Source organism: Tasmannia lanceolata, unplaced genomic scaffold (assembly GCF_043159265.1).
Source record: "Tasmannia lanceolata isolate RefF3 unplaced genomic scaffold, GAP_Taslan_0.1 ptg000029l, whole genome shotgun sequence".
NCBI lineage: Eukaryota > Viridiplantae > Streptophyta > Magnoliopsida > Canellales > Winteraceae > Tasmannia > Tasmannia lanceolata.
The window spans coordinates 10,800,265-11,035,000 of NW_027518706.1; the positions used below are offsets into that span (position 1 = coordinate 10,800,265).

General features: G+C 39.6%; 11 protein-coding genes, 2 long non-coding RNA genes and 8 pseudogenes across 26 annotated transcripts; 10 read left to right on the forward strand and 11 right to left on the reverse strand.

The window, feature by feature from the left end:
• Window positions 1-1,104: 1,104 nt before the first annotated feature.
• On the reverse strand, window positions 1,105-8,777 carry LOC143859195 (uncharacterized). The gene is made up of 5 exons (XM_077369887.1): window positions 8,666-8,777; window positions 5,943-6,486; window positions 5,335-5,769; window positions 4,656-5,201; window positions 1,105-1,431 (listed from the first exon to the last, which is right to left on the reverse strand). Exons 2-5 carry the CDS (start codon window positions 6,464-6,466, stop codon window positions 1,320-1,322), a joined length of 1,617 nt encoding a protein of 538 aa, XP_077226002.1. The 5' UTR covers window positions 6,467-6,486; window positions 8,666-8,777; the 3' UTR covers window positions 1,105-1,319.
• Window positions 8,778-13,173: 4,396 nt separating this feature from the next.
• LOC143859207 (uncharacterized) lies at window positions 13,174-23,197 on the reverse strand. The gene is made up of 3 exons (XM_077369899.1): window positions 22,989-23,197; window positions 13,757-13,852; window positions 13,174-13,493 (listed from the first exon to the last, which is right to left on the reverse strand). The coding sequence occupies exons 2-3, from the start codon at window positions 13,837-13,839 to the stop codon at window positions 13,364-13,366; spliced, it is 213 nt and encodes a 70-aa protein (XP_077226014.1). The 5' UTR covers window positions 13,840-13,852; window positions 22,989-23,197; the 3' UTR covers window positions 13,174-13,363.
• A 16,809-nt stretch (window positions 23,198-40,006) lies between these two features.
• Window positions 40,007-43,162, forward strand: LOC143859325 (uncharacterized). The gene is made up of 3 exons (XR_013239231.1): window positions 40,007-40,159; window positions 40,250-40,283; window positions 42,478-43,162. It is a non-coding gene; the product is annotated as an uncharacterized LOC143859325 (long non-coding RNA).
• A 212-nt stretch (window positions 43,163-43,374) lies between these two features.
• Window positions 43,375-47,543, forward strand: LOC143859041 (flotillin-like protein 4 pseudogene; annotated as a pseudogene).
• A 586-nt stretch (window positions 47,544-48,129) lies between these two features.
• Window positions 48,130-50,639, forward strand: LOC143859042 (flotillin-like protein 4 pseudogene; annotated as a pseudogene).
• Window positions 50,640-51,513: 874 nt separating this feature from the next.
• On the reverse strand, window positions 51,514-70,719 carry LOC143859234 (uncharacterized). Of its 5 annotated transcripts, none has more exons than XM_077369933.1 (8): window positions 70,549-70,719; window positions 69,480-69,582; window positions 61,315-61,410; window positions 60,923-61,032; window positions 57,604-58,146; window positions 56,994-57,428; window positions 56,333-56,860; window positions 51,514-51,712 (listed from the first exon to the last, which is right to left on the reverse strand). In XM_077369933.1, the coding sequence occupies exons 5-7, from the start codon at window positions 57,795-57,797 to the stop codon at window positions 56,368-56,370; spliced, it is 1,122 nt and encodes a 373-aa protein (XP_077226048.1). In that variant the 5' UTR covers window positions 57,798-58,146; window positions 60,923-61,032; window positions 61,315-61,410; window positions 69,480-69,582; window positions 70,549-70,719; the 3' UTR covers window positions 51,514-51,712; window positions 56,333-56,367. The 5 variants fall into 5 exon arrangements, 4 of the variants coding, with proteins under 4 accessions (XP_077226048.1, XP_077226049.1, XP_077226051.1 ...); XM_077369934.1 differs by having other exon boundaries at window positions 61,311-61,410; XM_077369935.1 differs by lacking the exon at window positions 51,514-51,712 and adding an exon at window positions 51,977-52,583.
• A 7,755-nt stretch (window positions 70,720-78,474) lies between these two features.
• Window positions 78,475-84,315, forward strand: LOC143859043 (flotillin-like protein 4; annotated as a pseudogene).
• A 1,075-nt stretch (window positions 84,316-85,390) lies between these two features.
• LOC143859044 (flotillin-like protein 4 pseudogene) lies at window positions 85,391-87,755 on the forward strand (annotated as a pseudogene).
• Window positions 87,756-88,386: 631 nt separating this feature from the next.
• Window positions 88,387-108,462, reverse strand: LOC143859230 (uncharacterized). Of its 4 annotated transcripts, XR_013239198.1 has the most exons (8): window positions 108,352-108,462; window positions 98,780-98,875; window positions 98,409-98,518; window positions 95,080-95,622; window positions 94,470-94,904; window positions 93,809-94,336; window positions 89,016-89,169; window positions 88,387-88,915 (listed from the first exon to the last, which is right to left on the reverse strand). XR_013239198.1 is itself a non-coding variant. In XM_077369927.1 (7 exons), exons 4-6 carry the CDS (start codon window positions 95,271-95,273, stop codon window positions 93,844-93,846), a joined length of 1,122 nt encoding a protein of 373 aa, XP_077226042.1. In that variant the 5' UTR covers window positions 95,274-95,622; window positions 98,409-98,518; window positions 98,780-98,875; window positions 108,352-108,462; the 3' UTR covers window positions 88,387-88,915; window positions 93,809-93,843. The 4 variants fall into 4 exon arrangements, 3 of the variants coding, with proteins under 3 accessions (XP_077226042.1, XP_077226043.1, XP_077226044.1); XM_077369927.1 differs by lacking the exon at window positions 89,016-89,169; XM_077369928.1 differs by lacking the exon at window positions 89,016-89,169 and having other exon boundaries at window positions 98,776-98,875.
• A 6,436-nt stretch (window positions 108,463-114,898) lies between these two features.
• On the forward strand, window positions 114,899-171,857 carry LOC143859366 (uncharacterized). Its single transcript, XM_077370085.1, has 7 exons — window positions 114,899-115,006; window positions 115,097-115,130; window positions 158,433-158,539; window positions 159,881-160,236; window positions 161,134-161,229; window positions 171,381-171,440; window positions 171,523-171,857. Exons 3-7 carry the CDS (start codon window positions 158,440-158,442, stop codon window positions 171,739-171,741), a joined length of 831 nt encoding a protein of 276 aa, XP_077226200.1. The 5' UTR covers window positions 114,899-115,006; window positions 115,097-115,130; window positions 158,433-158,439; the 3' UTR covers window positions 171,742-171,857.
• LOC143859380 (flotillin-like protein 4 pseudogene) lies at window positions 118,837-120,566 on the forward strand (annotated as a pseudogene).
• LOC143859363 (flotillin-like protein 4) lies at window positions 120,601-123,441 on the forward strand (annotated as a pseudogene).
• On the reverse strand, window positions 125,627-135,227 carry LOC143859283 (uncharacterized). Its single transcript, XM_077369990.1, has 3 exons — window positions 135,009-135,227; window positions 126,227-126,322; window positions 125,627-125,946 (listed from the first exon to the last, which is right to left on the reverse strand). The coding sequence occupies exons 2-3, from the start codon at window positions 126,307-126,309 to the stop codon at window positions 125,817-125,819; spliced, it is 213 nt and encodes a 70-aa protein (XP_077226105.1). The 5' UTR covers window positions 126,310-126,322; window positions 135,009-135,227; the 3' UTR covers window positions 125,627-125,816.
• LOC143859365 (flotillin-like protein 4) lies at window positions 146,030-149,621 on the forward strand (annotated as a pseudogene).
• On the forward strand, window positions 149,525-153,020 carry LOC143859381 (flotillin-like protein 4; annotated as a pseudogene). Its single transcript, XR_013239247.1, has 4 exons — window positions 149,525-149,539; window positions 150,373-150,864; window positions 150,979-151,544; window positions 152,316-153,020. The product of XR_013239247.1 is annotated as a flotillin-like protein 4 (transcript).
• Window positions 165,851-168,376, reverse strand: LOC143859382 (uncharacterized). The gene is made up of 4 exons (XM_077370099.1): window positions 166,708-168,376; window positions 166,506-166,624; window positions 166,130-166,421; window positions 165,851-166,047 (listed from the first exon to the last, which is right to left on the reverse strand). Exons 1-4 carry the CDS (start codon window positions 168,374-168,376, stop codon window positions 165,851-165,853), a joined length of 2,277 nt encoding a protein of 758 aa, XP_077226214.1.
• Window positions 171,858-176,025: 4,168 nt separating the features above from the next.
• Window positions 176,026-177,523, reverse strand: LOC143859227 (uncharacterized). The gene is made up of 2 exons (XR_013239196.1): window positions 176,758-177,523; window positions 176,026-176,622 (listed from the first exon to the last, which is right to left on the reverse strand). It is a non-coding gene; the product is annotated as an uncharacterized LOC143859227 (long non-coding RNA).
• A 610-nt stretch (window positions 177,524-178,133) lies between these two features.
• Window positions 178,134-179,623, reverse strand: LOC143859225 (cyclin-dependent kinases regulatory subunit 1-like). 2 transcript variants are annotated; one of them, XM_077369922.1, is made up of 4 exons: window positions 179,545-179,623; window positions 179,330-179,402; window positions 179,142-179,202; window positions 178,134-178,565 (listed from the first exon to the last, which is right to left on the reverse strand). In XM_077369922.1, the coding sequence occupies exons 2-4, from the start codon at window positions 179,380-179,382 to the stop codon at window positions 178,410-178,412; spliced, it is 270 nt and encodes an 89-aa protein (XP_077226037.1). In that variant the 5' UTR covers window positions 179,383-179,402; window positions 179,545-179,623; the 3' UTR covers window positions 178,134-178,409. The 2 variants fall into 2 exon arrangements, with proteins under 2 accessions (XP_077226037.1, XP_077226039.1); XM_077369924.1 differs by having other exon boundaries at window positions 179,330-179,399; window positions 179,545-179,613.
• A 2,698-nt stretch (window positions 179,624-182,321) lies between these two features.
• On the reverse strand, window positions 182,322-187,937 carry LOC143859228 (putative pectinesterase 14). 2 transcript variants are annotated; one of them, XM_077369925.1, is made up of 5 exons: window positions 187,475-187,937; window positions 185,158-185,329; window positions 184,626-184,832; window positions 183,660-183,919; window positions 182,322-182,773 (listed from the first exon to the last, which is right to left on the reverse strand). In XM_077369925.1, the coding sequence occupies exons 1-5, from the start codon at window positions 187,915-187,917 to the stop codon at window positions 182,566-182,568; spliced, it is 1,290 nt and encodes a 429-aa protein (XP_077226040.1). In that variant the 5' UTR covers window positions 187,918-187,937; the 3' UTR covers window positions 182,322-182,565. The 2 variants fall into 2 exon arrangements, with proteins under 2 accessions (XP_077226040.1, XP_077226041.1); XM_077369926.1 differs by having other exon boundaries at window positions 182,611-182,773; window positions 183,653-183,919.
• A 1,987-nt stretch (window positions 187,938-189,924) lies between these two features.
• Window positions 189,925-217,087, reverse strand: LOC143859371 (uncharacterized). Of its 4 annotated transcripts, XM_077370093.1 has the most exons (21): window positions 215,842-217,087; window positions 215,443-215,796; window positions 215,272-215,340; window positions 214,744-214,948; window positions 214,441-214,570; window positions 214,272-214,334; window positions 214,103-214,165; window positions 207,470-207,568; window positions 207,289-207,370; window positions 207,053-207,112; window positions 206,920-206,972; window positions 206,660-206,826; window positions 197,555-197,765; window positions 197,228-197,285; window positions 197,017-197,073; window positions 196,621-196,878; window positions 195,513-195,577; window positions 195,058-195,114; window positions 194,868-194,961; window positions 190,438-190,578; window positions 189,925-190,298 (listed from the first exon to the last, which is right to left on the reverse strand). In XM_077370093.1, the coding sequence occupies exons 1-21, from the start codon at window positions 216,826-216,828 to the stop codon at window positions 190,188-190,190; spliced, it is 3,384 nt and encodes a 1,127-aa protein (XP_077226208.1). In that variant the 5' UTR covers window positions 216,829-217,087; the 3' UTR covers window positions 189,925-190,187. The 4 variants fall into 4 exon arrangements, with proteins under 4 accessions (XP_077226208.1, XP_077226207.1, XP_077226209.1 ...); XM_077370092.1 differs by having other exon boundaries at window positions 215,443-217,087; XM_077370094.1 differs by lacking the exon at window positions 214,272-214,334 and having other exon boundaries at window positions 215,443-217,087.
• A 4,660-nt stretch (window positions 217,088-221,747) lies between these two features.
• LOC143859372 (uncharacterized protein At1g08160-like) lies at window positions 221,748-222,951 on the reverse strand. Its single transcript, XM_077370096.1, has one exon. It carries the CDS (start codon window positions 222,871-222,873, stop codon window positions 222,280-222,282), a length of 594 nt encoding a protein of 197 aa, XP_077226211.1. The 5' UTR covers window positions 222,874-222,951; the 3' UTR covers window positions 221,748-222,279.
• Window positions 222,952-234,736: the final 11,785 nt, after the last annotated feature.

The window sequence follows — 234,736 nt, forward strand, 5'->3', positions numbered from 1 at the left end:
AAAAGCATGTTTTCTAGTATGGAACTAGTCGAATTCTTTAGATGTATACTCCTTGCTTCTATCACTTCTCCACATGGTTCCATCCTGTCATCCGGCAAAACATGAGGTTTAGCTTATAAATGTGTTGGTTGGAGCAATGAGATTTATTTGATTCCCATTACCTCTGCCTTTTCCATTGCTTGGCACACAATGTAAATAGGTTGTGCCCCAAAAATCATTTTCATAGGATTACTTTTTAAAAAATACGGGTTTATATGGCCACACATCATATAAAATCTCAATAGCAGGGGTTTTCAAATAGTAACAAGGTGTACCAAAGAACAGCCCAATTTTAACATGAACTTTGAAAAAAAGCCCCAACCCAACCCAACCCGAGTTAGTTTACACTCAACTCAAACGAAACAACAGCCTCAGATGGCTTACTTAGTTGGGTTTAACCCAACACGAGTAACCCATCTGACCTTTACATTTCCTCTCTTCTATTTAAAAAGTTCGAATTACTTCCACCATCAATGCATGGTCTTAGTTATTGTCACTTCGTGCAGTTAATCTTCTTTTCTTGTATTGAATTTCTTTCAGTTTAGCTTGGTAATATTTTCCGGGAGCATGTAATTACACTCCCCTTGCTTTGATAGATACACCCTTTCTCATTACCTTGAGTTTCTTGAATTTGTCCCCACCATTTCCACATAGCTGTGATAACACTATAAAGGAATGTCTTTGGTTGGGCCTTACAACATCAAACAAGATCTTATAAATGACTTCTAACTTGCCAATGTAAAGAGTTTGAAACAAAAGATTGCAGGTGTATCTATCATAACAAGTGGGATGGGTGTTTCAATATCATTACAGTGTTCATACAACTTTTACTGGTACAGGTTCAATGGCCCTCCACCAACATGATGTGATGTAGGTTCCGCCTTATGTCACTAATCAAAATACCTCCATTAGCTTTTGTGTCTGACCTGTCATGAATCAAAGGAATCATGACAGTATTCTGATCATCATTCGGAGACCAACATGTGAGAAGAATGCAGTGAATATGCAGTACGTTTTTGGTTTACTGAGCAAAAGATCAGCAATTGGACAAAGTGTGAGAGGAAAAGAAGCCAATTGGTGAATCAATAGATATAAAAATATTCACAAACATGTTACAAGTTATTTGAATGAAGTAAACATAAAATGAAGTTTAATTGAATAAGATACACAGGTTAATAGACATATTTTCTGGGCATTACGAACATAGAAACTATTCACAAATATGTTACAACTAAGTCTATCTTGGTAAGAAATGGTGGATCAATAGATATACAAATATATCACGTAAGGCTGGGAAAGTTGCCTGCGGTGGTAAAGTCTTCAAGGGATCGATCACGGGCTTCATCCTCAAGAACCTCTAAGCCATCTAGTATATCAGAAGACAAACCAATCCTGACAGCACAAGAGCAAATGATTGAAGTCAAGAAGAGAGGAAATACCAAGACAACCGTTGCAAAGGCTATTAAGCTTGTAGCAAGAATAGCATAGTTCAATCAGGGCACCAAGATCATAAAATCTTGCCAGAAATAACAGAGAGATTCATTCAACAACAAATACAAAGGATACTATTTGAAACACCAATCCTTATAAATTTTGAATTAAAGGGTGATGATATATTCTTCCCTTGTTTTGATATTTGATACTCCTCTCTTTATTTGAAACTTCTCTGTTCAGGCATTCAAGGCATGTTGATAATTGTATCCGCCAAAGATAAAAGTGTAAAACAAGTAATGAGTCAAAAATATCGGAACATGGAACTGCATATATCATCTTCAGTTGATTTATATTCATATGAGTATCAACTCTTCCAAACTGGTTTATCATTATCAATAAGAGATTTTGGTGTGATAAATTTCAAAATGGGAAGCAAATTTTCATCCTGTTTGATCATGATTATTTAACCCATCTCCCCAACACTACTATTTAGTTAGAATATGAATCTCTTACATTAAATGTCTCCCCACCCCTATCACGTTATGGACAATGCATTCCCTAATGCACATGAAAGGGCTTATATTAAATGATGCCTAGTGTTTAGAAAGGCTACTGAAGCAGGAGTTCAGTGATCATCTACGCAATTACGAAATATGAAAACCATAGTCGTGAAAGGGAGTAGCTGACACGGCGTACGTGCGTGCTTGCGTAAAGCGAGGAGACACTTTATATTAGCCCTTTTAATTGCTCGTCAACATAGATTTTGTGTATTTTCATTAGTGCTGATGATGAAAAGTAGTTCTGTCATTTTTAGTTTTGACATGTCCTTAATGGTCTTTTGTCGTAAGTGGGGTAAATTTGTCATCGTACTTATACTTGGGCTGCTTATATAAGCCCCCCCCCCCCCCCCCCCCCCCCCCCCCTCTCTCACTCTCACTCTCATAATTAACTTTATTTTTTAATTTGAATGGAGAATTAGGTCTTAGATCTAGGTTTGAGTTTTGGAGGGAATTTTCTCCCTTGTAAGGAGTTCAATGTTTTAATTCTCATGGAAGGATGAGGATTACAAGCTGGACTTTACAACTCTCTCTTAATTGAGACACTATTCCTTATTAGAATCAAGGATCTACTTCTAAATTCAAGATCCTGCATCACCACACAAGATCCATGATCATTCCAAAGGCATTTTCATGGAAGAATTGCAAAGGCATGGAAGGAGAAGGATTACAAGCTGGACTTTACAACTTTCTCTCTTAATTGAGACACTATTCCTTGTTAGAATCAAGGATCTACTTCTGAATTGAAGATCCTGCATCGCCACACAAGATCCATGATCATTCCAAAGGCATTTTCATGGAAGAATTGCAAAGGCATTCAGGAACAGACCTGAAACATGTGGTGCTGCCAAGGTCGCTGGAAATTGGAGAGTTTGTGATTTTAGGTTGATTTGACTATTTTATTACCAGATAAGTAAGTGCACATTCCTACTTGGTCTAATTCCTACAACTTCCTAAAATTTGGATGAAATTAAGGGCATGTTTGGCTACCATGATTCTTTTCATGATAAACTGGTGTCTCAAAGCGGTGAGAGAGGGGTAGGGTGGGTGAAGTGGCTAAAAATTAGGAAATAAAAATCAGGAAACTGGTGTCTCCAAGTGGTGAGAAGTGGCTAAAATAGGATCGAATTTTTCCTGATTTTAAGCCACTTCTTACCCTCATCTCAATTGTGCCCTCTAAAAACTCTCGTTCTCCCACCCGCCCTACCCCTCTTTCACCACTTCGAGCCACTGGTTTATCATGAAAAAAAAATTCTGACTGCCAGGCATGGTCTAAGTGAAGGGAAGCAGATCTGCGTATGGAAACAGAACCAGTTTATAAGTTTCTGCTCCAGCCTTATTTTCTGGACAATAAATCTTGCACCAACTGGTTTTTAGCTACAGGATGTTAGTGTCTTCAAATACACAGAAACTTGAGGATTACAAAGATTAAATTCAAATCACTAAAGAAGTTGACCCACTATAGAAAGTGTAGAATTGGATCTGAGACTATCTGACTTGTTGATGAGAATGCTTAGGCCGAAACAATTTATGGAATATCCACGTCTCGTATTGAAACAAACCGAAAGTGGTAGCAAAAGTACTAGATCTGATCTGCGTCAAAATTTTAGACCTGTGTACTAGATTGACAGTTCACTTGCTGAATCAACTGAGGAATTATACAGTTTCAGCACCACCAAATTCAAGACACTCACAAATTGAAGCTAAAAAGAAAAAAGAAAAACTCAGACATGAAAACCTTCAGGAATGAAGATATGAAGTCACCTAGGATTTCTAGACCCAAGTGAATTCTTTGTTGGTAAAATTTGTAATGAAGGATTTTCCTAAAGTAACGAGCCTTGAGAACAGCAATTGTTCATCCATTATAGGTTAGGTCACCTACAGACCAAGAGTAATTCTCACGTTTGAATTGAAATGTCGATCTCCCTCTTGACACATTGTTCAGTCTTCTGAATTCAGTTGCTGCAATGAATATTGAAGCATAACCTAGTTGAAATCTCACTGGTCATCAGCTGCTTCTGTTCATTTGAACTTGACAGTTTTGACACTCCACAAATCCTGGTGGGAGTAAGATACTTGGCGGCTTACCCACACTTAGCCAAGAAGCTATTTCTCATTGGTCTTCCTTGAGCCATTCACAACAGTTACTCCTCAAGTACTCCTACATTGGTAGGTGTGGGTGTGGGTGTTGGGGGTGGGGGGTGTTCTCTAGCCAGCATCTAGATCATCACAGTTCAAATTCTTGCACATGTTAATTCATCCTTGCATCACTGCAAATTAAACTACATCAGCATCTAAAGAAATTGCTCCTACACAAGCTAATTCACCATTGTTTGGTTCTCCCCCCTCAATTATCACTTTCTCAAACAGCAAAGAACTTTTAGAATGATCATAACAGAAAGTACGGCAGGAAAGTAAGGTGATAATAAAGGCTAAAGTGTTGACCTACTGAGACACACTAGTTCGGAAAATTTGATCAACTAAATTATTAATGAAAGAAACTTTCAAACAGTATAAATAAAAACTATAACACTCAACAAGAAAGTTTGATCATATATGGCCAAAATAATTGGTTGATAATATGAATTTCAGAAATGAATGAAATCAAAAAAGTAAAAGTTATACCTTTTGCCCAAAGATAAAGGTGTAATAGAAGTCATCTCAGCAGGAAATGTATCGATATGGGCATTCTCCGAGGAGAAATCTCTTAGGGCCATCACTTCATTATCATGCATTGAGTAATAAGATGCCTTGCACAGTGCTGTACAATCAATGTAATTTAACCAGTCATCTTCCATATAATGCTTCTGAAGATCCTCTCCAAATTTGGTTTCAGCTAGAAGTTCATTTACAAGATTGTCAGGTAAGTTATGTAAATCATCCTTGTGTATGTCATTTTCGTCACCATAGTCTGGGTGTTGAAGAATCATCTCAGCAGCAAATCTATCAACCTCACGCATGCCATCTTCGTCACTATTTACAAGCTTGTCAGGTAAGTTATGTAAATCATCCTTGTGTGTATCATTTTCATCACCATAGTTTGGGTGTTGAAGAATCATCTCAGCAGCAAATCTATCAACCTCACGCATGCCATCGTCGTCACCATATAGAGCCATCACTTCTTTATCATGCAACGAGTAAAAAGACGCATTGCAGGGTGTTGCACAGTCACTGCATATCAAAGATATAATATTTCAAATATTATAAGGAAAAAGAAGTTTGATCGTATGAGGCCATAAGAATTTGTTGACAATGTGAATTTCAATACTGAATGAAATAAAATAAATAAATTGATAAGTTATACCTTTTACCTGATGATAAAGGTACATTATAAGCCATCTCAACAGGAAATGTATCTACATTGGTTCTCTTCGAGAAGAAACCACTCGGTGTCATCACTTCATGATCGCGCATTGAGTAATAAGATGCATTCCAAGGAGTTGTACCATCACTACACATCAACCCATTGTCTTCTGTACAATGCTTCCTATGTCTTATTGTAGACTGAATATCCTCTCCCCACTTGGTTGCAACTTGAAGCTCATTTACAAGCTCGTCATGTAACTTATGCAAATCAGCCTCGAGCATGCCATCTTTGTCCCCATAGTCTTTGTGTTCAAGAAACATCTGAGCAGCAAATGTATCAGCCCCGCACATGTCATCTTCGTCACCATACAAGGCCATCACTTCTTTATCGTTCATTGAGTAAAAGGATGTATTGTGGGGTGTTGTACAATCACTGCTCATCAAAGATATAATACTTTCAAATATTACAAGTAAAAAATAAAACACTTAATAAGAGTGCTTAATCATATAGGGCCATAAGAATTCGTTGACAATGTGAATTTCAGTATATAATGAATGCAAAAAAGTAAATAAATAAGTTATAAAAAGTAAATGAATAAGTTTTACCTTTTCTGTGAATGTAAAGGTGCATCATAATCCATCTCAGTAGGAAATGTATCGAAATGGATTTTCTCCAGAGAGAAACCTCTTAGGGCCATCACTTCTTTATCGTGCATCGAGTAAAACAATGCATTGCATGGTGCTGTAAAGTCACTGCACATTAAAGAGTTGTCTTCATTATAATTCTTCTTATTTCTCATTATAGCCTGAAGATCCTCTCCCAACATGGTTTCGGCTTGCAGTTCATTTACAAGCTTGTCGTGTAACTTCTGTAAATCAGCCTCGCAGATATCCTCTTTGTCACCATAATTTGGGTGTTGAAGAACTCTCTCTACAACATCATCTACAGAACTGCTTCCAAAAGGAAAAACTCTTCCGCCTTCTGAGAAAACAACCATGGCCACCTCTGCACCAGAAGTTGATGCTAAACAGCTAATTTTTTTAATTAGACCCTTTCTCCTCTTCGAAAATGAAACATATCTACGCTTCTTGTCTTCTATTTTCTGAATCTCTATTCTTCTGCGACCCATTATTAGCCAACCACTTTAATCTGAAAATCAAAACAGATGTTTAGTGGGAGTTTAGGAGCTCTAAGACAACAAATGGAAAGTTAGAGAAACCGGAATCCCATATAATTACTTTTTTTGTATCAAGAATTTAAAAGAAAACAAGTTATGTAGACATATTATAATCATGTGATGAACCCATTATCAGCTAATCAGTTTAATCTGAAAATCAAAACAGAATGGTTAGTAGGGGATTAGGTGCCTTGAGAAAACAAATGGAAAGTTAGAGAAACAGGCATCCCATATAATTATTTTTTGTGTCAAGAATTTAAAATAACAATCTATGTGACATATGGTAACCCTTCAATTTGTGGCCTGTATATAGATAGTCTGAAAATAGAAAGGGAGAAGCCCAAATTCAGCACAAAAATTTACATGTCAGAGGGCTAGGATCCTCCAATTAGGGATATTTTTTGGGGCATGGCCTACCCATAATGGAGTCTAGAAGATGAATGGTTTGGATCATCAAATAGATAGGCCCCAACTGTGGTTTTTCATGCTTGTTTCTCCAAGGATAATAAGCATGGATATCATAAAATAGCTCATCTTGAAAACCCATAAATTTACCAAGTCTAGTAAAATGGTATCTGATGAAGATTTTAAAAAAACACAATCGTTATATGTTTACTGTTGCTCATAAGAACCGATGTTTCACAAAAACAATACCATACAAACTTTATCATCATTAGTGAGCATGTTTATCATCATTAACTGTGATTTGTTCAAATGGGCCTAAATCAAATTGAAAATGTAAAAGGTTAACATTAAAATGAGGAGATTTTATATGGTGTAAGGGCTTACAACAAAATGGTAGGGGCACCGCCCTTGATATTTGATCCAACAGCAGCTGACTTTTTGAGCTTTTTGAGGAGCTGCGGTTGGAACAAAAGTCAAGGGTGGTACTTCCACCGTACAAAAGGCCTTATTGTTGTAAGCCCTTACACCATATAATTTCTCTAAAATGAGATAATAATAAAAATCATTTGCATAGGTTGATCCTAGCCCTCTGATCTGAATGTTAGAGGGTTGATCCTAACCCTCAGTAGATCGGAGGGTTAGGGTCAACCTATGATAGTAATTTTTGGGGCACAACCTATTTAGACCGTGGCCCATCTAATGGACGGTTTGGATCATCCTATGGTGCGGGCCATACCGTACTTTGAATAAAGTGAGGAGTGCCCTCATCAAAATACAGTAGTGCTGATAAACATTTCCCTAATAATAACATATTACTGTTTAAACAGAGGATTCAAAAGAAACAAGAGCAATGCAGAATCCTCTGTTTTGCAGCTTTCCTTATGAAGTTAATGTGGCCATGCCTCCCATGTCCCATCCTCTGTTTAAACACACACACACACACACACACACACACACACACACACACACACACACACAGAGAGAGGTTCATATAAAAGACAAGTTAAAAAAAAATACCCATTGAAGATTAGAGAATCACACGTTGAACAAAATAGAAACAGTGTTGAATTAACAAGAGAGAAAAGATTTATATAAGCATGGGCATCATAAAATAGCTGATCTCAAAAACCCATAAATTTACCACCAAGTCTAATAAAATGGCATCTGATGAAGATTTAAAGAACACAATCATTATATGTTTGTTTGTTGCTCATAAGAAACGATGTTTCACAAAATAGTACCATACAAACTTCATCATTATTAGTGAGCATGTTTATCATCATTAACTGTGATTTGTTCAAATGGGCCTAAATCCAACTGAAAATGGAAAAGATTAACATTAAAATAAGATAATAATAATATATTACTGTTTAAACAGAGATTCAAAAGAAACAAGAACAATGCAGAATCCTCTGTTTTGCAGCTTTCCTTAATTACAATTAGAGAGAGAGAGAGAGAGAGAGAGAGAGAGAGAGAGTTCCATTTTTTCAATAAAAATATAGAGACATGGACAAATACCCGTTTATGAAAAGAAGGTAGTAAGGAAGATTTATATAAAATACAAATTTAAAAGAAAACCTAAATTACCAAGAAAAGAAAGGAGAAAGGAAGATTCAGACAAAAGACAAGTTCAAAAAACCCTAGAAAACACGAGAGATAACAGAAAATACAGAATGAAGATTAGAGAATCATACATTGTACAAAATAGAAACAGTGTTGCATTAACAAGAGAGAAAAGAAACATACCCAAATCACAGAAATTGATTAGGGTTTACAGAAATCTCAGAGAAAGGGATTAGGGTTTACAGAAATAGCAGAGAGAGAGAGATAGAGAGAGATTTTGTTAGAAGCGGGAAATCTCGGGCATGTATGAAAATGCTAGAGGTCTTCCCAGAATATACGTGGCACGAGATCAGACCGTTGATCAAATCGCGACTCGCTAAAAACTGACAACAGTAATTTTATTGTCCGTTAAAGTTCACGAAAGACAGCTGGTTTATGGCTGGACTTTGGCCTTAGAACCTGATCTCGACCGTACACGTGGCAGTTGAGGCGGTGATGTTTTCGCGCTTTACTTTCGTGTGTCCGGATGAAAATGAAATGGGGAAATTGGCAGTTAGTTTGGGCTACTGATATTATTGTCATTGTCATGTTTTGATAATTACACTAAATCAGCTTGTGTTTTTCTTTTTAAATGGGCATTTAAGAACGTCTTTTTGGAATTCTAAAAAACTTTTACACATTGTTAAATAATAAAAGACAAGATAAGTTAGTGCAATTATTAAAACATGGCAGTTCCAATATCAGTACCTTAGTTAAGTGGACTTTCCTGTCCGACCGATCTACAAGGGATCCCACGATTTCTTTATCATCCAAACCGTTTATTTGCCCCGTTCCACTTTGAATGGGCCCGCAACTATATACAGAAAAATATTTTCAATGGAAAATTTTTCTTCGGAATTTTGTTTTCTCTTCACTGTTTAGATAAAAATGATATGACTGTAGTTAATTTGAGGAATGATAGAATGAAGGGTGCCCTTGCAAAAATCAGCTCCAAGGGCGCCCCTATTTGTTGATTTATGCAAAGTCAACGCGTTTTCCTCTTTTTAGGCGCATTCCTCTTTTTTCGGCACTGCATTTTGCATTTACTCGCAACAGAGGTGAAATTAACTTTGTGTTACTAATATATGTAAATTTGGCCATCATAAATATAACATGAGGAATGATAGAGGCAAGAGCAACCTTGCATAAAGAGCCGGAATAGAGCTTGTGATTGGATCCACTTAATTAAGTGTAATTGATTTTACTTTCTCAATTGAGAAGAAGATGAGACATTCGTGCCAATTGAGGAGAAGATGGGAGAGCACCACTTAAGATGGTTTGGACATATCCAACTTAGGCTTTTGGATGCTCCAGTGAGAAGAGGAGACTCGTGTCAAATTGATGGAGTAAAAAGAGGTAGGGGCAGATCGAAAACAAATTTGGTAGAAATAGTGAGAAAAGACTTGATAGCTAGGAACATAACTGAGAACATGACATTGGATATGATAGAATGAAAGAAAATGATCCACGTAGAACAACCCAACTAGAGCCAGGATTAGAGCCGAGTAGATTCGTTTTACCTTCTTTGTGAAATTTTTCTAAAGGATTCATTTAGCCAACCCCAACTAGTTTGGGACAAAGGCACTGTAAAGTTGAGTTGAGTTGGGTTGATTTTACTTTCTTTACTGATTTTAAAAAGTAACCGAAATGACGTGGATCCAATCAAGAGCCCTTTTCCGGCTTTTCATGCAATGGAGCCCTTGCCTCTATCATCTGTTATATGTGAATTTAGCTGTCATAAATATAGCAGATAATTTATATGATGTGTGTCCGTATAAACCTGTATTTTTCAAAAGGTACAGTATGACCCACATCATAGGATGATCCAAACCGTCCAATTTTTGGGTACGAACTTAAAAGAAAAGGCCCAACCCAACCCAACCCAACCCGAGTTAGTTTACACTCAACCCAAAGGAAACACAAGCCTCAGGGTCAAATGGTTTACTTAGCAGGGCTTAAGTGCTTAACCCAACACGAGTAACCCTTCTGAACTTTACACTTCCTCTCTTCTACTTTAAAAGTTCGAACCATCAAGGCATGGTTTTAGTTATTGTCACTTCGTGCCGTTAACCTTCTTTTCTTTTCTTTCAGTTTGGCTGGGTAATATTTCCGGGAGCACATAATTACACTCCCCTTGCTTTGATAGATACACCCTTTCTCATTATCTTGAATTTCTTGACTTTGTCCCCACCATTTCCACATAGCCGTGATAACACTATGAAGGATTGTCTTTGGTTGGGCCTTACAATATCAAACAAATCTTGTAAATAACTTCTAACTTGCCAATGTAAAGAGTTTGAAACAAAAGATTGCTGGTGTATCTAACATAACAAGGGGACGTGGGTGTTTCAATATCATTATCGGTACAGGTTCAATGGGCCCCAAAAACATGATGTGATGCTGGGCCCACCTTATGTCACTAATCAAAATACCTCCCTTAGCTTTTGTGTCTGACCTTGTCATGAGTCAAAGGAATCAAGAGAGTGTTCTGATCATCATAGGGAAATCTCGAACATATATGAAAATGCTACAGATCTTCCCACAATATACGTGGCACCCGATCAGACCGTTGATCAAATCGCGAATCGCTACAAAACTACCAACGGTAATTTTATTGTCCGTTAAAGGTCACGAAAGACAGCCGGTTTATAGCTGGACTTTGGCCTTAGAACCTGATCTCTACCGTACACGTGGCATTTGAGGCGTGGATGTTCGCACTCTCCAGATTCTTTTTTACCCGCTTTACTTTCGTGTGTCCGGATCAAAATGAAATTGTGAAATTGGCGGTTAGTTTGGGCTACAGGCTACTGATATTGTCATTGTCATGTGTTGATAATTGCACTAACTCAGCTTGTGCTTTTCTTTTATAATGGGCATTTAAGAACTTTTCTTTGTAATTGTAATAACCTTTGAAACATTGTTAAATATTAAAAGACAAGATAAGTTTGTGCAATTATTAAAACATGGCAGTGCCAATATCAGCACCTTGGTTAAGTGGGCTTTCATTTCCTACCGATAAGTTTTATATTTTTTCATACGTACAAAAAAAAAAAATTAGAAACATTTTTCCTTTCCAAACTTTTCCAGAAAATTCTTAAACCCTAAGAAGGTTGGTTCAAGTTTTCTTTTTAACCTGTGTAAAAAAAAGTAGGAAAATTTAGAAATATTTTTCCATCCAACTTTTTCCCAAAAAATCCTGCAATCCAAACAGGGTCTCACAATAAACTGGACATGTTTGGCAACAACAAAAAAAATATTCCGTGGAAAATTAGGATGATCATATGGAGATGATTTTTATGTAAGGGGGTGAAAATATCATCACCCAAAACTAATTCTAAATAGAAAATTTCTTTTAGGTAGTTCTTAAATGAATTCTCTCTCCTTTACTCCTTAATAGTAGCTCTTAGCAGCTCTTACACAGTTGGGCCTATGAATACTCCATGGAATATTTTTTCATGGCCGCTAAACATAGCCTAGATTTTAGTTGAAAATTCAAGTAATCCTTAATTTCAACCTTTTCGTTTGAAATTTCTACTATAAATCTGTAATTTGCAAAATATTTCCTTGTTAATCTTTGAAAGTTATGAAAGTGTTTAAAATAATCCCTATGATTTCGTTTGAAAATAGGGAATTTTTTTAAAAATGATTTTCCATGGAAAATCAACTTTCCAGTGCTTGGTAAACTCATTTTCCATGGATTATTTTTTCAAACTAGAAAATTTTCCTTGTTTCCTAGTCCATTGAATTTTATTTTTCATGGAATGTGTTTTCTTAGAAATTATTATATTTCATAATTCATGGAAATATTTTATTTTTTTCAAGTCAAAATTTTGTTGATCGTGGTAATTCTTGATGACGAGTTGGAATTTATTTTACAAAGTAGAGATTTATGAATTCACTACGCAAACACAAAGGTGTTGATCTTGCAGATCAATCATGCATGTATCGTGGTACCAAGATCAAAAGATTGCTCATGGGATCCACCAAATCAATGGTCTTCATCAAACTTACCGGACCCAAGGTTCTGTTGTGATAGTGAACTCATAATTTTATCCTAAGATTCATAAATTTCGGCATGAATCATGTGTTGGGGGTTCCACGTGAAAGCAAAATAGTCCCACATCGGAAAAATGTAACGATGTGGATGGGCTAATAAGGGCATGGGCTGCTCCCTCCCCTTAATAGCTAGCTTTTGAGGGCGAGTTCTACCCGGGTCCCAACAAGTGGTATCAGAGCCGGGCACGTGGTAACCGCGGTTTAGCCTCCGAGGATGGGAATATCCCTCGGGGAAGATCTCGGTAACCCCGGTTTAGCCTCTGCGGATGGGAATATCCCTCGGGGAAGATCTCGTAGTTCCCACATTCTAGCCACGGGGAGGGGCGAGATTGTCCACGGTGCTTCCACGTGGACGGGGAGATTGTTGGGGGGTTCCACGCGAAAGCAAAATAGTCCCACATCGGAAAAGTGTAACAATGTGGATGGGCTAATAAGGGAATGGGTTCCCTCCCCTTAATAGCTAGCTTTTGAGGGCGAGTTCTACCCGGGTCCCAACATCATGTTCATACATAGCTCTTGCGGTTGACTTTTCATTGCACAAAGTTTTTATTGGCTTAGAGATCAAAAGAACAGAAATTAAACTGAGAAAAAAAGAAGAAGCAAAATCCACATATATCCCTTTGGTAATAAATGGAAAAAGAAGTTGGATTTAACCAGATACATAAGCTAATGGGTGTACATATTTCTCAGGTTTATGAGAATCATATTACAGCTAAATCTACCTTAGCAAGCCATGGTTAAATAAAAAAATTTATCAAATTTTTGGTGGATGATTCAAAAGATATATCAACTTTTTGGGTAAGTACCATGATCTGGTCCAATGTCGCGGGAGCCAGTGTTCACATACGGGCCTCGGAAAGTTGCCTGTGGTGGTAAAGGCTTTGAGGAATCTATCACAGGCTTCGTCCTCGACGTCCTTCAAAACCAACCACAAATATCAGAAGAACACAAAACCATGGTTTTAAATTTCAGCCGAAATCCGAAATTTCAGTCGGGACTGAAATTTAAAACCGAAACTGATTTTTTTTTGGATTTCGGCCGGGACCGAAATTTAAAAATTTCGCCCGAAATTATAAGATTTTCACTGAAATTTCCACTAAAACCGAAATTACCACCGAAATTTCATTTTTGGCTGAGACTGAAACCAAAATTTAAAACCTTGGTTAAAGTCTTACTTACGCCATGAAGAAAGGAAATGACAAGCCAGCAGCTGCAAAGACTACCAAGCCTGTGGCAAGAACAGCATTCCGCAACCGGGGCATCAAGATTATAAAACTGGCAAGAAGATATAGAAAGATCCATTCAGCAACAAAAGAAGGTGACTATTGTTTGAAACATTGGTCTTTGAAAAAAGTATAGCAAAATTGGTTGTATTCATGGGAGTGTAAAATTTTCGAAGCCCTAGGCAACAAAAAAATAATTCTATACACAAAATCAATTCAATATTATCTATCGATCATTTAAGAAATAAGCAATCACATTTAATTCCAAACCACTCATTAGCATTTATTTTTTCTGTCCTATCACATACCACATGTCAATCATTTAAGAAATGAAGAATTTGGCGGCTTCATCTTGAACCCGATGAGAGAATTTGGCGTACAGGATTAAATTGAAGCCAGAGATTTTTCAACCGTTGAATTCGTTTCGACACGACCATGCTATCCTTTAAAGGAAAACTTCTATAACATTTTTTTAAAGAGGTAACTTTTATTGATGAAAAAAACCAACTACAGATATGGGGACAAGATGACCCACCATTTACAATAAAGTCACACCATGCCAAACTACAGAGCTATATAGATTCGGCTAAAAAATTACTCTCTATGCAGAAATACTGCGCTAAAGGCCACCTACTGCCCTATCTGCTCCTTTACTCGGAGGTTGGAGCGACACCTGAGATGATTGTCATTCCTTGCCGCGCCTTTTTTTGCAAGCTTATCCGCATCCGCCTTCTTTTGCAAACTAGATCTCAAAGTTATAGAAAACTTCTATAGCATGTATCTTGATCCTCACAAATTACGTTCCTCGGATCTTGATCCTCACAAATTACGTTCCTCGGATATCCCCATCTTCATTATTTTTCTTGGTTTCTTCCCTGTTGAGGTTGATTTTTTTTCTTTAGGAAAGAGAGAACGGTGGGGCAGTTTTCTAAATCTCTTTCCCTTTTCCCTTAGGTCTCCCCTCTTGACTAACAACCTTTAATTCAGCCTTAATTAGAGCTTTCACAAAGCACTTCGAGCACTACATTGACTTCCTTATCTGTTAGATTAAGAGTTCCATTAAGGAAATTATGGTCTAACAATTTGGGGTCCATTTTTTCAAACCTCACTATAAAGGTAGCTTCAAACTAAACACTGATGCGTCTCTAGTAACGGGAGGAGCTGGAATAGGATGCATAAGCAGAGACTCTAAAGCCAAAATATTCTCTCTAAATGTTGATGTCGATGAGATATATGCGCTAGAAATTTGTGCAACCTATCAAGGGATAAGTATGGCCAAAAGAAAAGAAATTGATCAAATCTGGATTGAGTCAGACTCGCAGATTGTGGTTGGTGTCATTAATCAAGGTTACATCTGCCCATCACGACTAAGGCCGTACCCCCAAAAAAAAATTAATGGAAATCTCCAGATTTGTTGAATCTAAGACTTTGCGAAAATGCAGGACAGGCTTCCTGGACACATGTCCCATCTTCGCATAGAGGTCCTTAAACATGCCATGCCCATTTGAAGTGTGGTAAACATGCATAGGGTTGTGAGGGCATGTGTTCTATGTGTCTCTTCCACCGCTTCTGTAGTGTTACCTTCCTACCATTTCCTATTTTGGGCTTCATGCTTCATGCCCGTCGTCATCAGAAAGCAAGTCTTTGGTACGTGCCCACATGGGTCCCACTTATAGTAGAATAAATTAGTTTGGTTTTTTATATTAGTTGTATGGTATGGGTTAGAGAATAAGATTGGATCTCAGAAGATCTGATAGATTTAGTAGTTAGGATAGATTAGGATAATTTTGATTTATGAATTTCTATATTTATCTCGATCTCTTTCTATGTTAATCAATTTGACTGTTCTATATAAGCACTCATTAGGTTCCATTGTAAAGCAATCTAGAAGAAATTTATCCCAGAAATTGTGTTTCACAAACAAGGGAGGACTGACCCTTCCCTAGAAGTGGGACAAGAGGCTGATCTTTCCTCTAAGAAGATCAATCCTGTTGTGAACCGATTTGGGTTCGTAACGGTCTTCTTTTGAAATTGTGGTATTTATATTTAGGGCATCTCCAATCACGCAGTAGAAAATCCTGTTTCCCGAAGGGAAATGTCTTCTGCAGGAACGCTGCAGTTCCATCCTTAATTTTATGAAACAATTCCTATCTCGCACGATAATCTCGGAGGCAGAGAAGTTTTGGTGAGGTAAATTTCAAAATGGGAAGCATTTTGAAATTAGATAGTGTTCATGGAACCTTACCACAGACACAACGATGAAGGATTGGTGGGAAGCAGACTATAGTCATGCTTGATTTTAACCACTTATCCTAGCCTTCCAAACTAATATCAACTACTCAAGGCCACATGAAGCATAATGAACAAACTGGCCACCAGAAAACCTGATACAGGTAGGGTTTTGGAGTAATGACTATGGACTTCAGAGCAACGCTTATAATCTTGAAACATGGGCTGAGTCAACTTTAGACAAGACCAATGAAGTTACACTTACTGAGATTTTCACGTTTTTCCTAAGGAATTATTCGAAAGTTCAAACTAAGAATCAGAAGAATAACAGGAAGACCCATAAAGTAATAATTATGGAAGAACTGAAAGGTTATATGTACTGATTTTCGTAGTAAGGCTAGTAAAGCGCTACTTCTAAAACAATATAGCGTCCTGCTCTCATCCACGTATCAATGTTAGGTCGACCCGGAGTTGCTGGCGCTTGGCTTAAGAATGAAGCGATCCGTCTTCGACTGAGACCTACTTATAGTCTAGTCAAAGTACCAGTGACGGTGACTTGGTTGCGTAACGTAATATGGATTCAGTCGGCGAAAGTCCAAGTGATGCTGACTTCATCGGATTCAGTCATTCTTCAGTGGCCAAGTTGAAGCGTTCAGCGGTTCTTCGGCCTACCACCTCTCTTTGTCAAGGTTGAGCTTGTTCAATTGAAGCTAATGCTATGCCGCCCTTCCGTTGTTCAAGAGAAAGCAAGGACTGAGAAGGGATAGTTTATTAGAAGCCGGGGATGGAATACAACCTAGGCTAGGGATGGAGAGATTACCTAATCATCGAAGAGACTTGTACTAAGAAAGCTATGCATGTTAAACAATGAAAATTGTGTCATAAACATATGGCATATACTACACATCATCACTGAGTTAAGACCAGAGCATAATCCTGAAGTATCATTGGCCTGAACATAAGTAACCAAAATCAAAATTAAATTACTTCAATATCATAAGTCTCTCATGTGTCAAAAGACCAAAACTCACAAGATAAAAGACAATACAGAAAAACCCAAAGATCACAATGATTTCACTAGTAGCCGCACAATCAGAGAACAATCAAGCAATTCCTTCTTTTTATTGACATACTGGGTCCTGCAGCTGCTAGTAAAATATTGTACCACCCTGGAAGCACTCGCGCCAGCGGCTCCTTTATATATGGCTTCACAAAGCTAGTAACAGCCTGTGCATTATTCATGGGGACAATCTCATCTTCTTCTTGATATAGGATTTGTCACAAGAAGCATAAGCTCTATCACCGCTTCAATAACAAGACCATCAAAATCACGTAGATTAAAGTACCCAAACCAGCCAATAACTTCGCCATCATCCCCGCAATCATCATGGGGGTCTCTCCACACAGGAAAAAGAACTGTGTTCATCTTTAAACGCTCTGAATCTTAAATATTTGTTGAATTCTAAAACCTTTTCCACTCTCCAAGACACAGGTGCTGGTCACCTTTCCCTTTTTGGCTCTAAAAAACAAGAATCAGCTAATTTCAAGCGGATGATCCTCCACCACCATTTACGAAGTACGCATTAAAAGCATGTGTCTCCCTTTCTTTTTTTCAAATGGCAGGGCCCTTCTCCCTTAGAAGCACCAATTTCATCCCAGTTGACTAAATTGACCCTTTTCACTTGAGAACATCAACCGCAAAGAAAGTTCTGCAGCAATTTTTTAGCTTAACAAAAAATGGAAATAATCATATAATTGGACACAAAGTAAATTGGATGTGCTGCTATGGTAGCCTTCGCAAGTAACACTCTACCTAGGAGCAATCTCCCCGGGCCTGTTTGGTTGCACAAACGCTAGGCATTCATTGGAATTTCAAATGCCAATGAATGCTGATTCCTTGTTTGGTTGCCAATATTGTATTGAAACTCCACTTGACTCACCAACATGTTTCAGACATCATCATTGGCTTTTTTTCCCATATGGCACTAATGTCCCCTCTTCTCATCTTCCAAACAAATTCTACAAAAATGATAAAATTTTGGTAGAAGAGTGGTGGAAAAGGTCTTGTCCTATTCTCTTTCACTCTTTCTCTCCCTCTCTTCCCTATCTCTCTCTTCATTCTCTATATTGATAATGACACGCCTACGTTTTCCACTACTCTCTGAGAGGACTACAACGAAATCAAACACTACTTACCACCATTCCACTATTCACCCTCGTTTTTCGCTTTCTTATACTATCATTAGTTACACTGTAGCATGAAGAGGCACGCAACCAAGAAGGTTAATGTGTTAGGGGCTCCAAATAATCCGGGCAAATATGAGTAATAATCATTGAATATTACATTTTCTTCGGTGATTAAAAACACCAATTGAATAAATTAGGGGTGGACATGGTTCCGGTTCGATCCGGGGAACCGAACCGAACCAGCACATTTGGCTCGGTTCAGTTCGGTTCCAGCTATATATGGTTCGGTTCCGGTTCGGAAAATTTAGAACCGGTGTAAATTCGGTTCGGTTCTGGGTTTGGGATCCCGGAACCGAGAACCGACCCTACTTAATTACTTAGGCATTTGATAAAATCACCCCTCCCCCATTTAATTCACCCCTCTTTAACGTGTTCCTTTGCCTTTAAAATTTTTTAATGGATATTAGGAATTTGTAGTTCATATATAATTTTTGCATTGCCCAAATTTGTGCCAGATTATCTCAAATTTGTGCCTGTTTGTGGTTCATATATAATTTTTGCATTGCCCAAATGTGTGCCTGATTATCCCAAATTTGTGCTTGTTTGTATTTGTAGTTCATATATAAACAGGACTGAACCGAACCGAATAGATTATAAACACGATTAGGCAAAAAACCTACATTTGGTGAAGGTTGGGTAAACCCAGAACCGAACCGATTATATATCGTTCTGGTTCGGTTCGGTTCCAAACTTATATGGTTCGGTTCTGGTTCCAATTTTAGGGAACCGATTATATCTGGTTCGGTTCTAGGTATGCCCCAAAACCGAACCGAACCGAACCATGTCCACCCCTAGAATAAATGATACAGCTCGGCATAAAAAAGATAACTACTCAGTTCCTTATCACATTAGTAGTTGAAGTATGCTCTATATAAGGCCCAAATATACACGTTAGATATGATAGAGTTTCACACGATATATTGTTGGCAATTCTGTAACTCATTTTATTATTCATTTATTTTGTATAGTAAACGTGATATTTTTTTTAATGGTAATAGTAAAGGTGATATTTAATAGTGGTAGACATAAAACAAAAATGGAGGGTTACCCCAAACGAGCTGAACATGGGTACCAAAATAAAATACAACATGCTGATAATAAAAAAAGACAACTACTCAGTTCCGTATCATATTAGTAGTTGAAGTATGCTCTATATAAGGCCCAAATAGTCACGTAAGATATGATAATTAGAGTTCACACAATATATTGTTGGCAATTCCGTAACTCATTTTATTATTCATTTATTTTTTATAGTAAAGGTGATATTTTTTTTTAATGGTAATAGTAAAGGTGATATTTAATAGCGGTAGACATAAAACAAAAATGGAAAAGAGGGTTTCCCCAAATGAGTTGAACATGGGTGCCAAAATAATATACAACATGCTGATATATACATCCTCTCCAAGGCCACCAATGAGAACTTGTCCCAACCAGGAGGGCTAATCAATTGACATCGTTATGCAACAATGAATTCGCCTCATACTTGGCATCTCAACGACCAATGTGGCTAAACAATACCTGTGTCTCAGAAAGCAGGTCCAATGCTTCTTCCACTACATTGGCTAGTAGCCAGGGATAATCCTCAATTGATTTCATCAGTTTTTGCTATGTGTTTTCTTAGCCTAGCATATAATGGCAATTTCATATTGGTGTATGGCAAGCACGAAACCATCTTTCATTATGAATGAGACAGAGAACATATTCCTACTGGTGGGTTCTTCAATCCATCTCTCCAATCAATCAATATTCTCATGAAATTTTATCTGCTCTATTTTGAAAGTTAACCAGTTAGTTATGTTCTTAATCATCATGACAAGCCTATGATGCCCAAATACAAAAACAGATATATAGACAGGGGGCAAAAGTATAATCCTGCATTTCCCAAAATCCAAGTTGTGGATGTGTCTACAGGTATCTCATAGGACCCACCTATACCATTACAATACGGCATATACTTTAACAAGACTGAATAACTTAAATATATTTGACTTAGGAAAAGGAATTAATAACAACATTGAGTATCCATAAGTTTTCATTCGGGACCATCACATCATGTTGCATTGAACCTGCCCACTCACTCTCTCCCAATAGTTGATGAAACTCGTCCTCATGGAAAGTATTGTTGAAAGCATCCAAATGCATGCCTATACCATGAAAGAAAAAGGCAAAAGAAAAAACAGAAAAATTCTCGGTCTTCCCTGTTTTTAATATAGTTGACTTGCCATTTCAAAAACAAAAAAAAAACAGAAAAATTCCCACTTAGTCCATTGCAGTGCTATTTCTTAATATTTCTTTTTACTTTGACAAGCATTCTCAACTCAACTCAACTCAACTCAACTCAACAAAGCATTCTCTAACAAAAAAAATCAGACCCTTAGAAACCAAATTTAGCCTTTGTCAGTATCCTAGGAGAGATAAAACACAATTTTTTGATAATTGACAATTAAAACTCATTCCAGTTTACAGTGTTGTCTCTAGGATCATCATTGGCTCGATACGTACGGTTCACCATCATCTTTGGTCTTAACTTTTTGCTCCACCCACACTCACTCTCCTCTTGCATCACAAATAATTAGGAAACATCTAACATTAATGTTCATAAGTGCCATCATTGATTGGGTGATCCTCACGTCTGCCCTCATCATTGCCTTTCTAAACAAACTCAACGGCTCACATTTTTATAAGTCCCCCAAGCACTCTAAATGCAAGAACTGCAAGCTAGAGAAGCCTATCCTTTTTCCACAAAAATCCATTTTCTATACTGAATTCTAATGTGTAGATCCTTCTCTTACCCCTTTTCATTAGGGATTCTATTCCAAATTACCTCTGTTCTAGACTTTCCTGAATTACTTCATTGAAAGATTTTCTTGCCAAACATAGATCTTTTTTTCCTTTTATGAGGCAAAAATCTGAGTCTATCTACAAAATAAAGGCTTGCAATCTCTTCGATAGATCCAACATGGGGACTCGATCAAAGCACTTAAAGGAGAGTGTGTCTCTCCATGGCCTTTCAAGACCATCTCTAATACTGTAATATCAATCTCCAATATTAACGCCTCTGTACTCAAAATATTACTAAAAGAAATTACCATTACATCCAATATGCATATCATTCATGACGTTTGGGTTCAGATCTCCCTTAATGTTGTCTATCCCATTAATCTAATGCCTTCTCCTGTTACTATTTGTATGTTTTTCTTGAGCATCTCATTACATTCTATCCTAGCTATCATGTATGTCTATATTGCACTTTCTTGTCATTCCTTTTACTTATGATAAAAAAATGTTCGATAAATTTTCCTTGGTCACTCGTCTCACCAAAAGGGCTACCGCTACTATGGACAAATATCAAATACTTGTTTATCTCTAGGAAATTTGTCTTGCAAGAGTTAGTTCCTTCTCTGCACACTAGTTCATTGATCCTCTTAAGTCATTCACTCCACTTCCTCCATCACACTCGTCTTCTATAGATGTGAATTCTTAGATGCATATCTCATCATCTGATACATGGGATAAGAATGTCCATTGATCAATCTGTTGGGAGCCACCCAATCGAATAGAGAACCTTCCTTGTTCTACAGGAGTTCAACCCCACTTTGTTTTTTTTTTTTTTTTTTTTTGAATGGTAACCTATTCCCCCTTTATTAGTCATGAACAGTCCAATCACAGCTACCTTAACTATGTCCTCTCCTCCAATGGTTGATTCGCTTTTGCCTGTCAGATATCAGTAGCATCACTAAATAAGTATCCCTCTGGATCAATTTAAGGACAGACCCCCATTACTTTATTTTCTCTTCGTCATTAACTCATCATACCTTTCCCATCGTTATCCCATTTACATGTGAACAACTTCCCTAGTTCAAAGCCTATCAATCATTTAATCTTTGCATGCTTATAGCCAAGAGATCATATAGAAATAGTTCCATGACCTTCAATGAAATCACACTAGTGATATGTTGCCATTCCCCCTCGTGGAAAGAAACAAAGTGAGACGAATTGACAATGTCAAGATGAAATTGGATGCACTGATCAAGCACTACAAGGGCCACCTAGCAGCTAAGTTACACTTATTGAAGTATGATTTTGAACAAAATTACACTACTCAGCCGAAATTTCACGTACAAATGACTAAGGTTTCTATCCATCACTGACCACTCTACCAAATAAACATGAACTGCACAGTCATTAATGGTGATATTCAGGGTGAGTTTATATATAAATCAAACACACAACTTCATGATCTTTGTTAGACAGACCAACATCAACATCAAGGAAGCCCAACATGCACTGATTTGGTAATTTCGAGGTTCTTTCATTTCTATTGGATTACTATATAATCCATTATTACAACTAAGGATCATCTCAAAGGGTTTGCCATTGTTTCAGTATGTATTTCAATGGTATCATCATCATTCTTGGACAAGAAAACAAACCCTAATTTCAGACATGGCTGAAAGAAGCAAGAGAAAGCATTTCTTCTTTGAATTGTACTCGATGAAAAACAAACCCTAATTTCAAGCCAAACCTATCAATATCCAATTAAAAAAATGGCTGGCAATCATAGAGCATCCATTAGAAGAGAGTTAAGAATTAGAATCCAGAAGAAAATAAATTCGTATATAAAAAGAAGAAATATTGAAGAATCGATTTCAAAAAGAGAAAAGAAAGGGAACATTGCAATTCAAAGGAAAGTAGAGATGAAATTGAGTTACCAGAGAGAGAGATAAGAAGAAGAAATGGGTTCTGGATCGAAGATTCTAGAAACCCTAGCGAGCGACCCTTAATCGAGCTTCAAAAGCATGAAGCCATGGTTTTCGTTGTGGAGACGAGAGAGAGAGAGAGGATTTTGGTGGCTATAAGGATACATACAGTCCGTACACGTGGCACACTGGTTGGGGATCTACACCGTTGATCTGGTTGCGTACAAGTCGATGGCTACATCGTCATTGCAAGCAGTGACTCCAACACGTGTCTGATAAGATAGAAAGTCACATTCGAGACCATTGCAAAGATCCTTTTTGGGTCCCACAAGGAGTAGTGTAACTGTAATCTAGGCCGTTGATTTGTTGGTGCAACTCGGGTCAGGTGAACCCGTCGGGTTCATCCCGAAAAAAACTCGGGTCGGGTTCAGCGTTGAGTTTTCTCAACCCGGGTTGAAAATTGGGGTCGGGTCGGGTTTGGGTTTGGGCAGCTCGACCCGAGTGAAATCCAACATTTTTAATCAACTTTTTTTGTAAGCTTAAAAACTCGGGTCGGGTCGGGTCGGAAAAAAAGGCTCCCTCGGGTCGGGTTGGGTTGAAGCTGGTCGGGTTGGAAATTGGGTTAGATCGGTTTCAGGTTGGAAAAAAGGGTTCCTCGGGCTGGGTTGGCCTACCCGAGTTGGCGATCCAAAAGGTCCTATTCACATGCTTCTCTTGTCAAAATTCTAAAACAGGGCTTATGGATTGAAGGGACAAGATAATCTGATCAAGGTGAGATCAATAGCACTGGGCTAAACATGTAGCCGTTGATCAGATTAATGGATGAGATCGCATCCACATGGCATACATGAGATCAATTCAGATCACTTATTAAAAGTTAGGGGTGCAACTTGGGTCGGGTTCAACAACCCGAATTTGGGTTGGGTCAGGTTAAGCTTTTTTGCAAATCGGGTTGGGTTGGGTTGGGAAAAATCAACCCGAATTGGAAATCGGGTTGGGGTGTCGGCAACCCGACCCGATACCCGAATTTGGGTTCCATCTTCTGTATGTGTTTTTCTTTTTCAACATTGAAATAGTCACCACAGTCCACAATGGACGGTTTGGATAATCTTATGGTGCGGTACTTTAATAAAGTGAGGAGTGTGATCATCAAAATATAGTAGTGCGGGTAACATTTCCCTTTGTTAATTGTTAGTCCCTGTTTGTTTTGGATTTTGAGAACCGATTGTGAGTCAAAAAGTGATTATTGGTGACTCACTGTTGGTTCATAAAATCCAAAACAACCCGGCTTCAGTTGAGGTGGTCAACCGTTGGTACCATCAAATCGGGTCAACCAGATCCGATCCAACCCGATTTTGGAAATCGGGTTGGGTCGGGTTGAGGAAATTGCAAATCGGGTTGGGTCGGTTGGGTCGGGTTGAACCCAGCCGGGTTGGAAATCGGGTAGGGTCGGGGTGAGGCCTCAACCCGACCCAATCTGACCCGAGTTGCACCCCTATTAAAAGTGCTTCACGATCCATTTCAAATTGGACCGTACATCGGAGTCTTCCAATTCATGCCTACATGGTACGCAATTAGGGCTTCCTTGTATGAATTAAATTAATAAGACAAAATCTGAGCACGTGTGGCTGCTTTCACATGCAACAGCCATCCGCGAAATGCCTTCTGCAACTGTCCCTAGCAAATCCTCCAAATGAAAGGTGCTCATTTCAATTACCAGCTTTTGTATGGTGTAAGCCAGTATAGTGCAGTATTTTTTGAAAAAGTACTGTACAGATTACTCCATAAGATGAGCCAATCCGTCCGTTTGATGGGCCACAATGTAAATACGTTGTTCCCAGAAAACTCATTTCCATAGGAGGATCCCAACCCTCTGATCTATACAGGTTTCCATATTATCCGGTTCCTCTATAGAACAGAGGGCTAGGATCATCCTATGGAAATCATTTTTTTGGGCACATCCTATTCGCATTGTGGTCCATCACATGGGTAGTTTGGATCATCGTGTGGTGTAATCTGTACAGTACCTTTTGAAATATACCGGACTATATGGGCTTACACCAGATAAAAACTCATTACCAGATATTACTATCACTCCTTCCTTAAGGCCCATAAATGAATATTAGGGGTGCAACTCGGGTCGGGTTCAACCAGGGAAAAAAAAGTCGTGTTGGGTTGAGTCTGGGCTGGGTTTAGGTTGCAGGCTTGAGCAACCAGACCCAAGTGAAACCCGACATTTTTAATAATTTTTTATTTTTCTAAGCTTAAAATCTCAGGTTGGGTCGGGTTGAACTCGGGTTGGATTCATGTTCAGGTTGAGTAAATGGTTGCTCGGGTCGGGGTCGGGTTGGCCTCAACCCGACTCGAGTTGCACCCCTATTAATGATTGGGATCATTTTTCTTCGGGTGATATCGTGGAATAATAAAATAATGCAAAGTAACAGTAGCCATATGTCTATATATAGCCGTATTTTTTTTTCAAATCTTACTATACGGCCCACTCCATAAGATGATCCGAACCGTTCATTTATTGGGCCACAGTGTAAATAAAAACCATTCCGTAGTGTGCAGTCTATAGATTGTAGAGATATGATCATCCTGCAGAAATGATTTTTAGAGCAAAACCTATTCATATTGTGGCTCAACAAATCAAAAATTTGAATCATCCTATGAAGTGGGCCGGAAAGTACCTGATGGGGTGTAAAAACTCCAGCCACTCACAGGCTGCCACCTGTCCCAGAGCAGGTGAATTCCAGCCACTCACAGGCTGCCACCTGTCCCAGAGCAGGTGAATTCCAGCCACTCACAGGCTGCCACCTGTCCCAGAGTAGGTGAACTCCAGCCACTCACAGCCTGCCACCTGTACTGGAGTAGGTGATCTCCAGCCTCTTACAGGCCGCCATCTGTCCTGGACACCTGTCCAGGACACCTCACCAGGTTTTCCCTATAAAAAGGGATTCAAAGCTCAAACCAATGGGTAATGCGAAAATCCCTTCTTTCCCTAAACTCTTAGACATCTCCCCTTCACTCCTGCTCATACTGACTTGAGTGTCGAAGGGCCTGTCCGGAGTAAAACCCGGTCTGGTCTTCTGACCTCGCTTGCCTTGTGCAGGACTCAGCCCTCATAGCAGGACTCTCTCTCTCGACCACCTCACTCCTCGTTCACCCCGGTCCTTCAGGACTCAGCTCCCCTAGTCATCCAGCTCAGCTCTTACATCACTGCTGTACCTGTTACCGATTTTAGGTCTAACAGATTGGCGCCATCCGTGGGACCCCATAACTAAAAGCTGTCTTTACACATCCCACTCACAAAAATGGCAGGACGCAAGAGTACGCGGATGCCTACTGCGCGGGCGCGGACTACTCAAACCGCGCTACCCCGCAGGACCCGGAGCGAGCGAATTGCATCACTAGTAGTAGCAGCTTCTGCTACAGCAGAGCAGAGCCCGGCTCGCTCAGAACATCTGAATCCCTTGCCCACCCCGGAGCAGGTTCAAGCTCTATTCCAGCAGATGACAGCCCTCGTTGGGCAGTACCAGCAACTACTTCAACTGCCCCCTCAACCTCCCCCAGAGGCTCCGCGATCTGTCCAAGGAAGGCCAGACGTCCACAGGGGAGAGTCATCACACCATGGTGAGGGCCGAACTCATCATTCCACCAGACAAGTCCCTCACCCCACGACGAGGCATGCCCAAACAGAGCCTCATCACCGTGAAAGGTCGCGGTCCCCCTCCGCACAGAGGCGCCGAGCTCATCAAGATCGTGCGCCACCGGCGAAACCTCGACCTCGTCGTATGAGTCGGGAGAGCCAATCCGGCTCCGCGGCGAGCCAGTCTGTGGAAAGGATCAGGTCCTTGGACCACAGGACGGATCCGCTGCTACAGAGAATGGAGGAGATGGACCATCGGATAGAGGAACTGGCGAAGGACCAGAGCCGGCCCGTCTCCAGGGCGTTCTCAAGTAGGACGCCATTCACTGATGATGTTCTGGGTGCCCCAGCACCCAGAGGGTTTAAAATGCCCGCCGTCCCTCAGTATGACGGCACTACAGACCCCGTGGACCACTTGGAGACGTTCAGAACAATTATGCTCCTGCACGGAGCTTCCGATGGCTTTCTTTGCAGAGCGTTTCCAACGACGCTAACTGGCGTAGCAAGAGACTGGTATTCCAGGATCAAACCGAACTCCATCAACAATTTTGATGATTTTGGAGAGGATCTTGTCCGCCACTTCATGAGCAGCCGCAGGCCAAGGAAAACAACAGCTTCCCTGATGGCCTTGCGACAGGACGACAACGAGCCTCTGAAGGTGTTCGTCCGCCGATTCAACAGGGAGGCACTTCAAGTGCCAAATCTAGATCCCTCAGCAGCAATGAATGTGCTCCTCGCAGGCGCCAGGTCTAATGAATTCCGTTGAGCGGTGGCTCGACAAAATCCGCACTCACTAGCGGATCTTATGGCCGGGGCAGAAGAGTACATAACGGTGGAAGAAACACTGGCAGCTCTTAATTCAAATCGGAGGATAACCTCTGAAGAGAAGAATCTCCCTAAGCAGCGCAGGGAGGATAAACCTCCCAGGAGAGAGAAGTCTCCGCCTCCTCAGAGAAGAGAAGAAAACTTCACGCCTCTCAACACCTCCAGAAAGCACATACTGGCGGCGATCAGCGAAGAAGAGTTCGTGAAGTGGCCTGCTAGAATGATCTCCAAGGGAAACAGGAGAGATCCCTCAAAGTACTGCCGGTTCCACAAGGACCACGGCCACGACACAGATGATTGTTGGCAACTCAAGCAGGAAATTGAACAACTCATCAGCCGGGGCTATTTGAAAAAGTATATCCGAACTGACGGCCGCAACCAAGAGCGCAGAGGAAAGAGCCCCCAGGGCCGCAGCTCTCGAAGATCACAGCAGCCCCCTGCTCGGGACAAAACTCCTCAGCTGGGCAATGCGCAGCCTGAGGCACCCCAACCTCAGCCAAGGGGGGTCATCGGTACAATTATGGGTGGGCCTGCAGCTGGGGGCACCTCTTCTACCGCCCGCAAAGCATATGCACGGCGAGTTAACGCCGTGCACACAACCAGCAAAAAGACGAGAACGGAGAATGAGATCTCCTTCTCAGATGCAGATCTGGATAATCTTATCCTGCCCCACGACGATGCACTGGTTTTAACCATGCTCGTCGCCAACTGGGAGGTGAAGAAAATCCTCGTAGACAATGGGAGTTCGGCGGACATTCTATACTACCACGCCTTTGAGAAAATGATGATAGGCGACGACCGTCTGAAGACGGCAAACTCAGATTTATTTGGCTTCTCCGGAGAGGTCGTGAAAGTGGTGGGGCAGATCGAGCTCCCTGTTCTTGTCGGAGATCCACCTTGTCAAGCTTTCGCCATGGTCAACTTTCTGGTAGTAAGGGCCACTTCGGTCTATAATGCTATCTTGGGACGGCCTGGCCAGAACCTCATCCGTGCAGTAGCCTCGGCCTACCACCAAAAAATGAAGTTCATAACCCCAAATGGTGTGGGGGAAGTTCGAGGGGATCAGCCTCAATCCAGAGAGTGCTACGCAACGGCACTTAAAGGCAAAAATGCAGTTGAGTCACTGCCAATTGAACTGCTCGATGTAAGGGACGAGCTCAGAGGGACTCAACCTGCTGAAGACCTCCTCTCCATCCCACTGTGCCCAGAGGACAGTGAGAAAGTCGCTCTGATCGGTTCCTCCCTCAGCACCGACATTCAGCACCAGCTCACCAACTTTCTCCAGGACAATGCAGATGTCTTTGCATGGGTTCCCGCCGATATGCCCGGCATTGATCCAGAGATCAGCACACACAGGCTCGGTGTTGATTCAACCTGCAGACCGGTGAAGCAGAAGAGACGACATTTCGCCTTCGAAAGGCGGCAGGCAATAAAAGAAGAAGTGGAGAGGCTTCTGAAGGCTGACTTCATTCGCGAGATTCGATACCCGGACTGGTTGGCAAACGTAGTCCTAGTCAAGAAGACTAATGGGAAATGGAGGACCTGCGTCGACTTCACCGATCTGAATAAGGCTTGTCCTAAGGACAGCTATCCACTCCCGAAGATCGACCAACTCATTGACGCCACAGCGGGTCATGAACTGTTGAGCTTCATGGACGCCTTCTCCGGATACAATCAGATCAGGATGTACGAGTCGGATATACCAAAGACCTCCTTCGTCACAGATCAAGGGACTTACTGCTACCGAGTTATGCCCTTCGGCCTCAAAAATGCCGGAGCCACTCACCAAAGGCTTGTGAACAAACTTTTTCAGAACCAGATCGGCCGTAACATGGAAGTCTATGTAGACGATATGCTGGTCAAAAATCGGAGTGCGCAGGATCATGCGTCTGATCTCAGAGAAACATTCCAGGTCCTGAAGAAGCACAACATGAAACTTAACCCCACCAAGTGCACATTTGGTGTCAGCTCGGGGAAGTTCTTAGGATTCATGGTGAGCCAGCGAGGGATAGAAGCAAATCCAGAAAAGATCAGAGCCGTCATGGAGCTTACTGCCCCAAAAACCATCAGGGAAGTCCAGCGGCTCACAGGAATGATAGCAGCGTTGGGTCGCTTTATCTCCAAATCAGCGGAAAGGTGCCTCCCCTTTTTCAGCGCGGTCAAGGGACTCAAGACCGCGCCCTGGACGGAAGAATGCCAGGTCGCATTCGAAGAACTAAAAAGATATTTGTCCTCTCCGCCATTATTAACAAAGCCGGAGCCGGGCGAGGAGCTATTTTTGTATCTCTCCATCAGCTCCACGGCTCTGGCAGCTGTACTCGTCCGTGAAGAGCACCGCCAGCAAAAACCAATTTATTATGTTAGCAAGGTTCTTCACGACGCAGAAACAAGGTACCAGCGGGTCGAGAAATTGGCTTACGCGCTGGTAATGGCCGCCAGGAAGTTAAGGCCGTACTTCCAAGCTCACACTGTAAAGGTCTTGACTGATCAGCCACTTCGACAAGTTCTCCATCGACCAGATATCTCCGGGCGACTTGTGAAATGGGCTGTAGAGCTAAGCGAGTTCGATATTCAGTACGCACCCAGGCCAGCTATCAAGGCCCAAGTACTGGCAGATTTTGTAGCAGAGTGCACTATCCCCCAGCAGGTCGTCGACCCTGAAGCATTGCAGCCTCCAGTTATAGAGAAAGTAGTCCCTGAAGAGCGTATGACAGAGGAAATTCGGACAGAAATCAGGCCACCTTCAGCCGGACAGGACTCCATAACCAGCACACCAACTTGGGAAGTATATGTCGACGGATCTTCAAATAAAAACGGCTGTGGAGCTGGCCTCATCCTCACTGGGCCTGATGAGTTCACTGCGGATTACGCCCTGAGATTCGGGTTCCGTGCATCAAATAATGAGGCGGAATATGAGGCCCTCCTTGCCGGAATGAGCCTAGCAATTCAGACCGGCGCCCAAAAATTAAAAGCATACTGCGACTCGCAGCTAGTAGCAAACCAGATCCAAGGTGTCTACGAAGCCCGAGACGAGCGTATGATTAAGTACCTTGCCAAGGTTCGCCAACTTTCCAGCCGGTTTGCAAGTTTCGAGGTCATCAGAGTGCCAAGAACGGAGAATGCCAAAGCTGACGTGCTGTCAAAACTGGCTGCCTCTGGATATACCACTCTCGGAAGCATACACATGGAGTTTCTACAGAGGTCCAGCATCGACAGTAAAGCCATGGAAGTCATGCAGGTGGAAGATGAGCCGTGCTGGATGGATGAGATCGTGGGTTATCTGCGCGATGCTAGACTCCCGGAGGATAAGAAAGAAGCTCGTAAGGTGATACAGAGAGCTGCCCGATTCTCCCTCAGTGGTGACAATCTATACAAAAGGTCATATACTCTCCCATATCTGAAGTGTCTGAGGCCGAGGGACGCCGCGTATGCACTACAAGAGACTCATGAAGGAATTTGCGGAGAACATCTGGGGGGCAAAGCCCTGGCGATAAAGGTGCTGCTCAGAGGACTGTATTGGCCTACTATCAGGCAGAATGCCCTGGATCTGGTTAAAAGGTGTGAGAAGTGTCAGAAGTTCTCTCCTACCATCCACCAGCCTGCCGTAGCAATGGCTCCAATTATTAGTCCGCTTCCCTTTGCAGTATGGGGGATGGACATCCTAGGCCCTTTCCCACCGGCCTCTGGAAAGCGCATGTTCGTGGTAGTGGCGATCGACTATTTCACTAAGTGGGTGGAGGCAGAACCTCTGGCCCAGATCACTGAGCAGAATGTGCAGAACTTCTTCTGGAAGGCAGTAGTCTGTAGATTTGGGATTCCCCGTATCTTGATCACAGACAACGGCAAACAGTTCGACTGCCGGAACTTTCGAAAGTTCTGCTCGGACCTAAAAATTGAACAGAGATTCACTTCGGTTGCACACCCCCAGACCAATGGGCAAACGGAAGTAACTAATAGAATCCTGCTCCAGGGGATAAAGAAGAGGCTGGACGAGAAAGCTGGCCGTTGGGCAGATGAGCTCTATCACGTTCTGTGGGCTTACCGCACTACTCCTCGCACGACGACTGGTGAATCGCCATTCAACCTTTCCTTTGGTACTGAGGCTGTGATACCAGTCGATATAGGCGCTCCGTCTCCTCGAATCACCAGCTTCAACGAGCAGCTTAACGGCGACGGGCTCCGTGCCGACCTCGACTTACTAGAAGAAATCCGGGAAGAATCTCGAATCCGGGTCGCCGCTTATAAGCAGAGGGTATCAAATTATCACAACTCCAAGATTCGCCCCAGAGAATTCAGGACAGGAGATTTAGTCCTGAGAAAGGCAGCCGTCTCCCAACCGACGAAAGTCGGGAAACTCTCCCCGACTTGGGAAGGGCCATATCGAGTGAAAGAAGTTATCCGGCCAGGAAGCTATAAACTGGAGACACTGGAAGAGCACTTATTACCTCACGCCTGGAACTCCAAAAATCTCAGGAGATATTATCAATAGACAAAATGTGCAGCGTAAAAAGGTGACTTTGTAAATTTGTCAATTTGTTGTTATAAATAAATAATCTTTTTTGCAGACTTTGTTTCACTCTTACTCTCTGGAAACCCAGTTCACAAAACTTGGGTACTCACTGGAAACCCAGTTCTTAAACTTGGGTACTCACTGGAAACCCAGTTCACAAAACTTGGGTACTCACTGGAAACCCAGTTCACAAAACTTGGGTACTCACTGGAAACCCAGTTCACAAAACTTGGGTACTCACTGGAAACCCAGTTCTTAAACTTGGGTACTCACTGGAAACCCAGTTCACAAAACTTGGGTACTCACTGGAAACCCAGTTCACAAAACTTGGGTACTCACTCGAAACCCAGTTCACAAAACTTGGGTACTCACTGGAAACCCAGTTCTTAAACTTGGGTACTCACTGGAAACCCAGTTCTTAAACTTGGGTACTCACTGGAAACCCAGTTCTTAAACTTGGGTACTCACTGGAAACCCAGTTCACAAAACTTGGGTACTTACTGGAAACCCAGTTCACAAAACTTAGGTACTTGTTGTTCCTGAACTTGGGTACTTGTTAAAAGACCAGTTCGTCACAATTCGACTATCAACAGCCTCAGTCCCAGGTTATCAAAATTAAAAAGACACAGTCAAGCAAATCACTCAGTTGAGAAGTATCAGAGACAGACATGTGATTTCATTGATCAGAATATGTGGGGCCTCGAGGGCCATTACAAAATTCACTTTAAAAAGGCTGGTAAGAGCTGTAGGGTCTCAAGGACCATTACAAAAAGAGGTCAAAACAAACAAACAAAAAAAATAATACTAAGCATCTGGAAGAGAGGTGATGTCAGCAGGAGCATCTGGCTCCTCATCAGTAACCTTCGGCCTGGCAGGGAGAGTCATGTTCTGCATCAATAAGTTTAGATTGCAGGCCTGGAGCTCCTGGAGGCAGTCGTAGTATCCAAGACTATAAGCCTCGCTCGACAGGCTGAAAAGTTCAGCCTGTTTCGCCTCTGTGGCCTCCTTCACTGCCTTCTCCTGCCTCTCAGTGGCTCTTCCTCTTTGAGCCTCCATGGCTTCAGCAGCCTTGACCAGTTTCTTCTTCTCTGCGGCCAGATCCTCCTTCAACAACCCCTTCTCCTCTCTACTCGCCCGATGCTCGTTTGAAGCTCCTGCACCTCAGCGGCCAACTTTCCGTTCACCTCTTCAGATGCAGTAATGGCTTGGGAGAACTTCTTACTCTTCTCCTTGAGGTCATTATAGTAAAGCAAGATCTGAAGAAAGAAACATGCATCAGTATGGTGAAAGGAAGAAATGGGCAGAAAGTTAGCAAACGGATCACCACTTCCTTACCTGGTAAGCTGAGGATAGCACAGCCTCCTCTCCTGTAGCTGGCGGCTCGTGAAGGATCTGTTGCTTGTCCTTCCGCAGCAAACACTTGCTCATGAGCTCTGCTGCTACTCGGCTCTCGCCTAGGGCAGTGTCATCCTTCAGAACGGCCCAATTGGGTCGAAAGACGTGCTCACTAAGCCCCGTAGGAGGACGAGCCCCATAACCGGTTCCGGTAGAAGCACCACCGGACTTAGAAGAGCCACCGCCCTGAGCAAAGGGGCCTATTAGCTTCACCGTAGTCTTGGGCCTCTGGGATGGGGGTGGAGTGCCCTGTGACGGGGCCGGACTCCCCAGTACAGTCGCCTTTCTCTTCTGGCACTCCTGTTGTGCCTGTGCAGCACCCTCCTGTGCCCGTGGCTGGGCTCCCTGTCTTATCTTCTCGACAGTCGATTGTTTCTTCATTTCTGCCAGACAAGCAAGCAGTCAGAAGCAAGCATATAAAAGTAAACATATTTTAAAAGACAAGTCTAGCTACATACGTTCTGGAGTCGCGGCACTCACGCCCAGTCCAACTAGCACCTCCTCTCCTGAGAACTCTGCACAGCGGATAAGGCCTGATTGCTCAATCTCCTTCCGCATCAAGGCGAAAGTCTCTTTGTCCTCACTCTCGAGGAGCGGCTTTCGACTTAATTTGGAAGTGTCCGGAGTGTCCCACACTAGAGGGACAGGCCAGGGCTCACTGACCTCCTTATCCTCGACATAGAAGAACCTATTCTTCCATGAATGTATTGACGAGGGGATACCGGTGATGATTTTGAGTTCAGGGCGCTGGCTGATGTAGATCCAGCCCCCTTCCTTATGCCTCTTCAGATGTGCACAAGCACGGAACAGCGACAAGCTCACTCTCCTCTCTAACCGGCCGTGGACAAGATACAAGAACCCAGTCAGTAGTCTCCATGAGTTCGGAGCTACTTGAGCTGGGGCCAGTCCGTAGTATCGAAGCACCGCTGCGAAGAATGGGTGCAGAGGAAATCGGAGTCCCGCCCTCATCGACTCCTCATAAATACAGAGATCTCGACTCTCGTTACAGGCTCTGTCTCCCTCTATAGCTGCCTTCAGTTCAAATCTTGGAGGCACACAGTACTTATTCCTAATGTCGCCTAGCATGGACCTGGTGAGGTAGTTCTCTTCGACTAGAGCTCGCAGGTTGTATTTTGGGTTGGCATCCATCCGCGCTCTAGCGACTACCTCCACCGCCTGACCAGGAGGGAATGTTGTAGACGCCTCAGCAACGTCACTTTCAACACTCCCTTCTGCTCGGGAGAGACTAACAGTGGGGAGTGGAGTGGCGTTTAAGTCTAAAAACACCTCCTCCTTGTCCCCTTCGTCGTCACTATCTACAAGATCTACTCTAGCGGACGTCCTAGCCATTACAGGCTCCTGCGGCGGCCTAAATTCTGAACTACTGCTAGTGGAGGACTCCGTACCGGACTCGGAACTCGAACTACTATCAGACATGTAGTAAAGAGAAGGGCTGAGAGGAATACCGGTGAGTGGACTCGTCAAGTCCTTGCGCAACTCGAACTGCGAACTGGGAACTGCGAACTGCGAACTGAGAACTGAGAAGTCGAAGCTCCCAGAGCAAGAAAAAGAAGAAAAGATGAAAAGTAAAAAGTAAAGAATGAAAGGGGGTAAAACCTCCTTTTATAGCTTTTCAGAGGCGGTGGGGCATTAAATACGACGCACGCATCTCGAGGACACTCGAATGGCGCCACGTGTCCCATATTTATGACGGACACATTCTCCCACTCAAAAAAATACGATCAAGCACGCGCGTGTCCCTACGTGCATGAAAATTCACATCTCCGCTCCGTACTACATGCTCCGCACTCCATGCTCCGTACTACATGCTCCGCACTCCATGCTCCGTACTCCGTACTGGATCTTTAAATCCGAACTGGATATAACGCGTTTCAACAAAACGACAAAAACCAGTCCGGTCCGAACCGGACTGACCGCAAGACGACAAAAATCAGTCCGGGAAAATCCGAACTGGATATAACGCGTTTCAACAAAACGACAAAAACCAGTCCGGTCCGAACCGGACTGGCCGCTAGACGACAAAAATCAGTCCGGGAAAATCCGAACTGGATATAACGCGTTTCAGCAAAACGACAAAAACCAGTCCGGTCCGAACCGGACTGGCCGCAAGACGACAAAAATCAGTCCGGGAAAATCCGAACTGGATATAAGGCGTTTCAACAAAACGACAAAAACCAGTCCAGTCCGAACCGGACTGGCCGCTAGACGACAAAAATGAGTCCGGGAAAATCCGAACTGGATATAACGCGTTTCAACAAAACGACAAAAACCAGTCCGGTCCGAACCGGACTGGCCGCTAGACGACAAAAATGAGTCCACATCCGGACTCAACTTCCAGCCGGACTCCGGACTCAACTTCCAGCCGGACTCCGGACTGGACCTCCGGACTCCACTTCCAGCCGGACTCCGGACTGGACCTCCGGACTCAACTTCCAGCCGGACTCCGGACTGGACCTCCAGCCGGACTCCGGACTGGACCTCCGGACTCCACTTCCAGCCGGACTCTGGACTGGACCTCCGGACTCAACTTCCAGCCGGACTCCGGACTGGACCTCCGGACTCCACTTCCAGCCGGACTTCGGACTCCACTTCCAGCCGGACTCCGGACTGGACCTCCGGACTCCACTTCCAGCCGGACTCCGGACTCCACTTCCAGCCGAACTCCGGACTGGACCTCCGGACTCCACTTCCAGCCGAACTCCGGACTGGATCTCCGGACTCCACTTCCAGCCGGACTCCGGACTCCACTTCCAGCCGGACTCCGGACTGGATCTCCGGACTCCACTTCCAGCTGGACTCCGGACTGGACCTCCAGACTGAACCCTCCGATTCACTTCCACACAACACCTGTCCATCCAGATAAGCGATCAACCACACTTTCCCAAGTCACTCAATGACTTGGAAAACTGGGGGGCAACTGATGGGGTGTAAAAACTCCAGCCACTCACAGGCTGCCACCTGTCCCAGAGCAGGTGAATTCCAGCCACTCACAGCCTGCCACCTGTCCCAGAGTAGGTGAACTCCAGCCACTCACAGCCTGCCACCTGTACTGGAGTAGGTGAACTCCAGCCTCTTACAGGCCGCCATCTGTCCTGGACACCTGTCCAGGACACCTCACCAGGTTTTCCCTATAAAAAGGGATTCAAAGCTCAAACCAATGGGTAATGCGAAAATCCCTTCTCTCCCTAAACTCTTAGACATCTCCCCTTCACTCCTGCTCATACTGACTTGAGTGTCGAAGGGCCTGTCCGGAGTAAAACCCGGTCTGGTCTTCTGACCTCGCTTGCCTTGTGCAGGACTCAGCCCTCATAGCAGGACTCTCTCTCTCGACCACCTCACTCCTCGTTCACCTCGGTCCTTCAGGACTCAGCTCCCCTAGTCATCCAGCTCAGCTCTTACATCACTGCTGTACCTGTTACCGATTTTAGGTCTAACAGTACCTTTTGAAAAATACGGGACACACCATATAAAATCTATTACTAAAAAAATTAGAAATATTTTGTCATGGTTGCCAAACATGCCCTATTTGGATTGGAGGAATTTCCTATATTTGATATCAAAACTGCAATGTTTTGATAGTCGTACATTATTTAAAGGGCTGTCCGAAGAGCAGCTTCGTGCATCTTATCAAAACAATGGAGTGCTGAAATCATTCACCCAGTAGAGAGCTTTTTAGGGGCACGGCCTATTCCTGTTGTAGAGATAAACTTATGAATGGTATGGGATCATTGAAAAAGTAGTTCACGCCAGTGTACTATTACTCATCCATATTTTTCCTTGGAAGAATAGGGCAAAACACCACATGATTTAACAAAATTTCCCCCAAAATTGTACCATGGATGTGTACACCTCCATACATGCAATTTGAATACCTATCCAAAGTGAAACCAATCTTGGTCATACATTATACCAAAGGCAATAAGTGGCCCACCATATCAATGGCCCCAATCACCACAAGACGTACTTCATTCAATAATCAATATTTGGTGTAGAGGAAGCAGCAAAAGGTAAGATCACTGTCCCTTGGAAAGAAAAACTTGAATCCACAAGGAAAAACTAAATAAGCAATTCTTATTCAATGAAAATCTGTTTCAATACACGACACGCCCACAAGACGTACTTGAATGAATCTTGTCCTCGAGTTTAGTCCTGATTACTCAAGTGCAAGGTGTACTCATACAGATTAGCAGCGTTTAAGTTGGAGGAAATTGACTTGTCATCAGGAAGATAGACCACATAGGCGTTGTCATTGATTTTCTTCAGTATCTTATAGGGTCCATATTTCTTGTTCTTCAATTTGTGAAGGTACCTGATGGGCACATCATCTTGGCTATTAGCTGAACCATCTCCGGTGAGAGATTTGGTCAACCAAGTCGAAAAAGAAGCACCTTGCCCATATTGATACCCTGAAAAAGGTATTCCAGTTGCATATCGGTATCCATATGCCTCTACTCCTTGTTAGTCTTTTGTTAATTATAAACATGTCATTCTTAGTCTTTTTTACCATTGGTAGTTATGTTGGTTGAGAGAAGTTGTAAGGGCTATCTACATAAAGCCCATCTCACCTCATTTTTCACTTAGACTCTGATTTTGAGATTTGTGAGATTAGAGAGTTGCTCTTATTTGGAGAGAGAGAGAGAGAGAGAGAGAGAGAGAGAGAGAGAGTTGGCGGCTCTTCTTTATTATTGTATATGTTCTTTGAGAAAATGGAATTGTAGGCTAGTGTAATACCCTTTTTCTAGATCTCATCTATCATTCCTTGATGAATACAAGAACACGCAATGATCGAGATCAGTTCGCAATCACTGGAGGATTTAAACACTTGCATTCCCCTGTGTCACGGGCTTAGCAATTTCGTTAGCTAAAACCGTGCGACACTTGTACTTAGCACCCCAATGCTTAGCACAAGTCAGCCTTCTACCCAACTAGAGCAACACTTAGACAAAGAGAACACACACAATGTTAAGCAGGAGAGCTTCTATTACTTGAAGAAAGCTTACAACTTTCTGAGGTAGTTTACAAATGAGGGGCTCTTCCCCTTTTATAGGCATTGAGGGATCATTCTAGATCCCTTTCTACATACTTATTTCTCTTGATTATTCTTAGATATTTCAAGCATATTCTTTACAAAATGTCTAACACACTTCTAGAATATTTACACACTCCCACTTCTACAGCCTTCTACCCTTCTACCAAGTTCTAGAAGGTTCTAGAATAATCTACATAATTCTAGAGGGTCTAGAAGATTCTAGAGTACCCTTCATAATTCTAGAGATGTTTAGAACATTCTTGGTCATTCCGAAATCTTCTACGTTATTCTAGATATGTCTATAAGTTTCTAGAATTCTTCCTGTGACACTTGCTTGAATAATCATGTAAGAGCGTTGGAGAATTCAGCATTAGATCAGCTCATTACAGCACATCAATTTCAAATTTGTAAGATTTTTCCAAAAACATTCCAAATTTAAGCATTTTCAGTTTCTTTCTTGCTCTTGTTCTATATAAAGCCACAATGTACATATCTTTGCATAGATCCAGTTAATATCTAGCCAAATCTGGACAGATCTTAAAGATTTGATTACGCTTCCTCAACGCCGCCTGCATCAGTACCCATAGGAAACGCTCCTTAAGGTGGACCATCACCATGTCACCCTCTTTGAACACCTTCAGTTTTTTGTTTGGTGGACCATCACCATGTCACCATCTTTGAACACCTTAAGTTGTTCGTACTTACCTGTGGCTTTTTAGTACTTGGTATTAAAGAGTCTTCATGTTGCTTCATAGCATCTATCTGAATTCCTTAGATTGTATCAACCAAACATTCCTTTGTTGTATTAGCACCAGTGGGCAACGAGTCATTAGCCAAATCTAATGGATGTCTTGGCATCTATCAGTATGCAATATGAAAATGTGACTTTCCTATGGACCTATTCACAGTACTATTGTAACCAAACCCAGCCTGAGCAAGAGACAGATCCCATAGTTCAGGCTTGTTGCAATCTCTATTTGACCATAAGTTTGTGGGTGGAAAGTGCTGATGGCACTATAGGAATGCATCGAACCTCCTCCATAGAGTCTACCAAAATGACTAAGAAACTTAGTGTCACGATCCAAGCGAGCTACTTCATGAAAGAACAAATTGACTACATTAGCTGCCTCTGAAGTCTTCGTGCAAGAAAGAAGTGTGCACCCCATTGAGTAAGTGGTAGACACAATATTCCAGATTTAATTCTGAGTTGGGTTAAGGTTTAGGCCTTAGGCTAGTTCACTTGACCCAAGCCAGACCCCAGATCTCTTTTTCTTGCAAAGTTCTGCCATTCTAAGGAAACAAAAAGGTTTTTGTATTTTTTCCCTTTTTTTGTACGGTGCCAACCCGAACCCAACCTTACCCAAGTTAAAAAGGTTAGGTTAGGGTTGAGATCTTAAAAGGCAAGTTGGGTTAGGGTTAACCCTCCTCAAACCTAGATTTGGGTTGGGTTGGGTTGAGTTGAGTTGGGTTAGGGTTGAAGCATTCTTACCTCAAGTTGGACAAGGGTTGTAACCCGGCCCGAGTTGCACTCATAATTTTCCACGCAACTTTGGGCCTAGAAATGGGCTGAAGCCCAATCTATTTTACGATCCAGAAGCATGGGCCCATTAAGGTAACTAACCTCAAAGCCCAGATTAGTATTACCATAGTCTCTCTCTCTAAATCCAAGCCGTCCAACGAAAATCAAAGGATCGCTGCCGTTCTTATAGTCTCTCTCCATCCTGAGGGTTTTTCTCCGAAGCTAGGGTTTACAGGTTCGACGATTTTGCTTTCCCATTTTCTTCTTTCTTTTCCTATTTTTCATTCATTATTTTCTAATTTGCGACATTTTTATTTTCGTCTAGGACTCCTGTTCCATTCTCGCAGGAGCCGATTTAGGTATGCCTGTAAATTTACTTTTTTTTTTTTTTTTCCAGTGATTCTATTCTTAAATTATCGGGCTAGGGTTTGGAGTTTCTGATTTTACTTCTCTAGGGTTTGGAGTTTGTTTTTCTTTGGGGATTTCTATCTTGACGTTAAAGTAAAGGGTAATTTTACTTAGTTTTACTTTATGATAGAGTTTGAAGATCGTGGTTTTACGTTTCCGTTTGTGATTGAGGAGAAAGGGAATTATGGGTTTATATTTTTGCTCGCTCAGCATGTGGAAACTAGAAACTAAGAAAATGTTTAACTGCAAGGCATCCTTATACGTGGGTTTACTCCTTTACATTGATACATAAATTAAAAGCAGAGCTTGTTGATTGGCTATTACATGTAATCTGTATTTCACACATGCATATGTGCATCCATGGAACAAGTTGCATCTAGATACCTTATGGGTTTTATGGAAGGAAAGGAATTATTGGGTATTCAGAAGAGTTCTTTAAAAGCCCCTAATTTATCTTCTCAAAGGTTCTCCCTTTAACTATATCCTGGGTAAGTGTGGAAAGAGATTTGTGCTAGTACTGAACAGGTGGTTGTCCCATTGGGGGGAATGTGAACCCCTGGCCCAAATGGGCTGAAACTGAACTTTGATGGGTCCAACATGGGGGAATCCCTGGTCAACAGGAGTTGAGGATCTTCTTAGAGACGATAATGGAGCGACAAGGTGGACATTCTCGGATCCTATTGGGATTGCAGATTCAAATGAAGCGGATGTTAAGAAGATTCTATTTGGGATTAGAATAATCGGCAGTAAGCTGTTGGATCGTACAATTGTGAAGGGCGACTCCTTCAATGCCATCAGATGGTTCAAGGGAAGTCACCCTCATCCCTGGAGAATTGCCCAGTGGATAGAAAAGATTCAAGAGCGGGTGGGGCTTCTTCTATCTCCTTCCAGCATGTTAGAAAATCTGTAAATTCAGAGGCCGACATGTTAGCTAGGGTTGATGTTGCAAGAGAGCGCGTAGAGCTTTTTGATTTTCTTCCCCACCGAGAGATATGGTTCACTGCGTCCCCTACATTTCTGTAAGACTAATTCCTTGTATTGACCATCTGGGTCGTAAGACCATCTTGATTACAAGGTTTATTGACTCGTAATAAAATCTCTAAACACACACACACACACACTTGTGCGTCAAGGGCTATTTTTGTAATTTCACAGCCAATAGTTATTGTATTATTGTTTTGGGCTTCCGTTGGATTCATGTGCCGATATTAGGAGGCTTGTTTGGACAACCGTGACACTTTGTTGGCTTCGTATCCTTGCACTCTCTCCAGCTAACATTTTGCCTGCAATCTCATCAAGTTCCTCATGGACTGGAGCAACCAACCACATTCTTGGTGACTTGGTGCACTTCAAACCCTAGTTTGATATCGGAGACTATGTATTTAGTCAGTGATATGAATGATACGATCACATCGGTTAGTGCAGTAGTTTTGACTGATGCATAAATTATCCTTTCTTAGAATGTTTCCTAATGTTAAGGATGTGTTACTATTAGCATCACAAGTTGTGGATGTGTTTTAATGTAATTTGAAATGCGAAAGGTCCCTGATGTGTTAGTGAGCAAGGGTACTGGAGTAGACTGAGTTAACTAGTGGACACTGCATGGGGCCTCTACACTTTAGATAAAACGACATGGACCTCACATGTTCATTTTCTTCATCTGTGTTCCAGCATTTAGGATGCCACTTGTTAAGTGATACATGCTATTAGGAATATTTTGTTCACACAAAAGTTCTTCAATGACCTTTTCTCTAATACAAATAAGTAGTGGGTTTGTCATGTTGTTTCTCACTGCATGATATGATGAAAAGGTTGGCATGAGTGCCCCATGGTTGGCTCATATACAATGTGGTTAAAGTGAAACTTGGGTGTGAATAAAATTAATGACCATTTTATTGAGGACTTATATGATTGAAAATGAACAGGTAAATGGAATTACAATGCAACTAGAGCACATCCTATGCGTGTATGCTGTTTAGGTTTTTGCTACCTCCTAGTTATTTAATCTGTGTTTAATGAATTTTTTGAGACATGGTTGAGTCTGAAATCAGAAAGTAACATGTCTGTAATTGTGGTTGAAGAAAAAGCTGCATATATTGACATTGGCGACGGAGAGCTATCTATCACTGGTGTGCGTTTTTGCAGATGTGTTGCAGTGACATTGGATGCTTGGTGGGACTCCATCGTTGGGAATCATGGAAGCATAGTTGATGGTCATCACAACGACTACTTGAACTTGTATGGCTTTGGAGGAGCTTAAAAAGATGGGTGGATGGGTTGTATGTGGGAATTTTAATGTGCTTGAATGCCTTATGAAGAAGCAAAAGTTCCAATTGATGTACCTAATGCCTTGTTTATTTTGAAAGGCACACGGTTTTGATTAACAAGAACAAAGCTTCGTAGACTACATCGGCAAGGGTGTTAAGTCCGCATGAAGAGTTAGGTGATCCATGTGTTAGATTGCATCACAGTTATCGTATGTGTATGGGAGTTTTTGATATCCTTGTCTGGCTGAATGCCTCATGAAGAGGCAAAAGTTTCAATTGATGTACCTAATGCCTTGTTTATTTTGAAAGGCACAAGGTTTTGATTAGCAAGAACAAAGCTTCGTAAGCTACATCGACAACGGTGTTAAGTCCGCATGAAAGTTTGGTGATCCATGTGTTAGATTGCATCACAATTATCGTATGTGTTTGGGAGTTTTTAATATACTTGTCTGGCTGAATGCCTCATGAGGAGGCAAAAGTTCCTGTTGAAGTGTCTAATGCTTTGTTTCTTTCGAAAGGCACGGGCATCCAATAAATTGCCAAGTACATACATTCCAATCATGTGTTCACTAGAATAAGACACGAGTAAATACAATTCATGTGTTAAAAAATACAGTATGTGCTTTAGGTAGATGCATTTTTTTTTGGGAAAGGTTATCAGCACTACTGTCTTTTGATGAGGGCACTCCTCACTTTATTAAAAGTACAGTATGGCCCGCATCATAGGATGATCCAAACCGTTGGTGCGTACATCTAGCCCTCCCCAGACCCCGCAATGGCGGTAGTCTCGTGCACTGGCCGCCCTTTTTTTTTGTTGGGAAAGGATATCACGACCATTTTTTAATAACTGCACAAACCCAGCTTGTCTTTTCTTTTTTAATTGGCTTTGTGAAAGATTTTTGGGAACTTTAATCACCTTTGACAGCTCTTTAAATAATGAAAGACGAGATGAGTTAGTGCAAATATCAAAACCTGGTCATGCTCATATCATTTCATTTTTTGTTTTGAAATGGCTTTTGAAAGCCACAGAGCCTTTAAAAGATTGTAAACTAGGTATATTAAAAAAAAAATCATTTCCCATTCAATTTGCCCACCACACAACAGCAACCTCTACATAAACATTCTAGTCTCTCATTCTACGAAGAGAACGAAACCTCCTTCTTCCCTCCTTTATAATCCCCTCACCTCTTCTCGTTCTTCACATCTCTCTCTCTCTCTCTCTCTCTCTCTCTCTCTCTCACTCACACACACACACACACACACACACATTTTCTAACCATGGTGTGGTGGTACAAAGTTGCCTTGAGTACTTAGTAATCACTGGCTACAAAATTAAGGATATCAAACTAGCCAAGAAAGCATGGATCCTCCCTGGCCAATCCTACACCGTATTCTATATCTCCTCCCCCATAAACTACACATTCAATGTCCAAGCGATGAGCGCCGAGAAGCTCCCCTTCCTCCTCCCCGCCGTCTTCACCATCGGCCCACGAGGAGACGACTTCGATAGCCTTCTCAAATACGCCAAACTCATGTCGTCCCACGACAAGCTATCCCACCACGTCAAAGAGCTCGTTCAAGGCGTAATCGAAGGAGAGACCCCCGTCCTAGCCGCATCCATGACAATGGAGGAAATCTTCAGAGGCACCAAAGATTTTAAACAAGAAGTGTTTGAGAAGGTTCAACTTGAATTGAACCAATTTGTTGTTGATTTATAACGCGAATGTCAAGCAACTTGTGGATGTTCAAGGCCATGAGTACTTTTCGTACTTGGGGCAAACGACCCAGATGGAAGCTGCGAACCAAGCCAAGGTGGATGTGGCTGAGGCTAGGATGAAAGGGGAGATTGGGTCTAAGCTAAGGGAGGGGCAGACCACGCAAAATGCGGCGAAGATCGATGCGGAGACAAAGATTTTCTCGACGAAAAGGCAAGGGGAGGGGAAGAAGGAGGAGATTAAGGTGAAGGCCGAGGTGAAGATTTTTGAGAACGAGTGGGATGCTGATGTGGCAAAGGCAAATGCTGAGTTGGCGACTAAGAAGGCTTCGTGGTCCCAACAGACACAGATGGCGGAGGTTGAAGTGGCAAAGGCGGTGGCGATTAGAGAGGCTGAGTTGCAGAGGGAGGTGGAGAGGAGGAATGCTTTAACTCGGACAGAGAAGCTGAAGGCTGAGTTACTTAGTAAGGCTAGTGTTGAGTATGAGACCAGGGTATGTATGATTTTGTTATCTTATCATTGAAAAATGATATTCCAACCCCTTTTGTTTTCCCTTGTTCCCAACCTAGGCCTTGCTTAAGAATAAAATTAGGCTCTATAAGGATTGCGAGGAAAACATTTCTGATGAAATGTATTTTCTTGGAAAGTTATTTCTTTCCAATATTTAGAGGGAAATAATATGATTGTGGTTAATTTAGAGGGTTATCATCATAAATTGAATGTCCCTCTCACTAAAAGTAGAATAGGGTAGGTTCAAGTTAGGGCTGCAACTTGGGTGGGGTAAAACCCGACCCGCATTGACCCGTCCCGAAATTAGCTTGGGTTGGGTTCATGTTTCTCGGTTCTCGAGTCGAGCCGGGTCTACGATCCAAAAGCCCGCATGAATCTCGGGTCGAGCCGGGTTTGAAGGGGCCCGATCCGACCCGACCCGACCCGAGTTACTTAAGTTATAGTATGTTTTTTTTCTTCTAAAACTTTGTTAATTTAAAACTGAAAACTTAAAAGTAAAACTCACGCACGCACGCAATCACAGGGACTCTTTCCATCTTCTCTTCGTTTCCCCCCTTTAGCTCTAGGGCTTCAAGTTTCAACTAAATAGTTAATGCACTAAATAGTTTGTTGTTTATCTCATATAAGTATAATCATTTTCACTTGGTAATGCATCAATTTATTCTCTTTGGACTAGTTATTAGTTTGCCATGCTTGAGTTTTTCTACTTCTTATGAGTTGAGTTGCCTTGCCAAACAAGAGTTTTCCTTAAAAAATTGCGTCAACGTAAAAAAACCCGACCCGAGATTTATCATGGGTAGGGCCGGGTTTGGGACTCGTGGGTTTTCCGGAAAAAAACCCGACCCGACCCGAGAGATATTTCTCGGGTAGGGTTGGGTTCTTCAAAACCCGACCTGCCCGACCCGAGTTGCAGCCCTAGTTCAAGTTATCTTTTGTGTGTGTTTAAAAAAAAGTGACAAATTTTAGAATTATTTTTCCCTTCTTAACTTTTTCAAAAACTCCCCGCAATCCAAACAGGGGCATTAGGGAAATGATATTTCCACCCCGTTTTCTACCCAACCACCCCTCTTACCTTTTTATTCCTTTTTTTCCCAAAGCTTTTTAAGAATAACTAAGATACCTAGGAATTTTTGAAGGCTACTGATGTTGGCACTACCATGTTCTGATAATTACACAAACCCAGCTTGTATTTTATATTTTAAACAGCAATAAAAATTTAATACAGTTTCCAAAACCAAAAACAAAAAAGCTCTCAAAAGAGAAGCTGAGTTTATGCACGCAATTGTTAAAACTCCGTAGTGCAAATATCAACAGCTCACTTTTTAAGAAGCTGCTGTTGGATTAAATATCAAGGGTGGTTGGTACCTCCACCGTACAAGGGCCTTATTGTTGTAAGGCCCAACACCATATAATTTCTCTCTAAAAGGTAAGAGTTTTGATTTATGTGAAGTATAGAAGTATAAGTAGATAGTATAGATAATGGCCTCAAAATAGGCCTTAATGTTATATTTGTCAATAGAGGAATGATAAACTGAAGGGTGCCCTTTGCAAAAACCACCTGCAAGGGTGCCCCCATTGGACCATCTATGAAAGTGAATTTATAATGGCCAAAAAATATAAAATTAAATGAATAATAAATGCAGTTTGGTGAGATGGTCCAATGGAGGCGCCCTTGTAGTTGGGTTTTTGTAAGCACACCCTTCAGTTTAGCATTCTTCTTGTAAATATTATTTGCTTTAAAAAACTTTATTTCATTATAGGCCCCCCTTTTTACTTGTATCAAAATACCCCCTTAATCTTTTGGTTTTTTTCAAAACAAAAAATAACAGGTGCAAGAGGCAAATTGGGAGCTCTATAAGAAACAAAAGGCTGCTGAGGCAGTGCTCTATGAGAAGGAGAAAGAGGCCGACGGCCGGCGAGTGGCCGCAGAGGCAGCCCTCTTCGCTCGTCAACAAGCGGCTTTAGGGGAGCTTTACGCCAAGCAAAAGGAGGCAGAGGGACTAGTGGAACTCGCGCAGGCACCAGGCGTCTATGTTAACACATTGCTAAAGGCCTTGGACGGAAATTACGCCAGTTTGAGGGATTACTTGATGATCAACGGGGGATTATTTCAAGAGATCGCGAAGATTAATGCTGGGGCTGTACAAGGATTACAACCAAAGATTAGTGTTTGGACAAATGGCAATGGTGGTGAGATTGCGGGTGGTGGTATGAATGAGGTGGCAGGCGTGTATAAGATGTTACCACCATTATTTAATACATTGAACGAGGAGACAAGGATGCTTCCTCCGGCATGGATGGGGACGCTAAAAAATTCATCAGCTAATTAAAATGAAATTATAAATAGGTGAATGCTAATGGGGAGGCGGATGGGTTGGCTAGAAGTGGGGTTGACCGTTTGGAGTTGGAGTGGTTCGATTTTCTCCCTCCGTAGTTGATTATGTTGTTTTTTGTTATTTTGTTTCTTTTTTCTTTTTCTTTCCGTGTAATTTTGGGTGCGGTCCATCTTGGTCCCCTTCCCTTTCATAATATACTTCTGCCATTTCAAAAAAAAAGGTTCATGTGTGTCGAAAATGGGTGTAATTATCGTATTTTATTTTATTTTGTGTGATGCTAATTTTGTTTTTAATTAATTATGTATTTTTATCAATGCTACTCTTTTTACGCTTATTAAGTATTGAAGAAAATTGTGTCAATCAGCCCAGTTGGATGGATCTTAGCCGCAAGAAATATGTCTCTTTAACATAGGCATACTATAGAGTTTGAAATTTTTTAAGGGCGTGTTTGGATTTAGGGTGGGGGGGAGGATTGGAAAATTTATGGCATAAAGTTTCCATGGAAAATAATATTGCATGGAAAACAATTCTAGGGCCTATAGTAGGTTTGCAATTTTCTCAATTTTTGAAAAATCATTTCATGGAAAATAGGTGTAAATAAAGTAACCTAAAGGCATGTTTGGGTCTAGGGATTGTTTTTTGTTCGAAAGAAAAACTTTTCTAGAATTTTTTTTTTGTTGACGGTTTAGCTCATATCCAAACTTTTCTGGAATTTTGCTCTCTACTGTTAGGATAACAAATTCTTGTTAGTCAATATGAGCCAATCAGAAATTCAAATAAAAGAGACTTCCCCACAATCAGAAATTCTTTATCAGAGAAGAGACTTATCCACAACCGGTTTTGTGATGGGCGGTTTCTTATTTTCCTTTTGGTTTCTTAGTCCTCCTTCTATTAGGAAACATGGTAAGAGTTATGTTAAGTTGGGAAGCCTGATTCTAGTTAGATTAGCGGTGGAGTTAAATAGAAAGAGGAAACGTGGGAGAGTATGGGTTTTATTCTATAAATATGGGTCGTGTATCAAACAAAAAAAATATAACAAACCTAGACGTTCTTCACTCTCCATCTAAGAAACCACCTTCTTGTTCCCTTCTTCTTGTCCTTCACATCTTCACATCACCTTTTATTCTTCTTCTTCTTCATCTTCCAACCATGGTGTGGTGGTACAAAGTAGCCAAGGCTAGTGAGTACCTAGTCATCACTGGTTTCAATATTAAGGATATCAAGCTAGCCAAGAAAGCATGGGTCCTTCCCGGCCAATCGTATACTGTCATCGAAATCTCCCCAGTAAATTATACCATCGAAGTACAAGCCATGAGCGTGGAGAAGCTACCTTTCCTCCTCCCCGCCGTCTTCACCATTGGCCCGCGGGTCGAGGACCATGAAAGCCTTCTCAAATACGCCAAGCTCATGTCCTCCCATAACAAGCTCTCCAAGCATGTCACGGAGCTCGTTCAAGGCGTAATTGAAGGCGGGACCCGTGTCGTCGCCGCGTCCATGACCATGGACCAAATTTTCAAAGGTAACATGCTCTAACATGCTCTCTCAAACATATGTGGATTAAAAATTGATATACGTTTGATTACAATAAAATTGTCAAATCTTCTAATCTAATGCATGCTGATGAAGATCTCACATATTTTAACAGGTACCAAAGAATTCAAACAAAAAGTTCTTGAGAAAGTCCAGCTCGAATTGAACCAATTTGGGTTGTTGATTTATAACGCGAATGTTAAGCAACTTGTGGATGTTCAAGGCCATGAGTACTTTTCTTACTTGGGGCAAAAGACCCAGATGGAAGCTGCGAACCAAGCCAAGGTGGATGTGGCCGAGGCTAGGATGAAAGGGGAGATTGGGTCTAAGCTAAGGGAGGGGCAGACCAAGCAGAATGCGGCGAAGATTGATGCGGAGACAAAGATTTTCTCTACGAATAGGCAAGGGGAAGGGAAGAAAGAGGAGATTAAGGTGAAGTCTGAGGTAGAGATTTTTGAGAACCAAAGGGAGGCTGATGTGGCAAAGATGAATGCTGAGTTGGCGACGAAGAAGGCTTCGTGGGCCCAACAGGCACAGATGGCGGAGGTTGAGGCCGCAAAGGCGGTGGCGATTAGAGAGGCTGAGTTGCAGAGGGAGGTGGAGAGTAGGAATGCTTTAACTCGGACAGAGAAGCTAAAGGCTGAGTTTCTTAGAAAGGCTACTGTTGAGTATGAGACCAAGGTAAGTATGATTTTGTTAATTTATCATTCGATATTGTTATTTCCTCCCCTTTTGGTTTGTCTTCTTCCCAACCTACCGAGGCCGTTGCTTAAGAATAAAATTAGTAGCTCTGTTTGGATTGCAAGTAAAAATTTCTGATGCAGTTATTTTTCTTGGTTAAGTTTTTTCGTTCCATGATTCAGAGGTGAATAATATGATTCTGGTTAATTATGTTCCACCCTTTCTAAACTTTCCTGCAATCCATACAGGGCCTGAAATTATGTTCCACCCTTTCTAGTCAACCACCCCTGTTACCTTTTCTCTTCAGTTCTCTATGGATTTTTTTAATGCTATTTATATTGGTACTACCATGTTGTGATAATTGCACAAACTCAGCTTGTCCTTTGTTATTTAATCAGTGATCAAAAGTTATTATAGTTCCCAATATGCTCGTAAAAGCTAATAAAAAATGAAAAGACAAGTTGAGATTGTACAATTATTGAAACATAAATTGCAGTGCAAATATCACTAGCCTTTTTATTTGCTATATAAAAGTAAACTGTAAGTATAGTATAGATGTATAAGTAGATGATATAGTAATGGCCTCCAAAGAGACCTCAATGTTCTATTTGCAAATAGAGTGCTAAACGGAAGGGCGCCCTTGCAGCTGGGTTTTTGGAAGGGCCTTGTAAAAATTATTAGCTTTACAAAACTTTACTTGCATATAGAGCCCTTCTTAGCTTGTATACAAATACCTCCTTCATCTTTGAATTTTGTTTATAAAAAAGCAGGTGCAAGAGGCAAATTGGAAACTCTATAAGAAGCAAAAGGCTGCAGAGGCAGAGCTCTATCAGAGGGAGAAGGAGGCCGAAGCCCACCGAGTGGCCGCAGAGGCAGCCCTCTTCGCTCATCAGCAAACGGCTTTAGGGGAGCTCTACGCAAAGCAAAAGGAGGCAGAGGGAGTAGTGGCACTCGCGCAGGCACAGGGCGTCTATGTTAACACATTGCTCAAGGCTTTAGATGGAAATTATGCGAACTTGAGGGATTACTTGATGATCAATGGGGGATTGTTTCAAGAGATGGCTAAGATCAATGCTGGGGCCATACAAGGATTACAACCAAAGATCAGTGTTTGGACTAATGGCAATGGCGGTGAGGTTGCGGGTGGTGGTATGAGTGAAGTGGCGGGCGTGTATAAGATGTTACCGCCATTATTTAAGACCGTGCACGAGCAGACGGGAATGCTGCCTCCAGCATGGATGGGCACGCTAGAAGATTCATCAGAATGATTAATGATTCATCAGCTATTTTATTTTATTTTTCATTTTTTTATTGATTTCGTGGGAGTTAAATGTTTAGTCAGATAGTTTCTTTCTTATCTTGATATAGAAGAACAAAAGAGTAGAAATTTAGTTTGCATCTTTTCTACATTTTTTGTAGCATGTTCTCTAGATTTTGATTCTACTTGGTTGCTATTTTAGTTGGGTTTTTAAGAGTTTCTGTATTTAGTTGGCTGGATGTATACTAGTGGAATTTCGAATGCACTGAGTGGAAGTTATTTTAGAACGAAAAAAAAAAAAACAGCTAGAAATTAAAAGTTGCTGAGTGGGAATGTAATAGCCAGTGAGTGGATAGGAATAAAATGAGGGCTGATAATGATAGATAAAAACATGTCTAACTAGTAAAAATAATTTAAATTCTCTTTATAGCTACATTAAGGCCCTGTTTATTTCTAATTTTGAGATCCGATTGTGAGTCCAAAACTGATTATTGTACTCAAAGCTAAACATAAATTTGAGTCCAATAATCAGTCTGGGACTCCCAATCGATTTCCAAAATCCAAAACAAACAGGGCCTTAAGTATAGTGCAGATGTAGTGGGGGATGTTTGGTTGGTTGAAGTATAGATGGTTAAATACCACCAATTCTGTCATCCTATGCTTTTGGTGTAATTGGGTCTTTCACAAAGAAGTACACAACAAATTGTGTCGAAGGACTGTCACACAACTCCAAAGGCACTTCACATGCAGCTAGGTGGGCTTTCTAAAGATCACTTTGATTTTCCATGAGAGATGGATAATGACCAAAGATAACCTTGGCGAAGAATGGCTATATCAAAATAAGAAAAATGAACTTATCAAAAAAATAATAATAACAATAAGAAAAATGAACTGCATCTTGTTATGTGGAAATAAACAACCCAACCTACACAAAATTTGTGTGTGTGAGGTGGTGGAGGATGGGGTCCCTGGTAATTAGTCTAAGCAGATATAAAATGCTCGCAAGTTCCGTAGATTTGACATATGAGGTTGAGAATAATCAACCCATGGACAGTGCCCTAAAAGAGAGAATTGTACATGACTCTGTAAAGAAGATGAAACCTTTGTATCACCAAGACAGCAATAAGAACAGAGATGCATCCAAATACTTCTTTTTTCCTTGAATCATGGCAATTATATTAAGAAAAGGGAGCCGAGATGGTCAATACAGAAAAAAGCAGAAAGAAGAAAAAATACAATTATCCAGATACTCAACAAAATGATAAAAAAAAATGCATTCCTCAAAATCAAAACTCATGAATTCAAGATATTTCATCAAAGTTGAAATAAGAATTGCAGATAGCCAGATACTAAATCATAATGAAAATTTCTTGACTGTTTAAATTTTTATGTTTTGCTTTTGTTTTTCTCGATCAAATAACCGTTTCGAGGCATATTTCTCGGTGTCTCAAAACATGGATGTGGGTTAAAATGTGGCCAAAGCAAATCCTAGTCAACTTGGCATGACGTAACCGACTACTTTGTTGACAAGGATGAGTACTTAGTTTACGTGGTCATAACTTGGGAGAGTCAAAGGAGTTTGGATTAACCTTTTTTTTTTTTTGAAAATTAACAAAGAATTTTATTGAATCAGAAGGAGGGACAAGATGTCCCAGTACATAAGCAAAAAAAGAGAGATCTGACAGTAGAGTGCCTATAAAGACCCTGGATTTACAATACACATGACATTTGTTCCCGTCACACACACCCCATCTTTGGCTAGAGGGTCTGCCATTGAATTGGCCGTCCTTCTCCTGTGAGCAAGATGTGGTCTTAGACATCTAACCAGATCTCGTATCTCGTCGATAATGTTCTGTAGTCTCCAAGGCCCTCCGCTATGATTGGTATCCCAAGCTATCACATTGCAAAGATAACTACAAACCAAAAGACAGGTTTCCCTAGAAGAAAATACTCTCTACAAACAACACAATTGGTCAGAATATCCCAAACTGAAAGAGATCTGGATAACACAAGATCACGATAGATTAAGAAATTCAGCTAATCATAAGACTTAAAAAAATACTTATAAATCCAAAACCCTACACGAATCACGCCTCAACTCCGGGAAACAAAATTCACAATGAACGAAACGAAAACATATCGACGAGAGAAAATGAAACCCAAAAATATAAGGAAACCGTCACATGCCCAATTGGCCGAAACACAAATAAACAAAATTAAAACGAGAGAGAGAGAGAGAGAGAGAGAGAGAGAGAGAGAGAGAGAGAGAGAGAGAGAGAGAGAGAGAGAGAGAGGTTGATTCTAGGCAACCGGACCTCCTAAAAGTTCAATTCGAGAGGAACCATTACTCTCCTAAACAAAGTTTCCTCTGCTGCTGTAAAATTCTTTCTCCCATTTCATTGAAATACTCAAGTCAACTCAACAAAGCCTTTGTCCCAAACTAGTTGGGGTCGGCTAAATGAATCCTTTAGAAAAATTTCATGAATAAGGTGAAAGGCATCTACTCGGCTCAAATCCTGGCTCTTGTTAGGTTCCCATTTCATTGAAATAAAGAACTTAAATACAAGCACAAAGAGAGTATCACATCATCAACCCATTTACCCATTTAAATGACACATAACAAGTAACCAACCCCACAAATCTAAAATGCATAATCCTACAATAACTACTTAAAACTAAATCATATACACCATAATAAGCACGTATCATAAACCTAACAATTTAGTAGGAAAATCTTATTAGGAGACCTAACAATTGAGGAAAATCTGCACAGCTCTCTATTAGAATTGTTCCTAATTATATCCTATCACATCCCTTCAATCAAGATCCTAATAAAAAAACCCTAACCAACAGAAAATAAAAAACAGATCGAACAAATTTCCCTTTTTTTTTAAAAGAAAAACAGTGAGACCCACCTTGTTCATAGATCTAAACCATTTAATTGTTGGGCCCCACAGAGAGAGGAGAAAAAGGTCCAAAGGGACAAATGCATCTTAGGAGGGGGGCGAATTTATCAGCGTCCGGTGAATATTGAAAAGCCTCAGTTCTAGGGTTAGGGTTCTCCACACAAAGGCGGTAGAACGGTGAAGGAACCGATTTCTTTGTGGTTTCGATCTCACATCGAGCCAACACCTTCCCAATCAGAATCTGGTCGGGATTTTGTTGCCACAGAAGAGGTCAGTTTTTTAATGCTGTGTTCTCTTGTTTCCTTTCCCGTTGGGTTTCCAGGGAAACCCCTGTATTTTTCCGCGGAAACTGATATTTGTGGTGTTCTTTTAGTTTCCTCGGAAACTATTTTATCAAACGTGGAAAATGAAATAAATCACGTGGATTGGCCATTCCCGGACAGATTTCGTCTTCTCAGGATCTATCTTGACTCCGGATGAGCCGATGATGTGCCCCAAGTACACCAGCTCAGACCCCCCCCCCCCCCCCCCCCCCTAATTAACTTTATTTTTTAATTTGAATGGAGAATTAGGTCTTAGATCTAGGTTTGAGTTTTGGAGGGAATTTTCTCCCCTGTGAAGAGTTCAATGTTTTAATTCTCATTGAAGGAGGAGGATTACAAGCTGGACTTTACAACATTCTCTCTTAATTGAGACACTATTCCTTGTTAGAATCAAGGATCTACTTCTAAATTGAAGATCCTGCATCACCACACAAGATCCATGATCATTCCAAAGGCATTTTCACGGAAGAATTGCAAAGGCATGGAAGGAGGAGGATTACAAGCTGAACTTTACAACTTTCTCTCTTAATTGACACACTATTCCTTGTTAGAATCAAGGATCAACTTCTGAATTGAAGATCCTGCATCGCCACACAAGATCCATGATCATTCCAAAGGCCTTTTCATGGAAGAACTGCAAAGGCAGTCAGGAACAGTCCTGAAACATGTGGTGCTGCGGCCAAGGTAGCTGGAAATCAGGAGAGTTTGTGATTTTAGGTTGATTTGCCTCTTTAATTACCAGATATGTAAGTGCACATTCCTACTTGGTCTAATTCCTACAACTTCCTGAAATTTGGATGAAATTAAGGACATGTTTGGCTACGATGATTTTTTTTCATGATAAACTGGTGTCTCAAAGTGGTGAGAGAGGGGTAGGGTGGGTGAAGTGGCTAGAAATTAGGAAATAAAAATCAGGAAACTGGTGTCTCCAAGTGGTGAGAAGTGGCTAAAACAGGATCGACTTTTTCCTGATTTTAAGCCACTTCTCACCCTCATCTCAATCGTGCCCTCTAAAAACTCTCTTTCTCCCACCCGCTCTACTCCTCTTCCACCACTTCAAGACACTGGTTTATCATGAAAAAAAAAATCTGACTGCCAGACATGGCCTAAGTGAAGGAAAGCAGATCTGCGAATGGACACTGAACCAGTTTATAAGTTTCTGCTCGAGCCTTATTTTGTGGACAATAAATCTTGTACCAACTGGTTTTTAGCTACAGGATGTTAGTGTCTTCGAATACAAAGAAACTCGAGGATTACAAAGATTAAATTCAAATCACTAAAGAAGTTGAGCCGCTATAGAAAGTGCAAAATTGGATCTGAGACGATCTGACTTGTTGATGAGAATGCTTAGGCCGAAACACTTTATGGAATATCCACGTCTCGTATTGAAACAAACCGAAAGTGGTAGCAAAAGTGTTAGATCTGATCTGCGTCAAAATTTTAGACCTGTGTACTAGAATGACAGTTCACTTGCTGAATCAACTGAGGAATTATACAGTTTCAGCACCACCAAATTCAAGACACTCCCAAATTGAAGCTAAAAAGAAAAAAGAAAAACTCAGAAATTAAAACCTTCAGGAATGAAGATATGAAGTCACCTAGGATTTCTAGACCCGAGTGAATTCTTTGTTGCTAAAATTTGTAATGAACGATTTGTCCTAAAGTAACGAGCCTTGAGAACAGCAATTGTTCATCCATTATAGGTCAGGTCACCCACAGACCGAGAGTCGTTCTCAGGTTTGAATTGTAATAATGATCTCCCTCTTGACACATAGTTCAGTCTTCTGAATTCAGTTCCTAATTGCAATGAGTATTGAAGCATAACCTGGCTGAAATCTCACTGGTCATCAGCTGCTTCTGTTCATTTGAAATTGACAGTTTTGACCCTCCTCAAATCCTGGTGGGAGTAAGATACTTGGCGGTTTAACCACACTTAGCCAAGAAACTATTTCTCATCAGTCTTCCTTGAGCCATTCACAACAGTTACTCCTCAAGTACTCCTACATTGGTAGGTGATGTGTGTGTGTGGGGGGGGGGGGGGGGTGTTGAGTTCTCTAGCCAGCATCTAGATCATCACAATTCAAATTCTTGCACATGTTAAATCATCCTTGCATCACTGCAAATTATACTACATTAGCTTCTAAAGAAATTGCTCCAACACAAGCTAATTTACCATTGTTTGGTTCTCCCCCCTCAATTATCACTTTCTCAACCACAGCAAAGAACTTTTAGAATGATCATAACAGAAAGTACGGCAGGAAAGTAAGGTGATAATAAAGGCTATAGTGTTGACCTACTGAGACACACTAGTTCGGAAAATTTGAACATCTAAATTATTAATGAAAAAAAACTTTCAAACAGTATAAGGAAAAATTAAAACACTCAACAAAAAAGTTTGATCATATATGGCCAAAATAATTGGTTGATAATATGCATTTCAGAAATGAATGAAATCGAAAAAGTAAAAGTTATACCTTTTGCCCGAAGATAAGGTGCAATATAAGTCATCTCAGCAGGAAATATGGGCATTCTCCGAGGAGAAATCTCTTAGGGCCATCACTTCATTATCATGCATTGAGTAATAAGATGCCTTGCAAAGTGCTGTACAATCACTGTAATTTAACCAGTTATAATGCTTCTGAAGATCCTCTCCAAATTTGGTTTCAGCTAGAAGTTCATTTACAAGCTTCTCAGGTAAGTTATGTAAATCATCCTTGTGTATGTCATTTTCGTCACCACAGTCTGGGTGTTGAAGAATCATCTCAGCAGCAAATCTATCAACCTCACGCATGTCATCTTCGTCACTATTTACAAGCTTGTCAGGTAAGTTATGTAAATCATCCTTGTGTATGTCATTTTCGTCACCATAGTCTGGGTGTTGAAGAATCATCTCAGCAGCAAATCTATCAACCTCACTCATGCCATCTTCATCACCATATAGGGTCATGACTTCTTCACCGTGCATTGGGTAAAAAGGTGCATTGCAGGGTATTGCACAGTCACTGCACATCAAAGATATAATATTTAGAATATTATAAGGAAAAAGAAGTTTGATCGTATGGGGCCATAAGAATTTGTTGACAATGTGAATTTCAGTACTGAATGAAATAAAAAAAATAAATTGATAAGTTATACCTTTTCCCTGAAGATAAATGTACAGTATAAGCCATCTCAACAGGAAATTTATCTACATTGGTTCTCTCCGAGAAGAAACCACTCAGTGTCATCACTTCATTATCGCGCATTGAGTAATAAGATGCATTCCAAGGAGTTGTACCATCACTATACATCAACCCATTATCTTCGGTATAATGCTTCCTATGTCTTATTGTAGACTGAAGACCCTCTCCCCACTTGGTTGCAACTTGAAGCTCATTTACAAGCTCGTCATGTAACTTATGCAAATCAGCCTCAAGGATGTCATCTTTGTCCCCATAGTCTTTGTGTTCAAGAAACATCTGAGCAGCAAATGTATCAGCCCCGCACATGTCATCTTCGTCACCATACAAGGCCATCACTTCTTTATCGTTCATTGAGTAAAAGGATGTATTGCAGGGTGTTGTACAATCACTGCACATCAAAGATATAAGACTTTCAAATATTATAAGTAAAAAAATAAAACACTTAATAAGAGTGCTTAATCATATAGGGCCATAAGAATTCGTTGACAATGTGAATTTCAGTACAGAATGAACGCCAAAAAAGTAAATAAATAAGTTATAAAAAGCAAATGAATAAGTTTTACCTTTTCTGTGAAGGTAAAGGTGCAGGATAATCCATCTCAGTAGGAAATGTATCTAAATGGATTTTCTCCGGAGAGAAACCACTTAGGGCCATCACTTCTTTATCGTGCATCGAGTAGAACAATGCATTGCATGGTGCTGTAAAGTCACTGCACATTAAAGAGTTGTCTTCATTATAATTCTTCTTATTTCTCATTATAGCCTGAAGATCCTCTCCCAACTTGGTTTCGGCTTGAAGTTCATTTACAAGCTTGTCATGTAACTTCTGTAAATCAGCCTCGCAGATATCCTCGTTGTCACCATAATTTGGGTATCGAAGAACTTTCTCTACAACATCATCTACAGAACTGCTTCCAAAAGGAAAACTCTTCCACCTTCTGAGAAAACAACCATAGCCACCTCTGCACCAGAAGTTGATGCTAAACAACTAATTTTTTTAATTAGACCCTTTCTCCTCTTCGAAAATGAAACATATCGACGCTGCTTGTCTTCTATTTTCTGAATCTCTATTCTTCTACGACCCATTATTAGCCAACCACTTTAATCTGAAAAATCAAAACAGATGTTTAGTGGGAGTTTAGGAGCTCTAAGACAACCAATGGAAACTTAGAGAAACCGGCATCCCATATAAATTACTTTTTTTTGTATCAAGAATTTAAAAGATAACAATTTATGTACACATATTATAATCATTTGATGAACCCATTATCAGCTAATCACTTTAATCTGAAAATCAAAACAGAATGTTTAGTGGGGGTTTAGGAGCTCTAAGACAACAAATGGAAAGTTAGAGAAACCGTCATCCCATATAATTACTTTTTTTGTATCAAGAATTTAAGATAACAATTTATATAGACGTATAATAATCATTTGATGAACCCATTATCAGCTAATCACTTTAATCTGAAAATCAAAACAGAATGTTTAGTGGGGGTTTAGGAGCCCTGAGAAAACAAATGGGAAGTTAGAGAAACAGGCATCCCATATCATTAATTTTTGTGTCATGAAATTAAAATAACAATTTATGTGACATATGGTAACCCTTCAATTTGTGGCCTATAAATAGATAGTCCGAAAATAGAAAGGGACAAGTCCAAATTAAGCACAAAAATTACACATGTCAAAGGGTTCGGATCGTCCAGTTAGGGACATTTTTGGGGCATGGCCTACCCACAATTGGGCCTAGAAGATGAATAGTTTGGATCATCAAATAGGTAGGCCCCAACTATGGTTTTTCATGCTAGTCTCTCCAAGGATAATATGCATGGACACCAATAAAATAGCTCATCTTGAAAACCCATAAATTTATTAAGTCTAATAAAATGTTTGTTTGTTGCTCATAAGAACCGATGTTTCACAAAAACAATACCATACAAACTTTATCATCATTAGTGAGCATGTTTATCATCATTAACTGTGATTTGTTAAAATGGGCCTAAATCAAATAGGAAATGGAAAAGGATAAGATTAAAATGAGATAATAATAATAATAATATATTACTGTTTAAACAGAGGATTCAAAAGAAACAAGGGCAATGCAGAATCCTCTGTTTTGCAGCTTTCCTTATGAAGTTAATGAGACAGAGACAAATACCAGTTGATGAAAATATAAAAATTCCTAGGTTACCGAGAAAAGAAGGGAGTAAGGGAAGATTTATATAAGAAATCTAAAAAAAAACCTAAATTACCAAGAAAAGAAAGGAGAAAGGAAGATTAAAAAACAATTTCCATTTCAAAAAGGGCGACGATAAATTCGCACCGCTAACGTGAATTGTGGCAGATTTTAATGCTTTTTTACCTCAATTCACGTTAAAGGGGAGCAAATTATCCTACAGGGAGTGCAAATTTATCATCGCCCTTTCAAAACACCCTAGAAAACAAGAGAAAGGGCAGAAAATACCCAATGAAGATGAGAGAATCAGTCGTTGTACAAATAGAAACAGCGTTGAATTAACAAGAGAGAAAAGAAACATACCCAATTCACAGAGAACTTGATTAGGGTTTACAGAAATCACAGAGAAAGTGATTAGGGTTTACAGAAATAGCAGAGAGAGAGAGAGAGAGATTTTGTTAATTCAAAAAAGGTCTTGGGTTCAAGTCATTTTCATGGAAAATCAACTTTCCAGTGCTTGGTAAACTCATTTTCCATGGATTATTTTTTCAAACTAGAAAAATTTCCTTGTTTCCTAGTCCATTGAATTTTATTTTTCATGGAATGTGTTTTCTTAGAAATTATTATATTTCATAATTCATGGAAATATTTTTTTTTTTCAAGTCAAAATTTTGTTGATCGTGGTAATTCTTGATGACAAGTTGGAATTTATTTTACAAAGTAGAGATTTATGAATTCACTACCCAAACACAAAGGTGTTGATCTTACAGATCAATCATGCATGTATCGTGGTACCAAGATCAAAAGATTGCTCATGGGATCCACCAAATCAATGGTCTTCATCAAACTTACCGGACCCAAGGTTCTGTTGTGATAGTGAACTCATAATTTGTCCTAAGATTCATAAATTTCGGTATGAATCATGTGTTGGGGGGTTCCACGTGAAAGCAAAATAGTCCCACATCGGAAAAGTGTAACGATGTGGATGGGCTAATAAGGGAATGGGCTCCCTCCCCTTAATAGCTAGCTTTTGAGGGCAAGTTCTACCCGGGTCCCAACAAGTGATATCAGAGCCGGACACGTGGTAACCGCGGTTTAGCCTCCGAGGATGGGAATATCTCTCAGGGAAGATCTCGGTAACCCCGGTTTAGCCTCCGAGGATGGAAATATCCCTCAGGGAAGATCTTGAAGTTCCCACGTTCTAGCCGCGGGGAGGGGTGAGATTGTCCATGGTGCTTCCACGTGGAGGGGGAGATCGTTGGGGGGTTCCACGCGAAAGTAAAATAGTCCCACATCGGAAAAGTGTAACAATGTGGATGGGCTAATAAGGGAATGGGTTCCCTCCCCTAGTCCCCTTAATAGCTAGCTTTTGAGGGCGAGTTCTACCCGGGTCCCAACATCATGTTCATACATAGCTCTTGCTGTTGTCTTTTTCATTGCACAATGTTTTTATTGGCTTAGAGATCAAAAGAACAGAAATTAAACTGAGGAAAAAAGAAGAAGCAAAATCCACATATATCCCTTTGGTAATAAATAGAAAAAGAAGTTGGATTTAACCAGATACATAAGCTAATGGGTGTATATATTTCTCAGGTTTATGAGAACCATATTACAGCTAAATCTACCTTAGCAAGCCATGGTTAAATAAAAAAATTTATCAAATTTTTGGTGGATGATTCAAAAGAAATATCAATTTTTTGGGTAAGTACCGTGATCTGGTCCGATGTCGCGGGAGCCAGTGTTCACATATGGGCCTCGGAAAGTTGCCTGCGGTGGTAAAGGCTTTGAGGAATCTATCACAGGCTTCGTCCTTGACGTCCTTCAAAACCAACCACAAATATCAGAAGAACACAAAACCATGGTTTTAAATTTCGGCCGAAATCCGAAATTTCAGTCGGGACAGAAATTTAAAACCGAAACCATTTTATTTATTTATTTTTTATTTTTTTTTGGATTTCGGCCGGGGCCGAAAATTAAAAATTTCGCCCAAAAAATTTCACCCGAAATTTCCACCAAAACCGAAATTACCACCGAAATTTCATTTTTGGCTGAGACTGAAACCGAAACCAAAATTTAAAACCTTGGTTAAAGTCTTACTTACGCCATGAAGAAAGGAAATGACAGGCCAGCAGCTGCAAAGACTACCAAGCCTGTGGCAGGAACAGCATTCCGCAACCGGGGCATCAAGATTATAAAACTGGCAAGAAGATACAGAAAGATCCATTCAGCAACAAAAGAAGGTGACTATTGTTTGAAACATTGGTCTTTGAAAAAAGTATAGCAAGATTGGTTGTATTCATGGGAGTGTAAAATTTTCGAAGCCCTAGGCAACAAAAAAATAATTCTATACACAAAATCAATTCAATATTATCTAACGATCATTTAAGAAATAGAATAAGCATCACATTAAATTCCATACCACTCATTAGCATTTATTTTTTTTGTCCTTTCACATACCACATGTCAATCATTTAAGAAATGAAGCATTTGGCGGCTTCATCTTGAACCCGATGAGAGAATTTGGCGTACAGGATTAAATTGAAGCCAGAGATTTTTCAACCGTTGAATTCGTTTCGACACGACCATGTTATCCTTTAAAGGAAAACTTCTATACCATTTTTTTAAAAGAGGTAACTTTTATTCATGAAAAAAACCAACTACAGATATGGGGACAAGATGACCCACCGTTTACAATAAAGTCACACCATGCCAAACTACAGAGCTATATAGATTCGGCTAAAAAATTACTCTCCATGCAGAAATACTGCGCTAAAGGCCACCTACTGCCCTATATGCTCCTTTACTCGGAGGTTGGAGCGACACCTGAGATGATTGTCATTCCTTACCGCGCCTTTTTTTGCAAGCTTATCCGCATCCGCCTTCTTTTGCAAACTAGATCTCAAAGTTATAGAAAACTTATATTACTTGTATCTTGATCCTCACAAATTATGTTCCTCGGATATCCCCATCTTCATTATTTTTCTTGGTTTCTTCCCTGTCGAGGTTGATTTTTTTTCTTTAGTAAAGAGAGACAACGGTGGGGCAGTTTTCTAAATCTCTTTCCCTTAGGTCTCCCCCCTCTTGTCTAACAACCTTTAATTCAGCCTTAATTAGAGCTTTTACAAAGCACCTCGAGCACTACATCGAGGTGTCTCTAGTAATTTGGGGTTAGATTAAGAGTTCCATTAAGGAAATTATGGTCTAATAATTTGGGGTCCATTTTTTCAAACCACACTATAAAGGTAGCTTCAAACTAAACACTGATGCGTCTCTAGTAACGGGAGGAGCTGGAATAGGATGCATAATCAGAGACTCTAAAGCCAAAATATTATCTCTAAATGTTGCTGTCGATGAGATATATGCGCTAGAAATTTGTGCTATCTATCAATGGATATGTATGGCCAAGAGAAAAGAAATTGATCAAATCTGAATTGAGTCAGACTCGCAGATTGTGGTTGATGTCATTAATCAAGGTTACATCTGCCTATCACGACTAAGGCCATACCCCCCAAAAAAAATTAATGGAAATCTCCAGATTTGTTGAATCTAAGACTTGATTGCGAAAATTCAGGACAGGCTTCCTGGACACATGTCCCATCTTCGCATAGAGGTCCTTAAACATGCCATGCCCATTTGAAGTGTGGTAAACATGCATAGGGTTGTGAGGGCATGTGTTCTATGTGTCTCTTCCACCGCTTCTGTAGTGTTACCTTCCGACCATTTCCTATTTTGGGCTTCATGCTTCATGCCCGTCATCATCAGAAAGCAAGTCTTTGGTACGTGCCTACATTGGTCCCACTTATAGTAGAATAAATTAAATTGGTTTTTTATATTAGTTGTATGGTATGGGTTAGAGAATAAGATTGGATCTCACAAGATCTGATAGATTTAGTAGTTAGGATAGATTAGGATATTGATCTAGATTAGGATAATTTTGATTTATCAATATCTACATTTATCTCGATCTCTTTCTATGTTAATCACTTTGACTGTTCTATATAAGCACTCATTAGGTTCCATTGTAAAGCAATCTAGAAGAAATTTATCCCAGAAATTGTGTTTTACACACAAAGGAGGACTGACCCTTCCCTCGAAGTGGGACAAGAGGCTGATCTTTCCTCTAAGAAGATCAATCCTGTTGTGAACCGATTTGGGTTCGTAACGGTCTTCTTTTGAAATTGTGATATTCATATTTAGGGCATCTCCAATCACGCAGTAGAAAATCCTGTTTTCCAAAGGGAAATGTCTTCTGCAGGAATGCTGCAGTTCCATCCTTAATTTTATGAAACAATTCCTATCTCGCACGATAATCTCGGAGGCAGAGAAGTTTTGATGAGGTAAATTTCAAAATGGGAAGCATTTCGAAATTAGATAGTGGTCATGGAACCTTACCACAGACACAACAATGAAGGATTGGTGGGAAGCAGACTATAGTCATGCTTGATTTTAACCACTTATCCTAGCCTTCCAAACTAATATCAACTACTCAAGGCCACATGAAGCATAATGAACAAACTGGCCACCAGAAAACTTGATACAGGTAGGGTTTTGGAGTAATGACTATGGACTTCAGAGCAAGGCTTATAATCTTGAAACATGGGCTGAGTCAACTTTAGACAACACCAATGAAGTTACACTTACTGAGATTTTCACGTTTTTCCTAAGGAATTATTCGAAAGTTCAAACTAAGAATCAGAAGAATAACAGGAAGACCCATAAAGTAATAATTATGGAAGCACTGAAATGTTATATGTACTGATTTTCGTAGTAAGGCTAGTAAAGCCCTACTTCTAAAACAATATAGCGTCCTGCTCTCATCCACGTATCAACGTTAGGTCGACCCGGAGTTGCTGGGGCTTGGCTTAAGAATGAAGCGATACGTCATCGACTGAGACCTACCTATAGTCTAGTCAAAGTACCAGTGACGGTGACTTGGTTGCGTAACGTAATATGGATTCAGTCGGCGAAAGTCCAAGTGACGCTGACTTCATCGGATTCAGTCATTCTTCAGTGGCCAAGTTGAAGCGTTCAGCGGTTCTTCGGCCTACCACCTTTCTTTTTCAAGGTTGAGCTTGTTCAATTGAAGCTAATGCTATGCTGCCCTTCCCTTGTTCAAGAGAAAGCGAGGACTGAGAAGGGATAGTTTATTAGAAGCCGGGGATGGAATACAGCCTAGGCTAGGGATGGAGAGATTACCTAATCATCGAAGAGACATGTACTAAGAAAGCTATGCATGTTAAACAATGAAAATTGTGTCATAAACATATGGCATATACTACACATCATCACCGAGTTAAGACCAGAGCATAATCCTGAAGTATCATTGGCCTGAACATAAGTAACCAAAATCAAAATTAAATTACTTCAATACCATAAGTCTCTCATGTGTCAAAAGACCAAAACTCACAAGATAAAAGACAATACAGAAAAACCCAAAGATCACAATTATTTCACTAGTAGCCGCACAATCAGAGAACAATCAAGCAATTCCTTCTTTTTATTGACATACTGGGTCCTGCAGCTGCTAGTACAATATTGTACCACCCTGGAAGCACTCGCGCCAGCGGCTCCCTTATATATGGCTTCACAAAGCTAGTAACAGCCTGTGCATTATTCATTGGGACAATCTCATCTTCTTCTTGATATAAGATTTGTCACAAGAAGCATATGCTCTATCACCGCTTCAATAACAAGACCATCAAAATCACATAGATTAAAGTACCCAAACCGGCCAATAACTTCGCCATCATCCCCGCAATCATCATGGAGGTCTCTCCACACAGGAAAAAGAACTGTGTTCATCTTTAAACGCTCTGAATCTTAAATATTTGTTGAACTCTAAAACCTTTTCCACTCTCCAAAACACAGGTGCTGGTCACCTTTCCCTTTTTGGCTCTAAAAAACAAGAATCAGCTAATTTCGAGCGGATGATCCTCCACCACCATTTACGAAGTAGGCATTAAAAGCATGTGTCTCCCTTTCTTTTTTTTCAAATGGCAGGGCCCTTCTCCCTTAGAAGCACCAATTTCATCCCAGTTGACTAAATTGACCCTTTTCACTTGAGAACATCAACCGCAAAGAAAGTTCTGCTGCAATTTTTTAGCATAATAAAAAATGGAAATAATCATATAATTGGACACAAAGTAAATTGGATGTGCTGCTATGGTAGCCTTCACAAGTAACACTCTACCTAGGAGCAATCTCCCAGGGCCCTGTTTGGTTGCACAAACGCTCGGCATTCATTGGAATTTCAAATGCCAATGAATGTTGATTCCTTGTTTGGTTGCCAATATTGTATTGAAACTCCACTTGACTCACCAACATGTTTCAGACATCATCATTGCCTTTTTTCCCATGTGGCGCCCATGTGACACTAATGCCCCCTCTTCTCATCTTCCAACCAAATTCTACAAAAATGATAAAATTTTGGTAGAAGAGTGGTGGAAAAGGTCTTGTCCTATTCTCTTTCGCTCTTTCTCTCCCTCTCTTCCCTATCTCTCTCTTCACTCTCTATATTGGTAATGACACGCCTACGTTTTCCACTACTCTCTGAGAGGACTACCACGACCAAACACTACTTACCACCATTCCACTATTCACCCTCCTTTTTGGCTTTCTTATACTGTTACAGAAATAAATCAAGGGAATACACTGTAGCATGAAGAGGCACGCAACCAAGAAGGTTAATGTGTTAGGGGCTCCAAATAATCCGGGCAAATATGAGTAATAATCATTGAATATTACATTTTCTTCGGTGATTAAAAACACCAATCGAATAAATGATACAACTCGGCATAAAAGAGATAACTACTCAGTTCCTTATCACATTAGTAGTTGAAGTATGCTCTATATAAGGCCCAAATATACACGTTAGATATGATAGAGTTTCACACGATATATTGTTGGCTATGTTGCATGGATTCTTTGCCCCCTATGCCGAATCCGTGTCGACACGTCTCCGCATCCAAATTGGACATGGATTCACGTGGGACACACCCGGATTCTTGTCGTAGCCGTGTCCCGCATGAATCTTGTTTTCTCCGGCGAATCCGATTCATCGTTGTCTCTTTTGAAACGCGAATCCTGTATATTTTCCCTTTAAATGTATTTTCTTAACTTTTTTATATGAAAGCACAACCCATGCACTTCTAATAAAAATCCTAGCGCCTCGACCCTCGAACATTGACCCCCTTCCTCCTTCAACTCTCTAAATACAAAACTCGCATCAACCCTCTACCTCAAATTTTTCATGAATATATATATATATATAGACACACGCACACACACACAGATATATATTTCAATTTTAAATTTTGAAAATTTTATTTTATTTATCCTACTTTTGGGGATTTGCCAAATCCGACACATCGAATCCGTGTCGGTTCCCGACACGCGAATCTGAATCCATGCAACACTGATTGTTGGCAATTCCGTAACTCACTTTATTATTCATTTATTTGTATAGTAAACGTGATATTTTTTTTAATGGTAATAGTAAAGGTGATATTTAATAGCGGTAGACATAAAACAAAAAAGGAAAAGAGGGTTTCCCCAAACAAGCTGGACATGGGTGCCAAAATAAAATACAACATGCTGATAATTAAAAAAATAACTACTCAGTTCCGTATCATATTAGTAGTTGAAGTATGCTCTATATAAGGCCCAAATAGTCACGTAAGATATGATAGTTAGAGTTCACACAATATATTGTTGGCAATTCCGTAACACATTTTATTATTCATTTATTTTGTATAGTAAAGGTGATATTTTTTTTTAATGGTAATAGTAAAGGTGATATTTAATAGCGGTAGACATAAAACAAAAATGGAAAAGAGGGTTTCCCCAAACGAGCTGAACATGGGTGCCAAAATAATATACAACATGCTGATATATACATCCTCTCCAAGGCCACCAATGAGAACTTGTCCCCAACCAGGAGGGCAAATCAATTGACATCGTTATGCAACAATAAATTCGCCTCATACTTGGCATCTCAAGATTCTCAACCACCAATGTGGCTAAACAATACTTGTGTCTCAGAAAGCAGGTCCAATGCTTCTTCCACTACATTGGCTAGTAGCCAGGGATAATCCTCAATTGATTTCATTAGTTTTTGCTATCTGTTTTCTTAGCCTAGCATATAACAGCAATTTCATATTGGTGTATGGCAAGCACGAAACCATCTTTCATTATGAATGAGACAGAGAACATATTCCTACTAGTGGGTTCTTCAATCCATCTCTCCAATCAATCAATATTTCCATGAAATTTTATCTGCTCTATTTTGAAAGTTAACCAGTTAGTTATGTTCTTAATCATCATGACAAGCCTATGATGCCCAAATACAAATACAGATATATAGACAGGGGGCAAAAGTATAATTCTGCATTTCCCAAAATCCAAGTTGTGGATGTGCCTACAGGTATCTCATAGGACCCACCTATACCATTACAATACGGCATATACTTTAACAAGACTGAATAACTTAAATATATTTGACTTAGGAAAAGGAATTAATAACAACATCGAGTATCCAGAAATTTTCATTCGGGACCATCACATCATGTTGCATTGAACCTGCCCCCCTCACTCTCTCCCAATAGTTGATGAAACTCGTCCTCATGGAAAGTATTGTTGAAAGCATCCAAATGCATGCCTATACCATGAAAGAAAAAGGCAAAAGAAAAAACAGAAAAATTCTCGGTCTTCCCTGTTTTTAATATAGTTGACTTGCCATTTCAAAAAAAAAAAAAAAAAACAGAAAAATTCCCACTTAGTCCATTGCAGTGCTATTTCTTAATATTTCTTTTTACTTTGACAAGCATTCTCAACTTGACTCAACTCAACAAAGCATTTTCTAACAAAAAAAATCAGACCATTAGAAACCAAATTTAGCCTTTGTCCGTATCCTAGGAGAGATAAAACACAATTTTTTGATAATTGACAATTAAAACTCATTCCAGTTTACAGTGTTGTCTCTAGGATCATCATTGGCTCGATGTGTACGGTTCACCGTCATCTTTGGTCTTAACTTTTTGCTCCACCCACACTCACTCTCCTCTTGCATCGCAAATAATTAGGAAACATCTAACATTAATGCTCATAAGTGCCATCATTGATTGGGTGATCCTCACGTCTGCCCTCATCATTGCCTTTCTAAACAAACTCAACGGCTCACATTTTTATAACTCCCCCAAGCACCCTACATGCAAGAACTGCCAGCTAGAGAAGCCTATCCTTTTTCCACAAAAATCCATTTTCTATACTGAATTCTAATGTGTAGATCCTTCTCTTACCCCTTTTCATTAGGGATTCTATTCCAAATTACCTCTGTTTTAGACTTTCCTGAATTACCTTCATTGAAAGATTTTCTTGCCAAACATAGATCTTTTTTTTCCTTTTATGAGGCAAAAATCTGAGTCTTTCTACAAAATAAAGGCTTGCAATCTCTTCGACAGATCCAACATTGGGACTCGATCAAAGCACTTAAAGGAGAGTGTGTCTCTCCATGGCCTTTCAAGACCATCTCTAATAATGTAATATCAATCTCCAACATTAACGCCTCTGTACTCAAAATATTACTAAAAGAAATTACCATTACATCCAATATGCATGTCATTCATGACGTTTGGGTTCAGATCTCCCTTAATGTTGTCTATCCCATTAATCTAATGCCTTCTCCTGTTACTATTTGTATGTTTTTGTTGAGCATCTCACTACATTCTATCCTAGCTATCATGTATGTCTGTATTGCACTTTCTTGTCATTCCTTTTACTTATGATAAAAAAATGTTCGATAAATTTTCCTTGGTCACTCGTCTCACCAAAAGGGCTACCACTACTATGGACAAATGTCACAAATATCAAAGACTTGTAAACAAAATATAGTTTTCACCCCAATGTCACGGAGCTTGTCAACATCTTCAGGGGTCTGTAACAAGTAAATTGAATTCAGAACAGAAAACTAAAATTCAGAGCCATTTCGGAAAAAATAAACTAAAATTGAGAGAATTTTATCCAATAAATTAGAAATAGATTTGAGGATCACTTGTAAGCATGACCCGACAATCAAGTCCGGGAGAATGAAGTTGTAGTTCATTCCTAGTTCATGCCTATACGTCAATACTGTATCACAATTATTAACAACAGTTAGAAAATCATACACATCAGTTAAAACACATAACCAAGAAAAGATAATCTTGAAAAGAGTTCCTTCAATGAATGTTGATCACATCATTCGACCCCATGGAATGTAATTGAACTTACCAGCTCCCATAGCTTCCGTCATATTGTTACTATATATCTCTGATTTTTCCTCCTCTACATCAGCACTACGCATGTCTGTACTGGATGCAGAACCAGAGTATGCCTGGAGAAAAGAATATTTAAACATTATTTAATCTTTGCATGCTTATAGCCAAGAGATCATATAGAAATAGTTCCATGACCTTCAATGAAATCACACTAGTAATATGTTGCCATTCCCCCTCGTGGAAAGAAACAAAGTGAGACGAATTTACAATGTCAAGATGAAATTGGATGCACTGATCAAGCACTACAAGGGCCACCTAGCAGCTAAGTTACACCTATTGAAGTATGATTTTGAACAAAATTACACTACTCAGCCGAAATTTCACGTACAAATGACTAAGGTTTCTATCCATCATTGACCACTCTACCAAATAAACATGAACTGCACAGTCATTAATGGTGAGATTCAGGGTGAGTTTATATATAAATCAAACACACAACTTCATGATCTTTGTTGGACAGACCAACATCATCCTGCAAGGAGCCATATAACATCAAGCAAGCCCAACATGCACTGATTTGGTAATTTCGAGGTTCTTTCATTTCTATTGGATTACTATGTAATCCATTATTACAACTAAGGATCATCTCAAAGGGTTTGCCATTGTTTCAGTATGTATTTCAATGGTATCATCATTTTTTTGAAATGGTATCATCATTTTGGTAATGACCAAAATGTATCAATAATCTCTTCATCATCTACAACAACAAACCAAAACGAATACCTTGGACAAGAAAACAAACCCTAATTTCAGACATGGCTGAAAGAAGCAAGAGAAAGCATTTCTTCTTTGAATTGTACTCGATGAAAAACAAACCCTAATTTCAAGCCAAACCTATCAATATCCAATCAAAAAAATGGCTGGCAATCATAGAGCATCCATTAGAAGAGAGTTAAGAATTAGAATCCAGAAGAAAAGAAAATTCGTATATAAAAAGAAGAAATATTGAAGAATCGATTTCAAAAAGAGAAAAGAAAGGGAACATTGCCATTCAAAGGAAAGTAGAGATGAAATTGAGTTACCAGAGAGAGAGATAAGAAGAAGAAATGGGTTCTGGATCGAAGATTCTAGAAACCCTAGCGAGCGACCCTTAATCGAGCTTCAAAAGCATGAACCCATGGTTTTCGTTGTGGAGACGAGAGAGAGAGAGAGAGAGAGGATTTTGCTGGCTATTAGGATACATACAGTCCGTACACGTGGCACACTGGTTGGGGATCTAGACCGTTGATCTGGTTGCGTACAAGTCGATGGTGTTGCAAGCAGTGACTCCAACATGTGTCTAAGAAGATAGAAAGTCACATTCGAGACCATTGCAAAGATCTTTTTTGGGTCCCACAAGGAGTAGTGTAACTGTAATCTAGGCCGTTGATTTGTAGGTGCAACTCGGGTCGGGTTCAGCGTTGAGTTTTCTCAACCCCGGTTGAAAATTGGGGCTCGGGTCGAGTTAGGGTTTGGGCAGCTCGACCCGAGTGAAATTTGACATTTTTAATCAATTTTTTTTGTAAGCTTAAAAACTCCGGTCGGGTCGGAAAAAAGGCTCCCTCGGGTCGGGTTGGGTTGGAAATCGGGTCGGCTCAGTTTTAGGTTGGAAAAAAGGGTTCCTCGAGTTGGGTTAGCCTACCCGAATTGGCGATCCAAAAGGTCCTATTCACATGCTTCTCTTGTCAAAATTCTAAACCAGGGCTTATGGATTGAAGGGACAAGATAATCTGATCAAGGTGAGATCAATAGCACTGGGCCAAACATGAAACATGTAGCCGTTGATCAGATTAATGGATGAGATCGCATCCACATGGCATACATGAGATCAATTCAAATCACTTATTAAAAGTTAGGGGTGCAACTTGGGTCAGGTTCAACCCGAATTTGGGTTGGGTCGGGTTAAGCTTTTTTGCAAATTGGGTTGGGTTGGGTTGGGAAAAATCAACCCGAATTGGAAATCGGGTTGGGTTGGCTTGGGGTGTCGGCAACCTGACCCGACCCGAAACCCGAATTCGGGTTCCATCTTCTGTATGTGTTTTTCTTTTTCAACATTGAAATAGTCTTCACAGTCCACAATGGACGGTTTGGATAATCTTATGGTGCCGGCCATACTGTACTTTAATAAAGTGAGGAGTGTGATCATCAAAATATAGTAGTGCGGATAACATTTCCCTTTGTTAATTGTTAGTCCCTGTTTGTTTTGGATTTTATTTATTTTTGAAATGGCAATAATAATATATAGCAAATTAAGGAGGCCAAGATGGACCACCCATATCTACAATAGGAAGCAAGAAAGAAACAGGAACGAGGAAAAAACAAAATACAGAGAAAACCCCTTTTCAGGGAGGAAGGTGGTCGAACCACAGAATAGAACCACCGGAGACACCACGCTTAGCTAGTGCATCCGCCTTATCATTAGCCGATCTTCTAACATGTTTAAAGCCGATAGCGGACCCCGCAGTTAAGTCCTCAATCTCATCAAAAATGGAAAGAAATCTCCACGGAGGAGCCACCCCACCTTTCAGCCAACGAATCACATTTAACGAATCTCCCTCAACAATGTTCTGATCCATCAACCTTCTATCAATATTCAAAATGCCAAAATGTGCCGCCCTCACTTCCGCATCTAAGGAATCAGACACACCAATAGAGCCGTAGTATGCCCACATAACATCCCCCTTATCATTGTGACAAACCCCTCCCACTCCTGCCGGACCCGGATTGCCGGAACTTGCACCATCGAAATTAACCTTATACATGTTTTGAGCAGGGGGCTTCCTCCTATGCAAAATAAGATCTCTGCGCTCAACACTAAAGCACACCTCTCGCCAACCTTCCCAAAGATCAAAAGCCGATACAAACCGAAAGGATGGGAGGCATCTCACCCAAGATATAACCAAGGTAATGATCTTAAAGTAAATCCAATGAGGATTCATGGCTTTCCCCTCAAAGACTTTAGAGTTCCTCTCCTTCCATATAGACCACCACGTAGCAAGTAAACAAAAATTTCACAAGGATTTTGCGAACCAACAGTGAGTCAAAAAATGATTATTGGTGACTCACTGTTGGTTCGCAAAATCCAAAACAACCAGGCTTGAGTTGAGGTGGTCAACTGTTGGTACCATATCAAATCGGGTTAACCCGACCTGGTTTTCAAAATCGGGTTGGGTCGGGTTGAACCCAGCCGGGTTGGAAATCGGGTCGGGTTGGAAAAATGGGTTCCTCGGGTTGGCCTCAACCCGACCCGAGTTGCACCCCTATTAAAAGTGCTTCACGATCCATTTCAAATTGGACCGTACATCGGAGTCTTCTAATTCATGCCTACATTGTACACAATTAGGGCTTCCCTGCATGAATTAAATTAATAAGACAAAATCTGAGCATGTGTGGCTGCTTTCACATGCAAACAGCCATCCGTGAAATGCCATGGTCCTTAGCAAATCCTCCAAATGAAAGGTGCTAATTTCAATTACCAGCTTTTGTATGGTGTAAGCCAGTACAGTCCAGTATTTTTGAAAAAGTACCGTACAGATTACTCCATAAGATGAGCCAATCAGTCCATTTGGTGGGCCACAATGTAAATAAGTTGTTTCCAAAAACCTCATTTCCATAGGAGGATCCCAACCCTTTGATCTATACAGGTTTCCATATTATCCGGTTCCTCCATAGAACAGAGGGATCATCCTATGGAAATCATTTTTTTGGGCACATCCTATATATTCGCATTGTGGTCCATCAGGTGGTTTGGATCATCCTGTGGTGTAATCTGTACAGTACCTTTTGAAATATACTGGACTATATGGGCTTACACCACATAAAAACTCATTACCAGATATTACTATCACTCCTTCCTTAAGGCCCATAAATGAATATTAGGGGTGCAACTCGGGTCGGGTCCACCCGAACCTGTCGGGTTCAACCTGGAAAAAAAAAAGTCGTGTTGGGTTGAGTCTGGGCCGGGCCGGGTCCAGGTTAGGTTTCCCCTACCTGGGTTGAGTTCGGGTCGGGTTCGGGTTGAAGGCTTGAGCAACCTGACCCAAGTGAAACCCGACATTTTTAATAATTTTTTATTTTTCTAAGCTTAAAATCTCAGGTTGGGTCGGGTTGAACTCTGGTTGGATTCATGTTCAGGTTGAGTAAATGGTTGCTCAGGTCGGGGTCAGGTTGGCCTCAACCCGACCCGAGTTGCACCCCTATTAATGATTGGGATCATTTTTCTTCGGGTGATATCGTGGAATAATAAAATAATGCAAAGTAACAGTAGCCATATGTCTATATATAGCCGTATTTTTTTTTTTTCAAATCTTACTATACGGCCCACTCCATAAGATGATCCGAACCGTTCATTTATTGGGCCACAGTGTAAATAAAAACCATTCCGTAGTGTGCAGTCTATAGATTGTAGAGATATGATCATCCTGCAGAAATGATTTTTAGAGCAAAACCTATTCATATTGTGGCTCAACAAATCAAAATTTTGAATCATCCTATGAAGTGGGCCGGAAAGTACCTTTTGAAAAATACGGGACACACCATATAAAATCTATTATTAAAAAAATTAGAAATTTTTTGTCATGGTTGCCAAACATGCCCTATTTGGATTGGAGGAATTTCCTATATTTGATATCAAAACTGCAATGTTTTGATAGTCGTACATTATTTAAAGGGCTGTCCGAAGAGCTGCTTCGTGCATCTTATCAAAACAATGGAGTGCTGAAATCATTCACCCAGTACAATGATAACTTTAATTAACACATTGATGGATTTTTAATGTACAATGATATCCCTCTAGTGCGTGAATAGGTAAAAAAAATTCGTGGCTGCCAAAGCCTTAGTGCGTTGAACTAAGGCATATGGCAAGCATAAAACTAATGCAAAGTTTCACCCAGTAGAGAGCTTTTTAGGGGCACGGCCTATTCCTGTTGTAGAGATAAACTTATGAATGGTATGGGATCATTGAAAAAGTAGTTCACGCCAGTGTACTATTACTCATCCATATTTTTCCTTGGAATTTAACAAAATTTCCCCCAAAATTGTACCATGGATGTGTACACCTCCATACATGCAATTTGAATACCTATGCAAAGTGAAACCAATCTTGGTCATACATTATACCAAAGGCAATAAGTGGCCCACCATATCAATGGCCCCAATCACCACAAGACGTACATCATTCAATAATCAATATTTGGTGTAGCGGAAGCAGCAAAAGGTAAGATCACCGTCCCTTGGAAAGAAAAACCTTGAATCCACGAGGAAAAACTAAATAAGCAATTCTTATTCAATGAAAATCTGTTTCATACACGACACGCCCAATATTTAGAGTTTCTCTCCTTTTCCTAACTTCACTCAAACTTATCTTCATTCTTAAACACAAACTGCATTACTAGCTCAAACTCAACTACTAACTATAACTAAGGACTCTTAGTTAGAATTATGAATTCTAACTATGACTAGAATGAGATTAACTTACTTATAAGTAGGAATTCTGGACTTATTAAAACTCATCTTACATCAGTCCTCTCTGTTTGAATGAAACCCATCCTCAAGTTTAGATCCAGTTACTCAAGTGCATGCTTGAATGAATCTTGTCCTCGAGTTTAGTCCTGATTACTCAAGTGCAAGGTGTACTCATACAGATTAGCAACGTTTAAGTTGGAGGAAATTGACTTGTCATCAGGAAGTAGACCACACAGGCGTTGTCATTGATTTTCTTCAGTATCTTATAGGGTCCATATTTCTTGTTCTTCAATTTTCAAAGGTACCCGATGGGCAAATCGGCTTGGCTATTAGCTGAACCATTTCCGGTGAGAGATTTGGTCAACCGAGTCGAAAAAGAAGCACCTTGCCCATATTGATACCCCGAAAAAGGTATTCCAGTTGCATAGCGGTATCCATATGCCTCTACTCCTTGTTAGTCTTTTGTTAATTATAAACATGTCATTCTTAGTCTTTTTTACCATTGGTAGTTATGTTGGTTGAGAGAAGTTGTAAGGGCTATCTACATAAAGCCCATCTCACCTCATTTTTCACTTAGACTCTGATTTTGAGATTTGTGAGATTAGAGAGTTGCTCTTATTTGGAGAGAGAGAGAGAGAGAGAGAGAGAGAGAGAGAGAGAGTTGGCGGCTCTTCTTTATTATTGTATATGTTCTTTGAGAAAATGGAATTGTAGGCTAGTGTAATACCCTTTTTCTAGATCTCATCTATCATTCCTTGATGAATACAAGAACACGCAATGATCGAGATCAGTTCGCAATCACTGGAGGATTTAAACACTTGCATTCCCCTGTGTCACGGGCTTAGCAATTTCGTTAGCTAAAACCGTGCGACACTTGTACTTAGCACCCCAATGCTTAGCACAAGTCAGCCTTCTACCCAACTAGAGCAACACTTAGACAAAGAGAACACACACAATGTTAAGCAGGAGAGCTTCTATTACTTGAAGAAAGCTTACAACTTTCTGAGGTAGTTTACAAATGAGGGGCTCTTCCCCTTTTATAGGCATTGAGGGATCATTCTAGATCCCTTTCTACATACTTATTTCTCTTGATTATTCTTAGATATTTCAAGCATATTCTTTACAAAATGTCTAACACACTTCTAGAATATTTACACACTCCCACTTCTAGAGCCTTCTACCCTTCTACCAAGTTCTAGAAGGTTCTAGAATAATCTACATAATTCTAGAGGGTCTAGAAGATTTTAGAGTACCCTTCATAATTCTAGAGATGTTTAGAACATTTTTGGTCATTCCGAAATCTTCTACGTTATTCTAGATATGTCTATAAGTTTCTAGAATTCTTCCTGTGACACTTGCTTGAATAATCATGTAAGAGTGTTGGAGAATTCAGCATTAGATCAGCTCATTACAGCACATCAATTTCAAATTTGTAAGATTTTTCCAAAAACATTCCAAATTTAAGCATTTTCAGTTTCTTTCTTGCTCTTGTTCTATATAAAGCCACAATGTACATATCTTTGCATAGATCCAGTTAATATCTAGCCAAATCTGGACAGATCTTAAAGATTTGATTACGCTTCCTCAACGCCGCCTGCATCAGTACCCATAGGAAACGCTCCTTAAGGTGGACCATCACCATGTCACCCTCTTTGAACACCTTCAGTTTTTTGTTTGGTGGACCATCACCATGTCACCATGTACCTGTGGCTTTTTAGTACTTGGTATTAAAGAGTCTTCATGTTGCTTCATAGCATCTATCTGAATTCCTTAGATTGTATCAACCAAACATTCCTTTGTTGTATTAGCACCAGTGGGCAACGATTCATTAGCCAAATCTAATGGATGTCTTGGCATCTATCAGTATGCAATATGAAAATGTGACTTTCCTACCTATTCACAGTACTATTGTAACCAAACTCAGCCTGAGCAAGAGACAGATCCCATAGTTCAGGCTTGTTGCAATCTCTATTTGACCATAAGTTTGTGGGTGGAAAGTGCTGATGGCACTATAGGGATGCATCGAACCTCCTCCATAGAGTCTACCAAAATGACTAAGAAACTTAGTGTCACGATCCAAGCGAGCTACTTCATGAAAGAACAAATTGGCTACATTAGCTGCCTCTGAAGTCTTCGTGCAAGAAAGAAGTGTGCACCCCATTGAGTAAGTGGTAGACACAATATTCCAGATTTAATTCTGAGTTGGGTTAAGGTTTAGGCCTTAGGCTAGTTCACTTGACCCAAGCCAGACCCCATATCTCTTTTTCTTGCAAAGTTCTGCCATTCTAAGGAAACAAAAAGGTTTTTGTATTTTTTCCCTTTTTTTGTACGGTGCCAACCCGAACCCAACCTTACCCAAGTTTAAAAGGTTAGGTTAGGGTTGAGATCTTAAAAGGCAAGTTGGGTTAGGGTTAACCCTCCTCAAACCTAGATTTGGGTTGGGTTGGGTTGAGTTGAGTTGGGTTAGGGTTGAAACATTCTTACCTCAAGTTGGACAAGGGTTGTAACCCGGCCCGAGTTGCACTCATAATTTTCCACGCAACTTTGGGCCTAGAAATGGGCTGAAGCCCAATCTATTTTACGATCCAGAAGCATGGGCCCATTAAGGTAACTAACCTCAAAGCCCAGATTAGTATTACCATAGTCTCTCTCTCTAAATCCAAGCCGTCCAACGAAAATCAAAGGATCGCTGCCGTTCTTATAGTCTCTCTCCATCCTGAGGGTTTTTCTCCGAAGCTAGGGTTTACAGGTTCGACGATTTTGCTTTCCCATTTTCTTCTTTCTTTTCCTATTTTTCATTCATTATTTTCTAATTTGCGACATTTTTATTTTCGTCTAGGACTCCTGTTCCATTCTCGCAAGAGCCGATTTAGGTATGCCTGTAAATTTACTTCTTTTTTTTTTTCCAGTGATTCTATTCTTAAATTATCGGGCTAGGGTTTGGAGTTTCTGATTTTACTTCTCTAGGGTTTGGAGTTTGTTTTTCTTTGGGGATTTCTATCTTGACGTTAAAGTAAAGGGTAATTTTGCTTAGTTTTACTTTATGATAGAGTTTGAAGATCGTGGTTTTACGTTTCCGTTTGTGATTGAGGAGAAAGGGAATTATGGGTTTATATTTTTGCTCGCTCAGCATGTGGAAACTAGAAACTAAGAAAATGTTTAACTGCAAGGCATCCTTATACGTGGGTTTACTCCTTTACATTGATACATAAATTAAAAGCAGAGCTTGTTGATTGGCTATTACATGTAATCTGTATTTCACACATGCATATGTGCATCCATGGAACAAGTTGCATCTAGATACCTTATGGGTTTTATGGAAGGAAAGGAATTATTGGGTATTCAGAAGAGTTCTTTAAAAGCCCCTAATTTATCTTCTCAAAGGTTCTCCCTTTAACTATATCCTGGGTAAGTGTGGAAAGAGATTTGTGCTAGTACTGAACAGGTGGTTGTCCCATTGGGGGGAATGTGAACCCCTGGCCCAAATGGGCTGAAACTGAACTTTGATGGGTCCAACATGGGGGAATCCCTGGTCAACAGGAGTTGAGGATCTTCTTAGAGACGATAATGGAGTGACAAGGTGGACATTCTCGGATCCTATTGGGATTGCAGATTCAAATGAAGCGGATGTTAAGAAGATTCTATTTGGGATTAGAATAATCGGCAGTAAGCTGTTGGATCGTACAATTGTGAAGGGCGACTCCTTCAATGCCATCAGATGGTTCAAGGGAAGTCACCCTCATCCCTGGAGAATTGCCCAGTGGATAGAAAAGATTCAAGAGCGGGTGGGGCTTCTTCTATCTCCTTCCAGCATGTTAGAAAATCTGTAAATTCAGAGGCCGACATGTTAGCTAGGGTTGATGTTGCAAGAGAGCGCGTAGAGCTTTTTGATTTTCTTCCCCACCGAGAGATATGGTTCACTGCGTCCCCTACATTTCTGTAAGACTAATTCCTTGTATTGACCATCTGGGTCGTAAGACCATCTTGATTACAAGGTTTTTTGACTCGTAATAAAATCTCTAAAAACACACACACACACACACACACTTGTGCGTCATCCATTCATTCAGTTATTGTCCTTATCAATTCGCCTTCCTTGTTTGTTCTGGTTGTCAATTCCATTAAGGCATATTTATTTACCAGTTAGTATTTTCGACTTCCATTTTAGTTTATTTCATTAGTTATTGTATTATTGTTTTGGGCTTCCGTTGGATTCATGTGCCGATATTAGGAGGCTTGTTTGGACAACCTTGACACTTAGTTGGCTTCGTATCCTTGCACTCTCTCTAGCTAACATTTTGCCTGCAATCTCATCAAGTTCCTCATGGACTGGAGCAACCAACCACATTCTTGGTTTTCATTAACAAGATCAAAGCTTCGTAAACTACATCGACAAGGGTGTTAAGTCCGCATGAAGAGTTAGGTGATCCATGTGTTAGATTGCATCACAGTTATCGTATGTGTATGGGAGTTTTTGATATCCTTGTCTGGCTGAATGCCTCATGAAGAGGCAAAAGTTTCAATTGATGTACCTGATGCCTTGTTTATTTTGAAAGGCCCAAGGTTTTGATTAGCAAGAACAAAGCTTCGTAAGCTACATCGACAAGGGTGTTAAGTCCGCATGAAAGTTTGGTGATCCATGTGTTAGATTGCATCACAATTATCGTATGTGTTTGGGAGTTTTTAATATACTTGTCTGGCTGAATGCGTCATGAGGAGGCAAAAGTTCCTGTTGAAGTGTCTAATGCTTTGTTTCTTTCGAAAGGCACGGGCATCCAATAAATTGCCAAGTACATACATTCCAATCATGTGTTCACTAGAATAAAACATGAGTTCACTAGAATAAGACACGAGTAAATACAATTCATGTGTTAACCTTCCTATCAGTGGAGATTTCGATGCGGTGTAGTTCATTAGATCATCGAAGATTATTTTTGGGGCACACCCTATTCACATTGGGGCCAACACATGAATGAATTGGATCTCCTAACAAGGTGTGGCCCAATACATTTTAGAAAAGTATATGCCCCTATGCACAAACATAGACAATGTTCAGTGGACCTAACTATTTATGTTAGGCCGTAGCGACTGAATGGTTTAGATCTTTGAAGAAGGTAATTCCAACTCTATTTTTATTTTATTTTCTTTTTTTAAAAAAGAAAATACTTGCATCTATGTACGGTCGTATATAACACGTACTTATCAACAAATTCATTGGCACCACCTTTTCAAAGATCCAAACCGTTCATTTGTTAGGCCCCAATTTAAATAGGCCTTTCGCCAAAAACAATCTTCATAGGATGATCCCAACTCTTCAATCAATAGTGGTTCACATATCAGATGGTTAGGATCATCCTATAGGGATGATTTTATGGGCAAGGTCTATTTAAGTTGGGGCCCAACAAATGAACGGTTTAGATTTAACAAGTTGGGCACCAGTGATTTTAAAAAAAAATACAGTATGTGCTTTAGGTAGATGCATTTTTTTTTGGGAAAGGTTATCAGCACTACTGTCTTTTGATGAGGGCACTCCTCACTTTATTAAAAGTACAGTATGGCCCGCATCATAGGATGATCCAAACCGTTGGTGCGTACATCTAGCCCTCCCCAGACCCCGCAATGGCGGTAGTCTAGTGCACTGGCCGCCCTTTTTTTTTGTTGGGAAAGGATATCACGACCATTTTTTAATAACTGCACAAACCCAGCTTGTCTTTTCTTTTTTAATTGGCTTTGTGAAAGATTTTTGGGAACTTTAATCACCTTTGACAGCTCTTTAAATAATGAAAGACGAGATGAGTTAGTGCAAATATCAAAACCTGGTCATGCTCATATCATTTCATTTTTTGTTTTGAAATGGCTTTTGAAAGCGACAGAGCCTTTAAAAGATTGTAAACTAGGTATATTAAAAAAAAAATCATTTCCCATTCAATTTGCCCACCACACAACAGCAACCTCTACATAAACATTCTACTCTCTCATTCTACGAAGAGAACGAAACCCCCTTCTTCCCTCCTTTATAATCCCCTCACCTCTTCTCGTTCTTCACATCTCTCTCTCTCTCTCTCTCTCTCTCTCTCACACACACACACACACACACATTTTCTAACCATGGTGTGGTGGTACAAAGTTGCCTTGAGTACTTAGTAATCACTGGCTACAAAATTAAGGATATCAAACTAGCCAAGAAAGCATGGATCCTCCCTGGCCAATCCTACACCGTATTCTATATCTCCTCCCCCGTAAACTACACATTCAATGTCCAAGCGATGAGCGCCGAGAAGCTCCCCTTCCTCCTCCCCGCCGTCTTTACCATCGGCCCACGAGGAGACGACTTCGATAGCCTTCTCAAATACGCCAAACTCATGTCGTCCCACGACAAGCTATCCCACCACGTCAAAGAGCTCGTTCAAGGCGTAATCGAAGGAGAGACCCGCGTCCTAGCCGCATCCATGACAATGGAGGAAATCTTCAGAGGCACCAAAGATTTTAAACAAGAAGTGTTTGAGAAGGTTCAACTTGAATTGAACCAATTTGGGTTGTTGATTTATAACACGAATGTCAAGCAACTTGTGGATGTTCAAGGCCATGAGTACTTTTCGTACTTGGGGCAAAAGACCCAGATGGAAGCTGCGAACCAAGCCAAGGTGGATGTGGCTGAGGCTAGGATGAAAGGGGAGATTGGGTCTAAGCTAAGGGAGGGGCAGACCACGCAAAATGCGGCGAAGATCGATGCGGAGACAAAGATTTTCTCGACGAAAAGGCAAGGGGAGGGGAAGAAGGAGGAGATTAAGGTGAAGGCCGAGGTGAAGATTTTTTAGAACGAGAGGGATGCTGATGTGGCAAAGGCAAATGCTGAGTTGGCGACTAAGAAGGCTTCGTGGTCCCAACAGACACAGATGGCGGAGGTTGAAGTGGCAAAGGCGGTGGCGATTAGAGAGGCTGAGTTGCAGAGGGAGGTGGAGAGGAGGAATGCTTTAACTCGGACAGAGAAGCTGAAGGCTGAGTTACTTAGTAAGGCTAGTGTTGAGTATGAGACCAGGGTATGTATGATTTTGTTATCTTATCATTGAAAAATGATATTCCAACCCCTTTTGTTTTCCCTTGTTCCCAACCTAGGCCTTGCTTAAGAATAAAATTAGGCTCTATAAGGATTGCGAGGAAAACATTTCTGATGAAATGTATTTTCTTGGAAAGTTGTTTCTTTCCAATATTTAGAGGGAAATAATATGATTGTGGTTAATTTAGAGGGTTATCATCATAAATTGAATGTCCCTCTCACTAAAAGTAGAATAGGGTAGGTTCAAGTTAGGGCTGCAACTTGGGTGGGGTAAAACCCGACCCGCATTGACCCGACCCGAAATTAGCTTGGGTTGGGTTCATGTTTCTCGGTTCTCGAGTCGAGCCGGGTCTACGATCCAAAAGCCCGCATGAATCTCGGGTCGAGCCGGGTTTGAAGGGGCCCGATCCGACCCGACCCGACCTGAGTTACTTAAGTTATAGTATGTTTTTTTTCTTCTAAAACTTTGTTATTTTAAAAGTGAAAACTTAAAAGTAAAACTCACGCACGCACGCAATCACAGGGACTCTTTCCATCTTCTGTTCGTTTCCCCCCTTTAGCTCTAGGGCTTCAAGTTTCAACTAAATAGTTAATGCACTAAATAGTTTGTTGTTTATCTCATATAAGTATAATCATTTTCACTTGGTAATGCATCAATTTATTCTCTTTGGACTAGTTATTAGTTTGCCATGCTTGAGTTTTTCTACTTCTTATGAGTTGAGTTGCCTTGCCAAAGAAGAGTTTTCCTTAAAAAATTGCGTCAACGTAAAAAAACCAGACCCGAGATTTATCATGGGTAGGGCCGGGTTTGGGAATCGTGGGTTTTCCGGAAAAAAACCCGACCCGACCCGAGAGATATTTCTCGGGTAGGGTTGGGTTCTTCAAAACCCGACCTGCCCGACCCGAGTTGCAGCCCTAGTTCAAGTTATCTTTTGTGTGACAGGGGCATTAGGGAAATGATATTTCCACCCCGTTTTCTACCCAACCACCCCTCTTACCTTTTTATTCCTTTTTTTCCCAAAGCTTTTTAAGAATAACTAAGATACCTAGGAATTTTTGAAGGCTACTGATGTTGGCACTACCATGTTCTGATAATTACACAAACCCAGCTTGTATTTTATATTTTAAACAGCAATAAAAATTTAATACAGTTTCCAAAACCAAAAACAAAAAAGCTCTCAAAAGAGAAGCTGAGTTTATGCACGCAATTGTTAAAACTCCGTAGTGCAAATATCAGCAGCTTACTTTGGATTAAATATCAAGGGTGGTACCTCCACCGTACAAGGGCTTTATTGTTGTAAGGCCCAACACCATATAATTTCTCTCTAAAAGGTATGAGTTTTGATTTATGTGAAGTATAGAAGTATAAGTAGATAGTATAGATAATGGCCTCAAAATAGGCCTTAATGTTATATTTGTCAATAGAGGAATGATAAACTGAAGGGTGCCCTTTGCAAAAACCACCTGCAAGGGTGCCCCCATTGGACCATCTATGAAAGTGAATTTATAATGGCCAAAAAATATAAAATTAAATGAATAATAAATGCAGTTTGGTGAGATGGTCCAATGGAGGCGCCCTTGTAGTTGGGTTTTTGTAAGCACACCCTTCAGTTTAGCATTCTTCTTGTAAATATTATTTGCTTTAAAAAACTTTATTTCATTATAGGCCCCCCTTTTTGCTTGTATCAAAATACCCCCTTAATCTTTTGGTTTTTTTCAAAACAAAAAATAACAGGTGCAAGAGGCAAATTGGGAGCTCTATAAGAAACAAAAGGCTGCTGAGGCAGTGCTCTATGAGAAGGAGAAAGAGGCCGACGGCCGGTGAGTGGCCGCAGAGGCAGCCCTCTTCGCTCGTCAACAAGCGGCTTTAGGGGAGCTTTACGCCAAGCAAAAGGAGGCAGAGGGACTAGTGGCACTCGCGCAGGCACCAGGCGTCTATGTTAGCACATTGCTAAAGGCCTTGGACAGAAATTACGCCAGTTTGAGGGATTACTTGATGATCAATTGGGGATTATTTCAAGAGATCGCGAAGATTAATGCTGGGGCTGTACAAGGATTACAACCAAAGATTAGTGTTTGGACAAATGGCAATGATGGTGAGATTGCGGGTGGTGGTATGAATGAGGTGGCAGGCGTGTATAAGATGTTACCGCCATTATTTAAGACATTGAACGAGCAGACATGGATGCTTCCTCCGGCATGGATGGGGACGCTCAAAAATTCATCAGCTAATTAAAATGAAATTATAAATAGGTGAGTGCTAATGGGGAGGCGGATGGGTTGGCTAGAAGTGGGGTGACCGTTTGGAGTTGGAGTGGTTCGATTTTCTCCCTCCGTAGTTGATTATGTTGTTTTTTGTTTTTTTGTTATTTTGTTTCTTTTTTCTTTTTCTTTCCGTGTAATATTGGGTGCGGTCCATCTCATGTGTGTCGAAAATGGGTGTAATTATCGTATTTTATTTTATTTTGTGTGATGCTAATTTTGTTTTTAATTAATTATGTATTTTTATCAATGCTACTCTTTTTACGCTTATTAAGTATCGAAGAAAATTGTGTCAATCAGCCCAGTTGGATGGATCTTAGCCACAAGAAATATGTCTTTTTAACATAGGCATACTATAGAGTTTGAAATTTTTTAAGGGGGTGTTTGGATTTAGGGAGGGGAGGGGGGGGGGGGGGGGGGGAGGATTGGGAAATTTATGGCATAAAGTTTCCATGGAAAATAATATTGCATGGAAAACAATTCTAGGGCCTATAGTAGGTTTGCAATTTTCTCAATTTTTGAAAAATCATTTCATGGAAAATAGGTGTAAATAAAGTAACCTAAAGGCATGTTTGGGTCTAGGGATTGTTTTTTGTTCGAAAGAAAAACTTTTCTAGAATTTTTTTTTTGTTGACGGTTTAGCTCATATCCAAACTTTTCTGGAATTTTGCACTCTACTGTTAGGATAACAAATTCTTGTTAGTCAATATGAGCCAATCAGAAATTCAAATAAAAGAGACTTCCCCACAATCAGAAATTCTTTATCAGAGAAGAGACTTATCCACAACCGGTTTTGTGATGGGCGGTTTCTTATTTTCCTTTTGGTTTCTTAGTCCTCCTTCTATTAGGAAACATGGTAAGAGTTATGTTAAGTTGGGAAGCCTGATTCTAGTTAGATTAGCGGTGGAGTTTAAATAGAAAGAGGAAACGTGGGAGAGTACGGGTTTTATTCTATAAATATGGGTCGTGTATCAAACAAAAAAAATATAACAAACCTAGACGTTCTTCACTCTCCATCTAAGAAACCACCTTCTTGTTCCCTTCTTCTTGTCCTTCACATCTTCACATCACCTTTTATTCTTCTTCTTCTTCATCTTCCAACCATGGTGTGGTGGTACAAAGTAGCCAAGGCTAGTGAGTACCTAGTCATCACTGGTTTCAATATTAAGGATATCAAGCTAGCCAAGAAAGCATGGGTCCTTCCCGGCAAATCGTATACTGTCATCGAAATCTCCCCAGTAAATTATACCATCGAAGTACAAGCCATGAGCGTGGAGAAGCTACCTTTCCTCCTCCCCGCCGTCTTCACCATTGGCCCGCGGGTCGAGGACCATGAAAGCCTTCTCAAATACGCCAAGCTCATGTCCTCCCATAACAAGCTCTCCAAGCATGTCACGGAGCTCGTTCAAGGCGTAATTGAAGGCGGGACCCGTGTCGTCGCCGCGTCCATGACCATGGACCAAATTTTCAAAGGTAACATGCTCTAACATGCTCTCTCAAACATATGTGGATTAAAAATTGATATACGTTTGATTACAATAAAATTGTCAAATCTTCTAATCTAATGCATGCTGATGAAGATCTCACATATTCTAACAGGTACCAAAGAATTCAAACAAAAAGTTCTTGAGAAAGTCCAGCTCGAATTGAACCAATTTGGGTTGTTGATTTATAACGCGAATGTTAAGCAACTTGTGGATGTTCAAGGCCATGAGTACTTTTCTTACTTGGGGCAAAAGACCCAGATGGAAGCTGCGAACCAAGCCAAGGTGGATGTGGCCGAGGCTAGGATGAAAGGGGAGATTGGGTCTAAGCTAAGGGAGGGGCAGACCAAGCAGAATGCGGCGAAGATTGATGCGGAGACAAAGATTTTCTCTACGAATAGGCAAGGGGAAGGGAAGAAAGAGGAGATTAAGGTGAAGTCTGAGGTAGAGATTTTTGAGAACCAAAGGGAGGCTGATGTGGCAAAGATGAATGCTGAGTTGGCGACGAAGAAGGCTTCGTGGGCCCAACAGGCACAGATGGCGGAGGTTGAGGCCGCAAAGGCGGTGGCGATTAGAGAGGCTGAGTTGCAGAGGGAGGTGGAGAGTAGGAATGCTTTAACTCGGACAGAGAAGCTAAAGGCTGAGTTTCTTAGCAAGGCTACTCTTGAGTATGAGACCAAGGTAAGTATGATTTTGTTAATTTATCATTCGATATTGTTATTTCCTCCCCTTTTGGTTTGTCTTCTTCCCAACCTACCGAGGCCGTTGCTTAAGAATAAAATTAGTAGCTCTGTTTGGATTGCAAGTAAAAATTTCTGATGCAGTTATTTTTCTTGGTTAAGTTTTTTCGTTCCATGATTCAGAGGTGAATAATATGATTCTGGTTAATTATGTTCCACCCTTTCTAAACTTTCCTGCAATCCATACCGGGCCTGAAATTATGTTCCACCCTTTCTAGTCAACCACCCCTGTTACCTTTTCTCTTCAGTTCTCTATGGATTTTTTTAATGCTATTTATATTGGTACTACCATGTTGTGATAATTGCACAAACTCAGCTTGTCTTTTGTTATTTAATCAGTGATCAAAAGTTATTATAGTTCCCAATATGCTCGTAAAAGCTAATAAAAAATGAAAAGACAAGTTGAGATTGTACAATTATTGAAACATAAATTGCAGTGCAAATATCACTGCCTTTTTATTTGCTATATAAAAGTAAGCTGTAAGTATAGTATAGATGTATAAGTAGATGATATAGTAATGGCCTCCAAAGAGACCTCAATGTTCTATTTGCAAATAGAGTGCTAAACGGAAGGGCGCCCTTGCAGCTGGGTTTTTGGAAGGGCCTTGTAACAATTATTAGCTTTACAAAACTTTATTTGCATATAGAGCCCTTCTTAGCTTGTATACAAATACCTCCTTCATCTTTGAATTTTGTTTATAAAAAAGCAGGTGCAAGAGGCAAATTGGAAACTCTACAAGAAGCAAAAGGCTGCAGAGGCAGAGCTCTATCAGAGGGAGAAGGAGGCCGAAGCCCACCGAGTGGCCGCAGAGGCAGCCCTCTTCGCTCATCAGCAAACGGCTTTAGGGGAGCTCTACGCAAAGCAAAAGGAGGCAGAGGGAGTAGTGGCACTCGCGCAGGCACAGGGCGTCTATGTTAACACATTGCTCAAGGCTTTAGATGGAAATTATGCGAACTTGAGGGATTACTTGATGATCAATGGGGGATTGTTTCAAGAGATGGCTAAGATCAATGCTGGGGCCATACAAGGATTACAACCAAAGATCAGTGTTTGGACTAATGGCAATGGCGGTGAGGTTGCGGGTGGTGGTATGAGTGAAGTGGCGGGCGTGTATAAGATGTTACCGCCATTATTTAAGACCGTGCACGAGCAGACGGGAATGCTGCCTCCGGCATGGATGGGCACGCTAGAAGATTCATCAGAATGATTAATGATTCATCAGCTATTTTATTTTATTTTTCATTTTTTTATTGATTTCGTGGGAGTTAAATGTTTAGTCAGATAGTTTCTTTCTTATCTTGATATAGAAGAACAAAAGAGTAGAAATTTAGTTTGCATCTTTTCTACATTTTTTGTAGCATGTTCTCTAGATTTTGATTCTACTTGGTTGCTATTTTAGTTGGGTTTTTAAGAGTTTCTGTATTTAGTTGGCTGGATGTATACTAGTGGAATTACGAATGCACTGAGTGGAAGTTATTTTAGAACGAAAAAAAAAACAGCTAGAAATTAAAAGTTGCTGAGTGGGAATGTAATAATAGCCAGTGAGTGGATAGGAATAAAATGAGGGCTGATAATGATAGATAAAAACATGTCTAACTAGTAAAAATAATTTAAATTCTCTTTATAGCTACATTAAGGCCCTGTTTATTTCTAATTTTGAGATCCGATTGTGAGTCCAAAACTGTTTATTGTACTCAAAGCTAAACATAAATTTGAGTCCAATAATCAGTCTGGGACTCAATCGATTTCCAAAATCCAAAACAAACAGGGCCTTAAGTATAGTGCAGATGTAGTGGGGGGTGTTTGGTTGGTTGAAGTATAGATGGTTAAATACCACCAATTCTGTCATCCTATGCTTTTGGTGTAATTGGGTCTTTCACAAAGAAGTACACAACAAATTTATTAAAACTATAATGCCAAATCAAATATAAGCAAATTTTCATCTGCTTACCCTCTCATCAAACACTTTTCCACCTCTAACAATGTTCCCCTCTAGAAAATACATTGGATTACATCCTAATTGTATTTAACATCATGGATCATGGTACTCGAAGGGCAACAAATGAACTCTCTCTGAGCCTATCCCAATCACATGATCACAACTACTTCTCTTCTAACTTCGAAGTGGGAGATACAGAGCCACTTCAATCAAATGATCAAATGCTTTTGAGTTCACTACCTGGAATTCCTAGTGAATGATTTGCGGAAGGAATTCCCAAGTAATATAATTTGCAGGGACTACAATGCTTTTATAACTTCTCTGACTAACTAGGCAAATCACGAGATCTAGACAGCTAATTGTGTCGAAGGCACTTCACATGCAGCTAGGTGGGCTTTCTAAAGATCAGTTTGATTTTCCATGAGAGATGGATAATGACCAAAGATAACCTTGGCGAAGAATGGCTATATCAAAATAAGAAAAATGAACTTATCAAAAAAATAATAATAACAATAAGAAAAATGAACTGCATCTTGTTATGTGGAAATAAACAACCCAACCTACACAAAATTTGTGTGTGTGAGGTGGTGGCGGATGGGGTCCCTGGTAATTAGTCTAAGCAGATATAAAATGCTCGCAAGTTCGGTAGATTTGACATATGAGGTTGAGAATAATCAACCCATGGACAGTGCCCTAAAAGAGAGAATTGTACATGACTCTGTAAAGAAGATGAAACCTTTGTATCACCAAGACAGCAATAAGAACAGAGATGCATCCAAATACTTCTTTTTTCCTTGAATCATGGCAATTATATTAAGAAAAGGGAGCCGAGATGGTCAATACAGAAAAAAGCAGAAAGAAGAAAAAATACAATTATCCAGATACTCAACAAAACGATAAAAAAAATGAATTCCTCAAAATCAAAACTCATGAATTCAAGATATTTCATCAAAGTTGAAATAAGAACTGCAGATAGCCAGATACTAAATCATAATGAAAATTTCTTGACTGTTTAAATTTTTATGTTTTGCTTTTGTTTTTCTCGATCAAATAACCGTTTCGAGGCATATTTCTCGGTGTCTCAAAACATGGATGTGGGTTAAAATGTGGCCAAAGCAAATCCTAGTCAACTTGGCATGACGTAACCGACTACTTTGTTGACAAGGATGAGTACTTAGTTTACGTGGTCATAACTTGGGAGAGTCAAAGGAGTTTGGATTAACCTTTTTTTTTTTTTGAAAATTAACAAAGAATTTTATTGAATCAGAAGGAGGGACAAGATGTCCCAGTACATAAGCAAAAAAAGAGAGATCTGACAGTAGAGTGCCTATAAAGACCCTGGATTTACAATACACATGACATTTGTTCCCGTCACACACACCCCATCTTTGGCTAGAGGGTCTGCCATTGAATTGGCCGTCCTTCTCCTGTGAGCAAGATGTGGTCTTAGACATCTAACCAGATCTCGTATCTCGTCGATAATGTTCTGTAGTCTCCAAGGCCCTCCGCTATGATTGGTATCCCAAGCTATCACATTGCAAAGATAACTACAAACCAAGAGACAGGTTTCCCTAGAAGAAAATACTCTCTACAAACAACACAATTGGTCAGAATATCCCAAACTGAAAGAGATCTGGATAACACAAGATCACGATAGATTAAGAAATTCAGCTAATCATAAGACTTAAAAAAATACTTATAAATCCAAAACCCTACACGAATCACGCGTCAACTCCGGGAAACAAAATTCACAATGAACGAAACGAAAACATATCGACGAGAGAAAATGAAACCCAAAAATATAAGGAAACCGTCACATGCCCAATTGGCCGAAACACAAATAAACAAAATTAAAACGAGAGAGAGAGAGAGAGAGAGAGAGAGAGAGAGAGAGAGAGAGAGAGAGAGAGAGAGAGAGAGAGGTTGATTCTAGGCAACCGGACCTCCTAAAAGTTCAATTCGAGAGGAACCATTACTCTCCTAAACAAAGTTTCCTCTGCTGCTGTAAAATTCTTTCTCCCATTTCATTGAAATACTCAAGTCAACTCAACAAAGCCTTTGTCCCAAACTAGTTGGGGTCGGCTAAATGAATCCTTTAGAAAAATTTCATGAATAAGGTGAAAGGCATCTACCCGGCTCAAATCCTGGCTCTTGTTAGGTTCCCATTTCATTGAAATAAAGAACTTAAATACAAAGAGAGTATCACATCATCAACCCATTTACCCATTTAAATGACACATAACAAGTAACCAACCCCACAAATCTAAAATGCATAATCCTACAATAACTACTTAAAACTAAATCATATACACCATAATAAGCACGTATCATAAACCTAACAATTTAGTAGGAAAATCTTATTAGGAGACCTAACAATTGAGGAAAATCTGCACAGCTCTCTATTAGAATTGTTCCTAATTATATCCTATCACATCCCTTCAATCAAGATCCTAATAAAAAAACCCTAACCAACAGAAAATAAAAAACAGATCGAACAAATTTCCCTTTTTTTTTAAAAGAAAAACAGTGAGACCCACCTTGTTGATAGATCTAAACCATTTAATTGTTGGGCCCCACAGAGAGAGGAGAAAAAGGTCCAAAGGGACAAATGCATCTTAGAGGGGGGCGAATTTATCAGCGTCCGGTGAATATTGAAAAGCCTCAGGTCTAGGGTTAGGGTTCTCCACACAAAGGCGGTAGAACGGTGAAGGAACCGATTTCTTTCTGGTTTCGATCTCGCATCGAGCCAACACCTTCCCAAACAGAACCTGGTCGGGATTTTGTTGCCACAGAAGAGGTCAGTTTTTTAATGCTGTGTTCTCTTGTTTCCTTTCCCGTTGGATTTCCAGGGAAACCCCTGTATTTTTCCGCGGAAACTGATATTTGTGGTGTTCTTTTAGTTTCCTCGGAAACTATTTTATCAAACGTGGAAAATGAAATAAATCACGTGGATTGGCCATTCCCGGACAGATTTCGTCTTCTCAGGATCTATCTTGACTCCGGATGAGCCGATGATGTGCCCCAAGTATACCAGCTCAGACACACCCCCCTAATTAACTTTATTTTTTAATTTGAATGGAGAATTAGGTCTTAGATCTAGGTTTGAGTTTTGGAGGGAATTTTCTCCCCTGTGAAGAGTTCAATGTTTTAATTCTCATTGAAGGAGGAGGATTACAAGCTGGACTTTACAACATTCTCTCTTAATTGAGACACTATTCCTTGTTAGAATCAAGGATCTACTTCTAAATTGAAGATCCTGCATCACCACACAAGATCCATGATCATTCCAAAGGCATTTTCACGGAAGAATTGCAAAGGCATGGAAGGGGGAGGATTACAAGCTGAACTTTACAACTTTCTCTCTTAATTGACACACTATTCCTTGTTAGAATCAAGGATCAACTTCTGAATTGAAGATCCTAAGGATTTACTTCTGAATTGAAGATCCTGCATCGCCACACAAGATCCATGATCATTCCAAAGGCCTTTTCATGGAAGAACTGCAAAGGCAGTCAGGAACAGTCCTGAAACATGTGGTGCTGCGGCCAAGGTCGCTGGAAATCAGGAGAGTTTGTGATTTTAGGTTGATTTGCCTCTTTAATAACCAGATATGTAAGTGCACATTCCTACTTGGTCTAATTCCTACAACTTCCTGAAATTTGGATGAAATTAAGGACATGTTTGGCTACGATGATTTTTTTTCATGATAAACTGGTGTCTCAAAGTGGTGAGAGAGGGGTAGCGTGGGTGAAGTGGCTAGAAATTAGGAAATAAAAATCAGGAAACTGGTGTCTCCAAGTGGTGAGAAGTGGCTAAAACAGGATCGACTTTTTCCTGATTTTAAGCCACTTCTCACCCTCATCTCAATCGTGCCCTCTAAAAACTCTCTTTCTCCCACCCGCCCTACTCCTCTTTCACCACTTCAAGACACTGGTTTATCACGAAAAAAAAAATCTGACTGCCAGACATGGCCTAAGTGAAGGAAAGCAGATCTGCGAATGGAAACTGAACCAGTTTATAAGTTTCTGCTCGAGCCTTATTTTGTGGACAATAAATCTTATACCAACTGGTTTTTAGCTACAGGATGTTAGTGTCTTCGAATACAAAGAAACTCGAGGATTACAAAGATTAAATTCAAATCACTAAAGAAGTTGAGCCGCTATAGAAAGTGCAGAATTGGATCTGAGACGATCTGACTTGTTGATGAGAATGCTTAGGCCAAAACAATTTATGGAATATCCACGTCTCGTATTGAAACAAACCGAAAGTGGTAGCAAAAGTGTTAGATCTGATCTGCGTCAAAATTTAGACCTGTGTACTAGAATGACAGTTCACTTGCTGAATCAACTGAGGAATTATACAGTTTCAGCACCACCAAATTCAAGACACTCCCAAATTGAAGCTAAAAAGAAAAAAGAAAAACTCAGAAATTAAAACCTTCAGGAATGAAGATATGAAGTCACCTAGGATTTCTAGACCCGAGTGAATTCTTTGTTGCTAAAATTTGTAATGAACGATTTGTCCTAAAGTAACGAGCCTTGAGAACAGCAATTGTTCATCCATTATAGGTCAGGTCACCCACAGACCGAGAGTCGTTCTCAGGTTTGAATTGTAATGTTGATCTCCCTCTTGACACATAGTTCAGTCTTCTGAATTCAGTTCCTAATTGCAATGAGTATTGAAGCATAACCTGGCTGAAATCTCACTGGTCATCAGCTGCTTCTGTTCATTTGAAATTGACAGTTTTGACCCTCCTCAAATCCTGGTGGGAGTAAGATACTTGGCGGTTTAACCACACTTAGCCAAGAAACTATTTCTCATCAGTCTTCCTTGAGCCATTCACAACAGTTACTCCTCAAGCACTCCTACATTGGTAGGTGATGTGTGTGTGTGTGTGGGGGGGGGGGGGGGGGGGGGGGGTGTGTGTGTTGAGTTCTCTAGCCAGCATCTAGATCATCACAATTCAAATTCTTGCACATGTTAAATCATCCTTGCATCACTGCAAATTATACTACATTAGCTTCTAAAGAAATTGCTCCAACACAAGCTAATTTACCATTGTTTGGTTCTCCCCCCTCAATTATCACTTTCTCAACCACAGCAAAGAACTTTTAGAATGATCATAACAGAAAGTACGGCAGGAAAGTAAGGTGATAATAAAGGCTATAGTGTTGACCTACTGAGACACACTAGTTCGGAAAATTTGAACATCTAAATTATTAATGAAAAAAAACTTTCAAACAGTATAAGGAAAAATTAAAACACTCAACAAAAAAGTTTGATCATATATGGCCAAAATAATTGGTTGATAATATGCATTTCAGAAATGAATGAAATCGAAAAAGTAAAAGTTATACCTTTTGCCCGAAGATAAGGTGCAATATAAGTCATCTCAGCAGGAAAAATGGGCATTCTCCGAGGAGAAATCTCTTAGGGCCATCACTTCATTATCATGCATTGAGTAATAAGATGCCTTGCAAAGTGCTGTACAATCACTGTAATTTAACCAGTTATAATGCTTCTGAAGATCCTCTCCAAATTTGGTTTCAGCTAGAAGTTCATTTACAAGCTTCTCAGGTAAGTTATGTAAATCATCCTTGTGTATGTCATTTTCGTCACCACAGTCTGGGTGTTGAAGAATCATCTCAGCAGCAAATCTATCAACCTCACGCATGTCATCTTCGTCACTATTTACAAGCTTGTCAGGTAAGTTATGTAAATCATCCTTGTGTATGTCATTTTCGTCACCATAGTCTGGGTGTTGAAGAATCATCTCAGCAGCAAATCTATCAACCTCACTCATGCCATCTTCATCACCATATAGGGTCATGACTTCTTCACCGTGCATTGGGTAAAAAGGTGCATTGCAGGGTATTGCACAGTCACTGCACATCAAAGATATAATATTTAGAATATTATAAGGAAAAAGAAGTTTGATCGTATGGGGCCATAAGAATTTGTTGACAATGTGAATTTCAGTACTGAATGAAATAAAAAAAATAAATTGATAAGTTATACCTTTTCCCTGAAGATAAATGTACAGTATAAGCCATCTCAACAGGAAATTTATCTACATTGGTTCTCTCCGAGAAGAAACCACTCAGTGTCATCACTTCATTATCGCGCATTGAGTAATAAGATGCATTCCAAGGAGTTGTACCATCACTAGACATCAACCCATTATCTTCGGTATAATGCTTCCTATGTCTTATTGTAGACTGAAGACCCTCTCCCCACTTGGTTGCAACTTGAAGCTCATTTACAAGCTCGTCATGTAACTTATGCAAATCAGCCTCAAGGATGTCATCTTTGTCCCCATAGTCTTTGTGTTCAAGAAACATCTGAGCAGCAAATGTATCAGCCCCGCACATGTCATCTTCGTCACCATACAAGGCCATCACTTCTTTATCGTTCATTGAGTAAAAGGATGTATTGCAGGGTGTTGTACAATCACTGCACATCAAAGATATAAGACTTTCAAATATTATAAGTAAAAAAATAAAACACTTAATAAGAGTGCTTAATCATATAGGGCCATAAGAATTCGTTGACAATGTGAATTTCAGTACAGAATGAACGCCAAAAAAGTAAATAAATAAGTTATAAAAAGCAAATGAATAAGTTTTACCTTTTCTGTGAAGGTAAAGGTGCAGCATAATCCATCTCAGTAGGAAATGTATCTAAATGGATTTTCTCCGGAGAGAAACCACTTAGGGCCATCACTTCTTTATCGTGCATCGAGTAAAACAATGCATTGCATGGTGCTGTAAAGTCACTGCACATTAAAGAGTTGTCTTCATTATAATTCTTCTTATTTCTCATTATAGCCTGAAGATCCTCTCCCAACTTGGTTTCGGCTTGAAGTTCATTTACAAGCTTGTCATGTAACTTCTGTAAATCAGCCTCGCAGATATCCTCTTTGTCACCATAATTTGGGTATCGAAGAACTTTCTCTACAACATCATCTACAGAACTGCTTCCAAAAGGAAAACTCTTCCACCTTCTGAGAAAACAACCATAGCCACCTCTGCACCAGAAGTTGATGCTAAACAACTAATTTTTTTAATTAGACCCTTTCTCCTCTTCGAAAATGAAACATATCGACGCTGCTTGTCTTCTATTTTCTGAATCTCTATTCTTCTACGACCCATTATTAGCCAACCACTTTAATCTGAAAAATCAAAACAGATGTTTAGTGGGAGTTTAGGAGCTCTAAGACAACAAATGGAAACTTAGAGAAACCGGCATCCCATATAATTACTTTTTTTGTATCAAGAATTTAAAAGATAACAATTTATGTACACATATTATAATCATTTGATGAACCCATTATCAGCTAATCACTTTAATCTGAAAATCAAAACAGAATGTTTAGTGGGGGTTTAGGAGCTCTAAGACAACAAATGGAAAGTTAGAGAAACCGTCATCCCATATAATTACTTTTTTTGTATCAAGAATTTAAGATAACAATTTATATAGACGTATTATAATCATTTGATGAACCCATTATCAGCTAATCACTTTAATCTGAAAATCAAAACAGAATGTTTAGTGGGGGTTTAGGAGCCCTGAGAAAACAAATGGGAAGTTAGAGAAACAGGCATCCCATATCATTACTTTTTGTGTCATGAAATTAAAATAACAATTTATGTGACATATGGTAACCCTTCAATTTGTGGCCTATAAATAGATAGTCCGAAAATAGAAAGGGACAAGTCCAAATTAAGCACAAAAATTACACATGTCGAAGGGTTCGGATCGTCCAGTTAGGGACATTTTTGGGGCATGGCCTACCCATAATTGGGCCTAGAAGATGAATAGTTTGGATCATCAAATAGGTAGGCCCCAACTATGGTTTTTCATGCTAGTCTCTCCAAGGATAATATGCATGGACACCAATAAAATAGCTCATCTTGAAAACCCATAAATTTATTAAGTCTAATAAAATGTTTGTTTGTTGCTCATAAGAACCGATGTTTCACAAAAACAATACCATACAAACTTTATCATCATTAGTGAGCATGTTTATCATCATTAACTGTGATTTGTTAAAATGGGCCTAAATCAAATAGGAAATGGAAAAGGATAAGATTAAAATGAGATAATAATAATAATAATATATTACTGTTTAAACAGAGGATTCAAAAGAAACAAGGGCAATGCAGAATCCTCTGTTTTGCAGCTTTCCTTATGAAGTTAATGAGACAGAGACAAATACCAGTTGATGAAAATATAAAAATTCCTAGGTTACCGAGAAAAGAAGGGAGTAAGGGAAGATTTATATAAGAAATCAAAAAGAAAACCTAAATTACCAAGAAAAGAAAGGAGAAAGGAAGATTAAAAAACAATTTCCATTTCAAAAAGGGCGACGATAAATTCGCACCGCTAACGTGAATTGTGGCAGATTTTAACGCTTTTTTATCTCAATTCACGTTAAAGGGGAGCAAATTATCCTACAGGGAGTGCAAATTTATCATCGCACTTTCAAAAAACCCTAGAAAACAAGAGAAAGGGCAGAAAATACCCAATGAAGATGAGAGAATCAGTCGTTGTACAAATAGAAACAGCGTTGAATTAACAAGAGAGAAAAGAAACATACCCAATTCACAGAGAACTTGATTAGGGTTTACAGAAATCACAGAGAAAGTGATTAGGGTTTACAGAAATAGCAGAGAGAGAGAGAGAGAGAGAGAGAGAGAGATTTTGTTAATTCAAAAAAGGTCTTGGGTTCAAGTCATTTTCATGGAAAATCAACTTTCCAGTGCTTGGTAAACTCATTTTCCATGGATTATTTTTTCAAACTAGAAAAATTTCCTTGTTTCCTAGTCCATTGAATTTTATTTTTCATGGAATGTGTTTTCTTAGAAATTATTATATTTCATAATTCATGGAAATATTTTTTTTTTTCAAGTCAAAATTTTGTTGATCGTGGTAATTCTTGATGACAAGTTGGAATTTATTTTACAAAGTAGAGATTTATGAATTCACTACCCAAACACAAAGGTGTTGATCTTGCAGATCAATCATGCATGTATCGTGGTACCAAGATCAAAAGATTGCTCATGGGATCCACCAAATCAATGGTCTTCATCAAACTTACCGGACCCAAGGTTCTGTTGTGATAGTGAACTCATAATTTTGTCCTAAGATTCATAAATTTCGGCATGAATCATGTGTTGGGGGGTTCCACGTGAAAGCAAAATAGTCCCACATCGGAAAAGTGTAACGATGTGGATGGGCTAATAAGGGAATGGGCTCCCTCCCCTTAATAGCTAGCTTTTGAGGGCAAGTTCTACCCGGGTCCCAACAAGTGATATCAGAGCCGGACACGTGGTAACCGCGGTTTAGCCTCCGAGGATGGGAATATCTCTCGGGGAAGATCTCGGTAACCCCGGTTTAGCCTCCGAGGATGGAAATATCCCTCGGGGAAGATCTTGAAGTTCCCACGTTCTAGCCGCGGGGAGGGGTGAGATTGTCCATGGTGCTTCCACGTGGAGGGGGAGATCGTTGGGGGGTTCCACGCGAAAGCAAAATAGTCCCACATCGGAAAAGTGTAACGATGTGGATGGGCTAATAAGGGAATGGGTTCCCTCCCCTAGTCCCCTTAATAGCTAGCTTTTGAGGGCGAGTTCTACCCGGGTCCCAACATCATGTTCATACATAGCTCTTGCTGTTGTCTTTTTCATTGCACAATGTTTTTATTGGCTTAGAGATCAAAAGAACAGAAATTAAACTGAGGAAAAAGAAGAAGCAAAATCGACATATATCCCTTTGGTAATAAATAGAAAAAGAAGTTGGATTTAACCAGATACATAAGCTAATGGGTGTATATATTTCTCAGGTTTATGAGAACCATATTACAGCTAAATCTACCTTAGCAAGCCATGGTTAAATAAAAAAATTTATCAAATTTTTGGTGGATGATTCAAAAGAAATATCAATTTTTTGGGTAAGTACCGTGATCTGGTCCGATGTCGCGGGAGCCAGTGTTCACATATGGGCCTCGGAAAGTTGCCTGCGGTGGTAAAGGCTTTGAGGAATCTATCACAGGCTTCGTCCTTGACGTCCTTCAAAACCAACCACAAATATCAGAAGAACACAAAACCATGGTTTTAAATTTCGGCCGAAATCCGAAATTTCAGTCGGGACAGAAATTTAAAACCGAAACCATTTTTTTTTATTTTTTTTATTTTTTTGGATTTCGGCCAGGGCCGAAATTTAAAAATTTCGCCCGAAAAATTTCACCCGAAATTACCACCGAAATTTCATTTTTGGCTGAGACTGAAACCGAAACCAAAATTTAAAACCTTGGTTAAAGTCTTACTTACGCCATGAAGAAAGGAAATGACAAGCCAGCAGCTGCAAAGACTACCAAGCCTGTGGCAAGAACAGCATTCCGCAACCGGGGCATCAAGATTATAAAACTGGCAAGAAGATACAGAAAGATCCATTCAGCAACAAAAGAAGGTGACTATTGTTTGAAACATTAGTCTTTGAAAAAAGTATAGCAAGATTGGTTGTATTCATGGGAGTGTAAAATTTTCGAAGCCCTAGGCAACAAAAAAATAATTCTATACACAAAATCAATTCAATATTATCTAACGATCATTTAAGAAATAGAATAAGCATCACATTAAATTCCATACCACTCATTAGTATTTTTTTTGTCCTTTCACATACCACATGTCAATCATTTAAGAAATGAAGCATTTGGCGGCTTCATCTTGAACCCGATGAGAGAATTTGGCGTACAGGATTAAATTGAAGCCAGAGATTTTTCAACCGTTGAATTCGTTTCGACACGACCATGTTATCCTTTAAAGGAAAACTTCTATAACATTTTTTTAAAAGAGGTAACTTTTATTGATGAAAAAAACCAACTACAGATATGGGGACAAGATGACCCACCGTTTACAATAAAGTCACACCACGCCAAACTACAGAGCTATATAGATTCGGCTAAAAAATTACTCTCCATGCAGAAATACTGCGCTAAAGGCCACCTACTGCTCTATCTGCTCCTTTACTCGGAGGTTGGAGCGACACCTGAGATGATTGTCATTCCTTACCGCGCCTTTTTTTGCAAGCTTATCCGCATCCGCCTTCTTTTGCAAACTAGATCTCAAAGTTATAGAAAACTTATATTACTTGTATCTTGATCCTCACAAATTACGTTCCTCGGATATCCCCATCTTCATTATTTTTCTTGGTTTCTTCCCTGTCGAGGTTGATTTTTTTTCTTTAGGAAAGAGAGACAACGGTGGGGCAGTTTTCTAAATCTCTTTCCCTTAGGTCTCCCCCCTCTTGTCTAACAACCTTTAATTCAGCCTTAATTAGAGCTTTTACAAAGCACCTCGAGCACTACATCGACTTCCTTATCTGTTAGATTAAGAGTTCCATTAAGGAAATTATGGTCTAATAATTTGGGGTCCATTTTTTCAAACCACACTATAAAGGTAGCTTCAAACTAAACACTGATGCGTCTCTAGTAACGGGAGGAGCTGGAATAGGATGCATAATCAGAGACTCTAAAGCCAAAATATTCTCTCTAAATGTTGATGTCGATGAGATACATGCGCTAGAAATTTGTGCTATCTATCAATGGATAAGTATGGCCAAGAGAAAAGAAATTGATCAAATCTGGATTGAGTCAGACTCGCAGATTGTGGTTGATGTCATTAATCAAGGTTACATCTGCCTATCACGACTAAGGCCATACCCCCCAAAAAAAATTAATGGAAATCACCAGATTTGTTGAATCTAAGACTTGATTGCGAAAATTCAGGACAGGCTTCCTGGACACATGTCCCATCTTCGCATAGAGGTCCTTAAACATGCCATGCCCATTTGAAGTGTGGTAAACATGCATAGGGTTGTGAGGGCATGTGTTCTATGTGTCTCTTCCACCGCTTCTGTAGTGTTACCTTCCGACCATTTCCTATTTTGGGTTTCATGCTTCATGCCCGTCATCATCAGAAAGCAAGTCTTTGGTACGTGCCTACATTGGTCCCACTTATAGTAGAATAAATTAAATTGGTTTTTTATATTAGTTGTATGGTATGGGTTAGAGAATAAGATTGGATCTCACAAGATCTGATAGATTTAGTAGTTATGATAGATTAGTATATTGATCTAGATTAGGATAATTTTGATTTATCAATATCTACATTTATCTCGATCTCTTTCTATGTTAATCACTTTGACTGTTCTATATAAGCACTCATTACGTTCCATTGTAAAGCAATCTAGAAGAAATTTATCCCAGAAATTGTGTTTTACACACAAAGGAGGACTTGACCCTTCCCTCGAAGTGGGACAAGAGGCTGATCTTTCCTCTAAGAAGATCAATCCTGTTGTGAACCGATTTGGGTTCGTAACGGTCTTCTTTTGAAATTGTGGTATTCATATTTAGGGCATCTCCAATCACGCAGTAGAAAATCCTGTTTTCCAAAGGGAAATGTCTTCTGCAGGAATGCTGCAGTTCCATCCTTAATTTTATGAAACAATTCCTATCTCGCACGATAATCTCGGAGGCAGAGAAGTTTTGATGAGGTAAATTTCAAAATGGGAAGCATTTCGAAATTAGATAGTGGTCATAGAACCTTACCACAGACACAACAATGAAGGATTGGTGGGAAGCAGACTATAGTCATGCTTGATTTTAACCACTTATCCTAGCCTTCCAAACTAATATCAACTACTCAAGGCCACATGAAGCATAATGAACAAACTGGCCACCAGAAAACCTGATACAGGTAGGGTTTTGGAGTAATGACTATGGACTTCAGAGCAAGGCTTATAATCTTGAAACATGGGCTGAGTCAACTTTAGACAACACCAATGAAGTTACACTTACTGAGATTTTCACGTTTTTCCTAAGGAATTATTCGAAAGTTCAAACTAAAAATCAGAAGAATAACAGGAAGACCCATAAAGTAATAATTATGGAAGCACTGAAATGTTATATGTACTGATTTTCGTAGTAAGGCTAGTAAAGCCCTACTTTGAAACAATATAGCGTCCTGCTCTCATCCACGTATCAACGTTAGGTCGACCCGGAGTTGCTGGGGCTTGGCTTAAGAATGAAGCGATACGTCATCGACTGAGACCTACCTATAGTCTAGTCAAAGTACCAGTGACGGTGACTTGGTTGCGTAACGTAATATGGATTCAATCGGCGAAAGTCCAAGTGACGCTGACTTCATCGGATTCAGTCATTCTTCAGTGGCCAAGTTGAAGCGTTCAGCGGTTCTTCGGCCTACCACCTTTCTTTTTCAAGGTTGAGCTTGTTCAATTGAAGCTAATGCTATGCTGCCCTTCCCTTGTTCAAGAGAAAGCGAGGACTGAGAAGGGATAGTTTATTAGAAGCCGGGGATGGAATACAGCCTAGGCTAGGGATGGAGAGATTACCTAATCATCGAAGAGACATGTACTAAGAAAGGTATGCATGTTAAACAATGAAAATTGTGTCAGATCTAAAGAGATGGCTATGAGAGGGTTGCACGCCTGTAGTAGCTTGACAGTAGGAAGAGTCTAAAGGCCTAACCGCAGCTATTGAATCAACTATTCTTGTTCAAGCAAGAGAAACGTATTCGCCATAGTTGTTACGATATCCTTTGCTGATAGTACTACCCATAAAATCGATTGATTCCTTCTTTCTTGTTGCTTCGGAAGAGTCCGTCCATACTATAGAGGAACAGATACTATGACAATCAAGGGATTAAATTCTTCAAAAACATTACTTACCTTACCCACCCGCCGCCCTCTCTGTCCGCTAACTTCGGTACCCGGGGCATTTCCCTCACATGCTGAACATATGGCATATACTACACATCATCACCGAGTTAAGACCAGAGCATAATCCTGAAGTATCATTGGCCTGAACATAAGTAACCAAAATCAAAATTAAATTACTTCAATATCATAAGTCTCTCATGTGTCAAAAGACCAAAACTCACAAGATAAAAGACAATACAGAAAAACCCAAAGATCACAATTATTTCACTAGTAGCCGCACAATCAGAGAACAATCAACCAATTCCTTCTTTTTATTGACATACTGGGTCCTGCAGCTGCTAGTAATATTGTACCACCCTGGAAGCACTCGCGCCAGCGGCTCCCTTATATATGGCTTCACAAAGCTAGTACCAGCCTGTGCATTATTCATTGGGACAATCTCATCTTCTTCTTGATATAAGATTTGTCACAAGAAGCATATGCTCTATCACCGCTTCAATAACAAGACCATCAAAATCACATAGATTAAAGTACCCAAACCGGCCAATAACTTCGCCATCATCCCCGCAATCATCATGGAGGTCTCTCCACACAGGAAAAAGAACTGTGTTCATCTTTAAACGCTCTGAATCTTAAATATTTGTTGAACTCTAAAACCTTTTCCACTCTCCAAAACACAGGTGCTGGTCACCTTTCCCTTTTTGGCTCTAAAAAACAAGAATCAGCTAATTTCGAGCTGATGATCCTCCACCACCATTTACGAAGTAGGCATTAAAAGCATGTGTCTCCCTTTCTTTTTTTTCAAATGGCAGGGCCCTTCTCCCTTAGAAGCACCAATTTCATCCCAGTTGACTAAATTGACCCTTTTCACTTGAGAACATCAACCGCAAAGAAAGTTCTGCTGCAATTTTTTAGCATAATAAAAAATGGAAATAATCATATAATTGGACACAAAGTAAATTGGATGTGCTGCTATGGTAGCCTTCACAAGTAACACTCTACCTAGGAGCAATCTCCCTGGGCTCTGTTTGGTTGCACAAACGCTCGGCATTCATTGGAATTTCAAATGCCAATGAATGTTGATTCCTTGTTTGGTTGCCAATATTGTATTGAAACTCCACTTGACTCACCAACATGTTTCAGACATCATCATTGCCTTTTTTTCCCATGTGGCGCCCATGTGACACTAATGCCCCCTCTTCTCATCTTCCAACCAAATTCTACAAAAATGATAAAATTTTGGTAGAAGAGTGGTGGAAAAGGTCTTGTCCTATTCTCTTTCGCTCTTTCTCTCCCTCTCTTCCCTATCTCTCTCTATATTGGTAATGACACACCTACGTTTTCCACTACTCTCTGAGAGGACTACCACGAAACCAAACACTACTTACCACCATTCCACTATTCACCCTCGTTTTTGGCTTTCTTATACTGTTACAGAAATAAATCAAGGGAATACACTGTAGCATGAAGAGGCACGCAACCAAGAAGGTTAATGTGTTAGGGGCTCCAAATAATCCGGGCAAATATGAGTAATAATCATTGAATATTACATTTTCTTCGGTGATTAAAAACACCAATTGAATAAATGATACAACTCGGCATAAAAGAGATAACTACTCAGTTCCTTATCACATTAGTAGTTGAAGTATGCTCTATATAAGGCCCAAATATACACGTTAGATATGATAGAGTTTCACACGATATATTGTTGGCTATGTTGCATGGATTCTTTGCCCCCTATGCCGAATCCGTGTCGACACGTCTCCGCATCCAAATGGACATGAATTCACGTGGGACACACCCGGATTCTTGTCGTAGCCGTGTCCCGCATGAATCTTGTTTTCTCCGGCGAATCCGATTCATCGTTGTCTCTTTTGAAATGCGAATCCTGTATATTTTCCCTTTAAATGTATTTTCTTAACTTTTTTATATGAAAGCACAACCCATGCACTTCTAATAAAAATCCTAGCGCCTCGACCCTCGAACATCGACCCCCTTCCTCCTTCAACTCTCTAAATACAAAACTCGCATCAACCCTCTACCTCAAATTTTTCATGAATATATATATATATAGACACACACACACACACACACACACACACACACAGATATATATATTTCAATTTTAAATTTTGAAAATTTTATTTTATTTAAAAATTACCGAATCCGAATCCTACTTTTGGGGATTTGCCGAATCCGACACCTCGAATCCGTGTCGGATCCCGACACGCAAATCTGAATCCATGCAACACTGATTGTTGGCAATTCCGTAACTCACTTCATTATTCATTTATTTGTATAGTAAACGTGATATTTTTTTTAATGGTAATAGTAAAGGTGATATTTAATAGCGGTAGACATAAAACAAAAAAGGAAAAGAGGGTTTCCCCAAACGAGCTGGACATGGGTGCCAAAATAAAATACAACATGCTGATAATTAAAAAAATAACTACTCAGTTCCGTATCATATTAGTAGTTGAAGTATGCTCTATATAAGGCCCAAATAGTCACGTAAGATATGATAGTTAGAGTTCACACAATATATTGTTGGCAATTCCGTAACACATTTTATTATTCATTTATTTTGTATAGTAAAGGTGATATTTTTTTTTAATGGTAATAGTAAAGGTGATATTTAATAGCAGTAGACATAAAACAAAAATGGAAAAGAGGGTTTCCCCAAACGAGCTGAACATGGGTGCCAAAATAATATACAACATGCTGATATATACATCCTCTCCAAGGCCACCAATGAGAACTTGTCCCCAACCAGGAGGGCAAATCAATTGACATCGTTATGCAACAATAAATTCGCCTCATACTTGGCATCTCAAGATTCTCAACCACCAATGTGGCTAAACAATACTTGTGTCTCAGAAAGCAGGTCCAATGCTTCTTCCACTACATTGGCTAGTAGCCAGGGATAATCCTCAATTGATTTCATTAGTTTTTGCTATCTGTTTTCTTAGCCTAGCATATAACAGCAATTTCATATTGGTGTATGGCAAGCACGAAACCATCTTTCATTATGAATGAGACAGAGAACATATTCCTACTAGTGGGTTCTTCAATCCATCTCTCCAATCAATCAATATTTCCATGAAATTTTATCTGCTCTATTTTGAAAGTTAACCAGTTAGTTATGTTCTTAATCATCATGACAAGCCTATGATGCCCAAATACAAATACAGATATATAGACAGGGGGCAAAAGTATAATTCTGCATTTCCCAAAATCCAAGTTGTGGATGTGCCTACAGGTATCTCATAGGACCCACCTATACCATTACAATACGGCATATACTTTAACAAGACTGAATAACTTAAATATATTTGACTTAGGAAAAGGAATTAATAACAACATCGAGTATCCAGAAATTTTCATTCGGGACCATCACATCATGTTGCATTGAACCTGCCCCCCTCACTCTCTCCCAATAGTTGATGAAACTCGTCCTCATGGAAAGTATTGTTGAAAGCATCCAAATGCATGCCTATACCATGAAAGAAAAAGGCAAAAGAAAAAACAGAAAAATTCTCGGTCTTCCCTGTTTTTAATGTAGTTGACTTGCCATTTCAAAAAAAAAAAAAAAAAACAGAAAAATTCCCACTTAGTCCATTGCAGTGCTATTTCTTAATATTTCTTTTTACTTTGACAAGCATTCTCAACTTGACTCAACTCAACAAAGCATTTTCTAACAAAAAAAATCAGACCATTAGAAACCAAATTTAGCCTTTGTCCGTATCCTAGGAGAGATAAAACACAATTTTTTGATAATTGACAATTAAAACTCATTCCAGTTTACAGTGTTGTCTCTAGGATCATCATTGGCTCGATGTGTACGGTTCACCGTCATCTTTGGTCTTAACTTTTTGCTCCACCCACACTCACTCTCCTCTTGCATCGCAAATAATTAGGAAACATCTAACATTAATGCTCATAAGTGCCATCATTGATTGGGTGATCCTCACGTCTGCCCTCATCATTGCCTTTCTAAACAAACTCAACGGCTCACATTTTCATAACTCCCCCAAGCACCCTACATGCAAGAACTGCCAGCTAGAGAAGCCTATCCTTTTTCCACAAAAATCCATTTTCTATACTGAATTCTAATGTGTAGATCCTTCTCTTACCCCTTTTCATTAGGGATTCTATTCCAAATTACCTCTGTTTTAGACTTTCCTGAATTACCTTCATTGAAAGATTTTCTTGCCAAACATAGATCTTTTTTTTCCTTTTATGAGGCAAAAATCTGAGTCTTTCTACAAAATAAAGGCTTGCAATCTCTTCGACAGATCCAACATTGGGACTCGATCAAAGCACTTAAAGGAGAGTGTGTCTCTCCATGGCCTTTCAAGACCATCTCTAATAATGTAATATCAATCTCCAACATTAACGCCTCTGTACTCAAAATATTACTAAAAGAAATTACCATTACATCCAATATGCATGTCATTCATGACGTTTGGGTTCAGATCTCCCTTAATGTTGTCTATCCCATTAATCTAATGCCTCCTCCTGTTACTATTTGTATGTTTTTGTTGAGCATCTCACTACATTCTATCCTAGCTATCATGTATGTCTATATTGCACTTTCTTGTCATTCCTTTTACTTATGATAAAAAAATGTTCGATAAATTTTCCTTGGTCACTCGTCTCACCAAAAGGGCTACCACTACTATGGACAAATGTCACAAATATCAAAGACTTGTTTATCTCTAGGAAATTTGTCTTTCAAGAGTTAGTTCCTTCTCTGCACACTAGTTCATTGATCCTCTTAAGTCATTCACTCCACTTCCTCCATCAAACTCGTCTTCTATAGATGTGAATTCTTAGATGCATATCTCATCATCGGATACATGGGATAAGAATGTCCATTGATCAATCTGTTGGGAGCCACCCAATCGAATAGAGAACCTTGTTCTATAGGAGTTCAACCCCACTTTTTCTTTTTCTTTTTTTTTTTTGAATGGTAACCTATTCCCCCTTTATTAGTCATGGACAGTCCAATCACAGCTACCTTAACTATGTCCTCTCCTCCAATGGTTGATTCGCTTTTGCCTGTCAGATATCAGTAGCATCACTAAATAAGTATCCCTCTGGATCAATTTAAGGACAGACCCCCATTACTTTATTTTCTCTTCGTCATTAACTCATCATACCTTTCCCATCGTTATCCCATTTACATGTGAACAATTTCCCTAGTTCAAAGCCTATCAATTATTTAATCTTTGCATGCTTATAGCCAAGAGATCATATAGAAATAGTTCCATGACCTTCAATGAAATCACACTAGTGATATGTTGCCATTCCCCCTCGTGGAAAGAAACAAAGTGAGACGAATTTACAATGTCAAGATGAAATTGGATGCACTGATCAAGCACTACAAGGGCCACCTAGCAGCTAAGTTACACCTATTGAAGTATGATTTTGAACAAAATTACACTACTCAGCCGAAATTTCACGTACAAATGACTAAGGTTTCTATCCATCATTGACCACTCTACCAAATAAACATGAACTGCACAGTCATTAATGGTGAGATTCAGGGTGAGTTTATATATAAATCAAACACACAACTTCATGATCTTTGTTGGACAGACCAACATCATCCTGCAAGGAGCCATATAACATCAAGCAAGCCCAACATGCACTGATTTGGTAATTTCGAGGTTCTTTCATTTCTATTGGATTACTATGTAATCCATTATTACAACTAAGGATCATCTCAAAGGGTTTGCCATTGTTTCAGTATGTATTTCAATGGTATCATCATTTTTTTGAAATGGTATCATCATTTTGGTAATGACCAAAATGTATCAATAATCTCTTCATCATCTACAACAACAAACCAAAACGAATACCTTGGACAAGAAAACAAACCCTAATTTCAGACATGGCTGGAAGAAGCAAGAGAAATCATTTCTTCTTTGAATTGTACTCGATGAAAAACAAACCCTAATTTCAAGCCAAACCTATCAATATCCAATCAAAAAAATGGCTGGCAATCATAGAGCATCCATTAGAAGAGAGTTAAGAATTAGAATCCAGAAGAAAAGAAAATTCGTATATAAAAAGAAGAAATATTGAAGAATCGATTTCAAAAAGAGAAAAGAAAGGGAACATTGCAATTCAAAGGAAAGTAGAGATGAAATTGAGTTACCAGAGAGAGAGATAAGAAGAAGAAATGGGTTCTGGATCGAAGATTCTAGAAACCCTAGCGAGCGACCCTTAATCGAGCTTCAAAAGCATGAAGCCATGGTTTTCGTTGTGGAGAAGAGAGAGAGAGAGAGAGAGGATTTTGCTGCCTATTAGGATACATACAGTCCGTACACGTGGCACACTGGTTGGGGATCTAGACCGTTGATCTGGTTGCGTACCAGTCGATGGTGTTGCAAGCAGTGACTCCAACATGTGTCTAAGAAGATAGAAAGTCACATTCGAGACCATTGCAAAGATCCTTTTTGGGTCCCACAAGGAGTAGTGTAACTGTAATCTAGGCCGTTGATTTGTAGGTGCAACTCGGGTCAGGTGAACCCGTCGGGTTCATCCCGAAAAAAACTCGGGTCGGGTTCAGCGTTGAGTTTTCTCAACCCCGGTTGAAAATTGGGGCTCGGGTCGAGTTAGGGTTTGGGCAGCTCGACCCGAGTGAAATTTGACATTTTTAATCAATTTTTTTTGTAAGCTTAAAAACTCGGGTCAGGTCGGGTTGGTTGAAGCTGGTTGGGTTGGAAATCGGGTCGGGTCAGTTTTAGGTTGGAAAAAAGGGTTCCTCGAGTTGGGTTAGCCTACCCGAGTTGGCGATCCAAAAGGTCCTATTCACATGCTTCTCTTGTCAAAATTCTAAAACAAGGCTTATGGATTGAAGGGACAAGATAATCTGATCAAGGTGAGATTAATACCACTGGGCCAAACATGAAACATGTAGCCGTTGATCAGATTAATGGATGAGATCGCATCCACATGGCATACATGAGATCAATTCAGATCACTTATTAAAAGTTAGGGGTGCAACTTGGGTCGGGTTCAACCCGAATTTGGGTTAGGTCGGGTTAAGTTTTTTTGCAAATCGGGTTGGGTTGGGATGGGAAAAATCAACCCGAATTGGAAATCGGGTTGGGTTGGCTTGGGGTGTCGGCAACCTGACCCGACCTGAAACCCGAATTTGGGTTCCATCTTCTGTATGTGTTTTTCTTTTTCAACATTGAAATAGTTTCCACAGTCCACAATGGACGGTTTAGATAATCTTATGGTGCGGGTCATACCGTACTTTAATAAATTGAGGAGTGTGATCATCAAAATATAGTAGTGCGGATAACATTTCCCTTTGTTAATTGTTAGTCCCTGTTTGTTTTGGATTTTGAGAACCGATTGTGAGTCAAAAAGTGATTATTGGTGACTCACTGTTGATTCGCAAAATCCAAAAACAACCCGGCTTGAGTTGAGGTGGTCAACTGTTGGTACCATATCAAATCGGGTCAACCCGACCTGATTTTGGAAATCGGGTTGGGTCGGGTTGAGGAAATTGCAAATCGGGTTGCGTCGGGTTGAACCCAGCCGGGTTGGAAATCTGGTCGGGTTGGAAAAATGGGTTGGGTCGGGTTGGCCTCAACCCGACCCGAGTTGCACCCCTATTAAAAGTGCTTCACGATCCATTTCAAATTGGACCGTACATCGGAGTCTTCTAATTCATGCCTACATTGTACGCAATTAGGGCTTCCCTGTATGAATTAAATTAATAAGACAAAATCTGAGCATGTGTGGCTGCTTTCACATGCAAACAGCCATCCGTGAAATGCCTTCTGCAATGGTCCCTACCAAATCCTCCAAATGAAAGGTGCTAATTTCAATTACCAGCTTTTGTATTGTGTAAGCCAGTACAGTCCAGTATTTTTTGAAAAAGTACCGTACAGATTACTCCACAAGATGAGCCAATCCGTCCATTTGATGGGCCACAATGTAAATAAGTTGTTCCCAAAAACCTCATTTCCATAGGAGGATCCCAACCTTATGATCTATACAGGTTTCCATATTATCCGGTTCCTCTATAGAACAGAGGGCTAGGATCATCCTATGGAAATCATTTTTTTGGGCACATCCTATTCGCATTGTGGTCCATCGGGTGGTTTGGATCATCCTGTGGTGTAATCTGTACAGTACCTTTTGAAATATACAGGACTATATGGGCTTACACCACATAAAAACTCATTACCAGATATTACTATCACTCCTTCCTTAAGGCCCATAAATGAATATTAGGGGTGCAACTCGGGTCGGGTCCACCCGAACCTGTCGGGTTCAACCGGGAAAAAAAAGTCGTGTTGGGTTGAGTCTGGGCCGGGCCGGGTTCAGGTTGTGTTTCCTCTACCTGGGTTGAGTTCGGGTCGGGTTCGGGTTGAAGGCTTGAGCAACCCGACCCAAGTGAAACCCGATATTTTTAATAATTTTTTATTTTTCTAAGCTTAAAATCTCAGGTTGGGTCGGGTTGAACTCGGGTTGGATTCATGTTCAGGTTGAGTAAATGGTTGCTCGGGTTGGGGTCGGGTTGGCCTCAACCCGACCCGAGTTGCACCCCTATTAATGATTGGGATCATTTTTCTTCGGGTGATATCGTGGAATAATAAAATAATGCAAAGTAACAGTAGCCATATGTCTATATATAGCCGTATTTTTTTTTCAAATCTTACTATACGGCCCACTCCATAAGATGATCCGAACCGTTCATTTATTGGGCCACAATGTAAATAAAAACCATTCCGTAGTGTGCAGTCTATAGATCGTAGAGATATGATCATCCTGCATAAATGATTTTTAGAGCAAAACATATTCATATTGTGGCTCAGCAAATCAAAAATTTGAATCATCCTATGAAGTGGGCCGGAAAGTACCTATTGAAAAATACCGGACACACCATATAAAATCTATTACAAAAAAAATTAGAAATTTTTTGTCATGGTTGCCAAACATGCCCTATTTGGATTGTAGGAATTTCCTATATTTGATATCAAAACTGCAATGTTTTGATAAGATGCGTGAATTATTTAAAGGGCTGTCAGAAGGATTTTACAGATCTCAAATATCTGAAAAAGCCTTTTACATACTAAACAAAGAGCTGCTGCGTGCATCTTATCAAAACAATGGAGTGCTGAAATCATTTTCCTTTCCTAAATTGTTGGTAAATAAAAGGCTTTTTCAAAAATTTCTAACATTACATTATTTGATTACACGTGAAAAAATAACTTTAATTAACACATTGATGGATTTTTAATGTACAATGATATCCCTCTAGTGCGTGAATAGGTAAAAAAAATTCGTGGCTGCCAAAGCCTTAGTGCGTTGAACTAAGGCATATGGCAAGCATAAAACTAATGCAAAGTTTCACCCAGTAGAGAGCTTTTTAGGGGCACGGCCTATTCCTGTTGTAGAGATAAACTTATGAATGGTATGGGATCATTGAAAAAGTAGTTCACGCCAGTGTACTATTACTCATCCATATTTTTCCTTGGAAGAATAGGGCAAAACACCACATAATTTAACAAAATTTCCCCCAAAATTGTACCATGGATGTGTACACCTCCATACATGCAATTTGAATACCTATCCAAAGTGAAACCAATCTTGGTCATACATTATACCAAAGGCAATAAGTGGCCCACCATATCAATGGCCCCAATCACCACAAGACGTACTTCATTCAATAATCAATATTTGGTGTAGCGGAAGCAGCAAAAGGTAAGATCACCGTCCCTTGGAAAGAAAAACCTTGAATCCACAAGGAAAAACTAAATAAGCAATTCTTATTCATTGAAAATCTGTTTCATACACGACACGCCCAATAGTTAGAGTTTCTCTCCTTTTCCTAACTTCACTCAAACTCATCTTCATTCTTAAACACAAACTGCATTACTAGCTCAAACTCAACTACTAACTATAACTAAGGACTCTTAGTTAGAATTAGGAATTCTAACTATGACTAGAATGAGATTAACTTACTTATAAGTAGGAATTCTGAAGTTATTAAAACTCATCTTACATCAGTCCTCTCTGCTTGAATGAAACCCATCCTCAAGTTTAGATCCAGTTACTCAAGTGCATGCTTGAATGAATCTTGTCCTCAAGTTCAGTCCTGATTACTCAAGTGCAAGGTGTACTCATACAGATTAGCAACGTCTAAGTTGGAGGAAATTGACTTGTCATCAGGAAGATAGACCACATAGGCGTTGTCATTGATTTTCGTCAGTATCTTATAGGGTCCATATTTCTTGTTCTTCAATTTGTGAAGGTACCTGATGGGCACATCGGCTTGGCTATTAGCTGAACCATCTCCGGTGAGAGATTTGGTCAACCAAGTCGAAAAAGAAGCACCTTGCCCTTACTGATACCCCGAAAAAGGTATTCCAGTTGCATATCGGTATCCATATGCCTCTACTCCTTGTTAGTCTTTTGTTAATTATTTTTTTGAAAAGGAGTCTTTTGCTAATTATAAACATGTCATTCTTAGTCTTTTTACCATTGGTAGTTATGTTGGTTGAGAGAAGTTGTAAGGGCTATCTATATACAGAAAGCCCATCTCACCTCATTTTTCACTTAGACTCTGATTTTGAGATTTGTGAGATTAGAGAGTTGCTCTTATTTGGAGAGAGAGAGAGAGAGAGAGAGAGAGAGAGAGAGAGAGAGAGAGAGAGAGAGAGAGAGAGAGAGAGTTGGCGGCTCTTCTTTATTATTGTATATGTTCTTTGAGAAAATGGAATTGTAGGCTAGTGTAATACCCTTTTTCTAGATCTCATCTATCATTCCTTGATGAATGCAAGAACACGCATTGATCGAGATCAGTTCGCAATCACTGGAGGATTTAAACACTTGCATTCCCCTGTGTCACGGGCTTAGCAATTTCGTTAGCTAAAACCGTGCGACACTTGCACTTAGCACCCCAATGCTTAGCACAAGTCAGCTTTCTACCCAACTAGAGCAACACTTAGACAAAGAGAACACACACAATGTTAAGCAGGAGAGCTTCTATTACTTGAAGAAAGCATACAACTTTCTGAGGTAGTATACAAATGAGGGGCTCTTATCCTTTTATAGGCCTTGAGGGATCATTCTAGATCCCTTTCTACATACTTCTTTCTCTAGATTTTTCTTAGATATTTCAAGTATATTCTTTACAAAATGTCTAACACACTTCTAGAATATTCACACATTCCCACTTCTAGAGCCTTCTACCCTTCTACCAAGTTCTAGAAGGTTCTAGAATAATCTACATAATTCTAAAGGGTCTAGAAGATTCTAGAGTACTCTTCATAATTCTAGAGATGCTTAGAACATTCTTGGTCATTCCGGGATCTTCTACGTTATTCTAGATATGTCTAGAAGTTTCTAGAATTCTTCCTGTGACACTTGCTTGAATAATTATGTAAGAGTGTTGGAGAATTCGGCATTAGATCTGCTCATTACAGCACATCAATTTCAGATTTGTAAGATTTTTCCAAAAACATTTCCAAATTTAAGCATTTTCAGTTTCTTTCTTGCTCTTGTTCTATATAAAGCCACAATGTACATATCTTTGCATAGATCCAGTTAATATCTAGCCAAATCTGGACAGATCTTAAAGATTGATTACGCTTCCGCAATGCCGCCTGCATCAGTACCCATAGGAAACGCTCCTTAAGGTGGACCATCACCATGTCACCCTCCTTGAATACCTTAAGTTGTTTGGTGGACCATTACCATGTCACCATCTTTGAACACCTTAAGTTGTTTGTACTTACCTGTGGCTTTTTAGTACTTGGTGTTAAAGAGTCTTCCAGTTGCTTCACAGCATCTATCTGAATTCCTTAGATTGTATCAACCAAACATTCCTTTGTTGTATTAGCACCAGTGGGCAACGATTCATTAGCCAAATCTAATGGATGTCTTGGCATCTATCAGTATGCAATCTGAAAATGTGACTTTCCTATGGCCCTATTCACAATACTATTGTAACCAAACTCAGCCTGAGCAAGAGACAGATCCCATAGTACAGGCTTGTTGCAATCTCTGTTTGACCATCAGTTTGTGGGTGGAAAGTGCTGATGGCACTATAGGGATGCATCGAACCTCCTCCATAGAGTCTACCAAAATGACTAAGAAACTTAGTGTCACGATCCGAGCGAGCTACTTCACGAAAGAACAAATTGGCTACATTAGCTGCCTCTGAAGTCTTCGTGCAAGAAAGAAGTGTGCACCCCCGTTGGGTAAGTGGTAGACACAATATTCCAGATTTAATTCTTAGTTGGGTTAAGGTTTAGGCCTTAGGCTAGTTCACTTGACCCAAGCCAGACCCCATATCTCTTTTTCTTGCAAAGTTCTGCCATTCTAAGGAAACAAAAAGGTTTTTGTATTTTTGCCCTTTTTTTTTTACGGTGCCAACCCGAACCCAACCTTACCCAAGTTAAAAAGGTTAGGTTAGGGTTGAGATCTTAAAAGGCAAGTTGGGTTAGGGTTAACCCTCCTCAAACCTAGATTTGGGTTGGGTTGAGTTGGGTTAGGGTTGAACTGTTGAAGCATTCTTACCTCAAGTTGGACAAGGGTTGTAACCCGGCCCGAGTTGCACTCATAATTTTCCAAATTGAAAGAAGCCACGCAACTTTGGGCCTAGAAATGGGCTGAAGCCCAATCTATTCTACGATCCATTAAGGTAACCAACCTCAAAGCCCAGATTAGTATTACCATAGTCTCTCTCTCTAAATCCAAGCCGTCCAACGAAAATCAAAGGATCGCTGCCGTTCTTATAGTCTCTCTCCATCCTGAGGGTTTTTCTCCGAAGCTAGGGTTTACAGGTTTGACGATTTTGCTTTCCCATTTTCTTCTTTCTTTTCCTATTTTTCATTCATTATTTTCTAATTTGCAACATTTTTATTTTCGTCTAGGACTCCTGTTCCATTCTCGCAGGAGCCGATTTAGGTATGCCTGTAAATTTACTTTTTTTTTTTCCAGTGATTCTATTCTTAAATTACCGGGCTAGGGTTTGAAGTTTCTGATTTTACTTCTCTAGGGTTTGGAGTTTGTTTTTCTTTGGGGATTTCTATCTTGACGTTAAAGTAAAGGGTAATTTTGTTTTACTTTATGATAGAGTTTGAAGATCGTGGTTTTACGTTTCCGTTTGTGATTGAGGAGAAAGGGAATTATGGGTTTATATTTTTGCTCGCTCAGCATGTGGAAACTAGAAACTAAGAAAATGTTTAACTGCAAGGCATCCTTATACGTGGGTTTACTCCTTTACATTGATACATAAATTAAAAGCAGAGCTTGTTGATTGGCTATTACATGTAATCTGTATTTCACACATGCATATGTGCATCCATGGAACAAGTTGCATCTAGATACGTTATGGGTTTTATGGAAGGAAAGGAATTATTGGGTTTTCAGAAGAGTTCTTTAAAAGCCCCTAATTTATCTTCTCAAAGGTTCTCCCTTTAACTATATCCTGGGTAAGTGTGGAAAGAGATTTGTGCTAGTACTGAACAGGTGGTTGTCCCATTGTGGGGAATGTGAACCCCTGGCCCAAATGGGCTGAAACTGAACTTTGATGGGTCCAACATGGGGGAATCCCTGGTCAACAGGAGTTGAGGATCTTCTTAGAGACGATAATGGAGCGACAAGGTGGACATTCTCGGATCCTATTGGGATTGCAGATTCAAATGAAGCGGACGTTAAGAAGATTCTATTTGGGATTAGAATAATCGGCAGTAAGCTGTTGGATCGTACAATTGTGAAGGGCGACTCCTTCAATGCCATCAGATGGTTCAAGGGAAGTCACCCTCATCCCTGGAGAATTGCCCAGTGGATAGAAAAGATTCAAGAGCGGGTGGGGCTTCTTCTATCTCCTTCCAGCATGTTAGAAAATCTGTAAATTCAGAGGCCGACATGTTAGCTAGGGTTGATGTTGCAAGAGAGCGCGTAGAGCTTTTTGATTTTCTTCCCCATCGAGAGATATGGTTCACTGCGTCCCCTACATTTCTGTAAGACTAATTCCTTGTATTGACCATCTGGGTCGTAAGACCATCTCGATTACAAGGTTTATTGACTCGTAATAAAATCTCTAAACACACACACACACACACTTGTGCGTCATCCATTCATTCAGTTATTGTCCTTATCAATTCGCCATCCTTGTTTGTTCTGGTTGTCAGTTCCAATAAGGCATATTTATTTACTAGTTAGTATTTTCGACTTCCAGTTTAGTTTATTTCATTAGTTATTGTATTATTGTTTTGGGCTTCCGTTGGATTCATGTGCCGATATTAGGAGGCTTGTTTGGACAACCTTGACACTTTGTTGGCTTCGTATCCTTGCGCTCTCTCTAGCTAACATTTTGCCTGCAATCTCATCAAGTTCCTCATGGACTGGAGCGACCAACCACATTCTTGGTGACTTGGTGCACTTCAAACCCTAGTTTGATATCGGAGACTATGTATTTAGTCAGTGATATGAATGATACGATCACATCCGTTAGAGCAGTAGTTTTGACTGATGCATAAATTATCCTTTCTTAGAATGTTTCCTAATGTTAAGGATGTGTTACTATTAGCATCACAAGCTGTGGATGTGTTTTAATGTAATTTGAAATGCGAAAGGTCCCTGATGTGTTAGTGAGCAAGGGTACTGGAGTAGACTGAGTTAACTAGTGGACACTGCATGGGGCCTCTACACTTTAGATAAAACGACATGGACCTCACATGTTCATTTTCTTCATCGGTGTTCCAGCATTTAGGATGCCACTTGTTAAGTGATACATGCTATTAGGAATATTTTGTTTACACAAAAGTTCTTCAATAACCTTTTCTCCAATACAAATAAGTAGTGGGTTTGTCATGTTGTTTCTCACTGCATGATATGATGAAAAGGTTGGCATGAGTGCCCCATGGTTGGCTCATATACAATGTGGTTAAAGTGAAACTTGGGTGTGAATAAAATTAATGACCATTTTATTGAGGACTGATATGATTGAAAATGAACAGGTAAATGGAATTACAATGCAACTAGAGCACATCCTATGCGTGTATGCTGTTTAGGTTTTTGCTACCTCCTAGTTATTTAATCTGTGTTTAATGAATTTTTTGAGACATGGTTGAGTCTGAAATCAGAAAGTAACATGTCTGTAATTGTGGTTGAAGAAAATGTTGCATATATTGACATTGGCGACGGAGAGCTATCTATCACTGGTGTGCGTTTTTGCAGATGTGTTGCAGTGACATTGGATGCTTGGTGGGACTCCATCGTTGGGAATCATGGAAGCATAGTTGATGGTCATCACAACGACTACTTGAACATGTATGGCTTTGGAGGAGCTTAAAAAGATGGGTGGATGGGGGGTGGGGGATCTTCTTTTGTCGCACTCGGTCTCTAGGGATGTTGAGTTTGTTTTTCGTCCGTATAGAGTAGTTAAAAACCCTTTCTTACATTTTAGGTTGTATGTGGGAATTTTAATGTGCTTGAATGCCTTATGAAGAAGCAAAAGTTCCAATTGATGTACCTAATGCCTTGTTTATTTTGAAAGGCGCACGGTTTTGATTAACAAGAACAAAGCTTCGTAAACTACATCGACAAGGGTGTTAAGTCCGCATGAAGAGTTAGGTGATCCATGTGTTAGATTGCATCACAGTTATCGTATGTGTATGGGAGTTTTTGATATCCTTGTCTGGCTGAATGCCTCATGAAGAGGCAAAAGTTTCAATTTATGTACCTAATGCCTTGTTTATTTTGAAAGGCACAAGGTTTTGATTAGCAAGAACAAAGCTTCGTAAACTACATCCAATCATGTGTTCACTAGAATAAGACACGAGTAAATACAATTCATGTGTTAACCTTCCTATCAGTGGAGATTTCGATGCGGTGTAGTTCATTAGATCATCGAAGATTATTTTTGGGGCACACCCTATTCACATTGGGGCCAACACATGAATGAATTGGATCGCCTAACAAGGTGTGGCCCAATACATTTTAGAAAAGTATATGCCCCGTAGCAACTGAATGGTTTAGATCTTTGAAGAAGGTAAGTCCCACTCTATTTTTATTTTATTTTATTTTTAAAAAAAAGAAAATACTTGCATCTATGTACGGTCGTATATAACACGTATTTATCAACAAATTCATTGGCCCCACCTTTTCAAAGATCCAAACCGTTCATTTGTTAGGCCCCAATTTAAATAGGCCTTTCGCCAAAAACAATCTTCATAGGATGATCCCAACTCTTCGATCAATAGTGGTTCACATATCAGATGGTTAGGATCATCCTATAGGGATGATTTTATGGGCAAGGTCTATTAAGTTGGGGCCCAACAAATGAACGGTTTAGATTTAACAAGTTGGGCACCAGTGATTTAAAAAAAAAATACAGTATGTGCTTTAGGTATATGCATTTTTTTTTTGGGAAATGTTATCAGCACTACTGTCTTTTGATGAGGGCACTCCTCACTTTATTAAAAGTACAGTATGGCCCGCATCATAGGATGATCCAAACCGTTGGTGCGTACATCTAGCCCTCCCCAGACCCCGCAATGGCGGGAGTCTCGTGCACTGGCCGCCCTTTTTTTTGTTGGGAAAGGAGTCTCGTGCACTGGCCGCCCTTTTTTTTGTTGGGAAAGGATATCACGACCATTTTCTAACCATGGTGTGGTGGTACAAAGTTGCCAAGGCAACTGAGTACTTAGTAATCACTGGCTACAAAATTAAGGATATCAAACTAGCCAAGAAAGCATGGATCCTCCCTGGCCAATCCTACACCGTATTCGATATCTCCTCCCCCGTAAACTACACATTCAATGTCCAAGCGATGAGCGCCGAGAAGCTCCCCTTCCTCCTCCCCGCCGTCTTCACCATCGGCCCACGAGGAGACGACTTCGATAGCCTTCTCAAATACGCCAAACTCATGTCGTCCCACGACAAGCTATCCCACCACGTCAAAGAGCTCGTTCAAGGCGTAATCGAAGGAGAGACCCGCGTCCTAGCCGCATCCATGACAATGGAGGAAATCTTCAGAGGCACCAAAGATTTTAAACAAGAAGTGTTTGAGAAGGTTCAACTTGAATTGAACCAATTTGGGTTGTTGATTTATAACGCGAATGTCAAGCAACTTGTGGATGTTCAAGGCCATGAGTACTTTTCGTACTTGGGGCAAAAGACCCAGATGGAAGCTGTGAACCAAGCCAAGGTGGATGTGGCTGAGGCTAGGATGAGAGGGGAGATTGGGTCTAAGCTAAGGGAGGGGCAGACCACGCAAAATGCGGCGAAGATCGATGCGGAGACAAAGATTTTCTCGACGAAAAGGCAAGGGGAGGGGAAGAAGGAGGAGATTAAGGTGAAGGCCGAGGTGAAGATTTTTGAGAACGAGAGGGATGCTGATGTGGCAAAGGCAAATGCTGAGTTGGCGACTAAGAAGGCTTCGTGGTCCCAACAGACACATATGGCGGAGGTTGAAGTGGCAAAGGCGGTGGCGATTAGAGAGGCTGAGTTGCAGAGGGAGGTGGAGAGGAGGAATGCTTTAACTCGGACAGAGAAGCTGAAGGCTGAGTTACTTAGTAAGGCTAGTGTTGAGTATGAGACCAGGGTATGTATGATTTTGTTATCTTATCATTGAAAAATGATATTCCAACCCCTTTTGTTTTCCCTTGTTCCCAACCTAGGCCTTGCTTAAGAATAAAATTAGGCTCTATAAGGATTGCGAGGAAAACATTTCTGATGAAATGTATTTTCTTGGGAAGTTGTTTCTTTCCAATATTTAGAGGGAAATAATATGATTGTGGTTAATTTAGAGGGTTATTATCATAAATTGAATGTCCCTCTCACTAAAAGTAGAATAGGGTAGGTTCAAGTTAGGGCTGCAACTTGGGTGGGGTAAAACCCGACCCGCATTGACCCGACCCGAAATTAGCTTGGGTTGGGTTCATGTTTCTCGGTTCTCGGGTCGAGCCGGGTCTACGATCCAAAAGCCCGCATGAATCTCGGGTCGAGCCGGGTTTGAAGGGGCCCGATCCGACCCGACCCGACCCGAGTTACTTAAGTTATAGTATGTTTTTTTTCTTCTAAAACTTTGTTATTTTAAAAGTGAAAACTTAAAAGTAAAACTCACGCATGCACGCAATCACAGGGACTCTTTCCATCTTCTGTTCGTTTCCCCCCTTTAGCTCTAGGGCTTCAAGTTTCAACTAAATAGTTAATGCACTAAATAGTTTGTTGTTTATCTCATATAAGTATAATCATTTTCACTTGGTAATGCATCAATTTATTCTCTTTGGACTAGTTATTAGTTTGCCATGCTTGAGTTTTTCTACTTCTTATGAGTTGAGTTGCCTTGCCAAACAAGAGTTTTCCTTAAAAAATTGCGTCAACGTAAAAAAACCCGACCCGAGATTTATCAGAGAAGAGACTTATCCACAACCGGTTTTGTGATGGGCGGTTTCTTATTTTCCTTTTGGTTTCTTAGTCCTCCTTCTATTAGGAAACATGGTAAGAGTTATGTTAAGTTGGGAAGCCTGATTCTAGTTAGATTAGCGGTGGAGTTTAAATAGAAAGAGGAAACGTGGGAGAGTATGGGTTTTATTCTATAAATATGGGTCGTGTATCAAACAAAAAAAATATAACAAACCTAGACGTTCTTCACTCTCCATCTAAGAAACCACCTTCTTGTTCCCTTCTTCTTGTCCTTCACATCTTCACATCACCTTTTATTCTTCTTCTTCTTCATCTTCCAACCATGGTGTGGTGGTACAAAGTAGCCAAGGCTAGTGAGTACCTAGTCATCACTGGTTTCAATATTAAGGATATCAAGCTAGCCAAGAAAGCATGGGTCCTTCCCGGCCAATCGTATACTGTCATCGAAATCTCCCCAGTAAATTATACCTTCGAAGTACAAGCCATGAGCGTGGAGAAGCTACCTTTCATCCTCCCCGCCGTCTTCACCATTGGCCCGCGGGTCGAGGACCATGAAAGCCTTCTCAAATACGCCAAGCTCATGTCCTCCCATAACAAGCTCTCCAAGCATGTCACGGAGCTCGTTCAAGGCGTAATTGAAGGCGGGACCCGTGTCGTCGCCGCGTCCATGACCATGGACCAAATTTTCAAAGGTAACATGCTCTAACATGCTCTCTCAAACATATGTGGATTAAAAATTGATATACGTTTGATTATAATAAAATTGTCAAATCTTCTAATCTAATGCATGCTGATGAAGATCTCACATATTCTAACAGGTACCAAAGAATTCAAACAAAAAGTTCTTGAGAAAGTCCAGCTCGAATTGAACCAATTTGGGTTGTTGATTTATAACGCGAATGTTAAGCAACTTGTGGATGTTCAAGGCCATGAGTACTTTTCTTACTTGGGGCAAAAGACCCAGATGGAAGCTGCGAACCAAGCCAAGGTGGATGTGGCCGAGGCTAGGATGAAAGGGGAGATTGGGTCTAAGCTAAGGGAGGGGCAGACCAAGCAGAATGCGGCGAAGATTGATGCGGAGACAAAGATTTTCTCTACGAATAGGCAAGGGGAAGGGAAGAAAGAGGAGATTAAGGTGAAGTCTGAGGTAGAGATTTTTGAGAACCAAATGGAGGCTGATGTGGCAAAGACGAATGCTGAGTTGGCGAAGAAGGCTTCGTGGGCCCAACAGGCACAGATGGCGGAGGTTGAGGCTGCGAAGGCGGTGGCTATTAGAGAGTCTGAGTTGCAGAGGGAGGTGGAGAGTAGGAATGCTTTAACTCGGACAGAGAAGCTAAAGGCTGAGTTTCTTAGCAAGGCTACTGTTGAGTAAGAGACCAAGGTAAGTATGATTTTGTTAATTTATCATTCGATGTTGTTATTTCATCCCCTTTTGGTTTGCCTTCTTCCCAACCTACCTAGGCCTTCGCTTAAGAATAAAATTAGTAGCTCTGTTTGGATTGCAAGTAAAAATTTCTGATGCAGTTATTTTTCTTGGTTAAGTTTTTTCTTTCCATGATTTAGAGGTGAATAATATGATTCTGGTTAATTATGTTCCACCCTTTCTAAACTTTCCTGCAATCCATACAGGGCCTGAAATTATGTTCCACCCTTTCTAGTCAACCACCCCTGTTACCTTTTCTCTTCAGTTCTCTATGGATTTTTTTAATGCTATTTATATTGGTACTACCATGTTGTGATAATTGCACAAACTCAGCTTGTCTTTTGTTATTTAATCAGTGATCAAAAGTTATTATAGTTCCCAATATGCTGGTAAAAGCTAATTAAAAATGAAAAGACAAGTTGAGATTGTACAATTATTGAAACATAAATTGCAGTGCAAATATCACTAGCCTTTTTATTTGCTATATAAAAAGTAAACTGTAAGTATAGTATAGATGATATAGTAATGGCCTCCAAAGAGACCTCAATGTTCTATTTGCAAATAGAGTGCTAAACGGAAGGGCGCCCTTGCAGCTGGGTTTTTGGAAGGGCCTTGTAAAAATTATTAGCTTTACAAAACTTTATTTGCATATAGAGCCCTTCTTAGCTTGTATACAAATACCTCCTTCATCTTTGAATTTTGTTTATAAAAAAACAGGTGCAAGAGGCAAATTGGAAGCTCTACAAGAAGCAAAAGGCTGCAGAGGCAGAGCTCTATCAGAGGGAGAAGGAGGCCGAAGCCCGCCGAGTGGCCGCAGAGGCAGCCCTCTTCGCTCATCAGCAAACGGCTTTAGGGGAGCTCTACGCAAAGCAAAAGGAGGCAGAGGGAGTAGTGGCACTCGCGCAGGCACAGGGCGTCTATGTTAACACATTGCTCAAGGCCTTAGATGGAAATTATGCGAACTTGAAGGATTACTTGATGATCAATGGGGGATTGTTTCAAGAGATGGCTAAGATCAATGCTGGGGCCATACAAGGATTACAACCAAAGATCAGTGTTTGGACTAATGGCAATGGCGGTGAGGTTGCGGGTGGTGGTATGAATGAAGTGGCGGGCGTGTATAAGATGTTACCGCCATTATTTAAGACAGTGCACGAGCAGACGGGAATGCTGCCTCCGGCATGGATGGGCACGCTAGAAGATTCATCAGAATGATTAATGATTCATCAGTTATTTTATTTTATTTTTCATTTTTTTATTGATTTCGTGGGAGTTAAATGTTTAGTCAGATAGTTTCTTTCTTATCTTGATATAGAAGAACAAAAGAGTAGAAATTTAGTTTGCATCTTTTCTACATTTTTTGTAGCATGTTCTCTAGATTTTGATTCTACTTGGTTGCTATTTTAGTTGGGTTTTTAAGAGTTTCTGTATTTAGTTGGCTGGATGTATACTAGTGGAATTACGAATGCACTGAGTGGAAGTTATTTTAGAACGAAAAAAAAAAACAGCTAGAAATTAAAAGTTGCTGAGTGGGAATGTAATAGCCAGTTAGTGGATAGGAATAAAATGAGGGCTGATAATGATAGATAAAAACATGTCTAACTAGTAAAAATAATTTAAATTCTCTTTATAGCTACATTAAGGCCCTGTTTATTTCTAATTTTGAGATCCGATTGTGAGTCCAAAACTGATTATTGTACTCAAAGCTAAACATAAATTTGAGTCCAATAATCAGTCTGGGACTCCCAATCGATTTCCAAAATCCAAAACAACCAGGGCCTTACGTATCGTGCAGATGTAGTGGGGGGTGTTTGGTTGGTTGAAGTATAGATGATTAAATACCACCAATTCTGTCGTCCTAAGCTTTTGGTGTAATTGGGTCTTTCACAAAGAAGTACACAACAAATTTATTAAAACTATAATGTCAAATCAAATATAAGCAAATTTTCATCTGCTTACCCTCTCGTCAAACACTTTTCCACCTCTAACAATGTACCTTTGGAGACAGAATACTGTTCCCCTCTAGTCTGAACTTCAAATGGCAATGAATGGTTAATGGTTTAGCAGCTGTAGCACTGGCTCCACCATAACAACATCCTTGAGATAAAATAAAGTAGGAAAATTTAGAAATATTTTTCCATCCAACTTTTTCCCAAAAAATCCTGCAATCCAAACAGGGTCTCACAATAAACTGGACATGTTTGGCAACAACAAAAAAAAATATTCCGTGGAATATTAGGATGATCATATGGAGATGATTTTTATGTAAGGGGGTGAAAATATCATCACCCAAAACTAATTCTAAATAGAAATTTTCTTTTAGGTAGTTCTTAAATGAATTCTCTCTCTCCTTTACTCCTTAATAGCAGCTCTTACACAGTTGGGCCTATGAATACTCCGTGGAATATTTTTTCAAGGCCGCTAAACATAGCCTAGATTTTAGTTGAAAATTCAAGTAATCCTTAATTTCAACCTATTCGTTTGAAATTTATACTATAAATCTGTAATTTGCAAAATATTTCCTTGTTAATCTTTGAAAGTTATGAAAGTGTTTAAAATAATCCCTATGATTTCGTTTGAAAATAGGGGATTTTTTTTTAATTGATTTTTCCATGGAAAATCAACTTTCCAGTGCTTGGTAAACTCATTCTCCATGGATTATTTTTTCAAACTAGAAAATTTTCCTTGTTTCCTAGTCCATTGAATTTTATTTTTCATGGAATGTGTTTTCTTAGAAATTATTATATTTCATAATTCATGGAAATATATATTTTTTTTTTCAAGTCAAAATTTTGTTGATCGTGGTAATTCTTGATGACAGGTTGGAATTTATTTTACATAAGTAGAGATTTATGAATTCACTACCCGAACACAAAGGTGTTGATCTTGCAGATCAATCATGCATGTATCGTGGTACCAAGATCAAAAGATTGCTCATGGGATCCACCAAATCAATGGTCTTCATCAAACTTACCGGACCCAAGGTTCTGTTGTGATAGTGAACTCATAATTTTATCCTAAGATTCATAAATTTCGGCCTGAATCATGTGTTGGGGGTTCCACGTGAAAGCAAAATAGTCCCACATCGGAAAAATGTAACGATGTGGATGGGCTAATAAGGGAATGGGCTCGCTCCCCTTAATAGCTAGCTTTTGAGGGCGAGTTCTATCAGGGTCCCAACAAGTGGTATCAGAGCCGGGCACGTGGTAACCGCGGTTTAGCCTCCGAGGATGGGAATATCCCTCGGGGAAGATCTCGGTAACCCCAGTTTAGCCTCCGAGGATGGAAATATCCCTCGGGGAAGATCTCGTAGTTCCCACGTTCTAGCCGCGGGGAGGGGCGAGATTGTCCACGGTGCTTCCATGTGGAGGGGGAGATTGTTGGGGGGGGGTTCCACGCGAAAGCAAAATAGTCCCACATCGGAAAAGTGTAACGATGTAGATGTGCTAATAAGGGAATGGGTTCTCTCCAGCTTTTCAGGGCGAGTTCTACCCGGGTCCCAACATCATGTTCATACATAGCTCTTGCTGTTGTCTTTTTCATTGCACAATGTTTTTATTGGCTTAGAGATCAAAAGAACAGAAATTAAACTGAGGAAAAAAACGAAGCAAAATCCACATATATCCCTTTGGTAATAAATAGAAAAAGAAGTTGGATTTAACCAGATACATAAGCTAATGGGTGTACATATTTCTCAGGTTTATGAGAACCATATTACAGATAAATCTACCTTAGGAAGCCATGGTTAAATAAAAAAAATTATCAAATTTTTGGTGGATGATTCAAAAGATATATCAACTTTTTGGGTAAGTACCGTGATCTGGTCCAATGTCGCGAGAGCCAGTGTTCACATACGGGCCTCGGAAAGTTGCCTGTGGTGGTAAAGGCTTTGAGGAATCTATCACAGGCTTCGTCCTCGACGTCCTTCAAAACCAACCACAAATATCAGAAGAACACAAAACCATGGTTTTAAATTTCGGTCGAAATCCGAAATTTCAGTCGGGACTGAAATTTAAAACCGAAACTGATTTTTTTATTTTTTTATTTTTTTTTTGGATTTCGGCCAGGACAGAAATTTAAAATTTTCGGCCGAAATTAGAAGATTTTCACTGAAATTACCACTAAAACTGAAATTACCACCGAAATTTCATTTTTGGCTGAGACTGAAACCAAAATTTAAAACATTCGTTAAAGTCTTACTTACGCCATGAAGAAAGGAAATGACAAGCCAGCAGCTGCAAAGACTAACAAGCCTGTGGCAAGAACAGCATTCCGCAACCGGGGCATCAAGATTATAAAACTGGCAAGAAGATATAGAAAGATCCATTCAGCAACACAAGAAGGTGACTATTGTTTGAAACATTGGTCTTTGAAAAAAGTATAGCAAAATTGGTTGTATTCATGGGAGTGTAAAATTTTGGCAACAAAAAAATAATTCTATACACAAAATCAATTCAATATTATCTAACGATCATTTAAGAAATAAGCATCACATTTAATTCCAAACAACTCATTAGCATTTATTTTTTCTGTCCTTTCACATACCACATGTCAATCATTTAAGAAATGAAGCATTTGGCGGCTTCATCTTGAACCCGATGAGAGAATTTGGCGGCTTCATCTTGAACCTGATGAGAGAATTTGGCGTACAGGATTAAATTGAAGCCAGAGATTTTTCAACCGTTGAATTCGTTTCGACACGACCATGTTATCCTTTAAAGGAAAATTTCTATAACATTTTTTTAAAGAGGTAACTTTTATTGATGAAAAAAACCAACTACAGATATGGGGACAAGATGACCCACCATTTACAATAAAGTCACACCATGCCAAACTACAGAGCTATATAGATTCGGCTAAAAAATACTCTATGCAGAAATACTGCGCTAAAGGCCACCTATTGCCCTATCGGCTCCTTTACTCGGAGGTTGGAGCGACACCTGAGATGATTGTCATTCCTTCCTGCGCCTTTTTTTGCAAGCTTATCCGCACCCGCCTTTTTTGCAGACTAGATCTCAAAGTTATAGAAAACTTCTATAGCATGTATCTTGATCCTCACAAATTACGTTCCTCGGATATCCCCATCTTCATTATTTTTCTTGGTTTCTTCCCTGTCGAGGTTGATTTTTTTTCTTTAGGAAAGAGAGACAACGGTGGGGCAGTTTTCTAAATCTCTTTCCCTTAGGTCTCCCCTCTTGACTAACAACCTTTAATTCAGCCTTAATTAGAGCTTTTACAAAGCACCTTGAGCACTACATCGACTTCCTTATCTGTTATATAAAGAGTTCCATTAAGGAAATTATGGTCTAATAATTTGGGGTCCATTTTTTCAAACCTCACTATAAAGGTAGCTTCAAACTAGGCACTGATGCGTCTCTAGTAACGGAAGGAGCTGGAATAGGATGCATAATCAGAGACTCTAAAGCCAAAATATTCTCTCTAAATGTTGATGTCGATGAGATATATGCGCTAGAAATTTGTGCTATCTATCAAGGGATAAGTATGGCCAAAAGAAAAGAAATTGATCAAATCTGGATTGAGTCAGACTCGCAGATTGTGGTTGATGTCATTAATAAAGGTTAAATCTGCCCATCACGACTAAGGCCATACCCCCCCAAAAAAATTAATGGAAATCTCCAGATTTGTTGAATCTGACTTGATTGCGAAAATTCAGGACAGGCTTCCTGGACACATGTCCCATCTTCGCATAGAGGTCCTTAAACATGCCATGCCCATTTGAAGTGTGGTAAACATGCATAGGGTTGTGAGGGCATGTGTTCTATGTGTCTCTTCCACCGCTTCTGTAGTGTTACCTTCCGACCATTTCCTATTTTGGGCTTCATGATTCATGCCCGTCATCATCAGAAAGCAAGTCTTTGGTACGTGCCTACATGGGTCCCACTTATAGTAGAATAAATTAATTTGGTTTTTTATATTAGTTGTATGGTATGGGTTAGAGAATAAGATTGGATCTCATAAGATCTGATAGATTTAGTAGTTAGGATAGATTAGGATAATTTTGATTTATCAATTTCTATATTTATCTCGATCTCTTTCTATGTTAATCACTTTGACTGTTCTATATAAGCACTCATTAGGTTCCATTCTAAAGCAATCTAGAAGAAATTTATCCCAGAAATTGTGTTTTACACACAAAGGAGGACTGACCCTTCCCTCGAAGTGGGACAAGAGGCTGATCTTTCCTCTAAGAAGATCAATCCTGTTGTGAACCGATTTGGGTTCGTAACGGTCTTCTTTTGAAATTGTGGTATTCATATTTAGGGCATCTCCAATCACGCAGTAGAAAATCCTGTTTTTGAAAGGGAAATGTCTTCTGCAGGAACGCTGCAGTTCCATCCTTAATTTTATGAAACAATTCCTATCTTGCACGATAATCTCGGAGGCAGAGAAGTTTTGGTGAGGTAAATTTCAAAATGGGAAGCATTTTGAAATTAGATAGTGTTCATGGAACCTTACCACAGACGCAACAATGAAGGATTGGTGGGAAGCAGACTATAGTCATGCTTGATTTTAACCACTTATCCTAGCCTTCCAAACTAATATCAACTACTCAAGGCCACATGAAGCATAATGAACAAACTGGCCACCAGAAAACCTGATACAGGTAGGGTTTTGGAGTAATGACTATGAACTTCAGAGCAAGGCTTATAATCTTGAAACATGGGCTGAGTCAACTTTAGACAAGACCAATGAAGTTACATTTACTGAGATTTTCACGTTTTTCCTAAGGATTTATTCGAAAGTTCAAACTAAGAATCAGAAGAATAACAGGAAGACCCATAAAGTAAAAATTATGGAAGAACTGAAAGGTTATATATACTGATTTTCGTAGTAAGGCTAGTAAAGCGCTACTTCTAAAACAATATAGCGTCCTGTTCTCATCCACGTATCAACATTAGGTCGACCCGGAGTTGCTGGGGCATGGCTTAAGAATGAAGCGATCCGTCATCGACTGAGACCTACCTATAGTCTAGTCAAAGTACCAGTGACGGTGACTTGGTTGCGTAACGTAATATGGATTCAGTCGGCGAAAGTCCAAGTGACGCTGACTTCATCGGATTCAGTCATTCTTCAGTGGCCAAGTTGAAGCGTTCAGCGGTTCTTCGGCCAACCACCTTTCTTTTTCAAGGTTGAGCTTGTTCAATTGAAGCTAATGCTATGCTGCCCTTCCCCTGTTCAAGAGAAAGGGAGGACTGAGAAGGGATAGTTTATTAGAAGCCGGGGATGGAATACAGCCTAGGCTAGGGATGGAGAGATTACCTAATCATCGAAGAGACTTGTACTAAGAAAGCTATGCATGTTAAACAATGAAAATTGTGTCATAAACATATGGCATATACTACACATCATCACTGAGTTAAGACCAGAGCATAAACCTGAAGTATCATTGGCCTGAACATAAGCATAGTTTTAAATTTCGACCGAAACCGAAATTTCCCGAAATCCCATTTTTCGCTAAATACCAAATTTCGGTCTGAAATTTCGGAATTTCGTTTTTGGGACATTTAAAAAAAAAAAAAATGTGTTACAAAATTTAGGTCCGAAATTTCTGTTTTCCCAGGGACCGAAACCGGTATTTTAAACCATGAACATAAGTAACCAAAATCAAAATTAAATTACTTCAATATCATAAGTCTCTCATGTGCCAAAAGACCAAAACTCACAAGATAAAAGACAATACAGAAAAACCCAAAGATCACAATGATTTCACTAGTAGCCGCACAATCAGAGAACAATCAAGCAATTCCTTCTTTTTATTGACATACTGGGTCCTGCAGCTGCTAGTACAATATTGTACCACCCTGGAAGCACTCGCGCCAGCGGCTCCCTTATATATATGGCTTCACAAAGCTAGTAACAGCCTGTGCATTATTCATTGGGACAATCTCATCTTCTTCTTGATATAGGATTTGTCACAAGAAGCATATGTTCTATCACCGCTTCAATGACAAGACCATCAAAATCACATAGATTAAAGTACCCAAACCAGCCAATAACTTCGCCATCATCCCCGCAATCATCATGGGGGTCTCTCCACACAGGAAAAAGAACTGTGTTCATCTTTAAACGCTCTGAATCTTAAATATTTGTTGAACTCTAAAACCTTTTCCACTCTCCAAGACTCAGGTGCTGGTCACCTTTCCCTTTTTGGCTCTAAAAAACAAGAATCAGCTAATTTCGAGCGGATGATACTCCGCCACCATTTACGAAGTAGGCATTAAAAGTATGTGTCTCCCTTTCTTTTTTTCAAATGGCAGGGCCCTTCTCCCTTAGAAGCACCAATTTCATCCCAGTTGACTAAATTGACCCTTTTCACTTGAGAACATCAACCGCAAAGAAAGTTCTGCTGCAATTTTTTAGCTTAATAAAAAATGGAAATAATCATATAATTGGACACAAAGTAAATTAGAAGTGTTGCTATGGTAGCCTTCACAAGTAACACTCTACCTAGGAGCAATCTCCCCGGGCCCTGTTTGGTTGCACCAACGCTCGGCATTCATTGGAATTTCAAATGCCAATGAATGTTGATTCCTTGTTTGGTTGCCAATATTGTATTGAAACTCCACTTGACTCACCAACATGTTTCAAACATCATCATTGCCTTTTTTTCCCATGCGGCGCCCATGTAGGACTAATGTCCCCTCTTCTCATCTTCCAACCAAATTCTACAAAAATGATAAAATTTTGGTAGAAGAGTGGTGGAAAAGGTCTTGTCCTATTCTCTGTCGCTCTTTCTCTCCCTCTCTTCCCTATCTCTCTCTTCACTCTCTATATTGGTAATGACACGCCTACGTTTTCCACTACTTTCTGAGAGGACTACCACGAAACCAAACACTATTTACCACCATTCCACTATTCACCCTCGTTTTTCGCTTTCTTATACTATCATTAGTTACAGAAATAAATCAAGGGAATACACTGTAGCATGAAGAGGCACGCAACCAAGAAGGTCAATGTGCTAGGGGCTCCAAATAATCCGTGCAAATATGAGTAATAATCATTGAATATTACATTTTCTTCGGTGATTAAAAACACCAATTGAATAAATGATACAACTCGGCATAAAAAAGATAACTACTCAGGTCCTTATCACATTAGTAGTTGAAGTATGCTCTATATAAGGCCCAAATATACACTTTAGATATGATAGAGTTTCACACGATATATTGTTGGCAATTCCGTAACTCATTTTATTATTCATTTATTTTGTATAATAAACGTGATTTTTTTTTTAATGGTAATAGTAAAGGTGATATTTAATAGCGGTAGACATAAAACGAAAATGGAAAAGAGGGTTTCCCCAAACGAGCTGAACATGGGTGCCAAAATAAAATACAACATGCTGATAATAAAAAAAGATAACCACTCAGTTCCGTATCATATTAGTAGTTGAAGTATGCTCTATATAAGGCCCAAATAGTCACGTAAGATATGATAGTTAGAGTTCACACAATATATTGTTGGCAATTCCGTAACTCATTTTATTATTCATTTATTTTGTATAGTAAAGGTGATATTTTTTTTAATGGTAATAGTAAAGGTGATATTTAATAGCGATAGACAAAAAACAAAAATGGAAAAGAGGGTTTCCCCAAACGAGCTGAACATGGGTGCCAAAATAATATACAACATGCTGATATATACATCCTCTCCAAGGCCACCAATGAGAACTTGTCCCCAACCAGGAGGGCTAATCAATTGACATCGTTATGCAACAATGAATTCGCCTCATACTTGGCATCTCAACCACCAATGTGGCTAAACAATACTTGTGTCTCAGAAAGCAGGTCCAATGCTTCTTCCACTACATTGGCTAGTAGCCAGGGATAATCCTCAATTGATTTCATCAGTTTTTGCTATCTGTTTTCTTAGCCTAGCATATAACGGCAATTTCATATTAGTGTATGGCAAGCACGATACCATCTTTCATTATGAATGAGACAGAGAACATATTCCTACTAGTGGGTTCTTCAATCCATCTCTCCAATCAATCCATATTTTCATGAAATTTTATCTGCTCTATTTTGAAAGTTAACCAGTTAGTTATGTTCTTAATCATCATGACAAGCCTATGATGCCCAAATACAAATACAGATATATAGACAAGGGGCAAAACCGCAAAAGTATAATTCTGCATTTCCCAAAATCCAAGTTGTGGATGTGCCTACAGGTATCTCATAGGACCCATCTATACCATTACAATATGGCATATACTTTAACAAGACTGAATAACTTAAATATATTTGACTTAGGAAAAGGAATTAATAACAACATCGAGTATCCAGAAGTTTTCATTCGGGACCATCACATCATGTTGCATTGAACCTGCCCCACTCACTCTCTTCCAAGAGTTGATGAAACTCGTCCTCATGGAAAGTATTGTTGAAAGCATCCAAATGCATGCCTATACCATGAAAGGAAAAGGCAAAAGAAAAAACAGTAAAATTCTCGGTCTTCCCTGTTTCTAATATAGTTGACTTGCCATTTCAAAAAAGAAAAAGAAAAAACAGAAAAATTCCCACTTAGTCTATTGAAGTGCTATTTCTTAATATTTCTTTTTACTTTGACAAGCATTCTCAACTCAGCTCAACTCAACAAAGCATTCTCTAACAAAAAAAATCAGACCCTTAGAAACCAAATTTAGCCTTTGTCAGTATCCTAGGAGAGATAAAACACATTTTTTTGATAATTGAAAATTAAAACTCATTCCAGTTTACAGTGTTGTCTCTAGGATCATCATTGGCTCGATACGTACGGTTCACCATCATCTTTGGTCTTAACTTTTTGCTCCACCCACACTCACTCTCCTTTTGCATCGCAAATAATTAGGAAACATCTGACATTAATGCTCATAAGTGCCATCATTGATCGGGTGATCCTCACGTCTGCCCTCATCATTGCCTTTCTAAACAAACTCAATGGCTCACATTTTTATAACTCCCCCAAGCACTCTACATGCAAGAACTGCAAGCTAGAGAAGCCTATCCTTTTTCCACAAAAATCCATTTTCTATACTGAATTCTAATGTGTAGATCCTTCTCTTACCCCTTTTCATTAGGGATTCTATTCCAAATTACCTCTGTTCTAGACTTTCCTGAATTACCTTCATTGAAAGATTTTCTTGCCAAACATAGATCTTTTTTTCCTTTTATGAGGCAAAAATCTGAGTCTTTCTGCAAAATAAAGGCTTGCAATCTCTTCGACAGATCCAACATGGGGACTTGATCAAAGCAGTTAAAGGAGAGTGTGTCTCTCCATGGCCTTTCAAGACCATCTCTAATAATGTAAATATCAATCTCCAACATTAACACCTCTGTACTCAAAATATTACTAAAAGAAATTACCATTACATCCAATAGGCATGTCATTCATGACGTTTGGGTTCAGATCTCCCTTAATGTTGTCTATCCCATTAATCTAATACCTTCTCCTATTACTATTTGTATGTTTTTGTTGAGCATCTCACTACATTCTATGCTAGCTATCATGTATGTCTATATTGCACTTTCTTGTCATTCGTTTTACTTATGATAAAAAAAATGTTCGATAAATTTTCCTTGGTCACTCGTCTCACCAAAAGGGCTACCACTACTATGAACAAATATCAAAGACTTGTTTATCTCTAGGAAATTTGTCTTTCAAGAGTTAGTTCCTTCTCTGCACACTAGTTCGTTGATCCTCTTAAGTCATTCACTCCACTTCCTCCATCAACTCGTCTTCTATAGATGTGAATTCTTAGACACATATCTCATCATCTGATACATGGGATAAGAATGTCCATTGATCAATCTGTTGGGAGCCACCCAATCGAATAGAGAACCTTCCTTGTTCTACAGGAGTACAACCCCACTTTGTATTTTTTTTTTTTTTTTGAATGGTAACCTATTCCCCCTTTATTAGTCATGGACAGTCCAATCACAGCTACCTTAACTATGTCCTCTCCTCCAATGGTTGATTCGCTTTTGCCTGTCGGATATCAGTAGCATCACTAAATAAGTATCCCTCTGGATCAATTTAAGGACAGACCCCCATTACGTTATTTTCTCTTCGTCATTAACTCAATATACCTTTCCCATCGTTATCCCATTTACATGTGAACAACTTCCCTAGTTCAAAGCCTATCGATCATTTAATCTTTGCATGCTTATAGGCAAGAGATCATATAGAAATAGTTCCATGACCTTCAATGAAATCACAGTAGTGATATGTTGCCATTCCCCCTCGTGGAAAGAAACTAAGTGAGACGAATTTACAATGTCAAGATGAAATTGGATGCACTGATCAAGCACTACAAGGGCCACCTAGCAGCTAAGTTACACCTATTGAAGTATGATTTTGAACAAAATTACACTACTCAGCCGAAATTTCACGTACAAATGACTAAGGTTTCTATCCATCATTGACCACTCTACCAAATAAACATGAGCTGCACAGTCATTAATGGTGATATTCAGGGTGAGTTTATATATAAATCAAACACACAACTTCATGATCTTTGTTGGACAGACCAACATCAACATCAAGGAAGCCCAACATGCACTGATTTGGTAATTTCGAGGTTCTTTCATTTCTATTGGATTACTATATAATCCATTATTACAACTAAGGATCATCTCAAAGGGTTTGCCATTGTTTCAGTATGTATTTCAATGGTATCATCATCATTCTTGGCCAAGAAAACAAACCCTAATTTCAGACATGGCTGAAAGAAGCAAGAGAAAGCATTTCTTCTTTGAATTGTACTCGATGAAAAACAAACCCTAATTTCAAGACAAACCTATCAATATCCAATAAAAAAATGGCTGGCAATCATAGAGCATCCATTAGAAGAGAGTTAAGAATTAGAATCCAGAAGAAAAGAAAATTCGTATATAAAAAGAAGAAATATTGAAGAATCGATTTCAAAAAGAGAAAAGAAAGGGAACATTGCAATTCAAAGGAAAGTAGAGATGAAATTGAGTTACCAGAGAGAGAGATAAGAAGAAGAAATGGGTTCTGGATCGAAGATTCTAGAAACCCTAGCGAGCGACCCTTAATCGAGCTTCAAAAGCATGAAGCCATGGTTTTCGTTGTGGAGACGAGAGAGAGAGAGTGAGAGGATTTTGCTGGCTATTAGGATACATACAGTCCGTACACGTGGCACACTGGTTGGGGATCTAGACCGTTGATCTGGTTGCGTACAAGTCGATGGTGTTGCAAGCAGTGACTCCAACATGTGTCTAAGAAGATAGAAAGTCATATTCGAGACCATTGCAAATAGACCTGGCAAAAGCGACCCGTGCCCGCGGGTCGACCCGACCCATCCGCAAATTTGCGGGCACGGGTCTGAGTTTTAGTGACCCGTCAAAACTAACCCGCGGGTGACCCAACCCGCAAAAACATGGGTCGGGTCGGGTCGGGTCAACCCGCGGGCTCCCTCAAGTCACTTGGCTTTTTAAAGGGTGGTGATTTTGTTATGCTAATCTAGTTAAATGGCTTTTTTTTCTAATGCAAAGGATGGTGATTTTGTCATGCTAATCTATTTTTTAAGGGTTTGATGCCTAAATAGGTTATGGCTGGCACCATAGAATATAAATAGGTTGTGGCTAGCACCATAGGTTGATCCCAACCCTCCGATTTGAATGTTAGAGGGTTGATCACTTGATCCTAACCCTCTATAGATCGGAGGGTTAGGATCAACCTATTGAAATGATTTTTGGGGCACAGCCTATTTAGGCTGTGGGCCATCTAATGGACGGTTTGGATCATCCCCTCATCAAATCCAGTGATAATATTTTCCAAAATAAACTACTGTTTGAATTTGCGGGTGACCCGCGGGTTGACCCGGCCCACCCACGGGCCACGCGGGTCACCAAAATTCTAACCCGCAAAAATGCGGATCATCTCCTGACCCGACCCGTGTGACCCGCACCCGCATCACCCGCGGGTTGACCCGGCCCGACCCACCCGTTTGCCAGGTCTAATTGCAAAGATCCTTTTTGGGTCCCACAAGGAGTAGTGTAATTGTAATCTAGGCCATTGATTTGTAGGTGCAACTTGGGTCAGGTGAACCCGTCGGGTTCATCCCGAAAAAAACTCGGGTCGGGTTCAGCGTTGAGTTTTCTCAACCCAGGTTGAAAATTGGGGCTCGGGTCGAGTTAGGGTTTGGGCAGCTCGACCCGAGTGAAATTTGACATTTTTAATCAATTTTTTTTGTAAGCTTAAAAACTCTGGTTGGGTTGGAAAAAAGGCTCCCTCGGGTTGGGTTGGGTTGAAGCTGGTTGGGTTGGAAATCGGGTCGGGTCAGTTTTGGAAAAAAGGGTTCCTCGAGTTGGGTTAGCCTACCCGAGTTGGCGATCCAAAAGGTCCTATTCACGTGCTTCTCTTGTCAAAATTCTAAAACAGGGCTTATGGATTGAAGGGACAAGATAATCTGATCAAGGTGAGATCAATAGCACTGGGCCAAACATGAAACATGTAGCCGTTGATCAGATTAATGGATGAGATCGCATCCACATGGCATACATGAGATCAATTCATATCACTTATTAAAAGTTAGGGGTGCAACTTGGGTCGGGTTCAACCCGAATTTGGGTTGAGTCGGGTTAAGCTTTTTTGCAAATCAGGTTGGGTTGGCTTGGGGTGTCGGCAACCCGACCCGACCCGAAACCCGAATTTGGGTTCCATCTTCAGTATATGTTTTTCTTTTTCAACATTGAAATAGTCTCCACAGTCCACAATGGACGATTTGGATAATCTTATGGTGCGGACCATACCGTACTTTAATAAAGTGAGGAGTGTGATCATCAAAATATAGTAGTGCGAATAACATTTCCCTTTGTTAATTGTTAGTCCCTGTTTGTTTTGGATTTTGAGAACCGATTGTGAGTCAAAAAGTGATTATTGGTGACTCACTGTTGGTTCGCAAAATCCAAAACAACCCGGCTTGAGTTGAGGTGGTCAACTGTTGGTACCATATCAAATTGGGTCAACCCGACCTGATTTTGGAAATCGGGTTGGGTTGGGTTGAGGAAATTGCAAATCTGGTTGGGTCGGGTTGAACCCAGCCGGGTTGGAAATCGGGTCGGGTTGGAAAAATGGGTTCCTCGGGTTGGGTCGGGTTGGCCTCAACCCGACCCGAGTTGCACCCCTATTAAAAGTGCTTCACGATCCATTTCAAATTGGACCGTACATCGGAGTCTTCTAATTCATGCCTTCATTGTACGCAATTAGGGCTTCCCTGTATGAATTAAATTAATAAGACAAAATCTGAGCATGTGTGGCTGCTTTCACATGCAAACAGCCATCCGTGAAATGCCTTCTGCAATGGTCCCTAACAAATCCTCCAAATGAAAGGTGCTAATTTCAATTACCAGCTTTTGTATGGTGTAAGCCAGTACAGGCCAGTATTTTTTGAAAAAGTACCGTACAGATTACTCCATAAGATGAGCCAATCCGTCCATTTGATGGGCCACAGTGTAAATAAGTTGTTCCCAAAAACCTCATTTCCATAGGAGGATCCCAACCCTCTGATCTATACAGGTTTCCATATTATCCGGTTCCTCTATAGAACAGAGGGCTAGGATCATCCTATGGAAATCATTTTTTTGGGCACATCCTATTCGCATTGTGGTCCATCAGGTGGTTTGGATCATCCTGTGGTGTAATCTGTATAGTACCTTTTGAAATATACTGGACTATATGGGCTTACACCACATAAAAACTCACTACCAGATATCACTATCACTCCTTCCTTAAGGCCCATAAATGAACATTGTTCATTTATGGGCCTTAAGGAAGGAGTGATAGTAGGGGTGCAACTCGGGTCGGGTTCAACCGGGAAAAAAAAAGTCGTGCTGGGTTGAGTCTGGGCCGGGCCAGGTTCAGGTTGGGTTTCCTCTACCTGGGTTGAGTTCGGGTTGAAGGCTTGAGCAACCCGACCCAAGTGAAACCCGACATTTTTAATAATTTTTTATTTTTCTAAGCTTAAAATCTCAGGTTTGGTCGGGTTGAACTCGGGTTGGATTCATGTTCAGGTTGAGTAAATGGTTGCTCGGGTCGGGGTCGGGTTGGCCTCAACCCGACCCGAGTTGCACCCCTATTAATGATTGGGATCATTTTTCTTCCGGTGATATCGTGGAGTAATAAAATAATGCAAAGTAACAGTAGCCATATGTCTATATATAGCCGTATTTTTTTTTTCAAATCTTACTATACGGCCCACTCCATAAGATGATCCGAACCGTTCATTTACTGGGCCACAATGTAAATAAAAAACCATTCCGTAGTGTGCAGTCTATAGATCGTAGAGATATGATCATCCTGCAGAAATGATTTTTAGAGCAAAACCTATTCATATTGTGGCTCAGCAAATCAAAAATTTGAATCATCCTATGAAGTGGGCCGGAAAGTACCTTTTGAAAAATACCGGACACACCATATAAAATCTATTACAAAAAAAATTAGAAATTTTTTGTCATGGTTGCCAAACATGCCCTATTTGGATTGTAGGAATTTCCTATATTTGATATCAAAACTGCAATGTTTTGATAAGATGCGTGAATTATTTAAAGGGCTGTCAGAAGGATTTTACAGATCTCAAATATCTGAAAAAGCTTTTTACATACTAAACGAAGAGCTGCTGCGTGCATCTTATCAAAACAATGGAGTGCTGAAATCATTTTCCTTTCCTAAATTGTTGGTAAATAAAAGGCTTTTTCAAAAATTTCTAAAATTACATTATTTGATTACACGTGAAAAAATAACTTTAATTAACACATTGATGGATTTTTAATGTACAATGATATCCCTCTAGTGCGTGAATAGGTAAAAAAAATTCGTGGCTGCCAAAGCCTTAGTGCGTTGAACTAAGGCATATGGCAAGCATAAAACTAATGCAAAGTTTCACCCAGTAGAGAGCATTTTAGGGGCACGGCCTATTCCTGTTGTAGAGAAAAACTTATGAATGGTATGGGATCATTGAAAAAGTAGTTCACGCCAGTGTACTATTACTCATCCATATTTTTCCTTGGAATTTAACAAAATTTCCCCCAAAATTGTACCATGGATGTGTACACCTCCATACATGCAATTTGAATACCTATCCAAAGTGAAACCAATCTTGGTCATACATTATACCAAAGGCAATAAGTGGCCCACCATATCAATGGCCCCAATCACCACAAGACGTACTTCATTCAATAATCAATATTTGGTGTAGCGGAAGCAGCAAAAGGTAAGATCACCGTCCCTTGGAAAGAAAAACCTTGAATCCACAAGGAAAAACTAAATAAGCAATTCTTATTCATTGAAAATCTGTTTCATACATGACACGCCCAATAGTTAGAGTTTCTCTCCTTTTCCTAACTTCACTCAAACTCATCTTCATTCTTAAACACAAACTGCATTACTAGCTCAAACTCAGCTACTAACTATAACTAAGGACTCTTAGTTAGAATTAGGAATTCTAACTATGACTAGAATGAGATTAACTTACTTATAAGTAGGAATTCTGAAGTTATTAAAACTCATCTTACATCAGTCCTCTCTGCTTGAATGAAACCCATCCTCAAGTTTAGATCCAGTTACTCAAGTGCATGCTTGAATGAATCTTGTCCTCAAGTTCAGTCCTGATTACTCAAGTGCAAGGTGTACTCATACAGATTAGCAACGTTTAAGTTGGAGGAAATTGACTTGTCATCAGGAAGATAGACCACATAGGCGTTGTCATTGATTTTCGTCAGTATCTTATAGGGTCCATATTTCTTGTTCTTCAATTTGTGAAGGTACCTGATGGGCACATCGGCTTGGCTATTAGCTGCATCTCCGGTGAGAGATTTGGTCAACCAAGTCGAAAAAGAAGCACCTTGCCCTTATTGATACCCCGAAAAAGGTATTCCAGTTGCATATCGGTATCCATATGCCTCTACTCCTTGTTAGTCTTTTGTTAATTATTTTTTTGAAAAGGAGTCTTTTGTTAATTATAAACATGTCATTCTTAGTCTTTTTACCATTGGTAGTTATGTTGGTTGAGAGAAGTTGTAAGGGCTATATACAGAAAGCCCATCCACTTAGACTCTGATTTTGAGATTTGTGAGATTAGAGAGTTGCTCTTATTTGGAGAGAGAGAGAGAGAGAGAGAGAGAGAGAGAGAGAGTTGGCGGCTCTTCTTTATTATTGTATATGTTCTTTGAGAAAATGGAATTGTAGGCTAGTGTAATACCCTTTTTCTAGATCTCATCTATCATTCCTTGATGAATGCAAGAACACGCATTGATCGAGATCAGTTCGCAATCACTGGAGGATTTAAACACTTGCATTCCCCTGTGTCACGGGCTTAGCAATTTCGTTAGCTAAAACCGTGCGACACTTGCACTTAGCACCCCAATGCTTAGCACAAGTCAGCTTTCTACCCAACTAGAGCAACACTTAGACAAAGAGAACACACACAATGTTAAGCAGGAGAGCTTCTATTACTTGAAGAAAGCATACAACTTTCTGAGGTAGTATACAAATGAGGGGCTCTTCTCCTTTTATAGGCCTTGAGGGATCATTCTAGGTCCCTTTCTACATACTTCTTTCTCTAGATTTTTCTTAGATATTTCAAGTATATTCTTTACAAAATGTCTAACACACTTCTAGAATATTCACACATTCCCACTTCTAGAGCCTTCTACCCTTCTACCAAGTTCTAGAAGGTTCTAGAATAATCTACATAATTCTAAAGGGTCTAGAAGATTCTAGAGTACTCTTCATAATTCTAGAGATGCTTAGAACATTCTTGGTCATTCCGGGATCTTCTACGTTATTCTAGATATGTCTAGAAGTTTCTAGAATTCTTCCTGTGACACTAGCTTGAATAATTATGTAAGAGTGTTGGAGAATTCGGCATTAGATCTGCTCATTACAGCACATCAATTTCAGATTTGTAAGATTTTTCCAAAAACATTTCCAAATTTAAGCATTTTCAGTTTCTTTCTTGCTCTTGTTCTATATAAAGCCACAATGTACATATCTTTGCATAGATCCAGTTAATATCTAGCCAAATCTGGACAGATCTTAAAGATTGATTACGCTTCCGCAATGCCGCCTGCATCAGTACCCATAGGAAACGCTCCTTAAGGTGGACCATCACCATGTCACCCTCCTTGAATACCTTAAGTTGTTTGGTGGACCATTACCATGTCACCATCTTTGAACACCTTAAGTTGTTTGTACTTACCTGTGGCTTTTTAGTACTTGGTGTTAAAGAGTCTTCCAGTTGCTTCATAGCATCTATCTGAATTCCTTAGATTGTATCAACCAAACATTCCTTTGTTGTATTAGCACCAGTGGGCAACGATTCATTAGCCAAATCTAATGGATGTCTTGGCATCTATCAGTATGCAATCTGAAAATGTGACTTTCCTATGGCCCTATTCACAATACTATTGTAACCAAACTCAGCCTGAGCAAGAGACAGATCCCATAGTACAGGCTTGTTGCAATCTCTGTTTGACCATCAGTTTGGGGTGGAAAGTGCTGATGGCACTATAGGGATGCATCGAACCTCCTCCATAGAGTCTACCAAAATGACTAAGAAACTTAGTGTCACGATCCGAGCGAGCTACTTCACGAAAGAACAAATTGGCTACATTAGCTGCCTCTGAAGTCTTCGTGCAAGAAAGAAGTGTGCACCCCATTGAGTAAGTGGTAGACACAATATTCCAGATTTAATTCTGAGTTGGGTTAAGGTTTAGGCCTTAGGCTAGTTCACTTGACCCAAGCCAGACCCCAGATCTCTTTTTCTTGCAAAGTTCTGCCATTCTAAGGAAACAAAAAGGTTTTTGTATTTTTTCCCTTTTTTTGTACGGTGCCAACCCGAACCCAACCTTACCCAAGTTAAAAAGGTTAGGTTAGGGTTGAGATCTTAAAAGGCAAGTTGGGTTAGGGTTAACCCTCCTCAAACCTAGATTTGGGTTGGGTTGGGTTGGGTTGAGTTGAGTTGGGTTAGGGTTGAAGCGTTCTTACCTCAAGTTGGACAAGGGTTGTAACCCTGCCCGAGTTGCACTCATAATTTTCCAAATAGAAAGAAGCCACGCAACTTTGGGCCTAGAAATGGGCTGAAGCCCAATCTATTTTACGATCCAGAAGCATGGGCCCATTAAGGTAACCAACCTCAAAGCCCAGATTAGTATTACCATAGTCTCTCTCTCTAAATCCAAGCCGTCCAACGAAAATCAAAGGATCGCTGCCGTTCTTATAGTCTCTCTCCATCCTGAGGGTTTTTCTCCGAAGCTAGGGTTTACAGGTTTGACGATTTTGCTTTCCCATTTTCTTCTTTCTTTTCCTATTTTTCATTCATTATTTTCTAATTTGCGACATTTTTATTTTCGTCTAGGACTCCTGTTCCATTCTCGCAGGAGCAGATTTAGGTATGCCTGTAAATTTACTTTTTTTTTTTTTTTTTTCCAGTGATTCTATTCTTAAAGTATCGGGCTAGGGTTTGAAGTTTCTGATTTTACTTCTCTAGGGTTTGGAGTTTGTTTTTCTTTGGGGATTTCTATCTTGACGTTAAAGTAAAGGGTAATTTTGCTTAGTTTTACTTTATGATAGAGTTTGAAGATCGTGGTTTTACGTTTCCGTTTGTGATTGAAGAGAAAGGGAATTATGGGTTTATATTTTTGCTCGCTCAGCATGTGGAAACTAGAAACTAAGAAAATGTTTAACTGCAAGGCATCCTTATACGTGGGTTTACTCCTTTACATTGATACATAAATTAAAAGCAGAGCTTGTTGATTGGCTATTACATGTAATCTGTATTTCACACATGCATATGTGCATCCATGGAACAAGTTGCATCTAGATACGTTATGGGTTTTATGGAAGGAAAGGAATTATTGGGTTTTCAGAAGAGTTCTTTAAAAGCCCCTAATTTATCTTCTCAAAGGTTCTCCCTTTAACTATATCCTGGGTAAGTGTGGAAAGAGATTTGTGCTAGTACTGAACAGGTGGTTGTCCCATTGGGGGAATGTGAACCCCTGGCCCAAATGGGCTGAAACTGAACTTTGATGGGTCCAACATGGGGGAATCCCTGGTAAACAGGAGTTGAGGATCTTCTTAGAGACGATAATGGAGCGACAAGGTGGACATTCTCGGATCCTTTTGGGATTGCAGATTCAAATGAAGCGGATGTTAAGAAGATTCTATTTGGGATTAGAAAAATCGGCAGCAATCTGTTGGATCGTACAATTGTGAAGGGCGACTCCTTCAATGCCATCAGATGGTTCAAGGGAAGTCACCCTCGTCCCGGAGAATTGCCCAGTGGATAGAAAAGATTCAAGAGCGGGTGGGGCTTCTTCTATCTCCTTCCAGCATGTTAGAAAATCTGTAAATTCAGAGGCCGACATGTTAGCTAGGGTTGATGTTGCAAGAGAGCGCGTAGAGCTTTTTGATTTTCTTCCCCACATTTCTGTAAGACTAATTCCTTGTATTGACCATCTGGGTCGTAATACCATCTTGATTACAAGGTTTATTAACTCGTAATAAAATCTCTAAAAACACACACACACACACACTTGTGCGGCATCCATTCATTCAGTAATTGTCCTTATCAATTCGCCTTCCTTGTTTGTTCTGGTTGTCAATTCCAATAAGGCATATTTATTTACTAGTTAGTATTTTCGACTTCCATTTTAGTTTATTTCATTAGTTATTGTATTATTGTTTTGGGCTTCCGTTGGATTCATGTGCCGATATTAGGAGGCTTGTTTGGACAACCTTGACACTTTGTTGGCTTCGTATCCTTGCGCTCTCTCCAGCTAACATTTTGCCTGCAATCTCATCAAGTTCCTCATGGACTGGAGCAACCAACCACATTCTTGGTGACTTGGTGCACTTCAAACCCTAGTTTGATATCGGAGACTATGTATTTAGTCAGTGATATGAATGATACGATCACATCTGTTAGTGCAGTAGTTTTGACTGATGCATAAATTATCCTTTCTTAGAATGTTTCCTAATGTTAAGGATGTGTTACTATTAGCATCACAAGTTGTGGATGTGTTTTAATGTAATTTGAAATGCGAAAGGTCCCTGATGTGTTAGTGAGCAAGGGTACTGGAGTAGACTGAGTTAACTAGTGGACACTGCATGGGGCCTCTACACTTTAGATAAAACGACATGGACCTCACATGTTCATTTTCTTCATCGGTGTTCCAGCATTTAGGATGCCACTTGTTAAGTGATACATGCTATTAGGAATATTTTGTTTACACAAAAGTTCTTCAATGACCTTTTCTCCAATACAAATAAGTAGTGGGTTTGTCATGTTGTTTCTCACTGCATGATATGATGAAAAGGTTGGCATGAGTGCCCCATGGTTGGCTCATATACAATGTGGTTAAAGTGAAACTTGGGTGTGTTAAGTCCGCATGAAGAGTTAGGTGATCCATGTGTTAGATTGCATCACAGTTATCGTATGTGTATGGGAGTTTTTGATATCCTTGTCTGGCTGAATGCCTCATGAAGAGGCAAAAGTTTCAATTGATGTACCTGATGCCTTGTTTATTTTGAAAGGCCCAAGGTTTTGATTAGCAAGAACAAAGCTTCGTAAACTACATCGACAAGGGTGTTAAGTCCGCATGAAAGTTTGGTGATCCATGTGTTAGATTGCATCACAATTATCGTATGTGTTTGGGAGTTTTTAATATACTTGTCTGGCTGAATGCGTCATGAGGAGGCAAAAGTTCCTGTTGAAGTGTCTAATGCTTTGTTTCTTTCGAAAGGCACGGGCATCCAATAAATTGCCAAGTACATACATTCCAATCATGTGTTCACTAGAATAAGACACGAGTAAATACAATTCATGTGTTAACCTTCCTATCAGTGGAGATTTCGATGCGGTGTAGTTCATTAGATCATCGAAGATTATTTTTGGGGCACACCCTATTCACATTGGGGCCAACACATGAATGAATTTGGATCTCCTAACAAGGTGTGGCCCAATACATTTTAGAAAAGTATATGCCCCTATGCACAAACATAGACAATGTTCAGTGGACCTAACTATTTATGTTAGGCCGTAGTAACTGAATGGTTTAGATCTTTGAAGAAGGTAAGTCCCACTCTATTTTTATTTTATTTTATTTTTTTTTAAAAAGAAAATACTTGCATCTATGTACGGTCGTATATAACACGTATTTATCAACAAATTCATTGGCACCACCTTTTCAAAGATCCAAACCGTTCATTTGTTAGGCCCCAATTTAAATAGGCCTTTCGCCAAAAACAATCTTCATAGGATGATCCCAACTCTTCGATCAATAGTGGTTCACATATCAGATGGTTAGGATCATCCTATAGAGATGATTTTATGGGCAAGGTCTATTTAAGTTGGGGCCCAACAAATGAACGGTTTAGATTTAACAAGTTGGGCACCAGTGATTTTAAAAAAAAATACAGTATGTGCTTTAGGTAGATGCATTTTTTTTTTGGGAAATGTTATCAGCACTACTGTCTTTTGATGAGGGCACTCCTCACTTTATTAAAAGTACAGTATGGCCCACATCATAGGATGATCCAAACCGTTGGTGCGTACATCTAGCCCTCCCCAGACCCCGCAATGGCGGGAGTCTCGTGCACTGGCCGCCCTTTTTTTTGTTGGGAAAGGATATCACGACCATTTTTTAATAACTGCACAAACCCGGCTTGTCTTTTCTTTTTTAATTGGCTTTGTGAAAGATTTTTGGGAACTGTAATCACCTTTGACAGCTCTTTAAATAATGAAAGACGAGATGAGTTAGTGCAAATATCAAAACCTGGTCATGCTCATATCATTTCATTTTTTGTTTTGAACAATTTGCCCACCACACAACAGCAACCTCTACATAAACATTCTACTATCTCATTCTACGAAGAGAACGAAACCCCCTTCTTCCAACCTTTATAATCCCCTCACCTCTTCTCTCTCTCTCTCTCTCTCTCTCTCTCTCTCTCACACACACACACACACACACATTTTCTAACCATGGCGTGGCGGTACAAAGTTGCCAAGGCAACTGAGTACTTAGTAATCACTGGCTACAAAATTAAGGATATCAAACTAGCCAAGAAAGCATGGATCCTCCCTGGCCAATCCTACACCGTATTCGATATCTCCTCCCCCATAAACTACACATTCAATGTCCAAGCGATGAGCGCTGAGAAGCTCCCCTTCCTCCTCCCCGCCGTCTTCACCATCGGCCCACGAGGGACGACTTCGATAGCCTTCTCAAATTCGCCAAACTCATGTCGTCCCACGACAAGCTATCCCACCACGTCAAAGAGCCCGTTCAAGGCGTAATCGAAGGAGAGACCCGCGTCCTAGCCGCATCCATGACAATGGAGGAAATCTTCAGAGGCACCAAAGATTTTAAACAAGAAGTGTTTGAGAAGGTTCAACTTGAATTGAACCAATTTGGTTGTTGATTTATAACGCAAATGTCAAGCAACTTGTGGATGTTCAAGGCCATGAGTACTTTTCGTACTTGGGGCAAAAGACCCGGATGGAAGCTGCGAACCAAGCCAAGGTGGATGTGGCCGAGGCTAGGATGAAAGGGGAGATTGGGTCTAAGCTAAGGGAGGGACAGACCACGCAAAATGCGGCGAAGATCGATGCGGAGACAAAGATTTTCTCGACGAAAAGGCAAGGGGAGGGGAAGAAGGAGGAGATTAAGGTGAAGGCCGAGGTGAAGATTTTTGAGAACTAGAGGGATGCTGATGTGGCAAAGGCAAATGCTGAGTTGGCGACTAAGAAGGCTTCGTGGTCCCAACAGACACAGATGGCGGAGGTTGAAGTGGCAAATGCAGTGGCGATTAGAGAGGCTGAGTTGCAGAGGGAGGTGGAGAGGAGGAATGCTTTAACTCGGACAGAGAAGCTGAAGGCTGAGTTACTTAGTAAGGCTAGTGTTGAGTATGAGACCAGGGTATGTATGATTTTGTTATCTTATCATTGAAAAATGATATTCCAACCCCTTTTGTTTTCCCTTGTTCCCAACCTAGGCCTTGCTTAAGAATAAAATTAGGCTCTATAAGGATTGCGAGGAAAACATTTCTGATGAAATGTATTTTCTTAGAAAGTTGTTTCTTTCCAATATTTAGAGGGAAATAATATGATTGTGGTTAATTTAGAGGGTTATTATCATAAATTGAATGTCCCTCTCACTAAAAGTAGAATAGGGTAGGTTCAAGTTAGGGCTGCAACTTGGGTCGGGTAAAACCCGACCCGCATTGACCCGACCCGAAATTAGCTTGGGTTGGGTTCATGTTTCTCGGTTCTCGGGTCGAGCCGGGTCTACGATCCAAAAGCCCGCATGAATCTCGGGTCGAGCCGGGTTTGAAGGTGCCCGATCCGACCCGACCCGACCCGAGTTACTTAAGTTATAGTATGTTTTTTTTTCTTCTAAAACTTTGTTATTTTAAAAGTGAAAACTTAAAAGTAAAACTCACGCACGCACGCAATCACAGGGACTCTTTCCATCTTCTGTTCGTTTCCCCCCTTTAGCTCTAGGGCTTCAAGTTTCAACTAAATAGTTAATGCACTAAATAGTTTGTTGTTTATCTCATATATGTATAATCATTTTCACTTGGTAATGCATCAATTTATTCTCTTTGGACTAGTTATTAGTTTGCCATGCTTGAGTTTTTCTACTTCTTATGAGTTGAGTTGCCTTGCCAAACAAGAGTTTTCCTTAAAAAATTGCGTCAACGTAAAAAACCCGACCCGAGATTTATCATGGGTAGGGCCGGGTTTAGGAATCGTGGGTTTTCCAGAAAAAAAAACCCGACCCGACCCGAACCGAGAGATATTTCTCTGGTAGGGTTGGGTTCTTCAAAACCAGACCTGCCTGACCCGAGTTGCAGCCCTAGTTCAAGTTATCTTTTGTGTGTGTTTAAAAAAAAGTGACAAATTTTAGAATTATTTTTCCCTTCTAAACTTTTTCAAAAACTTCCCGCAATCCAAACAGGGGCATTAGGGAAATGATATTTCCACCCCGTTTTCTACCCAACCACCCCTCTTACCTTTTTATTCCTTTTTTTCCCAAAGCTTTTTAAGAATAACTAAGATACCATGTTCTGATAATTACACAAACCCAGCTTGTATTTTATCTTTTAAACAGCAATAAAAATTTAATACAGTTTCCAAAACAAAAAACAAAAAAGCTCTCAAAAGAGAAGCTGAGTTTATGCACGCAATTGTTAAAACTCCGTAGTGCAAATATCAGCAGCTCACTTTTTGAGAAGCTGTGTTGGATTAAATATCAAGGGTGGTACCTCCACCGTACAAGAGCCTTATTGTTGTAAGGCCCAACACCATATAATTTCTCTCTAAAAGGTAAGAGTTTTGATTTATGTGAAGTATAGAAGTATAAGTAGATAGTATAGATAATGGCCTCAAAATAGGCCTTAATGTTATATTTGTCAATAGAGGAATGATAAACTGAAGGGTGCCCTTTGCAAAAACCACCTGCAAGGGTGCCCCCATTGGACCATCTATGAAAGTGAATTTATAATGGCCAAAAAATATAAAATTAAATGAATAATAAATGCAGTTTGGTGAGATGGTCCAATGGAGGCGCCCTTGTAGTTGGGTTTTTGTAAGCACACCCTTCAGTTTAGCATTCTTCTTGTAAATATTATTTGCTTTAAAAAACTTTATTTCATTATAGGCCCCCCTTTTTGCTTGTATCAAAATACCCCCTTAATCTTTTGGTTTCTTTCAAAACAAAAAATAACAGGTGCAAGAGGCAAATTGGGAGCTCTATAAGAAACAAAAGACTGCTGAGGCAGTGCTCTATGAGAAGGAGAAAGAGGCCGACGGCCGGTGAGTGGCCGCAGAGGCAGCCCTCTTCGCTCTTCAACAAGCGGCTTTAGGGGAGCTTAACACCAAGCAAAAGGAGGCAGAGGGACTAGTGGCACTCGCGCAGGCACCAGGCGTCTATGTTAGCACATTGCTAAAGGCCTTGGACGGAAATTACGCCAGTTTGAGGGATTACTTGATGATCAATGGGGGATTATTTCAAGAGATCGCGAAGATTAATGCTGGGGCTGTACAAGGATTACAACCAAAGATTAGTGTTTGGACAAATGGCAATGGTGGTGAGATTGCGGGTGGTGGTATGAATGAGGTGGCAGGCGTGTATAAGATGTTTCCGCCATTATTTAAGACATTGAACGAGCAGACATGGATGCTTCCTCCGGCATGGATGGGGACGCTAAAAAATTCATCAGCTAATTAAAATGAAATTATAAATAGGTGAGTGCTAATGGGGAGGCGGATGGGTTGGCTAGAAGTGGGGTTGACCGTTTGGAGTTGGAGTGGTTCGATTTTCTCCCTCCATAGTTGATTATGCTGTTTTTTGTTTTTTTGTTTCTTTTTTCTTTTTCTTTCCGTGTAATTTTGGGTGCGGTCCATCTCGGTCCCCTTCCCTTTCATAATATACTTCTGCCATTTCAAAAAAAAAAAGGTTCATGTGTGTCGAAAATGGGTGTAATTATCGTATTTTATTTTATTTTGTGTGATGCTAATTTTGTTTTTAATTAATTATGTATTTTTATCAAAGCTACTCTTTTTACGCTTATTAAGTATTGAAGAAAATTGTGTCAATCAGCCCAGTTGGATGGATCTTAGCCACAAGAAATATGTCTCTTTAACATAGGCATACTATAGAGTTTGAAATTTTTTAAGGTGGTGTTTGGATTTAGGGGGGGGGGGGGGGGGAGGATTGGGAAATTTATGGCATAAAGTTTCCATGGAAAATAATATTGCATGGAAAACAATTCTAGGGCCTATAGGCTATAGTAGGTTTGCAATTTTCTCAATTTTTGAAAAATCATTTCATGGAAAATAGGTGTAAATAATGTAACCTAAAGGTATGTTTGGGTCTAGGGATTGTTTTTTGTTCGAAAGAAAAACTTTTCTAGAATTTTTTTGTGTTGACGGTTTAGCTCATATCCAAACTTTTCTGGAAATTTGCTCTCTACTGTTAGGATAACAAATTCTTGTTAGTCAATATCAGCCAATCAGAAATTCAAATAAAAGAGACTTCCCCACAATCAGAAATTCTTGTTAAGTCGGTTTTATCAGAGAAGAGACTTATCCACAACCGGTTTTGTGATGGGCGGTTTCTTATTTTCCTTTTGGTTTCTTAGTCCTCCTTCTATTAGGAAACATGGTAAGAGTTATGTTAAGTTGGGAAGCCTGATTCTAGTTAGATTAGCGGTGGAGTTTAAATAGAAAGAGGAAATGTGGGAGAGTATGGGTTTTATTCTATAAATATGGGTCGTGTATCAAACAAAAAAAATATAACAACTTGTGCTTCCTCTGCCTAGACGTTCTTCGCTCTCCATCTAAGAAACCACCTTCTTGTTCCCTTTTTCTTGTCCTTCACATCACCTTTTATTCTTCTTCTTCTTCTTCTTCTTCTTCATCTTCTTCATCTTCCCACCATAGTGTGGTGGTACAAAGTAGCCAAGGCTAGTGAGTACCTAGTCATCACTGGTTTCAATATTAAGGATATCAAGCTAGCCAAGAAAGCATGGATCCTTCCCGGCCAATCGTATACTTTCATCGAAATTTCCCCAGTAAATTATACCTTCGAAGTACAAGCCATGTGCGCGGAGAAGCTACCTTTCCTCCTCCCCGCCGTCTTCACCATTGGCCCGCGGGTCGAGGACCATGAAAGCCTTCTCAAATACGCCAAGCTCATGTCCTCCCATAACAAGCTCTCCAAGCATGTCACGGAGCTCGTTCAAGGCGTAACGTAATTGAAGGCGAGACCCGTGTCCTCGCCGCGTCCATGACCATGGAACAAATTTTCAAAGGTAACATGCTCTCTCAAACATATGTGGATTAAATTGATATACGTTTGATTACAATAAAATTGTCAAATCTTCTAATCTAATGCATGCTGATGAAGATCTCACATATTCTAACAGGTACCAAAGAATTCAAACAAAAAGTTTTTGAGAAAGTCCAGCTCGAATTGAACCAATTTGGGTTGTTGATTTATAACGCGAATGTTAAGCAACTTGTGGATGTTCAAGGCCATGAGTACTTTTCGTACTTGGGGCAAAAGACCCAGATGGAAGCTGCGAACCAAGCCAAGGTGGATGTGGCCGAGGCTAGGATGAAAGGGGAGATTAGGTCTAAGCTAAGGGAGGGGCAGACCACGCAGAATGCGGCGAAGATTGATGCGGAGACAAAGATTTTCTCTACGAATAGGCAAGGGGAAGGGAAGAAAGAGGAGATTAAGGTGAAGTCTGAGGTAGAGATTTTTGAGAACCAAAGGGAGGCTGATGTGGCAAAGACGAATGCTGAGTTGGCGACGAAGAAGGCTTCGTGGGCCCAACAGGCACAGATGGCGGAGGTTGAGGCCGCGAAGGCGGTGGCGATTAGAGAGGCTGAGTTGCAGAGGGAGGTGGAGAGTAGGAATGCTTTAACTCGGACAGAGAAGCTAAAGGCTGAGTTTCTTAGCAAGGCTACTGTTGAGTATGAGACCAAGGTAAGTATGATTTTGTTAATTTATCATTCGATATTGTTATTTCATCCCCTTTTGGTTTGTCTTCTTCCCAACCTACCTAGGCCTTTGCTTAAGAATAAAATTAGTAGCTCTGTTTGGATTGCAAGTAAAAATTTCTGATGCAGTTATTTTTCTTGGTTAAGTTTTTTCTTTCCATGATTTAGAGGTGAATAATTGAATTCTGGTTAATTATGTTCCATCCTTTCTAAACTTTCCTGCAATCCATACAGGGCCTGAAATTATGTTCCACCCTTTCTAGTCAACCACCCCTGTTACCTTTTCTCTTCAGTTCTCTATGGATTTTTTTAATGCTATTTATATTGGTACTACCATGTTGTGATAATTGCACAAACTCAGCTTGTCTTTTGTTATTTAATCAGTGATCAAAAGTTATTATAGTTCCCAATATGCTCGTAAAAGCTAATTAAAAATGAAAAGACAAGTTGAGATTGTACAATTATTGAAACATAAATTGCAGTGCAAATATCACTAGCCTTTTTATTTGCTATATAAAAAGTAAACTGTAAGTATAATATAGATGTATAAGTAGATGATATAGTAATGGCCTCCAAAGAGACCTCAATGTTCTATTTGCAAATAGAGTGCTAAACGGAAGGGCGCCCTTGCAGCTGGGTTTTTGGAAGGGCCTTGTAAAAATTATTAGCTTTACAAAACTTTATTTGCATATAGAGCCCTTCTTAGCTTGTATACAAATACCTCCTTCATCTTTGAATTTTGTTTATAAAAAAACAGGTGCAAGAGGCAAATTGGAAGCTCTACAAGAAGCAAAAGGCTGCAGAGGCAGAGCTCTATCAGAGGGAGAAGGAGGCCGAAGCCCACCGAGTGGCCGCAGAGGCAGCCCTCTTCGCTCATCAGCAAACGGCTTTGGGGGAGCTCTACGCAAAGCAAAAGGAGGCAGAGGGAGTAGTGGCACTCGCGCAGGCACAGGGCGTCTATGTTAGCACATTGCTCAAGGCCTTAGATGGAAATTATGCGAACTTGAAGGATTACTTGATGATCAATGGGGGATTGTTTCAAGAGATGGCTAAGATCAATGCTGGGGCCGTACAAGGATTACAACCAAAGATCAGTGTTTGGACTAATGGCAATGGCGGTGAGGTTCCGGGTGGTGGTATGAATGAAGTGGCGGGCGTGTATAATATGTTACCGCCATTATTTAAGACCGTGCACGAGCAGACGGGAATGCTGCCTCCGGCATGGATGGCACGCTAGAAGATTCATCAGAATGATTAATGATTCATAAGCATTTTTTTATATATTTTTTTTCATTTTTTTATTGATTTTGTGGGAGTTAAATGTTTAGTCAGATAGTTTCTTTCTTATCTTGGTATAGAAGAACAAAAGTGTAGAAATTTAGTTTGCATCTTTTCTACATTTTTTGTAGCATGTTCTCTAGATTTTGATTCTACTTGGTTGCTATTTTAGCTGGGTTTTTAAGAGTTTCTGTATTTAGTTGGCTGGATGTATACTAGTGGAATTACGAATGCACTGAGTGGAAGTTATTTTAGAACGAAAGAAAAAAAAAACAGCTAGAAATTAAAAGTTGCTGAGTGGGAATGTAATAGCCAGTGAGTGGATAGGAATAAAATGAGGGCTGATAATGATAGATAAAAACATGTCTAACTAGTAAAAATAATTTAAATTCTCTTTATAGCTACATTAAGGCCCTGTTTATTTCTAATTTTGAGATCCGATTGTGAGTCCAAAACTGATTATTGTACTCAAAGCTAAACATAAATTTGAGTCCAATAATCAGTCTGGGACTCCCAATCGATTTCCAAAATCCAAAACAAACAGGGCCTTAAGTATCGTGCAGATGTAGTGGGGGGTGTTTGGTTGGTTGAAGTATAGATGATTAAATACCACCAATTCTGTCATCCTATGCTTTTGGTGTAATTGGGTCTTCACAAAGTAGTACACAACAAATTTATTAAAAAAATAATGTCATATCAAATATAAGCAAATTTTCATCTGCTTACGCTCTCATCAAACACTTCTTCTCCTCTAACAATGTACCTTTGGAGACAGAATACTGTTCCCCTCTAGAAAATACATTGGATTACATCCTAATTGTATTTAACATCATGGATCATGGTACTCGAAGGGCAACAAATGCACTCTCTCTGAGCCTATCCCAATCACATGATCACAGCTACTTCTCTTCTAACTTCGAAGTGGGAGATACAGAGCCACTTCAATCAAATGATCAAATGCTTTTGACTTCACTACCTGGAATTCCTAGTGAATGATTTGCGGAAGGAATTCCCAAGTAATATAATTTGCAGGGACTACAATGCTTTTATAACTTCTCTGACTAACTAGGCAAATCACGAGATCTAGACAGCTAATTGTGTCGAAGGACTGTCACACAACTCCAAAGGCACTTCACACACAGCTAGGTGGGCTTTCTAAAGATCACTTTGATTTTCCATGAGAGATGGATAATGACCAAAGATAACCTTGGCGAAGAATGGCTATATCAAAATAAGAAAAATGAACTCATCAAAAAAAATAAAATAATAACAATAAGAAAAATGAACTGCATCTTGTTGTGTGGAAATAAACAACCCAACCTACATAAAATTTGTGTGTGCGAGGTGGTGGCGGATGGGGTCCCTGGTAATTAGTCTAAGCAGATATAAAATGCTCGCAAGTTCGGTAGATTTGACATATGAGGTTGAGAATAATCAACCCATGGACAGTGCCCTAAAAAAGAGAACTGTACATGACTCTGTAAAGAAGATGAAACCTTTTGTATCACCAAGACAGCAATAAGAACAGAGATGCATCCAAATACTTGTTTTTTCCTTGAATAATGGCAATTATATTAAGAAAAGGGAGACCGAGATGGTCAATACAGAAAAAAGCAGAAAGAAGAAAAAATACAATTATCCAGATAATGGGGCACTCAAAGAGGTACGAGATGCATCCAAATACTCAAAAAAACGATAAAAAAAATGCATTCCTCAAAATCAAAACTCGTGAGTTCAAGATATTTCATCAAAGTTGAAATAAGAATTGCAGATAGCCAGATACTCAATCATAATGAAAATTTCTTGACTGTTTAAATTTTTATGTTTTGCTTTTGTTTTTCTCGATCAAATAACCGTTTCGAGGCATATTTGTCGGTGTCTCAAAACATGGATGTGGGTTAAAATGTGGCCAAAGCAAATCCTAGTCAACTTGGCATGACGTAACAGACTACTTTATTGACAAGGATGAGTACTTAGTTTACGTGGTCATAACTTGGGAGAGTTAAAGGAGTTTGGATTAACCTTTTTTTTGTTTTGAAAATTAACGAAGAATTTTATTGAATCAGAAGGAGGGACAAGATGTCCCAGTACATAAGCAAAAAAAGAGAGATCTGACAGTAGAGTGGCTATAAAGACCCTGGATTTACAATGCACATGACATTTGTTCCCGTCATGTGTATTGTAAATCCCGCCAATTCTGCCATTGAATTGGCCGTCCTTCTCCTGTGAGCAAGTTGGCGTCTTAGACATCTAACCAGATCTCGTATCTCGTCAATAATGTTCTGTAGTCTCCAAGACCCTCCGCCATGATTGGTAGCCCAAGCTATCACATTGCAAAGATAACTACAAACCAAGAGACAGTTTTCCCTAGAAGAAAATACTCTCTACAAACACCACAATTGGTCAGAATATCCCAAACTGAAAGAGATCTGGATAACACAAGATCACGATAGATTAAGAAATTCAGCTAATCATAAGACTTAAAAAAATACTTATAAATCCAAAACCCTACACGAATCACGCGTCAACTCCGGGAAACAAAATTCACAATGAACAAAACGAAAACATATCGACGAGAGAAAATGAAACCCAAAAATATAAGGAAACCGTCACATGCCCAATTGGCCGAAACACAAATAAACAAAATTAAAACGAGAGAGAGAGAGAGAGAGAGAGAGAGAGAGAGAGAGAGAGAGAGAGAGAGAGAGAGAGAGAGAGAGAGAGAGAGAGAGAGAGGTTGATTCGAGGCAACCGGACCTCCTAAAAGTTCAATTCGAGAGGAACCATTACTCTCCTAAACAAAGTTTCCTCTGCTGCTGTAAAATTCTTTCTCCCATTTCATTGAAATACTCAAGTCAACTCAACAAAGCCTTTGTCCCAAACTAGTTGGGGTCGGCTAAATGAATCCTTTAGAAAAATTTCATGAATAAGGTGAAACGCATCTACCCGGCTCAAATCCTGGCTCTTGTTAGGTTCCCATTTCATTGAAATAAAGAACTTAAATACAAACACAAAGAGAGTATCACATCATCAACCCATTTACCCATTTAAATGACACATAACAAGTAACCAACCCCACAAATCTAAAATGCATAATCCTACAATAACTACTTAAAACTAAATCATATACACCATAATAAGCACGTATCATAAACCTAATAATTTAGTAGGAAAATCTTATTAGGAAACCTAACAATTGAGGAAAATCTGCACAGCTCTCTATTAGAACTGTTCCTAATTATATCCTATCACATCCCTTCAATCAAGATCCTAATAAAAAAAACCCTAACCAATAGAAAATAAAAAACAGATTGAACAAATTTCCCTTTTTTTTTTAAAGAAAAACAGTGAGACCCACCTTGTTCATAGATCTAAACCATTTAATTGTTGGGCCCCACAGAGAGAGGGGAAAAAGGTCCAAAGGGACATGCATCTTAGGAGGGGGCGAATTTATAAGCGTCCGGTGAATATTGAAAAGCCTCAGGTCTAGGGTTAGGGTTCTCCACACAAAGGCCGTAGAACGGTGAAGGAACCGATTTCTTTGTGGTTTCGATCTCGCATCGAGCCAACACCTTCCCAATTAGAACCTGGTCGGGATTTTGTTGCCACAGAAGAGGTCAGTTTTTTAATGCTGTGTTCTCTTGTTTCCTTTCCCGTTGGGTTTCCCCGAAACCCCTGTATTTTTCTGCGGAAACTGATATTTGTGGTGTTCTTTTAATTTCCTCGGAAACTATTTTATCAAACGTGGAAAAGACTTTTCCGCGACTTTCCTCCCATCCCATTTCCGTTACAAACTATCGGAAAACCCTACTTTCTCTTAAGTTTCCCCGATCGTAGCTGTGTGGAGAAAAAAAGAAGACAAACTACTTCGTCGTCTCCAATCTCCCACTGTGGCGAAAAAGCCTCATCTCCGACCTCGCCTCGTCTCCGACCTCGCTCACGGTAGATCCTCTCACTCTCTCTTCTCTGTTTCTTGTCTCTCTTCCCCATTCTTTCATTTTTTTTTGAAACCCTTGTGCTCATCTTCTCCAATCTGAAATAGGGTTTCTATAAACCTGATTTAGTAAATCTGAAATAGGGTTTCTATAAATAGCTCTGTAAAATTGATTTGAGAAATCCTATTTCATGTTTTTGAGAAACCCTATTTGAGAATATTTACAGAAACCCTATTCCGGGTTTCATAAAATTGAAATAAAGTTTCATTCTCCCTCTTTTCCGAGTCTAAGAACCGATAATCCAAGCTCTAGGTTTGTTGGGTTTTTTTTAGATTTAGGGATTTTTTATTGCGGGTTTTGGTTGTTTTTTTTTTACTTTTTATTCTAAAAATAGGCATAAAAGGGGTTTGTTGGTATGTCTCTGCTTGGGGGTTTCTGTACAATGCATTTTGCTGGTGTTTATTTTTGTGATTTTGTTGTACTGAACTTTGTGAGTTTTAACCCTATTTCATTTCCTTGAAATAGGGTTTTTCGAAATCGAAAGGTACTGAGATTTTGTTTTTGGTTCTTGGTGGTGGGTATGTTTGATTCCTTTATTTTGGTGGTGTTTTTGTGTTATATAGATTTTTGTGATTGAAACCTCTGTTTTTCTCTGTTATTTATTCTGTTTTTTCCCTAGTTATTCCAAATAAATTTCTTCACATGAAACAAAAGTGAACAAATTTCTTTCACCCCTTGCGGTAGCTTGATTTACTTTCCCGTCTTTGAGATCTTTGTTATATTTGGGATTTGAATGTCTATTGGGAAGCTCGGCCTTGTTTTGCTCTTTTTGTTTACACTTTTTTGTTTACTTGGATTTGTCATTCTATTGTTGCATTATCATCTTTCTTAGTCATTTTTTTTGGGGCTTCTTCCTCTTGTTGTTGAGCACTATCCGCTTGTTACATATGTAGTTTTTATGTCAAGTCTATGTTGGTTGCCTGATTTATATCTTGGCAATTCTATCTTAGCAACTCTATATTTGTGACAATTTGATTGGCATTGTTATTGTTCAACTCTATCTTGGTAACTCTATATTTGTGACAATTTTATGTCAAGTCTATGTTGGTTGCCTGATTTATATCTTGGCAATTCTATATTTGTGACAATTTGATTGGCATCGTTATTGTTCAACTTCTGTTTGTCATGGTTTTCTTATTTTGATTGACTTCAGAGGGTTGGGCCCACTTATTTTAGACTAGATTCTATGTTGGCATCATTCTGCATATCAGTTTGTCACAGTTTCTATTTAACAGGTTTCTATTGAGTTTCCCTGCAATGAAACGCATATTTCTGTAGTTTCTGTGAGGTTTCTGTCAGGTTTCTATGCAACGAAACGCTCATCTGACAAGTTTCTGTCAGGTTTCTTTTCCTTCACTTTCCTTTCTGCCACATCAGTTTACTTCCCTTCACTTCCCTTTCCTTTCCCGACGAGAGAACAGAGCATAATAGATAATGTTGGATTCCTTTGGTGTATTCATTCTGATTCTTTGATAAATTGAGTAGTTGTCCAAAGAGCTTTGCCTATTGCAGAATTAACGAGTATTTCTTAGTACGTTTTGTGCAGTTGAAGGTGAACATATTACTCATTGAGATTGATTCTTAATTGTGGCACAAATTAGGTCAGAAATGAAACTTGCTCTAATCATGTTAAGATCGATGAATGTCTTATCATGCCGATGCGGTCCTCCTTCGATGTTCAGATCATTCTCTTCGAACCTGGATTCAGGTTAGTTTCCTTCTCATATGCCTATTTTTCATTATTTATCAAGTTTTTCCACTTCTCTTGCAAGTTTTTTTGAAGTAGAGGTTGTCATGTACTAGAACCTCTAGCTATTGTCTTCCCCATCTGCAAATTCTTCATAAAAACAAACATAGATTTAAAAATTAAAATAACACTGAGGGGACGGTTGGATATCAATATTTAAAATCTTGGATTTCCTCATAATCCTGGATGGAATACTAGAGAAGAAGGAGACCGTCCCTTGTTTTCTGATTTGTCTCCCCTCTTTTCACCGAGCGAGAGTAGGAGATCGCCCCGTGTTTCCTAGAAATCTCAAGATGGGGGAAAGATTTCTATAATCAGGATTTATTACTTAAAATCCAGGATAATGGATTGTAAAATCCAGAATTTTACACCACTTTCAAAATAAAACATGGATTCTAAAATCCACATATCCGAACAGCACCTGAAAGTCTTAAACTGAGAAATGGGTGACAATTTACATTGAATACTATTATGTCATAAACATCATGAATATGAAACAAGCCAAGAGATGATGGGATAGACACCATAAAATATGAGTGATGGGAAAGGAGAATTCATATATATCCCATGATTATGCAAAAAGGACCAGAGTATTGAAATGTTTCAATTTCCATCCCTATCGAAATGCATGCCGAAAGTGAAATGCATGTGTATTAGTGGTATGCTATACTAGTATGTGTTAGTTAATTATATTTATATGAATTGCATGTGAAATGTGTGTATGTATTATTTATAAATATTTCTATGAATTACTTGTGAAGAAATATTATCTTTTCGAAAATTTTTAAAAATCCCTGCAATTGTTGTCATATTGAATGCTAAGCATTGGTTAAATGCAATCTACTAAATAATTGTTCCTTTTGTACTTCAGCAAATGGCTTATCTTGAATGTCACACCTCTCATTTTCATCTTACGGTCAACTGTAGTATTGGCTTTGTTGATATTTTGTTTTCTTGGTCAATGTATCAGATTCCTCTCAATATAAATGATCTGATCCATTTATTCATTTAACTGGTAGTGCAAGGAGTGACCACCATTCCTCGTTGAAAAAATCTTGTTGGTTCTGTATTAGAAGCTTTGCCCTATGGCTCTAATATCACGAGCCATGAATGAGATCACCAGGGATTAATGAATTGAATTATTTTATTTTTTTCAAATGCTTCTTTATGCTTGATATAAGTAATTCAACATTTATATTACATTAAATCAATCTCATATATCATCTCTCTCTCCTTTGTCTTGATTATAACCTCAATTGAAGATTCTTCATTATAATTTTGATGCATTTTATCTTCAAATAGGTGATGCTGTCAATGACAAGCACAGGAGCAATTCCTTCGAGTCAGCAGATGATTTTGAGCAGCGGATATTTAGTGGATTTTTAGATAACAGTCCAAATACTGATTCCTTCTATCAAAAACTTGATCGGCTTGAAAAGGCTCGTGGCAGATTTGTTGGTGGCTCTAATATGAATGACGGAGATACTTCTCAGTTTGTTGATGGGTTAGATGAGAGTTTCAATACATTGTCAGATGGGATGGATGGGAAATTGAAGAAAGCTGCCACTTCTTTTACTTACAGTGATGAGATAAAAGATGATAACTATGCATACAGACCGGATATTAGTTTAAGACCTGGAATGCAGTATGATCTCAAGGTAGACAAACATTCAATTGCTAAATAGAATAGCCTACACCGCCAAATTGTTCATCTATTGGATTTTTTATTTATCCTTTGTTATAAAGTAATGAAACTGTCCAGTCATCAGAAAATCCTATATATTGGTAAATGGAATGGATCATTGAGAGTAAATCAACGAGCTCATCTCGACCCATTAAAATAAAAAAAGCTTGCTTCTTGTAGCATGTTACCTCCCCTCTCTCCGAAGGAGAAACGGATCTCATTGTCACAACTACTTTAAACTCCTCAAATATGATCTGGCTCTGTTTGCACTTCCATAGGCTGTTAGGGTCTGTATTCTGCTTGCTGTACCCTCAATTTTTTTTCTATCCATCTAAGTTTGAGACCTACAGCTGCTCATGAGAGTTGGAAGATAATTGTGAGAGTTGCAGCCTTCTCACAATTGGGTTATTATTAGGGGCATAAACAAATTGCACCACTTACGCAAATAAGACAACTAACTAGGTGTAGAAAAATAACACGATGAGAAAACTAACAATAGCGGGGAAAGAAAGTAATGATGCCCTTATGTCTGTCAACAGACCCCTTCAACGAAGAGCATGAATGGGTCTACTAAGATCTCTTTAGAGTTACAAGATGAAGGGGCTAGAATCAATTTTATGGTTCGATTAGGAATTTTTTGAGTTTGGGTTTCTTTATAAGCTTCTTTTCTTGTGATTTTTTATTCTTTGGTCTTTTTTAATTCTTTAATTCCTTTCTCATTCAATGATGCAAGCATGAATATTGTTTATTTGTTTTGTCCTGCACCCTATCGGATATTTTTTGTATGTCTGAATTATTCTTTGCTATTATTTACTGATGTTGTTTAAATTTCTTTTATTGAGATGCCTTTTTTTTTTGTGGCTGTATGTAGGATCTTGATCTTACAAAGCCTGGGGTACGTAAAACTTTCAAAAAACACCCGTTTGAAGTAACAACTAAAGAGGTTCTGAGAAAAGCTGATTTCCGGGTGAGAATCGATGCTCATGTTGCATTTTTTTAATTGATTTCTTGTAGGTTTTGCTACTTCTTATTTTGCTGATAACATTAGAGATGCATTCTGTTGATGAATTTACTAGTGTCTTATGGTTCAATTCTTCTGTGCCATTTGTTGTACATTTGCAGTTCCGGATGTTAGACTTCAGGTAGGGTGAGTTAGATTATAGTTGCATATTAAGAATTCGCTTAAACTTCATGGGTTTTTTTAACCCTATTCTTGGACAATGGTCCATGTATCGGCACCTAGAAAATTTCTTTAGATGACTTAAAAGTGAATAAGCAATTGGAACAAGATGATCTGTAATTCTTGTTGCATATCCATGTTGATTCTTTCACTCTTCTTTATTTCCCACCTGTGCACTAGTTTCTTCATACCTCCACTCATGGACCTATATCATTTGCAAGGGTCCTTAAATCTTGTGGCAGTAATGCTGTATTGGAGCTGCAAACTTGCTATTTCTTTTGCAGCCCTCTCTAGGCAGTCTCCCAAAAAGCTATCAACATCCGAACAGAATAGTGTACAATAAAAAGAGGAGTGCCATAATCAAAACAAGGATTGCAGATACCTTTTCTCTTAAGTTATTCAGATCCCTCTAATAGTTTCCGTGATTACCAAAGATGCCCCTGGGTGCAATGTTAACTCTGGGTCTTTAATCGGGCTAGAGTTTGACATTTCAGCTCAATTAAAGAGGTAGAGGCTGACCCTCCGCTACCATGTGATGATGGTAGCAAAGAGGAAGAGGTAGAGGCTGAGCTGTCGGCTTCCATTGATGACCCCCCCTGCAGAACTGCCAAGGGAATCTATTATAGGGATCACATTGATACAGAGGATCGTATTGAGGCCCTTTCATCTATTGAGGAGCAGGTAGAGAGGATAGCAGTGTCTTATCTTGGGGCAGAGCAGACAACAGATCTTCTTGACACCACTAGTACCAGTGAAGCAGATTATAGCCATGAGACGGCACAATTTTGAGACTGATTTTGATATAGAGGAGCACATCGCACAGGATGATGAAGAGCAATAACAGCGGCCGCCGACCATATTGAGCTAGATGAGTGGGCAGTGGCCAACATAAATTTTTAGATGACAGAAGACCATTTTATGGATCATGGCAAAATGCTATGGTAAAGACCATTAACGTATGAGGAGGGATACATAGCTGAAGATTTCTATGAATTTTTTTTTTTGAAAATTGATAAATATATTCATACCAACAAAATTACAAGGGGACCAGTAGTCCCACTAGATTTACATAGTATGAATTGCCCAAGAGCATTCTCCTTGGCTCAAAAGAAAAACCCATTACCCCTTACATTACCCAATAGCCTCACTTGAATCGAATCCAGCAAAAAGTGTCATATTTGTGGGACCCCCCAAGTCAAGATCATGGCCTGCCACGTCACCAATTTCTCCACTACAATCTGCTGCCAAATTCGATTTTCAAAAATCCCGCTCGAAGGCCCAGAGCTACTGTGCGCCCCTAACCGTGCACGATAGCCAACCACCCAACATCATCATCCAATCTCCAGCGGCCTCCACCTCGAACCACCACCAAACATCGACGGCCCCCCATTAAAAATATATCAAATCTTTCCACCATCCCCTCCAAAACCTACTTCCACTAACCCAAAAATCATCCCATCCAAAAGTATACTCCAAGCCCTAACCCTAAACCGTAACCCTAAAGATTATAATACTCCCCAACTCCTTCCCCATTCAACCCTGACCCTAACAACCCTAAAACTCCCCTCCTCCTCCTCGAAACCTTAACCCTACAAGGTTCATTGTCACTATCCACAACCTCTCTCGCCTCCATATCCAACCTCCTCTTCTCCTGAATCCGAACATCCTTTTCCTTACATCGGCCCCTTCCACTGCCTCCAACGACTCCCCCACCCACTTTCTTCATCACCCTTAACTAGATCCGGCCCTTTCACCATTAAATCCGGCCTTCTCAAGCCCAGCTCCTGCCATTCCGCCCTTCCAGCCATCCATGACTCCAGGTCTGGCACCCCACGGCCTTTCACGGCCAATGTCAACCTTCACGGTGTTCCCCGGCTCCAGATCCAGCTTCACGGCCTCCATGGCTTCAGATCCGGCTTCCACGTCTCCCAATCTAGCCTCCACGACCTCAGATCCTGCCTCCACAGCCCTAGATCTACCCACCACGGAAAAGCCATGTTTCAGATCCAGCCTCCATGGATAAGGGTGTCAATTTTGGCTCGGGCTCGAAAGCTCGCTTGAGCTCGGCTCGAATCTTTAACGAGCCGAGCCGAGCCGAGCTAGGCCAGGCTCGGCTCGGCTCGTTAAGATGAGAGGGTGCTATTATCAAAACATAGCAGCACCAATATCATTTTCCTTTTCTTTTTAAGAAAAATATATTGAAGAGAATATATTTCTTTTACTAAGACCACCCCTAGTATCTAAAAGAGTAGTCATTAATTCATCAAAGGGGCTGTCCGTGGAGTAGAAGGGGAAGTAAATATATTTATTTTTGTAAGCTCCTTTTCACCTCAGACCACCCCCTGTGGTGTAAAAAAGAGTAGTCAAATATGATACAAGGGGGCTGTTCATGAGAAGAAAAAGGGGCGAAATACATCACTTCCCCTTTTAAGCAAAATGAGAAATCCAATTAGGGTTTCAGGGGGGCCTTCATCTTCGTTGAAAATGAGAGTGCGACAGAGAGAGAGAGAGGGACTTGGTAGGGGGTTTTGCCCCGCTCACCTTCTCCGGCAAATCCGCCACCGGCAAGCAATCCTAGGTATCCAACAACCACCTCCATCTCCACCATCTACTCCCCTTTCATTAGATCCAGCTCCACCTCCATAGATTCCGGCAATCTTGCCGGAATCCGGCCATCTCCATCTTCTCCGGCCATCTCGCCGGAATCCGGCAAGTTCTCTCTAAGCTAGCACCTCTGTCTCTGCAACTTTCGACCTCCTCCAACACAAATCTGGGTTTTCTTCATTTGATTCTGGTTTTTCTTCACGAGCTCGGTAAGGCTCGCGAGCCTGGCCAAGCCGAGCCAAGCTCGAGCCCGGTTCGAGCCCGAGCCCGAGCCCAAGCACATGTATTGAGCTTAACGAGCCGAGCCGAGCTGGGCCAAGCTCGGCTCAGCTCATTTACACCCCTATCCACGATCCCGATTTGGCCTCCGCGGCTCATCGCCAACAATGGGAGAGACGGTAAAAAGAGGGTCAGCAATGGGGAAAGAGAGGGAAATGAGCGAGAGAGAGGGAGAACGAGCAAGAGAGAAAGGGAGAAGGGGAGATGAGAGAGGAAGATGTGGGAGAGAGAGTGGACGAGATGAGAAACTGCCTCCCTCCCTAGGTCGACACCCTAGGGAGGGAGCTTTTTTTTATCGCCCTAAAGATTTCTATGAATTTTGGTAGAGGGACATTGATGAGCCATGACATCACATTTTCTTTGGCTGGCAAAAGAGGGATGGCATCCCTACTTACCCAATGACCTGGGTCTACGCCCCTTCTACCACAATGGAATTGAGCTTGAGGACAAGCTCTTTTCTAAGGAGGGGAGTTTGATGTAGAGCGGGTCCCGGGCAAACTGTATGGATTTCATGCTTAGTCTAGGGTAATTGTAGTTTGTCCTTTCATTCCTGTGTGCATGTGAGTTGGGAGTGGGGGGTTATTTTGGTCCTTTATGTTAGCTAGGGTTAGTTTAAGTAGGGAAAAATCTTGTCATTTGGGGACTTTTCATATCAAAATTTCAGGTTTTATTCTTTGCTGGGATTTTTTTTTGAATAGTACAAATTTCATTTAAAGAAAAAGATCGAGGCGATCTATACAAGAAAAGAGAGGAATATATAATGAGAAAGATCAAGAAAAAAAGAAGAAAAAAGATCAAGAGCAAAGATAAAAAAAAAAGGAAGATAGTCACAGGGGAAGGAAATCAAAACGCTCTGGTTCACCCCTCGGAACCCCCTCTGTAGCCAACCTATCGGCCACCTCATTAGCCGAACGACAAATATGGATGAAAGACACACGAGGATCATCAAGAGCCTATCTTGAATCTTATCGAGGAAAGAAGTAAATCTCCAAGGAGCCGAGTGCAAACCCTTAAGCCATCTTATCACATTTAGAGAATCCCCTTTCGATGACCAACTTATCAAGGTCAATATTTTGAAGGAACTTCACTCTTTGAATAACCGCTCGCACTTCCGCTTCATTTGTCTGCTATGCCAGTGGGGCTTGAAAATGCCTACCTAACCACCCCTCCTCATCTCTTAGGACCAATGTTCTGAAAATCGGAATCGTATCGTAAATCGTAAGAGGGGTCGAATCGTAAATCGTAAGATTTTTCAGATTTATATATAAAAATCAGAAAAAATAATAAAAAATAGGAAAAATTATAAATAAGAATAAAAAGAGTAATTATCAATTTTCCATTCAAAACCATTAAAATAAATAACATGAAATGCTTGACAACCACTTAACCGATTGTCATGATTAAAATTAATTAACTATTCATTACCAAAATGGCAAAATCCATTCATTCTCTCTATAACAATCTCAAAAAGATAAAAAAAACTTAAAGTCTCACATATGAACCACAAAACAAAACATGAAACATATCATGATTGTATAAAATATAGATCATGGATGTCGTCGATCCCATTCACATCCTCATCATTATCTTCGTCAACGGCATCGGTAGTTCTTCCCTCAATATTAACACCCACATCTCCATCATCTGTGTCGGAAGCAGAACCAAATTCTTCTTCATCTTGCAATTGGCGCTTGTCCTTCCTTTTGTTGAGGTTTCTAACGCCTATTACATTTACAAGAATGAATATCAATAAATCATGTCTTTAACTCTTTATTACTAAGAAAAGAAATTACAAATAACTTACGTCTTTTCTTTTGTTGAGGCGCATGGCTGGAGCCGGCGCCCGTCTCATCTCCTGTAGCTTCTTCCACAAAACATTCACCCATATCCAACCAAGTCGTGTCTTCTGGAAGCACAGGTCCATCCTTTTCCGTTATCCACTCATCGTCCGAGTCCATGTCAGATAACGAAATAGGATCAAATCCTTTGTTGCCCTTCCTCTTTGAATTGCGAACTCGAAGTTGAAGATTGTATTTGACAAAAACAAGTGCATTCATCCTCTTTTGTTCGAGTCGGTTTCTTCTTTTTGAATGTATCTAAAATAAAAAAGGTTAATAATAAAATTAAAGGGATACAAATAAGAAGATACGAATAAAAAAAGTAGACTTACTAACATTTACCTGCTCAAATGTGCTCCAGTTGCGCTCGCAACCGCTAGCACTACACGTCAGGCTTTCAATTCGAATTGCAAATTTTTGCAACTCGGGACATTCATCTCCAAAGGCGTCCCACCATAAACCTATTTTTCCAAAAAATAATTATGATAATTTCTAAATACATAAGATAAGAATTCAATTAAAAATTTTTAGTTAAAGAATTTACCTGGTAACTGTTCTTTCCTCATTAACTTTGCCATTTCCCGCCCAAAGAGACCCTCTGCTTTCTTGAACTTATCAATTTGGTTACCAATTAACACCCTCTCTTTTGAACTTGGAACCATTCTTTCTAAGCAATCCAATAGCGCCACCTTAATTTCAATGTCCACGTCATTTGAAGTCTCATACTGAAACCGCGGATTTAAAAAATAACCCGCTGCGTGCAAGGGCCTATGAAGTTGCCTGTCCCAACGTTCATCAATGATATTCCAAATTTGCTCATATTTCTTCTTTATGTTGCCCAAATTCTTTGCAATGGCTTCTTTAGCTCGGTCCATAGTCTCATAAATGTACCCCATGGCAGGCCTCTCATCTGAATCTACTAAGCATAGGACTTTCACCAATGGGGATGTGCATTTCAAACAATAATACACACTGGGCCAAAATGTGGAATCGCCTAACACAATTCCGCATATCTTGCTCCCATCGGCTTTTTTGGAATATGGGCTTTTTTGCCAATCATCCGAGGCAAACATCTGCATCAAGCCCGCCTTTCTCTCTCTTAGACTCTTCAATGTCAGGAAGCACGTTGCAAAACGTGTCACAGCTGGCCTTGTCAATTCTCCTTTCGTATGCTTACGCATTAGATGCAAAACCCAACTATGATTGTAAATGTATACTGTGATCATCCTGGCCTTTGCGATGGTCTCTGCATGGGTTGGTAATTTTTCAATGTCTTCAAGCATCAAATCTATGCAATGAGCGGCACAAGGATACCAAAATAATTTTTTCCTCTTCTCCATTAACAACTCCCCTGCTCTCACATATGCAGCCGCACTATCCGTGATAACTTGGACTACATTTTCCTCTCTCACTTCATCCACAACCGAATCAAGTAGAGCAAACAAGTTATCTGCATTTTTTGAGATATCAGAGGTATCTACTGATCTCAAAAAAACTGTCCCCTTTGGACTATTAACCAAGAAATTAGTAATGGATCTATTCACCCCATCTGTCCAACCATCTGACATAAGCGTGCAACCCGTCTTCTTCCATTCTTTCTTATATTCATCCATCATAGACTCTATGTTCTCTACTTCTCTTTTAAGGAATGTATTCCTCATCTCATGGTAACTTGGGACTTTTAATCCATGTCTAAAATGGGTTATGGATTCAACCATGGCGTCAAAAAATGGGCATTTAACAAGGTTGAATGACAATGCATTCGAGTAAAAGAACCTTGCTATGTTTTGGCAAACTTTATCCCTATCCCCCTTTTTCCAAATTTGATTGATAGTTGCTTGCTTGCCGGTTTTTTTGTCCCCCCTCACCACAAAATCATCCATTTTCCTCTTCCCTCTAGCAACACGTGCATTCTCTATTTCCTCTCTATCTTGATAATAGAAGTCCGGCCGCCCCACATCATACTTTGCATCATCTCTTTTCTCCTTCTCTTCTTCATTTTCCTTCAATAGTAACTTAAATTTATCAACGTCATCCGGATTTTGTGTACAAGCAGCTACATTCTGTTTTGTACGTCCCAAATGATGCTTCATTCTAAATACACCTCCAAAATACTCTTTCCCACAATAATTACATCGTAATCTTGTCTTGTTATTGGGAACAACCGTCGTACAATGCTCCCATGTCACATCGACTTCTCTAGCCTTAACCATCTTTCTTTATACTACACTTCAAACTTCTCAAAGAAATACAAACTTGTAAATCCAATGCCTGAAATAAAAATAGATGACAAAAGGAAAAATAGCCTTATTAGTCCCACATTAAACCAATCCAACAGGCAACAGCAACACATTAAAGCAATCAAATAGCCCCAGTGCAATCCAATACTGAAGATTTTGAACTCAAAATTAAGGGCTCTGACGCTCTGTTTGTTTTGGATTTTAAGAACTGATTGGAGTCCTATCGGTTCTCAAAATCCAAAAGAAACAGAGCCTAATCAGTTTTGGACTCTAAATCAGTTCTCAAAATCCAAAAGAAACAAATTTGACCAACAAAATACAATCAAATTTAAGGCTCTGTTTCTGTTGGATTTTGTGAACAGATTGTGAGTCCATAACATGTTATTTGACCCAAATTTAAACATTAATTTGGCTATAATAATCAGTTTAGGACTCGAAATCAATCAACATCCAAAACAAACAGAGCCTAAGGCTAATTGTTACAAAAAATTATAATTTTGATCTCAAAATTAATGGTATGTTTGTTTTGGATTTTGAAAACAGATTGAGAGTCCATAACAGATTATTTGGCCCAAAATTAAACGTAAATTTGGGTCTGATAATCAGTTTTGGACTCCAAATTAGTTCTCAAAATCCAAAAAAAAAGAAACAGAGGGTCAGCCAGCCCTCTTCGTTTTTGGATTTTAAGAGCTGATTGGAGTCCAATCGGTTCTCAAAATCCAAAACAAAAGGTGCAAAAATGAAAAAGAAAGGAAGAGAAAAAGCAAAAATGAGGAGCAGAGGAGAAAAAAAAAAAAAAAAACAACGTACCTGGTCTTCTTCTTCTCCTTCTCCTTCTCCTTCTTCTTCTTCTTCTTCTTCGGTGGTGGAGGACCGTACGGTGGAGGAGGAGGACCGTACGGTGGAGGCGTAGAGAAAGAGGGTTTCTGCAAAACCCTCGTCGAGAGAAAGAGGGTTTCTGTGGCTGGAGAAAGAGTGAGAAATAAACATAAATATGGGTTTTTAAGTTGCTGTGGCTGTGGGGCCCATTTTTTTTTTCAAAAAATACACGTTTAAATTGAATCGCACGATTCACGATCGAATCGTACGATTCAAGCTAAAACCGATTCAAATGCCCGATTCAAATCGTTTTGCATACGATTCGATTTGAATCGTACGATTTGAATCGCAAATCGTACGATTTTAATAACATTGCTTAGGACACCCCCAATCCCCTTCCTTGCTGTGAGTTTCTCCCTGGAAATCTGCTACCCTTGGAGCAGAATCATCCGTAGAAGGATTCTATAAAAAAGGTTTCTAGTAAGATTTCTATTTTCTTGAATCTTCTACCTGTGAAATCCGTTGTTGTATACAAGATAACTGAATCAAAATTCAAGGAGTTCTGTTCCTCCCCTCGATCGGGTGCAAGTTCTTGAATTTCATTTATCTTTTGTCATATTTCTGACAACAATCCAATTATACGGATTTCGGCGACCACTTGATCACAGTAGTTTGATGGTTTGCTTTGTCGGTATAATTCTCATCTAACTAGCATGTTGTAATCCATGTGTTCCCAACCAAAAAAAAATTGATCTGCCCAACACCCGTGAGCAACCGGCCTTGACATCAGGTTTCCATCTTCATTTGATGTTGGCCTAAGACTTCTGAGGTACATTTGAAAGTACCTAGCCGTGTTTTCACGTGTGCCTTCAATCTGGACGTAATTTCATTCACAGCACCCTATGAAATTGGGCTAATTGCAAACGTATGTGCAATTATCCCAACACCTCAGCCGTGATTCTATCAGGCACGTAATTGGTATTTGACCTCTCAGAATTTCACCTCAAGCCTAACACACACCCATCAGGGAATCTCTGTAAGAGTCATGGATTGCCGCTTATTTCCTCCCATTAACGACTGAATTAGTTCAGTGCTCTGTGACTTAATTTTGTGGTATTTTGAAATAGGACCCATATTATGCTTCTTTCCACGATGAGGACTTAGATGGGCATGGGATTTGCACCCCAGATTCAAAGTAGCCTTGCAGATGTTTGTTGGATTATTGGAGTGAATAACGTATCCCCACTCTCACACCCAATTAGTACCGTATTGAAAATTGGAGTAGGTCAAAGGGGTGCCCCTTAGCAATCTGTAATTTTCATGGATGGTATGGTTTGGGGATATTGGGTGTTGTTAATCCCTTGTTAGGTGCTGCACTTCTGACCCTCAACCTGCCCACATGACTTTGGTGCATGTGTTCATTTTCTCCTCTGGTTTGGAGGTTGCAAGTGGATGGCCTAAGGAGTCCATTTCTATCCACCAATAGAAAACTCCGGCACAATTACCACCTACCTGAGACTGTCGACCGTAACCCATTACCAGAGAATGTGTTTAGTAACAATGATAGATTTTAAGTTGCAGTAGATCTATGAGGAATTAATTTGCTGAGAGAGAAACCCTCTAGTGGCTGGCGTGTGGTTGTGATCAAGGTTTTAAATTTTGGTTTCGGGGGTAATTTCAGTCCTCACCGAAACCGAAATTTCATCCCAAAATTCGGTAAAAGGACTCAATGTCGGCTGAAATTTTGTAAAGGATTAAAATATTAATATTTTATCCGAAATTTCGGCGAAATTACCGAAATTCCGACCGAAATTTAAAACCTTGGTTGTGATCTAAAATCAGAATTCAAATGAACTACAACTCTTGAGATTTTAATATTGTGGGGAAGGAGTAAAATGACACTACTGATGCCAAAGAATTTTATGATATTGCTGTGCTTGTTTAACATGTTTCTGTAATGCTTCTATTACGTTATATGCAAGTAAATTCTAATAATTTCAAATATATTGGAAATTAACTATCGTGATTGGACTATAATTAAATACTTGAACATCCTTCATCTTTTCTACGAAATACACTGGTAAATTGTGCCATTATCTTCGTTTAAAAAAGAGCAAATTTTGCCTTCATCTTACACTGTACAAGTTATTTCGTGCAGAATGTGAGGTTTCTTGCGAACTTTATTACAGAGGCTGGAATTATGATCAAAAGAAGCCAGGTGAGCAACAAAACAATACCCGAGTCTCGAATGTGTTACAGCTCATCTTTCTTCAACTGTTTTTATTTCTCTCTTCGTGCAGACACGAATTAGTGCAAAAGCTCAGAGGAAGGTTGCTCGGGAGATCAAGACAGCCCGAGCTTTTGGCCTGATGCCTTTCACTACAATGGGTACAAAACCGTTTGTTTTCGGCAAGACTATGGAAGATCTTGATGAGGATTACGAGTTTGATGATTACGATTACAGGCCTCGCACTCCTGTTGCTATAGACGCAAAGGATGACCCCATTCTAGATTTGTAATTCCTGCAAGTTGACAGCACCTTGACCTGAGAATAGTTGAAAGTTGAATAGTAGTTTTCTGGGATTTAAACAGAACAGTTAAAGCAATATATGCAATGTTTAATTGTGCATTTTAATGTTTATGATCGTTAGTTTGGTGGGGACAATCTATACTGCTGTATGTATGCATTGTTGTTTGTCGCTCATGGGATAGAAAATGGCCCCAAGCTTAATTGGTTTCAGTTTTTTTCTGAAGAGAAGAACTGTGAGCTGCTAAGGTCATGTTTGGCATCCATGAATTATTTTTCCTGGACTATTAGCTTACCAAGTGTTGAGAGAGTGGTGGGGAGAGGGAGAGGGAGAATTGGGAGGGCATGAGTGAGGAGATGGTGCGAAGTGGCTGCAAAGTAAGGAAAACAAAAATTCTATTTTGAGTACAGTTTTTCTTTTCCCTATTTGCCAGCCACTTCTTATCATCTCCTCATGCCATCTCAAGTCTCCCTCTCCCACCACTTGATAAACTAAGATTTCATGGAAAAAACCTTCAGGGCTGCCGAACATGGCCGAAAGCTCTTGTTTGTCTTATCCAAGCTATCTTTTGTTCACGTCTAGAACAGCCGCAATGGGTAGGATATTCTTTACAATCAGCCCCAATGGGGGCCTAAGAAAAAGCTGCATTCTCATCCCCTTTTGTTTTGTACTCTCATATAGAATGATAAGAATTGTGGGTTGAAATGTCATTTCCTTTGTGCATGATTAAGATTACAAAACCAAAATATCCCTAACTTTGACTGAGTGGTTTGGTGTGGATGTGGGCCTCGCTCCTCTGTTAAGTTGTTAAGTTGTGAGCTGCATAATGCAGCTTAGCGGCAGAAAAACGCGTTGGCCCCCACTCAAATTTCGTGAACTTTTGTGATTTTATTGATCAGGCAGGAGCGCCATTATCAAAGCAAACGCACACGATAATATGAGACCCGTCTCACTGAAAATTTGGGGAAAAAGACAAGTCATTATATTATAGCATAATGAAGGCTCGCCGACATGACATTATCTATTTTGGCTGCTTGTGAGTTGTGAGAAGGGTAAGTAGGGGAATGATAACACGAGACGGAACTGGTGGTAACACTTGTAATGAGAATATGAGATTGAGAGATTGGGGCCCACTCCTCTGTGATATCACTATGATCTAGATCATTCATCTTGTGGGGTCCCACCCACCATTAAGATGAAACATCTTAGAAATCACTGCAATCAGAAAATCCTAGCCATTGGATTAGTGTTCAATAATATAAAAGGTTAAATTAAACAAATGAAAGCATTCAACTATACTTAGCACAAGTGGGGATCAATTCATTAGCCAAATCTAATGGATGTCTTGGCATCCATCAATGCACGATCTGAAAAAGTGGCTTTCCTATGGACCCATTCACAGTACTATTGTAAGCAAACTCCACCTGAGCAAGAGACAGAGATCCCATTGTTTAGGCTTGTTGCAATCTCTGTTTGACCATCAGTTTGTGGGTGGAAGGGGCTGATGGTACTTATAGGGATGCATCAAACCTCCTCCATAGGGTCTACCAAAAACGACTAAAAAACCGTGTCAAGATCCGAGGTGATAGTCTAAGGAACCCCATGCAGGCGAACTACTTCACGAAAGAACAAATTGGCTGCAGCCTCTGAAGTCTTCGTGCAAGAAACAAAGTGTGCCATCTCGGAAAAGCTATGACAAACACAAACACAGAAGAATATGCACCCTGTTGAGTAAGTGGTAGACCCAATATGAAATCCATACTCAAAACTTCCCAAGGAGCTTCTCGAACAGGTAAATAGTAAGAAAAGAATGTTCCGAGATTGTCCTTTTGCACCCTGGCATGTAGGACATCATTTGATAAGTCTGCCCACATTCTCCTTGAGTTGTGGTCAATAGTAACTTTCTTCCACCAAGGCGATGTTCTTTTCTCGCCCAAAATGTCCGCCTAAACCACCACCATGCAAATCCCAGATGATTTTCTCTCGCAACGACCATCTAGGAATACACAATCAATTTCCCTTAAAAAGGAAACCAACTTGGACACGGAATTCAAAAGGCATCCCCTTCTGCCAGTTATCCCAAACATCCTGAAAATCATCATCCAAAACATATGATTCCTTTAGGCACTCACAACCTTGGACTTCATTAGCCAAAGTGACTAATGAAGATTGCTCTCCTGCTCAACACATCTGCTACCGTGTTTTGTTGTCTCCTGCATAAAAGAGACCCACCTAGCATATGTAGCCTGCTGACTTTAGCTTGATTGCTAATATATTTTAAAGGCTGACTATTAGTATATAGAATAAACTCCCTTTGAACTAGGAAGTGTCTCCGGTGCTGCAATTCCCAAACCACTAAATACGACTCCAATTCATATGGTTGACCACTTCTTGCGGGTGTCATTGAGCTTCTCATTGAAGAAGGCAACAAGTCTACCCTCTTCTGAAAGGACACCTCCAATGTCAATGTATGATGCCTCACCCTCTACTTTAAATATTTTCTCCAAGTTTGGTAGGGCTAGGATAGGGGCCTAGACAACTTTTCCTTGATCAGATTCGGTCCAAAGATTTCTCTTCATACATTCAGTAATTGGTGCAATGATACTGCTGAAATCCCTGATAAATCTCTAATAAAAGGTAGCTAATCCATGAAAACTCCGAAGCTCACTATTGTCTTGGGTGTCAGCCACTCTGTAATACTCTTCACCTCTCTTCATCCAATTGATTGCAACATAGCTCGGAAAGACTAGGCAGACTGTCATAAAATGACACTTCATTAGGATCATAAATAGCTTGTTCTGCATTTTTTTAAAAATATTATAGCTTGTTATGTTGTATGACAGTAAGTTCTGCTCTAAGGTGTTCTACGTTTTCCTCATGGTGGTTATAAATCAATAAGTCATGAGAGTATACTAGTACAAGTCGACCAATAAAGGGGTTGAGTACCTGGTCCATTAACCACATGAAAGTGCTTGGGGTGATGGAAAACCTGAATGTCATTACTAGCCTCTCCAATAATCCCTCCTTGGTCATGAAGGGTGTCTTCCATTGATCTTCGAACCTAATACGGATCTGGTGATACCCGCCCCTCAAGTCAATCTTGGAGAATACCTATGATCCCTCCAGCATGTCTAGCATACTTCACCGTGATTTTGCTGATGGCCCTGCGCGCCAACAACCATCCTTTTTTGGAGAGATCAGGGCAGGTATTGTGCAAGGGCTCATACTTTCTTGAATCAACCCCTTCAAGATCAATTCTTCAACCATACCTTGCAAAAACTCGCTACTCTTTTGGGCCCATTCGGTAATAATGTAAGTTGGGCAAACTAGAACCTAGGACTAAATCAATATGATATTGGATGTCTCTCATGGGAGGAGATCCATCAAGGAGTTCCTATGGCATGATCTCAAATTCTTTCATCAAGCACTTCAACTTGTCAGGCACTTTTGTTGTCTCACAATCTTCCCTCTGTAATAACGGCGTTCAGCATACACTTCTCCAGTTTCCACTAATTTTTGCTCAAACTCACTAGTGATTAGAAATGACCGCCCCTCCATTTTAGTAGCTTTGGGTTGGTTCTACCCTCTCATAGAACCTATGATAATCTTTCGATCATTCTTGAAGAAGATCTCATAAGAAGACCTCCCTTAAATCTCATTGCTTGCTATGATTCGGTCTCAGCCAAGTCATTACGCAAAGAAACTTTCGAATTCTTCTACGTAGTTTCTCACCCAAGTCATTACGCAAAGAAACTTTCGAATTCTTCTACGTAGTTTCTCACCGTGCGGTTCCCCTGCTGACAATTCTAGTATGGTTAGAATAGCACTTGACCATAGTCGAGCGGTAGGAATCGTCTGTGCATCATTTGCTTCATTCTTTGGCAAGTCTGAATGTCTGCCTTGCATGGTGACCCCGTGAGGTCTGTATTTGTTCCCACAAGCCCCATCTGTAAGCTAGTATGGCCCAAGCTCAAACCTTTTTATCTTCCGAGATCCCAATATAATCAAAGAACTCTCAATTTCAAGTAGTTGGGTTGAGATTCATCCAACAACACACCTACTGTTTGTTATGTTTGCAGCAATAACCAGAGACAAGACGAGCCTTTGCTAACAAGAATTCAATCTCGACTAACAGGAAAGCAACTAAAAATAAAGAGCGTGGGTGATGATTTTGTTGCAAAGACGACCGCTGATCGTTGGTCGATTTTTAGATTGAAGGAGAATCAGAGAATAAAAAGCGGGCGTTTTATGGGCTAAAATTAAGAAACGAAAAAATCAAGGGGTAGTGAGGGGTGTTTTTATTTTGAAAGGTAAAATATTTCATTAAGGGAAAAAAAAAGAAGGGCAAGCCCCATGACCGAGATGGTCGGTACAACGATGGGAAAAGACAAAGAAAATAAAGTGCAATTCACCCCATCTCAGGGGGGAAGAAAATAAAAAATCTCCACATGGGATCTAGCTACCACCACCCGAGCTATCCAATCCGCTTCACTACTTACAGATCTTCAAACACGCTGAAAACAAACTTGATGGGCTCGGCTCCCGCACGGTCCTGAATCTCATCCACCAAATGCGCGATCCTCCAAGGATGATGATGGCTTCCAAGCATCCGCCTAATTACATTGAGGGCAGTCTCCTTTCACCACCAAAGACAGCAGGACACTCTCATCAACAAGGGTGTTAACCGGCAAAATAATAGGAAAGTTTGCAAGACTCCTATTCTCGGTTGGTTGTAACTAATTATTAGGAGCTGCGATAAGGGGTGTTTAGCGGTAAAGAATCCAAGACTCCTATTCTCGGTTGGTTGGTGTTTGACAGAAAAACAAACTGGAAATTGTTGCTTCTTCAGCTGTGAGTTGCAGCAAGAGGTACCTGATCGTAGGCGAGGAAAAACAAGGTGCAATCTGGATTATGAAATGGTAGAAGAGGGCAGAATCTGCGTGGTGACTGAGTAGTTTGAGGTAGTAGAAAAGAAGGATGATGAGATGGGTTGGTGAAGAATCGAACCTGGTAAAAGCTCAGAGAAAATGAACTTTCAGCAGGGACCGGAACCAGCTATGATACCAAATTAGTGTAGCGAACGCAGCAAAGGTAAGATCACCATCTCAACTTAGAAAGAAGAACCTTGAATCTACAAGGAGAAAAACTAAATAAGCAATTCTTATTCAATGAAAAACTAGTTTCATACACTGCACGTCCAATACAAACTCAACTGCTAACTATGACTAGGACTCTTAGCTAGAATTAGTAATTCTAACTAAGACTAGACTAGGAAATTACCTAGAAGTAAAAATTCTGAAGTTATTAAAATTCACCCTTAAAAAGAGAATCCTAAATTAGCAAAATTTTTGAAAAAGTGAAATTACAAAAACCCTAATCATTAGATGGGTCGGATCTCATTTGAGGAATTTCCTAACTTAAACCAAACACTAATCTACAACATATATTCTTCCACAGCCATTTAATTGAAAACAAAAAAGATTGAAAATACACATTCTATGTATTAGAAAATAGAGAACCCCAAATAAAATATACATTCTATGCATTAGATAATAAAGAATCCCAAATTTCAGTGGCACGAGCTCGAGCTCAAATCCCCAAGCTCTCATCAGCAAAACAACATGTACACAAACCAAGGATGCAAACCACGCTCAATGCAAAATTCAAAGCATCAAAACACTATTGCAACACTTTCTAATTTCCAAATGTTAAAAAAAAAAAAACCTTTCTAATTTTCATAGAACTCAAATAACATTGCTCTCTACAATGTCCCCCATTGTCTCCAACTTCACAACAACAAAAAAAGAAAGAAAAAAGAAAAATCACAAAACACTAAGGCCATGTTCTTTTTTAGATTTCGAGTCCAAAATTGAATATTGGACTCAAATTGCATTTAATTTTAAGTTCAATAATCAGTTTTGTACTCAAAATCGATTCTTAATACCCAAAACGAGCATGGCCTACATTTAATTTTGAGTCCAATAATCAGGTTTGGACTCAAAATAGACTCACACAGCCTAAATGCAATTTTGAGTCCAATAATTGGTTTTGGACTCAAAATCAATTCTGAAAATTCCAAAAATAACCAGGCATAAGTCTACTAAAAACTAAAATTAGCAACCACAACATAAACAAAAAAAAAAAAAAAACACAATATTTATGAAATCCTATCATCTCCTAGAATAACAGATTGTCATGAACAAATTAACCAAGACAACATCAAATCCCAGTACCCTAGACCAAGATGAAAAACCAAAAGATGTATATGAAATCCTATCATTTTCTCAAATAACAGCATGTCATGAGCACTGAACAGTACAACATCAATCTCAATATCCTAGACAAACAAAAGTAACATAAAATAAAACAAAGCACACCCAAAATAGCTTTGAAATCATTTTATCTCCTCTAAAATGCCATGAACATTGAACAATACAATGTCAACAACCAGTACCCTACAACAAACAAAAGTATAAGCTAGCAAGAAACCCATCAAAGTTGTGTTCTGCAAAGTTGCATCCATCAACATCCACAACAGTATCATATGTCTACATATACATTGGTTTTTATCAGAAACCCATTTCTCTTTCTTAGCATAAGGAAGAGAAAAGGGGGACAAAGGGAGCGTAAAATGGTGACCAATCAAGCCAGTCTCAGAGTCATTTACTGGCGACGGTTTGATTGAGTTGGTTCTGATTCTCCTGCTGCTGGAAATTCAGAGGCCTCCTGAACAGCATTATGTGAGGCTCCGGCCGATGGATCGCATAGTGAACCCAACCTCGACTCTGCTGAACCCCGATCGCTCGCCATTCATTCTTTTTTTTTTTGGAGCAAACACAACAAAGAAATCAACACGTATTACCCGTAATAGATCCATTTCAAGAAAAATAATGATATAAAATCCCCAAGAAACCCAAAATATGGGAAAATGCAGAAACCACGAATCCAATTGATGCAAAAATAAATACCCAATTCCCGCAACAAATGGATTGCACCCCATTTGTTCTTTTTTTTTTTTGGAAGCAAACAAACAAAGATCCATTTCAACACTATGAAAATAAAAATAATGAAGTAAAAACCACCTAAGAAACTCAAAATATAGGAAAATGTAGAAAACCCTAAATGCAGTGGAAATAGAAATAAAAACCCAATTCCCGGAATAACCCATATCAACAAAAAACTAACAGAGTAATGAAAATGTAAATAAAACCCCCAAGAAACTCAAAATATAGGAAAATGTAGAAAACCCTAAATGCAGTGGAAATAGAAACAAATACCCAATTCCCATAATAATCCATCTCAACAAAAAATAACAGAGTAATGGAAAATGTAAATAAAACCCCAAAAAAACTCAAGAACAATGGGGAAATTTTGAAACCCTAAATAATTACCTCGGAGAGAAGCCGATTCTTCGGGAGCATTTTCTCCACTTCCTTGGGAAGAACAACATGCCTGTGAAAAATCATACAAGAACGAAAATAAACCATTCAAAATGCAGAGATTTTCCATGGATTTTCTTTTTCTTGAAGAAGAAAAGAAAAGAAAAATGGTAAGGGTTTATGAATGAAATTAGGATTACCTATATTCGTAGGTATCATCGAAGTATTTCTCGGAGTACTGGATCTGACCCATTTCTTGTCTTTTTTTTCCTTCTTGATTGTTAGTAGAAAGAAGAGAAATACAGAAAAAAAAAGGGTTAGGGTTAGGGTTTTTGTTTGCCTTTCTTAGAATGTGGAAGAAACAAAAGAAAAACACAAGATTAAAGATGGGGTAGGGATGGGTTTAAGGCCTTACCTCAGATCGAAATGCAAGATCTATGAATCTTCAAGAGAGAGGAAGATTAAATCGAGTGGAAAATGAGAGAGAGAGAGAGAGAGAGAGATTGATTTTGAAGGGGGGTGGATTTTAAATGGAGGGCTGGAATTAATCTAATATATTTTGGGCAATGATAAATTCGCACCCCATGTAGAATGATTCACTCCCTTGTAACGTGAATTGTGGCAGACTTCAACGCTTTTTGACGTGTAACTGGGGTGTGAATCATCCTACAAGGGGTGCGAATTTATCGTATCCCTATATATATTCTCTTAAGGGAAATGATATTTTATTGGGACAGCCTTATCGAGTGTAAAAGAATGGTCATAAATAGACTAGAGGAGGGTGCCTCAAGTAAAAAAAAAGGAGGAAATATCACGTGCCTTTTCATAATGTAAGAAAATCAACTTTTTGCAATACTTTCGGGTTCTAGAAGCCAGGGATTTCGATTTCAAATTTCAAAACTAAGGAGGAAGAAATAGAAATAGGTTGCTGATATTGGCAATACCGTATTTTATAATGACACGAACTCATGTTGTCTTTTATTATTTAAACAGTTGTCAAAAGTTACATAATATTTCCCGAGAAAAGCTCTCAGATCGCAATTAAAAAGGAAAGAAAAAATTTGAGTACTGTGAAAACATGTTAGTGCAGATATCAGTGGGCTAGAAATATACATTAAGTTTTTAATTTTGGCACCCCATTCTTCAAATTCACTCCCATTGACGATTATAACCCTCCAATTTCTGGTCATAAATACAGACCATTAATTCTTTATTTTTTCACCATTCATATAATGGCCAGATATTGGAGGGATAGAATTTTCTAATGAAAAATCAGGAATGTGCAAAAGTACAAGTGGGGCCCACTTTTTTTAATTTTTTGATGATCCAAGCGATTTATCTGTAATTGAGAGCCTATGCATTAATAATGGTAAATGGTTAGGGTTAGACCTGGCAAAAGCGACCCATGCCCACGGGTCGACCCGACCCAACCGCAAATTTGCGGGTACGGGTCTGAGTTTTAGTGACCCGTCAAAATTGACCCGCGGGTGACCCAACCCCCAAAAACACGGGTCGGGTCGGGTCGGGTCAACCCGCGGGTCTTTTGGATTTTTTTTAAAAATATTTTTATTTTAAAAGAGAGAGAGAGAGGGCAAGGAGATCAAGGGCTAAGATCAAAACATTGTTGATCTTAGCCTCTCGTTTAGTCGTTTATACTTTTGGGATTTAGAGACTTACTAGTTAGGGTTTGAGACTTTGAGGAGAAAAGAACAGAGCAACCGAAGCTTGAAGAAGCCAAAACAAAAGGGGAGGCTTGGAATCGATTGATCCCAAGCTCCCAAGCTTCCTACGAGCACAAAATATCGTAATTAAGTTTTTTCCTTTTTTTTTGGTTTTTTTTCTTTCTACATGAAAAAATTGTTTTTTTTCCTGCTGTTGAGTGAATGATAATGCTGGTCTCTCTCTTCTAGTTCAAACCCATGTCAGGCTTTTCAAAGATTTCTTACTAGAAAAAAGTGAAATCTCTGGAGAAAAAAAAAAGATGTTTGTTTCTTCTTCATTATTTCTATAAATTTGTTGATGCTTCATTTTTTCTCCATTTTATTCAGACATTTGCTTCTCTGCTGCAAATCGTTGCCATTAGAACAGATTTTCAGCTCCAGGAAGAAGAAAACTTCTATAAATCGAACGGTTGAGATCATCCTATGGCAATGATTTTTGGGGCACGATCTATTTACATTGTGTCCCATCAAATGAACGGTTTGGATCATCCTATGGCGTAGGCTGGACCGTCCATTTTGAAAATTAGGGAGTGAATTTATCACCGCCCAATAAAACTCTCTTTTGGAAAAAATTGCGGGTCAACCCACAGGTCGACCCGACCCACCTGCACGGGGTACGGGTCACCGGTTGTTGACCCGTAGGAATGCGGGTCATTTTGACTTGCAACCCGCATGACCCGCACCCGCATAACCCGTGGGTCGACCCGACCCGACCCACCCGTTTGCCAGGTCTAGTTTGGATCATTGAACAAGTGGACCCTTTTCTACTTTTGAAAAGAGTATTGGTACTTTCGTCCCCTTTTCTTTCCCAGGCCGCCACCCTCTACAGTATCTAAGGCTACTCTTTTTACACTAAAAGGGGTTGACCAAAGGAAGAAAAGGGGAAAATATCGTTATATCTATCTATCTATAATATTTGGGATTTGCTATAATATCTATCTATTTATGATAACTAGCTAGCAAATCCCGTAATATTTATATGCTAAGCATTTTACTTTCCGTTGTTATTCGCCTTTTTTTTGTTTTTCTGCTCCAAAATGAAGTTTGCTGCTATTAATTTGAGTTTGCGGCACTACAAATGAAATTTGCAGCTAAATATTTAGGTTTGCCTCCGCCAACGAATTAGATTTCGCACCTACTAATTCGTTTTAAAAAATTTCGGGATGGTTTCTAATTTCATTGGCAAAAATCTAATTTGGCGGGCCACCAAAATCCAATTTCCCACTGTCTAATTTTAGCAACTTTTCGAATTTAAGTGAGAGGTAGGTTTGCCATGGCATTAGAAGGGTAGGTTTTCCATACTAAGATAAAGCCAGAAGAAGAAGAAGAAAAAGAAGAAGAAGAAGAAGAAGAAGAAGAAGAGGAAGAAGAAGAAGGCAAAGCATTCAAATTCGTAGAAGTATCATTATACTTCCCGAAAAGCTATTAACATCCCATAAGAAAGTTTTAAATTAAATAAAGAGGTCACACATAACCTTGTTTATTGTAAAATAACACTAATCAACACAACATGCAACTTTTATATTTTATTATGGATGAAGTTTAAATATCTCTCTCTCTAGTCTCTATAAATTAATAAGAAAATGTCCTCGAGTTTTCATTAAGTCAGCATTCACTCGTTCGAGTTGAGTTGACTCGATCGACTCTCGAGTCCAGTAAATTATTGACATCTTGTACTATGTTTCTTTCTAAATCGTTCAAGAATGTAAAACCAATCAGTAGGTCTGAATGAGTCCTTTGTGTCGATGATTATTAGAAGGATCTGTTGAATTTTGTCGTGGAAGAAGCCAATCGTTTCCATCTATGTACGAAATGTTCATGAACATAGTTGCTTCATATTGGCTCAACTGCTTAGAATATGGAGTCCTCAATGTGTAGTTCGCCCCTGGTCCAACACATTCACATTCTCCAAAGAAGATAGTTCTGTAAAGAAAAAGGAAAAGATTTTGATAAACATCCATAAACTTCGAATCAAAAGGAAAAGAAAAGATTTAGGAAACAGAGTTTTTATATGGTGCCCGACCGTCCTCTTCATATTTGATCCAACAGCTCCCCACTTTTTAAGAGGCTGCTGTTGGATCAAATACCAAGGGTGGTACCTTCACAGTGACTTGACTGTCGGGCATCATATAATTTCTCTAGGAAACAAACCAATTACTTTTTAAATTTGTTTTAATAGTTTAGAACACTTTTTTTAGAGAAGTGATAGATCCGCCCCTTTTGATCACCAGGAACACCCTCTTTCAGCGTATCTATGACTAAAAAGGGGATGTTGTACTTATGTCAGAAGAATTCAATGCCCTTGATTGCCACAACCACTGACAGGGGGTGTTCCTGGTGATAAAAAGGGGCGGATATATCATTTCCCTTTTTTTTTATTGAAGCAAAGAGATTTTCACGGTGTACGCCCGCATAGTCCATTATTTTTCAAATGTACTGCATAGCTGACACCGTATGATGATCCAAACCGTCCATTTGATGGGCCACAGTGTAAATAGGTTGTGCCCCCAAAATCATGCCCACAGGATGATCCTAGCCCTCTGATCTATTGAGGAGCTGCTTATTATGGAAACCTCTAGATCGGAGGGATAGGATCATCTTATGGACATGATTTTTTTGGCACAACCTATTTACATTCTGTCCCATCAAATGGACGGTTTGGATCATCCTATTGTGTAAGCCGCATTGGACTATATGAGCTTTCACCAGATAAAAACTCGTTAGAAGCAAACCAACTAGATGAAGGGAGAAGATGAGATTCAAGAGAAGAGCGCAAAACAAAGAGTAGCAATAAGGATCAACCACGGACGGGTCTCTCAAGGGGTCGTTCCAATCGCTCCATCCATCCGAAGCAATGATCTTAGACATGTAAGTTTTCGCAAAGACTACTGATGCATAAGGACCCCATGCTCGTCCGAGCCACACCCTCCCTGATCCTCCAATGCTGCAATTTACAAAGGAAAATCCCGATCTCTCGCTCATTGATGACCTTCCTTGAGCTGTAATGGATCCACTGATCATTTCTACTCCCGGCGGTACTTCCTGCGCTATCGAATTAAGAGTGCACCCCTGTCCATAACTAAACTTTCAGTACCATTTTCTCACATAGCTACAATGATTAGTGATGGATTTTAGGAGAGAATAATTTCTTGAAACCATGACTCTAAATTGAGTAGTTTTGGTTTGCAATGTGATTGGATTTTGGGTGCAATGTAGGTGTAATTTTGCAATTGATTGCAAGTTTACACACAAATTGTATCCAAAATCCAATTAGGTTCTCGCTAGCTGTGAAGAACCCAGATCGTTTTTTAACATTTTCAGTGGCAAAAGAGCTTTCAAAATTCATTAAAATCAGTAATGAGTAATTTGAAGGCGAGTTTGGGGTGACAATTGAATTGGATTTTGGGTGAAATTAGGGTGTAATCTTGGAATTGATTTCAAGTTTTACACACAAATTGCATTCACAATCCCAAAAACACCAACCTTGCCGTGAAGGTTTGCTTATCTAATTAAGCCATTTCATATGCTAGGCACCACTACTGCACCCCAAAAAAGTCTCTCTATTCAAACTCTCTTATCCCTCTAATATGTAGACTTTCCTGAGAGTACTAAAATTAGAGGGTTAAGATTGCCCAATGTGTGGGATTTTCGGGTTGTATCCAATTCATACTGGGACCCAACTGATGAGCGGCTAGGATCATCCAAAAAGTGATGTCCACTTGTACATCTGCCTAGTAATCTGTACATACTATCTGAGATTTTCGATTCTACGTACCTCATAAAGCGATCTGCCATTCCCAAATATAAAATCGATGGAGCCTTGGATGAAACATTCTCTGAAATAATGCCTCCCTTTATCATCATGAAGAGTATCTTGAGCCCCATAAAACCCACAACCATAAAATGCAGCTTGGTCACCTGCAATTCTGAGTGCAACTGCTTGGCCTCCAACATCACCAGGAGATGCAGGAGGAGCCGTGTTCTTTAACAAAGAAGTGAGTGTCAATATTAAAACAAGTGAGTGTGGATAGAATCTACAATGAAATAATGTTACAATCCTGAGTGGGGGCAAGCCTAGGTATGGGACTAGGTGGGACCTAGTCTGGTATGGGACATGTTTAAAGGACCTAGAGCTTTTGGCGTATTTGTTAGGTACCTAACAATTGTTTTGATACCAAATGTTAGCCAAAAGCTCTAGGTCCTTTAAACTTGTCCCATACCACGCTGGGTCCCACCTAGTCCCATACATAGGCTCGTCCCCACTTGGGACTCTTTGATAAATAATATAGTAACTAAGATTCGCGTACCTGAAAGCTGATGTTGTGGGCTTCAAAGTTTAGAGCAAAGATTGAAACAGAAGCACTGTAAATTGTTCCACCGGTGGAATTTGCAGTGTCATTCCATGCTATGGAAGTGTTTAGATAACCTTGACCTTGGAATATTAGATTTGTCTTGTTAACTGAAACGGTTACTTTCTCCCTGAAATTAAACATGGTAAAGCTATTACATGAGAACTTCATGTCATCATGTGTATAAGATGTGAGAGTCATGTCACTGAAGCTGGGATACTTCACTCGAGCCTTACTTCCCTTTGGCTACAACACGAATATTCAGTTTTTGGTCAAATTGTTGGGAGTTCCAGGTGAAAGCAAAGATCCCACATCGGAAAAGTGAATAGATGTGGAAGAGATTATAAGGATTTGGCACCTTCTTAAGGGCTAGTTTTTTTTTTTGTTTGTTTTAATTTTTTTTTTAAACAAATGGCTATTTAAAGGCTAGTTTTTATGCGTGAGTTCCACCCAGGTCATGGAGTGGGAGATTGTTGGGAGTGAGTTCCACCCAGGTCATGGAGTGGGAGATTGTTGGGAGTTCCACATGAAAGCAACGATCCCACTATTGGGACATGGGTAGAACTCACTCCTAAAAGCTAGCCGCTAAGGTAGGGTGCCAAATTCTTATAAGCTCATCCATATCTTTTCACTCATCCGATGTGGGATCTTTGCTTTCGCGTGGAACTCCCAACAATCTCCCCCTCCATGTAGCAGCAACGTGGGTCTCTATCTCAAGAGATTTTTCCCATCCTCAAAGCTACACAGTGGTTACCGAGATCTTCCCCGACGGATTTTTTCTGTCCTTAGAGGCACACCGGGGTTACCACGCCCCGGCTCTGATACCACTTGTTGGGACCCAAGTATAACTCACTCTTAAAAGCTAGCCATTAAGGAGAGGGTGCCCTTAGCCCTCTCCACATCCATTAACTTTTCCAATGTGAGATCTTTGCTTTTGCGTGTAACCCCCAACAAACTCACCCTCCATGCATAAGCAACGTGGACAATCTCTCCCCTCCACGCAGTAGCAACATATATGGGAACTACGAGATCTTGTCCTAGGGAATTTGATCGTCCTCGAAGGTACACGGGGTTACCTAGATCTTATATTCCCTGAGCGATGTGGGATCTCTGCTTTCCCGTGGAACCCCTAACACCCACATCAAAAAAGTAAAAGTGATATGTAAGGGCTTATAAGGACTCTGGCACCCTCCCTTTAACGGCTAGCTTTTAAGGGTGAGTACTATTCGGATTCCAACAAGTGATGTCAGAGTCGGATATGGAAACTTCAGTGAGCCCTCGATGACGGAGAAAATCCCTCAAGGAAGTTCTTCAAGTTCTCACATTGCTTATGTGTGGAGGGGGAGATTGTTGGGAGTTCCAAAGATCCCACGGAAAAGTGATGAGATGTGAAAGGGCTTATAAGGACTTGGGCACCGTCCACCTAATGGCTAGTGTTAAAGGCGAGTTCTACCCAAGTCCTAACACAAACATGTAGACAGACACAATTTCACTGAAAGCCATTTTGAGGCTCACTTTTGCAAGAGAAAACACCCAGTTCAGATTAATTAAATGAATAGGACAAAATCTGCTAAAAAGTGAGCCGAAAAAATGGCTTATTTGACTACTTAGTGCTGATCACAGGTAGGATAATTTTGGGAATGCTGGCCACAATGCAAAATAATTAGGCCCTATTCGTTTAAGATTATGACATCCGATTTTAACCTGAAAATATAAGCATTCAGATGGGTTCACATATTTGGGGTGCATTTGCAAGCCATTAAGATGGATTTGAAACTATTATACCATTATTTGCATAAAGAAAATTTTATGAATAATCGTTTATTCAAAGAGGACATATTTAAACTCCTATAGGAAACACATTTGATTAAATGCGAAATTATATGGTGCACACGCATATTTACACATAATGGGAGAATGAATTGATCCATCGGTAGCCTCTTATAAACTCGGCTTTTGTTGGATCAAATATCAAGGTGCGGCACCCTAATTACATGCAACTATGCACAGACACCATATATAATCTCAAATCAAACAAAGAAAGGGAAATGATCTCAGCGCTCCATTGTTTTGATAAACTTGCGCTCCCATGTTTGTCGTGTAGTATCTTTAAGAGCTTTTTGAGAACCATAATATTCCTCTGACAACCTTTTAAATACTACACGATGAACATGGGAACGCATGTTTATCAAAACATTGGAGAGGTGAAATCATTTCCCCAAAGAAAATGTCATAGGATTCAAAAATTGCGATTGGTACGCGCGGAATAAATAACCTGTAAACACCAACATCTATGAGAATGAGGGTCCAAGTGATGCTATAATCGGGCACGGTGTCCACCGCCTTCTGTACACTGCTGAAATTGGCACAACCTTTAAGATCAACGGTCAAGATCAGTGTCGGCTTCGGATAATTCAATCCAATCATAGCTGTCCATCTCGTATCATCACATTCGATCTTTCGCTTCTTTCTATGGTGGTGATGTCTTCTAGAAACATTCTGACCAACGCTTCTTAGGAAAGAAAAAAAACCCCCTAACCCACCTTCTTCTACCACTCTCTCAATAATGCCACCCTCAATACTACTAGTACTAATAGCCGTATTAGAAGACAAAGAGGAGGAAGAAGAAGAAGGTGGGTAGGTGTCTATAACAAGTAGAATGGAAATAAGTGCAATGGCAATGGCTGAAAGCCAAAATAAGGTGTTTTTGTGTATCATTTTTGTTTTGGTGTTGTTGAAGGTTGAAAATGGGAGGTGGGTTAAGGTTGGTTTAAATTTATGAATATAGAAGGGTGGTAATGGCGTGAGAAGTAAGAAAGGTGCAGGTGTAGAGGAGAGATGATTGCAATTTCATGTTTAAAGTAAGTGGAGGGCCGGTGGTGAACAAAGTAGTGGAGATTGGAGGATCCACACGCTAAGCCATGGCATGGCTTTGAGAGAGAGAGAGAGAGAGAGAGAGAGAGAGAGAGAGGGGGAGATAGATGAGAATAGTATTTGTTTGAATGCCATCTAAGCCAAGCTTTGTATTTGGAAAAGTGAGGGGAGAATGAAATCTAGAAAATAATCGTATCATTTTGAAACTGTTATTGGACTGAAAATAGTCATGCAAAATTTAAAGGCTAATTATGCTGACACTACAATGTCTTGATAATTGCACCAACTCAGATCGTCTTTTATCATTTAAACACCGGGAAATGATAAATGTGCCCCTTTTCATCACTTAGGACACCCAGCTGCATTGTACGTGCAATCAGGTCATTTCATTCCTTAAATGTGAAGTACATGAGCCCCTTTGCAGTCATAGATACACTGTAGCTGGGTGTCCCAAGTAATGAAAATGGGGAAAAGGGAAATGATAAATGTGCCCCTTTTCATTATTTGGGACACCCAACAGGGAAATGATAAATGTGCCCCTTTTCATTACTTGGGACACCCAGCTACAGTGTATCTATGACTGCAGAGGGGCTGATGTACTTCACGTCAGAAGGCTTCAACGGATTTTATTGCCACATACACTGCAGTTGGGTGTCCCATGTGATGAAAAGGGGCGCATTTATCATTTCCCTTCCAAAAGCTATCACAAGCCGGCTAAGGCCCTTTGCTTTAGCTCTTAAGGCCCTCCTGATGTACTTGCTTATTCATCTATGAACCTGGTAGGGGTCTTGCCTAACCCCAGCTTACCCATCAAAAAAAAAAGCCAGCTAAAATAGAAAATACAGGCTGAATTAAAGCAATTATTAAAACATGGTAGTGCCAATATCTGTAGCTTTTTAAAACGTTTTGAAATAATAAATAATGAGATGCATATGTCATGCAAATGATATGCAAGGACATCTGACTTCTCTTAAGGATCAAACCTACTTATAAGGGCACTACGAGGGATTGCTAACGATAAGGATGTGTTATCATCAAAATGGCTGCTAATGATGAAGATGTTTTATTCTCGAAAAGGAAATTTAGATCAACAACATGCTAGAATGATTTATTTCATAATTAAGAATGATCCTAACCCTCCGATCTATAGAGAGATTGTACATTATAAAAACCTGTATAGATCGGACGGTTAGGAGCATCCTATGGAAATGGGAAATGACTTTTAGGGAACAACCTATTTACATCGGGCCCCAACAAATGTATAGTTTGGATAATCCTATGGAGTGGGTCGTACAGTACTTTTGAAAAATACTGGTCTATACTGCCACTCAATAAACGTGGTGTGGGAAATGATATCAGCAGATTCAGCTTCAGCACAACCATGTTTTAATAATTGCACAAACCCAGCTTGTCTTTTCTTTTTTAATCGGTTTGTGATAGCTTTTTGGGAACCGAAATGAACTTTGACAGCTCTTTAAATAATAAAAGACAACATGAGTTAGTGCAAATATCAAAACATAGATGTCGTAATATCATTTCCCAATATTTAATATGGGATTTTCTATGGAATTTAGCAGAAAGCCATTTCACACTCCCACAAAGAATAAATGTAACAAGCAAATGAGAAACAAAATCAAATTTCTATGATCAAAGAATGGTTTATATCAATTCCAATTATTCTGTTGCCGCGCCCGCTACTTGACCATCAAGTATTCAAGTTTATATACATCAGCAAGGAAAGATCAGTCATAAAATCCAAGTTAATTGCGAAATTATCTTCGCCCAAATCCCAAAAGTATGAATCCAAATACCTATGACACTAATCCATTCAATCAACATAAGCACACAAAATCCAAGTTAACTCCACAGTTTATGTATTTAAATTCATGGAGTGATGTGTTTCTTTTGTATGGCAATCTGTTCAAAATTCCATAATTTACATCAAGAGTATGATTTATCATTTTGTTCAGAAGGAAGCGAAAAGTCTCATCCCTGTACATCACCAAATATAGGTATTTTCCTGTACATTTCACCTGAAAGGCACTACAAAAAAATGGCTCTTCCAATTCACTAAAAAGGAAAAAAACTACCAAAAAACCAAGTATAAGTCTTTGTCAGCTACCATTGGTTGATTTACGAACAATCGTACACTTGGGAACCAACTTGTGAAGCATAGATGTCCCCTGAAAATGCATCAAATGGGAGTCCTTTGTATACTCACATAGCTGCAAGGAGGAAAACATAATTTTTTTTGAATGGTAGGAGGAAAACATAATTAGCACTTGAGCCATTCAAAATAATAATAATAATTAGCACTTGAATGTTAATGCCACAAGTGAGTCTACATAAGCACACAGAACTCACCTGATCCATGTTTATATGAGTGAAACCAAATTTCTTTGTCCAGATAGCTTCGGCTTCTTCGGCAGCAGGGAGTACAAGATTTCTCACGTTCATGAAGCCGAGAAGTCTCTCAATGCAGGAGAATAATGCTTGGAAGTAGCCCTACACCACGGCAAATGAGTCTATGAAACAGGTGTTTATGTAGGGCATAGAGGCAGATATGACAAAAAGTAAAAGATATTCATAAGTAGTAAAGGTTTCCTATTTTGGGTACCAGTTTTTTTTTTTTTGAGCGATAACGCAACTTTACTGAATAAAACTACCAATACAAGGACGAGTAGTCCCCATAATTTGTAGAAAACAAAAGATGAGATGAAAACAACATGCCTAAAAACATCTGAATTTGTACCCTACTGTTCCTAATCCAGTCACCCAATCACAAGACGCCCCTTGCAAAGTTCCAAATGCCCAGAGACTAATCCACAAGGAAAGGATCACATCTTCTTTCTAGCTTTTTCCCAAGTGATTAGGTCCATTTTTATGTCCAAGTAGAAGGGTCCTGGAGCCCTTCTTATCTTGACGACGATTTGGCTGTTCCTTTCCATCCAGAGATTTCAAATAACAGCATACGACACCAACTTCCAAAATGTTTTCCAAGCTCCCCTAAAATGATTTCCTGCGCAATTAAGAACCACTTTTCTAGGGAATCCTAAAATACCCATTTCAACCCAGAGTATCGTCGGATCCTGTATCATACTTTGAGAGAAAAGTCACTGTAAAGAAAATGTGATATTTTCTTCCTCTGTTTTGCACAACCCATTTTCTTTTTGAATGATTTGCATAACACATATATTTGCAAGTCTAAAGCCTCTACGCCTTAACCTCTCATAAGTGTTTTTTGATAAAGACGCCAAATTCATTAGAAAGAAAAGATTACAAGTGCAATTATGTCGGAAAAGATTGCCCCATAGAAAATGAGGTGTTAGATGCCTCCTTATTAGGCTAGACGAACAGCCAAATCATTAGCGCTTCTAGGAATGAGAGAAAAGGAAAAAACACCGTGCAAACACACACCTTTAATCTCATCCATGAGATTGGCTAGTCTCCACGGCCCTTCGCAATTCCCTTTAGACAACAAAATAGCATTAGAGGAATCGCTTTCCATTTCCAAACTACGCTCCATCTAGGTGATTCCTCTAATGGAAAGAAATAGATGATGTCACCCAATGAAATTCCTAAAAACGCCTACAATACCTGCCTTGCCTGGGTTGCCAAGGGAGTAACCGTCAATGTTGGGTTTGATGATGTTTCTAGGAGGGGGCTTCCATCTCGCAACCACTTTAGTTTTGACAACATTGCCTCTCAAAATTGTGTTCCAAATAATGTCAGCCGAATGCCCTGAAAAAGAGTGGCGTTGAAGAGCCCAAGAGACTATTGTTGCTCTTATATTCAAAACCATCTGATAGAGAGAAAAAATGCGTGAATTCCTCTACTTCCAAAATACAACAATTCAACAAAAGGTGTGATGCGCCGGTGTTAAACTGAAACAGCTGAACCTGCTATTCTCCAGCTCCGTAATATCTCTATGATCAAAATCGGAAATACCCAATTGACTCCATATTGAGTACCTAGTTCCAAATAAAAGAAGCCACTCTGCAGTGAATCAAAAGATATGAAGGAGATTCCTCATCCGCATCACAAAGATAACACTTACTTGCCGATTAAATAACAATTTTTCAACATATACTATGTGTTGATAGCCTTAAGAGTCGCCGTCCAGCAAAAGGCATGAACTCTTGGCGGGGCTAGGCTATGTTACATGGATTCTTCTGAATGGGTGAAGAATCCGTGTTGGACATGTCTTGGATTCCAATACTTTAGGATTCACGGAGACACTTCTAGGTCCCTTTTAATTGTTTTTTTTCTTTTAAATATTGCTACCACCTCAAAAATTACATTTACTCCATGTTTTAAGTTTTATCCATCCTAATAATAAGTTTTTTATATTTATATGAATATAAAACATTATATTTACTCAACCTACTAAAAATTTCCTATGATTTGTGGACACGAAGTGTCGGACACGGCGAACTCCCAAAATTTAGAAACCGGGACACGGCTAAACTAGAAAGCACACATAATCATGATTTGAGGACACACATTCGTGTGCCGAGTTTTGACACAGATACGGGGTATCTAACATGGCAACCCCTAAAAATATAGAAATAGTAGCGCGCACACATACACGTACATACATGAAAATTATAGGCACTTCTAGCAGTTCATTTAAAACTGTATAAAGGAGTGTTGACATGTGTGGACACGACACGACACGTGTGCCGGCACTAAATTCAAAGTGTCAGCCAAATCATAGAAAATTTCAATATATTATTTATTATAATTAAAATTTCAGAAATAATTAAAATATTTTGCAGAATCCACGAATCTTTCTTTTTAAGGTTTGCTGAATCCGACACTCAATACCCGTGTTGGATTCCGCATCACAAAGATAACACTTACTTGCCGATTAAATATGATGATCTTTCATCCTAAACTATGTGTTGATAGTGTTAAGAGTCGCCGTCCAGAAAAAGGTATGAACTCGGTGGGGCTAGGCGTTTCCAAAGTCCAAACATTTTGTCAAGAGAAAGACGAAGCTGAAGGATTGCCCAGAAACCTGAACAGTGATTTAACTAAGAATATGCCACTAGATTCTGGTGCCCAAAGTCTACGGTCTGGATGATCCAAAGGAATTTACATCTCCAATCTGAAACGAATGTGAGTATAATAAATAAGCTCATTGTTCATAATGTTCCTAGACAATTCTACCATTCCCCCCACACTTCGGAAACATTTAGACACCCTCACATTTTTCCCTAGCAATCCTAAAAAGGTTTGGGAATACATGGGACAACAGGATAATATCTTACCACCCATCTATCCAAAAACCTAAACTCTTTCCATCCCCCACCCTAATATCTAATCCCTTGGGAAACCATTTTCAAAAGGAGGGACAAGGGACCTACGCGCCCTCAAGCCTCAATCTCTACCTATTCTATCCACCTCCCACCCGTCCCTTGTTTCCCCATTATTTCTTTTAATAAAATTCCTCCATAGAGTGTTCTTTTCAGTTCTGAAGCGCCAAAGCCATTTCCCCAAAAGCGCCTTGTTTCTTCTAATTAAATTTTCGATTCCCAATCCTCCTTCATTCTTTGGTAAGCACAATTGAGTCCAGTTTAATACCAAGCAGAAATTCTATTAAAGCCCCCTTCCTATCTTCATAGATGTGACAATTCCTCTCTAACCAATTGATCGTTTTGTCCGTTCAGGTGCGCCTTAGGCAAGAAGGATTTAGATCAAGTTTGTCGTTAGATAAACTGCATTTCCAGACTATGTCCAAAACATCCGAAATAGGGATCCAAAGACCAGTTCTTAAATGTGTTTAGTCAACTTCTTGGTTTGGAGAAAGCATATGATCAAACTAGCTTCTTTTGCATGATAGTAATACTAGAGGGCCAAATGATATTAAAGTTGTGAAATAATTGGAGATCGAATATGGGTTACTTTAACAAGGTCCGCTATTGTTTCATCAAACAATTGGGAGGATTCAAGACATCGAGCAACCAATGTTGAACATGCCAATAAGAGATCAAGAAAAAGCTATTATTTCCATACATTTTATGCCCTGCAAATCACGGACAGAATCAGCATTAGATCTGATCATTTCTTGTGCAATATGACAATTGATTCCTAACAGATTTTTATCTAAGAAGAAACCGCACTCCACATTATCCCAGGAAGCTGACTAGTTTTCCAAATGGTCAGCTGGAAATGGGCAGTATTTAACTTCTCTCAAGCTTTCATTTACAGCCACTATCAGTCATATTTGGGAAGAGATGAATCGTTGAATTTCAAGAAAAACGATAGGGCAAAAAGAATTATACAAGCCATATGTCATTTATTTGACCTTAAAGCCATTGTAAACTCTATTAGGCAGACTGAAAGGAGGATATTCCAAAACTCCTGCATTGATTCCGACTCTCCTTTTCTCTGTTAAAATTTGTTTTTGAGTACTTTTGATTTGGTATGTACTTCTTGGGTCCTGAACCTATCAGTCTTGCATTCTCCGATCCATGGAAGAATAAGGGAATGGAAGCTCTGAAAAGGGGAAGAAAACAGCTCAAGAAAGTATTTATTATGCTATGTAATCAGTTTTCTGGCACAAATGTTACTTCATTCAATGAATATCACTCTAACCAGCACAGGTTTAAGCATATGATACCATGAAATATTTAATTAATGACGCCTAAAGTAAACACACAAAGCCTTATAATGCAAGGTAGAAACATATCTTTTGAGATCCTTCTAATATGTAAACTAGATGGGTTATGGAAATGGAAACAGTAACAGAAGAAAGAACCAGGAAAAGGTAACAGTATAATTATCCGTACCCGTCCTTGGTTTTCTTTACTAGTGGCAACTAATGGAAGTTCTGCAACTTCCCGTCCAAAAACTCGAAGAAGACCAGCTGATACTACGGATGAACTGTACAGGAAATAACATGATAAAGCTAATGGTTATGTAAAGTTGTAAACTAACTGAAGAAGTGAAGACAAGTGGCACTTTAGGAAACATTCTTACTTCACAGTCAATACTGCACAATACATCCCTCCAAATTCTTGGTTTCTCATGTCCCTTCTGCAGGACATTTGACATGTGTAAGTCAATTAAACAATTTGATCACACAAGAAAATATACTAAAAAGTAATAAGCATAACGGATATGTATTAGAAGGGTATTTTTGGTTTTTTATTTTTCCTTTCTTATCTCACTCTCCCCTCTTTTTCTTTTTTTCTTTTTTTGCATCAATCTTCTAGGATCCACTCTGATACACTGTTAGATGTGATATGGTCACAACAGGATAAGATGATGATGAAGAAGAATGAGGGAGAAGATGAGAGTCTCCTTAGAGAACTCCCATGTAATATGAACCTTATATGTGTGAAATAGGGTTACATGTACAGTGTCCAAAATACCTTTCTAACAACATGCAACAAAGTGTGTATTAAATGTGATATGAGTTGAAAGGTTCTCACCCATAAACCATGGATGGAATTAGGTCTCGGCCTGTTGTTGAATCAACTATAGGATCAAAGCAGTCCTGAAAGAACAATGATGCAAAAGAAAGATAATCAAGCATGTAAAATAATGTTTCTTTTTCACCAATGCAAAAACAAGGAAAACAGTAGCAAAAAATAGAGCGCCTAAAGGCAGCTAGCCAGTAAAAGAACAACAACCTTCATATGCAGCAAAGCGATGACATTAATGGTCCTCAATGTTTGATACGGAATTCAATAACCTCTTAATGGAATTCTCATTCAAAAGTTATACACACAGAGTCGAGAATATGGGTACTGTAAAATAATAAAGTTGAAATTCCCAGAAGAGCACCTACCTCTTATGGTGGTTGTATTGTGGCTCTGAGTAGCCGTGTTCTTTAGGTGTACCTTGAAATTGAAATTACCTATTTGCCATTTTCTTAATTCTTCTTCTCATTTCCCCTCTCCCTTCCTATCACTCTCTTAGGCCGAAACCTCCGTATTCCTAGTCTCCCTCACCAATGCTGTCACCCATGCCCTCCTATCCACTAAGGGAGCTCCTCATGTATACGATGTATATATAGGCCCGAATAGGGAAACCATGTTACAATGACTACAATACCCTCTAATATAGAGGTAATGCCTAAACTACCCTTACATGTTATTCAACAGCATCAAATTAAAAAAGGTGAACCTTCCAACACAGTTTACAAGAATCCAGACCGTACATGACTTACCAACACACAATAATAAATAAGAGAATTGAACCTTGAATAAAATAAATTCAACCAAACATGCATTTAGTCAAATAATGAGACTCCGGATCATTAAAAGTTAGCAAGAAACCATATCAGATGTGAACCAATGCACTTCCACAGATGATGCAATATTTTAGATATTTTTCTAGGATTTGTATTCTCCTGAAAACAAATTCACGTGCAAGAACCAAGGAACCTTGATTCAGATTTTTGCTATCCGGGAGGTTTGAACTCGAGACCTTTGGCTCTGATACCATGTTAACTAACCAACTTCTCCAAAAGCTTAAGCTTTTGGAGAAAGGCGTTATTTATCTTTTATACTTTAACAAGCTTGAAAGAATACTCACATGAAAGATTGCGACAGCTTTAGAAAGCAACAATCTACCATCTGAAGAATCGAATTTTCCACTAAGAACCCTCCATTTTACATCAACATCACCATCACCATCACCATCATTACCGGAACCTTTATCCTCTTGCTTTATTTTTATAATACCTGAGATGGAACTGGGGAGCTTCTCCGATCCAAGGGAAAGCAACTTCTGAAAAGCAGTATGAATCCTACTGCAATCCGCACAACAGAACCACTTCTCTTTTGGCAATTCCTGTTGTTCAGGAATTCATTAAAATTTCAAAAGCAACAAAATTATTGTGGGTAACAATGAGCAGTTTATTTAACTGTTGGAATAACCCAAAAATAGTTGTAAGTGGAAAATAATACAACAGGTTATTCATGTGCCCACCTTTAGATTTGCCATTTTATGATCCTTCAAACAGCCAACATGAAATTCTTTCTCACACTGAACACAATATGCCACATATGAACACAATGAAACTCATATGTGCAAATATTTTGCAACTTAAATGAAACAACACTTAAAGGTCTAGTACAAAGAGAACATAAAATATTAATTGGTCTCCATTCAAATGAAAAGAAAAGAAAGAAATCATTACTTGGTCACAAAGCAGAACTGTACGTGGACCAAATCCCGATTTGCTAAAATCATGGCATCTGTGGACAAGGATTACAAGAACATAATCATGCGAACAAAAGATCATGCTAAAACCAAAGAAATGAGGGTGAGATTATAAATTAACAATCTGAAACAAAACTATGTACAGAATATCCAAAAGCAATGTGCATCCTTACAGCTAAAATTGGGTCGACAAACAGAAGAAAAAGGACACCAGGTGAATTAAAACTTCCACTTATTGAAGTTAATTTATTTTACAGGACAAAGAGTGGTAAAAATTTTGACGTTAGCAAACATAGTGGCCTACCTGCATAAAACACAGCCACCAACATCAGCCTTTGGTGTTTTGACAATACGAATGCATCGCTTAGATATTTGTTCAATAGGATCAACTCCTGAAATCCTCCCAGCTGCCAATGCGTTGGCATTATGTTCAACAAATTTTTCTTTTTGGAACAAATTTTGGCAATATCTGCAGTACCATTTTCCACGGGGGATGCTTGTCAGTTCCACACAATCTGCAATGGAAAAAATGAAAATGCAAATTAAAACTAAAGCCACAATGACACCATCAAATGAGAACTTTTAAAAATGCAAATAACAACAATAATCAATTAGAGGTCTGCCTGCGATCAATTGGCAGAGCACACAGCAAGAAAGCATATAACATAAGTGTATGCCTGCCTACAATGCAACTTGGGGAGAGACCTTTCATTGAATGGAAAATTGCATAGCGGAAAATTAGAATATATAGAAGTGACCAAACATGCACATGAATCATCCAAAAATGGGAATTGCCAAAAGAAACAATATAGCCACAACAAAACAGTAACAAAAACATTAAAAAAAACCAAAAAAAGGTGAACAGAGATGTTTACACATGACAGTGACATTGTTACCTAGGCATGCCACAGAGGGGCCAATAATTGTCTCAAGTATTGGCACAGCCCTTTTTATATGGTGAATGCAAATGTAGATCGGTATTGGTGTTACGACAGAGGTACAGCCCTTGATATTTATCAAATGGGAAGAGACATATTTGCCCCCGTTTCTTCCTTGGGCCAACCCCCTCTAGTGTATTTATTTATTTTGGTTGGTAAGCTGGGATCGAACCTGCGACTTCAAGGTTGAGAAACAAAGCCTCAATCATTGAGCTACAGGCCCAACCCCTCCCCTCTAGTGTCTTTATGACTACTCTTTTTACATGACAAAGGGGTGGCCCGGGGAAGAAAAAGGGGAGAATATATCATTTCCCTTATCAAATTTGTGATATATATGAAAAAATCAAAGATGAATCAAAGTATCGAACAACACGAGTGAGGCAATTTAGGCCCCATCCCACATAGTGAGATTGCGCAACTATAAACGTACTTCTAGCCTTCTAGGAGTGGTATAAGTTTCCTTGTCCACAAAAGTGCATTTGTATCATACCTCAGGTGCTAAAGAATACCACTGCAGGTATATAATCGATCCATACTCTTGTTACCGTGTAAGAGGAGCTAGTCCTAGGCGAACCTTCTGCCAGTTATCCTTTATTATCATAGGAGGATAATTGATGGAGACCATCCTAAGGTCCAAATTATAATTTTAAAGTGTCTTTTAAGTCCCTCGAGTTATGGGAGGGGTACCATGGTCCTTTCCCATGGAGACCATCCTAAGATCCAAATTATAATTTTCAAGTGCCTTTATAGGAGGGGTACCATGGTCTTTTCCCATCTCTTTTTTTAATAGTAGTATCTTTTTTTCTCCACCAATATTACTTAGTTTCTTTAAGTTGTTGGTGTTTAAAAGAGGCCCAGAAGTGCATTACGGAAATCTTAAGTGATAGGATCATTTCAGTTGGTAAGTGATCTGACCTCGAGCGCCCAACCTTAGGAAATGTCCATGCAATGGGAGTCTTAAGTCGTTAGGAATCTGAGTTGAATTAGGAGTTTTATTTCAAAAAGAAAAGTAGTTTATTCGTGGTAGGATTAGATAGAGTCCATGTAAAGAGAGAATAGGAGTTATAATTAAACTAGGAGCAGTTTTACAACATGGATTAGGATTTTTCCAGAATTCTTTTAATTTCCATATGGATTGCATAGACCAAATATAAAAGGGCCATTGGCCCTAAAGACAGTCAAATATGAAAGAAAAACTGATGGTTTCTTCTGTTGATAAGGTGTGATGCCTTTTCTGGAGTGTGATACTTTATATCCTAAGATGTGATGCCTAGGAGAACCCTGGTGTTGCTCCATGTTAGTTTTCTATCCCTATATTTTTCTTGTCGTATTCTTTACTATTCTTTTTGTCCCTCTTTCTTTCTATTCAGTTCTTGGTCACTACATATTATTCTTTGATCCCAGCGCCCATTGGTCTCGCCAAACAACCATTCTGGCACCTCTTTTTGGCATCCGCCTGCATCTTCTCAACATACGTCTGCACCCTTCTAAACCTACCCTAAACCTAGTAGAAATATTTTTCAATTTAATCACATACTTTAAGATCCAAAACCCTAATGTTTACTTATCCTTTTAAACCCTAATGCCCCTTCTATAGATCCGTCCTACATCAATTTGGTATTAGAGCGAAGTATTGGTCCTTCCTTCGATCATCTTGCATCAGATTTGGTATCATAGTTGCAACTTAGTGTTTCCTTTGCACCTGCCTTACATCAATTTGGTATCAGAGCTACACATCCGGTTGTCTTCCCATATCCATCCTGCAATATTTTGATATCAAAGCAAAGTATTAGCTGTTCCTTCATTGGTCTTGCATCAACAATGCTTCTATCATGCTTATCTATGGTCATAGATTGCTTTGGCAGGATGGAACACTGATAAAAAAGTAATACAACATTGATCACTATTGACACTTTCAGATCTTATCATCCATCAAGCTCCCTGTTCATGAGCAAATAATCAGCACATGCATTTATAATACGTATTTTCAGAAGGATGGAATCAAGACTACAAACTTTTATTTATAATCAGCACATGCATTTATAATACGTATTTTCAGAAGGATGGTATCAAGACCATAAGTTTTTATTGATGTATTTATAAATAGAGATTTGATCATAATGGTTTTGATGTCACTTAATTCATTTTAGAGTCGCAAGCGGAAATTTGGTGTAAAGTTCTCTTGGTTTGGGCCTCATTAGTTTTTCCCGAGGACTCTTGAATCGGTCTTTGAGGGATGTTTCTGTTTTCAGTATTTATTTAATAAATTTGTTACCAATTTTTTTAAAAATGGCCCCATTTGATGTGATTTGGGTTTGCAGCCTCAGCCGAAAACGAAATTTCGGTGGCTATTTTGATTTCGGTGAAAATCTTATAAAATTTCAGTTTCGGTTTCTAATTCCGGTCCTGACCGAAGTCCGAAATTTCGGATTTCGGCCAAAATTTAAAACCATGGAAGGAAGAACATGGGCCAAAGAAGGGCGGAAAGACTTTTGTTAGGGAAGCCAAACGAGACATAGATGGGGCACACTTCATTATAGAGTAGCCTTGATGTGTATGGGGTCCACTCCACTCCCACGCGGATATAAAACTTTTTTTTGTCGCTGTTATGACTCTGGTTTGAAAATCTTTAGTTAAGAAATTTGACTTTGTAGGATTATTAGTTTTAGACAGTACTGTGCCTTTATTTTGTGTGTTTCTTTCTTTTAGAAAGTCTAATTCAATTAGGACACAAGATGGGCCTCCAGATACACACACACACACACACACACACACACACACACACACATATATATATATCACGTGTGCACATGTATGTAGTTGCTTGGATTTCTAGAGACAGTTTTGACTTGAAAATAACAGAAGTTGGAATTTATTTTTTTGAAAAAGAAAGGTTCAGGAGGTTTTGTTCTTGAATTTTGCTCCAAGTTTTGTTTGCGGGGATTTTCTGCAGATTCTGTAGTGGAAACAGCTACAGATTTTTTCGTGGAGTTTTCTTGGAGGAAATTCTGATCTCTGAGACCCTTGCTGCTGCATACTTTTGAGAGGTTCTGACCAGATATGATTTACAATTGTATTTGACCTAGCTTTTGATATATTCACAACAACTTTTCATCTTCTTGGATTTGTTATCACCTTAAAGGGTATTGATGTGATTTTCCAGTAGTAAATTACTTCTAAATTGATGCAAGATTTGGATTATTTTGTTGAAATAAGTAACCAAGAGCTACCCATTAACTCTTGGAATTTTATTTTTTGTTATAAATTGCATCAAATTTAGGTGGCTCAATAGACACAACTTGCTTGGATGTATCGGCGCGGCAAAAAAACAGAAACAAGGGGTTGATCTGTGAATCGGATCCCAAAGCATCAAGAAACTGGACGACCCGTAAATCTTGCTGACATTTGGCCAGGACAGATGGATCCATGGTGAAGGGCAGATACAAGTCCAACTTCTCACAAAGGGTCACAAACTGAGAATAGAACTCTGAGACATATCGATCACCACGCTTAAGATTCAATAACTCGGAGTAGACATCACAAATCTGAGTCAAGTTATTGACATCACAAATCCGAGTCAAGTTATTGAAGCCCGAATATAGTCTCAGCTCATTTCTAGATGTCCTTAGAGGATCTAAGGTACATCATAGGGCCAGCAACGCTGGGCGCCATGCTAATCCAGAGGAACTTCTTGATCACATCATCTTCATGTCGCCACTTGCCGTAGGACTTATCGTCATTGTCTGGAGGATCTCGTTCAATGTACTCGACCTTTCCTTGAGCAGGAAGGAAGGTTCCAACAGCCATTCTTCATGGTAGATAATTGGAGCCATCCAATTTAACAGACTTCATCTGAATGTTGTTTTTTTTATAGGTAAGCTGGGACCGAAACCCCGGCCTCAGTGTGAAAGAACATAATCTTTACCATCTGAGCTAAACGCCCAATCCCGTTGAATGTCGTTAATCTCCATAGTGGGAGCACTAGCACAAGCAGCCATAAATGAATGAGCCTAAGAAAATGGCAAAACACGAATCGTAACCACAAACACACCATTCAAAGGGATCCAAAGTCAACCAAGCTTCAACAAACACACCATTCAAAGGGATCAAACACATGAACCGATCCTATGTTCAGACAAGCAATACAAACCTACTAGTAAACAACTGATCCGACGAGATATGGCATCAACGCAAATGGAGGAGAAGATTTACAGCATCACACCATATGCGAACAACACTTTGGAATAAAGAGATAGAGTATGGAGCGTGACGGAAGAAAAACCCAAAGTAGAAGGGAGAGAGCAGGGCGGCAGAAACCCAAAAATGGGTGGGGGTTGGCCGCGAGAAAACCCAAATAGCAAGGGCGGGTAGGAAGGGACTGTGGCAAAACCCAAAAAACTCGGGGGGAGGGGGTGCTCCAAGGAGTGGAGTGTGATGGGCGGCTCCTAGCGTTTCCTCTTCTACTTTTTCTTTTTTTTATTATTATTATTTTGTGTCTTGTTTAAGGTAACATTGACCCAAGGGAACAGTAACCATAGGGCTCTGATACCATGTTGCAGTAGAAATCGAAAGCAGAAAGAGAGAAAGTGAGAGAGAGCATTAGAGGGAGAAGGTGAGGGAGTTAACCCTACTCTCACCAAAATATATATATATATATATATATATATATATATATATATATATATATATATATATATAGAAGGCTATAAGAAGGGTTAGGGTTATACTGGTGAAATAACTAGTATACCCTCAGCATAACACGATATATCTACCTTTTCAAAAAAAAAAACACGATATATCTAACCTCCCTTTCTTTATAATCACATTTCTCTTTTGCCATATTTTTCTCCCTTTCCTTTTCTTTTTCACCTCCCTCGATTGAGTTCACAAGTCATTCCCCCTCGATTAGATTCATAAACTGCTTCACCCACGGTTGGGTTTATAAAATGCTCCTCATTCTGCTCTCTATCTTTCCTCTTTTCTTAATCTTGATCTCTTCTTGATCGTGATCTCTTTTTTTATCTCGATCTGGATCTAGATCGATTTCTTGATGTTGATATTTTTTTTGGTTCATTTTCTTACCTTCTACTAACTTCCTTTCTTTTCCCACGAAAGTCATCTACGAATCTTGAATTCACATCAATTTGGTATCAAATCTCAGAGCTCAGATCTCTTGTAGGATTCCATCTCTTTTAGCCCTCCAAGTGTTGAGTAAAAGTTCTGATAGAATTCTCCTTAGTTGTAGGACTTAGGTTGTTCATCTATCGCGCACCAAGTCTTCGATCAAATTCCCCTTAAGAGTCTAGTTTAGTCTTTCTTACTTCTTTTTTTACGAAAAGTCGTTCTTACTTGTTAGGGCGTCTTTAGGCAAGAATCGTGTCTTTAATGTTGTCCTAGGTCGGACGGTATACTCCCAGGTTAGTTAGGTGTCAGTTTTCAAAGCCTAATGTCATCTTCGTTTCTAGTTAGGGGTCACAGTTGTTTCTAGAGTCTGTAGGGTTGTCCTGCACATTGATTCCACATATCCGGACTATGGCTAATAGGGGCAATGCTCCTCATTAGAGACAGTGATGGTTTATGAGTGTATTTGTGCTTATTCTAGCATTTCCTGAAGTTTAGTCTTTAAATTCTATCATTTATATACGTTTCCATAAGTTTCTGTGATTTTACAAGATTTCCACCAAAATTTCCAACCAAAGATGTTCGATGTTTTTAAACCATTATAGATTATTGTCTTGCTTATGTGATGATTTATGAGTGTATTTGTGCTTATTCTAGCATTTCCTTAAGTTTCATCTTTAAATTTTATCATTTATATATGTTTCCATAAGTTTTTGTGATTTTACAAGATTTCCAACAAAATTTCCAACCGAACCCGAAATATCTTCATTTACATAGCGGCATAAACCGAAATCAAAATTTAAAACCTTGACTCTAGCCAGGACAGAGTTCCACCCGTTTATAGTTCCATTACCTGCTCCCTTGATACCACTTGTGGCCATTCCATTCCACACATTCTAGATCGTATCCCTCTATCCTACCTTAGGGGACGTAGTGCATGGCTAAGGACTCCGCTTAGCACATCAGAAGATATTACAAGATCTGTTAGAGAAACTACGAGCAAGTAACAAGAGATACGAGGTGGCTGTTGATCAATTCAGAGAGACCACTTCTAGAGCATTGGGGTGCCTAGTGACGACATTTCCTTAATATGACCGATTCGTGATTGGAGTCATTCATCATCAATGCCTTGGAGATTTGCCAGACATTACCATCATCGCTTTGTTACCATATGAAGCTTAAGATACGGGCATTTGGATGACAGAGATGCATCAAGGATTTCATTAGAGATGCCTCTTTCGTTAGCTAAGGCGTTGTCTGAACAACTGTTCATGGATGGATGCGGTGCAACTACGACAACTTCGTGAGAATGTGTTTCAGCATATGGATGACTACTACTCGACATAGTAGAGTTCTTCCCACATAGAGGAATTGATGTGACCCAGCCATCATATTAGCGATTAGATTCAAAAAAAAATTAGACTATTGACGTGTTATTTTTCTTTTAGGTAATACTTTATTTGATTTGTTTGCATTTTATTTAGCCTAGATTAGAGATGCCTGCATCAGCCCATGGCCCGCTATATACCTTTTCAACATGACTTACTTACCATTTAAAAAAAACACAATTTATAACTGTATGCCCATAGCCCACTCACTTTTATCCTATTGGCTGAAATCCCAAAACCCCTTATATTTATTTTCCTTCGATTCTATTGGCCAACCTAGAGCCCACCACTTAACATAAAACCACCTCTCTTTATAAATGCCCATCAAACCCACCCTAAGACCCTAATTTTTGAAAATGTAGAAGAAACTCTCTCTCTCTCTCTCTCTCTCTCTCTCTCTCTCTCTCTCTCAACACCCCAGGTCGAAATTCCTCCCCTTTCCCTCTAACCCCAATTGATTCCTCTCCTCTCTCCTATCACCAATCACTCCCCTTCTTTCTCTTCTCTCCTTCCCTCTTCATTGGATCATTCTCTCTTTCTCCCTTCGCTCACAATCCACCCTTCATCACACTATCCTCCTCCCTTCTTATATCCTCTCCTCTCTCTCTCTCTCTCTCTCTCTCTCTCTCTCTCTCTCTCTCTCTCTCTCCATTGGATCATTCTCTCTTTCTCCCTTCGGTCACCATCCACTCTTCATCACACTATCCTCCTCCCTTCTTACATCCTTTCCTCTCACATCCCTCTTTCGTATTCTTTGTAATCTCATTTCTCTTTTCCTCTCATTTTCTCCCATTCCTGATGTTTTCACCCTCCCCCCTCGGATGGGTTCATAAATTGTTCTCTCTCGATTGGGTTCGTAAACCGCTCTCATTTCTACTCCTATCTTTCCTCTTTTCTTGATCTTGATTTTTTTTATCTTGATCTTGGTCTCTTCTTTATTATTTTTATTTTTTGATAGGTAAGCTGTGATTGAACCCCTGGCCTTAGGGTGAAAGAACATTGTCTTTACCAATTGAGCTAGAGGCTCAACCCCTGATCTCTTCTTTATCTTGATCTTGATCATTTTCTTGATCCTGATTTTTTTCTTGTCCCCTCCCTCCCTCCCTTGATCTTGATCGTTTTCTTGATCCTGATTTTTTTCTCGCCCTCTCTCTCTCTCTCTCTCTCTCTCTCTCTCTCTCTCTCTCTCTCTCTCTCTCTCTCTCTCTCCAGAAAAGCAATATGTGAACCCGAGATTCGCATCAATTTGGTATCAAAGACATAAATGCATCAATCTCGCATGCGATAATAGCTCCCCCCTTCCAAATCTAGCATTCAGTTCTTGCAATCGATTCCACCATAGAATGGGTCCTTCAATTTGGTGGTCACAAATTGCACCTTTGACATGTATGACAAATGCTTCCAAGCATAGAAGATCATAACACCATCCACCAAACCACGAAATAATTGAGGGTTCATGTTACCGTAGTAATCATGAACCCAGAGTCAAACATTCCAACCTCATCGCATGATGACACACATGATCTATATCATCTAAACAATCCCTCGGAGGTACACCTACCTCCCTCCCTTGGATCTGGACCTCTCTCAAGCACGACATAGATGATCAACATAATCTACAATCTCATAAATTTTTACAATTGAAAACCATAAATTCATTTTTAGGTTTTCTCTGGTTTCCCTGTATTTGCAGTCTAGTGCAAGGGAATAGAGAATATTCAAAGTTGTGGTTCAGAATTTTATAATATTAGCATAATGCATAAACTCCAGACAGGCCGTCAACCTATACATATCAACGGCATCAGCTCGCTGAGACTTTAACACTGCATTAATTTAACAGATATTCAAACGTCCATAAGCTTATATAACCATTATGATGAAAATTTTAAAATAATAAGTTACATCCAGAATTCAAAATTGAAATAAAATGACCAGAAGTTTACAGTAGAGCAAAGCATTTACCAGTGTGGAAAGCCCTAGGGCATCCATCACAAAGCAGAAGATTTCCACCATCCGCACAAATTGTGCAAAGGTCATCATTGTCACTAGCAGAGAACTTTCGACCTTTTGATAGCGACACTGATAGCTCATGAAGTGACACCCCATTGGAGGTATAGATGTGCATGTAACTGCCAACAAAGAAACCATTCAACTCAAACACAAAAGCATCAAATGGTCCAAAATGAGCTGCCAAACATTTCAAAGCTAAGACAACAACTCACGGCTTGCGTCGTGAAGCCCAACCAGCATGAGCTTCAAACTGTGAGGGACTGACCTGCTCATTAGATGACAAAATTCAAAATCTCGTAGTGAACATTAAAAATTCAGCAGAAATGCACATAGTAAAAGGTATACCACAGATTTGCAGCAATGACAGAATATTCCAATCCCCATTTTATAGCCCTCAAGCAATTTCTGACCGACAAAATATTTCTTAATTAGCCAATGGATCCATTAAAAACACCAACCAAACCAAGAACTAATTGAAAAATCTTCATCAAACAAACCGAATATTTCTTAATTAGCCAATATGTCCATTAAAAAACACAAAGCAAACCAAAAACTAATTGAAAAATCTTCATCAAACAAACCTTCCCGCGTACAAAGTAAGCTACTTCAGTTCCATCAGGTAGCCCATCTTCCATAAGGGCCAACTTATGCAGTCGCTGATCCCTTAAATATGGAAAATAAAAAAACTGGCGTTTTTTAGTGACTACAATAATAAAATGGCAAATGGATTGTTGCAATAAATTTAATCCAATGAATACCAACTTTCTGGTTAACTTTCCGTGGCCATTCGTCTTTTGCGGCAAGATATGCTTTGAGCTATTATTGTTAGAGGATGCTGCAATCGACACTGGCTCTGATGTTCTGAAGTAAATCATGCACATTAATATAGAGAATAAAAAGGAGCATCTCACGAGATGGAAACTTCAAAGTAATAAGTACTTAAAAACTAAGTTCATGGAAACATGAGAGTCTCAACTCAAATTCCAGTTCCCTGCTCTTTCCTCAATGGCAATAAAAATTAGCTGTCCTGAACAGTCAGAGCATCAGAAAAGAAAACACCTATTTTTCTAGCCTTCATAAGACATTTGGATATAGAGGCGAGAAATCTCAGTTCTATACTCTACTCTTCTTTCATTTTCCATTGAACTATCTATCTGTATGTGCATGTGTCAGGATGTGTGTGTGTGTGTGTGCGTGTGTGTGTGTGTGTGCACATGTGTCAGCATGTGTGTCAATGCGCGGGTAAGTGAGTGCGTATAAGAATTTCTTACCAACTAAATACAGAAAGTTGCTGAAATGACCAAGCAAGGTTGCTTTTGCAAATATTATCCACTTAGGTTTGCCATACATGAAAAAAGACATGCCTGTTCAATTTTCATATCGTCTAGACATGCAAACAAGATTATACCCACATATTTTCAGTGAAATTCCCTGCACCTTCCAAACATGAGTTACCCAGCAGCAACGTGAAACACAAACTTATGCTGAGACCCAACATGACTTACCCTACAACGTGAAACACGACTTACATTGAGAACAAACATGAATTACCATGTGATTAAACTTTAATTACCATGCGATTAAACTTTGTTGGAGGGTATTTTGGTCTTTGTTCATGTAACCCTATTTGGCATGTATATATGTGTTATATTACATAGGAGCTCTCCCGAGGAGACTAATCTTCTCCCTCATCTCTTCTCTTTTTCTCCCTCTTCTCCTCTTGAGACCATTTAGGATTTAACATGGTATCAGAGTAGATCCATTCAAGAAAGAAAAGAAATATAAAAAAACCACTGTTCGCAACAAATTTCACATGCATGAAAAGGGAATCACACATAAAATGCATTAAGATCAAATTTCCCTCTTGCGCGAAGAGGTTTTATTAATTTTGGTGGGGACGTACACTTCCGGCTATATTGGTCGTTAATTACATTTCTTGAAAGAAGAAATCACCTCTGATTATCCCTCAAGAGGTTCCCTCATCTGAATACAAATTTTGATTATCATACTCCTGAAAGAGGGACTTTGTGAAGAAATCTAATCTTTTCCTGTAAACAGACCTTTTCGGAGACGGAATTTCTTTTAGTCTTGGAGAGACGGTGAATTCGACTCTTTTGTAAGAGAGTCCTCCCGAAAGAGATTCCCTTGAGTCGTATCTTGGACTCCGTTTATAAAGTGCCCTCCCGGAAGAGAAAAGCCTTCTTTCTATAATTGATCATTGTACTTTATGTGAAGAAGCAAGAGAATCCGTAGACTATGGGTGTTCATTATTCTGTTTTAACCGAATAACCGAACCGAACCGAATTGATTCGGTCGGTTCGGTTTTTTGCTAATTCGGTTCGGTTTTGGTTTTTATTTTTGGTTAATTCAGTTATTCGGTTTCGGTTATCTCGGGAAAAAAATTTGGTTAACCGAATAACCGAAATTAACCAAAAATAAACATTATTTTTTCAAAAAATAGTGTATGGGCACTCCGTAGGATGATCCAAACCATCCATTTGATTGATCACAACTTCAATAGGTTGTGCCTAAAAAACCGTTTCGATAGATTAATCATAGCCCTCCGATCAAACCGTCCAAATAGATTTTTTTTGTCTTTTTCTATCACTATTCCATTATTCGGTTTCGGTTCGGTTTCGTAAAATTCGGTTCAGTTTCGGTTTCCGAAATTTGATAACCGAAATTATTTCGGTTATCAAATTTCGGTTATAACCGATTGAACACCCCTACCGTAGACCACTTATTTCTTCATTGCAGGTTTGCTAGAGAGATATGAAGCAGATTGCTAGACAGGTTTGGCATGTCCCGTGTCTTTCCATTTCATCTATCCGAGCATCTAGAATCTTGGTTTGTTGTACCATGGCCTAAAAAAGGGAGAACCCTCTGGTGGGTTGTGATGCTAGCGACCCCATGGGATACATGGAAGGAAAGAAATACTTGCCTATTTGAAGGAAAATCAAGAGAATCACTAGCCATCATCTTCAAGATTGTCTCCCTATCAGCTTCATTGGTGAGCCGCATCCCATTCTTTAATTTGTACTCCATCTCTAACATTAGAAGGTGTTGGAAAGAGTGACGAGGTATACTGGAGAAGCGGGAGCTTGTCACACCTAGATGGGTTCCCCCTGAGCCAGGATGGCTTAAATTGAACTTCGATGGGTCTAGCATCGGGAAACAAAGACCGATAGGGATCGATGGACTCATGAGAGATGGCGCAGGCATTACAAGATGGGCATTCTGGGGCCCCATCGGTTTCAAAGGCTCTAATGATGCAGAAGTCCGAGCAATACTACAAGGAATTAGAATGGTGGCGAGACATGATCTTCCGCATCTCAGTCATAGGCGCAAATCAGGAGTTCTCACCCCTCCTTGGAGGTTCTTGGAGCTCTTTGAGGAGATTAGGGACTGGATTGAAGTGGCCGGTGTTAAATTCCAGCATCTAAAGAGATCTGCTAAAGTGGATCGGTTAGCAGGGGACGGGGTTAATCGGAGTACTTTAGAGATATTTGACTTTTTACCGCCGTGACCTCTTTACTTTCATTGTACTTGGGGGCCTTAGGCGATCTTCTCTCCTTGTACAGGTTGCCCCGACCCCCTCAGTCGGGCTGCTATCCTTTATTTTAATAAAATTACATAATTTTCAAAAAAAAATGGCACACCCCAAATGCCTCAATCATCTCAGTCATAGGCGCAAAATCTGGGAAAATTTCCCTCTCTTTTTACAAACTTCAATCCTTTCCTCCTTCCATCTAGAGGTAAGGGTTGTTCGCCTAACCTCAATAGTGAAAAATTCATCAATAGGATACCTCGGCCTAGGAGGTTGAGAAGCAACACCACCACCAACAGGACTCCCACTATCTACGCCTTCACTACTTGGAGTATCAAAAGTAGTTGGGCACAGGCACGTGAATAGACATTTGAGATTGGAATGTAAGGCACCATTTCATACATCTTCTGATGAAGAGATCAATGTGGTTGAATCTTTCATGTGGGAAATTGGAATGTGTTGTTTCAAAGGAATTTCTTCGATTGGGAGATTTATTTGCTTGTGTTGCTTATTGAAAAAATCAGCTATATTTACATTAGAAATCACGATGTTGCCGAACCTGGTGTTCCCCAGCACCATAGGATTAATGCTTTTTGTTGGCCAGCTTGCCTTGACATGATCCTGACCATGGATAACCTTCTAGGAGACAAATGAATATTGTGAATCATTTTGTCTAATTTTAGCTGATGTAGAGCCCGTTGATCATCCGTTGCTTTCTTGCAGTTTCATGTGAGAAATTCGGTATTATATTTTTAAGCTCTTCGGAGTAAGTTGGGTTGTTCCTAGTCAAATTGCAGATCATTTTCAGTCTTGTGGCTTACGCTCTGTGGCATGTTAGAGGCAGAATTCTTTGGAGCCTTTTTCTTATTGCCACTCTTTGGTTTTTCATGAAAGAATGGAACAGAAGAATTTTTAAAAGGTGTCTCTATAAGCGTTTGTAGCATTTAAAGGCAAATCTTCTCTATGGTTATTCATTGGGTGACGAACGTTCTGAGTTTCCAGGATATTTCAGAGGCTGACGTTCAATGATTTAGGGAGGTGATTCGAAGGAGCAGATGCAGAGAAAAGCATCCTCGCCCTATGTGCGGTCCTCCCCCTCTTGGGTTTTGGAAGCTTAATTTTGATGGGTTTAGCATTGGTAGCGGGCCTTGTTGGGGCCGAAGGCCTTCTACGGAAATCTGAGGGAGAGGTTGTGTAGGTCTTTCCTCTTCCTGGCAGAGATAAAGACTCTAGCGAGGAAGGTGTTCTTGCACACCTTATTGGAATCTGGCTGGTGGGTCAAATTTAGTTGATCATCTCATTATCATGGGAGACTCCCTCAATGTGGTTAGGTGGGTAAGAATGGTTTTTGCTACCCTTCGAGGCTTGCAGGCAACATTGAGGAAATTCTTGAATTGTTGGATGGGCACTCCTTTGGGAATTGACATGCCTGGACATCAGCTAATTGCAATGTCGATCTTCTTTCTTAGTTTAGAGTTTATAGAGAGGAGTTTTTGACTTCTGATCATCTTCCATCTTAAGGATTCCCTCTTAGTTCTTTCCTTGTTGATCTGTATGTGCAGTTTTCTTCCTTTTCGTACATTGCATTTTTTTTCCTCTTCTTGTTTTTGTTTAATTGTATTTCATCATTAGCGCTTCATGAAAAAATGATATTTCAACATTCAAAAAAAAATAGTTGGACTCCCTATCCCCTTCCAATGTTTGCTAGAACTTCATGTTTTCTTATTTTGTCAAATTTAAAATCCTTCAAAGCATTTTTACATGCTTGTTGAATTTTTACACTTGGTACACAGTTTTATTCCATGTTTCTTTAATGCCAAGGTTTTATTCCATGTTGTATCCCCACCAAACAAGGCTAGAGGCAGTTAATACCTCTTGTGCTATGCTGGTCATAAAATATACAAAATAATAACCCCTCTTTTATTCCCCACCTATTCCATTTGTATATCTCCATGTAAAATCTTTATTGTCACCCATCTTACATCTCAAGAGATTAAAGCCACTCCAAAAAATCAATTGGAGTGGGAGGGGGGGCCATTTTGAATACATGTAGAAAGGTAAAACAAACCCATAGAATTAGTGATTTCTACTCATTGTTTGAAGGAGTGCCCAATCAGAAACAAAAACCCACCACCAATAAGCTTTCTTTGGATAATAGAAATCCACTGGAAGTGGTGGCTCTTGTCTCCATTGAATGGTTGAAGAGATATGAAAGAAACAATATCTTGACCCCCCCCCAAAAAAAAAAAAACCTAAATCCTCTAAACCTTCAAAATCACCTGTTTGGTGATTTTAGATTATGAAATAGCTCTAATAAGACCACCCCCCCCCCCCCCCCCCCCCCCCCCACTCTCTTCCCAGTTACACCCACTAAATTTAAACCATAAGAGAGGCTTAAGTGAGAAAAGAATAACAAAACAAAAAAATCAACTTGAATACCCTGTTTACTGCCTTCCCTGCAACTTACCTACGAGGCCTGAGGCGTACACCTCAAACTATGCCTCATCTCAAAAGGTGTGTACTTTACGAGCCTCCCACCTGCTAGAGGATGTTTTGAGTGTGCCTTACCTCAGGGCAAGTGCGCATCAAATGCCTTTCAAGATATTGCTCTTATCCTTGAAAAGGACAGAATTGAAAACTCAAAAGGATTTATACAAAATGTCAACAAAAGTACTATCCATGAGGCCAAAAATAGCAAGATACCATCATCCCTCCCACCCAAAGTCCTCAATAATAAGCTTTATTCTAGCCAAGACATTTTTTTCACTCAAGCGTGCCTCGATGTGCATTGTAGAAAACTGAAAACGAACACCAAGAATTGTCTGCAAGGCATAAAGGGGAAAGCATGCAACTATGTTGCTATTGAAAGTTAGAGTATTTATTAGAAAGAATAGATTTGCAGATGGTGAGAGAAATGAATGAAAGCTTGCATCTGATCAGCATGGTTCTCTTCATATAATTTGTCAGCAAAAAGGTTTTGTTCCAAAGGTCAAGAGGGCTAAGGCAACGGTATCTTGGGTGTTGGCATCCGGTGACTATTGGAGAAATCCCGTTCACTGGAATTAATTGAAAACATTAAAGTAGATGATTCTGATTTTCAAGTTACAAGTATGAGCTTGGCGGGGATGATCTTTTATATTGTGTTGGATCAGGCTGTTCATGTAAAGACAATTTTAACATGCTTTGAGGCAATTAGTAGGCAGCATATCAATTTCAAAATACAACGTGGCAATGAAGATCAATGAGGACAAAAACTAGCCACAAAGATAGCATCCTTCCTAGGGGTGCCAATGAGGTAATCTTCCTAATTCAATTTTGGGATTCCCTATCTTCATAGTATTGTGACATGGAAAGTTTTGGGTACAAAGTTTCAGAGAGGAAGAGGAATCTCTTACAAGAGGCAGCTGATAGCATTCATTCACTTGACACGTATCTAACTTGCCGATTTATTTCATATCTATGTGCCAATGCCCTATGAGTGCTGCATTTGGAACTTATACAAACATAATTCTTTCAATTTGGTAGAACAGAGGGTCGCAAATCTCACTAGGCAAGTTGGGAGATTTGCAAACCAAAACGAGTGGGCTGTTTAGTTCAATTTGACTGTTAGGGATGTGAGGAAGAAGAGGGGCTTTGGAAGCAATAGCAAGATTATAATATGAAGCATTCTCTAGACATGCAATCTAAGTATATGACTACAAAGTTAATTTTGATTAAGAATACTATAACCCGTAAAAAAAAAAAAATTTAATGATATTATAACCCATATAAGTATACAAAGAAAACCTCAAAAACATCATGTGTGTATGATACACCAATTATTAGAGACAACATGTAAGCGGACACACCTGGCACTGCTATCACTAGCTGGGGTTGGTTGAGATCGCTTCGACATGACTCCAAAAGTTGATCTTGATTGAGAAGATTATAACCCATATAAGTATACAAAGAAAACCTCAAAAACATCATGTGTATAAGATACACCAATTATTAGAGATAACATGTAAGCGGACACACCTGGCACTGCTATCTCTGGCTGGGGTTGGTTGAGATCGCTTCGACATGACTCCAAAAGTTGATCTTGATTGAGAAGAGGATAACCCATATAAGTATACAAAGAAAACCTCAAAAACATCATGTGTATAAGATACACCAATTATTAGAGGCAACATGTAAGAGGACACACCTGGCACTGCTATCACTAGCTGGGGTCCTGGCACTACTATCACTAGCTGGGGTTGGGTGAGAACGCTTCGACCCCAAGCATGCATTGCACAATAACTTTGATGCCCCAACCGGTGATGGATGAAACGACTCTAGAGTTCATAATACAAGTCAGATGATGGATACATAGATGCTTTTCGGTACTTCAGATTCAGTAGCAAGTAGCTACCCAGTATCCTAATCTCCTGGGTTCAAGGTTTCTATTTGTTTTAAATGGTTGAGTAATAGGAAAACTTAGTCAGCCAAGTTGTAAGTATTTCCTCACCTCTGCAACTTTGACAGATTGAAGCTTTCTTGACAGGCAACGAACTAATTGCGCTTTGAATTGTCGCCTCTAACATGTCCAAAGGAGCATTTTTGCATGCATCCAATACGTTACGAAGGGTATTCCCATTTTCCAAGTAAATATATTCCGGTGCACGTTTATTTAGGCTACCAGCATGCCGCTCAAAATGTATAGCGGTAAGAACCTACCCACACAATGGAACAGCCACTCGTTTTAAGTTTTCATCGATCGAAGAATGTGAAGTAATTCATTATACACATCAAAACTAAAATAATAATACTAATAATAATGCTAAACTCAGGGGCGCCCTTGCAAAAACGGGGTGAAAGGGCGCCCCCATTGGATCCACATCACCATAGTGCATTTAACAACATTTGACTTTTACGCTATTATAAATGCACTATGGTGACATGGATACAATGGGGGCACCCTTTCACCCAGTTTTTGCAAGGGCGCCCCTGAGCTTAGCATTCCTCTAATAATAATGATGATGATAATAATACTCACCTCGGATCCTTTGCAAGAAGTACAAAAGCATAAAATTCCACCATCTTTAATTGTTCCCTTCAGTCCTTCCTAGGGTAATAATTCAAGAATATGAATCTCAAACCATTAAAAAAGAAAAGAAAAAAATTGCAGACGATATAGTAACGGCCACAAATTTCATTGAAAAATAACCTTATTGCCATGGAAAATGTACTTGACAGGCACTCCCTCCAGCATACCAGTCCCAAGAAGGTCCCTCACATTGTTTGGGAACTTGGTCATGGCAATCTTCTTCGACATCTTTAACTCCAACTTCTTATTAGGAGCCGTTGATCTCAATGGACTACCATCACCATTCCCTTTTTCCTCTTCCTTCACAATTGCCTCATTTTCACAACCATTGTGTTTTGCCTCTTCATTCACAATTGCCTCCTTTTCACAACCAATGTCTTTTTCCTCTTCAGTCACAATTGCCACCTTTTCACAACCATTTTTTTTTGCTTCTTCATTCACAATTCCCGCCTTTTCACAACCAATGTATTTTGCCTCTTCATTCACAATTGCCTCCTTTTCACAACCAATGTATTTTGCCTCTTCATTCACAATTGCCTCCTTTTCACAACCATTGTCTACTGGTGCCTCTTCTAATCCAACATCTACACCACTTTCCACCACATTTATCAAGATTTCACTTGATTCCGATTCCGGTGGCTTAACGTTCAATACCGACCGAGTAAATCTTCTCATATAAGCCAGAGATTTTTCATTCTTCGGTGTATTACCAATCTGAATCGCTTCATTCTTCGGTGTATTACCAATCTGAATCGCGACATTATTATCTACCATCATTGTAGTCTCCACATTAGACCCTTCCTCACTTGCACATTTCACCAAATCATTCTTTAACTCGCCATTTCCATTTGAAACCCTAAAAACCTCGTCAGACGAATTTTCTACTGAATCATTATTTCCCTCCTTAACTCCATCAATCTTCAAATCCGCAGAAACTCCTCCTGACAGAGTTTCCACAAAATTGTTCTTAAAGCTCTTAAATCGACCTTTCGAATCCCTCGAAGAACCATTACACAAAACTTCTCCCAAATCTTTCTTTAACTCCTCACACCTATCAATTCTATTATTGCTCAAATCAACAGCATTTCCATTACAAATAGATTTCTCTAAATCAAAAGAATCAGAGCTCTTTAATTGCTTACCGCTCGAATTAGGGCTCGAAATTTTCGCAAAATCTCTCTTCAATTTCTTTGCAGATACATTGGAGCTGCTCCTCAATCGAGTACTGATTGGATCCGCGAAAACCTCGACTCCTAAATCCGGTTCCTTTGCGATTTTCTTCGAATTTTTTACAGAATCCGAGCTAATTTTGAGTCGTTTCTTCACCAAATCAGCTGAAATTTCTTCATGAATCTTTCTAGATCGGGTGCGACCTAACGAAGAACTTGAGAATTGAGATTGAGCCTTCAATGCGAAGGCGAATTCGCGTTTTAGTCCTGATCTTGGACCGGATCTTAATACGAAACCGTCTTCTGAAGAATCAGGTGAGGATATTTCTAGGGCCATTTTGGTGAGAAATGAATGGTTGGATGATGGATTGATTTGTTAGGAAGAAAGCATCGAACGGAGGAGAAAAGAGGAGAAGGTTTTTGAAAAATGGAAGCAGAAAAAAGGAAGCCCTAATTTCTATCTTTCGCCCCCCTTTTTTGTTGTTTGTTTGAAGGAAAATCTTTGAGATATGGAGGAAAAAGATAAAGAGTAGAGAGGAGAAGATGAAAAGGTCTACGGTTTCTTTGAGAAGAGGGAAATAAAGAGTTTGGGAGAGAAGGAGATATAATTAGAAAGAAAGGCTGGGATGATGTAGGGGTAGGAATCGTAAATTGGATAAAATTTTGGAGGAATTTGCTAGTGACTATCGTAGAAGGAATTTTGTGAACCGGCTGTAGCATTAGAGTAAAGCCACATAAGCTCATATTTTGTCTTATTTATTTATTCATCTGAGGTGGCTAGTCTCTCACATGCAACAGGCAGCCTGCGAAATGCCTTTTTGCGATAGTCCCTACCCCCTAGCAAATTCCAATTATATGGGGTTTGTGCCATTTTTGCCAATTTTTTTGGGTAGCAAAAGTACAAGGGGTGTTTATCATGGTGGGGCCTGCAATGGATGGGTCCATCAACAAGTATTTTTTATTATTTTTTTGCATTGGATAATCCTAACCCTCCAATTTGATGAGATTTTAGCAATCAATAAGTTATGATCATCTAGCAAAGAAGATTTTGGGGGTGTTAGGGGGTAAAATCTGTCCTTCCAGTTAAAATCAAACGCGTGGCACCTAGCTCAAATAGGCAACTGAACTTGCTTTCTAGACATTTGAGGCAAGTAGGACTCTCCATCTCCACAATTAGCGACCCTTAATAAAAATGGAAGTGCCCTAAGGGAAAGATTGAACCTAGCACTGCAACTCTCTTGGCTAAAGATAGAAACATGTTCTATCAAGATAAACATGGAAAATGATTCCATAGGAAAGTTGACCAATAAGGAAAGACTCCCACAAAGGCAAGTGTCCTAAACTACTTTGGGCTCCTCTCTTATAAATAGACCTACACGCTCAAAGGTATGCATCATCTTCAATCTTCTATATTCACAAGCATTGTTACTCTGCTCCATTATTGCTTGGATCTCCTACTTGTTGTCAATTTTTGACTCGAGCATCGGAGTGATCTCCTGGAGTCCCAACTTCGGGACCCCTAACACGTGCTCTTTGAGGGCAGGACGAGCACGAACTGAAGCTCTTCCAAGGGCACTGTCCACCGGAGTGGACGAAATCAAATATTGTATTTCGTGCAATTGTTATCGAAGGGTTTACATCCTTTTTATTTTATCTACTCTGCTTTTATTGCCCCGAAAGTAATTTGATATCAAAGTGATTTTCCATCTGTATCCATTTGTAACAAAGTGATTTTCCTCCCGTGTTAAGTGTTATTGGAGCAATTTCATCATATAATTTTTCAATATTTTATTGCGTAGACAGGAACTAACATTGTTCCATTGCTAGTAATTTTACACTCATATTTCTAATACCTAATACAAAAACCCAGTTACATGTGACATAAGAGAGTACCGTCATAGGAAACATTGTTCAAAGTACATACATATCAACAATATTTCTATTTAGGGTAAATATTATATGTAAGTACCTATTGTATGTAGGTACTTAGGAAAAGATCTTCATTCTCTTAAGTGGAGTTCGTTGTGGTGATTGAAGAACCTATAGACTCTAACATAGCAGTGGCAATGACATCAAAGACAGATGCAAGTAGGGCAGCAACAGCTAACTCTCGCTTCACAGTTGCAGCGGAGGACACCAATGTTTTTTCTTGCGTGATTGACATGTGAGACCCTAGTGCACGAGAAACAACGGCAAAGAGTTGAATTTGGAATGAATTTTCTCCAAGTACTACGTGACTAAGACTTAGGAAAGGAAGGTGGACAAACAACTATGTAGTAATTAACACTCTCTAATATCTTATGTCAAATGCGGCCACCAAGAATACTAATTATTAGAGCCCTGACTATACTTAAATTGAGAAACCTAATAGGAGCCCACTCATTCATTTGATATGCTCAGTGATCGTAATTGTTTAATCAATGTCTTTTTTCATCATGCTTGATCAATGGCCTAGAATCCTCTGATGAAGGTGGGACCAATGGCAATAGCCGAATTTGAGATGGCGCCTACAATATGAATGGATCTGATCACCAACGTACACGTGGCAATGTGGATCCCTGCCATGTAAATATGATTAGAATTAGAAAAGTAGATGATGATGCTATGTGGTAATTTTAATGGGGCATTGATATTGAATTAAGGAGATGTGGGTTCCACGGCTAGGTTTCCATTACCATGTTTTTTTGTCTATTCAAGCTACTTTTTGAGCTGATTCGGTATGCTCTTGCATTGGGTACGAAGTGGAGACAAAGAACCAATGGGAGAAGTGATGTTTCAAACCCATTTGCCACATAGGATATAGCCGTTATCTGATATTTGAGGTTTGAAAGATCAAATGTATGGCGGGTAAAGGGATCTGTTGGCAAAATTCTTGTCAACTTAGCAATTTATGAAGGGAAATGATATCAGCACAACCCTGTTTCTGTTATATGAACGGTCCTAGCTTGTTTTTTTTTCCTTTAATTGGCTCGTGATCGTGAGAGCTTTGTGGAACTTTAATAATCCTTTGACAGCGCTTACTAAAAGACATGATTTATATGGCGTAAGCCCTTATAGTCCTGTATTTTTTAATAGTTCTGTACGGACCACACTATATGATGATCCAAACCGTCCATTATGATATGATCCAAACTGTCTATGTGATGGGCCGTAGTGTAAATAGGTTGCGCCCAAAAAAATCATTTCCATAGGATGATCCCAACCCTCCGAACTATAGAGGAACTACATATTATGGTATATAGATCAGAGGGCTAGGATCATCCTATGGAAATAGTTTTTCGGCACAACCTATTTACGCTGTGTTCTATCACATGGACGGTATGGATCATCCTATAGTATGGTCCGTACAATTCTTCTTGAGAAATACGGGACTATACGGGCTTATCCTAAAAGACAAGCTAGGACCGGGCATATAACAAAACATGGTTGTGTTGATATCATTTCTATTTACGAAATGTTTCTTTTAAACTCTGGGCTTTTAAAAGGCTACTGATATTGCCGGGACCATGTTTTCATAATTGCACAAACTCAGCTTGTCTTTTCTTCTTACTTGGCTTCCGAGATCTTTGTGGGTTGGAGGTGTAATAATTTGTACATGTCTTTAAATAATAAAGGACAAGCTAGGTTTGTGCAATTATCAAACATGCTTTTGCCAATATCAATAGCATTTTTAAATGGTGAAATTACATGGGGTTTGCGTGTCGCTGCACGCAATGGGTGTATGGTATACACCCTTGATATTTGATCCAACGACAGTGACTTATAAAATCAGTTATTGATGGATCAAATATCAAGTGTGACACCCTAGTTCTCCATGGCAATGCAGGTGCACCATATCAATATTGGTTTTGGTACTCGTTAAGGATCACTTAAATGCTCTTTGAAATATCATTTTACTCATTTTATTTTATAAAAAAGTGTCAAAACATGTGTAAAAGTCTCAAAATGTGTAGAAATTGATGTTTCCAAGAGTATTTAAATGCTCCTTAACGCTCGTTAGCAAAACTCAATATTTGTTAAAATGAAACTCAAATTTGAAATTTTCCCTCTAACTTTGAATGAAACTCTTGTTTTTCACATATTTGCAGTTTTCTTGAGGAGTTTTGTTTAGTCTCACTACATTGATTTGCGGGTTTTCCTTAAGTGGGTACATTTGGATTGCGGCAATTGGGAATCGGTATCATATTCTAATGCAATTCCAATTCTAGTGTTTGTGTAAGCACTGGAATTCATCTAGTGAATCAATTACGATTCCGATTCTAGTGTTTAGTACTGTCAAAACTAATGTTGGAATGTAATCAAATTTTCAATGAATATTTCATAATATCTTAATCAATAAGACTTTTTTTACCAAAATGTTCTTGACCATTCCAATTTGTGCGCACTGGATTGGATATGGAGGTCCTGTTGTTTGATGTGGTGAGACTTGTGTCTTCCTAAAATTACTCAAGCTTCAAAAATATAAATAAAATTTATTAATCTCCTGGATTGGATATGGAGGTCCTGTTGTTTGATGTGGTACGTTGAGGAGCTGTCCTCCGTTAGGACCTGTTTGGATTTTAGGAATTTTTTTGGAAAAATTTGGAAAGGGAAAATATTTCTAAAATTTCTTACTTCTTTTACTCACGAAAAAAACATAACTGGAACCAACCCTATTTAATTTTTATTTAGAGTCGCCTTCAATTTACGATGATATCTCTCTAAATTAGTCATAACCATATTATTATCTAAATTAGTCATAACCATATTATTATCCTCTAAATTGAGGGAAGAAATATTTTTCTTGCAATCCAAACAGGGCCTAATAGTGCAGCATTTTTCTTGCAATCCAACCTTAATAGTTTTAGTGTAAATTATAAATTGATTGCTGTTTCTAAACTGCAATTTAGTTAGTTTGTAGTTTGCATTCAAGTGAGTTGCACAACCAAACTGATCAGAAAGCAGTTTCTCAAGAACAATGTATGTAGAAGAGATAGAAGATGGTTTGGTTTGCCAAACTAGTGGATCATCAAACCAAAAAATTCCAAGGGGTGAAAATCAGATCCTCTACCAATAGTCCTATTGAAAAATACACTGTAAATAGATGTACATAACGTTTGGATACATGGATTTATTTACCAAGCTGAAACCTGAATTTTATAAGCCAAAATCTGGATTTTACAATCCTGGACTATAAAATCCAGATGGCCCAGTGTTATGAGGTGTTACAGTTCAGAAGTTGATGGAAGCAATATAAAGAGCTAGCTAGCCTACTCCTGGCACAATCTGCATTCATTAATTAGCTTAAAACAATACAAACCCAATTGTTATATATAAAATAAAATAATAACCATTAATCTCCAATAAAAATTGGAAAAAAAAAAAGCTGAACACAATCACACGACGACCCAGATGAACAATCGAAGCTTTCGGACTTTTCCACCCCACCTTTAATCCACCAAGAAGGTCATCCTTCAAATCCAATAATAAACAAGGAAAATCAAGCACACTTATGGCATGTTTGGTTACACTGACATTTTTTTATAAAATTATTTTTCCATGGAAACCAAATTTTCCAACCCATTTTCTAAGAAAAATGTTTTTTCAAGGTACAAGTTTTTCAACAAAGAACTTTAAAAAACAACTCATTCTCTAGCTGTGTTTTCTTCCAAGACTCCATTTCTTTCGACGCAAAATGGGCTAAAACAAATTTTTTTCAAGGTACATGGGAGAAATTTGTTTTAGGCCCATTTTACGTCGAAAGAAACAGAGTCCATAAGTTTTTTTTTCAGCGTAGCCAAACATGCCCTTAGATATCTACGTCGCAAAAAGTCCTCTCAAATGGCTTAGATGGATTGAAGTGCACCACAGGGTAACAATAGGCTTTTAGAGTATAGTGGCGAGACTTCACTTTCGCCATCTTGAACCGAATCCTCGCCTTCATTCGGACCTCCAACTGGACTTCTCCTTTCGACTTATCATGGCGAAGATCATTATACACCGTTTGAAGAACCGGTGTCGACTGAGCCACGGCTTTGACCTCTAGTCGGGTGGCATTCCGACGAGGCTGAAAGAAGGGCCGCACATCACTAATCGTGATAATTTGATCTTCGTACCACACGGAGACCTCGATCGAGTCGTAGTATATGGCAATCCTAGTGTTGGGGTTGTCGGCCCGCAAGGTTAGGTCAAATGTGGCATTTAAGGTTTTGTCGGCCAAGTTGAAACCATGAACGGACCCATCCTCGATTGTGTACACAAGTTTTTTGGGCTTCACGGTTAGCCATATGATAAGCACGAGGAGACCAATGAGAACGATTAGGGCTAAGATTGTGATGGCAATGCATCGGAGAATGGGCCGGCGTCTCGCCGGAGTGGCGGTCTGGGTGGGCCCACTTGGCATAGTGGCTAGAATGTGGTTTGGGTAGAGCTTGTGAAGGAGAGAATTGAAGGGGATGTATGATGTGAGAAGATTATATTATAGATGTTAAGAATTGCTTGAAGGAGGGGTCTTGGGTGCATCTAAAGAGTATAAAAGAGGAGGGTTCTTTGGTTCCTTCTATGGCTTTTCTCTTGCTTTGAGTGCTTTACAGCCTGAAACTCTTTTGGAAACTCTTGTGAGAAAGGGGAATAATAATAATAATAATAATAATTAAAGGAATGCTAAACAGAAGGGCACCCTTGCAAAAACCAGCCACAAGGGCACCCCCATTGGATCCACATCACCAATGTGCTTTATTTTTATTTTTTTGCTAATATAAATGGCTCTGATGACATGGATATATCCAATGGGAGCACCCTTGGGGCTGATTTTGGTAAGGTAGCCCATCAGTTTAGAATTAGTCAAATAGTAGTAGCAGTAGTAGTTAGGGTTTTTTTTTTATGAGGAAGTCCTTATGAACCTTTTATATTTGTCACAACATCCTCTTAAAATTAAAAATTGCAACTAAGCCCATTCCTTTTCTATATTTCTGAAAATACCCTTACCTAATTACCTAAGAAGCAGATGAAGTCTTTTAAACTTTTTTCTAAAAAAACGTTCTAATCGAGTATAAGATAGTCTTAGACTGAAAATACTATATGAAGGCAAATAGAGAGAGAGAGAGAGAGAGAGAGAGAGAGAGAGAGAGAGAGAGAGAGAGAGAGAGAGAGAGAGAGAGAGAGAGAGAGAGAGAGAGAGAGAGAGAGAGAGAGAGAGAGCATTTTCTAGTTACCCATTCATTACTATTTTTTATATTCCCAGTAAAAAAAATTAATTTGCATGGAACTACGTAGAAGACCCTTTTTTTAAAGGTCTTTTCCCCTAATAAGCCTGTCTTTATTCTTCTTGAGATGGATTGGGGTGTAAGCGATCCTTTGCTCCAGCTTTTCTCTTTGCATCTATCTTTCTTCTTGCCTAATGACCAAGTTATTCCAAAGTTCATGAAAGTTGTGGAATGATTTTGGTAAGGGAAAAGACCCAAACTTTCCAACTAACGATTAATTTTGGCTATATAAGGTGAAATGCATGTATAATCTAGACCATTAATTTCATAGATAATGAGGCAACCAGCAGAGTCCTGTTTGTGTCCAACTTTCATCCCATTCCATAAGTTAATGAATTAAAAAAAATCGACGGTTTAGCTTTCTTGATGGAGAAGGGCCATTGATAGATCATTCGATTATAGTGAATTAGTGAATGGAAAAATGTATTCTTAAATTAACTACATCAACTACATCAAGTTAAATTAACTTGACTTGGATGTTTTGGTGTATTCTTAAATTAACTACATCAAGTTAATTTAAAGGGATCATTACATTTACCCCCCCTCTAGTTTCTGACACATCCACTTCCACCCCTATAGTTTAAAAAGTGACAAATACACCGCTGTAGTTTCAATTTGTTTAAGGTTTGCCCCCTCAGCTGAAGGTTTGTCCATAGATTGAAGGGTTAGGATGATCCGATGGAGCTGATTTTTTGGGCACACCTTATCTATGTCAGGACCCATCAAATGAACGCTTTGGATCATCCAAATAATGTGGGCCCATACCCGTTTAGAGTACTGTTATGAGTGGCTAACTAACTGATCATCACGATATCTGTCCCATATGAGATCTGATAAACCAGAGAGGCAGTAGATGATCTATCCCAAATCCATCGTCTATCATGGTCAATTAGGGCAAGTACTTGTTTCATTCATCTGTCTTTCATTTTATTTCCATGGAAAAGTTAACTTTTTATGATTTTTTTTACTGAAATTCAATTTTTTCCACTAATTAATATTTTGTACACATCAAGTATAGCATGGGTTTGGCTCATTATCTTACAACATATGTTTTGATATGACAGGGCCCACCATCTCTACCCAAAACTATGCATATGGTGGGGCCTACCATTTTACAGAGATGAGTAGGCCCACTATCTCCACCCGAATACATAGGGTAGGGGCACACCGTTTTACGCTTTGTTTTGATAGGGTGAGTCCCACCAACGCCACTCAAACTCATGCATAGGATGTGGCTACCATTTTAGCTCATGTTTTGATGGGGGTAAGTCCCACGATATCTGCCCGTTGGGGGTGAAATTCGTCACCCAATGAGGAGTTGGCATGTGGCACTTGAAAGCTCAAAGTTTGTTAGGGCGAAAGGGCAATTCCACTACTCTACTCTTTTCAGAAACCGCAAGGTGCATTAGTGTGATATTCTGGGAAATCTTCCTGAAATCTGTTGAAGATATATACTTGGAAGGAGGTATTCAAAGACACAAGCCCAACTAGGAAAGACTCCACAAAAGGCAAGATTCATTGCAAGACTGGCACTATAGACCAAAGTTATAAGAAACACCCTTGGAAGGTGGGAAGTGCATTTTCAGGGAAGCACGTCTCAGAAGCGGGAAACGTAGCGCTTCCTAAAAAATTGGGGAAGCGGTTTCTAAAACGTGGGAAACACATTTCCTTAATTTGGGAAGCACCTTTCCTCAAATTGGGAAGCGCATTTCCCTTTGTGTTTTCCCAATATTTGCTTCGTATCAGTTATAGAATTATATGGAGACAGAATTATAGGGATACATAGAACATGATATTTATATCTAAGTTACATGTAAATAGGGAAATATCCTCAATTTGAATTTATTAAAAATAGTTTCAAGACCCAAATTTAAAAGGTTAAAAGGTCAACTTTCCAATTCTTTCTTTCCAGGTTAGGTCAGAATCTTAACTTCCAAAAGATGAAGTATTTTATTAATTTTAAAAATTTATAAATTCTATCACGTCCAAACATTATTAAATCCCAAAAGTTTGGCAAAAAATCTCAATATTTGGTCTGTAAAAATTTTAATCTAGTGAGGAACTGGTCAACACAGGCATTTAAGCTGACAATGATTTTCCTTTAAGTATATGCTGCATGTAATTTATGATTGTTGGATTCAAAATTCTGATGTTGCTTGGAAACTGGAATTTACTTGTTTTTTAATTATTATTTTTCAATTATTTCATATTTCCCCGTCGATTGTTTTCATGCTTCCTCGTCGCTGCCCTTCATGCTTCCCTGACCCTTCCTACTTCCTACTTCTTGCTTCCCGCCTTCCCGAGACCCTTCACTTGCCGCTTTGGCTTCTTGCACTAGCAACTATGTTCCAGTCTATAACAGGGGGTAGACTTCAAGGTATGCATCTCATTCTTATGGAGCTCACTTTAGCTCGTACGGTTGTTGACATGTCCGACTTAAGCATTGGAGAGTCCCTTCCGAAGTCAAACTCCAGCCAACTTTTCGACGTTCTGTGTTTGCAAGTTGTCCTTCCAGAGCCAGCTCAACACGGGGTCCTCTTATGGGAGTTCGTCCAGATTTCAACAACAACACAACCCAAGTCCATACATGGGCTGGGGCTGATTATTTTACACCCATTCATTGGGCCAAGAATTCTAGTATTATTTGAAGTCCTATAAATGCAAATTTGTCACCAGATATGAAGTACCTTATGAATGTATGTTTATCTACGGGACTTGCTGGGCAATTTCGCGGAAAGCCATTTTGCGGGTGGCTTTTGCATGTGAGAACAACCACCTTAGATTAATTAAATGAATAAGACAAGATCTGCCAAAAAGTCAACCTCTGTGGTTGTTCTCACATGCAAAAGCCATCCGCGAAATAGGTAAAATCACATTATATATACAAAATCCCTTATAGTTTTGTATAATATAATTTTACCTATAGTTTTATATGACAGCCGAAAAAAATCCATTTATCGGTGATCAAATAAAACTACCGGTATATGATAATTTTTAATGGCGATTATATAAAACTGTCAGTAAAATTATGATATACCGCTGGTTTTGAATGACCGCTGGTAAATATACAGTAAAAAACAAGTAATATACTGACGGATTTTAAAGACCTTATAATTTTTACATTCTCTATTTTACCCATAAAATATTATATATATATATATATATATATATATATATATATATATATATATATATATATATATATATATATAAGACATATTGTTTGCATGTAGGGCTGGCAATTAAACTCGCGAAAACGGGGATTCGCCCAGCCCCGGCCCGCCCAGGGCGGGGATTCCCCGTCCTAAGTGGAGACGGGGACGGGATTAAAAAAATTCCCCGAAGCGGGGATGGGGATCCCCCTGCCCCGCCCCATAATCCTCATTTATAAAATTACATAACTATCCCTGAAAGTGCCTGTCTTTACATAAATTGTTATATTTTAGTTTCGAAATTCGGATTCTTATTCAATAAGAGTTTAATTAGATTAAAAAAAGTAGAAATTTTATTATAGAAAGCCAGGGATGGGGCAGGGAATTTTCCCCCGTATTGTGAGGCGTGGGGATGGGGATTAGATTTTTCCCGCGGGGCAGGGATGGGGATTCCCCGTCATCCCAGAAGCAACGACGGGGCGGGGCGGGGTGGGGAATTTTCTTGAGGCGGGGATGGGGACGGGGAGTGCAACATCAGGTCCCGCCCCACTCCGTTGCCACCCCTTTTTGCATGAAACATACATGATGTGCATAGCGTGTGCTAGTTTCTTTGTAATAACAAAAGGCTCCTCCCCAAAAATGATGTGATACCATTAGTTTACACACTTTTATATGCATAAGCTTATTAATTATTTAAGGGAAATGATTTCTGCAATCCTGTGTTTTGATAAACATGCCCTCCACTTGTTTGTTGTGTAGTTATTTAAAGGGATGTCAGAGGATATTGCGTTTATCAAAAAGCTCTTAAAACCCTTTAAATACTACACGACAAACAAGTGAGCACATGTTTATCAAAACATTGGAGCGCTGAAATCATTTCCCTTATTTAAATCTTGACAATCAGTGCTAAATATATGAGTGGGTCTACCATCACATGTAGATGCATGGACGAGCCTAACAAAGGAAGGGTCCATATGGGTGGGCCCAAATCAACAGACATGGGGTTAAGCCTACCAAATGTAGACACATGCATAAGCCTACCACTTTTGGGTGACCCAAATCAACCTCCTCGTTGATGCCAACACTTGGGGGAAGATAAGCCTGTTATCCCTTTAGTAACTTCGATAATAATGGCTCAAGCTAGGTGATTCGAATACCAAGTTTTTCTATACATCAATGAAATCTAGAGTGAAGTCGAACCAAATTATCGCTTCTAAAGATTCAGATGGTAGCCTTGTGGAAGATCCAGTGGAGGTTGCAGAGTTGTTTGTAAACAATTTCAAAGCTATTCTGAATAATGATAGGTCTGCTTCTCTTGAGCCTCCTAGTCCTATTCACACTCTTTCTGAGGAAGATGCTTCTTTCCTCACCAGAGTTCTCACGGATGATGAGATCAAAGATGCGGTTCTGAAAGCTGATGGCGATAAGGCCCCGGGGCCTGATGGTTTCAATGCTCTGTTTTTCCAAAAATTTTGGTATCTAGTCGGCCTTGATTTTTCTAAAGCTATAAAAAACTTTTTCATCAGTGGGAAGCTCCTCAAGGAAGTAAACTCAACCTTCATCACCTTGGTCCCAAAAGGTCCGGACGCATCCACCCCTTCTAAATTCAGACCCATTTCCCTTTGCAACTTCATTTACAAAACAATTACCAAAATTCTTGCCCTGAGACTCAAATCAGTTATTGGATCTCTCATCCACCCTGCCCAATCAGCCTCCATAAAAGGGAGACAGATTTTTGAAAACATCCTGCTATCTCATGATCTCTTACATAATTTCCATTCAAATCTATCTGTTCCTTCCATGTGCCTCAAGATTAACCTTGCCAAGGCTTTTGACAATATAAATCGCTCCACTCTTATTGGTTTCATGGTCAAGCAAGGTTTTAACCAAACTTGGTTGAATTGGATTAATTCTTGCATCTCTAATCTCATGTTCTCTATCATTATCAATGGTACTCCCTGTGGTAGATTCTCTTCCTCTAATGGCATCAGGCAAGGTGACCCTTTGTCCCCCCCTGGCTGTTTTGTATTGTTAGGGAAATCCTTTCAGTTTACCTCGAAGAAGCCCTTCAGAAAGGTCATATATCTACCCCTTTTTCCAAGGGTACGACTTCAATCTCACACCTTTTCGCTAATGATCTCATGTTATTTGCAAAGGCTGACCATGATTCTGCTAAAGGTCTGATGAATTGTCTAAAAAATTCAGGGACACTACTGGTTTGGATGCTAACATGAAAAAATGTGAAGGTTTCTTCTCAGGTACCTCAAGGAGGGAAATTGAGAAAATTTTGCGAGCAACTGTTATTAAAGAAGGTAACCTGCAGGTAAGATACTTGGGGCTCCCCCTATTCTCGCCTAGGCTTTCCTCAAGGGACTGCCAGCCCCTCATTGCTAAGATCAGAATGAAAGTCCAAGGCTAGGCCTCAAAGTCTTTATCCAAGGGGGAAGGTTGGAGCTCATAAAGTCCACTTTGTGCTCTTTTCAAAATTTTTGGTCCTCTACATTTGACCTGCCGGCGGGTGTGCTTGATTCCATTGACAGAATTCTCAGAGACTTCCTGTGGGGAGGTTCTGAGTTGAAGAAGAAGCTTCATACTATCTCATGGGACTCTATCTGTACTCCAAGAGCAGAGGGTGGGCTTGGTTTGAGAAGGTTAAGAGATGTAATTTCTAAAGATTCTCTGTGGACTTCCTGGTTCAGGGATAAGTATGTCGAAAATAAGGATTTTTGGAACATGTCAATGCCGGCAAAGCCATCTTGGGGAGCCAGAAGCCTCCTGCGAGCTAGAGGGTTTGTTTTGCCTCACATATGCTACTCGGTTGGCGATGAGAGTAAGATTGATTTGTGGAATTCCCCCTGGCACCCTGGCGGTGTTATCTCCTTTGTTTTTTCTCGGCACTGCACCGATTCCTCGCTAGCCTCCCTAAAGAAGTTCCTTGATAAAAGCATCTACAATGGCTCTAATGTAAACTTTCCAAATTAGAAGCCTGTTGCTGACGGAACTTTCTCCCTCAAAAGTGCTTGGGAATCTATCAGACTTAAGAAACCAAAGCCCCCCTGGTGTTCTATGGTGTGGTTCAAAGGCAACACTCCGAGGGAAGCCATAGTTGTGTGGAAAGCCCTCCAAAACAAGCTACCCACTAGGGACAAACACCCCTTCGTTGTGCAGGACAAAAGCTGCTCCCTGTGCTCAAGACAATCTGAATCCTTGGACCATCTTTTCTTTTCTTGTGGGTACTCTGCCTGGATATGGAGGTCCATTTTGTGGCGAGTGGGATGGAGAAGAAGACCCCTTAGAACTCTTGCCAATGAGGAGAGTTGGATTAGAAACAAATTCAAAGGAAATGGCCAGCTCTCTACTGTTATCAAAATGGGGTTCCAAGCTGCTATCGATCAGATTTGGAATGAGAGAAACCAAATAATTTTTGAAAATAAATCAACCCATAAAACTCAGGTTCTGAAGAAGATTCTGAGTGATATTTGCTTCAAGATGAACCAGCGCTCAATGTGTAGGGACATTTCCTCACGCCAGAGCCATTAAAGCTGCCACTAACTTCGGGTATAAGATATCAGATTGGGCTGAGCCTATCAAATACTGTTGGTGGGTTAAGCCTCGAAAAGATGAAGTCAAAATCAATTCTGATGCTTCACTTGAAGTTGATTGTGCTGGTATTGGGGGCCTCCTCAGAGATGATAAAGGAATGATCTTGGCCATGTTCTCGGTAGAAACTGATATGGATGACATCTATGTTTTGAGGCTCCGAGCAATTCTTCATGGCATCAACATGGCAAAAGACAGAGGACTCCCTAGGATTTGGATTGAGTCAGATTCCTTTTTCGCGGTTGACATCATCTCCATGAAAACAAACACTCCATGGAAATGCTTGAATCTAGTCTCTGCTATCTTCAAATCTCTTCAACATTGCAAGGCTTGGAGAATATCGCATTCCTGGAGGGAAGGAAATAGCCTTGCCGATATGCTCTCCAAGGTAAATTTTCCCTTTAAGGGAACTGATATTCCGGTAGTGCTCTCCACTCCCCATCTCCTTCATCTCATCAAAGAGGACCAAAACGAAGTTAAATATGCTCGTATACTCTGGCCAAAGCGGGTTCTTGGGTTATTGTTTTATTTTCTCTTTTGTATGTGGGAGCTTGTTCCCCTTTTGCTGGCTTTCGAGCCCCCTTAATCTCTTAACATTTTCATTATTCTTAATGATATCTGGTCGGGGTCTTGCCTAACTCCAGCTTACTCATTAAAAAAAAAAAAAGAAAAAAAAAACGTTGATAATAATGATTCGTATGTCGTCATTTCGTTGAGAAACCGTACATTTTATCCATTGAGCCACCGTCCTTCCACTCAGCACATGCCCACAAAATGAAAGTAGAATGCTCAAAACTCCAAAAATGGGGAGGTATAATTAAAGCTCCATATTAGATTGATGCAAAACAAAAAGCTTCATATAGCCAACTTAGGACATCACATTTATTAGATGCAGAGAAAATTTCTCTGGGCTTTATTTATTACAAGAAGAAAAGCACAACACTATAAGTAATACATTAAGGAAGCGAAAATGCCAAAGGATTCAAGTTGCCCTATATGTAGAGGAGAAACTCTAGCTCTCCTCCAAAGGGGATTGAGTTCCACTCCACCCCATTTCTTCCAGTCTCCTAAAAGAGAGACAAAAAAGAGATGAGACACAGAGAAAATGATATGGCCACCCTTACTTCTTCAACATGGAAATGCGCCCTTATCGCCATCGGAGATGGGCGGTGACCGATGAACCGGGCGGTTCGCTGTTACATGACTGGAAGAAGAGGCTTAAAGAGTGAGAGGAGAAAGATAGGGTTGGGTGTAGTTGTTATATCCTTGTCCTAATGAGGTGATGGTCTTGAGTGCAATAAAGGGGAGAGGTGACTTTAATAGAGCTCAGCTGCTTTTGGTGAGAACAGGTGAAGAGTGAAATGGTGTGGAGAACGCATCTTCCAAAGGATATGCTGAGAGCACCTCCATTTTGCTGACTATGCCTTTCCTTTTGTTGCTGAGTTTTGTCCTTGGCATCATTATTGTATATTCTACCTTGGTTTTCAAGGATACCCTCCTTTTCTTTCTCTTTTGTTCTCTTTATCTTACTACTCAATGAATTCTCATTAGAGTGATTACTTAATGGTTTTTTAAGGACAAGGTCTATTGATTATTTATTAACATGAAAGAAGAAGGGAAATGTTATCAGCACTCCTTGTATTTTGATGATCGCACTCCTCACTTAATTAAAAAGTAAGGTGTGGCCCGCACCACAGGATGATCTAAACCGTCCATTAGATGGGCCAAAGGCTAAATAGGTTGTGCCCCAAAAATCATTTCTATAGGTTGATCCTAACCATACGATCTATAGAGGTACTGAATATTAGAGGGTTGATCCTAACCCTCTATAGATCGGAGGGTTAGGATCAACCTATGGAAATTATTTTTTGGAGCACAACCTACTTAGCTTTGGCCCATCTAATGGACGGTTTAGATCATCCTATGGTGTGGGCCATTCAGTACTTTTTAACAAAGTGAGGAGTGCGATCATCAAAATATGGGAGTGCTGATGACATTTCCCAAAAAGAATTAAAAAAAAAAAAGATTTTTCTTACGATACGAATGCTAAACTGAAGGGCACTCTTGCAAAAACAAGCTACAAGGCTACCTCCATTAGATCCATGTCATCAGAGTTCATTATATTTCTTTACTTTATATCCTCTTTCATCAAAGTAAATTTATAATGACTTAAGAAAGTATAAAAGTAAGGAAATAAGTAATGCACTTCGGTGACGTACGTGGATCCAATGGGTGTGCCCTTGCAGGCTTTTTGCAAGGGCATCCTTCAGTTTAGTATTCCTCGAGTTGTGAATACTAACATTTTTGTGGGACCCAATATTCTAACCTTAGCTTTACACATAGATGGTTTTGATCGTACGGTACAAGGAGACCCCATCAGTGACATCAATACATACAAAAATTAATGGCTTAGCTTTTCTTAATAGTCTGATTATGTACACGTGACATGTAGTGGGGCCTATTTTTTAGTTATATATAGTAGAGATGAATTGGAAAGGAAATGATGTACAAATTAAAGTATGTGTTGCATTAACAATGAGCAATCCATGTACACTTTAGTTGACTTTAGTTGTAGGCTCGTTCCTAAGAGATCTGGGCTCCGCTTATGCCACTTTTGTATGATCAAATCCATTGGCCCGATTGGGAACTACAAGTCTGGCCAAATGCTGCTCCGTTTGGATGCCAGAATTTTTTTGGTTCCTGGGACTTTTGTGGAATTTCCACAGGAAACTCACGTTTGGTTGCTAGTTATATAGTGGGCAAAAAAGAATCCCACCAACCAAAATAACCCCGCATGAAATCCAAAGCTGGAAAAAAATCCCAAGAACTAAAATAATCCCGCACGAAATCCGAGGAACCAAAATAACTAAAAGAAGAACTTTTTTCTTCCCAACAGTTCAAGCAACCAAACAAATTTGGGAAAACCTCGACCTGATGATCTTGGGTCCTTGATCCATAAGCCTCTTTTAGGGTTCCGCCAACAAAAATAGCCAATTGAATTTTGTAGTAGTAATTTTCTCAGTTGTAAATCATTGCCTGGCACGTTTGGTTACCGTGAATTTAATTTCTTGGAATATTAGCTTACATAAAGGTAAGGAAAGGGTGGGAGAGGGATTTGTTTTCCTGGAATACGAGAGGGACTCCATAAGAAGAGGGTAAGAAAAGCCTGAAAAACCACGAAACAAAAAGCTCTACTCAAAAATGTGATTGACTTTTTTCTAGTTTTTTAGCCACTTCTCACTTCCCTACTAGGGCTGGCAATTTCACTTGTAAAACCAGGGATCCGTCCCCACCCTGCGCGGGGCGGGGGCTCGAAAAATCCCCCGGGGTGGGGACGAGGAACACTCTGAAGCGGGGACGGGGATTCCTGACATCCCCGAAGCGGGGACGGGGCAGGGATGGGGAATTTTCTTTGAGGCAAGGGATGGGGATGGGGACGGGGAATGCAACATCCGGTCCCGACCCGCTGCCAGCCCTACTCCCTACTCAATTGTGCCCTCTCAAGTCTCTTCCCCTTCCCCCGCCCACCGCCCTACACTCTCTCACCACTTGGATAAAGTAATTTATCATGAAAAAAAATTATTCGTTGCCGGACATGGCCTTAGGGTATGATTTGATCCATAATATTCAAGATCTACATTTGATAAATTCATCTTTCATAATTAAAAAATTAAAAGAGAAAAGAATCCAAAATTCTAATTAGTTTGTGTACGTGGCTCTTTTTAGGTTATAAAATGGCCGCTTAAAATCACCCTCTCAAATCAATATGAAATTGATGTGTTTCACTTATGATGATATTTTATGATGTAGACTTTTTAAGGTAGCAAGAACACGAAATGATCGACCCATGACTGAAAGCGTCTCTCCTCATCTTAAACATTACTGGCCACGTAAAAGGGCACTCTGCACTCTCTCTCTCTCTCTCTCTCAAATAAAACAACCAGAGAATTTATATGTTCTAAATGTAGCCATGAAGTCCAGTATTTTTGAAAAAGAACTATACGGCCCACTCCATAGGATGATCCAAACCATCCATTTGTTGGGCCATAACGTAAATAGCTTGTGCCCCCAAAGCTACTTCCGTAGGATGATCCTAACCCTCCGATCTATAGAGGCTTCCCTATAGAGATCGTAGGGTTAGGATCATCCAAAGGAAATGATTTATGGGGCATAACCTATTTACGTTGTGGCCCAACAAATGAACGGTTTGGTTCTTCCTATCTAGTGGGCTGTATAGTATTTTTTGAAA

Bases quoted from the DNA above. Each gene is read 5' to 3' on its own strand.
- LOC143859195 (XM_077369887.1), bottom strand. From the start codon at position 6,466: ATGGGTCGCAGAAGAATAGAGATTCAGAAAATAGAAGACAAGAAGCGT. The intron at 5,770-5,942 runs GTAAAACTTATT...TTTGATGAGCAG, and splicing joins CCTTTACATTCACAGAAAAG to TGATTGTACAACACCCCACA. The intron at 1,432-4,655 runs GTATAACTTTTA...TTGTGCTGTCAG, and splicing joins CCTTTATCTTTGGGCAAAAG to GATTGGTTTGTCTTCTGATA.
- LOC143859207 (XM_077369899.1), bottom strand. From the start codon at position 13,839: ATGCCCCGGTTGCGGAATGCTGTTCTTGCCACAGGCTTGGTAGTCTTT. The intron at 13,494-13,756 runs GTAAGTAAGACT...TTGGTTTTGAAG, and splicing joins TCATTTCCTTTCTTCATGGC to GACGTCGAGGACGAAGCCTG.
- LOC143859234 (XM_077369936.1), bottom strand. From the start codon at position 57,797: ATGAGAAATAAGAAGAATTATAATGAAGACAACTCTTTAATGTGCAGT. The intron at 57,429-57,603 runs GTAAAACTTATT...TTTGATGTGCAG, and splicing joins CCTTTACCTTCACAGAAAAG to TGATTGTACAACACCCTGCA. The intron at 56,861-56,993 runs GTATAACTTATC...TTTGATGTGCAG, and splicing joins CATTTATCTTCAGGGAAAAG to TGACTGTGCAATACCCTGCA.
- LOC143859230 (XM_077369927.1), bottom strand. From the start codon at position 95,273: ATGAGAAATAAGAAGAATTATAATGAAGACAACTCTTTAATGTGCAGT. The intron at 94,905-95,079 runs GTAAAACTTATT...TTTGATGTGCAG, and splicing joins CCTTTACCTTCACAGAAAAG to TGATTGTACAACACCCTGCA. The intron at 94,337-94,469 runs GTATAACTTATC...TTTGATGTGCAG, and splicing joins CATTTATCTTCAGGGAAAAG to TGACTGTGCAATACCCTGCA.
- LOC143859283 (XM_077369990.1), bottom strand. From the start codon at position 126,309: ATGCCCCGGTTGCGGAATGCTGTTCTTGCCACAGGCTTGTTAGTCTTT. The intron at 125,947-126,226 runs GTAAGTAAGACT...TTGGTTTTGAAG, and splicing joins TCATTTCCTTTCTTCATGGC to GACGTCGAGGACGAAGCCTG.
- LOC143859366 (XM_077370085.1), top strand. From the start codon at position 158,440: ATGAAACTTGCTCTAATCATGTTAAGATCGATGAATGTCTTATCATGC. The intron at 161,230-171,380 runs GTGAGAATCGAT...TATTTCGTGCAG, and splicing joins TGAGAAAAGCTGATTTCCGG to AATGTGAGGTTTCTTGCGAA. The intron at 171,441-171,522 runs GTGAGCAACAAA...CTCTTCGTGCAG, and splicing joins TTATGATCAAAAGAAGCCAG to ACACGAATTAGTGCAAAAGC.
- LOC143859382 (XM_077370099.1), bottom strand. From the start codon at position 168,376: ATGGTTAAGGCTAGAGAAGTCGATGTGACATGGGAGCATTGTACGACG. The intron at 166,625-166,707 runs GTAAATTCTTTA...TTGGAAAAATAG, and splicing joins GAGGAAAGAACAGTTACCAG to GTTTATGGTGGGACGCCTTT. The intron at 166,422-166,505 runs GTAAATGTTAGT...TTTTTATTTTAG, and splicing joins ACTGGAGCACATTTGAGCAG to ATACATTCAAAAAGAAGAAA.
- LOC143859225 (XM_077369922.1), bottom strand. From the start codon at position 179,382: ATGGGTCAGATCCAGTACTCCGAGAAATACTTCGATGATACCTACGAA. The intron at 179,203-179,329 runs GTAATCCTAATT...GATTTTTCACAG, and splicing joins GATGATACCTACGAATATAG to GCATGTTGTTCTTCCCAAGG. The intron at 178,566-179,141 runs GTAATTATTTAG...AAAAAAAAAAAG, and splicing joins AGAATCGGCTTCTCTCCGAG to AATGAATGGCGAGCGATCGG.
- LOC143859228 (XM_077369925.1), bottom strand. From the start codon at position 187,917: ATGATACACAAAAACACCTTATTTTGGCTTTCAGCCATTGCCATTGCA. The intron at 185,330-187,474 runs GTTATTTATTCC...GTTTAATTTCAG, and splicing joins ATAGATGTTGGTGTTTACAG to GGAGAAAGTAACCGTTTCAG. The intron at 184,833-185,157 runs GTACGCGAATCT...TCTTTGTTAAAG, and splicing joins CCCACAACATCAGCTTTCAG to AACACGGCTCCTCCTGCATC.
- LOC143859371 (XM_077370092.1), bottom strand. From the start codon at position 216,828: ATGGCCCTAGAAATATCCTCACCTGATTCTTCAGAAGACGGTTTCGTA. The intron at 197,074-197,227 runs GTAATGATTTCT...TATTGTGTTCAG, and splicing joins CAGTTCTGCTTTGTGACCAA to TGTGAGAAAGAATTTCATGT. The intron at 195,115-195,512 runs GTGAGAACCTTT...AATGTCCTGCAG, and splicing joins ATTCCATCCATGGTTTATGG to AAGGGACATGAGAAACCAAG.
- LOC143859372 (XM_077370096.1), bottom strand. From the start codon at position 222,873: ATGCCAAGTGGGCCCACCCAGACCGCCACTCCGGCGAGACGCCGGCCC.